The 288358-nt window shown below is 42.4% G+C and overlaps 1 protein-coding gene across 1 annotated transcript; it reads left to right on the top strand.

The window, feature by feature from the left end:
• Positions 1–94315: 94315 nt before the first annotated feature.
• Positions 94316–279583, top strand: GLI2 (GLI family zinc finger 2). The gene is made up of 14 exons (XM_021526130.2): positions 94316–94502; positions 141794–141956; positions 214817–214922; positions 241608–241810; positions 243488–243679; positions 252593–252794; positions 254882–255095; positions 256645–256758; positions 259843–259974; positions 263553–263702; positions 267320–267484; positions 271926–272207; positions 275251–275587; positions 276632–279583. The coding sequence occupies exons 2-14, from the start codon at positions 141824–141826 to the stop codon at positions 278986–278988; spliced, it is 4587 nt and encodes a 1528-aa protein (XP_021381805.2). The 5' UTR covers positions 94316–94502; positions 141794–141823; the 3' UTR covers positions 278989–279583.
• Positions 279584–288358: the final 8775 nt, after the last annotated feature.

Genomic DNA, 288358 nt, shown 5'->3' with positions numbered 1-288358 from the left:
CCCTGCACAATTCCCAGTTGGCCAGGCAGTATTTCCTCAAATATCAAAGCACTGATGAAGGGCACCTGGAACTTGTTGCTTAAACTTTTGTAAAAGGAAAGAGTTCTATAATGGTAAAGTCTTGGATATCAGAAGTTTTTACAAGTGGAAGCTGTCTTGCTGATATCTAATCTCCAGGATCTCCACTTGAAGCAGAATAACACAAAATTGATCAATGGAGCAGTAGATCTTGGCTGTTTCTTTACAGTTATCCTACTTCTCTGGATAAACTTGGTTGATTGCTGACCTTTATTTTGCTGTGAAACTGATAAACAGGTTCTGCTTGTGAAATACTTTAAAAATTTTATTATTATTATTATTATTATTAATATTGAGACTTTTATTCTGGCCTGGTTCCATTTATAAGGAAAGTCTGGAGCAAAGCCAGCTCGACAGGGTAAAGGGATCTTGAGCAAGTGCCTATGCTGAAGCTAAACTCTTGGCTCTTACTCAAAAATCAAGTGTGAAATGGTAGATTGCCTAAGGTGTGATAGAGTAACCTCTTTTTCTAATAACTATAGTATTTTTCTCCCCTGTGGTTTTTCACAAATTCTACTTCCCTGTCCATTTAAGAAATGTGATGTGGGTAACTGAACTACATGAGTTCGTTAATCTCCATCAGCTTCTAATATATCAGCATTGGCCAAAAACTGCAAATGTAATTCTAGGGCTGATGGGTAAAAAAAGAGAAAGTCTCTTCAAAAGCTTTGATAGATTTTATTTTTCTTTTTCTTAACTAAAAAAAAAAAAAAAAAATATCAGAGAGCTGCTACTTTCCTAGAAGGCCTGTTAATTTCATTGGAAAAATCCCAAACCAAAACATTTCAATAGGAAATTCACATATTTCTAACTGGGTTTTCTCTCCTACCTCCCCCATTCTCAAGTTGCGAGACTCAAATTGTTCTTTTCTATGTATCTAAAAATGAAGTTTCCTACCAGTGGATGCTGTTAGCTTCTGTGCAAGCCTTCTCAGAGGTGTTAGAGATATTGATTTCTAGACCTTGTATATTAGCAGGCCAGGGTAGCAAAGAGCTCAATTAATGTGACCATAAATTTTGACCATTTATGAACTCTATTTCTTCCTCTCCTCATCTAGAGTTAGAAGCATTGTCTCTCTTAAGTACAAATATTTTCAATATGTGCTTAATAAAGTTATTTTTGTTCCCTGGCCTTTTTTCAGAGTCTGCTGCTGAATGAGAAATGGGCAGCTCTCTAGGAACAGTACATGGTAATGGTTGCTTTGCTGCAAAGGGATTTGTGAGTTTTATGCCTGTGGTTACTTGATTTTAACGAAGTCGGTCTCTCTGGGACCAGCGATTGTAGTGTAAGCATAATGGCCACTTGTGGCATAAGGAGAATTTATGACAGATGTAACAACCTGCTTATGGTTCTTGTAATAGCCTACGAGTTCATATTCCATGACCTGCCTTTGAAAGCCCGTCAGATGTGGGCTCAGCTCTAAAATATGGAGCTTACAGTGACCGTATCTTCTACTTCTCCCTATGACATTACAAGGGGGAGAGCGAGGTGTACCATGTTTTCTGAGCATTGATTTAATATTACAACCTGTGCACCAAGAAGCAGTTGGCTACTTTCCAAGCTCTTTATGTGGGATGGAAATGGTTGTTTCTTGTTACGTTGAATCTATCCCATGACAAGAGATAAGAAGATAACAGATGAGAAACCTTGCTAAGGGATATGCTAACCTCTTAAGAACCATATTGGTCATAGTGACTAGATGGTCACTCCAGGGAAGGCTGTCCACTGACTCCAATTTCCATGCTATTTGATCTTAATCTATTGATTTTTTTCTTCTGCTTCTCATTCCTACACACAAGATCATTGCCTGTTAATTGTGAAATGATGTCTGTGTATTCCCGGCAATTCTTCACTCTTGGAAAACGTGTTGCCGCATGGAATGTTTCCAAATTTCCTCAAGGATTGCCAAAATATAACTTAATAAGAAAACAGAAATATAACAATATTTTGCTTTCCCTTTCAATCTAATTCTTTGTTGTTGTTGTTTTTAAATCTAGAATTTTTAGCCCTGAGTCTCTCAACACATGTAAAAATAATTGCCAAAATGCAAATTTGCCAGATTAGAATGAGAACAGCATAAATTCAGTGGCAGACCACAATGATCCACAGCAATCTGTGGACTAGCTCATAGGGGTGTTGAAAATCCTGCAGTAAAGCAAGTTAATAATCAATAGGCTTATGTTTGTTACATAGGGATCAGCAAATCAAAAAGATTTAAAAGAAAACCCAAAATCCACTGAAGTTTATTCTGTGCTTGACCAAAGACATGAGTCATCCTTTAAACAACCTTCTCACCACATGTTCTATGGTTCAGTGTTGGATGATGCTTTATAATAGAAAATATCTGTCTTCTCAAAAGACCTCAAATTCTGTTTAAAGAGTAGTTCTTGCATATTACTGTCATGTTTTCACTTGTTACAAAGTACTTAATGAAGTAGGTTTTGTGAACATCTTAAAGTTTCTCCTAGAAATTTTGAACATTATAATAGTAGCTAGTAAGAATTTTAAGTTTGGTAGTTGGAAAAAAAATTGAAATAAATGTGCCAGGTTCCAGTTTTCTCCAGACAAAGGCAAATGTTATTCCCACATACGCTACCTGAGCTGTTTAGGGTGATGATTTTTGCGTATCTTAGGGCAAACCTATAAGACATGGTGGTAGATAATTTTTCTTTAAATTTATTTATAAAGAGAAGGAAAAAAATCACAACAAACCAAAACCAACCAAACAACAAAAAAAGCTCAAATCTGAACTATAACAAATACTTAATCTTTCCATTTCCTGTAGCACTGTATATTTAAAATATCATTACTTATATTCAACTGGGTCTTTTCCAAATCACTCATGGAACATGGAAATTCTCCAGCTGACTTCACACGATTTTGGCTTGAGGCCTGATATGGAGAAGTGGACTGAGTGTCTGCTGAGTAGGGCGGAGCAGTGCCTGACAGGAGGCAGCCTGAACTTCAGGTGATGCTGTCTGATGACCTCTACAGTGGGAAACTGATTTACCAAGGGCTCTACTCATGTCTTTGGCTAGGTTCTGCCCCATTTGTTGATCTTTAGGCTCTTTCCTCCTTTAAAGTACCATGGGTGCTGAATGTAGCATTTTAGGGCCATACAAACCTTCAGATCCTGCATTCTTGAACACACTGGAAGCTTTACCAGTGATGGGGCTGAGCACCTGCTGAGTCCTGGTGTATGGGCTTAGCACTGATTTATAAGGATGATAACAGTATGGTCTGTACAAAGGTCTGCTCAGGTCAGACTTTACAGTAGAAGTGGTCTAAGGATAATTGCTTTTATAGCCATCCTTACAAAGATTTTAGTGCTCTTAAACTCTTACTTGCTTAAATGCAACAAAAGTTCAGTTGTAGTCATAGCTCTTTATTTTACAAGGCAGTTATAGGTGGATTTTGCTGCTGGTCAGGTTTGTAAAAAACACATGCTTTAACCTTAACTATTGTGTTGAACAGAATATTTTCTCCTTTTGGACTCTCCTTTTGTGTGTTTGATCCTGTTAGCACAATAACAGAAAGAAATGGTTTAATTCAACATTATTATGAATGAGATTTTATTAATAAATTCAGCTGAAATTGATAAGAGTTTCATAGGAAATGCTACTAACAAACCTCCTAAACATTTTTGGTTAATTTGGTCATAATGAAAGAAATATATATATATTTTAAAAGTACATAATTTTAAGTCTTGATGAATAATTACCTAAAGCTTTGGAATTTTGGTTTTAATTTTGTTTAACTTACAAAATCTGTTGGTTGACTGGAGACTTCCAGCATCATGATGAAGCTTCAAGTCTGTCCCAGTTGTATTTGCATATGAAAAATATGCACAAAATACACAAGCACCCTAATTCTGGAATCAGTTAAATATCTCGAGTAAATTTAAGGAAAATCAATGCATTTGACTAATTTGAATAGTGGAGCATTACATAACTATATTTCATTGAAGAATCAGGTAGGAAAGAGTTAACAAGTGGAATTTGTGTCGTCTTTCCAGAGTGGTTATTGCCTTAAAGTACATGTTGCAAAACAATTAAAAGCCAGTGTACAGGATGGATTTTTGTGTCCTCTAAAAGACAAATAGGTTCATTTTCAATAACTGATGTTGAAGAAGTTGAGCCTTTAACTTATTATTCATATTACCTGTGGTCTTGCATGTTTAAACAGTTCTGCTGCTTTGGTTTGCAGTGATACAGATGCGACCACGTAATTTGCAGTTCTGCAATGTAGCAAGAGACATTTAATACAACCTGAAATATTTATTTATTTATTTATTTATCCCTACACCACACTCCATCTTACTCCTGCATGTTTTGTGGAGGAAAACATTTCACCAAAAGGAAAGCTATTTTCACCCCTTTTGCCTTTCTTTGGAAGGAGACAGAAATGAAACCTAGCTGGAGGAAAGCTCTATTGAGAGGGGGAGGAGAACAGAAAACTATTCTGTTATATTGTTTGGATCAGGATATTAGTATGTGAAATCCGGTTTCACATAGACTTCAAAAACAAACAAAGACAAGTCCTTTTGAGCCTCTAGCGATGTGACTGGCTCCGTAAGATCAGAGCTCAAATTTACATGGATCTGTATTAGTTCAGGTATGAAGAGTTTCATTTTACTGATCTTTTGAAGCAAATTCCACATAGCAGCACAAGAAAGGGCTGCCACATCGGATTTGACACCCTCCAACTGTGCCTTATGCCAATGTTTTCGTTGGTTCCCTCCTTACAAAATAGCTCTTTGCCAGTTTTCTGAGGGCTCCATCCTTTCTTTCTTTCCCCTTTTTTTCCTCCTTGTTTGAGAATGGTTTCATTTGGGATTGTTGAAGTATGTACAGAAATAGCCATGAAGGAGGGGGGAAGGAAGAGCTGGCTTGCAATCCTCCTCTATTTTAGTTGAAAAAATAACCCTATTGGCAGGTGATCTGTTGTTTTCTTTGGGTCTGTAAACAGTTCCTACTCTGTGTGCATGTATTAGCCAAACATGGGTGTAATTGATAGCTCTACAATTTATAAGATATGAACATGTGAAGTGTAAAATAAACAAAAGCTCAGCTCTTGGTTTATGTTGTTTCTTAGGCTCTCCCAGGTTGTGCTTCTGCATTAAGTACCTGCTTTGCACAGTTGTTTCAAGCTTCCTTGCACTGACTTCAAGCTTCCTGCCCTCTGGGCACAAGACAGCTTGGAGACATGTGGCTGCATGCTCAGGACCTGTATTGCAATCCCCTTTTAAAGGACTGTAGAAACTGTCAGTGAATGCAAAATTGCCCATAGAGCTCTGGGTTAAGCCATGGCAGAATGCAGCCAAAGCCACAGCAGAGTGCCCAGCGCAGTGCTCAGTGCCTCTGGCTGTGTTCTGTACAACCCCCATGCGCAGCTCTTGCCCTGATGGTGCTTGTGTTTGCTTGCTTGCAAGCAACCAAACTGTGACCTGCAGTACCCAGCAAATTGAATTACTGTTAAAATAACACAGCTAAGGTAACATAGAGCTCGCTCTATATTGCTGTTGTTGCTCAAAAGCTGCTCTGAGCAAATGGTAGTAACTGACAACTCCTATATTTTGCTATATATGGGCCATAACAGTCTCTTACAAGCTTATCTTTTGCAAGATGGGTAATATTCATAGTTACTCCCTCAATTCTGCAACTTTGTCAGAGATGTAGCATTTAGTTTGCAGGCATGATGCACTGTATCAAGATCAGCAGTTTTCATACTGTTTTTTAGATGCTCCTGCCACACAAGCCTCCCCTCAGTAGGTGGGAAGTGGTTTGTGATCTAAGCTTTGCGAAGAGAAACAAGCAGGGTGACTTCATGGCATTCAATGCAGGCTGTTTCTACTCCCCAGAAATGGTTGGTAAAAAAGCCCCATTTGTGATAAATGTCTTGATTTATAGGTGGGTTCATTAATGATTTAAAGTTTGGAAGGGGTGAGGTGGGTTGCACACATGTTGGTTCTTAGGTCTTCATTTGTGAAGCTTTGAAGTTGGAGTCCATTTAGAAATTCTCTGCAAATCTTAGAAATAACATTTCTGTGAAAACGTAACGCAAAATCTGGTGGCATATGGTTGTATTTAGGTGACTAATACTCACTTGGGGCCACCTTCTTAATTTACTGCTGGCTTCACCATTCATGAGTAATGCATCCATTCCTAGCTCATGCCAATAAAGCTTTATGCCACCACACATATAATATTTCACTACATGTCTTGCCTTCTCCATTGCTATGGCACTTACGTGGTTTACAGATGACCACCAAAATGAATAGCACAGCAAAATTACATAACTTGTAATTAGCTTTAACAATTAAAAGGTTTAAATGCAGACTTTGTAATGCCAAGAGTCCAAAGATACTATTCTGTCAATGAATTCATTTTTAGATCACAGTAACAGCATGTAAACATAACCTACAATGGGAAGAGATTTTCTGCAAAAAATGTTATAAAAATAAGATTACTTTTCAAAAAGTCTAGCTGGTGAGTTGGACCATAACAAAATCGTCATTTTTCTGTCTGTTAAATTGTGAAAATTGACAATATTTGTTTCACTATAAATCATCCTGAGTTCCAGATATCAGCATAAACAATGCCATTGAACATTCCAGTACCTCCTTTCCCTCACATCCTGGATTTGGTTGCCTTTTACAAAAACTTCTCCAAGCTGTTTTAAGTGACTTGTACATAAGGGAGAGCTTCATTTGCCTCTGAGACATGGTTGTCAACATTTTTACAGATGATGTAAAGTGGCACATCATCATGTTCCTGGGATGGAGACAAAGGCAAAAATAGTTTTTTGTTGTAGTGGTGTTTGGTTTTATATATTTTTTTTCAAGTCAGCACTGGGGAGATGAGCGTTCTCTAGAATGTAAACTGGAAAATCAGACTGCAGACCAAGGTATGGGAGCTGGGAGCTATTTTTACTGAGAACAGGTTCATGAGTGGAAGAAGGGGAGATTAAAGATGGCAAAGAAAAGAAACTCACTCATCTCCCATGAGCAGTGTGCTCTTGCCCTGGCTCCATCAGTTCAGCCTATGTGTCACTCATGATGGGGTCACAGAGTTATGCTTTCAGTTGTCTGTAAGCTGTAGGTCATATGAAGAACATCTCTTAAAGATCTGACAAAGTATTTTAGACAGAAGACATAATTTTTTAATTCTTCAAAAGACAAGTTAAATGTATTCATTGCATAAGAAATCTATAATTTAACAGCAGCTGTGCAGCAGCCTTTCCATGCTATAGTGCAGTCTACTATATTGATGATTTCAAATATTTATACCATCATCCCACATTCATGAAAAATATTTAAATTAAACATGCATGGGAACAGATGCCATTCTGTTCTGGCAAGAAAACCTAGTCATAAACTTCTGCTTATGAAATGTTATTTCACTTGACCCCTATCAGTAGGAACTCATGAAAATTAAACTGGGGAAGGAGAAATATTGTATGTAAGCTTTTCTCTCAGTGAAACCTTTGAGTGGGTATGTGAAGACAAGATGTTTCCATTAAAAGCAGAACAGAGTCTGATTTGATAAGGTGAAGATCACTCTTTAACTTCAACTGCAAGAGTCAGTCCCCACTTAAAAGTTTCCTTTCACCTGCAAAAGACACTTGTTAAAGAAGTTTTCTAGATTAGATTGCAGCTATTCATTTCAATAGCTAATGCTTCTATTAATTGTTAGAGATCATGAAAAGTTACTACATTTAGTTTTATATTAAAAAGCAGAACTTTACTTTTGTTCTTGCTATACTAAAAAAATCCAGAGAGATTGTTCCTTACTAGTTCTAATTTATGTTATGAAATAGGAAAAAAAGAAAGGAAATGTCATGTAAAGATTGCAGGCTAAGGATGTCATCAGCCCCAATCTATTCAAGTAAAACATTTACATCTCCTCATGTAGACCTAAAAGACTACATATGCATTTGACTGGCATATTTGTAGCACGGCCCGAACAAACAATTGGTTCTATCTATTGTATCTAATCTATCTTGGCATTTACACAATCCTCTGAATCCTGTTATCTGATGGAAGTTAGAAAAATAAGTAGGTGATTTCATGGTTCTCTCCACTTCTAATAGATCCTGTTTGAAATGTTAGGATTGGATTTTCTTCTCCTGGCCTTAAATTTCAGCTGTGTTAACAGATTTTATTGTGTATGTCCTCCCTTCCCCCTTCCCAGTGGATGTAAAAAATCATGGGACTTACTGACGCTGGGATAGTTATAATGTATGTTATTTGTCATCTTACTCCTGTTTTAATTTGCAGAAGGAAAAAGGAGAGGGGATTCTTGGACTTGGACACTTGCTTTGCTTTTCCATGTGATGCTGTCATGGGAATCAGAGTTGGACTGATGGAAAGGTTTGATCATTCCTGGGGTTGAAAGTCTCATGATACTGAGCAGTGACAATGAAACAGTATTGCAAATGCCTCGCACCTTACATCTGTCCAGAGCACAGAGTCCTGCCTTGGTTTTAATGAGAGTCTCATGATGAAAGGATTCTTTGGCTTGTGGAGGGAGATCTGTTAGCCCTGTGGGGACGCAGCTGAGGGCAGCTCAGTATTGCAACATTTTGGCCAAAATCATTGAGAGATGACTCCTGAGAACATGAGGTGCAGTAAATTCCTCAGTGACAGAAATGCAAATAAGCTACAATACTTTGCAACTTGTGTATTAATGAAGTTCACTCTGCTAGTTGGGTACAATTTACCTTATTTGGCTGACTCTGCAGTACAGTTTCTGAGAGCTTTTTTATTCCCAATTTTTACTGATATTATGCTTGATAAGAAAATATTTTTACATCAGCAAGATTTCAGGATTAGGAAGTAATCAGATTTCCTCTCTGCGATGTTTTCTGTGAAATGTCAGAGAAGACAAAAGGCACATGAGCTGACTGGTGATGTGACAAGAGGGTACCTTCATTTTTGTATTCAGAGTAGTGTACAAACACTGTTCCTTTCATGGCCTCTTTACTTGCCTTTGAACTTGATACTCTGTGAGTCGGAAGTAACAGCAAACCAAGATGCATGACCTGGCCTATGAAGACAAATGTTAACCCATGTTAACTCTCACCATGTCCTTAATTCTCTGCTCTTAGACCCTGTCCTCAAAAGGCTGCACTAAAAAAAAATAATACTGTGCTTCATTGAGAACAGAAGGTTTGTCAAGTTATTAAAAAAACACAGGAACACAAGCTAATTGACTTGGGTTTAAATCTTAGCTCAATTGTAGCATGAGGCTTTTGTACAAGTTGCTTAACTCTGGGGTTTTTTTTCAGAAATACGTATATGCTCACCTGTACTCTGGGAACTGAGAGAGAAGGAAATCTATTTTTAATACCAAAGACTCAGTAAAAATAGATTGCATTTCTCAGATAGACATACTTTGTTTATAGCCAATAGACTATTTCAGATTTTAATATATGTTTGAGCATTTGTGATGTCCTCAGATTTATATATGTATTTTAGAATGAGTAACATAAGCACTCTGGTATTGTATTATTTTCTTTTTTCACATCACATTCTCCTCTGCCATTTGCCTCCTATATAAATCCCTCCCTCCACTCCAAAAAAAGTTTGAAAAATTACTAGCTTTTGGATGTTGCCAGGACAATACCATGGAACAATGAAAGGACATTTCTTGGGCATTTTGGCAACAAAACAGTCAAAGATTAGAGAATTAAAAATATTTTTTTTTTAAATCTACAAAAAATCTACCAGGATAACTACCTTAAGGAAATACTGACTGGAATTTCTGCATGTATGATATAGTTTTCAAAGCAGGAAAGTACTATAACAAGCCATTCTTTTATTAAGGTCAAAGAAAGTAGACTATATTTCCTATGGACTAGCATTGGAACGTTTGTTCTTCTTCTGGTTTTTATTTTAATATAGCAACTCATATATCATATCATATATATATATATAATTTAAGTAGTAAGTGGAACAGTTGGACTGAATATTTATGGAAGGTCCTGGATTGATAGTCTTAAAAGCTTATAAACCTCTGTTTACATATAGTTTACACATAGTACTGTTAGAGCACAGGCAATGTAGCAATCCTCTCACCAGAACATAACATGGTGAAGAGGGTGAGTTGCTTGGGTTCCTAGTCCAGCCATGGGCTCTCCAAAAAGTGTCAGAAGGGTGATTTGCTAAAGACCACTGATTGATGGACTGGACCTGTTCTGGGACCCTTCAAAGTACTTGTAAGCAAAGCAGTTATGGGGAAATGCCATTAAGATGCAGATAGTATCTTCCTGGCTGTTTGTATAATGGAAATTAGTGAGCTATCATAATTTTTCAGGATGGGTAAACTGACTGCAAATGTGCCCTCAGCTATACCAGTGGCAATTTGCAGTAAGTGCATTGCTTATGACAGAGTTGCTACAGGTCTCAAGGAAAGTAACTGAGGAAAGAATTGGCCTTATATCTGGTCTTTTGATAAGTGGTATTTTACTAATATAATGTGTACACACCGATATCCTGTGAAATTCCTGCACGTCACCAGCGGTTTTTATTCATGCCCATTAAAATGCATTACAGTGAGGAGGTTGCTGAAATGTAAATTAAAGGCTACAGCGCTCATAGTTTAACAGCTGCCATGTAGATTGACAGCCTTTGTGCGCCCAGCTGGCAGTGTCAGGTTAGTGGGTCTCTAGTCACAACATTAATCAGCTTTATTAGTGCCACTAATACCAATTTGTAAGCAGACTGCAAGGATCAGACGGCCCAGCTGTCAGGCACTGCACATAGATTATTACAGGATTTCTTTTTATTGTTTAAGATTGGAATTATAATTTAATTACAGAATTTAACTATTTTTTGCACCCACTGAAAACTAACAAAGGTTTAATAAAAAAAAAAAGCTAACTTTTTTACCCCACCGTTCTACCATCTTTTCTACTTCCCGCTCCCCATCCTCCTCCCCGCCTCCACCCCAGCATGCACGGGAGAGAAAATGAATTCGCTTCACAAAACCTGTTGTAGCATATCACTTGCTGAGATGAAGAACTTCTTACACTGCAGCAACAGCTCATATTGTGCTAGTCAGGATTTCCAACTGATTTCAACAGATTTTCCTTACTGCGTTGATGTGATATACCCAGTGCCTAGAAGGACCAAGAAATAGAGGGATTGTGTTTATAATTTCCTCAAAAAAAACCTGCTAGCCGCCTGCCTGGTTCCTTGTTTCATCATAGTAATTCCTAATTCTTCATCAAAATGTGTGTGTAAACTTCACAAATCTGAGGACTACTAAATTAGGGTCATGTTGTACAGTAAAATCTGATTCAGGAAAAGCAGAGCAAATATAAATACATGGACATCTCTTAAAACTTCTTCTTTTTTGGCATGGGACCTCTTGTCCTTATTACATTACACATCAGTTTCAACTCAGTTTTAATTAATGATTTTAAATTAGGCTAAGAGGATATTAGCTTGCAAAGCCTAGCAATGAAGAATGGATGTTGTGGCTCAGACACAACCTTCCAAAATCTCTGCAGCTCACATCTTATAACACTTTCATGTCGGTCATACAGATTACATTTCCTGCAACACTAAAGCAGCTTTTCTAGTGGGTCAGAAACATGATAGGTTTATCCTTCAGTGTGGCCTGAAAATATACTGAGAAGGGGAAAAAATGCCTTTAGCATCTTCTTAGAGCATGGAAAGAAGGAAACTTAAAGATAAAATTTCAGAGACTTAGAAGTCTTATGCAGGAGGTATTTTCAACAAGTGTTACAGAGGTTTTCTGATACCCCAAAATGCAGTGTAAATGGAATTTCAGCTGAGAGGTCTCTGACCCCAACCTGTCTTCTACCTGTACCTGTTGTGTGGACCACAGAGAAAGAGGGTCCATGCCCCCATTTTGCCCTACTGGGATTGCTGCAGAAATGGACAGGCTCTGCAGGGCTGTGGCTTTTGTGCTACTGGCTGTCCTCTGTGGTAGGGCAAATCCCATGTTCCAATTGGAGAGCCAATGAGGCAGACTATTTCTTGTTTTGCTGGATTTCTGTATATCTCAGAAGGCATTGAAATGTATGTGAAGTAGCCAGAGGCAGCTGATATACATATCTGATAGAAGACGCAGTTTATATTGCCGTTGCTGGGCAGGAGCAGAAATACAGTTTCTCTTTAGGAAGATTCTGGTTTTAATATATGAATTCTGACAACTAAATCAAATGCCATATTTTTAACCTGGGTGCCACAATTATTAAGGTATTCAGAAGAAAGAAAAAAAGGTTAGGGTTAGAGTTAAGTTGATTTCTTTTATTTAAGACTTTTGATTTGTAAGGAGGCATTTTGGGCAATTTCTGCATCTGAGGTATCAGGCCCAGATGGCAAATATAGTGGAAAATACAGAGGAGCAGTTTTTAAACACAAGGTAAGAAAAAAAACCCCATTACATGCAAAGACTAAAAAATGGAAAGCTTCCCATGATGAAGAGTAACAGTGACCTAATGGACCTCAGATCAGAGGTCCAGAACAATAAGAAGATGGTCAACAATTGCTGCCCTGTTGCATAACAGAGGCAAGTTATAAGCAGATGAAGTTGCAAAGATTACAGTGCTTACTGCTCTCTGGCAGAAGGCCACATTTTCTCTAAAAGAGCCAGCTTGGTCCATGTTGCCATAAGTAATCCAGGGACACAAGGGCAACACCTCATCTTTCAATAAATAAAATCTGGAGAATACTTAAAAAGGGTCTGCTTATGGATACTTTTGCTAATTTACAGATGGTTGGAAAAGTACTAGACTGCTGGAAAAAGGAAACCCACTGTATACATTTAAATAAGGAAAAAAAGAATTGAGACAATACAGCCTAATTTCTTCAGAAAATACTGGAACAAGACATTAAGGAGATAATAGAAGCAAGCAAAGGCCACAGACTTACCAATAGCAAATAACATCAAATATGTCCAACTTCCTTCTGTAACAGAACAATACACCTTTTTAACAGGACAGAAATTATATTCATTGTGTTTGTTGATTTGTGGTTTTGATGCTGTTTCACAGTGTTTTCTTATAAGTAAACTAGAGGAGCTTATTTCTTATTTCACCACTGTGAACAGGGTGCCACTTTGACTGGAAAGCTGTAACTGCAGGTTGGAGGGACCAGGCAGAATGATCGCAGATACAGAAACCTCAGTATGGAAGAGAAGAATGAATGGAAGTATTGTCTGTGGAAGAGAGGATTGAGGGAAATCAAAGTAATCTTTAACAACATAAAAGGCAGCAAGTAGACTGTTTATCTTGCATAAGACAAAGTAATACACTCAGATTGTAAAGAGAGGTTAGTCATTAGAAAAACCCTGACTTTATAATGGTAAGAATAGTCAAGACTTGGTGGGAAGATTAGGGAGCCTTTGGTATCGGAAGGCTTTGCAAACAAGTTGGGAGAGCATCTGTCAAAATGACGCAAGAATTGCTGATCATGTTTTTGGACAGAGGTGAGCTAGATTTCTCTGGAGGCCTCTTCCAGCTGCCTTCTCCTATAAAATTTGATTCTGTAACATCAGCAACATAATGCATGAGTTGGCTGTGGGCCTTGCCTTGCCGATATCATCAGCAAGTGCTACTTGGTGGAAAAGAGCACAGGTTGTCTCGGGGCCAGGAAGGCAGTGCACTCCCTGCCGTGCCCCAGGGACCTGATCCACTTGGCGTCTGGCTGCTCCCGGCCCCGCTCCAGCTTATTTACCTCTGAGTCCTTCTCACTGCAGCTCTCAGCTGGAAGATCAGGGAATCTCCATGCCAAACCTTGAGAAAGGAGGAAGGATGCACCTGGAACAGCATGCTTGGCTTGTCAGTATAGGCAGCATTTCAGAAAAGCATCCTAATGGCCCGAGGTGGGCTCCGGGTAGTGGGTCCACAATGACAACAGCAGAGGAGATGGCCCACGAGTACAGAAATACTACTGCTGTGCTTACTGGAATAGAGGCTAATAAATCACCTAGAAATTGTGCAGGATCGTAAACAAGTACAGCTTTAGGCAATGCAAGTGCAAGATTCAAAAACCTGAAAGTATTAAGAGGTTGAACCTGTAAAGTCTGCAGAGTTTATCTGCAAACTAGTCAGGCTGAATGAAAGGTCATCATATTTTCACAAGCTCCTCTAGCTAAAGAGTGCTTCTGCCAAGTTTTCTTTTTAGTTTAAGCATTTACAGATAATGTCTCAAACCCAAAAACCTCATTCTAAAATAAAAGTTTAGATGATTAAGTGTGCACGTTCAATATTTGATGGACTTAAATATTTTATAGAAATCTTGCAGAAACAGGAAAGTTACTGGAACATATATGTTCTGATTATAATCCCTCTAGAAATTTGATGGGTTTATTAACCTTATGGAAGCTCAGATAAGTTGAGCGTTTTAATTAAATGTAAACAACTTTCTAATAACAACCTTGACATTTCTTCCCAGAGAGTGATCCTAGAGGCCCAGTGCACTTAGAAATACCAAGGAGTTGCATTACAACCTGCTGAGACACTGCTGTACTGTCAAAATGATGTGGCAGTGAGCGCATTTTGAACAGTCTTTACTCGATGTTCTGAGTCTGTCAGCTTTAAAAATGTATTGTTTCCTTCCAGTTTTATTAGTTCTTCATCTCTGTGTAAAGGGTAAACTTTCCAAAGACTAGAAATTTAATTTGAAGTTTCAAACTTGTTCTGAATTCAGCAGATATGAATAGAACAGAGACATTTTGGCTACCTGTATTTGTGGGGTTTATGCAATGATGGCCCTGACATTCTCAGGTGCACTGAGGAGAGTCTCTGGGGCTGTTCAGAGTAATTTTTTATTTTCTTTCATCACAGTTTTCAGACGTTATGACCATGCCCAGCATGTATTTCTCTGCAGTCAGGGAGATCAGGATGTGGAAAATCTTTGGTCAGCAGTAGAGGTAGAAGTCAGAATCTGTTTCTGCTGGTGGAGTCACCCTGAACATCTTGCATGGCTGCTGCAGACAACTTGCCACGGCAAGCACATGGGAGCAAAGGTTGGCATGTCCTTCCCTTACTTTAATATGTGGCTTTCACTGTGGAAGAGGTTAGAGGGCTAGTGCATAGTTATTGCACTTGTTTGGGGTTTTTCTGAGCAAGAGTTGGTCCTTTCTGAACCATAAACCTGGCTATTGCTTCTGTTCTTTAAATGCTCTTATTTCCTCTTCTTGACTTGCCTCCTTTGTGCAGAGAGAAATTGTATCAACAAGCATACTTATTAGAAAGTAAGAAATAGATTTTATGCATCTTTTCCAGAAACTGAGAGGGGTCAGTTATATAAATTTTGTACTAACATGTATGATATATTCAATGTTTATCATGAATAGCTGAGGCAGTTCAAGGTTTGCTAATCAACAAGAAAGGGGAGTTATGGGAGTGGAGGGATTTGTTTATTCAGACAAGCAAAAAAAAAAAGGTTCAAAATATCCCCAAAAAGCTTGCAGTCAAGCCATCAAGGCACACCAAGGCTTCTTCTCTGTAAATGGGGGCAGCCCTTCTTCAGTCAGAGACTGGGGTCCTGCTCTTTAAACCTGGTGGGAGAGACCTGTGAAGAGCAGGCAAGAAGCAGGTCAGTGAAGCAATTCCCACAGGCCGAGAGCTTCAGGACAAAGCATATTGATCCTCTCTTCTGTGCTGAGGGGAAAGCCCCCGGGAGCAAGAAAGCAGCATGAAGATGAAAACTACTGTAACTTGCTATTTTCATCTGTCTCTACATTTGGAAAAAATCCAGCACTATTTCTCAATGAAAATGGGTTCATTCCTTTACAGAAATCAAGGCAGGGATAGGAAATATGAGGTGGGAAAAACTGAGGAAGAATTAATCCTGCAGAGAAAAGGGATGAAAGTCAGCAGGGAAGTGGAGGAGAGTGCAGCTCATTTTGCTTTCCATGTTTATGTCAAAGACCTGGTCTCTGGAGTCCCTTCTGTCCCAGCAATGACATGCCCATTGTTGGACCCAGCTCAAGAAGATGCTCATTTGCTACTTGTGTTGTGTAAAAGGCTGTCCTGAAGTAGGTCATAACCGTGAGTTGGGAAGGGCTGAGCACCACGACAGAGATCCTGTCTTGTGGGAACCATACAAAGACTTGAGGTTATTTTAGAGAAGAAAAAATTCTACCTAGGGAGCTAGCATTCTAGTCAGGTTCCTTTTAAATGTCAGCTGCTCTGTGTGTTACTACAGTGAAGCTCAGTCTGCAATAACTGGCATTTATCAAGGCAATCTGTTTATTTTTTTTTAACATCTCATTTATGGCAGTTTTAAGTTCTTTACATTGGACTGTAGAAAATCCTCTTACAGATTCAGAAATGATCCCCCATATATTTATATAAACAAAGCTTAGGAATGGGAAATCTAAATTGTTAATCACTTGTGCTGTTTTCTCCATGGAAATATCAAGCAGCTTTCCTTTGAGAGGGTAAAATACCCTCTTTGCACTCCATACAAAAAGGTTTTCTTTGTTACACCTGCCAGCATGAAAAAGGATTAATTTTAACAGAGCTTAACCTAGGCATCTAGGGGAAGCCATTTAAATTACTCTATGTCTTGGTTGCTTTTAATGGCACTGCTCTGGTGACTTCATTTAGTTTTGCAAAATTGAAAAGAATTTTTTGACCTATGCCACACAAGTTTGTTGAATTTCATCTCAATTGGTGTAGATAATACAGGCAAGCCTTGCCTGTACCTCACTATGAAAAATACTTACCTATTTCTTCAGAATTTTTTTCAAGAGCATTCTTCAGGGAGAGCAAATAAAAAGTGCACCTTTTTAATTTTTTTTTAACATTAGTTCATTTCATAAGGCAATGAATACAAATTTTGGTGAACATTTGCAGGAATCTTTCAGACTGTGTAATACAGTAAGCAAAAAATTGGTGAGTGTTTTTTCTGGGTTGGATCATAGGCATTTTCTTCTCTTTTAAGGCTATTTTAAAATGAACCTGTATTTTGTAAAATAGGCAGCCCTAGAATTTCTTCTCAAAGGAACCGGAAAGAAAAATGTTAATTCAAGCAGGAGTTAACAATGGATATATAGTGGCTTTTTATTTTTTGACACCTTCTGCAGTCATTACCAAAAAGAAGGAAATGCACAGGGCTACAACAAGCACTGGTGACACACATCCAAGTTAAAGAACTCGTTTTTCAGGGTATCAGGCTGTGGGAACCCTCGAGGAGGAGCTGCTGCTGGCCTGCCTGCACCAGGAGCTCTGCAGTGGGGACTGGCCTGAGCTGCTCACTGCACGAGGCCGCAGGGACTGCGCATCTGCGAGGCTGTACAGAGCCACAGACAGGACAGTCATGGACACGTGGCTTCTTTAGTTTTTGTGATTTTACTGCCTTTAATGTGCTGCTAAACCTATCAGCATAGACAATGGATTTTCAGTTTTCAGTTCTGTGAGTAGGTCTTTGGGAAAGAAATAGCGAACAAATGACACTGCAGTGGTCACAAAAATCAAAGAGAAATGCAGTGTCTTCAGTTCCCCAGTACTGAGGCAGAGTAAGCAGCTCTTAAACCATCCCTCTTGCATACTTCATAAAAACATGCATCAAATTCAACAAAATAAGTGTTCCCCACTGAAAATTATTCAAACTTTTAGGATTAGCCGAAGTATCTTAAGCACAATAGGCTTGTCTAATTGCTGACATAATTTAAATATTTGAGTTCAGCTACTGCAGGCAGTAATTCAATAAGAAAACCAGAACAGTGAAGGTTTTTTTTTTTCCTTAGTATCCTTCTTACTCTCTTCTTTTCTTTATTCTTAGTGTTAGCAGTGGTAGCGAATAGCTTATTTAAAATTTGCTTTAACCTATTTATAATGAACAACCTCACTAAGCTGAAAAGTAAATTTGTACAAAGGTCCAGGTGACATCAGCTTCTGCAAATACACTGGAGCAGATCAGTGAACAGGAAGTAATTAAACCTTTTAAGGGAAATAAATCTCACCATTTAATGGAACAAACAAAAAGTTCCCTATTTTAGTGTTGATTTCTTGTGAAGAAATATTTTATATCATAAAATATCCTCACCGAATTTAAGATTTAATCAAGTTTTTATACATTTAGACTGTGTTCATCTTTGAGAAATCCCTTGAACATAATGAAATATGTCACTTTGAAATGAAGTTTGCTGAGATACAAAAATTTTAGTTCAGCTTAAATACAAAAAAGGGAATTTCTAGAAACTGTTAGTCATTCCTCTACTACTAAAAAACTATTTTAGCTCTGTTATTTTGTTTCCTTGATACATATTTGCACGTAAAACACTACACAATAAAGATTTCCAAAATAAATAGAAAATTGTAACTTGCCTTTCTGGAGGATTAAATCTTCATGTCTGCAATATGTTCTTTCGCTTAATATTATAGAATCATTATTTCTAAAATTACCACAGCAATTTAACTTCCCCCTTTTATTTCTATGAATGTGAAGGGAGAGAAACTGCCTCTAGCAATAGTCCTGTGCTTCCTGGCAGCGTTGGCCTAGCAGTTATTTGGAAGAAACTGTGGACAAGCTCTGTGAACCTGTTGTTGTATCAATTGCAGCCATGGGTTGGGAGGTGCTTCTGTAGTGATGTGTGACCAACACCAGCTCTGTGATTGTAGCACGAGACCTTTTGGGTTGTAGTGAGACCTCAGGACTTCCCTAGATCATCCTCTTGTAGCCTGTGGGATCTGAAGCATCTTTTTTTTGCCATGCCAGACTTTGCAAGTCTGCGTAGCTCACAGCCATTAGGAGAATAGCTGCCCCAGCCACATTATGAATAAATCTGGATAAACTCTGTAGCTGAATATTTTTAGCAGTAAGTTTCTGAAAGCAGGAGAGCACATACCAGTCTAAAAAGACAGTCTAAGTATTTAATGTGGTATTTGATTTCATTAAGCTCCTTAAGAAAAGGTTATGTCTACAGATTGATAAGGATTTGATCTGTGTAGATCCAATAGGCCTGTGGATCAATAAGTGCAACTGTGTTGCATTTAATTATGATCTGCTTTAAATGGATCATCGAGTGTAAATTATTTATTATGGAGGAGTACCAACGTTAGCTGAAGATGTCACTCTTTCCTGTGACACTCTGCTGCTGTGTGATTTCTAGGCAGGAGGAAACAGAAAGCTCCTTGACAGTGCCTATGTAGGAGGTGTGTTTTTATTTTTTTCTCACTTGGGAGAGAGTAAAATATTCATATAACAAATAATAAGGCACAAAACATAGATTGTTTTACTGGTGGCACCAGATTTCAAAATCACATCAAGAAAGTGAGTTTTTTAATGCTAGATTTTGCCCTAAGAGTAAGCAACTTCAAAAGAGGTGCTGCTAACTTTTAGCTGCATTTTTCCAGGGTGATCTCCTGAGTTTTCTTGCATTTCTTGACTGATTTTTGTGATAAAATGAGAATTTACAGGCATCTATTTGGTTATATACACTATATTAACCTTGGTTTTTAGAAAGTGCAATAAATCCCATAAATAATATAGTAATTTTATTTACAACTTTCTGAAATCATCTGCTCCTTAATTATAGGTTATAATTAGTGTTTCTGTAAGAGTACTTTGTTTTATACTTTTCAATCCTGTTCACATCCTTTTACTCTCATATACTGACATATTGAATTTTACATGATGGAAAATGTTGATCTGAAGGTGATCTTGAGCATGACACAGGGTTCAAGATGAATAAAAGACTTCACCTGGAAAGGAGGTGACACAATGGCAGTCAGGAAATTAGCTTTTTCTTTTTCATGAGTTTTCATCTGTTCAACACTGATTGTTACTAGAGCAGAAACAGGAATACAACCTTGCTTAGGTAAATTTCTCAGGTTAGTACATGAAGGTTGAAAGGTGGTCTGATGTGATGATGCTGGAAAACTTGCAATGAATTACCATAAATCATGGTCTTTTTGTAGTAATTTAAGTAGAGGAATGGGGTTAGCATATTTCATCCTTTAAATCTTCCCTTTGCAGGTATTTCTGATACCTGTGGCCACTGTGCCTCAGACTGCTGTGCTGTGGCTGCATATTTTTGGGTGCAATGAAACATTTTAGCCTCTCTTGGACAATAATTGGAGCCTTGGACCATAATTTCAGAGGCCCTTGTATTTTGAAAACATATAAGCCAAGTAAAGTGTGTACTGAATAACCCAAGTGTGGGGTAATGAATGTATTTGTAGTCTGACAACAACTTGTCAATATATCCAAAATTCCAAAGACACTGTTTTGCTCTCACCTCTGGGAGAATCTCAATGCAGTGAAAAGAGCATGTTCATTTTGGGGGTTTTGTTGAGGTTTATTTATCTGTTATTACTTCCCCTCTGTCATTCAGTTTCCTGGAGCATAAGGAAGGAAAGTACCAGACATGAGACAAACTTCTTTTTTCCCTATGGTTTTGAAGAGTAACATAATGCAAAGATGTTTGATAATAGAAAAATATATTCTGTCTTCCATCCTATTTCATAGTTATTTAACCCCTCTTGCAAGGTCAGCAGAACATTACAGATGAGCTGTTCAGTGAAGCTTCTGTTTACCCATAGGGTTCAGTAGCATATGAGCAGGGTAAATTTATTTTCTGTGAATACATCTTCTATATGAGTTCAGGAGTGGCAGAAGTGACTGGATCTTCTTGTCCATCACCAGTCTGAGCCTGTCCTTTCTGCATTCCAGCCAGGGATGTGCCAATCTGTGTAAGCCCTAAGGCACTGATGCTCACTCCCTGGCAAGGTCTCTAATATACCCCAGCCCTTAGGAGGGGATCAGATTTGGCCTCAGGTGCTTGATGTGCCCGCTGGGTGTCCTCTGGGTGTTCCTATAACCCTGCTGTAAAACAGCTGGCAGTGGTGATGATTGGGAGGGCTTCCCTTCTCCCATTTGTCTTGCTTCTTGAAGTGTGTTTGAAATTAGTCAGGGCAGAGAGAGTTTGAAATCTGTGATTCTCCACTTGTACACTGGATTTGTTCTGTTCAATTGAGCTGATCAGCTTCTCATCTCCCACAGACAAATTAATTTCCTTGCGTAACAGCATATGAAACCCTTTTGAGCAGCACCACATGATAGAATCATAGAATTATTAAGGTTGGAAAAGACCTCTAAGATATCATGGTATCAGTATGATCGTGTAGGATCCAAACTGTGATAAAACTTGGAAGAATTGAAGTTAGTGCCCTCATGGGACAGATTTATGTGATTTGCTTGATTAATGCAGTTTGTGCCAATAGCATATAAATGTTTTTGTAATCACCTGTTTAAACTGCCTTACAGATTTTCATACCACATTCAGTGCACTCTCAACCATTGTCAGTTTTTTTCATTGTGTCCTTTAGGAATAAAAGATACATATCAACAAAGTATATTAAGTAAGTTTGCGGTCCCCACTTTGGGAGTTTATGTAACCTGGTTACGGTTTTCCTGTAAACAAATCCTTTTAAATATTACCTTATAGTAATTCTACAATCAGAGAACAAATAACATATAGCAGGGCCTGACCAATAATTATTTACACTTCAGGTGCTTAACAATTGAGATACAGAGCATCTCACTGACAAATGTTTACTCTTCTTTTCCTTGGGATGGTGACAAAGGTTTTCTATCCCTGGCTGATGACAGATGAAGAATTTGGAAAGTCCCTATCTCCCATCTGGGAAAGGCAATTGCAAGCTCAGTTGGCTTATTTTCATTTCTAGGAACAAGTGAATCAAGGCAGGGATTTGGAAGATTCCTGCTTAATCCTTTTCTCAGAGATTCTTTTCTCCTTTTTCTTTGGTTTTGACCCCAGAGGGCTGACCTGTACATATTATCTTGTATCTAGTGTAAGAATCAGAAACACCATCTCTGCCTCCCTGCTACTTTACATTTCTGCAGTAATAAACTAGGAGGGAAGGAAGGGAGAGATGAAAAATGCTCTTCTAGCCCTCAGTGATGCTCAGGTCATGTCCTGAAGACTGATGACCCCTTGAAATCATTATCCTGATTGCTGTGGTTTATCTACAGGCGGGCTTCTTTTCTTTCCTCTCACCTCAGGCTGTGTGACAATTGAGGGGAAAAAAAAAGGAAAAAAATAAGAGAAAGGAAGATAAAACACCCCACCAGGAAGCATCTCCAAGATTAGATGCTCGCCTGTGCGATGTAGGCTGAAATGCTTATCCATGCTTTTGTGATTAGCAGGCTGGATTATTGCATAACCCTGCATCACCGGGTCTCCCCGCTTCAACTCTCGCTCAACCCTCTTTGCTTCAAGTTCCCACTGCAATGGAAAGGCCGTGGCGAAATCTCGACTGTAATATCCTTATGTTGACTTAAGCAAGGCTTTACGTGGCCTTGGTTCATCTTACAGCCCCGATCTGACTTCATCCTGCTCTCGAGGGATGTCAGTGTGTTCTGCTAAAGCTGCTATGGATTAGATCACATGGCTTGTGAATGAGCATTTCCTTGTTGGAGACTCAGATGGAAAGCTCCCTCTAGGAAGCAGTGAGGTTTTTCTACAGCTGAAATCAATGGTAAAGCTTTCACTGATTCCAAAGGAAGTAGGATAGGACTCAATAAATTGATTTTTCCATATATATTAATCAAATTCTACAATTCACATGGTACCTTACTTGTCTAATTTTTTTTTTGTTGTTAAATTTAAAACACATTTGAAGTGTGAGTGCACTCTCAGAATGACAGCTATTAACAATCCAGTTCAGACTCCACTGAAACCAAAGGGAAATTTTCATTTACTTGAGTGGGATTTGAATCAGGCTCTGAAATTATATTTTGACTGTCTTCTTCCCTAACCTTTTGCATACTGTTGAGTATTAGAATCAAGTCTTTTTTTGCCTTCTTCCCTCTAGTGGTTTTCATTGCTGTACATTCTTTAAGTAATCTATCTCACCATAACATACTCTGTGTTTTAATCACCCAGCAACAGCCCACACCCTGCTCAGATACACAAACGCACTCATCACCTTCCCCGTGTCCCATCAATGCAAAAACATTGATATGCCTGAACTATCTTTATGTAACACAAGTATACAGCCTGTTCCTGCACGGCATACCAGAGAGAGAGCAGACCCAACTAATTGCCAGAGGGGACAGATAAATAAGGACGTGTTCCTACTTCCACTATCAGGTGTCATTACCAATGGATTGGGAAGGGATCAGGGATCTTCCCCTTTGGAAGAAATTTTTTCAGCTAAATTTGCTTTTTGTGTTGTCAGATCCAAACCAGGGAGAAACTATCCACCAGTCTCAGGCAGAGGTATAACAATGCATTTAGCCAAACACAGGATGGGGAACTTAGCAGTTTTACAGAAAAGTGTTGTACTTGTGAATGAAAAAAATAATATGGTACTAAAGAAGCCCTCCTTAGTCCAAGAAGAAAAAATATAAACGTCTGAGCAGGAATGAATCTGACTTCTGTACTGGGCAGAGCCCCTGCTATTAATAAAGTAGAAATATGGATAATATGATTTATTGTGAAAACACAAGATGGAATTTATAGAGGGATTTTATCTCACAGATTTGTTGGAGGCTTGTGTAAAGGTATTAAATACAGACAAATGACAACCCCTGCAGTGAAGCTGATAAGGACAAATTTAGTATTTCCAGCAAGTTTCTCCAAACAATTTCTGCTTGATGTCTTTTCATAAAATCATAGAATTGTTTAGGTAGGAAAAGAACTTTACGGATGAGTCCAGCCATTCACCCAGCACTGTCAAGTCCACTACTAAACCATGTTTGGTGCCACATCCAAAGTCTGTCCTCCACAAGTCCAAGCCTGCAGTATCTGCTGATCCAAGTCTTTACTTCTCCATGAACCAAAAACTGTATAATTTTGTGATTGCTGTGCCCAAGACAGACTCCAGTTATCACTCACCAGTCCTTCTCTGTTCACTAACAAAGGTCCAGCAGGGCACCTCTCCTGGGTCCCCACCACACACTCCAGGAACTTCCTAGGCTGTTTCCTTTTGCTAGGTTGTATTTGCAGAAGACACCTGGTAAGAAAGAAACAGTTGTTATAAAACATGAGGGACAATCTTTTTAGGGGTTAACAACTTGCTAAAAGATGGGGGAAAAAATAAGTGGGAATAAATGGTCAGCTTGCTTGGTAAAGGGAACTTAGTGGTATCCAGCTGGTAGCTGTGCTGTTCAACATATTCATAAATGAACTTAGATACTAAATTGAATAATGAGAGCATTTGGTGATAGAAAATTATTCTGGAAATCAAACTTAAGCATAAAGAGTTGCAGAAGATTCTCACAGGAGTGAGTGACAGCATGCTAGAGTGGCAGATGAAATTTACTGTCAATAGAAGAAAAGGAAAATGTAGATGGGGAAACAAGTATAATGCACACAGGAATAAAATTACAACAGACATGGCAAATTTCATTTACAGAGAGTAAAGCCACATTTTGGATTTGGAGTGCCTTTAGTTAAAGAAATTGTCTCTGGTTCAGAGACTTTAGAAATCATGGTATGTGGAGAAGTCTCAATGTGCTGGCTCTCATTTTAATAGCAGAAAAATTTACTTTAATCAGTATACAACACAAACACACAAAGGACACTTTTAGCTGTATTTTGAGTTAATGCAGCTTCAGCCACATGTTGTGTTCAGGCTGAGGCACTACCTTTGAACAAAGAAGTGGTTTCATTGGAATGAGTCCTGGGGAGAAAAACAAGGATGATTTCAGCTCTAGATAAAATGCTGATCTAACAAAGACAAGAACACATTATCATGGTATCAGGAATTCTTCTAGAGTGGTGGGGATTTTTTAAAACCTTTTTTATTATTATTAGGACAAAGAGGGAATTTAGGTATCCACCTAAACAAGAGATCCTGGGCCTTTGGCTCCTGTGCAGCTTGTTAGTCAGCAGCTTGTGTGGATGTACCTAGCAAAGCCTTTTCTCCTTCAACACTCAAGTAACTCCTGCAGCTTTGGTATAATGTCTCCCAGCTCCAGAGATAAAGCATTACCTGCTGTATATTTTGTCCCTTGAATTAGCCTTTTGTCTGGTAAAGTTTTCATATACAACTCCCACCATGACAGAGATGTGTCGTGTCTTCACTTTTTCAGTAAAATTTAAGAGTTCATTTAGAGTTCATGAATTCTTGCTCAGGAGTTATCAGAAGCAGTAGATGTGTGACCAGCCTCCTGGAGATCAGTATTCTAGTGTAACTAATTATTTTAGGTGTTTTCTAAATCTATTCTTTTCAAGTTCATCTCCCCAGTTTTTGACACAGACTTGGACAAAATACTTTGTCCTCAGTTTTCCGGCTCCAGATGGTCTGCAAAGAATTTCACCTCTGTGAGCTGCACACCTATGGTGCCAAATACTTAGTGTTAACTGATGAAATTATAAAGTTAAAGAAATAATTAAAGAATAATATGGTTGTTAAAATTGGTTCTTTACATCCAGTTTGATAAGAATACACTTACAACTAAAAAAAGAAGCCCCTTTATAACTAAAGAAGGAGGCAGATCAGGTTGGTTTCTTTGTATTTTCAACACAAAAGGTTGATCTGTTTCACGTCAAAGTTAAACTAGAAAGTACAGGAAAGGGCAATATTAATATACATATAAGACTATGGGATAATTCAGTTTCTATTTGCAAAAGTTTTTGGACTGAGACTAAAAATGAACCTAACCAAACCTTAAATCTGAATTTATGAGGAGGTGAAGAACATAAAGGAGGACAAGTCTGAACTGAAGAGCAATAGCATTTGTTCAGTTTTCCCCAGACATTGTAGTAAACATGATGCTGCTTTCTAAGCTCAGTGTGGTGCAAATGCAAAAGATGTGTTGTGTCACATTTTGATTTTAACTCCGTGAAATACTTTTCAGTTTTTATGAGTTTGCAAACACACTGTTACTTAATAACATATCATGGCTTAATTTGGCTGTTAAAGCAAAATTTCAAAATGCTAATAAAAGTAAAGTATACTCTAATTTTCCCCTCTTTTTCCTTATCAGCATGAAACAAAATTGAGGTATCTTAATGCCATACAGGTTTCCTGAGTTCTCTGTTTTCCATACTCTAAAAGAATGTTTAACTTCTGTTGTTATCAAAATCTTTTAGAGGCTTGGTAGAACTGGTTGTGATTTATTCTTGGGGGGGCAGCAGCAGCAATGCAAACTGTTGTAGCAGCCTTCCAGAATGAAGCCACATCTAGGCCCAGTATGGATTTCTATAGGCAAGAAGAAAAACTGCTCTATGAAAACTGCCTGTGAGATAATATATAGAATATCCCAACACAGAACTCTGCAAACCAAGACAGCTGGGCTTGGTCTACTGTGGAGCATGAGCAGCCAGTCCATTGCTTAAACCTACAGAGCAGATACTGAACAAAATTATCTGTGTTAAAATGATTGTGTTGTTCCAAGTAAAATATTTGTAGACAGTGTTATCTTGTAACAGCTTTCTGTAAATAAAATGAGGCAAAGTTAACTTTTTCTCCATGTGAAAAAAATCTCCCAAATTCCCCAGGACTTGTTAGTTGCTGCAAAATGAGCAGTACTGCACAGATAAAATGCCCATCATCGAAAAATCCAAACTGTTTTAATTGAGGATGTGATTTGCATATGGCAGATGAAATTCTTCTGTGAATTCCTGCCATGGAGAGGGGGGTGAGGAGCTGCTGGCCATACCTCTGAGGGCAGGGTCTGGCCCAGTACCTTTATGAAAGAAATCTGATTTGTATGTTTCTTCTCTCTGCAGAGATCAAAGACAGTTTACTCAGCTAAATAGTGAGGGCTAGTGTAGATTTATGGAACCAATTTAGAGAATTAATAAACCACACCATAAATCTTGTTAAGGTCACACTGTATGTGATTGTGCCTATATGCAGACATGGAAATTTGGTATCCTTCCAAGTGAGAAGACTGGCTTTCTTGAGCTTAGTTACAGTAAGTAATTAAATTCATGCCTCTTAAATAATGGATCATTGAGGAGAATGTTGTTGGTTGTTTGGTTTTTTTTTTTTAACAGAGATTTTTAAATTATGTGCCCAACTCTTCAAAGTACAGAGCACTTTCAACTGCTTTGGACTTTGGAGGGAGCTGAAAATGCTTTGCCTGTTGCAGAATCAAGGCCTCCAAGTGGGTCTGAATCAAAACACCTATGAGCTTTGAAAATACTTTGTCTGAATGCAAATGCTAAATCCTCAGACTTGTTTTTTATATAAACCAATACTTACAGTTTGCATGGTCCTAAAATGTAGTAGCTAGCAAGTATGGTCTGTATAATAGATTGAAGGAACATGAATAAAAAGAATCATCTTGTGAATAGAAAGGTTTTAAATAGAATGTATAAAAATAGCTTGTTACTTGGGAAATTTTCACATCCTTAAATCTTACAGAGAGATGGAGACTTGATCTTTAGGGGTTTGTTTTGTTTGTTTTAATTCCCCTTAGGTCAAACCCTGCCCTGATAAGTAATGCATTCTCTCTGCTGTACAGATATAAATCTGCTTTTACACAGCTTTTGGCCCACTAATTCCCTGTAATTGACCTTTGAGGTTTTCTCAATATTCATAGTTTTGCCATGCAAAAAAGACAGTTTCCTCCTCAAATTTCAGTTAAGGTGCATTTATATATTTTTTATTATTATTTTAATTTTAGATACTTGAGGAAATGTCAGGGATACCACTGCAGGCCCAACCTTTCCTCATCCCTAGGAACATGTGAACCATTTTTTGGCATGTTTAACACAAGGCAAGAGGAATGTTTCAAGTCTCAAAGATGTGGGGTGTCTCCCAGCAGACCACCTGCTTTGTTTTTGCTGCTGTGTGTGTTTCCTTTGTCCAGCTCCCACGGGAGCTGATGTGCTATTCCAAGTGGGGGGTGGGACACAGAGGTGTTTAGCATCAAGGTGGAGGTGCAAGGACATGTGGGAGGGGAGGAAAGACTGAGTGTGGAAAGAGGTTCTGATCTATGGATCAAATTCATCAGAAGATGGGAGTGGGCAACTCTGCTGCTCCAGAACAATCTCTCTGTATTCTTGGTCTTTGTGTCAGCATTGGTGCTGGGGTTACCATAGCTCTGGAAATCCTGTGGAGTTGTTTTTTCATTAATCAGGAAGCAGCAAAGCTAAGAGACTGAACGTATTGCATTAACAGTGGTACTGCATCTCATCCTAGTGACAGGGTTGGCCAAGTTCTTTTAAAATACATGTGTAAAAAAAAATGTAATCCCCTCTATAGCACCATTTCAATTTTTTTATCCCGCTTGAGAGAACAGTCTCCCTCCAACAAGTCATTTCTAGCTCTGGCTCTTGGTTTAAAATGCTGCTTTGAATATGACATGAAAGAGATATGATAGTGTGTAGGAAGAGGAGGAAATACAGTGGGAGGAGAGAGACAGCAGCGTAGCTGTATTGTCATCTGTCTTGATTATTGTTCCAAAAAAAAAAACCCGTGTGTAGTCACCTGCTCTGATGTCATTTAGTTTGAAGACCTAGAGGTCCTGGCCCTGCTGAGTGAGGTTGCAGGGGTAGTTTTTCAGAGGACTTTTGTCCCCTCTTCTCTCAGCCTGTGTGTGGTGAATTCTGCTTGGCCAGTTGCGGTTGCAAGCTCAGACTGTTAACCACAAGAAAGGATAAATATCTGAGAAGTCCTTAAAGCCATTCAGGTGGCTTTCAGTCTCTTGGAAGCATCCCTTCCCCCAGAGTGGCATTGCTTGTGCAGCACAGCAGTCCCTGCTCCCAGAGCTAACCAATGTTTACAGAGTTAGGGGACTAAGATGCTAAAGACATCTAAGACCTGTTGAGGGCATTTCTTCTGTCTGCCCAGTTGCATATTAATAGGGTGCACTGTAAACCAAGACTTGCAGCTGAAGGGCAGGCAGCTTAGCTCAATTCTTTCAAACTGCTGTGAATGTAATTACACCTAACAAATCAGCCTTTGAATGATGCCCACCAAAAACGAAGCACACACAGATTTATTGCCTGGTCTGTGTGTGAGAAAGGCAGAGAATGTGATTTGAAAGAGGGAGAATAAAAAATTAAAGGATCCCATACAGCGCAGAATTCTCCCTGGATGTTTAAATTGGAAAAGAGCAGCAAGGTTTTGATTTAATTTTAAAATACATCATCAGGTGTTCTGCCTCTCAGAATGCATCATATCAAATCAGTGGCTGCTGAAGAGGTACACAGCAGGGTGCAGAACCACACACTGCAGAAAATGGGAAACACACGGTGACAGCTCTGTTACTGTCAGTCATCCAGGCTGGTCCCGTACAGCAGAGCAGCTCTGACTGCCTACCTTGAGGTGCAGCACTAAACATATGTGCTTGCCTGCTTCTGACAAGGGAATAGCACTTGTATCACTGACTCCCAAGGATCTGGAGTGATTTATTTTTCCTAAGCATTCCTGATAGGATATTATTATATGTTGGCTTATTTCCAGCAGTTGGGGTGACATCCAGTATTTTAGCATTATATTCAAAATGCACACACGTATGAGAAAACGGACTCTAGCTGAAAAAAAAAAAAAAAAACCCAACAAAAAACAACAACCAAAACCTAAGAAAAAAAAACAAGTGACATGAAAACCTTACACTTTCTGAATGCTATGCACATACTCATCAACCAGGGATAATTAGGCCTGTTGAAGCCAGTGAATACTGAAAACGTACAGAGGGTTTATTTGTTGCACTGAAGGGGTGCAATAACAGGTTTCGTTTCTTTCGCTGTTTGCCTGTCAATCATACTTTTAATTACCTAATTGTTAGATCTGTTAACAGCCAAGACTGGTTGACAACTTTGGGGTAAAGGGCCTAATAATTTTACTGTCAACAGTACTCCAGTTTTTTTAGTACAAGGAAAGAAAACAAATGCAGCCTTCAACACAAACAAATGGAAAAAACAGCTCCAAAAGCAGCATGAAGCAAACGACAGGCAGGCTGTAGCACACTCAAATGATCAAGCTGCTGTAAGTGGATGAGCATTGTGCCTGGAGTTGCCTGCTCTGGGGTTGTTGTTTGCTTTTGCCTAAAGTCTGAATTGAACCATAATTTGTGCTTAGCATATAGAAAGTTCGAGAAATTCAGTTTCAGTTAAAAAGTGAGGTTGTTTGTGTGAAGTGTTTTTTTTTATCTGCAAATAGCTTTGTTTTCATTCCTCCAGATGCTTCTGATGGTAGGAAGAACCAAATCTTGACAGTGCTGCTCAAAGCAGGCATGACTGTCAGGACCAAACACTGAACTTGCATTGACAGTGTCTGTGCTGCACAGCTGACAAACATCTGGGCCACGTTAAAGGGAAACAAGAAACTTCTGAGAAGTCTCCCCGGTGCACATTCAGCTTTCTAGTCCAGAGTGCCATTCAGACAAATAATCTCATTCCAGGAGATAGTATAGCTTTAAAGTAATTTTTTCTTTCTTCCTAAAATAATTTATTCTTTTGTACCTATATATATGTGGCTCATAAAGTGGTATACTGATTCATGATTTGCTACTATTTAGTAAAGGGCACATGTTATTGCTGCCTTAGGGTATGGCAACACACAGAGGTCAGAATTATGACAGATGCTTCTCTGCTATCAGCTATCTACAAATAATTTGTAAGGCATAGTCTGGCCTAAAGATATCACACTCTATTTTAAAAACAATTCAGTTTTGTATTTGCTTTTTATCTCTATTTTCATTTCTGTGGGATAAAACCAGAGATTGCTACTTTACTGGGAGCCAAGTATTTCTTTAACTAGAGTGAAGCATTTGATGTGACCAGAAGTTACTCCTATCTCTGGAGTCACTAGTTCAGTTTTCTCCTTTTGGATCAGTGTTTAGGCTATGGGAGTTTGCGTCATGATGAGGTAATGCTTCTATTTTGTCTTTTATTGATTAGCTTTTTTCCCACATTCTTCTGGCAGAGTGCAAAGGTTTGTAAAGCATAGGACACTTTGTCTGGAGCTGTTTAGTTAGCGTTACCCTTACTAAAACTAGTTACTTTTACTAATTCCATGGCAGTTTCTTAAATACTGTTAGTACAAAATCAGCAGTATAAAATACTCTTATGCAAATGCTATACCAGCCTTTAGCAGTTTCTCCCTCAAATAGTGGCCAAGAGGAATAATGTCTGTTTATTCTAGATTTTAGCTCAATCATGATTACTGATTACTTTTATATTATTTGCTGTAATACACAAAGAAAATAAAAAATAACTTCTACAAGAGGCAAGCTAGTTACAGCTTATTTCCTGTCTTGTTTGTAGGAAAGAGGGGCTTAAACCAAAATATTTACTTCTAGGGAATGTAAAAAATTGCTATTCTAGACATGTTTATCATTAAAGGTTCTGATCCAGAGAATATTAAAGCCCGTTATTAGACTTGTATGAATCCAAAGAGGCTTAGATCAAGCTATAACAGGCAACTTCAGCACATTTTTACAGGATCTGGTGGACTGCAAAAAAAAAGTATTTCATAAAACCTTTTCATGCTACTGCTGTTGACATCCCCACTGACAAGTCCAATGTCATAATTTCACTGTTTCCAGCTGGCATTAGATTTTGGAGCAGAATTATGGCTCTATTCCTCAGTGTGTTCACTCGTCCTGTAGCAGAAGTCAACATAACAGAAGCCAACTGAGACAAACTTGAAGTATCCTGGTAGGGTTTGCTGAGATGTACACAAGGAGAGATGATGATTTATTTTTTTTTCCAGTTTTAAACTTGATGCACAGAGATAAGAAAATTACCGGGAGTTGTGTTAAATGACCCAAAAATTAACAGTATGCTATTGTTTCTCATCTTTGCTGTTTTGCTCTTTTCTTGGTATCTTAAAATACTTTATACAAATTGCTTACAGCTCATATGTCTGCACATTAGCAAAGCAGAAGGTTGCTGTTTTATAACAGAACCATGGGTTGAGTGACTGGTACCAGGGTGTCCCTTGAGGGGATATGGGTCTGCTGCTGACTTTTCCATCACAATAAAGCAAACTTCAGCAGGATTGTTGTAATAGCAAGATCCAGGTCACAGATACAGATAAGGAAAATGACTCCTTAGGAGAGGGAAAGTAATGGGATTGTGCTGGCTGCTCAAAGCCTGGCTATTGCCAATATCCCTCTTTCATTCTGTGCAGGGTAAGAGTGCTTGTAAAACTTCACTGCCTGTTTCTTGGTAGATACCTGATATAAATAAACCTGTCCAAAATTATGATAGTCCATGCTCTGTGTGTAAATCCAAGGCTTTTCCTTGATGCCCCCTGGGACATGTCCTGTGCCCTTCTGCCTTCAAGTTTGAAAACTGGGGGGGTTTCTTGCAGCCTGTCTGGGGGTGGGAAGTCATGGCTTCTCACAGGGCTGGCTGATGCTGGCATCCAAGACCCTGCTCTGGTTCCTGCATGATCTCTCTGTTAAGCTTTCCTCCAGCCCTGTCCTTGTATCTACCTCTGCTCTCCCAGTGACTCCCTCATTTAGGGTCATTCCGGGTAATTTTGGGAGCCAGACTGAGGTGGACTCTCATAAAGGAGTCCCCAGTCCTTGCCCTCTCTGCTGCAGTGGACTGCCTGCCTACCCTGGTGTCCTGAGGTGGCTTTTCTGTACTTTCTGTGGTTACAGTGACAGGCTAAAGGCATTTTTTATTTTATTTGGGTTTTTTTAGGAGTACTTTGGGGTGCACAGAGGTGTGCTCCATTTTTATTTTTCATTTTAATTTTGACATCATGTTGCCTATGCATTTGACAAGTTTATGCCTGTCTCACCTGGATTCCTTGTGCTCCAGCCTCTGGTATACTTGCTCTTCACTCTCAGTTCATCTAGTATATGTATATTTTTAGCAACTCGGTGCTTTCTGTACAGAAATACTTGTTGGGTTTGGGCTGTTTCTCTCAGCGGTCAGTCCTTTATGTTGGGATCACCCAAATTATTCATCCATGAACGATCTTTCCTGTGTTTAATGAATCTTTCAGATCTCTATATGTAGACATGGACCTGAGCAATACATTTTAGCGCAAGAATTTATTCCCTTTGCTCATTCCAGGAGCTGAAATGTTATTCTCCATTTTCAGTCACTATTTATCAAAGGTATTTTTTGTCTATTTACCAGATATTTTAGGTAATTGGATCTTATTCTTTTGGTTTTTTCTGTTTCAAGTTAGTAGGACATCAAAGTATTCGCTTTTAAATTATTTCCTTAATTTTCGTATTTTGAACACCCATGATCTACTTGGTCATGGACTGAATTCTTCTTTCCATGCTTATAGAAGGCTTGGAATTTAGTGCTCCTGTTGTTCCAAGTCCCTTCTTTGTTCTCTGCTCAGAGATGTTTTTATTGTCTTCCTGTCAATTGCAATCTCTTCTTTGCTGTTGCTCTTGCTGGACTGAAAGACTTTGTGCACTATTTGCCAGCTAATAATATGAGACAATGCCAGGCTTGCCAAATGTGCTCGGCTTCTTACAAGAATATCTGTAAGCAGAGATTCATGACCTGATTACTAGTTACATCCTCTGTATACGGTTACTTAACTAACTTCCAGTAGATCCAGGAGCAAGCTGACTCCTCCACAATCCTTCCTCCTGTAGGCTCTGCTCCCTCCTCTGGGCTGAACACAGCTGCAGCAAAGCCCCCTCATCTCTGGAGGTACCAGGGCACCTGCAGTGCCTCCCTCCCTGGCCCCCCAGGCGGGCTCTGCGTGCTCACGGGGGATTCACTGCCCAGCTTGGGGAAACCCCCAGGGAAAATGGGCTGATCTGGAGAGCAGATCCCACAGACACAGCCTCAGACCCCCAGGGAGCTCCAAGGCGTGGGACAACAGGAGCTTTCTGGTATTTGCCTCAGAAATATTTGACCTGTCTGAGGACTTCACACGGTATGTTGAGGGCCAAGAGTTCTTGGCCCCAAAGCCGAACCCTGAAGGTAGATGATGGAATTTGCTGTATTCCCGTGTAAAGAAACCACTCTACACAATGAAGATTTTTTTTTTTTAAAGTGGAGTTTTTTGACACAGTCTCATCTCCAAAATAATGCATTCTCAAGACTTTACAGGGGAAGTTATAGAGCAAAGGGCAGATTTGAGTTGGATCAGGTTTCTTCCAAGCTGTTGTTGTACAGTGCTGAATTTGGTTTCATGTGTTGTTTCATATTGTAATTGTTTTGATTTTTATTATCTGCATTGTCCTAACACTCTAAAATCCCAATGTAGAAGAATCTCACTGTGCTGGGGTTTATACAGACAGAGCACAAAAACAGCTCTACCTGCTGAGTTTGCTTCCTAAGAACAGACTAGGAGAAGAACATGGTCTGCCTGAGAAACCATCATGTAAGACATGTGGTCTGTGACCAGGGGAATTCACCATGCAGAATTTTCATAGATATTTTGACAAGCTTCCAGAGATGTACACATCCTTATCATAACTGTACGTAAGTCTAATGAAATCTGGAACTAATAGTATATAAATCTTTCCACTCAAGTCATAAATAAGATGTTCTAGACCTGAAGTATTGTAATAAAGGCTGTATTCATAGGTTGATTATTCTTTTTTTTCCCTGTCCTCATGGGAGCTGTGTTCAAGTCCTCAGCTGATGTACTCCTAATCTCTGATTGTGCATTCATTACCATAAAACATACTGCATGTACTTTAAGCATGAAATAGAAATTTAATACCACGCTCTTTTTAGATCCCCATTTCAGGTTGTTTATACAAAAAGGAAAAAAAAAAAAAGGTGGTTGATCCTTCAGTTTTTCTTTAAGGAAAATTGACAAACTGCTTTGAAGACTTGCTTTGAGGCCCAGTTATTAGTTTTGCTGTGGTTTTAAGGAAAAGGTGAAGACAGAAGATGAAATTAGATCAGTAACAGGCTAAAAGTCCTTTCCCAGAGCACCTGGAGAGGTTAAATGAACTGCATATGGCCCACATTGAATTTACACATTGTTAAGACTTCTGGGAGCTCGGGAGAAAAGTAGGTAGACTGCTAACTTGCCATCTTAAGCAAAAAGCAGCTGGGGAAATGATTATTGCAGTCTGAGATAGACATAATATATAATGAGATATTCATCAAGCTTACAAAATACAGTTCCTTAATTTGACTAAAATCTCTGTGAATCTAATTAGGGTCCTGCATGCAAGGTCCTGAAAGCTACACATGCAAGGTAATTTTTTTGTTTATTTGCAGTCAGGAATTTAGGTTTTGGGGTGTTTTTTTGGGTGAAGGAGAGGGTTACATTTGTTTGGGGTTTTTGCTAAACTCCCTATGGGCTTGCAACAACATCAGAGTTTGCTGATACCTTGAAATAAATAGCAATCATGGTATGCTTTCACCCAAGCATTCAGGGTATCAGGGATGGTTCACTGAAATACCATTGGATGCTATAGGCTGACAATGTGCTTTTGTTTGTAACAAACTCTGAAGCCACAATCCTCGCCCTTCTAGTGTTAATCCAAGATCTTGGCTTGCTTTCAGGCTATAGAATTAACTGGGAAAAGTTGGAACTGCTTGAGAACTCCCAGCTGCCTTGCACAACGGCTTTTCTTCCAGTACACCTCCTGAAGGCAGTCAGAAGCAATTAAATGTTTGAGGGATGAAATACTAAGGAATTCTGAAAAACTTGCAGAGATTAATTTAAAAACCACTGTCCTTTAATTGGCAAAATATAACAGGTGGTAGCATGTGATTTATATGTTTCTCCTGGGAAAAATTAACAAATTCACATTTTACTTAGATATTTTTGTATGGTTTGAGTAGCTTTGTTCTTTCTATATTGTGCTCTGGGCATGATTCTTCTAGACTATTTTCCAGAAAATATAGACTCTGTATTGCTATGAATAGTCTCTGAACCTGCAGAGATTTTACTGTTTTGTTGTCATGCCTTGAGCCCTTCACTGATCCCACCAAACCTGCAGCATCAGCACATGGAAAGGCCAAAAAACCATTAAAACATATTCTCACATTAAAATCCTGGATCCTCATCTACACAACGAAGCCTAAATTGTTCAGGCGGATAGCTTGCAACTGACACCCCACAAAACCTCATTGGTCATTTCTCCATAGCATAGATTGATTCCCAGTGAGTATGCAAGAACTAGTTGAACAGACTATCTCTGTTATGGATTGTGTCTTATAAAGCCCATCTTTATAAATACAGGTACATCTGAAATATGTATTGAACTTTAGTTTATAAATACATGGGATGTATGCAGCTCTAAGAATGTCCTAAGTTTGGCCTTTCTCTGCTCTATTGGCAGAAAAGGTATTTTTGACTTTTGTAGATGCTTCTGAAACCTATTATGAAGAGTAGGAGTGCAAGGTCTTGGCAAGCAAGCTCACAGTTTTGTGCTGTGTGGCCAGGTTAGCCTTTAAGTATGCATGTCTGACAAGAGGTTATGTAAATGAGCATATTTTTGTGTTGCACTCAAGGCAATGGATGGGAGGCAGTAAACAGACATGTGGTAGCTCATGTGATACCTTTGCATCTGAATACTTAGAAGCACTGAGAAGCAGCCCAACATAAAGACGTGTGTGAATGGTATGTGGAGAGGAGAAGGCCAGTAAAGCTCATTGAACATGGGGATCTGTTGTGCTTTACACCACATCAACACGTAGCCAGGTACAGTGGCTGCCCAAAAAGGTTTCACCCTGAAGAGTTAAGGGAGACACATCAGAAATAAACAGTCTGAAATAATGCAGTCAAATGCAAAATCCTACATCTATGGACAGAGAATGTAGGTCACACTTAAAAGGTGGAGATAATTTCCATCAATGCAGTGACATGAAAAGGGGATTGGGGTAATGACAGAAACACAGGTAATTCTGGACTCCCAAGTAGAGGCTGTCTCTTAAAATGGCAAGTATGATTATTGGTTGTGTGAGGAGTAGGAAGATAGGGAGACAACTCCGGGGTTACTGAGCCTCAACTTCACAGAGTGTGTGGAAAAAATAGAAACAGCATTTAGGACAGAGCTACCAGAATGAGTTGAGGACTTGGAGAGATCTTTTGATCAGTGGGAGAAGCGAGAGTGATGTTTTGTTGCCAGTGTAACAGAATGACAGATGAGATGCCCACAACTACTATTTGTGGCTTCAACTCTACTAATAGACTTCTTATGGACACAACCCTCTGGATGCCCAATCTGGTGCATTTTATATGGTTACATGGTGTCTGAATCCTTCTTGGACAGTGCTGGAGCGGATTAGGCTATGTACTCTTGCATAAGACTTCTTACACCTCATTTTTAAGATTGATAAGAAGATGGCAATACCTGAGCTTTGCAGGGAGGTTATATCTGAATTTAGCTTTGAAGTTTCAACCTTTCTCAACTGTATATGAAAAGAATATTAATCCTGATGGTCTAGTTTCTTACACAAAATCAGTGGCACTAGCACTAGCACTTTGATATCTTCTCAAAAAAGGTGCTTAAAAAAATAATTCTTGAAAGTCAAAGCTTTCTATTGTGTTTCCAGATAGGAAAATAGATGAAAGCTAAGAAGATATGCCAAGTAATTCCGAAATCAACTTTAAAGCACACGATCATGTCTTGGCAATCTGAAAGCAGTGTGTGGAGAAGAGAAAAGGGTTGGCAGAGGAATGAAGAAAAGAAGTATTCTACAAAAAAAGAAATGGCATGTCTTGGCAGAGAGACAATGTTTGCTAACCTGTTGAAGGGTTCAGTCGTAAAAGAACTGTGTTCATGAGAACTGAAATAGAGCAGAAACCATTTACCACTTGATGTTTTAAAGCAAACTGCCAAATAAAATTCTGAAAGGTTTCACTTTGCAGATCAACTCGACCTTATCATGTGATAATATAGCAGGAAAATCTGTGCTCTTGCTAGGTTCTTTAATAATGCATCTGAGAAGACAAGTCACATTCTGCTCTCAGCTACAGTGGAGTAAGTCGTAATATATCTGTTGAATTCATATTTATTTTGGCATAGCTGAGAAAATGAGGTAGTCCGAAAGGTGCAGAAGGAACAAAATCAGTCATTTTGGTGATAGATCACAAATATAGACCAGGAGTCGGATGCTGAGCAGGGCAAGTATTAGTCTGCGGTGGGTGCAGTTGAATTTAAAAGGGCAGGAGATACTATTAGGCTGGTCTTGCACACCAATATCCTCAGTGTTTGTTTTTGCAGACTTCTCATTATATGACTTTCTAGATCATCTTTTATAAAAATATTTTGCATGCAATAGATAAGCTCAAGAGAAAAGTGGAATCATGGGGAAAACCACCTGAAACAGCTGAAAGGGAGTATAGGCAAGGTGAGCCTCCGGTAGCCTGGAGAAGACCCTGTTCTGTGGGTGACTGGTTGTGGCTATCTTGTGCAGACAGCCCCTGGCACCACAGTCGGGCAGCACTCCTTCTCTTTTGCAGCACCGTCAGAAGTGCCAAAAAACATAACCAACCACCTCTCTGATACGTTATTAAAAAATATTATTTAGACTGAGGTTTTACTAATCAAGCAGGGAGCAGCTGAACTTTATTCACCCAGACAGAAGTCCTCTAACCCCTATCCAGCGGCAGATAACCCAGCTCTTTGCTCACCAAGTGGATGCGCAGGCAGCCACTGAAGCTGTGTTTGGATACATAGGGGTTTTGTCCAGCTTGAAAGATGCCTGTGTTTGTACTTAGCAATTAACTTTGCTGTTATCTGCCTGCAGCGTGACGGCTCGGCTGCGTGTGCTGCACGGGAGGGCTCTGCCGTGAGCACAGCCGAGGACGTCAGCACCATCTATACAGCCAGGCTGTCTCATATGGATTGGGCTTGGTATGCAAGGTGTTTCTGCAGTGACTCACGTTTTCTGAGTAGCAACTCTTGTTACACAAAGATAGGAGAAGGGTTAACGCAAGCCCTTTTCAGTCCCCCTTCTTTCCCCCCTTGCCAAACACACGCTCTCAGCAAAATCTCTAAATCATGCTCTCTTCCCGGAGCTCCAAGACTGTGAGCTACACATAGGACCTCTGTAGCTGCACAGTGCCACACTATTCTGAACGAGATGCTGAAGGCACTTGAGTTTCTTTTACTCTCTCCCCTCCCCTCCGCCCCAGATTTAACCTAGTTTTTATGGCATGAACAGCCCCAAAGAAAGTCGGAGAGAAAAGAGATGAAGGCCAGAGAGCAGAGGAGGACCAATGAAGAAGCAGTAACCATTCTGTCATTCCTTTGGAGAGCAACGCTAGACACCTTTAAATGCAGAGAGTGTCCTCTGCCTTTTTGCCAAAGCCCTTTTATCTGTGTGAATAAAAAGGGAGGCAGGTCAGCCTAGTTTCTGTTGCCAAATAAAAGCATGAATAAATTAGGCTATTCTTAGTAGGCAAGTGAAAGGGGGGGGGGGGGGGAAAGTCAGTATCTATTTCTAAAGCAATTTCATATTCTGCCCCAACTGTTTGCACATGATAGAAAGGGGCTGGAGCTGCCTACTATTATGATTAGTACTATTGTTATCGCTGAAGGGCCTCATTGTTCTAGAAGATGTTAGGTTTGCACGATTCACAATCCGTCTCTATTCATCCAGGAAAGGTTAGGAGAGAGGATCTGATATTCTGCAAAGGGTTTTTTCCCCCCCTCCCTCCCCTTCTCCTTTACTGGCTTAAGGCAGAAAGCAGGCAGAAGGTCTCCTATTAACTAGAATTAGGAAACAGGGATCTAGGTGCCTGGGAACAGCCGCTCCATAGCTCTAATCCCAGTGAGGACCTTAATTGTATCTGGTTTAACAGTTATTCATGCTATTTTACTGCAGGCAGGCACGGTGATTAGGGACATTGGTTGGAAAAATCTGTTCATTAGCCTAATAAAGGCTGCCTAAGCCTGCTTGTTCAGCCACTAATAATCCAACTATTAGTGCCATGCTAGATGCCTTGATATTAATATGTGTAGTTTACTAGTGTCACAACAGCAATATGGGTCAGTTTAGTGGCTCCTTGGTTTCACAGTCAGGCACCCTGTGCTGGTGCAGGAAAGAGAAAATGAATGAGCGAATGAGTAACAAAAGAGATCACACCATATAGCGAATCCCCAAAATGTTCTTTCCTACAACTCAGAGGCAGCCCAGGAGCCTTAGGAACAAGGTTGTTTGAGGACAAGAAAATCAGCCCTTTCCAGTGATGTATGTTCTTGAAAAGCAGTTTATTTTTTCATAGGTGGTTCACTCATTTTCTTCACAGAAACACTTTGGCTGTCTATCAAATATTAACAGAGAGTGATTGTTGGGGGAGAGGGGCGTTCGCCATCCTCCCAGTGCCGCCAGTGCATGGGCAGTCACACCTCCCAGCGTGTGCTGAGACCAGTACCCAGCCTGGACATGGCTAGGCTGTCTTTGAAGGAGGAGAAAAGGAGGTATAATTGTATTTTTCTCTGCTTCCTTGATTTCCCTCAGATGACCTAAACTTTTCCTTTCCTGATAGGAGATAAAAATACTGCTCACACTTTAGGGATTCATCCACCCTAAGCATAATCCTTGTGTTTCTAATTAGAGTGTCAGTGGTTCCTTTGGTAGTAAAAACCTACCATTCATCTTTCTCTTTTATTTTTGGGAATTATTTATTTCATTTTCCACTGGAAGTCAAAAATTATGCTAATATAATATTATAAGTGAATTGGTGCTAGATATCGTTCTATAGACGTTTTGTCCAAAGATTTTAATGAGAGATTAGAACATTAAGAACTGGATTATTGCTTTTTCCTTCTATAGCTGATCTTTCACCTGCATGTTTTCAATAGCTTTTCCTGTGAGACGTTATATGTCCAAGTTTGCCTTGACTTTGAACCAAACTAAACTCCTAACCACAAGCATAGAAATTAAGTATAAACACACACTGTGTGTGTCTGTTAACAATGCTGATATCTGTGGTTAAATGAGAAAAAATAAAACCAACAGACAGGTAGGTGACCTGTCACTACCTACAGCTACCCACCTAAATTCAAAGGATGTACATTCTACTACCCCTGATAAATACCCCTTAAAAACAGAAACAGCAAAATTGCCCATCCTTATGGAGAAAATCCAGACTTCTTCATCTTCACTGAGCCTCATCTGCTCTCTTTTAAATCCAGTAAAATGCTAACCCAAACCCTCCCACAAAGTACCAGATCCAAAATGTGTCCTTGCTGAGTTGTCTATGTAAAAATGATATTGCATGACTATAAAAGAAGTTGTACATTGCTCAGTACCTTTGGGATAGGTAGATATCTTAACACATCTTTTTTCAGTTAATTACTTCATTTGGTGTTCTAGCCATGTATTTTAATTTCAATTGCTATATACTCATTTATAAAAGATATTATTTTCATGCATTTGATTGGTGTCTCATGGGTTTCATTTTGGTATCAAATGGTATCAAATGGTATCTATTATTTTTGATAATACTGCATTTCAACAGTTTGTTTAGTGACATCAAGAGAGAATATACCAGGTGGGCATGTTCACTGCTGCCTCCATGTGCAAATGTCTACATCTGGGCTGCTGGTGGTACACGAAGTGGTGCTGCACATTTCATTAATTTCAGTAATGTAAAAAAGTGTATTTTTCATGCTCCCATGATCATCACCTTCCTGTGCTCCAAAATTGCTTCCAGAACTACTGATGCAGAAGCCATGTAGATTCAGGCAACAGTGAGGGTTGTATTCTCCCTTGCCTGCAATATGTTGGCTTGGAAAACAGGTGAAAAATAATCACCATTGAAAAACAATAGTGAGAGGCCTTGTGACTGATACTTTCTAATGTTTAAGGTTGGAATTATGTTTTACTCTAATAGCTGGAATATTTCTAGGACTTCACTGAGAAACACCCTATGTTCTCACATTTCAGACATGACAGATTGTATCTTTTTAAGTAATTGTACTAGTTTGGAAAATACTATTAAAATCAATTCCTCCTCCCTACAGAATTAATCACAGGTGGTTGTTTAATACATGGAAATCTTCACGACTGGAAATAGATGTCTTTGTGTGATTTCTGCTGTGTCTCCTTGCCTGATGAGAAAAGCTTAATGTTGTAAGACATTATAAGATTCTTTTCTATATATATAACTTTGTTAGAAGTAATCAGATTGATTTCATGTGACTGAAAAGAAAGGCTGTTGAAGAGACTGTTACTGAGCATGAGGTACCTTTGAAAGATCCTGTATGTTTGGCTGCTACCACATTGCATTAGAATAATTTTGTTATTACTATGTTTTCTTTTGCTTTTTGACATTCAGCTCTATAACTCTGTCAGCCTTACTTTTGATTTTATTTTACTTTTAAATTGATAATGATGGACATAGCAATATGTTATAAATATTAAACTTTTTTGGGAGTCTAGCAATAAGACTGATCACAGCTTTAAATAATATTAACAAGAACTGTTGCTACAGATGCTGCTGTGTTGGAGTAGTTCTGTAATAAGGGCAGAAGAAGCAACTCTCTTGTACTCTGTTCCCAACACTGATGATGCTTTGTGAAAAGTTTGGCAAGAAAAATGAACTTTACGTGACTAGTCTTTCGAATCTGTAAAATTATTATAATTGTGTTTCCAGTCTCCAGAGGGTCTCATAAGATGGAAATATCTTGGGACTTCTGAATGAAAAGCTCAGGAAAAAAAAACAAAAAACCCTTGTTTTACTGGCTCCTTGCCTTAAGAAACAAGGATCTTTATTTCAGGAACTAATTGCTTTGTTTACTGCTTTGTTTATTTCGGAGGCTCTATCAGAGATACAGGGGTGCAATTGCTTTTTAGCAAAATGAAAAAAATAATTGCTCTGATAATGCATTCAAGGGCATGAAAGGGAATAACTTTTTCTGCTGGGGTGTTGCTAGACTTTGCAATAAAAACTGTATACTCTTCAATGATTTCGAGTAGTCAGTGAAATGATTTTGCCATTGCATATTGAGATCTAGCAGTGCATTATCCCTTCTCAGGGGTCATTCAGTGAAGAAAGGGCACAATACCTTATTTTATTTCAAGCCTGCATCTAGAGGCATGAAGGATGAGAGTAGAGTAGCCAGAATGCAAAAAACTGCCTAAATTTGGAGTAGATGTCTTAGTTATGTAGATTACATCTTTGTGTGGACTGTGACAATGCAAGAAGATGACTCTTAGGTGACTCTAATTCTCCAGCATAAAACCTCAACACTGACTGGCACAGCTGAGATACTCTCAGTGTTTATGTTATAAATACTGAAATCATCAATATGGGTATTCAAAAGGAAATAATGTGCAAGACTAGTTGTCAATTGACAACTGAAAAATCTAAAAAGCTAAGCAATATCTTTCAATTGTATTGCATGCATGACCATCAGCTGTTACTTCATTAAACGGAATTTATTTTAGTTCACTAGCAATAGATGCTTTCAGCAGAAGCTCAATGGAAACTTCTAATTCATCTTACCAATAGTTCCTGTAAAGATAATTCAGTATAGACTTTGGTGCAGTTTTAATTGGATTCCATGGATTTTAGATAAGCCTATGGCTGGAAGCCTAATTCTAAGAACACTTAAGGAGCAGGAAATGGTAACTTTTATTTCAACACCCTAAAGAATAGCCATGGAAATGTCTGAAATTCCACAGGTATCTGGCTGAAAAAAAAAACCAAAGAAATCCAGTTGTGGCATAATTTTGTGTTGTTTCTGAATATTTGGCAGTCCGCATGAGGGTTTTCTGAGACATCTCTTGTCCACCTGATTGCTTGCTTTGCTTTAGTGCTGACTTCAAATTCACATCTTGAGGTGAAAACAGAGATCAAAGACATTTGTGGTAACTTACTCTGTGACCTTATTCAACCTCTAGTAAACTCCTTCCAGAGAGGGAATGGCACTTGTTCTACCTGCTGGTAGCAGGCTGACTGCTATTTCTTAGCCACTTTCACCGTAGATGAAACCTTCTAGGTTTTCCACACGCTACCAGTATTTGTCTCCTCCAATATATAAGGGCACAGTTATCCAGAGTGGAGAATGTGTTTTGCAGCAGCCTGCTGAAAGAGCAGATGAACAGTGAGTTACTGTGAGGGGCTGTGCTATTTGATGGCAAGAATGCTGGATGGGGATCCATGAGATTTGTCATCTATTCCCTGCTCTGCCCAGTGCCTGTTGAATGACCTTCAGCAAGTCACTGTCTCTCTTTTGTCTCAGCTATCGTTTTACCTGCTAAGATGTGATAATGAAACACTCTTTTTTTATGAACTGCTAGGTGCTGATGAATAGCACTGATGAAAAGTACTGTACAAAATCTAAGTGGTATTGAATATGTGATTGCACTTGTCTTCATTGAATTATGAATGATAATACAGATACTGACCAGCAGGAAATTTTAATGATTTGGTAGCTATTATACAATTGCCAAATTTTCTGTTTGTCTACCTTTATGCATCTCATAAATAATGCTTCATAGATTACACTGATTTTGCTTTCTGCTGTAATCTCAAGAGAACCTAAAATCTTGGGATCTGTTGGCATTTATTTTGTTTGCTGACCTTGGGAGGGAGTGGAGCTCAAGATGCCTATTTGTATTAGCTAATTTAAGATTAGTTAAACATAGTAAGCTGAGGAGTCTGGAAGACTTGTATTCAATGCAATTTATTGTGCTTGTGCAAACATAAGACATAGATTTTCCTCCAGCTGTGACCCATCCGCTGTCCTGAGTAAATGGGAGCCCAGTGCTGTACCCACAAACTGCAGAAAGTGGAGGTGGCTGAGATGCTGTGTGGAACACCCTTGCTTAGGAATGGCAGGCAGATTTAATACACCCTTCTGTTTCTGTGTGGTCATGCCTGCTACTGGACACAAGTGACTCATTTGATTTGCCAGAGGGAGGTGGCTCGTATGATTTGCCAGAGATCAGTGCTGAAATACTTGTAGCTAAGATTTAGGGGAATATTTTAAGTCTCTCAGCATACCTAGAAGCCCAAGAAAACAGGCCAAGGATCCATCATGCCACTAAACAAAGAAAGTTTGTTACTAACATCAAAGGTGTTTGGTTTTTAAAAGGCTTTGTCCTGATGCAGTGCTTTTTTGGCTTCTAACTTAATTTCATCCTGAGGTTCTCAGCTGGGCTTACACTGAGGCTCTTGTTTCTCCTAGGACTTTCTGAAGGATTGGTAAATTCAGCCCTAAAATACCAACTAGCTGTTAGTGTTTCTCAATACTAACATATATATTTTCAGTAGTAAAGAACTTGGTTATTTCATTTGTGGGGATTTTTTCAGAAACGCGGCAAACGAAAAGTTTCATGCGTACTTCTGTGGTGTAAAATTTGCACTGTTATATTTACTTGCTGAATTATGATGTTAACATCGCCATTCAATTTTGCTAAAAAAAAGTATTAATAGGTCTCTATTTCTTTGGAGTTAATACCTTGAACTCTCAGATACTATCTTTTCACTGGGTGGTCAGCAGCATAACTTTAATTGATAGCTTTTGGACAGGATATGTGGACAAATGATCAGAGTATCCCCCAAAAAAGTCCAATAACTTTGAAAGTCATAAACTTTACTAAGAAAAAAGATATATTCAAAAGCTCAAGTCAAAAGGAAGTGACCAGACTCCATCTGTTCTCATATGTTTTAATATCAACTTTCCATCTTAGAAATTGAGGTTGTCCTAGGAGATCTGTATTTTAGTATTTCTGTCATATAAAATATGAACTTCCTTCCATAGTTATGCAGTGTGCTGCAAGAACTGAAGACAGACATTTGATATAATAAAAATAGCCAACCAATAAAATATGAGGCTCTGTTAATGTTGGCTTGACCATCAGAAACAGAAGATTCCATAAATCATGTTCCTCTTTCTGTATGCTTGAAAGGTGTTGTTTAAAGATCCTTTCTACCTATGGCTAAATGATGACAATTACCAGGAAAAAGGGCTGTCCCATTTCCTGTCTCTCACACTTGGAGTATCTTTACAACACAAAAGGAGTTTTTCTACCAATACCTCTGTTTCAAGTTTTGTCTCTATTATGGAAAAAATACCCAAAACAACCCCCTGCCATCCACACCAATTTGTTCTACAAAGCCTAAGGGCATGAAATTTGTTCCCAAAGTTTATGGCTCAACAATGTGCAGAGATAAAATTGTCTCCCCTAAAAAGTCTAGCCTCAGGAGAGGGAATTCAGAAAATGATTGACAGGGAACAGCTAATTCCCTTGGCCTCCTCTCAGCTTTTATTGTTAGGAGTTTAATTTCCTATTTTTGGAAATATTCATTCAGAAGCTGAACTCCTTTACTTCTGTACTTCTCCATAAAAATTCTTATTTTCTTTGCTAAGACAGTGAACTTCATAACAAGTAAGAATACAAAATTCAAAAAGTAGAGAGTCATTCATCCTCAGCTGAGTTATAGATTTGAAACCATTGCTAAATGGTATTTTTTTAACCATTAGTGTCCAAGCTTGGGATGCCACTGAACACTGATAGTGTTCCTTTAAACACTGAAAAAATGAAGATCCCTTTCCCCAAGGGCTGGTAAGGTAATACACTGATTAAGTATGATCTTGAGAATTAGTGGCAGTAAGGATACTTTTAAGGAAGAGTGATTTTTAATGTTACTTCTCATTTTGCTATATGATTTGCTACAGGCCTCTCTCACATCTTATTTGGTGATGTTATGTATAAATTTTAGAGAATATACATTCTGCTTTCTGCTGTTTAGATTTGTGAATATGTTTAGAGCCTGTACTAATTTTGTGGAAGGAATAAAAAGAATAGCTATTTGGATTATTTGAAGTCCTTCAGTGTGCACATAATTTCTGTTACATGAGCTATGGCTTCCAGATAAACTCTCCCAGACAAAAATGTAGTATATGCATATAAATATATTTATATTTACATGTATCTATATTATACCAGATAACTTTTGTGTTCATTAGGATTCCATTTAGTTCTTTGCTATAATAAATTTACAGGCACACATGACTTTTCAAGGGTTTCATAGATATGCCTGTGTTACAGCACTGTGGGCACTGGCGTTCACTGTCTCCATCTCAAGGGCAGAGCATGGGGCTGCTCCTGCAGTCCTCACTCTGCAAACCTCTCACCTTGATCATAGAGCATTCCTGTGACGTTGAATATGTGGATTCACACCAGGAAAGTCATATTTGCCTGTAGGTCACCTTCTTTCTGGTCCTTTTCCAAAGGTGGGGGGGGAACTGGAGCCAAATTAAGTCGAGCATTAGCCAGTACACAGACTAATTTGCTGTTCTGACATTGAGAAGTTCTATTTCTTTAGTTTCTTGCTTCAAGCTGAGAACATTTTATGAAATAGTTATATTTTTCTCTAGAGCCTCTTTTGTTTACTTTTCACTCCCAAACTGGTGTTATAAGGAGCTGAACTTTCATCCAGCACAATTTCTCTACCTCAACAGAAGAGATGTCCTTGGACACAAGTGCAGCAAAGAAAACCTTTTCACTTTATTCTTTAATGAAACAAAGCTGATATCTTGATTAAAATATCCCTGTAATAATAATTAATTTCTTTCATAACCTTTCCCCCAGGGCCTGCCTGGTTTTCTGTTCCTGTTTCACCCCATGTCTTACATGTAGGTGTGGGCACGATGCAGCTCGTGGTGCAGCTGCAGTGCAGATGCCATGATTGCTCTTACAGTCCTGTTACCATGAGGCAGCTGCCAGTTCCAATTAACCTCTGAGAGATAAGGACTCAAATTAGCACAAGCTGACAGATACCTGGTAGCAGGAGGAGGACAATGATTTGGGTTTATATGTTGTTAGGTTGTGACCCAGCATGTATTACTGAATGATCTGGCTGCCAGAGGCCATGCATGATGGCACAGCCTCAGGAGGTTCCTGTGCAGGGTTCACCGTGGTGTGAGATGAGGACAAGAGTGACCAGGGCCTCCACTGCTCCTCCACTTCCATTGGGGTAGCCAGGAAGAGCTTGAAGGCACTGTGTGTGCAGGAACAGGTTATGCCAAGTGATCTTTGAGAGGACAGTGCATCCTCACATGGATGGTGGTTAGATGTTGCTCTGAGTCTCCAATCAGTTAAAAACTTCTTGGAACTGGTTATAATAGTCTTCTGTATTGTTCTATTGTTCTTAAAAATATCTCTCCCTCACTCAAGAATTGTGTAATTAGAGAAAAATTTAATTTCCCGGCATAGGTTAGAAATGCAAATATTCACAGTGGTTGGTCCCAGGTACTTCCACATGGGAGAGTGGACATGCTTCTTTCACAAAGGTTAACGAACGAGCCAGAGTCAATGCTATTTAAGACTTGATTTCAGTAAACAAGGAATTTTTCTTTCAAAAATAATACTATCATAAGAAACTGTTACTGAATTAGGAAATCCTGATTTGATCCAGTTAAAATCAGCTAAAACTGAGAAAGACAAACAGTTCTGTCACTGAAATTAATATCTACTTGAAAACAAACTTTGTTGAATTTAGAGATATACTAATAAAATTCAAAGAACTACAAAGACCAGAAGAATACAGGGTATAGGCAAAAACTATTTTTCAGTGATATAAAGTCTATCTGAAACTTCTGTTTCCAGAAGAGGAAAAATAAAAGTATTGACAAGGGCTCCAGATCCAACCAGAAATGTAATAGGAAAAAAATTCCAAACTAGGAAGCCTGATAGTAGTTTTATTGGAATAAATCTATGTTTTGTAGTTCAGGAGGTTTAGAAATAAATTGAGGGTTTCTAGTAATCAGCTGAGTTTGACATGCAAAAGAAAGTACAACAGCAAGAAGACTTTTTCAGGCACAGAAACAAGAAGACTAGGGAAAGAAGAGAGGCTTAGGGAAGAAGTTCATGAAGCTGGGCATCCTCCCCCATCAGCCACAGACTCCCCCATCTCTCACATGCACCACACCACAATTCTCCTGACACTGCTGGTACCAGAATGTCTCAACACAGAATAGGGAGAGAAAAGAAGCCTGAATTTTAAGGTTACCAAATTGGGCTTTCTCATCATACCCCTATCTTTAAATTTCATTCTCTAAATGTATTGTTAGTACATACTTGGTAAAGGAGCAGTTGAAACTAAAGGAAAATACTGGCTGGGAGTGAACAAATGAAAAAGTGGACATAGACAAATGTAGGCTGAAAAGAAGAAGGTGACTGTAACAGCAGTGACAGTATTACAGCCTTTCTCCCCCTGTTTGTATTAAAGCCTGACTAACTTGAGCTGGAAATGCAGTTTTTAAAGTGGATTACACGGTGTGGCTGTCAACCACAGAAAGGCACAGACTTGTGCCCCAGACTGCTCCTTCTCCAGTTTGCAGCAGAACCTTATCTGGCAGTAAAAGTGCAAGCCCCTAATATTGATTTTTGACTTACTGACAATCAGAATGAAACTGAAAATTAGCTGATTGATATCTGACCCGCACCCAAATATCCAAATAAAGCGAGTTAAGCTTCTTAAAGTTGACATAGATATTATAGGAGGATGTTTGGTTCTTGCAGCAGTTGCCTGCACAGAATATGAAGAGGAAATCAGTTTTGAGATGCTCTGTCACCAGTTCTGGTTCATTTCACCTTCCAGCAAATCTGAGGCCTTCTGCATCCAAATTATGTATTATTTATTCAGTTTTCTCTTTGCTTTAAAAAGCCATTATATCCATTATCATATTGAATAACTGGACTTGCCATTTTGTCTTTATACTTTTGGCTATTTAGGAAAAAATACAGCAAACCTCTACCTGAAAACAAAGGATTTAAAGAGTTTGTCATCCTCTTAATGTAAAAGCATACACTTCACTTCAACAAAAACATGTATTTTCAGTACAAGCTCCGTATGACCAAAATGACAGATAGTAAGTGGTTATTATTTCCTTCCATCTTTTGATTTTTTTTTTCTCCACTGTAAGTTGTTTTCTTCTAAGAAAAAAAATAGCCCAAAGAAACCAAGCAGTCCCAGTTATATGTGCTCCTTCAAGCAGGAAACAGAATTATGACATTGCATATCCAGCTTTTGGACATGGCCTCTGCTTTTGAGACAGTCCTTCTGTGTACTCGGTAATGCTACCATGCTAATACCTAGATAAACTACAAAATCCTTATGGAAATCTGCCATCTCTACAGCAAAATGCTATTTCCAGTTTTCAGGGATAAGCAGTTATGTGTCTTGTTCACTAGACTTTTTTTTAAATCACGTTTTTGGAGTACAAAGCCATTTACTGAAATAAGACAGTAATGTAACCTTTGTGGAGATCTATTTCCTTACTCTGTTGAGTTTCTGTGTAATGGTGCCCTTACTTCAGGTGGGACCACTTTGTGTTTCACCAAACAGAATTTACTTTGTACACACCAGCAAGTGACACAGTTTAGATAGAGAAATGTTATTGAATGACAGTCCTTAAAGCTTCTAGTGTCCAGTCCATAGCAGTTTTACTTGGGCTCCATATGAGGTTTTCTTTCTATAGGAATTCAAAATTTTTCCATTTTAAAGCTATGTCTTATGCTTCTATGGTTTTACAATATTTTATATGAAGAAAATAATAATCTTTGCCTGGAGATAGTTTGTTGATAGAACCTCTGAAAATGAGATATTCAGGTCTGCCAAAAAACATTGTTGGAATTAAAGCAATGTAAAAACAGGAATTGATTAATTCTGTAGTTTAATTATGTTCAAATGGTTTCTATAGACACAAAGAAATTGCATACACAGGCTCAGATTTAATTTTTATAAAACCAAACCCTAATTCAACAAAGCACAATCCCAGTGTACTGTTTCAGTAGTCAATGCTTTGCCTCCATCCGCATAAAGCGTTTCCTCCCATAGTCTCTGATCATCTCTTCTGGGTCAAAACTGAAGGTCTGGTTATTATCTCATCCTCCTTGATCAGTCTTGATACCAATAGGTACTCATTCCTTTCTTTTTTCTGCTTTTAAAGTTTATTCCATTTATGAATCTGTTCACCTGATGAGTCTATGTGCAATATCTTACTAGCCACAGTTGCCAGAGACCTAGGATCAACTGCACAATAACATAAATGCATGGAGACCAGAGGGAAATGGTGTTTAATTGACCACAGTCAATCAGATCTGAACAGTTACCTGGGATTTCTTCAAGTTGTACAAAAAGTTCCTGAAGTTCCAGAGGGATGAGGAAAAAATTCTGACGTTCCAGAGGGATGAGAAGCTTCTATTAAAAAATCAGATAAGGACAGAGGAAACTGATTGTCTAAATACAGCCAAGGAATTTGACTAATAACTCAGCTTGGAAGTAATTGATTTTATAATTCTCATTTTAGTGGCAGTTCAAATGACCTCGTGAAGTTAGAACAACCACAGCCCCTCAGTTAAGCTTAGGGCTAACTTTAGTTACAGGAATCTGCTTTTAATCATGATCAACTTGTTAGTCATCATCATACAGTGCAGACCAATTTCCAGTTCTGGAAGATTGCTGTAGTCAGTTCATAAATACCTGCATTTGTCAGAGAAACTGAATATCAGATAATATCTGAAGTGGTGAAGACTAAAAATTAACATCTTCATCACTTCTGACAGCATCTGGCATTTAGTAACAGCTACTAATACTCTTTAAATGTAGGGACTATCAGCAGCAAAAGATGCTCTAAGTGCATGTAATTTTAGTGCTGTGTTTTGTACTGAAACACAACTTCAGCTCAAAGCACAACTATTGCTAACAATCTTGTGTATCATTATTAACTTTTAAAAATTGTTGAAACAGATAATTTATACGTGAATGACTGTTACAAATGAATTAATTTCAATATTTTTTTAATGGACAGCATTAGAATTTTTTCAATTATGTGTCAGTTGTTAGGCACTAGAAATCACTGATTTTGTCCAGTTTTGATGAAATTAAGTAAGTCAGCTCCTGTTCCATGCCTAATGTTTCCTTTACTTATAATTTAGAAAGTGCTGAATGTTTTTGGTGGGTACCCTTTCTAGACCCAGTGGACAGGAGTTTCTAAACAGCTGAGGGCTATCTTGCACAGAGATTGTTTGAGCTAATTATTTTTTAGATGTGCCTTTGTACATATTTTTTAACAAATATTTCTCTTCCCATTAGGCTCTATGCATATGTTGTATGTCTTGTTTTCTAAGTCATCCTTATCTCAACTATTCTGCTCCCCTTGCATGTTTGGCTTCCGCTGACTGTTGTCCTGGGACACTGCAAATCAAAGATGTTTTCCCTTGAGTCTGATATTCCAGTTTCCACGTCTTCCAGTAAAGGGAGATCAAGTTTGATGGCAGTATTGTGTAATCTGCTGCATGCCAGGAATATCTTACATACAGTTCTTTAGAAGGACGATCTGGTAATGCATGTCACCACACTGCTTTTTAAAGATGATTAATGGTCTTTTAAATGATTACTCAGGTGAGCTGTAGATCTTCATTATCTTCTCTGAGGACATTGCATTAGATTTATTTGGAGAAAATGAAATTGGGGTCATGAACCTTTCTTGAAAAACTAATTTATATCTTCTGAATTATTGAGAAGCACTATACTCTAATGATGTGATATGGTTGTTGATATTATAAAGACAACTGTCAATAACATCCAGAAGATAACTGTTATTTCTTATTTAACAACTTGGGAAGTTGCTGCTGTCTTTAAAGCTATTTTTAATAGCTGCCGTTCCTACTTCAGTTTCATCTGGATACACTCAAATTTTATCTGACTACCCAATAATTAGCTGCTGTCAATCCAATCAGTGCTAGATTGGCTAAGCTATTTTTTCTAAAATGCAAAATTGTCACAACACTGCTTGACAATATTATGTCATGATGACGTTAGGTACTTTGCCACCTCACCCACTGCATAATGGTTAATTTGAGAAATATTAAATGAATTATAGGATTTAGGATTTTGATGAGCCAGAATTTGCCTGAAGAAGTATTGCCACATAGAATATTTGTCTATAGTTTATTTGGATGAAGAACATCACAAGGAAAGGATTCTGTCATTTGCTATTGATACATTAAAGCCTTACAAGTAAAACACAACATCTAGATCTGAAAATAGAGGCTCTGGCCTATTTTGCGAGCTCCTCATTAGCTGACTGGGAGTTTATGCAGTGAGGAATCTTAGTGCTTGGGTTTTTGATGCTCTATCACTATGTGTGGCCGTATATTTAATTCTGTCAGGGGTGTATGGAAAACTTGGCACAGCAGATGCCTTGTACCTCCATGATGTTTGGGAAGTGGGTGGTTTGCATGGAAGTACAATTCTTTCTTTAAAATTTTCTGCTGATCTTCAGTTTCTCCATGGTTTCCTGTTCTACAACTATTTAAACATCTCCAAAAAAACTGTGCTAACTTTAAGTGGTCTTTAGTGGTCTTAAACATCCTCTGTGGTGCAAAGAGGTTTTGCTATTTGAACTGCAATCTTTTTAATACCCAATAAATATGCTTTAATATATAACTGAGATTAAAGAGGGCTTTAGCTGTGGACTGCTGATTAAACTGACATGTTCTAGAATTTCTGTGCATCACCACTCTAGAGTACAGCTCCAAACACAAGGCAGCTGCTTGAAAAGAGTGGGTGTTTTCTGAAGCTACAGTGATCCTACAAACTCAATGGCCTGGTCTCTGGTGACCCACAAGCACCCATGGAAGTCATTGGTGCACCTAGATTTAACCATGTTGCCTTCTTAGGCCTGGAGCTCGAGCCTGTCACACACAGGCAGTGCACAAAACATCCTTCCTTTAGAGCCTGGCAGCTCAGGCTGTGTTCCATAAAGGGACTGTCAGCCCCACAATGGACATCATCGCACCAACATTTTGGGCAAGGAGCTCCATTGTGTGAGCACAATGTCTGTTTGAGGTAAAATGTCCTCAGTGCAGTGGCTGTCAGAAGAATAACTGTTATCTCCCAGATTCTGGCAAGCATTTGAAGGTCAGAGTTTAGGTTTTCAGGTCCACAATGGTGTCTTGCTAAGCACAGAGTGTCCATAGCACGTGTAATGCTTTCAGCCAGCTCTCTATGAAAATGGCTTAATGCTCTTCAACACGTAGGATAACTCTACAGCCTCAGTCCTGCACAACAGCTTTCAAGGCTTCTTCAGGGTCTGATCCAGGCCCCCCTCCTTCACCAGGGCACTCATCTTCTGTGTGACCCCCTACTAAAACAGCTGGAGCAGTGGAAGGCAGCATGGACTGTGAGCATGCTGGGGCCATTTAGTATCTGTTCCTTTTGTTTGTGAATTTCTGCTTGGCTATCAAGTCCTCCAAAATATTAATATAAACTAATACTTTCATCTTAGACATTTCTTTTAAAAGTAAATACAATCTGTTGCCCCAGATTACATCATTTGCTAATTAAGAAAGCTAGAGTACTGCAAGAGTGTGTATTTTCACCTGAAGAACTTCTAACAGCCCTTCCAAAGGGAATTACTGTGGTGAGTCACAATGCAGTGAAAAAGGCATTCTGTGTATCTCTGAAGAATAATTGTGGTACAAAAAGTGCTGAGCAACTCCCCTGTATGTTGCTGAAGATGTCACTGCCTGTGATTTAAAGCTCTAAACAAACTAACTGTGCAGCCTTTGGCTAAGCAGCTTGGAAGCAATGGTTAAAATACCCTTCAACGGCAGTATCACTTTCCTTTTTAAAAGTTAAAACAGGTCAGCAAAGGTGACAGAAAGTTCTTTTTCCTGCTTGCCTTCATTAAGTTTTTGTTTAAAGAAGAGAGAAGGGACTGAAGCATGCAGAAATTGCCTCAATAACCCTGCAGCAAACTGCCAGAAAGTTTTCCAAGGCTCTCATGCAATTGAACCTGGTGAAAGGAACCTACTCCCCTAGTCCTGCCCACAGGCCTCCTTAATAAAGTTGCTGGAGGTTAGTTTTTTTTTCTGAACACTTAATTGTGTAGGTCTCCCAACAAACTGGTGCCAGCCTGAGAGAATTGGAGCTGATGTTGATAGTGGAGAGGGGAAAAAGCTAAGCTGGAGTGAGGACGTTCAGGGGTTCACAGGAGAATGGGGACCAGCAGTCTCCAGTTTCCACTGCTGGCCAGCGTACAGAAGTCACCAGTTATGATTGGGTTACAGCTCATGACTATTTAGACTTGGACATGGACTTGAAGCCACTGCGTGTCAGTACAAAGGGAGGAATGTAACACTGTCTCTCCAGTGCCAGGGGGGAGAGATTTGTAGGTTGGTATGTGACCTTCACTGCTGGCCCATGCAGGTGCTGTTCAAAGGCTCTCCCCATTCAGCTCTTGATACTGATACTAGATTAAAAAGAGAGAATGAAAAAAGTCCTTGTTAAAAACTTTCCTCTGTTTTTTCCCTTTATCTCTGTGAACAAGTTGTCTTTTGATTTGCTTGGGTTTGTGGGTTTAGGAGGCTGTTTTCCTTTCAAGGACTTATTCTTGTATTATGTATTTTTTCCTTTAGCAAATAACATTTAACTCAGTGAAAAATTTGTCTTGAGGCAATTCTTGGGTATTTAAAAAAAGGTTTTCATTTGTGCTCATGCTGTCTTGTCATACTAGCTTTTTACATTTTAAATTTTAGCTCCTTACCTGTATTCCAGTGCACGTGTTAAAAGAATCAGATCAAGGAAAAGAGAAGCATGCAAAGCCAGAAAATCAAATCAGCAGGGCAATTAAAACAATGATTAGTAATAATCTTACTGGCTGCTGGTCAAGGAAGGGACCAGCACCCTGCCTGGCCTCTGGCACCTTGTTCTGAGGTCAGCTGTGTTCCCTAACAGCCCCACTGGTCTGTGCACTTGGGTAACTCACGGTGTTTAAGGTGTTTTCAGAGATGACGTGTTTGAGAACTGTTCAGGGACTGTGCCGCGCCATCCTGCAGTCAGGAGCAGAACAGACCAGCCTTCCTCACCTGCAAAGCAGACAGCATCCATCACCAGAGATGGCTCAGCACAGATGTTCAGAACTAACTTTTGTACTAGAAAGATCTCAGGATTTCTGAGGAGCAGGACCATGCAGCAGAGCTAAGTTTATGTAAATGCCTTGTTCCAGTAAGCACTTAGGTCAAATTTCTTCTCACAGCGTTTTTGGAAGGCTGCAGTACTATGATGCCCACTTTTAAAGATGGTTCTTTTCCTGTGTGCATGCTGAAAGGACCAAATGTGTAGAACAGAGTTGCTCCCTCTGCTTCCAAATTCCCTCCCTGGAATGCTGTGCAACCAAGCAAGCCTGCCCAGCCTTAGCAGCAATTTTTCCTTAACCCTCATAGTGTTTTTTGATTGAAGTGGTTGGTATAATTAAAAAGCAGCTTGACTGCTGCTGAGTTTCTTTGTTTTATATTTACTGGAGAAAACCACTGGGCTGTTGATCTGTGAGTTTTATGTTATTATTTAATTACATTGAGGGAAGATCCAGCATTTTGGATAATTTATTTTGAGTGCTATATTTTCCAGGGCTTCGTTTGGTTCTCGTTTTAATCCCTTTCCTTCACAGAAGTTTGCATATTGTTTTGGATTATTTATACTTCCCTGTGCTTCCAAATCCATTATTAATCACACAGGTATTGAAAAACATTTCACAGATAATACTGGACATACTGCTGTATTGTTTGCTCACATAATAGTCATGCTTTCACTCGGCAGGTTTCTCATACATCAAATTATCATTAGATAAGAAAAAATGTTACCGTGAAGATTTGCCAACAACTTAATGCTGAATGCTCAAGCAAAACCCTGGTTTCCCATTCCAGGTGATGACTCCTGGGGACAATAAATGAGCAGATGCTCTACTTAGATGAGAGCATATCACCTTCAGGGATGTGAACAGTGCAAGGTTCTGCTCAGTGGACCTAAAGGAAACCTCTTGTTCATTTTTTCTCCGGCAGCAGTCCAGATGACTAAACAAGAGAGATTTCTTTCATGGTTGCATTTTGGTCAGTATAAAAAGTATTTTAGTTTTGAGAGTGTCCTGCAGCTATCACTGTCCGTAAGCCTAAGAACATGGGGCTGGAAAGGACCATCTGGGTCACAGTATCCAGTTTCTGGGTCATCCAGCCTCTAGAAACCCACGGGCTGCAGGCCATGCTTCCCCAGGCTCCACTGCGTCATTGCAACCTCACAACAAAACCCCAAAAACCTCAACTAAAAAGAGAGGAAAATCAAAGGAAAAAACCAAGAGTGATAGAGAGTTTTACCAACAGTCTAGACCCTTGCAAGAGCATAAAATATTGGCTAAAACTCCTTGATGATCCCAGCAGGCAGCTCTAGCCTACTGCACAGAGGAAGACAAACTTTCCTGTCCCGTTTTCTTTGCAGGCTTTTCCACTGAGCTCTTGTATAAAAATGGGCTCAACCCTGAGAGTTTGAACAAGTGTTCAAACTCAAACCCTGGGACCCTGCTGAGAGCTGCAGCATTTTCCACACTGTGTTTAGTCTCTGCTTACTGGCCACACCAGGGCCAGGTGTATTAGAGCCAAAGGAGAACACAGCCCTGCACACTGGAGACAGCTAATCCATGAACACATTTCCCTGCACTCTACAGAGCAGGGGAAAGGGGTGCAGCTATGCTGTGCAATGCAGAGGTTCAGGCTGGGGCCCTAAGACAGTTTTTCCACCCTCAGTGTGGTAGAAATCTCAGCATGGGTCCCTAGCTGTGGTATAGCATGGCACTGGCCCTGGAGTCATTCTGAGCTGGCACTGGCTTAAGGAACTTAAGTCTGGGCATCAATACAGGGCAGGGACCATGGAAGAGCACACGAAAATTGGAGATATCAGTGCTGTTCCCATGTCAGAGAATAATCTTCAAATACCTCTCCTTTTCCATTTCCACATCTGTACTTGAGGGAGAGTAATAGCACTTTGACACAAAAGCATTTTTCTGGTCCTTGGATGGATGGTTAGTGCTGACATTAAGACATAAATCTGTTAAAACTGAGGGTTGGTTAAATAAGTAAAATATTATTACAGAAACTCTCTTAGCTGTTCAAAATTACCTTTCTCCTTAAGTTAGCACAAGTGAAAAAGGAATAATTGCTTTCTGTCTGCCCACAGAGTCAGGCACACACAAAGTCCTCTAGGTTTATTAGACTTCACAATGGAGTGGAGGACATCCACTGTGTCATCCTCAGCAGTTCCTGCAGTGTCTGGCTCTTCAGCACAGTAAAAGGTCGCTTTCTGCAGACAAACAGCAACAGCAATAATGTCTACATCACTCAAATGGAATCTCTTCTCTGTAATTCAGTGGAGTAGCAGCACAGGTTCATAGAATTTCCTTCCAGTGATCTCAAAGACTCTGCAAGTGGAAAAAAAAATCTCAAAATCCCCACCCAGTCACTGGGCCCCAGTGTGACTGTTTTGCAGGTGGCAAAGACATGTCACAAGCAAGAAGTGATTCATCAGATATGCACATGAGAGCTGGGGCACAGCAAAGAGCAAAAGAAATTGGTTCTGTTGCCTGCCTCTGCTAAGAGCTGATCTTATAAAACTGAAAAAATGCATAAAATAAAAGTGGGGATTTGTTTCTTATGCTATTTGAATTTAATTTTAAGTCCTGTGTAATGACTGTGTATCCTTCCTTTTAGTGTAATATTGGCTTTCATTTGGCTTAGCCTGTAGGAAGGATGTTTGACTGAACAAGAAAAGGAAGCTCAGTCCACAGGTGACTCTACCAAAACCATTTTAAAGATTAGCTTAAGTTCAGCCCATTTTGAGGATTAATGAAATCTCTTTATATGGTGATAGGTATAATTTATGTGCAATGTTTTATGATTGTAATACATTAATGTGGTTGTTTTAGATTCATTTTTATACAGATAAGCACCACTGTGGATCCCAATTACAGCTGGGCCAGGGTAGCATCCTCTGACCCATCAGTGTTCTAGCTCAGAAAGGCCTTGAAAGCAGGAACTTCAATTTGCCTTTACAAGTTTCTTGGTCATAATTTTTCCTCCCAGAACTGTGTGTGAGCTTTCATTGTTTTACTTGCTGGTTCAAAAGCCTCAACACTGCCTGCTTTTAGACTGTTATTTCTGGGCCCAAAACAACAGGATTGCCCAGAAGAAGCCCAGGGAATTTCTTCGGGTGGAACTAAGTCTTCAATGGATCTAGATGGAAAGCTCTCTGGGCACAGCAGCACCTTTGTATTTTGTCTGTTGAGCACCCAGCTCACTGGGGACTCGCTCTGGGACAAGAGATCTTGCCAAAAGGCATTTGGGTTCAAGACAGTTTTAGAGTAAAAGAGCTTGAAAGTTTGCTTTTCCTGAAAGAAGGGAAACGGCTGTAAAAATGAAAATTTTATCTGCGGGGAGAGGGTTGCTGGATTTTTTATTTTTATTTTTTTTTTTAACAGCAGCATCATGACCCCTTCCATGTTTATGTGTCATTACTTCTGTCAAAACTTGAACTATCTCCTCTGTGTTCAGGTTTGCAACATCAAAAGGACCATAGAACAGTTTTCTTTGATGTTAAATTTTTCTGCTGATGCTGTCTGTGGTCAGGTAATACCACATGATTAATGTGAAAAGATTCAATTTGCTTATTTTCCCATGTTCACTAGCAAAGCAAAGATGCAGTGGGATATGAGATACAGTCAACCAAGAAAATCCTCCATATTAGAAAACATTTTTTTGGCTTTCCAAAAATCAACCCTGATGCATTTTCTTTGGGTTTTTTGTTTTTGTTTTGTTTTGTTTTTTTAATGTGTGTGTTTGCATAATTGCTTCATATTAAAGAGAGCGTGGTTTGGTCATTTAGTTAGTAAAATGAGGCCTTGGGACTGGGAAGAACAGGCTCCTCTCACTCAGCTCAACTATTGGTCAGGACAAGCAAGTCACTTTGCCTTTTTATAAAGTAAGGATAATGGTTCCTCCATTGTAAAGATGTGAGATCTACTGCTGAAAAGCAGTACTTTAGAGTTAGGTAATATTATTTCTGGCTCTCCTACAAATGTACTTAGTGTTCAGTTTTCCCATCTGTAATGTGGGGATGTTAGAACTAATCTACCTCCCAGGGTTGTTTTGCTTAATTCCATAAAGTACTTGAAAACCTCACATGGAAAGAGTTATAGGAGCACAAGGTTTCTTAATAAAGCTCATTCATGAGTAATGTATTTTTGAAGTAAGTGACTTGAACCTTCACCCATAGTTGGGAACCAACATGAGCCAAGTCGTCTTTGTTGTTCAGCAAAGGTTGGTTGATCTTTTTTTTTTTCCCTTGCATATTTAATTCTCATACGGCTTTACATCTCTGGTTTCTGGCTATGATTGAAAGCAGAAATTCCAAATACCACAAGAGAAGACTGGGGTTTTTTAGTTTTATTTCCCTGACCCTTCCAGAAGCTGGAAGTTTTGAAACGTGTAAGAGTCTCCCCCACCACCCAGTTCTCACTCCCCCCACCAAAGATTGGTGTCTGAAGCAGTTTTCTCTGCAAACTGAGACTTACACATCCAGGCACAGCCTGCACCCTGCACCCTTTGCGACCTGCTCAGCCACCTTGAAGGTGACGAGTGGCTGAGGCGCAGCCGGGCTGCTCTGTGCAGACATGCACTGGTGCCTTACCAGCCCTGCCCTGCACGCTGAGCCTCATCTGCTGCATGTCACTGCTGCTGCTTGCTGCACAGAGCACGGGGAGGCTCTTCAGAAGCGCTGCACAAACGCTGAGGCTGAGATGGGCTTTGCGTCAAAGGGCTGTAAGAGAAAATTAGCCAAAACTCATTTATCTCCGTGTCAAAATTCCTACTAGCTGGGGAGGAAGCGAAGCTGGACCAGGCTGGAGCCTGCCAGGGAGCCTGGCCATCACACCGTGGGATGCATTACAAACCCGGATTTGCGGGATCTCTGCCTGCAAATAATCCACACTCGCAGTGCTCTGCACATATCATTTGATGTGTGTAACAGAGGGATGGTGCCAGGAGCACAGAAGCTAACTTGGAGCTTGGGGAAGTTTTCAATCGGTTTTGCCAGGGTTTCCCTCGGTGGGAAGGCACGGACGGCTTTCTCCTGCCCCCTCCTGGTGCAGCCCTCAGATGTGGCTCTGGAAGCAGTAGGCTGGAAAAATGGCACCTTCATTTTCCAGGGGATTTGCACCTGGCATATATGGCAAAGCTGGCCTATTTTCGTAGCACCAAAAGGAAGCTTTGTCATTATTTTTATTTTTTACTTCTTGGCATTGTAAATCCCATTGAGCTCTGTGAAACGAAACTGAAGCTGGGTCTGGTCAATGCCAGTCGAGTGGAAGGCAAAAGTTACAGTATTTCAGGTGTATGAACTAATGCCTTTCATCATGGTAGTACACCGCTTTGGGAAATATTTCTATATTTCTTTTTAAGCTGGTGTGATACTTAGCCAACCGAAGAATAATGTAGTGCAAATAATTTAAAGAAGATAGATTATGTAGTCCTCGACCAAATTCTTTATTCTTTACTCTAGGAGACACCTGAAAACCCAAAATTTATCCTGAAGAGTAAAATTTGGCAGTGGGTGCAATGCTCCCACCCTGCACTTGAACAAAAGGCAGCCCCTGGGCGCTGCACTCCATGGAGGAACGGGGCTGTTGGGCAGTGCCCAGACTTCTCCCGAGGTCTCCAGCACCACTGGGTGCTCAGACCAATGCAATTGTAGCTTTTGCAACAGGTACCCACCAGTAGAGCAGTAAAATCAAGGAACAGTAAGTCAAAATAGCTCCTGCATGGAATCTCCTCACACTTAAACCCTTCAGCCTTTTGAATTGAGCACAAGCGTGAATACAGTTGAACACAAACTAAAATAGATTTGCCTAAAAGTGGGCATCCTAAATCTGGGCTATCATTCTCTCTTCATATCTGCATTAACTTATTTCACTTTGTAAAATGATTATTGTTTACAAAACCAGGAGAAGATTTTCAGGCCTTTTGGTTACCATATTTTGGAATAAGTCTAAGATCTTCCTGTCTGTGGACTCAAAACTGTATTCTGCTCTTGATGTAAGTTCTCTGGACATCAACATGTTTCTTAAAAAAAAAAAAAAAAAAAAACAGAAAAAATTCACAAATGTAGAGTTTTTTAATAACAGAAAAAGAACTGATCAGTTTCTGACTGTATAGTTAAGTATCTGTTCCCTTATTTTGCCTAACATATTGAAGAGGTTGGGGCTTCTGAATTTTCTAACAATTTGGAAACAGCTTTTATATATATATATGTGTGTGTGTGTCTATGTATGTACATATATATATATAAGTATCAGCCAGCTGTGATTGTGCTGCATTTTCAGAGACTTTGTATTTCCTGGGAAGGTGTTGAACTTTGGTTCTCCAAAATATTGGGAGCACTCTTTCTGCACAGCCATATCCCAAGCTGAGCTGAAGTTGGTGCTCAAGAGGGTGTTGTTTCTTCAATAGATGTGTTTGAAAAGCACGTCTTGCAGCACTAATTATATAGATTTGTCTCATGTAATAGTACCTTTTTTTATATGTATCTTGGCTGAAGAGCTTCCATGTGAAGTCAAGCAACTCAGCTCCCTTTTTGTACAGAGCTGGAGAAAGGTGGGTCACACTTTGTGGTGCTCATGTCTGTGTAGCTGCAGCATTGGGAAGGGGAAGACACAGAAAACTACATCATTTCTGCTAAATGAACAGTATCAGAGACAGGAAAAAGAGGTGGGACTTTCTATTTTCTATTACTCATGTCCAGTAGTCTTAAGGAGAAAAACAAAGCTTTGCAAAGAGCAAAGCATGTCCCATGGTCTTAAGGAGAAGCACAAAACTTTCTCCGTCTGAACGTTGCTTTTTGAGGAAATTTCCAGAGAGTAATTCCTTTCAATGAGTTTCTCTGGACTTTTCCATCACAGCTTGTATCTGGCCATTTTTTAAGGGCTGAGATTCTCTGATCCATTTTGATATTATCTGGATCCATCAGTGTATCTCTTGAAGCTGAAATGCATAGAAAAGTCTGAGCAAAGCCACAAAAATTTTGGGAGGTGAATCATTTGTTCACCACTCAGAAATTCTGTTATGGGTGGACTTTTGAAGAAAATTTTCCATAAATTTCTGTTTATATGCAACAGACCACAAGACAAAACAATTTCAAATCAAACAAAACAGTTTAGTCAGACTGATGAAAATAACTTTTTTTTTCCATGGTTCTTTTCATCAACAAACAGACATGAACTTCACTTCAGGGCAGTGTGAATGTTTTTTCTCCCTTCAAGTTCACCTGGCAAACTGAAAAATTAGTTATTTGTACAGGCCTGGTTGTGAATCATCTTGACTCAGATGTGTCCTTGATGGGGAGGACACGTTAGCCCCTGCCACCTTTGCGTGGTGCTTTGAATTTTCAAGTTCACCATAATCCAATTTGGCCTCAGATGACCTGAAAAATGCCATTTCTCAAAAAGCACTTGAACTGCTACAGGGCTTCAGGGCAGGTAAGTACTGAGATAGGTATTAGATAACCAGAACCTCAATTTCTGGTCTCAGACACTGGGATAAGAAAAAGCAGGCTGATGTGCCTTCTAGAGTAACTGAGCTAAAGAAGTTTGGTAACATCGCATAATGTAATGTTCAAATTTTCATTCTATTAGACTTTCTGCATAACAGAGGTCCTATCTATCCTCATTACCTGTAGCTCCATGACCATGACTTTTACTTGAATAATAGCACAGAAATTATAACAGTAGGTGGGACCTAGGAGATAATCTAGTCCTATCCCTCCCTAAGCAGAATCAGTGTAATAGAATAGAATAGACTATTCCAGATGAAAATGACCTACACTGATCATCTAGTCCAGCTGTCCACCCAGTTTGGAGCTGATCCTTGTGGGTCCCTCCCAACCCAGAATACTCTGTGGTTCTGTGACCAAAAGTTAAAGCCTGTTAAGGACATTGTCCAAATACCCCTTAAACACTGACAGGCTTGGGGCATCGACACCTCTCTAGGAAGCCTGTTCCAGTGTTTGACCCCCCCTTGGTAAAGAATTGCTTCATAATGTCCTGTCTAAACCTCCTCTTAAAATAGTTTTGAAGCATTCCCATGTATCCTATCACTGGATCCCAGGGAGAAGGGATCAGCACCTCTCTGTCTCTGCTTCCCTTCCTCAGGAAGCTGTACAGAGCTACAGTTGCTCCTTAGCCCCCTTTTCTCCAAGGAATTGAAAGTGTTTGTGTAAAAAGGTCTTAAAAACTTCAAAGATTCTACAACTTCCCCAGAAAATTAGTCTGCAATGCTTAAAAAAATGTCTCACATTTGGGTCTTTTTCCATTTTTTTTTCAGTTTCAAAAAATTTATTTTTAAAAATCCACCCTTGATGTACAGTTGTTACAGTTGTAGTAATATCGACATGTCCAGTGGTTAATTAGTGGTCATTTTGTTACTAATTTTTTAGCTTACTTTCAAATTTGGTTTAAAAATCTTTTCCTCTACTAGATTGCATTGCTCTACCAGATTAGAGGTAAGTTTCTTGCAGATATCCAGAGATTCTGCACTCAGAGAAGACCATACAGTCATCATATTTTCTCTCCCACATGTCATAGACTTTTATGTTTTGTGCTGTTACCCAATACTTTGCATCTGAATTAAGCATAGCTTTTATTTTGGCTAAAATATATTTTCTGGAAAAGCATCTAATTTTGATATGAATACATCAGGAAATGGATAATCAATCATTTCCTTTAGAAGTTTGTCACAGTGGTTAATCGCTGTCACTGTTTGAAAAATTGTGACCGTTTTGAATTTCTGATTTCAACTTCCAGTTACCGGTTCTCATTATGCTTTTCTCTGCCAGATGTAAGAACCCTTTAGTATCCAGTATGTTCTTTTCTGGAAGTAACTACACAGTGTAATCAAGACATCACTCATCTTTTTCTTCACAGTAAATTCAGTAGATGGGTCTTTAAATCTCTCACAGTCAGGTGCCTCCTTCATTCATCAGGTCATTCTAACCCTTGCTCTTTCTTGCCATTTCAGTTATTCATAGAAGTTGGTAAAAACTGGACCAGACTTCTGTGAGATGTACTGTGAGAAGACAGAAACACCTTTCTGCTCGCTGCTCCCTTGTTTGTGGGTATATGGATGATGGGAACAACCTGTCCTTTTTTATAGACTTTCTGGAATTAGTATTTTCATGGGGTGTTACTTGCCCACTGTGATTCCCAAACCATTCTCCACAATCACAGCTTTCCAGGATCTAGGGTCCTATCAGGTTATTTTGCTCTCTGCCTTGTAGATCAGCTTTGTACTTGACTGCATTTCGTTCAAATGGGCTTCCTTTAACAAGTGACCCAAAATACTCTCAGCATTAGTATTTTCTCCTCGTCGTTATTTACCAGGCTGCTAATATTTGTGTCAGCCATCTGTCTATCAGTGCTGACTTTATATTCCCTTGCAGAGCATCAGTGAAAACGCTGAATAGCACCGAGTATACTTCAAAGCCCTGCGGAAAGCCAGTAAAGAATCCTCATTTGATGATGATCTGATTGACGCAGCTGGGTTTTGAGTTATGCTAAATAGCCATGTCTTAGCCATTTAACATAAGTTTCCTTCATGTTATATAGTGTTTATCTAGTAAGTATGTCATGCACTAAGTCTAAAGCCTCGAGAAAGCCTGCTACATCTGTACAGTTGGCTTTTTTTTTTGCAGGCAGAACATGAAACCAGTTTTATTTGAGCTATTTTCCATAAACCCACATTGACTGGCAGTAATTAAAATCTTGTTCTTTCATGTTTTAGCAGTTCAGTCCTGTCTCAGTTTTTCCACTCTTTTACGTGGGATTGATGTGAGGTTAGCTGCTCAATAACTCCTCTGTAATTGCACTTGGTTTCCTGTTCTCCCTCTCTCCCTTTTCTCTCTTTATCTCTATCGCTCACTTTCTTTTTTTTTCTCCCCCAGGTTACTACCCTGCTTCCAGTCACCTGGAATCCCTCTTATATTAAAATGTATTAAAAATTAACATTAGCAAGCCAGAGTTCTCCTCAGTCAAATATTTTAGGACCCCTGGGTGTTATTTATCCAGGCCTGCTGATTTTAAAATGTTTATCTCTACTGGATGATGTTTAACATCCTGCTTATTTCCTAATGGGATGGAAAGTACTTATTCAACCTTGCTCTCATATAAACACCATCAAGATACTACTTTTCAAAATAGCAAATGGAAACATTTATTGAACAAGTCTGACTTTTTGTATTGTTCACAATTCTACTGTATGCAATTCAAACACTCCTCAAAAAATCCTGCTCAGCATTGCCATGGGCTAGTTCTTCACAATCTTTTTATTTTCCAATATCAGTTTTTCTTCACTTCAGACCGTTGCTCTATTATCCCTATTTGTTGAATATTTAAAACACTTTTCATTTACCACTGGAGTAGTTGAGCCTTAGCCAGTCTGTCCTTGATGTTGCTGATGGACTGACTATTCTGAAAGAACTTCTGATTTCCATTCATGTTTTCCACTCTGATTTTTTCCTCCCACTCACTGTTTTCTCATAATTTTCCTCAGCTGGAGGATATTAGCCATTGGGAAGTACCAGCTACAATTGTCTTAATTTTGTCCAGTTTTAATTACCAGCTCTTAGGATAATGTTACTTGCCAGCTGTATGACTGCTACATTCTCTGTTAATCAGGATGAGTTGCAAAATGAGTAGTTGATGTTGGATGCAGCATCTTTTCCTGATGTAAATGCGTAAGAGCAGGTTGTCATCCCATCACTTCCTCACTCTCTTTTGGATGAACTGCATTGCAGTCAGGGTTAATTAGATCATTAAGATTTCTCCAGAAACACGGGTCAGGTGTGGGAACCGTGCACTGCCTGAACCTCACCTTCTCCAGAGGATAACAGACATCAGGCTTTGCTTTTCATTTTGGCCTTATCTCACATTTGGTTCATTCCTCTCTGCCTAAAATGCTCCATATTCTGATGCCCTCCTCAGGGTTCGCTGCTGCAGATGGTGTATTTATATTAACTCAAAGATTGCATTCCATTCCATTCCATCTTTCAAATGAGATTAATATATTTTTCAGGCCATTGTGGTTACCCGACCTGACCTTCCATAAACACAGCCTATAATTCTTCACCCGGATTCCAGCATCTGGTCCTATAAGTCATACTTGAAACACGGCATGTCTGTTTTAGAAATGCATCTCGTGGACATGTAAAGCCTCTGTCACTTGGATATTTTTCCTTATTTAGAGCAAAATGCAGTCTCTTGATGATGTATAAACATTGCACTACTGATGGCTGTTTGTAAGTATGTCATACTTCTGTTTCCATACCTGCCTTCTACCTACCTAAAATACTGCCCTTAGTTTCTTCCAAGCAGATGTTGTTATAGCCATGAAGATGGGATCTGGAAGTCACTGAGAGTTGCAGATGCTTAATGAAAGATGCATGATAAAAAACAAAATAATCTAATTATTTATGGTGTCAAACTTCTTAGACACATGTGCAGGGCTTGACTGTCTGCATCTCTGATTGCTATGTGTTACATTTCTGTAATGTCTTTCAAATGAGGATGGACATACAGCTGCTGGAATTAGGAGGGCATTGTCATTTGCTCTGTAAAACGGACACACATTTTTGTATGTATGATTAGTGTCAGAAAACAGGAACTGGAACAGAGTGTTCAACATCATTGCTAGTACTCTTGGGGTTTACACTTATTTTTTATTTCATTTAATTTCTTTTTCTGTGGTGAGATTTTACACTGAACCCTAATATACTCCTGCAGAATGGCATTCTCCTGGGCCTATTTGAAATTCTTGATCTTTTCTGCATCTGTTTAAATCCTGCGTTCATGCACGTACAGTACAAGGTCAACCCTTTGTTTGTTATTTTTATGGAGTTTAAAGAAAGTCCAAATACCTGACCGAGGTACCTGTCTGGAGCAGCCTTGTGACAATTGCAAAATCTTCAGGCTCAGAGAGTCACATGATTAAGTGTTTCTTGAGGAACAGAGGGAACCATAAAATCAGGGGTGCACTTTGCAGCTAACGGGTGGTTTGGGTTGGCTCCCCACCCATCAGAATGCAGAAGGTGATTTGAGAGTTGCCTGCTCAGAGGAAGCCAGCCAAGGGTATATTGCTGAGCTCTAAGAGTAAATTGTCATGCTCCAGACAGAGCCCTGCATACAGGGAGGTTAAGAGCTCACAAACAAACCACAAAGCTTAGCTCTTCCTTAGGTTTATCACCTTCAAATTCAATCTTACCCCACAGCATAACTGACCAGCTTCAGAAGACCAAAGGGTATGGAAGTAAAGATGATCTGACAAGAATATTTGGGGTTATTTCTGCAGAGTCTGGGACTGGCATTTTCCAACTCAATATTGAACTGAGACTTCAGTTCAGCGTTATTAGAGATGTCAAACTCCTAGGGGGTTGTTGCTGATCTCAAACACAAAACTGGGCTGCCTGGTGTGCAACTGTCTGCACTGCTAAAATCCCAAGAACTTGCTCATGAAAGGTCTAGTTTTGGAATAGCTACAGTTAGCCCTGAAATAATAATTAACTTTCAATTTTTATCTGCTTGGATTTTTTGTTTTTCTTCCCAAAAGATAAACTCCCTTCAGATGTTTGAAGGGATTTTGTTATATTTCTGCTACATTTTATTGGTGTGAATCTTTGGGGAGAAGCTGATGCCTAAAGGAAATTTATTATTAAGAACTAGCCATCCTGTTTCCCAGCAGTGAGCTTGTAACTGACACATCTTTGTCTAAACTCTGTAATTGGTAATTATGTTTGTCTGACCTACATTCTTATGCGTAATTGTACTGAGATATGGTATCTTTCAATTCCTGAGTAAAAATGTCCACGCCAGTTGTGAAGTGTTGCTGGGCAGAAGCTTTCGCCCTCAAAAGGCAGTAGTATCTTTGTGGTGGAGGATGCATTTTTTTAAAATGTATGTAGCACTAGAATCCTATGGGGGTAAAAAGCAATGTTGAAATAAGTTAGATATAATGACATGATTTTTCAGAACCTAGGAAACTAATGGTCAATTAAGTCCCAGTGGAGGGTGTGTATTAGCTTCCTAATTTGTTTTGGATCCATGACTGGAATGTATACGCACATGCTATTCAGTCCGGAGCATTCATGTGAAAGATCCTTTGGGTAATTTAACAGCTACAAATGGTACTTCCATCTAAAATTGTTATTGTGTTGTGTTTCTGCACCAATTGAGCCATCAGTAACAGATCTGATGATCAGGTTAGGAAATTCCCTCTCATATTGATTTTATCATCAAAAGAAGAAAAATTCAGATTCCTTATAAGGTAAAAAAAAAAAAAAATCTTCCTTTCTACTTAACAAAAAAAAAATTATTTTCCATAGATAACATGGGAAATATCTCTCCTACTGCTTCACCTCAGAAGTTTTTCAACATTTTGCACCCATGAAGACTGGAGGATCTAGTGGATTATTAGCATTTCCCAGTATGTGGACCAGATAATTCAACCAAAAACCTTGTTTCTGAGCCTTTCACTCTCTGGCTTATTGACCCAAAAGTTTTTCATCTGTTCCTTAGGGGCTGCTGAGAATTCTGATATTTTCTCCATCTGTTTCTCGAAATTTCCCTTGTGAGCACTCGGCATGTTTCCCTGTTCCTTCCAGATGACCCTCTCTTGCTGTTCCCACTGGGTGTCATAAACTCCATGACTCCTTCCAAGAAACGTTAAGGTGAGTCTCATTTTATTTATTGTGCTGAGTAATGCCATTAACACATTCCAAATTGATCCATCAAAGAAATCAGCCTGGAGAGCCTGCTCAGTGAGCAGCTTCAGGTCAAATATTTAGGTGGGGCGCTGCCTCTCACCTGAGCACTCTGTGAAGTTGTTATTGAAGTGTATCACCCAAAGTACCCCTTTGGACTCTGCTGGAGTTGCTGGTCTGTTCCATGAAGTCAACCAGCTGCTCCTTTTAGAGCACCCCTCTGAAATGTGAGTACAGGACAGGGAAATTGTTGTCCCACCGGATCATTCATCTGGAACAGACATTATTAATAAAGGGTGATAGACTTCCCATTGATTTGAGGTGAAGGGATGACCACTATATGGGTGGTTTGTTTTATCATGTTTTGAGCCCAGTGCTGAGCCTCTGAGCATAGCCTGGCAGAGGCTGAATCTTGCTTTAGGGAAAGTGCTGACACTTACAATGGCTACAATGAATGTAATCTCTACGTCTGAGGGAAACCAAAGAAGTAAAAAAAAACCCAGAATCAGATAATTCCTTGTGATGTATGAGAAATATGAAAGCTGCCGTCTGGAGCTTCTCATAAGTTGCTTATTTGTCCTCAAGCTGTCTGTGGGGGACAAGAAACAGATATTTGTTCTCTAAAAACCCAAAGAGGTTAATTTAATAAAAAGTTATACTAAAACTATTTCTCCTTACATATTTTGCTAGGTGACTTCACTGAAACTCTGTTGTTCCTCTTGATCCTGTTCTCTTCCATCTGTGCATCCTCCTTGGTCTGCACAAACCATAATGTTTCATGATCCACCATTTGGGAGAGGGGGGAGCAACCCTAACAGGAGTCCCAGCCACAGGAGTGCTGGGCAAGCTGGAAGCCTGGCACACGGGGGAGAATGGGAAGAACAAGTCCACAGGATGACAGTGTTCCTGGTTACCAGGGAAACAATCCTAAACTGGAGGTTTTTTTTTTTTTTCAATCAGAATATTTGTTTTCATTTGAAATATTTTGATAAGGGGTTTAGTTTTTGATTTAAAATGGATTTTTACAGGAATGTCTGTTTTTAAATTCTTAACCTTTTTCAAAAATCAGTATTTATAACATACAGATATAATTTAGAAAAAATATGGGGAGCTAAGTCATCATCATCTTTTCATAAACATCTAACCTTGTACACAACTTCATAGAAATGCAGAGATCATTGATGCAGCTGAAGGGACTTAGAGCGGTCCGCTGGTACAGAACAGGATTAACCACACCTGAATTTCCCCCACCAGGTATTTGTTTAACATGCTTGCAGGGAAGCTGCCATTGTGGAGATTCCTCAGTCAACTTAGGCTTCCCTACCCCCACAGTTAGTAAATTTTTTCTGCTATCAATCTAATCTTTGTCACAATTTTAAAACAGTTAAACACAAATGTTGACTTCCCTCTGCAAAGCAATCTTCACATGTTTGCAGACCATTACGTATCCTCTGCCTCTTCCAAATACAGTAATGTCAACATTACTTTCCTGGTCAGAGGTCTATAAATCCATGACCTCTCATGCTTGTTCTCTTCATGCTCTGTATCTTTCTGGAAGTGTCATGCTCACAGCTCACATCAATGGTTTTATCCCAGCATGCACATTTCTGATTGCAGAAAGGATCTTACTTTTTAAGCAATATCTGCATCTTTTCCTTTGAGCTGAACAGATATCTCACTATATCCAAAACTGTGTGTTTAAACATATTTTACCCTTCATGCCTATATAACAACAATATTTTGACAATGTAATTCGTCAGTAGCATCCTCCTGCTAAGAGCTATCATCTATAATCTGAAGAAGTGATACAAATCTTAAGTACTCATAACCCTCTTGACTTGTTCATCGAAGATGATCTTACGTAGCCTTCACACCTGCCATTTCTCTGGCATTTTCCTCCACAGTATCCATTTGATGCTCATTAGGTTTTCAAGTTATTTTCCCAGCTTTTTAACTATGTGTGCAATCTTGTATTCTAAATAGGGTTGTTTATGCCCCATGTGTTTCAGTGAGTATTTTGGTAACAGTACACAAGCAGGCGATATATTTGTCCTACACATCTTTGTCCCAGCATTCTGCAGTTCCTTCCCACTCGTGCCTGAAAATTGGAGTACACTGTTTTTTTTTCCTTCATCTCATCATTGTTGTTGTATTTTTTTTACCCTCTAGCATTTTTAGAACATAACATATTTTCATGTAAGTAGTGTTAATTATGTAACAGTAATTTATCTCAGATAAGATCTTTTATTTTTGTTTCAATTTGGCAATTAGAATGCAGAAAATTTCATGCTTTGAACCCTGCCTTTTATGTCAAGTTGTCTGCCCACAACTGATGAGTATAAGTATCTTATTTGCTTCAGAAAAGGAAGTGAAAAAAGTACCATCTGCAAATTTATTGGGAATTTAAATATCTTGGAGGTATGGCTGAAGAAATAGATCAGGGAGTAGTCAGAGCTGTTCTGTGATACTGACCACAGAATACTTTAATTCAGCATGCTAAGAAACATTATCAAAGGGCATCAGAAATAAATGAAAATATTGCTTCAGACATGAGGTTAAAGCAACTGGCCAGGCTTTTCTGCTCAGGTATCACAATTTACTGGGGTTCTTTGAAGAGGTCAGCAAGTATGTGGATAAGAGAGAGCCAAGGCTCTCTTGGCTACCTGGCTACCTGGATGTCTCAAAATTATTTATAATGCTTTTGTGGGAACTGAATAATGTTTGGAGAAGAGGAAGGACTGTTGCATTAATTAAAATAGCTTAAAATGTGTAAAATAGCAGAATATATGGCAACTCTCAAAGTGGACTTCTATAGGGATATGTAGAAATGTGAATGGCGAGTTTCACAGTTGAATACTGTACAGATCTGTTTTAACCTCTGATCTTATAACCATCCCTGGGTTCTAATTCAGTCAGTGCACCACTTGCTTGATCTAGGACTCCTGGCTGAATGGTAAGTCTTAACTCACATATCCTAAATATGTTGCTTGCACATGAACTCCTTATTTAAAGTGACTTCATAAAGATGGTGTTTGTTAGGGAACCAAAACCAGTGGAGACTCTGCTCTCCTGCTTTGTTAGGAAGCTGAAGTTTTAACTTCAGTATCAATTACAGCAGACAATTTAGTGCTGGGTACACAGACAAATTTGGTCTAATAGTCCCTGGCTGCCTTCCTACAAATCTGGATGTTGATGTTGTGTCATCTTTAGGACACAAAGATGTTGCATTATCCTTAGGAAATCTTACTGTGTTGGTACAGAGCAAGCACACTAGGTCTCCCAGTAATACTAGGATGATCTATAGTGCTCTGCTTTATTTTTTTGATCTTATAGAAAGCATCTCTAGATATTCATATATCTCTCACCATCCCTCAGAATACCTCAATGACAGAATTATCACAATCACAGACCTAAGTCTCATGTTCTCTATGAACTGCCATGGCACTGCTGTGCTATGGAGGATGTTACTCACTGCACTGTATCTATTGCTGGCAGATTTGACTGTCCTCATCAAACCAATCAGCTGACAAATAGAATGTATTGCCTTGAACGTCAGAGTAGGTTTTTCTAACTAGGTCTAGCTACTGAGCATATGCAGGAGCCAGAATAGCAGTTGCCTTCCTTTATTTCATCCTCCTCCTCTGACAAAGCTAAACTAGCTGATGCTCCCTACCCAACATGATCTTTCAGGCCTTTTAGCATCCTCTATTTAAACAACTCTAACTCTCATAAAGAGAAATAACAGCTTCTTCAAGCCTGCTGGGAGCAGATGGTGGAGAGGAACTACCCAGGGTGGGAAGACCCTTGCACATATATGAGTCAATAGATGTCATGCATTACCAAGAAATATAACCTCTAGATATCTTCAAATTTCTAGACTTTGAACAACAACAGAACAGCATTCTCATGATACTCTAGGCTGTACATCTAGAAAGGAGTATAACGTCATCAGTGTCCACTAAAGCAGAGTCTTTTAAACTGTTACTTTGAAATGCTACCATTGCTGGCTCTCTGCTGATCTGCAGCAGAGCTCCTTGGTGTACAGAAAGTCCTGATGACACAGAACCCTGATGACCATCACTCCTACACCCAGGTAGTGGCAGATCTAGCTCAGCAGGGCAAACTTTTTTTTTTGGACCTGAGTGTTTCAGAGAGGGGGACACTTCTCAGGGATACACAGTGCTGAGGGAATGAGAACACCATAGTGCTGTGAGTAATGCATCGATTTGGTGTGTTTTTCTTCACATGGCCAGGCTTAAATCAGTCACCAGGTTTGGGCTGAGCAAAGAGCATTTCTACAGCCGGTACCAACACCTGTCTCGGCTTCCTATAGCTTTGTCCTTGTCTATAGCATGGTGCACAGTCTATTTCCCAAGGACTGTACATTCCAAATCTTGTCCACTGTATCCACCTATATTAAGTGGCCAAATAACAGTTATCAGCATTAGTAATCTGAGATCACCCACTCGATTTCACCTACAAATGCCCATGAGTCACAGTGAACCACCCCCCACCCCCAACAAGCTGTGTCACTAATTTATCCGGTATTTGTCATCTTCCATGGTCCAGTCCTGAAGTTTTAGATCTTCAATGAGAAAGTTTAACTTGGGTTTTGAGAGCTGGTTTGTGATTAGAGAAGTCTAGGGCTGGGGAGAAGGTAAAGGAGAAATGTGTTTCTTTCCTTACTTGCCTTTCATGTACCGTGGCAGGGACTGTAGAAACCTGGTCCTGATGACCCAGCTACAATGTTCCAATTCACTTTTCCTCTCCCTTGAAGGACTGTAGCTCTTCAGCAAAAGGTAAATAACCCTTTTTCTTCTGACCCAGAAATACTTATATGAGTCATAATGTTCTAAATGTGCCTGTTGGTGTAAAACTACATGCTGATGTGAAATCCTTCTTTGGCTTTCAAGGTTGTTTCAGAACAAAGTGGATTATATTTCTTCACAAATGTTTTACTTTATTGTCCTTAGAACTGGGGAGGAAGGGACCTATATGTGGTTTTATTAACACAGAGCAAATATCTGACTGTTTACTTTCAGTCTTGTAACTGCACTCTGATGAGGAAAAGAAGGGGAGATGAGGAAAGGAGACTGCAGAGATTTAAGCAATTCTGACAAGGACAGGAAAGAAATCAGTGCTTCTAGAGAATCTCTGTCTCCTGAATTTCTCTGTAGTGCCTACTGGACCATCTGGAATCCACACAGAGCAGGATCTTCAGAACTATTGGAGACGCCACTGAGACTTGAAGTCTATTATAATTTGTCTTCCTCAGCCAAAGAGATACCTCTCAAGTATCTACATTTTATTCAGAATAAGGTTATTCTGACTCAGTTAAGCAAAAGGAACTCATCTTCTAATGAACTCAGGTGAACACACACCGTAGCTAAAACTTATCTTAAAACTTCAAGTTCCTTGAAACAAACTCTTTTGTGAGTGAAATTAGAGTAGGAGAGAAGGAGGCAGACCAAACTGAACAATTGCTGTGAATATGAAAATTATATAGGGCCAATAATGTGTTTATCATAAAGAAGAGCTGGCTAAAAGCTGTAGGAGGACAGTGACAGCTTGCCAGGTTTTCTTGTGGTTTTTTTTTTTTTTTAATCACTATTTTAAAGTTTCAGAAAAATTATCTGTTCTGCAGAAATAATGATTTTATACACTCTAAAATATATGGTAGCCAGCATAGTTTCTTGCAACTCTGGAGGTGTTGCTCTTTCTATTTCTGGAGAAGCTGTGACCCTCAGGTCTCAGGTGAAACCCCTCTGTAAGTACAGTCTGCCCCACGTGGGCTTTACAGTGTTGGGAGATGCTTAGCTAGTTTTGGCAGCCTAGATCTGAACCTTGAGTGACTACAGGAAGGGAGGAGGGAAGCAGAGACACCAAATGGCTCTGTCATAATTATTCAGGAGGTATTTAAGGTAGTGCTGTGGACTGTATTGCTTTGTGTTCCATGTTTGTAAGCAAAGGCATGGAAGAAAAGAGTTCCTCATCCTGCTGCAGATCTAAACTGGAGTTGTGAGTACAGGTAAGCAGAGTGTGAGGCAATCCTCAGTGCACCAAGATATCTGGACTACAGAAACAATTGCATCATGACAGACCTCAAAAATGTTAACATAGATGAAGGTTTCAAAGGTCTATATGTGCCTCTTTCTCCTGTATCAAAATCCATCTCACAAGCCATAAAATACTGTCAGAAACTTAAGAGCAATAACAAAGGGTGTGAAACAAACTAGAACATGTTTCTGGGTAAGACCAAGAAAGAGACAATTCTGCTGATGTCCAAGGACCCTGTGATAGCCAGAAATCTCCACTGGAGAAAACTCACTAATGGCTCCTGGGAAGCAGATTATGGTCCAGCGTACAGAGAAGGAGGGGAATCAGCAGCAATCCTCCCAAAAAAGTTCCCTCCATATTCAAATATGGCTGTCAACTTTAAATTTGGGTCTGTGCATGGATACCCTGACCATGAACCAGATTTAGCAGTTGAGAAGAGAGCAATACAGGATGTTAATGATCTGCTACAGGCACGAAGCAGAGATGAAGAGATTCTACTTCCTAATTCTTGTGCTGATTTTATAGAATGATGAATTGAAGAAGAAAAGAGAAACACTGATCACAGAGAGCCTTGAATTGTGCTTGCACCTGAAGGTGCAGGGATCTGAGTTTTGCTATGGAAGAATGATCATTAGAAAAGATGGTTTTGAGCCAAGATCAAACAGAAGGGCTGTAAGCAGCAAGAGCAATGAGATTTTTTTTTTTCCCTTTTAACTGTTTTTGTGCATACTGTAACTGCGGTACATTGGTGCCATCTACTGCCTGGCTGGGGCTGTCCCTGCCTGGATCTCTGAGGGAATCACCAGAGATAGGTGCAGCCAAAGTGTAACAAAGGTAGAAACAGCTTTACTCTGTTGATGCCCTGACGTAGCAAGAAAAATGCTAACTGCAGTGATTTAAAGAGAACAGAGCTGTTAACCAGGTACAGCTCACTTGTCTTGGAGGTAGGACAGAAACCATGGGTAAGCATATCCTTGGCCTGGAGGAAACATAAGGGAATCACCTGGATTCCTTGACTGTGTCCATGTACCATGGCAAAATAAGTCTCATATGATCCCATACAGATGCCAACAGCAGTGAGACACTGAGAAACAGGGGAGGAGATCCTGCAGCTTTCACAATGCTGATGGTATATGGCTGCTTCCCTGGGGTCAAAACAAAGGTTCATGTGGCATCTGTGCGAGGAGACTGGCACTAGAGCATAGCCCCCAGCTCACACCCTGCAGCCACTGTGATTGTCACCATGAGCAGGCTGCTGTACACTTCTGAAACTCCTCTTTGCATGCCAGGGCCTCTTTGTAGCCCATGTCTCTCTTTTAATGTCATTACCATAACCCACCCATAAAGCTTCCTTGGCGATCTGTGAAGTTGCTGTTCACAGTGGCTGTAAAAATAATACATATAGGGGGTGTTTCCATCAGCTGGTCTGAGCTGTACAGCACAGTTCACATCATCACAGATAACTCAACTGAGGCTGCTCCACAAAACTTTGTCTGTAGAGAAGGAGGGAGAATGATCAAAGGTAAGAGAGGTTTTGGTTGTTCATAAGGTTATGCTATCAGAGAACTGAATAATGAAGCAGCTCCTCACAAATGGCAGAGATTGGCTCCTTAAGTGACCGTAGAAATTGTGAAGCATCTCTTGATCTGGCAAAATTATTCAGATTAAACTTCAGTAATCTGCATGTATCTTGAGTTGACCTATAGGATCCTTATTAAGAGCCTGTTTTCTGCCTCATACTCAGCAGCAGTGGTATTTTCAGTGAGAAGTGGCATCTGACAAAAAATCCAAAAATTGTGGCAAGGGCAGAGAGAAGCAAAAAGAGAAATTAAAAGTTTCCAGGACAAGAAGGGTGTGACCTAAGAGAATGTAAATTCAATAGGGTATGCTTTGTGCCTTGTATCTTCAGAAAATCTTAAAGAGGAATGCTTCATAAACTTCAAGGACCGTAAATTTAAAATCTGAAATTAAATGTCTTTATATCACATATTGGTGATGTCATTCACTGTCCAAAGAAGTGTCTGAGAGGATGAGAGGGTGACAATCAAATTACTTAGATACTCAAGTGTGCACTGCAGCATCCAAATCCTCAGGAATTCTGGTAAGAGTGCTCCCTTCCGGTGGGACAGCCACAGGGATCAGGAGCAGGACCTGGCATCCTTCCCTGGTAGAACAGGAATAGGGTTCATGTTCCTCTCAGTCCAAGGCATTTGTTATTAGCCATCAAACTGGACATTTACAGGGCCCTTAGCACCACTGTGGTTAAGGGTTTCATCAATGCACTGTGCCCTCTTTGTCAGTGTGTTCTCCTTTCACAGGCAACAGCAGCCAAAATTCCAGTCCCAGGTTTGTGACCAGCCACCAAGCCAGTACCCAGGCACAAGAACACAACCAACAGCAGCAGAAAAATGCCATCTTCCAGCAGACCTGCCCAGAGGAAAAGGGGGAAGAGTACTTGAAGACAGACATGGTGTTTGCCTGACTCACAGTTCAAGGTGAAATCTCATTTAATGACAGGTGTCTGTTTACTTTGTGACAGAAATTGTCTCAAACATTTTCAGTCTATGGGTAAATGCTGACTTTTCCAACATGTCGTTCTGAAGCCTCATTTGATCATTATATTTACAAGGTAATCTCATAACCAAAGACTCTTTTAAGTGCTTGTGAAGTGCCTGAGTTCAAAAGGATCTGTCTTAGTTTTCTCTGCTTCAAATGAAAATCCAATACCAAAGCCAGTTCCTATCCAAGGATAAAAACTTTTGTAGGTAAGAATGTATATATTTGTTATTATGGAAATTATTTAAAACTGCACAAATAAAAGGGGTTTCATTCTCTTCTTTAGAAATTATGGAAAATTGCCTTTCTTAATAATTCAGTTTTATACAAACTGAACATAAACTCTTTCTGAGATCGTGAAAAAAAGAGAACTAACATTTTCTTAGAGCTGCAAATCAATGGAGACTGCCTTTCAGGAGAAGAAACTTGAGTTTCCCACTGGGAGCTGATCCCACATATGACTTTTAGGAAGATCAGCCATGGCCACCAACAGATACACCATCAGAGCCAAACATAAGCCTTTGGGGGAATGTGATCTGACAAGCAGCTGCCACTGCTGAAAACTTTCTTTGTAGACCCTGACATCTGGCTTCCTCAGCTGCCAAGCTTGGCCTCCTCCAAGGTGCCGCAGGAGACACAGCGCTGCAGCAGGTAGGAAACTGGGAGGACAAAGATCACAATTTGATGTGACTGGGAAGTAGGAGATGAGCTTGCCTGGATGTAAGGCACTAATTTGCATGGCCTTTGTGATACCTTTTATTTTCTACAGGTTTGTTCATGAGTTTGCAGTTCTATATGCATAAATTATTTTAGTAGAAGGGAAAGGGGAAGAAAGGAATGGGAAGGGTTACACCAGAACTTTCAAGCTATGTTTGTATATTCAAAAGATTGATAGAATTTGATGTGGCTTCAAGCCAGAGATCAAAATCCAGTGCCTTGCTACACTGAAAATGATGTGCACAACAGTATTAAAGGTGTCAGCAGAACAAAATTAAATGGGACAAATGCATTAGTGGTGAAGGTTGACAAGGTGGTGGTTTCTTGAACCACCCTGAATACTGTGGTGACTGGAGACTCCCCTGAGCTCGACATGGCAGTGTTCTTCTGCTCCATGTCTGGAGCTGAGCTCCCTGCCAGGCTGCAGTGGTTTTGTTCGACACACAGACCATGAGCACTTCAATCCTTTATAAGGTGTGAGTGAGACCAAACTGAGGCTTTTTCACATATTGTGTAAGCCAAGGTTTCATTTCAAGAGGGGGTCACTTGAGACCTGAATGGTGAGACAGGGTGAAGGGAAGTTCATGTTGCTACACTAGGTGTGACTGCAACGTCACAGTGAGAACAAGGTGTTTGTTTTCCCTGGCTTGCCAGCTGCTGTCTGTACAGGGAAGGAGGAAAAGACCAAGATGAGTCACTCTCTGAAAGTAGGATTTCTTACTCCTTCCTCTGAAGAGTCTGTTCCCAGTGTGGGAGACAGGCTAGGTAACTGGTTTCAGAGAGGAAACTACTTTGAGCTGAGTCTTGGCACTGTGCAAATGTCAGTTTTCAAAAACATTTAAATGGTTCTTTGGTTTATAATAATTTTTACATATAATTGACTGAACTGTTTTGTTCAAAACTTGGCTTCTGCCTAGACCTCAGTGAGGAGGAAAAGTAATTGCCTGAGTTTAAATAGTCCCCTGTTTATAATCCAAACACTGCAGCATGGAACCATTGCATGAGAACTGGGAAGTAAGCCTGACTACAAGCCAGCTCCTCACAAATGTGAAACAAATGTCAGCCTTTTATTATCCAAGACAAAATGCAAAGCAAACAGCTTCCGAGCTCATTCACTTTTTAACCTATCTCATTGAAGGATAGAGGTTTTCCTTGAAATGCAGAGGAGAATATTTACTATAAATATTTTATAATGGTGAAATCATAGAATGGTTTGGGATGGAAAGGACCTCAAAGATCATCTAGTTTCAAGCCCCATGACTTGGACAGGGACACCTTCCACTAGACCAGTTTGCTTAGTGCCCCATCCAGTCTGGCCTTGAACACTTCCATGGATGGGGTGTCCACAACGTCTCTGGGCAACTTGTGCCAAGGTCTCACAACACTCAGAGTGAAGAATTTCTTCATTGTATCTAATTTAAATCTGCCCCTGTTTCAGATTAATTGCCCCTTGTCCTATCACTCCATGACCTTTTAAAAAGTCTCTCTCCAGATTTCTTGTAGGCCTCCTTCAGTTACTGGAAGGCTGGCATAATGGGTCTTCAGCAAGCATTTTCTATCCAGTATACAGAATTACTGCCAGAAATTACAAAATGTTAAACAGTACCTCTTAATATTTACCACAAGATGGCAGAGTTGGACTGAGAACAATTACATTTTTGGGTAACTAAAATAACTAAAACTTCAGACTAAAAAAAGTCTTTGTATCCTGTAGAAAAACAAAAAGAGCCAGTTATTAAAGAAACATCTTTCCATGGCATGGAATTGCACATCTGTATAATACCAATAGTAGCAAACAAACTGATCAGATCTGACTAGACCTGAAGTCTAGTCATTGAAGGACAATGAGATATGGGCTCCCTCCTGAATACCCTGGCCACAGTGGAGGAATCACCTGGATAATGAATAGAACTGAGGAGTGATTTGGTGGTACCTCTTTGTTTTCCAGGGTCAGGCAAAAGCCAGCCAGCAGCAACTGAAAGTTAATTCCAAAGCTGCCGGAAATACACGCGATGCAAACAGCCATTGTTACTAATAAAGTTCCATAAATACATTCACTGTAAACAAAAAGTAGCTCACTTCTTGAGAAGTGCTGACCCTTACAGATTGTCTCTCCTAAGCAGCTCCCTCCAAAATTACTGTTATCCTACAGCTCCAGTAGTGTCCCCCTCACAAAAAAAAAGTTGCTGTCTTCAGGGGTATCCTGAGAATCAGATTTCCTGTGCTTCAAAATGGTGGTATGATCCTCAGGATGCTAATCACCAACAGAATGATACAGGATCCTATGGGAAAATTTGGCTCTATATTCACATCTTGGGACTGCTCTGAATTCACGTGCAGTCTCCCTTAGCTGTGTGAAATTTTGTTGCTGGGTAGCTAGAAGGTGACTTGGGCTGTGCTCAGTTATCACCTGGATGAGACTACACGGTGACTTTTAACCAAGTTCTGTCTGGTTGTGATGTAAATAGGCAAGAACACACACACAAGTAATGTTATGAGCATCATACATGAAATAAACACGTTATATATTCATGTTATACATTTATGGCCAGATTCACTGTCTTTGGGAGGTTAAAATGCCGACAGAGGGCTGCTTATCCATTGAGAGCCTTGTCTGTGCAATTCTCACTTTTCTAAAAGAGGTCGTTCCATTCTTGCCAGACTTCACAAAGGTTTTTTTGCCATCTCAGTGCCTGGTTAAAGGAGTAAATTTCACTTTCCCACTAGGTGGCAGATTGTCATAGTTGAAATCCTGGTTCAGATCCATTAATTGAGCATCGTCTGCTTGCCAGCTTTGTAGTTGAGCTGTTTCATGTACGAGTACATTGGAACCAGAATAGCTATGGTGATGTGCTCTTCACCAATTTGTTCACCTGAGCTCAGTCTGACATTGCAGTACCTATGCTGCAGGACACACGGCTCCTGAGAAATGATGGGCATACATCAGATGTACTTTGCATCTCCACAGGACCTGACCTACACAGCTCCTCCAGGGCTCTGCAGGAAGGAGTGTGTTGGCCAAGCCACTCTCCTACAGATCTAGGATGTGTGTTGTGGCTCGTTCACATTTCTGGACACAGGGCATCTCAAAAAGCCCAGCACTACGACACAAAACAATTTTTTTCCTCTTTGAATGCTAAAGGAATGGAACATACTTTCTAAGAGCTGGTAGCTGTCCTGCTTCCATATTCCAGAGTTTTTCAATATCTTTTTCACCTGCAAGTGATGAACTCTTTTCATTTGGGCAGGTCCAGGACTTCATAAAGTCCCACCAATAAAATCTGCAGTCCTGATGCTCCTGTGCTTGCATGAGGTTCTTCAGGTTCCAGTTCTGGCTTCAAAATTCAAAGCAAACTCTTCTATAACTACCAGATTTTTCTTGTTTTACTCAAACACATAAATTGTTACAGACCTCTGGAAAGATAACCTTGACTCACAGGACACTTCATCTAGGTACAGATTTTCTCCCCTGGAACTTGTTCTTTATAACCTTAAGAAATTCTTCTGGAGCTTGTGCTAATGTCATGCACTGAGTTCAATGGATTTTTTTTCCTGCCTTACTTTGGTGCAACATTGATGCCAGCTGGTCCTGGTGACTTCTCCCTTACCCATGACTCAGTTTGCTACAGTGCTCTCCCAGCTCTGCAGTCTGTGCCGAGGAAGTAGATGAGCTGTTTAAGGATCAAGGTCTCTCCAGCTAAAACTGCAGCACAGATTTTCCCAACAGTGTTGGGGATTTAAGGTCCATTAGCCATTAAGCAGGCACTGGCACCTGAAATTTCACTTCTGAAGGAAGATGTGTGAGCTTTGCATACAAAGGCAAATAACAAATTACACTTCTGGATGTGTTAACTTTGTCATGTGCTGTTGCTTCAGCAGTGGGGGCCTTTTAACAGTCCCAGAGAGGTGTGATGTACTCACACCTATCTGTATCTGTTTTCCTAATTCTAGTGCAAGTCTTTCAAACTTTCATTTGAGAGGATCAATGCTTCCAAATAGATTTTCAAGGGCATGGAGCATTCTCCCACTTTCCTGTGAACTAGGTAAGGACCTTGGCGTCTCACAGAATTGACTGGAGCCTGTTTCAGCTGGACTGACCTGTAGTAGCATCAAACACATAAAGGTCACACAATCCCTTTTTGAGAGGGGGAATGATGCCCCACACTGGCTAGGTCCTGGAAGGTGGTGATCTCACTTCTTCACACATCTAATTTTAATTACTCCTGTTGTGGTGGATTAGCACTGACTGGACACAATAATCAGGACACTTCTGGTGCCCCATGCTGCTGGGAGCTTCCTTGCCCTTGTTACATGGTAATCTTTTCCATGCATTTTGCAGATGTCAAGTTGTGAAAGAAATTCCCTGGGTTTGTTTGTTCTTTCCCTACTACTAGTTTTTCAGTGTAAAAGTTGGATTTGCAGATCTGTCTCTGCGGGGAGGGTTTGGCTCTTCAGAGAGCTGTACAAGTCCAGCAAATACAGCCGTGTGGAAATACTTCATTTCCTCCAGATACAGCCCTTCCTTCAGGCTCCCAGCCTGCTTCGAGCCCATTCCTGTTTGTGTCCATCTGCAATTTGCTGCAAGTCTTTCCTTGCCAAGTACATTTTGACTGCACACAAACAGGAGGTCTCTAGAAACTATCTGAATTGATCTAATGGAAATCTGAAGACTGTGGCAATGAAAAGCCCAGTTATATGGCAGTGACAGTTTTTCTGTGCATAAAAAGCTTATGACCAAAAGTCCAATACTTCATAGACTACAGAAGTGGGAGCTTTATATCATTTCCAGCTCACTAATAGTGTTGCCAACTCTCATGATTTTATCATGAGTCTCATGATATTCTTCTTAAAAGCTTAGTTTCTGAAGTCAGGCAATTACATGAGAATCTTTCTCTCTCTCTTTTTTTTTAACATTCTTTTCTTAGCAGCAAGTTTCTAGCCCTGATGCTTTCAAGGGGGAAAGAAGGGGAAAAAAAAACAAGCAGAGAAAGATTTAAAAGATGACCAAGGTTTGTCCTGAAGACTCAAAAACACCAAGAATGCAAACCAAAAGAGGTACATAGACATTACTGTTTGCTTGTTTCTTTTTAATCCTGTGGGCTTTTTTTTAAGCCAACTTTATATCCAACTCATGATTTTTGAATGCCTGGAATTGGTAACTCTATTTTGACAGACCTAATGCCTATGTGTAGCACTGGAAGTCCTGTTATGGTATTTATTTTTAGAAAAGCTATTTTAGCTCATTTGGCACATTCTTTACAGCTTCATCTACCTCATGTAGTTAGACTCATGGGGCCAGATCCTTTGCTGGAGCAAATTAGAGCAAGACCTGTGATTTAAACCATCTGGAGATCTAGCTCATGGTGCAGTCATCTGGCTTTACTGGCAAAGGGATACAAAATATAGTCCCAATAACATTTTTAAAAACTCCATAAACTGTGCCTAAAATAGTCTTCTGCCATTCTGGAGCAGATGTGGCTTATACAGAGAATGCAGGATGGAAAGCTTCAGAGGATTTTCTTGCTGCTTGTGTGAGAGCACCCCCATAGATCACTCCATCAGATCTGCCTGTCTTGGGTTTTGTACTCTCCCCATGCACTGCACCACAACTGAGCTGCTGCTTAAGCATGTCTGTGCTGGGTGCTGTAAAATCATCTTCACAAATGTGATTTCCATACAGGGAGATACCTGCTGTGCTTCCTTCTCTTCATAACCTTTTACCCATTGCACTGGAACCATGTAGTTTAGCATGAATGAAGGAGCCCCTTGGAGAGTAGCTCACATGGAAATGTCTTTGTGCTGGGCCCCCAAAACCCTCTGAGAGGTCAGACAAGGTCAGTGCCACTCTGGAGTTGGATTCCTCAAGGACCACAGAGGAGCTGCAGGAAGCAGTCTTGGTGACTCAGCTGATGGCAATCCCCCTGTCAGCATTGAGATGATGCCCAGCATGATGTGAGAAGGCAATGCTTGCTTCAACATCCTCCAGATAAAGTGTAAAGTGGGGTCTCTGACCATTTGTTTCCAAAAGATCTTACAAACCGTTTTGTAGGAACAAAAATTGGCATACCCTTTCAGGAGACTGAAGTAGTCAAAAGAATATGATAGCTAATTCAAATCTTGGAAAATGAATAGTAAAAAAAAAGAATATGCAACTAATTTCCAGCCCTTTTTCTAGATGTTCTACGGTGGAAGTCCCCACAGCACTGTGCAGACCTCCTGAATGTCACTAAACCTTTTCCCTTTGCCAGCAGCACTTCATGAGCCTGAGCTCCCTTTGCTGAGCTGCTGCCACTGTTGATTGGAGTTGTTTAAAGCTGCTCTTCAACTTCAGTTTCTGTGACTGTGTTGTTGGCACTGCACCAGAGGCATGTGAGCCCCTCTCCTGCTATTTGGTGATTCCAGTGATGATCACTGAAAATATTAAACACCAATGCTCAGAGTCCTTTGCTGTACCTCCTGCTCTCTGTCCCCAGCTGCTTTGTGGAAGCTGTTTCACAGTGCACAGGAGCTCGTTTTGAAGGTGGTGGTGGGAGGGAGGCCACATCTCAGCTGCAAACTGCAATCCCTGAACCACACTTGTGGCTGGAGCTCTTTGCTCCCAGGAAATCACCGTATCTGTGATGGCCCCTTTCCTCAGGGTCTGTACCCATGCAGGGCCCAGGGCTCACTGCATCTTCTGAGCTGCTGGGTTTGTTTATTGTGGGCTTTCTCGTGGTTCTGCTTGTGTCACTCCTTGGATGAGTTATTCTCCTACGATACAGTTCGCACTGTCCACCTCTGGACCGCAGAGTGCACTGTCTTAGGTTGCATCAACTCCAGCCTTTTTCTCTGTTTGCTTTGCATTTTTCTCTGGACTTATCCAGAACCTGATTAAGTAACTTTGTCCTGGGCAGTTAACTCTTTAGAAAATCCGGAGAAAAAGGGCATTTTCTAGAGAGCATTTGGAAAGGAACTGAAGTGGGCTGTGCCTAACACCCTGGGAGTGTGAGAGACCTAACCCAGGCTGGTGGAAAGTGCTCTGCTGTAATACTTAGTAAATTCACCCTCTTTTTTTTCATGGTTCTCCAAAATGTGGCACACTTCAGATGGCAGCTGTGATGTTCTGTGAAAGTTAAGGAAAAGGTACATCCTTCAGGGTGTACCTGATTATTTTACTATGATTTATTCTTCTGTGGTCAGAAGGGGAAAATGTAATTTAGTGGTGCAAGAAAATGCTTACTGGGTTAAGTATGTTCACTTCAGAACATTGCAGGTTTCAGACAATTTGGGGAGAGTGTGTTGTGAGAAGTCTCAGGATGTAACAAACTGTTGGGCTGCACCAGGTTCCCGTGAGTTACCATCCCAGTTTTTGGGACTGTTGCTCAGAGGTTCTGCAACCAAATGACAGAATGACTTTTAACAGTATTCTTTCTGATATTTGGAATATATTCATAAATTGGGACTACTGGACTGCATTCAGTGTTTGTCAACTTCTTTAGATGATCTTCAAAGAGAGGACTGTTGTTCTTTGCACTGACCAGAATCTGCATGGTCAGTACGGGAGTTCGTGCCATGAGCTCCTGGCTGGGGGAAGCTCTGCTCTCCTCGGGGCGGCCTGGTGAGTCATTCTCACCATGTTACATTCAGGATTTGGGTTATGTCACATCAGCTCTGCCAGCTGGAATTGAGAAATTTGCAGTGATACTAGAAGATTAATTGTCCTATTAAGAGGTTATATTATCAAAGAACCAGATTTACCTCACATTTTTATATCAACATAATACAATGGGGTTTTTTTCCTCCATGTTATATGCCAAATAATTATTTGATTGCCGATTGAGGAAATCAAAGATTAATAATCTACACATTAATAGCATAATCTCTTCTTGTGTGTAAAATTGCTACTAGTATACTTTCTAGGTTTTGTTCACTCCAAATTTTGGAAATCTTTAGAGATGGAATTTATTTTGCCCTCGTTTTTTAATTAGTATAAATATCGTAATTTTCATTCTCTTGTGGAAAACTTTATTTGAATCCATGCATCAGAAACACTGGATTAAAATTAATGGATGTTTGGGGGTGGTAGAAATTAATTTCGGACTTTTGGTGAAAGTTTTGTGGTCCTTGCTAGTCACCTTCTACTGATGCCATTGTTCTGTAAATATATTAACAGATCTTAGTTGTCTTGGATAATTAAATAGGTACTGCATTTAAGAGGAAGATGTTAATTTTGTAGTGTGGTTCCATTGTTCATCCTGCGTATGGTTATGTGACCTAGTGTATATATTATATTCCACTGAGGACTTTATCCCATCTGTTTACCTTTACCCCATGAGACATGCACAGATCACCTCCTGTGTGTAGATCCAGTAGGATCTAGGCTGTTTTGGAAATGTTTGGGATGTTTCCAGAAGAAAGTAATCATATTAGTGTTACAGAGCTCCCTTTCTGTGCATATTATCCTAAAAACCACTAACAGAGAGAGGTGCTTTAATTCTGTGGAAAGGTTTGATGCTGTGTGCATTTCAATGGAAATAACTTTTGTCTCTGTGGATGTGTAGCTTTATAGCATCAGTCCCATAAGTATATGTAAAACATATTCTGCTGGTAAACCACCTCTTGTGTAGTCAATATGCATATTTATTGGTAAAACATATGCACACTGTCATCTGTCCAATATTTTACGTGTTACCCAATTTCAAATGAATAGAATAAAACAACTACATTAGGCTGCTGTACATTGGCAAAAAATATTTATTCTCATCACAGGGAGCTCTGAAGCTCACGAGTGACTGTGGTTCCTAACACTAAGCCCAATTAAATCAGGTATAGAATCTTGCCACGGTGGCAGTTTGGGTTGTGTTCCCTCCATGCAAAGCACAAAGTAACACATTAAGTTCAGCAGCGAATCCACAGAAAAGGGGCATCCAAGCATTAATCATTCATTGCAAAGCTTCATGAAAGAAATCGCAGTGAAAACAAAAGCAGGAAACTCAACTATTCTGAGAAACAGTTTGAGATAGCACTAGTTTCATCTGCCAGGTATTTGCACTATCAATCAAAATATATTTATTTATCAGTTGAATCATATATTAAAAATCTCGGCTATGCAGAATAAGAGGTAGAAGAGAAATATTGAATGTATACATACAAAAATACTGAAGCCTACACTTTCTAGAAATAATACATAAATGTCATTTGCTGACAAGAAAAACAGATTGTTGTAAAAGGAACTCCAGCAATGACCTGACATCAGAATCACAATTTCCTGTGTCACAGGTTAGTGAGAAATTGCTTCTTTACAGCCTAACAATTCAAGGAATAATGACCTAACATTGTTCCACTGTGAATTGAGGCTAAGATATATATTTTTGCAGGTAGCAACAAATAAGAACAAACCTTTCAAAGAACTGGAATACATAAATCCTAAAGCACACCAGAGAATTCACCAGTTTTGACATAAGCAATCTATAAACAATATAACCAATTTGAAATATATTAGGTATGATTGCAAATGTTCCTTGTCTCTTCAGCAAAACTGGGCTGGACCTCTGTGGGCAGTACATAGGAGGGCTATAATTTAGGGATTTGGGTTACTTCTAATTCCAGATGTTTGTGCCACTCATTTATTCAGCAAATGTAATGGAAATTCACATTGCCTTGATAGTTTTCAGGCACTTCCTGCTGTTCACCCAGCAGTTTCATACATCTGTGTCCACATTCTTTGCTCATCACCATAAGATGTTAGTCAAGATTTACAGTAAAGGATAGGTATTTTGGATGCTTGACTTGAGATAACTCACAGACAACTCATTTCCAAAGAAGTCAGGCTACCTCTGAAAATCTGAGTACTGAAAAATTGGAGCCCTTTCCAGAACTCTTAGTATTTGTACAACTTTGTCTGTTGTTCTGCACCCCCTGGATGTGTTATCTGGAAAAAGGGGCCCTTGGTACACAAGAACTCTGAGGTGTCAGTGACATGGTTATATTCTTATTTATAATTCTTTTATTCCTTTACAGCCTCCTAAAACTAGGACTAGCATAAGAGTTCATGCTTTTGCTAAAATGCTATCCAGCATGGAGGACTTGTAATTCCTCCAAAAGACTTAGAAAAAGTGATTTACAAAAGTAAATAACATGAGATCTTTTTGAATGCTTTATATACCCTTAAAGTCAGGGCAGAATAAAGCACACTGAGCTCTGGCAAAGGATTTCTTTGTGAGACAGCATTATCTAGTAGCCTGAATTTGGGTCTATGAATTGGGATTTCCTTTCCAGCTGTATCAGGGATTCTTTATCTGGCTTTGGATTAGATAAGCATTAGAGATCCTAATTAATGGTTATACAACTATGAAGTTTAAATGGATAAAGTTTTTTGGCTGGAGGAAAGCACGAACTTTTATTACAGGCATTGACCACAGTAGATAATGTTTCAGCAGTCCAACATCAAGGCAAATCAGTGCAAATTATTTATCAATATATATACACTGTGTATATGCAATATGGTATAACGCGTATAGCACCAGGTTATAATTTTGTACTGACAATTCTATTTTTCTGCAAAGTCTAACAAATTTTCTCTTCCTGGAGTAGAATGAAAAGTCATCTTGTTAGTTTTCTCTCATGAAATGTAAATATAGCTTCCTACAAATCTCATTGACTTTATATCAATGTCCGAGTTTTGCTTTCTGTTCATTGCCAATTCCAGTTGTTTGCAGTTCTTCACACTATGCTATTTACAGGTATCCCAGTTACTATTCTGTGCATTCCTGTGCCTGCTCTCTTCCCCTCCTCCCTATAAAGAGACAACAGATTTTGAGTAACCCAATCAACCCCGGGAAGAGAATTGTAATCTGGGCCCTCATCAAATCAAGCATTTTGCTGGGGACAGATGAAGCCCAGAGGAGCCCTGCGAGGCTGCTGTGCTGCCCTGCTCCCTCCTCAAGCCCCCAGGCAGGCAGAGCCCTGTCGCTCATCTCCTGTCTGGCAGAGGGGGCTGCAGCTAGAGGGACAGGGAGAAGAGGAATAAAGAATGAGAAACTGCAAATGATTATGTGAAAAGACCATCCCTGAGAAGCTGCACATACATTTTGTTTTCACATCTATGCCAAAGAGCAGTGCTTCTGCAGGGTCACTTGTTTTCCTTTCTCCATATAAGCACAATGCACTGCTGCTTTTCTACAGCTGGAAACACTGTGAGAGGCATAACTTATCCCTGAGCTTTTCATGTCAAACTTTCTGTAGTTTGAGTTTGGAGTTGCCAGTCTTAGAGCAAATTGTGCTTCCTTTTTCAGACCTGAGTGAGAAGGGCCCTCTCACAGTGTGACAACAGCCTGGGTCTGGCACGGGCAGCCACAAGTGCAGCACTTCTTGAAAACCACCCAGATATGATGGGCTCTGTGTACTTTGAAGAAGCTTCTGTCCTTCTGCTAAGCTGGATAAGGATGGTGTATGTATCTCTGGTCCATTGTGAATGCCCATTCAAATGGTTTATTTACCATTTTACAATCATAAATTTCAGTGTATATAGTCATGTGAATAATATCTTGTTTTAGCAGGTCATTTAAATTTGAAGTTGAATAAGATCTTGCATGCTCTCTGAAATGACAGGCAGGTTCCCAGACCAGGTTTGCAGTAAATAGAAGCACCACCTTCTTTGCTGATATAACACAGAAGTATCATTTTGTAATCACAGAAAACCCTTAGTAGAGTTTATGGTATTAGTTCAATATTCATGATCCAATATAGATTAAGCCAGCCAAAAATTGATCCTTCCAATGCAGCAAAAAAGGTGTCAATCCTCTCCCCACAAACCAAACCAAACCAAACCAAACCAAACCAAACCAAACCAAACCAAACCCAAAACCAAACAAATAAATAAAACTAAAGCAGCAACCTTCAGGAAATTAACATTGAAGTTATAATTTGAATATACTTTGCAGAGAGGAAAAATAAAATAAGGCTTAATCAAAATGTAGTATGCAGGAAGATGGCATCTGCCTTGAGAAACTTAACACTGAAGCTTTAAACAAGAGGCAACACACACATGGAGGCAGATAGGAATCAGAACTGCATATCATCCCCAAGAGTATTGGCTCATTGTCTACCCACAGTTACAATTTTCTCCAGGTAACAGGGCAACTTTAAAAAAAGAAAGGAATTTACTATGCTAAAAAATCTTTCCCATTCTCTTAGTAAAATTCTGAGCCAGCATTACACATGACATTGTTAATTAATTAAATATCATTGTGATTAATTACATTCAATAGATATGAGGTGCATTCAGGTTCAGTGCAACTTCATTGACCCCAGAGCTGGTACAGCTGTTTAAATCAGGGCAGAAGTGGTCATGTACTACTTCCCACTTGGACTTAAACCAGACATAATAAAGATATGAGTTGTATGAAACACGGTTTTAGGCTGCTATCTCCTAGTGATCATGCCACATGTAATTATTTTCTATGTTCTAAAGCAGAAGCATATTTAAATGTGATTTTTTTTTTTCCTGGTAGCTTCTACCTGTGAGTATCCTTTGGAATACTCAAATGGTCCTTTTAATTTATCATAAGGATTTATGAAGATTATAGAAATAAATTCTATAGACACGAACAGAATAGAATGGAGCATTCCCCATTGGTTTTTCAACAATTTTCTCTTAAGATGCACCTTAATAAAGAATTAAAGTCCATCTTCAGAATTATATCAAACATTTTAATAGCCACATTTGTGCCTTTTGAGGCTAGTCTAACTTCCAGATTTTTTTCACTGACCAAACCGAAATGGGACAGATCCTAGATTAGCAACCTTAGACCTAGTGGTATGTCAATCTTTTATCACTGTGAGAGGCTTTTTTTTAAAATTGTGATTAAAAGACCCTCTTTCCTTAGTCCTGAACATTTTGGAATGTATCTTCTATATCCACATGATCATGCTACAGCAAGATATAGTAAGTGCACATTGTCATATATCTTTACATCCCTACTTGGTTTCATCCCTATCAAGTTCTACAAGAGCAGGAGGGAAGACAAGAGGGAAGGTTTGCACTTTGACCCGTTGTTCATATTTTGATTCTTTTATGTGTACCAAATGTCAGTCATTCTGTCGTCTATTTAATCTCGGACACCTATGGAAGATTAAGAGAGGGCAGTTCAATGAGCAGAGCAGGAGAGGGAAGGATAGATGAGCTACAGCAGGCAGATAATGTAAAAGCCAACTCAAAGTTCTCAAAAAACTCCAGCCGTCGCCAGCCATCGCCAGCCGGCATCCTTCAGACAAAAAGGAGGAGTTTCCATTCAGGCTTAAAAATCTCCATCTTCTAAAAGATTGACATGTGAGAATTCTAGAAGGGAAAACTGTCCTTCTTTACATAACTTTGAATTAATCCTTTAATTCTTCCTTCTTTTGATTTAAATATGTTCTTGGCCAGCAGTCTGGATGTACACATGTTTATAACTGTGCAGCAAGAATTTAGAACATATGTAGTGTTCATGTTTTGCCAGCTTGTCGTTTTGATCCATCCAAAATCCCATTATTCTAACCTTTCTCCCAAGCTGCTGGGTCATCTTTCTCAAGTAAAGTAACCTGGAAATAAAAGTGAGCTTTGTTTTTGGAGATCAAAGATCTTTTTTGATCCATCTTTTGGTAACCAAAGCCTCCTCTCCCTTGCATGGTGCTTATCAGTAGTAGGTGCAGTGAAACTCCTCTCAGCACAAAATTGTCCACTTGGGTAGGGTAAGGTTGTGCTGCTGTGCCAGCACCTACTGCATGTGTACCATGGAGAGAGGAGGGAATTTCTTTGGATAAAACAGTGAGTGCATATTAATGTGAGACTTTGACCAGAAAAAAAAAGTTGCAGTATTGGTGGTTGGCAAAATAACCTGCCTCACAGTCCTTCCCGGGCTATCTGAATGGAATAAATGGGATTTGGGAGAGCATGGTGAACCAGTTGTCACCCTCAGATACCAGATAATGACATCCAGAAAATAAGGGGAAAAAAAAAAAAAAAGAGAGAGTGAGAGAGAGAAGGGAAAAAAAAAAAAAAAAAAAGAGAGAGAGAGAGAAAAAGCTATGTGTGCAAAATTTCAGAGAGAAGGCACCCAAATTGGTAGCTGTTTTTTAGGATTAAAATTGTAGTATGAAGCAGTCCGGGCAGGTTGCTTTGCACAGGCTAGAAAAGGAAGGTTTCTGAGTGGTTTGTGCTCATTTTCCACTTGCCCGGACCTGGGCTGCGTGTCGGGCAAATCCGCTGGCAAATGTTAACACTGCCCAAGGGACTGAAAGTGAAGCTGGGGGCTGATGTGGCATGCGGTTGCCATGGTACTGGCCATAATCCTGCCGGAGTCAGATACCCTGATGATACGGCGAGTTTGAGCTTGCTCTGGAGTACAGCGCAGTGACCCTTCCCAGCAGCATCTGCTTGTGTTTTAAACTTTTGATAAATTCCATAGCCAACGAAATCAAAACAATTTAAATAACAAGCCGAGCCTGGCCAAAGTCCAAGTTCAGGCTGCTGCGTTTCTCATTGGTACTGCTGTTTAATGTAGATCGGAGCAAAAGCGAAGATATTCGGGGTGGGAGCGAGGCACTTTTTGGAGATTCTTTCTCCCCTCCTCGTAGCCTTAGTCCCAGAACAAGAGAATGAAACTAGATTCAACCTCCGGCGAGGTTGCTTAGCGCGTTTAGGGAACTGTCTTTAATGAACGCGTTTCTCCCCCTGGATGTTCCCGGCGGGTAAAGCCGCCCGTGTGCGAGGATGTTCCGCGGAGCTCTGCTGCCTCCAGCCCTGCTGTGGCGGGGGCTTGAAGAAGTCGCGCAAACTCGCGGGGAGAAAGCAACCACCAAAGTTGGAGAAAACCACCCCCAGCTCCATCCCCGCCTCTCCGCGAGCGAATCTGCACAAGCCAAACTTGTGCAGTTTGGGGAGGAGGGGGGCAGCTTTCCTCGAGGAAGGGGGGTTTGTGTGGGTTCGCTGCAGATGTGCTCCAGCCGAGCGGGGCGTGCGGGGGCTCCCGGCGCGGGGCCGGCGGAGCGGATCCCACCGCGCCCCACAGAAAGCCCCGCACCCAAAATGGTGCGGTTCGCTGAGGCGAGGGGGCGATCCGGGATGGAAGGGGCTGGGGGGAGGAGAGAGAAGATCCGGAGCGGTGCGCTGCTCCCGCGCCAAAAGGGTGGGAAGGTTTAGATTTCCCTTTTTTTTTTTTCTTAAAGGGCGGGTGAAAGAGAAAACAGACCCTAGAGCCAGTTTTCCTCTTGTGTCAGGGCTTGAAAGCGCTCCAGCTTCTTCCTGCAGGCTGCTCAACTTCATCCCTCGTGTGTGTGCATGCGTGCGTATATCTATTCTACACATAAAGTAGGTGTACGTGTGCGCGCCGTGTCCCACCGGCGGCCCGGGCGGATGGGCAGCGGGAGCCCCTCACCTCTGCACGCCGCCCCCATCCCTCCCCAGCCCTCCCTCTCCCCGTCCCTCCCCGCCCGCCTCCGCGGAGCTGCTCCGCGCCTGCAGCCGGGAGAGCACCGCGCCGCCGCCGGGATCCGCGGCAGCTTTTGGCGAGGAGCGGAGCGGAGCGGGGGAGAGGCACAAAAGGGAAGGACGGAGGGAAAGTCCCTCCCACGCCCCCCTCCCCCAAGTTTATGATGGGGGTCCGGAGGAGCTGCGCTGCTCCGCGGCAACCGCTCGTCTGCTGAAAACTTGCTGCTTCGCTTTTTGGGTAAAGTTGATGCTTATTGTATCTTTTCATTATGGTTTTTATTCTCTTTTTCTCCCCTCCTCTTCTCCCGCTTTGGTTGGAGCTGCCCTGCGCCGGCGGGGGGTGTGTGAGAGGGAGGGTGCAGTTTGGTGAGGGTCTCTCCTCGCAGCGGGTGTCCGAGAGGGGCCCGTCCCGTGTGTCCCCCCGAGCTCGCAGGTGAGCAGGGAGGATGGGGCCGCGCCTGTGTCCGGTGTGTGTCCCCCTTTCCCGGCCAGACCCCTCCGGGACCGTGCCTCCACGGCCATTGTTTTTCCGGGGGCTGCGGTGACAGTCCCAGCCCCGGGCTGCTGCCGGGACCGCCTTGACCTGGGTCCCGGAGGACGGCAGAGCTCCCCAAAGCCAGAATTGAGTTTGTCTTTTTTTTTTCAGAAGAAAAATGAAGTTGCCCCCTCGCCTCCTTGTCATCCCCCCATCCGGGAGGGGCAATCTTTCGACAAGTATATTTGCTGAGGAATTTAAAAAATTCCCCGCTGCAACTTGATCCCTGTGTGATGAGGAGCGGCTTGGAGAGACCCGGACTCCAATCCTATTAAGGACTTAGAGAGTTGAGAGTTTTTTCCCCGGACTCGGTGGCTTTAAAACAATCAGGGAGGAGGGGAGGGAGATGGGCTCATCTAGATGCCTTTTCTGCCTCAAGTGATTGCCATCATTTCCTGGGAAACCTGACTTTTCCAGCGCGGGGCTTAGGGTGATTTATCAGTGGTCCTGCTGCCGCCTTTTCCGAGGTTTACGGGTTTATTTATTTATTTATTCATTTAGCTAACCTGCGGCCAAGGCTTCAAAACTTCCCGGGCCGGGGCTGCGGCTTAGCCGCCGTGCGGTGCCCCCTCCGCGGGCCGGGACCCGGCTCGGCCCCCGCTGCATGGCCCGGGTGGCCAAATGTCCCGGAGCGGGGTCACCCCGGCCGGGCCACTGAAACTTGTGTCTTCCTATAGCTGCCCTCGCATTTCATACTGCCCCAGGTGCTGGAAAACCTCGTGCTTACAGAAATTAGCATTTTATTGGTGTATGGTGTTTATATTTTTACGGCCACAGATAAAGGCACTAGTTGTAAAACCTTGTCTACCCCCTACCGATCCCCTTCTTTTTCTTTCTTTTTTTTTTTTTTTTTTTTTTTTAAGTGAGGCTCTTGGGATGTGCAAGAATGTGAAAGTAAGCGTTACTAGCATGTGCATAAAACAGCATTTAAACAAATATTGTATTGGCATGTGCTGTGCAGTTGGTGCCAAAAAAAGTTAAGTAAATAAGCCATGAAATTCAAAATACACACAAGTGGAATAGACTGATTTGTTGTAAGACTTGCTGATTTTATCTGCTTGTTCTAGCTACCTTGCTTTAAGAAAAACTTTGGAGTTTTTTTGGGGGCTGTTTTTTTTTTGTTTTTTTTTTTTTTTTAAGTTTAAACCTAATAAAATTAACTTCATTAGAAAAGAAACTAAATTCACCTAGAAAAGAGGATCTTGTTAAATAATTAAATAATTGTTTATGCTGCTGGAATGTTTGCATTGCGTGATAATTGACAATTACTGCATACAGCAACTACCGTTGATGAATTGGTTTGGTTCAGCTTTTCTATTGGGTGGATATGGTAATTTGTATTTTGGCTGTAACATCAGGAAAAGGTGACACCTGTCAAACTTTGAATTGCAATAAAAATGTAGTATTGAATGTTATTGCAAAACTGACAACTTTTAAGAAGCAAATGAAATTCATTATGGCTTTTCCACTGTAAACAACTCCTGGAAATTTGTCATTTGATTGAAAGCATGACCTATCTGTAGCACTGAAAAGTGCCTGATTGACTGAAGATGAACTTGTTAATCTATAGGTATGTGTATATCCAACCTCTGGTGTGTGTTTGTGAAAGAATTGATCTTTAAAGCAAGTTGAGGTAAGATTCACTTCATCTCGAATGTATGTGACTTTGAAGTGCCCAGAAATACAACTGCTGTTCTTCAAAGGAAAACAGATCTTGAGGACTGTTTCCAACTTCCTTTCAATGTCTTTCTTTTTTTTTTTTTCTCCAGTGTGTCAAAGGGGATGTATACAGATGGACAAGTACTATTTGTGTTAGTTCCTTCAATTAGAGAAAAATTAGAGACATAGAAGAATTTGAACTAGGTGCATATGTCAATATAAATCTAGCATAATTTCATTGTAGCTACTCCAGGTTATACTTGGATAAAAGAGAATAGAACTTGACCTCAGACATCCAACACATAGCAGCTTGCATTCCCAAATGTCACACTGAAGTCACATTTAGAAAAGACAGCCTTCTGGCTGCATATCTATAATGAGCAGTATTTTTGTCATTGTTTTGAAAACCAGTTAGAACTTCTATGTCAAAGAACCATTTTTGATTATGTTTTCTGTGATTCTAATCATCTTACAAGTTTATACCACAACTTCCCTTTCAGTGGCACAGTTGTATAGAAGCTGCACAGGCTCTGGGGCTGTGTGATCAGCTGTACACAGAAAGGGTTATGTGTTAGCTGCTGTTTTGTCTGACTTGAAAATACATTTTTCATTATCTCGATACTTTGTTTCTATTAAGAACATTTGAATTTTCAGTCCTCTGGACCTGTCTTTTTTTTAATTTAAGGCTAGGGTAGAGCATATGACCTAGCAGCAGTTGCAATTACGGAAGACACTTGGTTAACTGCCTGCCCCTGTTTTTGGTGGCCTACTGTAAGGCAGTTGTTTGCCCTGTAGTCTGAAAGGTACACAGATACTTCATGCTTTTGTACTCTGAGAAGTGCTCTGTTCATAGTGAAGTTTCCAGTGCAGATTAGTGAAGGCAGTGGATTCAGTAAGCAGTCACCAAAATCTGTATGTATTTGTGGAGCAAACACCTATCTATTGCCCCATCACAAAGCCTCCACTTAATAATCTGGCCAAGGATTTCAAGGCAGTGAGTTTTTTCAAAGAAGCTACTTAGGAACATTAGATGTGACTATAGCATCAAACTAATTAGTTGCCACTCCATTTCTATGAAGCTACTAGGGCTTTATAGAAATGCAATATTTGCACTTCTCACTTGCTGCTAAGGCATTGAGGTTAAGCGGTCTCTGCTTTTTGTCCGCTTTCTTGCTGATGGGAAAGATTCCAGGGCATTGTTCAAGAGCTGCACAACCCCCTTATGTACCTGGGTAAATATTTTAAACAGTTGCACATTTGGACAACTTGCCACAAAGCATTAAGTGGTATTTAGGGTTTGCTTCAGCTCTGTTGCCAGGACCCTTTTAAAGAAAACCAAAACAACTTGTAGGTATTTGGGAATTAATTAATGCAACACTACAAAAAATAACAGCAAAGAATGAATCTTCATATGAATGACAGCAAGAAGGCATTGTATTAGAAAGGCAAATAATACATGTGTGCCTGTACATATGCACACATTTGTGTGCATGCATGGAGTATACACAGTTCATGACCTGTGTATACAGCAGATCCCATATATATGCATCTTCTAGAAACTAACTGGTGTTTGGTGTAAAAGGAAAGAAAAATCCCATCTTGCATGGCAGTCTTGATTGTTCAAAAGGCAAAATTGCAGGTTTCCCTTGTGAACAAGTGACTGTAATGGAAGCAGTGGTTAATCAGGTCAAACTTTCTACAGACCAGTTCCAGGTGGGAGTGAATTCATGTTTGATATGTGTAGTCCAGGAGAGGCCACAGAACTTTGTTCATTCACTTTTGGCTACTGTAAAACCACAACCCATAACCTTTAACTTCTTATAAGCGAAGTGAACCCAAATGCATTGAAGATGAAATGTGTTGCACAAAGGGAACAGGAAAATGATCCTTTAATTCAGAAGGTCAGAGTTTGTAAAAATTGTTTGGGATTTGTGAATATTCAGTACCACAGCAAAAAGAGGCCTTAGTGCCTGGAAGTGGACACCCAAATTAGAAAAAAATTGAATATAGGCTCCCTTGGACTCCTATTGTAATGTGTGGAAGCGTTTCTGATACTGTCATGGGCATGACTGCCCAAATACATTAGTTACTGGTGAATCTTTTCTTATAGTTTCACAATTATTTGTGATTGGCTGTCACCTTTCTGCAATTATAAATATTCTAAGAGGAAACAATACAAATTAGAACTGTAGGTACCAGGATCTTTGTACTGGATGTGTTTCTTTTTACTTTCTAAGTGTTCTTTTTCATATGAAAAGAGTCTTGCAGCTTTATCCTTATTCAAGTCTTTTCTTTTTGTATCTACTGGGGAGAAAACCATTAATTTTGAGGAATGGTGAGAGTAAGCCTTAAGCTGTCTTTGACATTTTAGTTTAACTTGAATAGGTTAATTTTTTTTTTTTTAAGAAAACAAGTTGGTGGGAAGTGTGTTTTAACTGTGAGCGCCCGATTTTGGCCATTAGCATAAGAAAAAAAGTTTTAGTGCATTTACTATTGTATTGAATGAAGAGTTCCAACAGTCAGGGAAAAGAAAGTAAAAGGCTGTAAAGAAATGATGGTCTATTCAGATTATTCAGCAGCCCAGAGCTCTGGTCATCTGCCTCTGAAATCTGTGATCGGGATATCACTTTTATCTTCCTGTGCCTTTCTCTCTCCTATTTCACATGTTCACTTTTGTCAAGGTTTATTGATCACGTTTTCTTCTCTGCAAATCTGTGGAAAATTTAATGAACCAAAAACAACTGAGAAATAAAAGGAACTTTTTATTCATTCGTCACTAGGTTGAATTTTGTTCTATAGTCACTAGCCTCTTGCCTCCCATGTGCCTCATTGTGTCACTCCTGTAGCAGTTACAGTATGTACAGTGAGGATGGCCACATTATTAATTCTCTTCCAGGGAAAAGTTTGTTTAAAGTTGTGAACTCACAGCAGCCCCAGCTCTGCTCCTTGGCTTTTCTGTGCCTTCCTGACATTTGGATTCTTGACTGTGGTGCTTCTGTCACTAAATACCTTTAAGTGTGTATTCGGCAGGGCATTTACCTCTTCAGGAATTAAATGTATTTGCTGCCTAGCAATGAAATCCAAATTTAAATGATTGCAGATTAGTAGTAGTTATTTACAGTCCTGATTGTTTTGGTGCTGTGATCCTTGTTCATTACACATCTGCTTTGCCGTGGTGCTGCCCCAGAGCTCTTTGTGATGCAAATGCTTTTGTTAACTTACAAATAGTTTCAGTATCTAGATCATCTCAGGTGACATATTTAAGTCGCTTCTTTTTTGCCCAGATGGACTTAAAAAGCTGTAATTAAATGTGGTTTCCAGTATGATTAAGCTTTCCTAACATTTTCCATGGAAGGATTTATTTGAACTCTGTCACTTTCTGAACTTGTCACTGGAAGATTTTTCAATAAACGCTCCTTTTAACATTAATTTCATTTCATTTCATGCAACTTGTAAGTATAAGGAAATGAGTTAAAATGTAGCATCTATCTGCCTGAGAGATTACTTGGATGTTTCTTGATTCTAAAGAACTTTACTGCTATCCCATGTTAAATACTAAAGTCTAAATCCCAGAGGAAGCAAAACCATGGAGTTCTGTAGAACGTCCCAAATACTCTCCTAATGATTAGTAGCATCAATCCTGATGCTTTTAAGGGATGCTCTAAAAGCCACAAAAGGGACTCTGGACTTGAGCTTGTAATTTCAGCTACAGTGATGGCACATCTGTTTTTCTGTGCCCAGACTCTCTGTTCTGTAGTAGACACTTGCAAGCTTAAACTGCCTGTACATCTAGAGAGAGGACTTAGTGCCCAGCAGAATGAATCCTGCTGGAAAAATCCGGGCTTCTGGGGAGGGGTGGGGATGGGGAATAGTAATAAAACGTCTCCTATCCCCTGTGAACGGTAGGATTTTAGTGTAGATAACCCATTCACATGAAACTAATGAAATCTCTCCAGAGGAAGATGCCTTCTCTGGGATGCTGTGCTGCACAGCAGAAGCCAGTGTGGGTCCACCCCTCAGAGAGGAGCACCCTGTGGTCACAGTCCCTCAGCCCTACCACGAGGTGGCAAATACCCGCAGCAGGGGACCAGCTGCTTCTTCCCAGAATCTGCAAGGGATGGTTAGCTGCACAGCTTAATTCCTACAATGGCAGTGGAAAAACTTCCCGTGTTACAAATGCAATTCAGAAGAGTGGAGATTCTGTAATATTACAGTGCCGTGTTTTATATAAATCACTAGGAGCTTTAAACATCCAATCTCTAGAAGTTAAATCCTGTTTTAAACAAAATGTATATTTGGTGATTATATTCTATTCAAGCAAGCAGATCACCTGGAAATAGTTTAGCACTATGTTAAGCAGTTTGATTCTGTCGCTAAAATTCATTGAAAACCTCTTGAAAACATCTCACCATTTATTTTTTTTCAGCTTGGAAAGTGGCATTCCTAGCTAGAATCAGTGTATTGCTCCCCTCCATGCTGACCTGAGGAGCTCTATTTTATCACACCGTCTTTAAAAGCAAGGTCTGTTGATTGCAGCGGTGTTAAAAGAGCATCAGTTCCCAACACCAAGATCGCTCCTTTTCACAGCAATGCTCAGCAATGCCCCTTTGTACGGGGGACAATGCAATAAGTCAGACAGGACTTTCTGAGCCACCTCTATAAGGAACTGTAAGGGCTGCTGAAGTACACTTGTGTTAAGTTGAATTGATTGAAATTTAATGGCTGTTAGTAGCTATGAATGGTAATGATTTTCTAGAGTATCTTCACCATGCTTGACATTAATAACTGTAGAGTGTGTATGTGTGACGCTAGTATGTTATTCATTTTTAAAGACGCTTTCTCCCAGCCCTCTTTCCCATAATTTAGTTGTTTTGATGCTTCAGAAAAGAAAAAAATCTTGTGCTTCGAAGAGCACGTACATCTTGTCAACATAATTTTGTGCTCAAGATTTTTATTTTTTCCAATTCTAACATAAATCAGACTACAATATAGTGAGAGTGATGAATTTGTTTTACATGCCATCAAGAATTAATGGTATGCAAATAAAAGCTTTACAGGTGCCATGATTTACTTAATAATTTCAAGTTCTAATATTTAAGCTCATTCATTATGTTTGAGTAAAAAAAACACACAGCATGTACATATTTTAAAATGTGAAATATGAGATTTGTGTGCATTTGCTGTGTGTAGTTGCTGTGTAAGCACATTTGATGGCTAAGAAAGAATCAATCAGTGTTTGCATTCGGCATCCTATGCCTGTAGATGTTACAGAGACATTTCAAAGAGAATAATCAAATATTTGTATGTAAAGAGAAGAAGATGGCGGTGAAATATCCCTCACAGATACAAAGAAGCAGAAAACTGCCAAAGAAAACTTCTTTGGCCTTTAGAATTGGAGCAGGGCAGCAAATTTTGCTATGCAAAGTGGCCTTTATTTCATCCTGAGCCGTTTGCTCCCAGACCTGCTGCCTTTGCCACATGGTGAGGATGAACTGAGGAGCCGGTGAGAGCTGCAGGCATCCTGGGTCAAAGGTGAATGGGAATGTGATCGCAGGGTTTTCAGGCTTTGATATAATTTTTAGTGTGCTTCCCAAAGGCTAAGGACAAGGGGGAGAAAGTTTGACACATAAATACATCTTGAATCTCTGAAGATAAGAATAGATTTTGACTTTATTTCTCAAAAATTGAGGTCACAGTGGTCTGATGACAGGCTGAAAGCCCATCACTCAAGTTTTTTTCTGTTTCTTACTTTTCTTTTTTTTTTTCAAATGAACAGACAGATTCTTATTTTTGATACATTGTACACATTGAGGTAGTGACAGCATATTCAGGTTTGGAAGTTTGTGGCCTCGGGATCAAGGTTTAGCACCAGCAGTCAGGCCTCCCTGCCCAAACGGTGGTAATATTACTGATAATGCCATAAAAGAATCAAACCTCTTAAAGCTGGTAACAAGTGAATTAAAAGTGAATCTTTTTCAAGAGGGTCACGTGTTTCTGTGATTGCTACAGTTCATAGCTGTGGGAGTGGGCTCAAGAATTGCTCCTTGACCTCTTCAAGCCCAGGGCACCATTGGCCAGGGAGCAGAGTGGTACTTGGCTTTTAGTAATTTTGACAACTTCTCCTTTTGCTCTGTGTTCTTGAGGAACTCAGAGGAGAAATTCATTTGGATGCCCCATTCAAGCCAGGGATTTAGCTGGGTGTTAAAGGGCCATTTGGGAAGTGGCACATAGTGTATGTACCGTGATCAAGTTAATTATGTTGCTTTGGCAACCCCAGCTTTGGAATTTCCTGGCTAGGACTCGTTGATGGAATCATATTCCAATATCTGGCATCATCAACACTAAAATCTTCTACAAAACCAGGTCAGGGTTATAAAAAATTAGCAGAAAAAAGAAATGGAGGATTTTTTCTGAGTGTTAGCAATTCATTGTTTTACATGCTTTGTGCTGAAGTAAGTTTCTGTTTAGAATTTTCAAGTATAATTCCATTGTAGGAAATACAGTAGCAATATAATTGCTCTTCCAATGGACTCTAAGTGATTGTTTTAGAATTCCTTTTGCGGAGAATTTCAGTATTTTGAGGTTTTGTTTCAATTCATAATAAGTCAGATTTGGAAACCTTAAATTTCTTTGTAGCTGCAGTAACTGGATTCTTAATTTTACTCGCTTCTTCTGGGAGCTGTAAGGGAACACAGGGCTGAGCACAGCACATGTGTTACTGAGCCATGCCCATGGCCAATTTTTTCATCTTTGATTTATTGTGTGCTGTTGGGGTCTTTTTTCCATTTTTTTCAGAGAAAAGGGAATGAGGGGGGAAACATTGTGCATATTGGGGTTGCATTATCCCAGCAAAGCTTGCACTTATTTAGAGACCCTGCTGCAGCACTCTGAATCTCCATTTCCTATTTGAGAAAATGTTCCTACTTCTGCATTTTACTCCAAGGCCTCTGGCAGGGTTTGGTGAAATTTAAACTATGTGTTGGACTTCTGAGAAATTCACTGATGCTGGAGGTGATTTCATCCCTCTGGGACAAAGCACATGGGGGAAGTGGGAGGTGAAAGGCAGGTCTAGATCTGTGTCGAGAGGATGGGAATGAAACGGGGCAGCTGCCGGAGGTTGCACCATTCTTCCAGGAGTGTGCAGAGTGAGGGATCTTCTTCTCCTTCCAGAGGGCATTTCCAAGGTGCAGATGGCAGGGGCATCTTTGCCAATGCATTTGTTTCCTTTAATCTCTTCTCAGGGTAGAGAGACACCCAAGAATCAGACTCCATCCAAGCTGTTGAAGGTGGGAGAAGAGAGGGGCTTGGTAGAGAGGAACTCACTGCTTGCGAGTTGATGTTTCTTTCTGCTGCTTACTTTGGGCTGGCCCATTTCTGGTCACTGTGGGTTCCTCTGCACCAGGTGGTGGCTTTCCAGGGAGGCACTGCCTTAGTTTAGGCTGGAAACTTTTAGTGCATTGGGTGCAGTCAGGTGATTACATGTTCCATCTGTCAGGCTGGAGGAAGGGGACACAGAACAACTTGGGACCCCTAACTCTGGTCATTTTGGTGTCTTCCTCCTTTGCTGTTGAAGATGCAACTTTTCAGCCTAAGGGAACCTCCTGCCATCACCCCACTCCCTCCTGTTACTGCATGTGGAATAACTAGTGCATTCATGGGGTTTACCAGAATCAGATCTCCAATGAAGTGTAGGACCCTCCAGTGGAAGTGAAGAAGGCAACCACTCAGGAAGTCTTGTTCAAAGTGACTTCTCCCTCCTTTCCTCAGTCACTCTCTTCCCCTGGTGTGGTGCAGCCCAGGGGTTGCTGCTTGGGACTGGCAGGCTGTTAGCCCTGCTCTAATGAAGGAGAAGCAGTTGGGGGGTTTTTATCTGGCTTATACATTTCCTCTTTTGCTGTGTGTTGTTGGGTTGCTAGGATGAGGTCTGTGGTCCTGGTGTGCTTTCCGGGTGTGCTAAACCACTCGTCCCACAAACCTCCCATGTAGGCTGGACTGGGAGTCCTTGGTGCAGCAGTTCAAACAGCGTGCAGTGCTGCAGGTGCTCTTTTGCTGGCTGAGTGCTTCAGATGTCACACCTATCCTCGGCTTAACATCTGTGCTGTTTCAACATCTCATGTGAGCTAATGCAGTTTAGGCATCACCCATTTCTCTCTCTCTCCCTGGAGGTTACAGATTTCCAGACACCCTTGAGATGGAGTTTTAAGGTCATCAGTGGCATTTTTAGGTCACAGAACTGCAGGACCTTGTCTTCTTGCCAGCTAATCAAATGACTAATTAGTTCATATATCGCTGCTGTTATCTTTCTCTCTAGCTTTGGTTCAACTCTGCAGGATGAAGCCTGCTAGGAGATGACATCTGAGAATTACCTGATTGGAAACTTAGAGGCAGATATGGTCAAGAGAGTCCATATGAGCGATCACAAGTGCCTGTGTTAGTCTCTGTACCCCAGTTCATCCACATGCATTATTGCATCTGTCAAAGCACAGTATTTAAAAACAGCCTTGCTCTAAGCCTTTCTATGATTACGGCAGTGAATACTCAAAACACACAGCACTCTTAATTCCACTGTAATTTGAGTAATTTGCACAAGACTGCATTTTAACAGATGTAGCTGTATACATATATTTTAATTTATTTTAATCTATGAGCAATTTTACATCTGGGCACTTTATCCTGCACCCTCTTAAATGCTCACAAATAGGGACTTGGGCAGTGCAAACCTTTGTGTGTATCACAGTCACATTAACCCACTTTATTTCACACTTTTCTCAGGTGTTGATGGCATCTGGTTGTGACAGATGCTTTCTGATAAAGCCTTCAGATCAACATGCCTTTGGAGACATCAGTGCTCTGTGTTGGTACTTGCAGACTGCTGTATCCAAATACTCTTCTTTAATTGTCTTATTAAGTAGAGAATTAAGCTGTGTGCTTTGACTGTTTTGGTGCCAGTGATTCTTATTGCAGGCTTTGGCACGGCACCACGTTGTGTTTTAAAGAGACAGCATCATTTTAATGATGTGGGAATTGAGTTGGAGGATAAAAATCCGCTGAGAAAATGGCTGACTGAAAGTACCGTACGTAAAATCTGATTTTATGTTCTACCCCTCAGACTATTAGGTGGGAGGTTTAGTTCAAATGCCTGCAATAATTTAAGAAATAAAAAGCAGAAATTCTCCCTGCTGCCAGACCACAGGCTCCTCAGCGCCAGACTTGCAGACGAATGTCACATGTTGCTGTATGTTTTGAAAGCATACCATGTGTTATTCTTTAGCTGTCTCAGTCTTCCCCTCCCCAGCTATATCATCTTCCCCCTAGCCAATCTCCCAGAAAAACTTTTAATGAAAAAACTTTCCTTTCCCCCCTGTCTGGCACAGACCCCGGGATGTGTTCCCCTGTACCTGTCGCTCCATGTGAAGGTCGCTGCCCACAAACTCGCAGAAGTGGTTTTAACTTGACTTCATGTAACTCTGCCTCTTATGCTTTAAATCAGGCACTTTTGACACTGATATTGCAGCTTATGTTGTGTGTTAGGATCAAGAGCTCACAAATGACTAAACATATGGTTAAAACTTTTTTTTCATGAAATATAATATGTTTCAGTTTAACTCAGCTGTGGGTCTAGATAACAAACCTCCACAGTTTGCCATTAGAATAATTGCATTTCCAGAAACAATTTTTTACTCCTTCTTTTCTACTGTCTTGGATTAATGTTTCCGCCAGCTAATGACAGGACTGGACATGCAGACTGGATTAGAGCATAGTGTGAGTAGTATGAGCTGAACATGCTGGCATCTCACTTTATTGCCTACAAGGTTAAGCGGTTTACTGTGAGGTCGCAAGACGTAAACTGAAAGCAAAAAGGCAAATTAATACAAAACTCTTGGGTTCCATTGAGCGTGGCTCCCAGGGCATTTGCCTCTAAAATGTTTTTTTGCCCATCCTCCCAGCCTGTAGCAGTGGAGCTTTCCCACGTAGGGCCAGCTTGTGCTGAGATGGGAGGTCAGAGTCCAGCCGCTCCTCGGGTACCCGGGTGTCGCTCCGGCAGTGTGGCCACGGGATGCCGCTCCTCCTCCTGATCTGCAGTGCCAGGATGAACGTGGCAGAGAAGTTGGCAGCAGCAGCCTGGCGCTGCAGCTCTCGTGAATGGTAAAGGCTGCTTTGGATTAGAGCTGCTCCCTGGGGCTGCCTCCTTGCAGGAGGTCTGCTCCCAATTTCAGCAGGGCTAGGAAGCAGCCAGCACTTGAGCTCGACATCTCTATTAAGTTCACTGTACCAAGAAAAAGACGGCTACTCAGGAAAGCCACTGCTTGGGTTTCTGCAGAAAAGAGTGTTGAATTGGTCCAGTGGCAGAACTGCAGATCACATCTCTGATAAGCAAGAAACTGCTGGGAAATAATGTTAGGAAAAAGGACAGGGCTGGGAAGACCAGAGCAGATAGTGCAAGGGGTCATACATGCATTATGCATTACACTTACGTGTTCTAATGTGCTGAAAATTCATCATACTTCATTTGTATTCCTTCTGTTTTTTCTTTTTGTTTGTTTGGGGTTTTTTGTTGTTTTTGTTGTTGTTGTTGTTTTTTTAAAATATTGTCATGATTGGGATTTATGCAAGTACCTGCATCTAGCTGTACCTTGTAATTGTAGTTGGTATTTACACCTATGAGCTTAGGTGCTGAGTGTGCCATCCAATATCCCAGTTTGCAAGTGGACTGGTCATACTGGGGACTGAATGAGTCTGCTCACTTATTGCACACAAATGCTTAGATTTGAATCCATGTTGAAAGGCTGGATCACAGCCTGTGTCTTAAGTGTGTTGGGCTTGTAATTCTCTTTTCAGTAGAAATGAAAGATTTATTGGTTTTCTATGAAAACAATAATAGAAAGTTTGTGTTTCATGTTTAGGTATAATTATGAGTGTAAGGCTTGAACGATGATGTGTGCTGTGTTCAGAAAGAAACCTGGTGCCATCCCACACAAGTGCAGGGCTTCCACTGGGCCATATCTCTGACTTTACTGGGACCTCCTTCCTCACCAGTTCCTCATGTTTCCTGGGGAGCTGCAGTGTTCAACTAGACTCAGCAACCCAGCTCTGTTGTAGTGGTAGAAATATTGCAGGGACACAGAAAGTGCCTGTTCTGGGACCATCAGCCTAAGGCAGAGTGATTCCTGTGACTGCACAGCTTCTATCTGTGGGGAGGAAAAATGGGTGTTATGTTTCCCCTCTTGAAGTCAGTGGAAACTTCATCAGAGTGCCACAACTTCTCAAATACGGTGGATGGTGTATTAGCCACTTCACCAGCTCCCTCAGGACCCACAGCTTAGTCCCTTAGAAATACCAGTAAATGTTGCAGCTCTGGCTCCCTCACCAAGGGCACAGGGCTGCTCTTTACATCCCAGGTTCATGGCAAGAGCTAGTGAGTGATGACTGCTTTGTGAGAACAAGTGTGGCCAGGAGGGCATGTCCTGCCTTGTGTATTACCAGTTGCCTCTCACATGGACCCCTGTGACCTTTTTGTGTTAGATCTGGAGCTGTGCCTTGGAACCATGCAGAGCTTGCACTGGTGGAGCAGAAGGGTGACTTACCCTGCAGCCTTCCACAGGCAGTGATACACACACTGTGCTTCCTGTGCTTTGTCTGCATACAAGTAGGCAGGGGCATTTCAAGATAATTGCTATAAACTGGAAATGTCCACCATGCTAAGCATTTGCACGGTTGGGATAGACCTTTCCTTTGTGACACTTGTCATGGTGGTACATGAGAAGCTACTTGAACCTGATCCTCTTGATTTATGAAAGAACTGGTTGTAAGTTTGATTATTTCCCATGGGGCTTCTCAGAAAGCAATGCTTTCCCTGCCCTTTTCTTATCTGAGGGCCCTTCCTGTGGCTGGCAAAGATCACCTTACTTTCAGGGACATGCATGTATTACAGTTCTAGTTGGTAACAATACCTGTGTGGATTATCTTAGAAAAACTATTGCATTACTGCGTAGGAAGTTCATAGAACTTTCACTGTTTATTTTCATAAGGGAGATCTTTGCCTTAAATTTGTTGCTCTTTAGCAGAAGAGTCATTGTCCCAGCAGAAGAGGAGGCTGGAATGTGATGTTATCAGTTCTCTGCTCTGCTAGACCTGCGGGCTGGTACAAAATCTCTTTTAGCCTCCCAAGCAGGCACTTGGCTCATGAGTATTTAAGGGACATGAAGGAGTCCCAAGGAGACAGATGCACAGACAACCTGGTGGCAGCTGGGGAAATATTGTAGGGGAAAGAAGGGATGTAAGACAGCAAATCTGTAGGAAACCAGTCTTCATTATTTCTGCAACTTGTCTGACTATTTGCACTCTTTTATTAACTTTTTATTACGGCAAAAGTGACTAGAATAAAAATAGTCTAGTTGCCAAGGGGATAAACAGTGAATTAAAAGGATTAAGTTCTGAACACTTTACTGCTTTTAGAAAGATGGTATTTGATTTACTAGCTTAAGTTAAATTTACATGACTGAATTACTTCTTAACTTAATAATTACTTTTGTGGGATAAAGCACCCCATCTGTTTAGGTGTTTTAGAAGGACTTAATACATCATAACTCTTGAAGCCATTACGGAAGAGTGGAGCAGCTATCCTTTGTGTCATGAGCTAAATGAGTGCTGACTGGCATTTGAGTCTTCTGGAAGTCAGCATGACCTGCATGTGGTGTAGGTATAGATAACAGCTCAACATGTAAGATAGCAAGGGAACTATTCCCAGTGTTACATTAGCTATGTTGCCAACTGTGATATTTTAGATTGTTTCATTTTTCATAAACTCTTGAGATACTTTAAGATAACTTGTTGGGGTTTTTTTAAGATATATAAGTCTTTGTTTTCCTAAGACAGCTCATGGAAAGTTGATGACTGACAGTGGCAATTCTGTTTGAGATCACCTGCAGTAAACTTCTCTCCTGATACCTGTTGATGTAGTCAAGCCAAGCTCCTGTCCTTTATAAGGGTTTAGAGTTGCTGGCAGTTTGTGTTGGTTTCCTCTGAATCCACAGTGCTTGTTTGTGGCTCTTTCTTCCCCCCACAGCTCCTCACACAGCACACTTGCATATTGGACAGAGTCCAAATTTCCTCCCTCCTGGGGATTCCTTTGCTGTTAATTTAAGTGATGGCAAATGCAAACTTCTTGCCAGAGCTTGCTGTGTGTTTTTTGGATGCTTTTTATAGCTGTTCCCTGAGGGGTCAGCTTTTGTCCTTCCCCACCACGCTCTCTGCTGTGGGGAGAGAGGCCTTGAACTGGAGCTGATTGGTCCCACCTGGCTTTGAATGCATCTCTGACGTGGCTTCAGGACCTCACTGTCTTTCACAGTTTTTGAAGACTTTTGCTTTGTTGTTTGAGCTTTATAATAACTTGAGTGTATATGCAAGCTTAAAAGCAGAATTAATCATTCATGCCTATAATAAAGTGTGTCTAAGTTCTTATTAGATGGTTTTCTGCAGCACTGTGACCTGATGATATTAGATGCTACATGAAAGTAACAATTAGGGGAAAAAATTACTATTTTTAATAGGTATGCAAAATAGCTTTTCTCTTCAAAAGTCATGTGGTGAAGACATGGTGCTAATATGAGACAGAGTGAATGTGTTGAAGAGAAGTGAGTGCCTATCTGCTGTATGCCTGAACTGTAGATTTTTGGGATACCTTCTCCATCTGGGGAAGTACACACAGTCTAGAAAAGCACTCCGTCTCCTTCCAGGTAGACCAGCAGTAAGCAGGAAAGCTGAAAGGCAGCTCTTCAGTTTGAAGTCATACATGCCTTTGCTCATTTCCCTTCAAAAGGTCTGCCCTTGTCACCAGAGGGGATTTGAGTACCTCCCCCAGCCACAAGTTCTGCTTCCCAGGGTTATTCTCCAGGGCCTTTGTCTTGCTGTGAGGTTTGTGCTTGCACAACTGAGAACCCGTTTAGTTGTGGTTTTAACCCCTCAGCTGTTTTCAGCAGTCCTCCTCTGATTTTTCCAGACAGTTTTGTTGAAGGAGCTGTGCAGCAGGACATGTTCACAGGACAGGGAGAAACAGTGCTGGCTTTATGGAGATTAACGTGTTGGAGGAATGTCATCTGTTTGTGCTTCATTTTGCACTGGGGTCCCGCAGGGCACTGTGTGTTCTGTGATTGTCTGGGCTGTTGTAGAAGGCAGAACATTTGATTACAGAGGTTTGTAACCCCAGCATTGCAGAGGTTTGGTGTCCCATTTCGTGTTGAACTGAAAGTCCCTGGTGGAATCAGAGAATCATAGGAATGTTCTGTGAGGGCACCTGGTAAACTAGTGGAAATGATGGTGAAGGAGTTGTCCATTGTGGCATCCTGGATGGAGAAATAAACCCTCGAGTCTAGAAGCAGTGTGGCAGGCAGATTCAGTGTTTGGTGAAGGTGACTTGTGGAGACCATGCAAGAAGCAGCACAGCACTTCAAAATAGGGTTCAAGTAGGAAGAACATCTAGATTATCTGGGGGAAAAAATCCAGTGGAGTGGACATCCAGGATGCAGCATCTATTGGGATACATAGGCCCTCAGGAATTAATAACTGAACATGAAGATCTTGCAGATTTGCTGCTTTTTGTAACCTAAAAAGACTTCCCCCCAAAAAGGTTTGGTTGCTTGTCCTGTGCTGAGGCAGCAGATGGGACTGAGGACACAGCACTGGTAACTGCAGAAAGTGTAATGAATTCAGGTCTGCTTCACTCCATTACAATAGAGATTGACAAATTGGAGAGAGTTCAGGAGAAAAAAGAAGTAACAAGAGAGCTTGAGGGATTGACTTACAAGAGAAGACCGAAAGAGCTGAATATAGATAACTTGGCTAAAGGATGACAAATGGGGTGGTTGAGATATAAATCTACAAATATCTGAAGGGTGTAAACACCAAGGCTATGAAGAATTATTTAGAGCGGTACAATGGGGTGTAACTAGAAGTAATGGGATGAAATTTAAGAGAAGGCAAATTTCAGTTGAATAATGGGAGAAGCTTTTTGACAGTGTGATGTATTAAGCCATGGGCTGCTTTTCCAGCAGTAGTCCTGTTGCTCACTGTTTAGGGCACAACCCTGTTTGCTTAAGAAGCCAGAGTTTTCCAGAGTCTTTATTAAGGACAGTTGCAAATCATGCCTTTTGTGTTTTATGTATTTGATGCAGAGGCATGCAAACCATACACCAAAGCTGCTGTGCCTCTCCACACATGCACCGTGTCTGGGTGTGACATAGCAGCTCCTGGTGTTGTGGTGGTGGAGATGAAGGCAGGGGTGTGAGCAACCTTTTGAGCCACAGCTCAGCCCAGATGGCCTCACTGGCATGTCAAGCTTAGCCAGGTCAGTAGTATCTGCTCTTTGGTCAGGACCTTCTTTTACCTCCCACACTTCTCCCATCCAGGTGCTGTAGTGTTACCTTTTGGGGGTTAGTTCACTTAGGGTCTCCGGAATAGATATCAAAGTTATGCTGCAGCTCTGCACCAAGAAATCTCCCACTTTGCTTCAAAGAAATCAGGAAAAACAAGCTCCCATTGATGCACATGGTCTATGATCTTTTATAAATCTACAATACTGTACCTCAACTTTTTCTTTAGAAACTCCCATTTCTTCTTCTGCTTTTCACTTCACTTGAAATGCAAACTAAGGTCAGAGGATCACTTTCCTACTGGCAGAACACACTGCATTGTCTGTCATTTTAAAATGTCCTCCACAGTAACTGAGGAAAGGTTCATTTCTCTACTCTTTATGCTTAAGAGTGACTCGAATGCATTTTGCTTTTCCTAATCTAGAAGGGCTAAATTAGAAAATTAGGTTAACTAGCTGTGTAAATCAAGTTAGAGTTATCTCAACTAAAATGGTAGCACGGGGAAGATGGCAGATTCATGTAAATAGAGAAACAAATGCAGCTGTAGCACTTAGCATACACTGGAAACTTGGCTATTTTGTTGAAGAGAGGGAGGACAGAAAACTTTAAAGCACTGACATTCCTGGAGCATAAATGAGACAAGCTGAAAGTGTCTTTTATAATTGTTCTTAAATGTGTTTTGTATTGCTCGTGCTGTCTCTGAAGAGGTCTGTGTCCATACGCTTCAGGGAAATTTCTGAATTATATCCTCTCTCAATCTGTGGGAAGAAAGAACTGCTGAAGGGTTTCATTCTCCTCTGCATGGGGATGAATATTTTTCTTGCTGAAAAATGCAGTTTTGGTCTCCTCAGAACTGGATTAATTTGGTGGATGATTTTCATGGGGAATTTTGTATGTGGGGAAATGTCAAAACAATTGTGTCTTCATTGCATTCCTGTTACTGAGGGCTGTGGTGAGAGTGCACTCCTGGAGAGGAGAGCTTTGCTTTGAACCACTTTTCACATCCAGACCAAGAGTGGATGTGTGCTCAGGCCCCATCGTCTCAGGAGAGCAGCATAACCACTAACCTACCTCAAGTTTGCCACCTTAATCTAAGTGGTTTCCATTCAGCAAAAATAAATCATTTATGTCAGTATGACTCCAGAATTATTTTTAAAAAATTGTTTGGTTTCACTGCTGTGCAGGAGTATCAATTATCCTCCCTACCTTATTTCTGAGGCCACTTTAAAAAGGAATTTTAATTATGCAGCTGGGGTTCTCTAATGGCATTTGCAGGAGACATCAGTGGAGTTTTTTCTCTGGAGGTTGATTGATGATACTTCTGCACCTCTGTTAGTAGACTTAGGACCAACCCATTTACAGGGCAGACTTTCCAGGCAGGCGCTCCTCAAGAGGACAGTGTAAACCTGGTCAGGTTTCTTTTAATTGTTGCTGCAAACTTCTCCGACCCTTAATAGTGAAAGATATCTTTGCAAAAGCCAAGTCTGGAGCAACTGAGGGAAGTGTTTTGGGGGAAAAGGTACCTCAGAATAAACTGCAGCAGATTTTGGGGTCACCACAGCAGTCCAGGCCAGTTTTAACTTCACAGCAGGGCTGGATTATGATCTGGAGCATTTGGAGTATTCCCAACCTCGTTGATCTGAGTTGATAACCTGCAGCTGAAGGCCTTGGAGATGGGTGGGAGCTGTGAAGTACCAGCAGGAGCAGCAGAAATTCAGCTCCCAGAAGTCCTGGCTTGCAAGAGCCAGCCTGTGCAGCATGGCAGACTACAAGGCACGGTAAGCACACTTTTACGTCAGTGTAAGAAAGGAAGAGGCTGCCCTTCCTCCTTATCTGTTTGAGGGCAATGAAAAATCTTGAGCCAGCTTGTGCAGTGAAAGGATTAATTTGCTGTGGATGTTTGATTAATAAAGCAGTAGTTTATCTCATTACATTTCCCCATAGTAACTGCAAAGGGGTTGCAGATGTGCGTGGCCTTTGCTGCTCTCCCCCTGCCGTGAAACAGATGTCTCACTGACTGTCCCCAAAAAGGACAGAGCAGCACCCAAAGCCTCCTTCTGGCAGGACATAAGGAGAAGCCAAAACTGAGGGAGGGAGTCAGCCCAAGTGCAAGGAACATGCCTTTCTTTTTCTTCTACAATATGAGAAAACATAAAAGAGTGAGCATGAAAGCCAGGCAATGGAATCAGATTATTTTGACTTAAAATACAGTGTTGGTTTTCTTCAGCAGCATTTAAAGGTTGGAAAGTTTTCAGCTAATTTTGCTGACAGTTGCACAGTTTCTTTACTGCCTTTTGTCATTTTCCAGGGCATCTATCCTTCATTTCTCCATACTAGTGCCCTGCCTTTATCTCTTGCAAGTCCTGCTCCTCGGCCCAGCACTGTGGGCCTCCAAGAGTAAATGTTTATAATGTTCATTTAGCTTTCAGTGAAATCTCTTCCAGCTTGCAAAGAAAGCTCTTTAGTTTGGTCTGCACAGATGTAAACTTTCAATAGGAGAAATTCCCTGTGTTCAGCTAACGGCTTCAGGACGCCAAGTGCTGTTGGTGTCAACTATAGTTCAGTGTCCTTGTAAATTCATGTAAAAACTGTGTGCTACCTCTGATTTTGAGTTTAATACTCCATAAGAGTGGATTTAGGCCTTCTATACATGCAGTGTATACTAACAGTACCTTATTTTTGTTTATGTATAAATAAGATGACTCTGCACACGATCTGTTGGAAGCCAAGTATGGGGTTTAAAAAAGGAATAAATAAGCAATGGAACAGTAATTCTGTCAACAGCAGTTTATTTTATTTACCTCTTAGAGTAGGAAGTGCTCTGACTTGTTAGTTTGTTGTTGCTTTCTGATGTGTTGAGTTCTCACATGGTTCTCAGTGACTTTTGTATTCTGTTTTCCCAAGAAAAGCCTTATATCATATTTTCAGTTATTTTCCTTGGCAAAACTTAGTATTTTATTTATTGTAAGCTGCCATAAGTTAGATGAACTAGCTTATGCTTACAGCTACATATTTCATTCACTTAGTTTGCACATTAATTTAGAAAACCAAAGAGATGGTATCAGCCATAGGTGATGGAAGTTTTTCCCCTGATGCATTCTCATTTCACAACAAATCTAGCAGAGACTGAAGGGCTAAGGGATGTTGTTTCTTTCTATCAACACCCATACAAGTATTTTCTTCCCATATGTCTCAAAATGCTTTAAATAAATGCTTGAATATTATATACCAGATTCTCGTGTTAAGAAGCTGAGTCACAGATGGACAGTCAGGGGTATCATGACACCTGATAATAGTATTGTAGAATGGGGCCCTTTGCTCCCTCTCCTGGGAATTAGACCACTGCTTCATGGTCTGCACTGCAGTAGTGGCTTAAGGTCTCCCAGAATTTCAGCATCCTATATTCTAATGCAGAACAAATTTTCCAGGATTTATTAGGATGTCCACAAAATCAGCTGTCTTTGCAGTATGTCCACTCCGGATGAATCATTTCCTGTCACTTTTCTCTGACAAGATGGGAAAGTGAGTGGCTGTAACTCTGAGCTGTGTCCTCCACATCTCTCCTGAGGGTCAGGAGGAAAGGGCAGTGCTGGGACTGGGTTCTCTTGGTGTGTGCTGTGGGGTGAGGTGCAGCTCAAGCACCTCTGAGCTAGCATCAGATGAGCAAGTGATAAGGCAGGTTTGGCAGTGTCCTGGCAGCTCACTGATGAGGTTGAGCAGCCCAGTACAGGTTGCCTTGGACTGGCCAGCCCCAGCCCAGAGGTGCCTTAACATGCTCCACACACAGCACAGCAGTGTCTGTAAATGACTTCCAGATCTAGCAGGCTGGGGACTTACACTAGACTAAAGCTCCCTTAGGAATGTAGAAAAGGAGGTGGAATAATTAGCAAGCAACTGGTGCTGGACCCCTGAATTGGTCTACCTCTGTTATGGTTTGCACCCATAAATTCTGATAGCTGTTGTAGGGCCATGTGTGTATGGGAGCAGGGAGAGGAGGAGAGAACTTCTGGTAGTGATCAAACTGCATCTTAAACTCTGGTTTGTGTTGAGCCAGAAGGGTTTAATTATATATATGTAACATGCAATGAAAAGCAACATGGGTCTTGAGTAGACCATATGTCTTTAAGTGCTGCTTGGGATCACTGAGAGCTGCAGAACGAGGCTTTAGATTTTGGAGATGTGGTTCAGACACAGAATTGTGCTGGTGTCCCCAAACTTTCCTGGTTTTGAATAACATTTTTGTAGCTGAGGTTTTACAAGTATGAAGCCTGAAGCCAAGCTTAAGGAAAGTTTATGATGTGAAAATTAAGTTTTCTCTAGTAAGCTGCAGTTTGTCAAAACAACTGCACACATTCCTGTTGGGCTGAGTTTGGCAGGATGCAAAGATTGCATCTCTCCCTTTGAATATCCGAAGAAAATGGAAACCTGGCATTTTAATCTTGCATGGATTTCTACACATCCCTTTCAACAGCTGGGAAAAGTTCCTCTGCTTTATCACACATTTTCCCTTGTTTTATGAATCACCACCTTCTCTTCAGGCAGTTCACATACAGGATTCTTCAGTTTTTGGAAGTTTGTGTGTTTGACTAAGGGGAGCAAAAAAAGGTTGTAAAGGGACTTGCCCAAGGATAAGATGAATCTCAAATTTGGTTGTCTGACAAGAAATGAATTGTCATATCATTGGAGCTTGTGCTAACTGACATTTCTGCTTTTGGGGAAAATATTTTGGGAAAATTCACTCACTTTTCCAACAGACCTCTTAAGAGGGTCTCACAGAGAGGAAATTCCATACATTTTTTTGCTCTGGAAGCAAAAAAAAAAAAAAAAAGAAAAAAAAAAAGAAAAGAAAAAACCAAAACTGGTTTTGGTTGATTACTGTGAAATGAAAGAGAACAGCTGTCTGCTCCAACTCCTCACTCCCAGGGAAGGAGGGCTTAAAGCCCCCCTTAAGCTTCGTGAAGAGCTTGGATTCATGGAGTTCTCACAAGCTTTGTGTTCCTGCCAGTAGTCTGGGACAGGCATCCCGGCTCCCAGGTGCAGAAGGCAGTCCATGAGGTAGGGTTTCCTGGGAACAGAAGCTGGGGAGTTTGAGTGTCTTCCTGGATAGCTGCTGAGGAAAGTTCTGACCCACTCCACAAGTAGTTACCTATAACTGATGCATAGCCATAGAGATTTCCAGTGTGGACAACCTGATGATTTCCACTGGAAATCTCTCGTGACAGGAGCTCCTGACCTCTTTTACACAGGTTTTGGTATGTATGCAATGTGTAGCATATTGCTGATAAAGCTGTATAGGGCCATTAAGATTTGGAGTATTGCTGGAGCAGAGCTCAGCTGGGGAATCCGCTTTTGCAGGTCACTGTTGGATAGGAGCTTAATGGTATCCAAGCAGTTGTAAGCAGGAGATCAATAAACCAGAAATGTCTGAGTTATTCCCTTTCTGCTTTGTGACCTCACTATTTTAGAGCTTTCCCTTTTATGAAACTCGCCCTGTGTGAATTTGCTCACAGCTGTAAGAGCGATTTAGTTCCACTCATTAGTGATGAAGCAAAGGTCCATAATAAAAAAGAAAGGATAATACATCACCTAATGTATTTTTTTCCTGGGCTTGATGCATATGGAGCACTTTAAAGTATTAGTTGTTTTCAGATATAGTAGAAGTATTGTGCGTTTTGGAAAACTTAACTGCGTAAGTAATAGGAGACCTCAGCCATACGCTTCACTATTAAATCTTTTCTGGGAAGTGTGGAGAAACGTGTTTGCTCTGCGTGTGTTTGTGAGAGTTATGGGCTGTGCAGATCAGCGAAATGCAAATTAACAGTCCTCTACTGTCCTGTCATATCTCGACTCGCAATAGCAGAGTTCAGAAGTTCATTGCTTGGGGGAGGCAAAAAAAGGAAAAAAAAAAAAAAAAAAAGAAAGTTTGCTCTGACTTACTTGTGCTTTTATGAAGACTGTCTGGAGCTAAATAACCCCTGGTGAACTTGTATCCTCCACCCCAGCTGCAGCCTTTCAGCTCCAACAAAGACCACTCACTAAATCCAGGAAATCGAGCGGCGCGTGGGTGAGTGGCTGAGCCCGATTCACACCCTGCCTGTGTTCCGGGGGAGCCAGAGGCTCTGCCCAGCCCTGCCAGCAGAACCCTCTGCATGTGCGCCTGGAAAAAAGAATTCCTCGCCATCCACAGAGAGCTGCGCTTTCCATTGAGTTTTTCCAGCAGTGCAGCTTTGTAGAAACCACAATAAAAACATGGGGCTGCAGGATTTTTATTCTTTACATTCCTCACTGCACAAAAAGCAGCACCAAATGTTTTTCTGGAAGCAGGATTTCCAGCCATGGAGCAATGATTTAGTAGAGTGAGAATATCAGTTTCCAAGAATGTTTAGTTTGGAAAACTTTGAGAATTACTTGAGACATCACCAATCTATCTCCTCCGCTTTGATTACTCCGTTTCCACATACATTTATTTAGCCAGCGGCTGTTGTTCTTTTACCCTCGAAAAATCTGTTTTGATGCCCCTAAACATCGTCTTCTTTGTTATGCTAAGGCGGAAGATAGAGCGGCATGCAGAGAGAGAGAGATAAAAGCAGTGTTGTTTTATGGATCCTACGCAGTGTACTTTGCAGAAACTTTAAAAATAATTTGCACAGTGCTCCTCAGTGGGATAAATGTTCTCTAAGATCATTTACAAAACACGAACAAAAGAATATTAACAAAGATGAGTAAGCACAGATTTCCTCCTTTCACAGGTGAAGAAACAAAGCTCTGTAAAACTTATTTGTTGATACAGGGCCTGGTCAGGGTTAAAAAGGGTGAGGCTCAGCCTGCAGGGCCATCATGTCCATATATCATGGTAGCTGCAGTGAGATGGGGCTTTAAGGTGGCTGAGGAAAGAGGTGGCTGTTCAGCAGCTTGGTCACTGGACTTTGCTGCTTGTGTAATGTTGGAGATGCTTTCAGGTGACATGGATTTCTATCATCGGGGTGTAAAAACAACCCAGAACCTCAACTGCCCCTGCCAGATGCTGTAATATTTTGTATTAGGAGACTTCTTATTAAAAAAGAAAAAATACATTTTGTGGTTCTCAAAGACCAGAAGTTTCCTTGGGGACTTCAACCTGAAATGAAACAAGTGGGCTGTTGTGCCAAGGGGGAGAAGGTCCCCAAAGGAGAAGCTATGGAAGAATGCCTGACTGGCCCTGGCACTATCCATTTGCACTTACTAAAATCAGTGATTAGTGGTTTAAAAATATTTACAATAAAGCTTTTGAGAAGAGATTAATGCACAGTAGTTGGAGCTTTTCACATCTCCTTCTGACTGTGCTGTTCTCCAGCTGCTGCCTGGTAGCCTTTCTTGGGAGGCAGATAATTTTCAGACTTGCTGTACTTGGGGCAATGCTCTTGGTCAGTGGCAGATTCAGAGGAATGCTGTCAGGATGGAACTTGGAGCCCACATGCCTTGCCTGAAAGGCATAACTAGTCCCCCCAGTGCAAATGCCTGCCTCTGAGAGGCTGAAAAATTGTCCAAGGTGCCTTGTGGAGCCACATTCATGGACTTTCTGGCCCCTCCAGTTGCACCAGGTTGCCCCAGTATCTGCTACTTGTGAGAGAATGTATTTAGAATTTTTCCTCTGCAAGCTATTGGTCAAAGGCAACTTAAAATGATCCAGCTGTTATAATCATGTTTCCATCTTTACCCTTCTGGCACTTGTGTGGTCATACATTGTACACATTCAGATGCTGAAAATAGATTTTTTAAAAAATTTCTCCCAGAATAATGTTTTTTGGCTGGATCATTTCCCTGAATTGATTGACACTGTGATTGCATTAATGTGAGCACAGGAGAATGGGAGGGAAGATGGGGGCAGGCAGGACAGTGGGATCACAGCATCCCAGGCTTGGTGTGGTGTAGGCTGTCTCCTTGGCTGCTGGAACAGACTGTATCTGTGGTGGCTGATGAGGCATAAATTTGACAATAATTTGTGCAGGAGAATACAGCAAAAAAATCCATTGACTGACCTCCCAAGCCAGTGGAGGTAATTCTGTATCTCAGCTACTACACAGCCTAATTAATTCTGTCTTTTAGATTTTTAAATATATTTTTAAAATTAGTTAGTTATACAGTGGTTTCACTCTCTGTCATCCATGCTTAGTCGTGCTTCTGCAGTGTGGTCCTGCTTATCACTAACTGGGATTATTCTGTAGCTGGAGCTGAATCTCTCATTGAGCAAGTCCAGGAGGAGGGCTGGTCACCAGAGGCTGCTCTGAGCAGATGTACACCAAGAGTTTTGCAGCCTGAAAATGTCAGGCTGATGTTTTTTCCTTTTCTCACTGGACATTTCTATGTCCTCATAAGTGTAGGTACAGCTGCCTTTTCTTCAATCACCTACAGCATCAAAACAAAAATTACTTTGGCTTCCGGTGCTTCTGGCTGGGTTGCTTTTCTCCCTGCCGTTTGCAGGAACGTCCTGGGACACAGCCTGACTGTCCTGGCCTAGCCCATGGGCTGTTCTCTGCACACTTCTAGCTGTGCTTCAGTCGTGTCTCCAATGGGCTTGACAGTAAACTGGAATCATCTGTCTTGCAAATGGCCTTGTCTTTAATTAGAAAATCTTTAATGTCTGCAGAGTCACATGTGGATGCCAGAGTTTGCAGCTATGTAATGTAAGTTCTTGCTGGTTTTAAGTGTAAAGTTTTAAAAAAGTATCTCTTGAGCCTCAGGATAGCAGTATCCATTGAACCCTGCTTGCAGACTTTCATGAGTTAATTCTGGCCAAAAACCACCCCCTCTAATTCATATTTTTCCACCAGTGAACTACTAAAAAAGGTCTTTGATTTGTTTGCTCATCTTCATCCCCAGTGGCCAGCAGACTGTTTATTTTCACTGTCTCTGTATAAGTGCTAATGTGTTTTTGTGTTTTGTGTTGTATTTTTCTGATTTTGTCCTGTAGTTAGGTATCCTGAGCCTGTTTGCCCTATGTCAAGCATTAGCTTGTTTCCTATTAGTGCCATTCTCTTCCTGGCTGTAGCTTTTGTGGTCTGGGTGCTGCTGCCAGGTTTTGTGCATATCATGTGCCGGGTGGCACTGAGAGAGTAGTGTCTGACTCCAAACTCCAGCTTCCTCCTGATGAGAGACTCTGGGAATGCTGTGACTGGAGCCAGAGCAGGAGCCACGTAGGCTTCTTGGTGTACCTTCCCAGTCTCTCTCATCCATGTCCATCCTGTGTTACGGGAACCTCCCTTGCGCCAGGCTTCAAAGGAGCCGTGTCAAAGGGCAGGACCTTGGGTGAGTTCTTTACCAATAAAGCCCTTGAACTTTTTTTCCAGTTTTGTAGGAACTAGAAAAGCATAACTATGACTTAGCTTATGGGGTTGTGGAGACGAAACATAGCTCAAGCCTAGATAGACCACAAGGCTTCTGTTTCCTTTTTCAATCCTATAAATTCTTCCTACATATTATAGCATGAGGAAAGGATGCTGCTTCTTTCCAGAGGCCAGTATTCCCAACTTTGGGAAGCATTTCGTGGACAAAGCTTCTTGAGCTGTGCAGAGAAAACTATTAACGAAATAAAACAGTTTCATGAGAAGCAATGATTAGTGCTTTGTCTATGAAGGAATCAGTCTTTTATTAAAGACTTTGTGTTCCATGATTTATTTATTTATTTTTCCATTGAATGAGCAAGATTGTTTAAAAAGGGTGGTGGGGAATGTCACTGGGGAAAAGCCCCCTCTTCTACTCACTCATCGATTCTTATAACATTAAAAAAATTAATTTAAATTGCCACTTTCCTCAAAATGAAGTGTAAAGCTTCTATAGTTCTGTTGTTTAATTTCCCAACTGGATATGAAATTAAGGAAATTGTAATTGTTTGACCTCTCGCATCAGGGAGTCTAGGTATTTTTTCATCTGTTTCACCGGAGTACATCTATATGAGAATAATGGCTTCCCTAGAGACTCCATTTCTTGTAAAATACAATCTAATGAATTAAAATACAATCTAATGAATTAAAATATATCTCCTCTTCTTGGTGCTTTTTCACGCTGTGACCTGCCTTGGGTTTGAATGCAGGGTGGCTCCCACTGAATTGTCTGAAGGCTCTCAGCATATTTCCTCCTGCTGAATTGTTCTTCCTGAAGTTTGCCCATTGATTCCATCCTCTGCCTTGGGTGGGTTGTCTTTCTTACACGGTTCACTAATTTTTCCTCACTAAGCATTGCTAATGCGCCTTCCACAAACTTTCAGCTTTTTGAGCTTTGATCCAGGAACCTTTCCAAAATCAGCAAAATCAACTACAGAAGCAGGACTTTTTTTTTTTTTTCCTCCTTTCATTGTGTCCATTGTGTCCTTTGTTACTGAAGAGGACAGCAGATATTTAGTACCATTTAAAGCCAGACAAAAAAAAAGCCCTCTCATTTGGTGATTTCTCCAAAACACCAGTTGATTATTGTTGGCAGGGATATCACACTGGAAAGGACTAGCTGTTCTATGTGGTTTTGAGGCCAGAATACTGCTGGGATTGTCCCTGGTGGCTGGGTGGAGCTCACTGGGTACCTGCCTGCGAGCCACAGCATCCTCATGCAGCAGATGGACCTCCCTTGGAGGGAGGGAATAAGTTGACGCCAAAGAACAAAGCTCTTCTCCCTCAAAAGGTAAAAATATACTGGATGTCACTGATAAAGCAGCAAATATTGATCTTGAAATCTCTGTGCTTTGTATGTCTGGACAGATGGATACAAGATTTTTCAGGGGATCTAATATACTATCTTTGAGAAAATAGCTGGGTGTGTCTGAGTGTGAAGTAAGGGAAAATTCAATTCAAAATTCAGAAATTGCATTCATTTTGAGGGCTCTTACAGAGAAATTTTTGTTCCAAAATCAGCACTGGGAGAGGTGGGAATGGAGGCTGAGCTGACTTGCCACCAGAATAAGTTTATTTTGCTCTTGAAGAGAAAAGGTAAGCAAATATCAATTTTACTGATATATTTAGCTCTCAATGATTGCAAGGATGAGTTCAACTGGATCCATAATCCCTTGCTTAGCTCTTATTTCCCAAACAGGCCACACAAGTGGCCTCATGCACGCCCATAGCAGCTGGCAAAACAGCTCCACTTGGCAATGGAAGAAGTTGGCAGGAGAGGACTGTCAGGAAGGTTTTGCCAGGATTTAATGGCAGAGAGGTGACTCTGTCAATACCACACAAAAGTTGGTCCAGATCCGATCAGAAGTCAGGATCTGCTCTGTCTCATTTCAGATATTAGAAGTTCTGGTTTATGTAGTTTGTATATCTGAGCTCTTAATAGGTAAAAATCCTTGAATTTATTTCCCTTTCTCCAATCTCATTGCTTTAAAAGGAGAGGAACTTTTCAGCGTGCCCCAGAGAAGAAAATGACAAAAAAGTCTGGCTGTGGTTCGGGGCAAACCCTTGCACCCCAGGCTGGCAGAGGAGGCTCCCAGGAGCAGGGTGGTGGCCGGGGTGCTCCGTGTGGTGTGTGCTGGGCAGCAGGAGCAGAGCCTGCCCGTGGCTGCAGGCAGCTGTGGGGCAGCAGCAGCAGCAGGCACTCGCTGCCAGCACGGCTCTGGCACCGCAGAGAATCGAGCCCTTTGTATCTAACCACCCAGACCTAATACACTGACATGGTCGTCATCAGATACAGTTGACACATGTTTAAAGGGTGTATCTCGCTGCTTTGAACAAGTGGGAAAGTGTTCTTGGACTGCTTTGCTCTCTGCATTTCTACGGAGTTTCCCACTGTCCATTTTCCATAGTTACTTACAGCAATTAACTGGAATCCAGGGCTGCAGCGGCTGCATGCATAGTCTCTGAACCCACACCTGTGGCTTTTTTGTGTCACATATAATTCATGACTGAGTGACACTTCCTGCCTTGTCATCTTTAGTCCTGGATGAATGAATGGTGTAGCTAAATCAGCTTAGTGCCGAACTAAAGTGGTGGTTCATGTTCAGCTGTGGCTCTTGCACAAGTCGTGCAGAAACTTATTTGTGTTGGTACGGCTGGGTGTTCACTGGAGGCTCCAGCTCTTTTGATATCGGATCCACTCACAGCTTGCATGTCCTGCCTCAGCTTTATTTTCCCTTCCAGAGGCATAGATACTGCATGAATCACTGTGTCTTTGCAGAGGCTCCAGTGGGCAAAGGTATTTGTTCTGAAACCTCACCGGGCTGTAATTAATCTGTAGACGAAAGGAAATGGTTTTGTGACAGCTAAATGAAGACCAAATAATATGATGTGATGAAAGGTATGCTCAGCAGTCAGATTCAAGATCTGAAGTTATATGAGTTTAGCTTTATGGTGAGCTGAAAAGTGTATGAAAAAGGAATTGCCTCTAGTCCCACTTAGCAGCAGACAAAAGCAGAGGAAAACCTGCATGTAATTATATATTAATATGAAGAAAAGTGAGAAGATATTAAAAAAATTACACCGTGTTATGCGTTATTCCATGTATTTACAAACATTGGGAAAACTTTCACATAAACTATGTGGAGTGCTGTGCACAAGAAAGCATGTGCTTTCTGCATTAGATCTGTGAGATCAGCATATAAACAGTGAACAGGCTGTCTTTTCTTTGGGCTTTAGTTATGCTGAGATAGAAGACATCTGATAACCTTAACAAAAATATTGCAGACTTTTGTAAATTAGGCTGAGTTTGTTTTTCTCTCTCCTTTCTTTCCCCCACCCCCCCATTTCAAAATGTTTTGCAGAAAGAAAGAAGTTGCTGATCATCTTGTTTGAAAGTTAAATATTTCTCCAGTGAAAAGTTTGGGGGTTATCTTTTTGCTTGTTTTTTAAGAAGGAAGTAATATTTTAAAATCATGTTTCAGCTTGTTCATCATCAGTTGCACCTTTGATGCAGGTTCTACTTCATGTGTAGCTGGGATTGGTTTTAGCAAAAAGGCCCAATGGTAAATGTGGAGGCTTCCCTGAAGTTTGCTGACTCTGACCTGTGGAGTAGGCACTCAGACGGGTTGATGCTGAACATTTCAAGCAGCAGCAGTGAATCCTTAGCCAACTGGATGATCTTCCAAAGCCTTGAAATTTATTAACTCCACTTCTGCAGGATCGCAGAATCCCAGAAATTTCAGCTGACAGAAAGCTGAGGGGGGCTCTTTGTCCCCAGCCTCCAGCCCCACTGGTGCCTGCCACCAGCACAGGGTTAAATTGGTCATGGCTTGTTCAGTGGAGTCGTGCAAACCTCTTTGGAAAGAGGTGCCTCAGCCTCTTGTGGGTGACCTGGTCCAACATTGCATGGTCTTCTGGAGAAATCTTTTCTGAACACCCAGCCTGAACTCTCTAGGGAGTGTCACATCATTTGCCACTACCAGAAAAGGTTTGGCTTTGTTAGAGTTTTAACTGCAGATTCTTATATTAGATCATGTATACATGATCTTATTTCTTATTTTCTGTTTGATCCTAAGACTTTCTTAATGAAACTGCAGTTAAACTGTATTTAAAATGAAACCAGATTAGGATTACCAAATTTGAATGAAATCTTAGTTTTACTAGGGCTATATCATAACTATGCCTGAGTAGCATTACAAGACTGTGACAGTATTATTATTAGTATTATGATTGTTTTAATCACTATCTATCTCTATACTCAACAGGAACATACCATTTCAGGTTGCTGTCCCTAATTCTGATAGCAGAAAGCAATGATTTTTATGACTGGACAGAGTTGCATAATGGCAGGAGAATGAGTTTGATTCTCTTATGACTTCAGCATCATCAACAAAATGATCAAGTACTATAAATTTACATTATAATTATGATGTCAGAAACAATATAACTTGGTTTTCAGGTTGAATGAGAATGTGCCCTGGGAATTTGGAGGAAATATATTTTTCTCATTTGGAAGCTGAATAAGTCCTAACAGAAGTATTTCAATAATATTTATGTAGTTCAGTGATGTTATACTCAGCAAGTATTTTATAAACAGCTGAAGTTTTAAGACCAGAGCATCTCATTTTTGGTTCCCGTTTTATTTACTTGTAATAAATGAACTCAGGACTCTGCACCTTTTGTTTTTTTTGCTTTGATATGATTTACATCCTACACACCTACTGCAATACTCACTTTTCTCTGGGATGGAAATTACCAATTTAAGTAAGCGGGTAGTAGACAATTTGAATCTTGAGAAAGGAAGAGCTGTTTCAGTGCTTCGATTAAGATGTAGGACAGAATTTTCAAATCAGTGTAGAGAACTGGCTGCTGGAATTTTAGGAACACTCTGGAATACCTTGTATGTGCAGCAATGGGCCAGGTATCTTAACTCCTTCTGGCTGTATCATTTCTTTGAAGCATCTTATCATGGACATCCAAAGTCCTCCAGAAGTGAACAAAGGTGATACCTGGGTCACCCTGACAGAGAAGATAGAGCCATACAGGATGCTGGCTGCTTCTCCAAGACATGTGAAGGGGACTCATCTTCCTCAAACCAAATCTTTGTACCGCTAATGACTTAGAGTGTCAGAAGGGCTTTGTCTTCAAGATCTTTCTGGTTCTTCCTTCAGGAAGGCCCCTCTCAGTCCTGCTTTAGGGGTTTTCCAGGATGATCTGGAAGAGGTGGTGAAAGCAAAGGGCACAGTGGTGTGGAGAATGATGCCATGTCTCATACCACAGTGGGTATGTGAGCTCATCTACTGTGATGGGAAACAATAGCCCTTCCAGCAGCAGCTGGTTTTGCTCCTATTGGTGCTGGTGTCCAATACCAGTCACCTGCTTTGGAAACAAACATCACCCACTGGAGCTGGGCATCCTGGCTGTGCAGCAGCACAGCTCAGTGGGTTTGCTTTCTTACCTTCATGCCTCTCTCGTCCCCTTCCCCCACAGTTTCTACTATGCTTTCTCTTGTAGACAGCAATATAGGATCAGACTGCTTTTCATTTCCATCACTTTTCCCTGCTGTGACTGAATCTGTTGCAATTAAATTTTAATTGAGATGCACACTGCTTAAATAGACACAAGACAGCTACAGCTATCGCTAATTAATTTTCTTCCAAAATGACAACATTTAATAATTATATTCCTTGTCACTTACATTATTTATACAAGTTTAACTCTGGGAATTTTTTTAAAGACACGTCAGCTGTGAAAGTGCTTTATGGTGTTAATCTCCTGTAAGGCAATTGTGATTAACTTCAGGAGTGGAAGTATGTTTATGGTGCATTTATTAAAATAGCATGTAGCTCTGCAAGCTTCGGGAAAGATTGAGGTATTTCTGCAATAAGGTAATAGTGTTGCTGGTTGCAGTATTCAAATCTAGAGAAGCCCTAATGGTAATAATTTGTGCTTCTGTATTATCTTTGATCTGATGATCTCTAAGCACTTTCTGACTGCAAATGAACAAGTTCACACCTTCTGCAGAGATGTCTCCCCAGTTTCTCACTTCATCTGATGTAGTACAAAGAGATCATCTGCTGCCCCAGCTTGCAAAAATCCTTGCCCTCTGCTACCTTGCCGTAATACTGGGCAAAGCAAATGACCTTTTTGTATTTTAGTCTGAGGAATCCATCACTGGTTGCTGTCAGGCAGGGTGTTGGATGAGTGGGACCATTTGTCTGTTGCGGTGTGACAGTCCTTAGGCGGTGCTGTGACAATCTGGGGGTTCTGTCTGTGCTTGAATACATCATTGCTGCATCGTGGCATGACTTTGGTGTTTGAAGAGAGGTGCATCATCATCGACCTCCAAACTTCAAACGTTCACAAAACAGGCAGAAATTTCTCGAGACAGCTGTGAGGAGAATTTTTCCAGCCTCTCCTGTGGGGATGTGTGGCTGTGATGTTTCCTCTGCAGAACAAAGGAGCTGGCTATTCAAGGTGAGATGCATCAGCCCTGGGGTTTTACTGGCAGTTCAGGAAACTTTGGGAATGACTGAAGAATCAGAGAGCCTTTTTTTTTTTCTCAGTGAGGGTCCTATCTAGGGTGAAAGTTTAAGCTGGAAGCTGCAGCAGAGGGATTTTCTGGGTCAGAAAAATAAATGTGGAAGGGCAGAACAGGTAAGACTTGGATCTCTTGGAGGACCCAAGACCAGTAAAAGTCAAAACTAGATGTGAGAAATGACTGCAAGTACCTGGGTGTGCATATTTTCTCTACTAGCATCAAGTAACTCTTCAGAAATCGTCACAACTTTCTGGTCACTAGCAAAGTAAAGCTGCTCTGGGAACAGAACTCTGGGAAAGTGTGTGCTTACATTTATTAAGGATGTTGGGGATTAGTACTGATGTTGCAGAGCAGCATGAGTTGGATGATGCAACCCAATTCCAGGAAGGCTCAACAGAGAGGTTTTCCAAGGATGGCATGAAGAGCAATTGTACTGTGCTGCTGTGATCACAAGAGGTTAAGATGGTGTGGATCTAAAGAGCTGATTAACTGGACATTTGTAATGACTCAGCCAAAGGAAATTAATTTAAATATGTTAAATGTGTATATAATGAAACTCTTTTGTTGGACATTTGGGACTATTGTAATTATTACATAAATATCAGCAGTTTCTTGAAGTTATTCTGATTGATTATATAGTGAATATATAGCAATATATATATCTGGTTGTCTGTCTATCCTCATTTACTGTCACAGCAACAAAATTGCATTACAAAAGCTTGTCATTGTCACTTCACTTTATTTTCCCCTCAACTTTGACAATAGCAAAAGAGACTGAGCAATATTTAGTGCTATTTTAGTATCTGTTTGGTTTCTTGTGCCACGTTGTACTGTGGCAGGGGTAGGTAAGCCAGGAAACTGCTTAGAGGATTTTTTAGAAGCAATAGAACCTTTTTGCACCTTTATTTTATCACATTTCTCAGCAGGCTGTAGTTTACCACACTCTTCCTAAGAAGGTAGTGCAGTTAATTATTTTTGTACTTATTGGTAACACAGTCACAATTCTTAGCAGAGACACAGATCTGTGTAGCACAGTGGGGTGGGACAACAGAGTGTTCCTTCCAAGAGCCTGTTCTGGGAGTCCAGCTCTGCTCCATTGCACCTGAAGAGACAGGGATCATTTATTTATCTAACAAATAGAGCTCTTCCCGTGTGCGTTTTCCCTTAAGTTATTGGGGTTTATACATGGCCTTGGGGCTGTGCTGTACCATTGCACTGATCAGCAGAAGGGAAGGTCTAAACATTAAGGAATGTTCTCAGCCAGCAGTGTTGTGTTCTAAAAATCTCAGCAGGCTGCAACAATGGAAACCAATCCAGCACATGCTTCGGGTCTTTCTCTGAAGGCCTCTTCCTGAACATATTCTCTAAATAAAGAACAATCTTTGGTTGCAAGAGTGCTAAGGGAAGACATCTACTGTTTTCTCAGTATGCCACTAATGACTGGGGGATGTCCATCCATTTTTATTTTCAGAAAATAAATTTTCTCATTTTTTTTAATTAAAATTTATAAGCATCTATTGGTAATAAACCTGTGAAGTGCTGAGTTTGCAGTGATGATACTGTCTCCAAGACAGAAAGTATGTTGAGCTGTCTCACTTATAATACATGAGAGGCTGGGAAATGCCCAAGAGACAAGGTGGTACCAAATGTTGGGTAGCTATGGATATGGTTTAAAAACAAGAAATGGTGTGGTCACCTATAGCTGGTGACAAGTCCCCTGTCCCTGTGCCTTCAGTTCTGTGAAAGTTTGGACTCAAAAGGATGAATGTAGAGATGGGGGAAAATAGATGTTTAATTTCCTTGGTAGAGAAAAAGCTTACTGGGTTTTCAGTCAAGTGCTAGGTTGTGACAGCAATTAAAATGCACACAATGAAGAGGTTTTTCAGTATTTGTAGTGTATAATTTTGAATGTCAAGATTCCCTGACACTGTTATGCAGAAAGCAAGGGGGTATAAGAAATATAATCTTTCTTTTGGTGAGGAACAAATGAGTTATGATACATGAGTTATGCAAGTGATTATTCACTTACAGGAGGAAAAATAGAGTTAACTATGAAACCCTAATACTTCTAAAAACAGAACAGGAAAATCAGAACTGGTTCCTCATTTTTTGAGGGGATCTGATTCTCTTATCTTGGAGACCTGTAATGAAACAGAAGGCAGTTCAAATTAGTAGTTTCAGTGGTGAAAACTGATTATGAATGAGACTGGGAGTGGGCAGATATATCTGACCTGTATGACCAAACACACTCAAAGAACACATATTTAAGCCCTGATGGAAGCAAGTGCATATGCAATTGCTGAAGTCTTCCTGAAGCCAGTGAGATTGAAAGCATAGTGTGGTAGGCTTTGATAGCCTTTGAAAGAGGAGACAATGGCTGAGGCAAAACAAAAGAGCATGCCATCAAAGGATGTAAAGCAAAGTGACAGGAAAAAAGTGACAAGCTAGGAAAATGTTCTTTGTTCCCACATTCTGAATGGCTGTGAAATCAGCTTTGTACTCATTAGAGCCAATGTAAAGGAACTTGCTGTAAATGAAAATGAATGGGTTAGAGGCTGGTGTTTTGAGTTCAGATGTGTAGGTGAGTGGCAGGAAATTCAAGAAAATACCAAACTCTGAGACACTGCGCAGAAGGAAGAAGCAGGAGTCAGAGGTGGCCTAGAGGCAAATCTTACAGTGAGGTTGGAGGAATCTTGAGGACCACCCCAGGTTTCAAACTTGGATAACAAACAAGATGCTATCCACTTCTACAACATTTGGCATCCTTTGCTAGCTTCTAAACATGGCCAGACTTCAGTGAGAAATATTTGAGAGACAGGCTGAACTTTGTGTGGTTGGAGGGAATTAGGTCCAAACTAGGTCAATCTGACAGTAAAATGTAGGTAAGATTTAGTGGAAAGAAAGCCCAGAGGCAACTGGTCTTTGAATACAGCTTAGCTGTAGTGAACAAGAAGGAAGATGGAATAGACACAACTGTGATTTTGGGTTTAGAGGGAGGCAGACCAGAAAAAAAAAAAAAAAAAAAAGAAAAAAAAAAGCAAAAAAAAAAGCAAGGAGAGCAAAAAGGTGGCTGTGGCATGGTTTAGAAGATGGGTGTGGAGGGGTGAGGTGGTTAAAAAAGAGTAGATGAAACTTCAGGAGCAGGGAGGGAGTTGTAGATGGGAGCTAAAAGAATTAGCTTGCTTTGACTGTTTTCTTGAAGAAAAAGATATGGATATAGAATATAATTATCTACATTAATATGCAACAAAAATAATGTACAATAACTGTGAGGTATATTGTAACTGTTTTAGTAAATAGTTATATATTAGTTATAACTGGTTTAGTTATAACTAAATAATAACTACAACTAAAACCAGATATATGTGTATGTGTGTATACACACATGCTCCTGTACAAGAGTTCTGTTCTAAGGAATTTATATGAATCCTTTGAATTTTGTCTCAAATTAGAAAGTATCAAGGAACAAAAGCAAATTAGGAAGCAGTATTTACAGAATCCTCAGGCTAGCCTTAATGATTTAAGTCTTATGTAATGAAATAGTTAAAAGAATATTTTTGTGTCTAGTGGCCACATCAGTCACTGTGCCCTGAAGTTTGACATAGCCTCTGAAAATCTATGGGGGCTCAACAGGTGCAAAGGCAATTTCCAGTGCTCGGGCCCTGGCCTGGCTGCTACCACACAGGGTTCTTCTGCTTCACTTGCTTCAGCTGCACTGTCACAGACACAGAACATGGTCCCCAAACCTTTCCCTGAGCCATAGCAACCTGCTGGCATTTGCTAAAAGTTCAGTACTGGCCTGTGTTTTGCTCTAGTAAGTTCTGGGGACATGAGATGTTCCAGCTTGTCAGCCCAGCTTGTTTTTTATGTGAAGCAGACATTGCAGGGCTGCAGAGAACCAGACCTCCTTGTATTCCCAGTCTTCTCTGGGCTGTGGAGACACCACTGCTGGGGTTGAGATGGGAGGTTTTCCCCTTAGCTTTTTTAACAAAAGGATGAAATAAATTACAGTGTTGTTTCTTTCCTTTTTTTTTTGATGCTGGCAGCTGCTTACCTGATCAAGAAAGGAAGTGAGTTTGTATAGGCTACAATGTGAAGATTGCATGATACTCTGTTGCTGAATGGTTTCATAATTTGTCTCAGTAATCAAAATACTTTTAGCACAGTAGACACGACTGCATAGTGAAAGAATGTATATTCTGCAACATCGTCATTGGCAGGACATAAACACCTATCCTAAGTCCTTATCACAAAAGAAAAAAATAGGGAAGTTGGAAGGTAGACATTAGTTTTGTTGTCAGCAGAGACAGACATGCTAAAATTTAATAATAATAAATGCAGATGTTTTGATGTATGAAGGTGTGGCAAACCAACCATTAATAATACCCTAATACATAGGTGCACAGAGGATCAAGGTGTTGATCTAGTCTAACCTTCTCTTTAATACCATGAGAGGACTTTCCTGTACTTAAACCCATCCTGTACTTAAAACCCATGTCCTGTGATAAGTCTTACACTACAGCAGAGCTCCTGGAAAAATACCTGAACAAAATGTCAGCTCTGCCATGCCAGAAAGTCTGGCACCAACCTGAATGACAGAATTAGCGCTCTTTTCTGTTGCAACTGGGAGTCTTGTTTCTAATCTGATTTTCTCTAGTTTAATATCTGTCTCTTAGCTTTTGCAGTTGTGTTTGTGTTAATATTGCTGATCAGGTAATTCTGCATGCACCTCTCTGTTGACCTCTCTTTCATTTTACTCATGTGTGGCACAGGAGCCTTGGCAATTTCATCTCTCTGCTTGGACTGTGGGCACCAGAATTGCACACACTGTCAGTTCAGGGTTAGGCAGAGAGGCATTACAGCCTCCCAGACTCTGTGTAACTCTCCATAGAGATTCTCAGCCACTGTCTGCCCACCATAAACTTCAGCTATTCTCCAGTAAGTGTTTCTCAGACAGTTTTCATTTCAATCAATTATTTTCCAGATGTGTGGCCTTGTTTGTGGTTGCTTTAGAACCTATAATCTTTATCTAGGCCATCTAGGCATGGAGAGCATCTCACTGGTATAAAGCAATCATCTTTATTTACCATGTCAACAGCCATTTGTCACTGACAGGTTTCATGACTCTCTATTTGTTTCCAGTCCCTGATACACAAAATGATTGTAACTCTCCATTCATATGAATGTTTCCACCAGATTCAGTAATACCAGTCAGGACTAATTTGTGTATTAAAGGAGCTATTCCACTTCTTGTTTATTACTCATGTTCATAGTGTTACAGTCTACACAATTAAGGAATCTCTTTTCTTTGAATCCCTTGGTACCTTGATTAATTTTAATCTTGACATCTTGATTTCTGGCTAAATGAGTGCTCATTTTCACCCTTGTCTTTTGTCATTAGCTTAATACCCTCCTGAATACTTTAGCCTGTCTCCTGAAAGACTTATTCCCATCCACTGTAATGACAGCCAGCCACATTGTACAGTTTCTTTTCTCTGTAGATGGACCTGCACTGCTGAAAACATAAGGCCTCTGCCAGTCACCACTTACTTAACTGTTAATTGCTGGAAAAATATATAGCTTTGTAACTTGAGTCACAGAAATTGAATGCTCTTCAAAGTATTGATTTCATTCTTCCTCATCTAATGTTCCTTGCAAGGATTCTTGGTTCCTCTTGAATTTTTCTTCACCAGCATGTTTGTGTCCTTGCGGACTAGTCTTTGTTGTGGTTCACGGGTGCATCCCTTATAACTCTGACCTCTCCTACTAAAGCAGTTGTCAGATATTTCAACAGTTTTGGGTTTTCCAAATGCTAGTTGTGAGCATAAGGCTGACCTTGGTGACCTCCATGGGTCCTTTCCAGTCCTACATGCTCTGTGTTCCTCTGAGAAACTCTTCTCCCATTCTCATCTGGATGAATTTTTCTCCATTCTCCTGTTTATGAACTGCCAACCATTTTATGTGGTCTGCATCCTGCCTTCAGCTGGCAACTGGAGTCTTATAAAGACAATATGTGGAGTGGAATAAAGTGTGGAATAGCAGCTTGTGTGGTGTATGTGTTCAGCAGAGGAAAATGAGCCAACTGAAGTGTTGCTTTTTTGTTTTTAATTACATTCTTGTTTCCTTTCCAGGCTTCTCTATTCTGCATGCTTACATGTGTGCCTCTGGAGGGAGAATTCAATAGGCTGATGAACAGAACTGTAATGTTTAAAAATAAACCAAAATTTTGTAATGAAACATGTTCTGAAAGAACCTAGTTGCTATAGGGATTTTTGCAAGGATGCAGTCCTTCATCTTTCATTGCTCAAAATAAAGATTTTCATTTATTGAGCCAAATGAAGGGTTTCTTATCCAAGCTTTGGAGCCTGTTCAATGTCATCTGGATGGACTAGCCACTACAAGACACTATTACTCATCCCACCCCTACATAAAGCAAACCCATTAAACTTCAGTGCATGTGGTTTGTGTTTGGGGTTTCATTCATGAGAGTTGAAAGTGCCCAAACTACTGCAGCACGGAAGTGAAACCGTGAGAGGATTCTCCTTCAGTCACCACCAAGCCAACAAAACATTCACTTCTCAAAACCTCCTTTGAATCCAATATCAAGGCATCTTTTTTTCATGTTAGCCAGATCTCCTGCACTGATCCTTCTCCACTCTGTGGAATCTGCATAAACATCTCTGCTCAGAATCAGTTTCTGCTCCTCTTGTATGTACAATTTACTTTTGTAGTATCTTTTACTCATAAACCTGATGAAAAGTAATTAGGTTATTAGTGATTTGCAGAGTCTAATTTTGTTGTAAACAGTTTAATGGTCCTCCACCCTGGTCTCCATACAGTCTGTCACCCACCCTGTTTAGCTGTAACCCACCCTGGTGTAGCTGCCAAGCACCACAGATGTTTTCCCTGACATTTAGTTGTTAGCAGTTTCTGCTCTTGTTGGAGGGTGAATACTTGATGAAGCGGGGTTTTGGGGGGGTTCTATACTGCCCTTTTTTTTTAGTTTTATATTTTGGTGTGCAAAGGTTTCCTAAAATGAAAACAATACTTCTTAATTAGATACATGTGTGCACACACAGGTAGTATTTGTCTTTTTGGTTCTGTTTTTGGAAAAAACACAGCCAGTTGTGTAAAAGGAAATTGAAAACTTCTTTGGATTTACATCAAAAACACAAACTTAGACCATGCTTTGCCACAATTCTTCACACTTACAACAATAGCAAGCAAATAAACAAAACCCAAGTGAAGATTCATGGACCAGTTATAATGGTGATGCATCACTTTTGAGCAATTTTTGTTTACCTGGTGGCATCCCTCCCATATTTTTGCAGCATGTTAATACAGAGTCTGAATGCAGAAGTGTCTTGATCATCTTCTTTGACGGTTTTTCGCATGTCGGAATTTGCTTCGTGGAAATTTTCTCATGATAAGACATGTAGGATTGGTTTTGTAAAATTACAAGCATGACTTTGTTTTCCTGTTCTACCACAAAAGACTCTTCCCTCCAGCCCCCACTCCTCCATCTTCTCAGTTCTTCCAAAGTAAGAAACAAAGATAACTTCTGAGGGAAAGGAGGGAAAGTCAGGTACCCCAGCCTGCATGCCTCGGCATGGACCAGTGCTGATTCTGTGTCTGGCTTTGAGCTTTTATGTCTGTTCGTATGTTTTGATGATGTATTGTGATTGTTTTTAACCCAGCATCTGAAAGATAATTTTTGTTCAAGGCTCTAAGTTTGGCAACTTGAAAATATACTGGAAATGGGGAAACGATTCAAATGTTCTGCAACTTTTATAAATCAGATTTGTTTGTAATGAAGCAGCAATAAAAAAAAAAGTGACATTAGTGTTTGTGAAAAGTAGGAACACCTGGCTAAACCTGAATAATGGCTGAAATGTTAGTTCCTCTATTTAATATAATTTCCTTTCCAATAAATGCAGCCCAGAAAATAAAATGGCTTTAGAAAGGGAAAAATCATTTTTGTTGCAATATAGTAGCCTCAGTGCTGTCGTTTGGTGCCACAGTGTCCTAGGATAGCCTGGTCTGTGGTTGACATTCCTGAGGGACATGTCTCTCCCACAAGTGCTATGCCAGCAGGGGTCCCTGCCCCAGCAGTGCATGTATCTCCATCTCTTGGGGAATCAGGTCTGCCTACAGTCTTGATTCTTCTTTTCCGTGCTTCTTTGTTTCCACAGAATTTGCCATTGTCTGTGCTTCATTCACTCATTCTCTTCAGTAAGTCTTTAAGGTCATCCCCCTAGCCCCTTATTTCTTGTTTTCCAGGTCCTTGTCTGTCTTCAGGAACTTGCTGCTCTTTCCACACCCATCCAATCATCCTTGCAAACATCCCTCCTTCCCTCATGCCTCCTTCCTACCCTGTGCTTTTCCTTTCTTTACCTTTCTGGACAGAGTTGTGCCTGCAATATCCCAGGACTTCTGGAGCTGGCTGGAGGTGATGTAGTAGAGTAGAGAGAGACACTACCAAGCACCAGTCAGTTGTGGTGCACTTTGAGCCCTGATGGTGTTGCAGAGCAGCTTCTCACTCGTGCTTCACTGTTGCTGTATGGAAATGGCAGATGGTGCTGATCAGGAAGTTAATCTAGAAGTGTATCCGTTTCATGCCGTACGCGAAGGATTTCTTCATTAAACTTAGAACTCTAATTTAAAGCCAATTAACGGAGTGATTTGAAGAGACTTGTTGGTTTTGAAGTTCAAAAGAGATGCTAAGTCTCTGATTTCAGCCTTTGTACATTCCAGAACCTGTATAACTATTGCAGTTTTGCCAATTCTACTAGGGCTATTTTTTGTCTCTTTTTTTTTCCCTCTCTCATTTTCTTTTTTTTTCTCTTTTAATTTTTTTGAGTGATACAACTTTTGCCATGGCCTGGAACTGTTTGTTGAAGCTTTCTCAGATTTCTCAACAATTTTAGCCTTACCTTTGGGCAGGCAGAATTTGGGTGTCTTCCTATCCTGTTTGCTGCTAGCACAGCTCCCTCCTCCCTCCCTTTGGCTGCCTGGTATTACTCTTCTCTGAGCAGGAGTCAGGGTAGGGGGTAGAAAAACAGTATAACCCCATAGCAGCTCTGTGCTCTTCTAGCACTGCTTCTGCCAGCATGGGTTTGTCTCTGCTTCCTTTCATCCCAGAAGCTGGTAAGGACCCACCACAGAAGGTTTTTTGAGGGGAGGGCGCAGGAGCAGCCCCCAGACAGTGAGCTTCTGCCCCAGTGCACAGCTCTAATTTCCATGTTTAATCAATCCTGTAGGATTGGCCCAAGCAAACCATTCGTAAGAAATGTCAAGATGGAAAACCTTTTGTCAGGAGGACCTCAAAAGTGATTCATTCTGAAGTAGTATTTATGCTGCTTTTACCTGAGATTGATAGTCTGTAAACAGTTGTAGGTCCTTCAGCAGCAGACAGCATGTTTGGATAGTCCCAAGATTTACTAGTGGCATTTAGACAGAAAAACTTTCTTAGTAATTTGAAGCATTTGCTGATATAAAAGAAAATAGAGGGGTCAAGTTTTGCTGTGCTACAGAGCCTATGACTTCACCAGGTTAACTGCTGCTACTTCCGTGTAATTGAGAACATAATTTGGCTTAAACCCTGGGAGACTGAAAAGGATCACGGCGGCCACTGTATTATTAAGCCAGTGTTCAGAGCAGTTGGCTCACACTGAATTTCATAAGTGGATCGTGTATTCAGAAGGCTTTAGCTGTATGACACAGTCCACTGCAAAAGAAGAGAGGGTGGGAGTATGTCCTTGTTTATTCTAACTAAAGCAGCACACCAGGAAAAGCTATCAAACCTGGGATTGTACACCCTACATCACCTACATGGGGCTGATGTGGCAGAACTGACTGTCTCCCTGTGGGTGCCTGAGCACAAACCTGGTGAGAGCTGTGCAGAGGCTGCCCCTGGTTATCCCAGCTCCCGTCAGCCTTGCCAGGAGCCAGCAGCAGTGGTAATGGATACTGGCTGTGGTACTGCCAGCACACCTCCAGCGTGTCCCCTGGAGGTGACACCACCTCACTGGCACTGCTTGGGCTGTGTGTGGGGAGGTCAAGTGGAGATGAACTCAGAATGAAGAGAGAATGCACACTGGTCTGAGAAAGCCCAAAATATTCCCAAAAGATGAGATGGCTTCTGGAAGCATGCTTTGGAACTCCCTTCCTGCCCCTTCCATGGGGCTATCAGGCTTGAAGGTGGCACTCAGGATTGAATCTGAGTCACAGTGTCACTGGCAGTGCCTGCCCTCTGCCAGAGAGGATCACTCCCATGGTGCTGCTTAATCTTTGAGCAGAAATAGGCAAAATTCATTCCTTTTTCACAGAGAAGAAAAAAAAATCTGTTTTCTCTCCTGTCTAGGGGAGGAGAAGGGGGTTTCCTGATGAAAGAACAATTCTGAAGAAGGAAATAATTGCCTTTAAAAAAAATGGTGTGCAGAGGGTATGGCTGATGAGTATCTGTTCATTCCTAGGTTTGCCAGCAGTCCTGCTCAGGCTGATGCCCTCCAAAAGAGAAAAGCATTTTCAGACAGCAGTTTAGACCATTCCTCAAGCACTTGGGGGAGGGATTGTTTTATTAGGAAAGTTTATGGCTTCTTGTTTTCCCTCAAAGGCAAATGTGACTTTGTTGTTTTTAATTCTGTTGGGATTTCTCCCTTTTAATATACAACACAGCTGTTAAAATAGCTAGGGTTGTCTAGGGCAAATCATATAGCACTTTCCTTGTTCAGATCTCAGATGGCTGCCTTTTTAGTGTCACTGCAGAATTACATTACAGGGCATATGAATAGTGCTGGTATTAGTGTCAAAATCAATTATCCAGCCCTGCTCCTGCAGAGAAAGCTACAAACCTTAGGAAAAATCTGAGTAATCCATTCTGGTTTTCTAATTCTGAGTAATGACGGAGGGCAGAGAGTTGTGCTTGAATAAGTGCATAGGGTCTTTCTCTGTATAGTCCCTCCTAAATGCATGCTCTTTACAGGAAAAAGCAGGCTCCCTGTGAAACCCTTTTTCATGCCAAATAGCTCACTGCTAAGATTAATCTGTCATTGAATTTATAAATTCTGTGTGGCACAGAGCAGCGGAAAAAGTTTAGCATCGAACAGAAAGCAAAGTATGCATTGCTTAAAAATGAATGTTGTGCTCCTGGATAGTGTGGATTGACTGCCTCCACCAATATATCTTCTTATGCTGGTAATAAAAACACTTCCATAGCCTTGTGCCTCAAAGGATCTCAAAGCACTTTGCAAATAGGGCAAAGTACTACTTCCTATTTTATGGCTGTGGAAACTGGCTGCAAGAGAGAAGTTAAGCTTTTTGCCCAGAGACACTGAAGAGACTGTAGCAGGTCCATGATGGGAACCTAAATCTCCAGAGTTCCAGTGCTGTGTCCTGGTCACACATCACACCACTGCAAAGGCCGCTGGACACCAGCTCTTGGCCCGTCTGTAAAACTTCAGAAAGTGGGATATGAAATCAGTGTTGGTGCTCCTTTGCTCACTGGTCTTTGTCCTGGTCTGTGGGCAGAGCTGCTGAGCAGAGCAGGATCTGACAGGAAGGATGCTTGTGTCTTCCTGGGCTGAGGTGATCAGCTCTGGCTGTGGGGTACTGTGAAAGGAAAATGACTTTTAGTTGTTGCTGACTTGGGAAAAAGCTTGGAACCTTATAGTCAGCCTGCTCTGCCCCAGGCACCTTTACGAAGCAAAAATAATTATAGACTTATTACCCTAAATCCTGTGAGATTAGAGTAGTTATATTATTTATTTTTTTTCTAATCTGGTATTTGAGGATTTACTTGTTTAATACAACCACTTATAACAAGCACTTGAATATTGTTTTAAATTCATAATTCATCTGAAAAGAGAGCAATACAACTGCAAAGACCAGATTTTCAAGTACAGGCATGATCTCCTGTCACATTCCTGTTGGATAAATGACACATCTGAAAAACTGGGTCCCTACCGAGGTGTCTGTGGCAGGGATGTAGAGATTTTGCTTCAGGCATCTCTGGAAAAAAACCATGGCTCTAATCTGCATGTTTCACAGAACAAGTCCTATTACCAGTTCCTTCCTTCCCTCGCTGGCTGCTGAGCTTTGCAGTGCCCGAGGATGCTCCCTCACCCCCGGGCTGCCCCCAGGGTCAGGGTACCCAGAGAAGGGGGGTTGGGGTGCGAGGGCCAGCGTCTGGTTTCAAACAAAAGTGCAAAGCCTTGAAAGGAGGGACTAAGAAGAAACAGGTGGGGGGTTCGTAATAGAGCCTCTGAAGTTTATTTGCTTAACGAACAGAAGCCCAGGCTGTCAGACCTAGGTCAAATACTCCTGCAGTTCGGGTGTATTTATTTCATACGTGGCCTGTAACCCAACCTGATTCCTGGATTAAACCACTGTAAAGTCCTGGCCCCCAGGAACCCATCTCATGCTTGCCATCAAGCCCAGCACATGCCGGGGCAGGACCTTGAGGGGCCACCTCAGTATTCAGTGGAGCCTTGTGTCATCAGTAAAGCCTGTAATTGTAGGTCCTGTCATTTCCAGTACGAGCTTTGCAGTTTACAGCTGCAGACTGTGACCACAGATCCATCACTTTGTTGTCCCATTAGTGTGAGCCATGCCTGAAGGCTCCTGGGATGAGCTGCTCAGGCTGCAGCACACAGCTGCTTGGTGGGACACTGCTCTCCCAGAGCCCAGGCAGTCCTCCACAACCACCAGGCACCAGGTCCCTCGCAGGCTGGGAATTCTTGTGCTTTAAAGTTTTTAGGGGAGTTTTATCTATTAGTTCAATATGTTCAGGAGTCAGTCAGTCCTCCAGAGCAAAGGGAGGGAAGTTTTGAATTGGCACAATGGTGATAAAACTACACACACACACACACACACACACAAAAATGTTCTGGTTTCCCTTATATTCCCCTGATCCCATTAATTCCAGTAAGGTAAACAGCCAGTGTACTCCAGAGTATTTCAGGAGCTGAAAAATTTGCATTTGAAAATTTGCATGTGAAGAATTGCAGATCTGCATTAAAATTAGAAAGGAAAGAGGAATTAGCAGTGGGTTTTCCCAAGACCAGCCTGAGGGGTTAGTGCCAGGTAACTGTGCTGGTTGTATGCAAGCAGGAGTCAGGTGAAGACATGGGAAATCAAACAAGGTAAAATGAAGGGAACAAAGTATTTGCATTCAGAACAAAGTATGCCTCCTCATTTAAGAGACACCCTGTTTTTACACTAAATTTGGGATACCCATATGTTTGCTTTTGGGAGACTACTTAAGTCTGAATCATGCAGAAAAAATGGTCAAGCTGGCAAAAGTTCAGGAGCTGCTTTTTTATCAACATAAGTTTAAAAACCCAGGTTATTTCTACTTTGGTATCTTCTTGTTTTGTGGATATCTCATGGCATTTAATTCACCGTCTGTAATGGGGGTAAAGCTGTGGCTGATTTTCAGATGCAATTGTTCAGGACAGAAGAACTTTCTTGGGAGAGAGAGGGATCAGTGTTTGTTAGACTTCACCAGTGAGAACTTGACGGGATGTGGCAGAACTGCTGTGGCTTATCTGTAAGCATTGCTGAAAAGTTCTGATCATGACACTGATTCCAAACCAGCCCACAGCATAAGCACCCACAGTGGGATAGAAAAAGGAACCACTTAAAATATATGTTTATCTGTATTTTATTGGAAATTTTTTGCTGAGTTTTTTCTTAGGATGGTCTGTGTCACGTATACCATGGATAAATCCATTTTAAATGTGCTAAATATTTGTATCTCACCTGTTCTATAATCCTGGAAAACCCTTTGGACCTGTAAACTTTACTGTGTAGCCCAAGTTTAGCTGGGGATTGTTTTTTGATCCTGGTCTTTGTAGGTCTGTGAGAACACCCAGCCCTTTACATAGTTGTGTCCTTTATGCCTCCAACTTCTGGGACTGGCTGCATTGCTGGAGTTAGGAACCCAGGAATTCTCTGCTGCTTGCCATTTGCTTTTGAACTCTGCCAAACCATCTTCCGCTTCATGGAGCTGATTGTGCCTGTTTTGTGAGTGGTGACCAGAATCTGGTTTTGTTTTCTGTCCTGTAGGGTTCCTGAGCTGGAAGATGCCCGTCTAAGATGGAAACTTCTGCTTCGACAGCTGCTGGGAAAAAAGAAGGGAAAGGTGCTGTTCTGGAGGGGAATGGCTTTACAGAGACGGGGAAGAAACCCCCTCCTTTAGCAGCAGTGGGAGCAGCAGTGGCACAAGGAGGTACTTTGTTTTCTACAGTTTGAAAGCAGCAGGGGTGTTTTTCATTAGACTGTAAGAATTTAATAAGTATGGTGGCATCTGTCTTCCTGTGAACACGCTGAGTTTATTGGGGTTCTTGGCTGTCAGAGGAACTGGAAGCTGTGTCGCTGCTGGCATCTAAACGTCCTTGTAGTGTGATGGAGAGCTGGACTGGAGTGAGGGAGGGGATGGGTGGTGAGGGGTGGCTGTGGGGGAGTTGGGGCATCCCCTCAATGCTTGCCACCAGCTGACTGGTGCTGTGTAGTGTTAGCAGCACTCCACTCCTCCATGCTGGAGTTAAAGATTGCCTGGTGAGGCTGCTGGAGATGGGGAGCACCTCATTATCCTGGTCAGAAAGGGGTGTCATGTGCCAGCTGTGATCCTGCTAATGAGCTAAACAGACTGCATGGTCTTCAGCAATTGCTGCTGGGATTTCATGGTTAGAGAGGAATTTGGGAATGTCTAGATCCTGGGCAAGAATGTTCATACAGAAACCCCTCCACTTGCCATTCCTGTTCAAGTCAGTGTGTTAAGCAAGATTTTGGTCTTGCTGCTGTTGAAGTCAACTGGGAAGCTCTTGTGGACACCTGCAGGCATGGAACCATTACTGGTGGGTGTAACTGTGGTGTGCAGGTGAAAGTGCAGGGATTTTGCTCCTGCCTCCTCCTGCATGCTGTAGCAGGCAAAATCCACACCCATCTGTGGTACAGGTGTGCTGGTGGATTTCCAGAGTAGTGCCAGGGCCCATCATGGTGGCACAGCTGTGGGCAAGGCTGTGCCCACTGGGGAGCCTCCATAGCTGCCCTTGCTGGGGACTGGTTGTCATCTCTGGACAGGGTATAAGAGACAAATTTAGAAGAGGCTGCACGAGTTTGGATGGGACAAGAGACAACCCAGCTGTGTAAACTTTGCAGGCAGCTTTTTTTTCATTTTGTAATATACGTTATTGCTAGCCAGCGTTTACCTCAAAATGAAGCTGTCCCCTCCTCTTCCTTCACTGCAGGGTGGTTTTTCATCATCCCAGGAGAGCAGAACTGCTCTTCTTTGACCTCCTCTCTTTCTTACCTGCATTGGCTGGGGAGTTTGAGTTTTTTGTTGCCTGAGTTTTGAAGATTGTTTTTGACCAAAAAGGCTCCAATCTGCTTTATCTCTCCTTTGTCATAAACTTTGCTAGTCAGGTTTCTTTTTCCATTTGACCTGTGAAGATTCAGATGCACAGATTATAATCTATCAGATTAGTTCACGTGTTTGACAAACTTTTTCTTAAAAGCAACCAGAAAGTCTTTGACAAAATTGTTTGGAGGGAAACACAGTTTTGTGGTCCTGGATGGGTTTTGTGGTCCTGGGTGGGTCTGAGCCACTTTCCTTGTGAGTGCTGCACAAAGTGGCAGAAAGGAAGGCTTGCTAGGAAGCAGAAATAAGAGGGACAGCAATGTGCATGCAAGCAACAGCTTGGCATCCCCCAGCAAATCCCTGAAGAAGCAAAGGCTATAGGAACTACTGAGGCAGCCAACTTGGGGGTATCATGTCAGTGACTCACAGACCTGAAGGGTTGATTTGCCCCAACATAGTTCAAGCATGTTCTAAAATTCACAACCTGTAGATGTGAATAAACACTTTCTCCCCACTTGGCACTTGCCTTGGGAGTGCCTCCACTGAAGAAGCAGTCACAACCTTTCCAGAGATCCAAATGAGGATGCCCTGAGGTGGAGTGTCCATCAGCCCATTTGGCATCCCTGGAGACCTAATTGGTTTCTAAGCATCCAGCATAATATGTTCTCTTAGCAGTGTGCTCTCACCTTTGGAAAAAAGTGATTTATGGGCCCAATGTTTCTCCTTTTAGTAGGAGGAAGTGGAGAAGTAAGTTGAGGATTGTTTGAAGATGTCAGGAGAATTGTGATAAAAGCGTTGTGTAATGAGATGTAAAGAGTGAAATCTATGTCGTGCTGTGAAGAAAAGTGCTCATAAATGACCCAAAATGGGCAGCAGCGGAGCAGCTGGACGCTGGCCCCAGGACACTGCAGGTGATGCACGTGCTCTTGTGGCTCCAAGTGCTTTCCTTTGAACTCCAGACATAATACAGGCTCCTGAAAGTGAGCAGCGTGCTTGTGCGTGTGCTTGAAAGAAGAAAAATTAATACAAAGTTGTCTTCTAACTGAGTCAACTGCAAGGTGTGATTTAGCAGGTGATAACTAAAAGGCTGGGTAGAGATGACACTCTACTTACGTGGTATTCGTGCTAATATAACATGTTTGATTCCCTAAACTAAAGTAATTACTCACAACAGGCCAGAACTATGAGTATTTATGCTCATATTTTTACAGAAGAAAGCAAACGAGGCTTGAAGATTAATTAGGATGTTCAGCTTGAGGAGGGCATCAGCTTTAACGGGGGGGCCTCTGAGCTCCCCACGCTGCTTTGGGGCCATATGAGCAAGTCTTTATTCTCATCCAAGGCAAATTCTTGATTTCATTTATTGCAGAGGTTTTACTCTTTGTATTAGCATATGAGAAAGTGGCACTGAGGCTCAGCCAGTGTTGCAAATCACCAAGCTGCTCTCCAGAGCCAAACAAATGTAATTTGCAACACATTTCTTCTCCTTTATTCTACTGAGTCACACAGGAGGAGTGCCATCATAGCATGTTTTGCATGTTTCTCAGATCATAAGGTTTTCTTTTTCACTTGTAGGAATTAATAGATTCATAAGGTTTTATTTCTAATTAATTGAAGGAATACAAGTTAAATAATTGAAGAATAATTATTTGGCTATATTATTATTTAGACTGTATTATTATAAGATGATATGTTCAGTCTGCATTTCTAATTCCCTTGCTCTGGGTATTTGTCCCAAATATTTCCAGCCTCTAACAAATTAAGTTATGGCTGTAGGTAAAGAGATCAATATTGTTGATGCTGGCAATAGAGAAGAGTCCTTTTGTACTAAAAATTTGCATCCCATATTTTTAGTCTTCTGAAGCTGCCATTTTAAACATCATCTGCAACAGTTTTTTATAGTAACTTATTGATCAGATGTTCAGAAATTGGCCTCTCAGATATGACATCAGGGAAGTCTCTCCTAATTTTCTGGTTTTCCATAAATCATGTTGGCCAAGGAGTCAAAGCTCTGCTTTTCTCTGGCAGTTAGGGGCACATGTGTATATGTGACTGAGATGGAAAGTGTTTATAATGACAGTATGTAGGAACTATAGACAAGTTAGATCTGCAGAAGAGGCTCTTGATTTTATTGTCTCTACTTCTAGAAGGGCAACTTAGAGCAATTCAAGTTCATAAAACCCTTCTGTTGAATGCCAAAGTCCATATTGCTGTGTAGGGTAGGAGGGTTCAGTGCAGAGCACCACGAGTGAGGCTGGGTTGTGTCCTCCAGCTGGCACTGACACATCCTCTGTACTTAAAGGCATGAGGAAGCCCAGGCATATGACTGTAGGGGAAATTTAAATGAGCCACTCTTTCAAAGGCAGAGATATTTAGGAAGATAGGTTTTTCATCTCGTAATAAAAATTAAGTACAAATTCTCCTAAATGCTAACTGCCCAACTTTAACAAGGTCCAGAATGTACCTTTCCTTCTTCACCCCACCCTCTGCATGACACAAACTCCAAGGTCCCAAATTGATGGTGTTTATGTTCGAAACATTTTTCTGATGTCTGGCTCTGTCAAGACTAATTTTAGCATTTCTAAAGCTGGGTAAAAATACAGCCTCATTACTTTGATGTCAGAGCATAGTTTACTATTAGTATATTCTGGGGTTTATCATTTTAGTCATGTTTAACACAGCTACAGCAGGCATGCACTATTAAATCTGGCTTATTTTACATTCCTGTCCGAAATTATTTATTTGGAACAATTTCCTCTCTATCAAAAGACACGGCTAATGCTGAGTTTTAATGTGTTATTTACACACAAAATAACCTATTTACAACTCAGTATCTGCCGCAGGGAGAATGAATGGGGCAGTGCTCCCTTCATCCTGTTGTATCTGAGTTTAACAATCTGGATTGCTAATAGAACCATTTATCACAGGGTGGTAATTTATTTTATGTTAGCTGCACAGGTCTCCCTGCCTCTGATCTATGGAAATACTTTGTATATAATGAAGTTCAACAAGTCATTTGGTGTAAACATGGGGAAGCCAAGCTGCAGAACTAGTGAGACTCTGGCTGTGCTTTTTTTTTTTCCAGGAGGTAACGACTCTCCTCTGATATTAAGGCTTCAGTTGATGAAATACAGCTCTTTGCCCTGTGTGTGCTGTAAAGGCAGAGTATGGGGCTTTTCTGCAGTGGATCAGAGATTGGGATAGAGTTTGCTCACTTGATTTATGGGCTGGCAGGAATGCTTAGTTCTGCAGAAGTAGCACACTCAGCCCTTTCACAGGCAGAGGAGAAGGGCAGGGAGCACCTCCCATCACTCTCCAGAGGTCTTCTGTAAGCAAGCCCCAAGTGGCATTGGCAGGGAGTCCTTATGCAGTTCAGCTTGTCTTAGTGCTAGATTATGGGAAGACCATGTAAATGAGGAGGAGGAAATGCCAGCATCCCAGCACACCTCAGCACACTGAAAAAATATATCATTTGTGTGGCCCAAGACTCAGACAACTTAGAGTGAGAACAGCCCCAATGAAGTCATCTATGTCCACCCTGGAGGGGCAGGGATCTTCTTGAAGAATGTTTTTCATTCACTTCACATTTTCCAGGAAAGGGAGCATAACCAGTACAAGCACATTCTTAGCTTCCCTGCCCTGCACTGCTTTGCTGTGTACAGCTTAAAATGCTGAGAGATACATTCAACAAAAAAGCTGGGATTGGCTCCAGGGGGAAAGGGGGCAAGTGGTTAAAACTGAATGATGGGAAAGTCCTGTTATTCAGACTGAGAAATTCTCCTGACAGCCACTGTCTGTTCTTCTGCATCTACTGCATAGACTTTAGCCCACCTTGGGTAGGGCTTCAGTGCAGTGCTGCCACAAGAGCAACAGCAATCAAGAACTGTATTTCTTCTCTGACTGTTTCTGTCAGCCTTTCATTAAACTAATTCTGTTGGGTCCTAAAGTGTGTTTCTTTGCTGCTGTAGCCATTCTAAGTGGTCAGATTGCTTGCAGTCTCTTGTGAACCCACTCATGTCCCTTTGGGCAGCTGGATGTCTCGGATGCTCAGACTGGTGCAGTGCTGAGACTGTTCCACAGTCACAGGATCCAGCTTTGCCTCATGCTGGTCACCTGGAACCTGCTCTTTGGGATAGTTTAGAAGGATTCATGTAGAGATGGATGAAGCCAAAGCCGTGCTGGACCATTTTCATGTTTCATGAGCAGTATCTGCTCTGTGGGCCTGACAGAGCGCTCTGGGAACAGGTTTATTCTTCAGTTGCAGTAGCAGAATTTTGATAATTAAGGTTGCCACAAATTGTGCTACAAAAGCACAACTTTTCTTCTGCCTGTCCTTTATCTTCTATACATGCCTTGCAATGCTGTCTCCCTAGTTTCTTCTTCAAAAGAGTCAGCCCAGGTAATCCTTTGCTTTGCTTAGATGAGTGATTGGAGTCTGACTTCTTGGTTTGTTTTCTTTTTTCCCTCATGAAGGAAACTCCATGCCCAGGCCTCTCTACTGACCTTGTGTGGTAGCCAACCCTGTGGGCAAAGGTGTGACCTCAGAGTGGGTAACCATTAATGTTTACAGACTTTCTGATTCAAATTGTGTAGCCCTTAGATGATGCAGCAGCTTTATGGCTGGACTTGATGATCTTACCAGTTTTTTCCAACCTAAAAAATTCTATAATTCATAGCATCAGCTAGCATTCCCTGGTTGTATACAGCTCCCCCATACTGTTATAGCAAAAGTTCCTATAATTTCAGCTCATTACAGATGCAAAGGTACTTTTGAAGACAGAGTAATTTTATCTCATCCCTAACCACATTGCAGGTTTGCATGCCAAGTTGAAAAGCTTTTATGACTTCAAAATGGAAAAAGTTATTCTTCACAGGCTGGTTCTGCCATTGGTGATCCCAACCATTAAGCACCACCTGGAAGACCTTTGTATTTTGCGAGTGTATTTTATTATCATTAATAATAATTGTAATAATAATCACTTCTGCATTTCTACCACTTTGTAAGCTCCTTAAATTTATTCTGGCAAATACTGGTGAGTCTTCTTTTCTGGGGACCCAGCTTAGACTTCATTTAAGTGTCCCTCAGAGGGTACCTAAATATAAACTTTTTGACTGATGCTAAACTTACCTATTGTGGATTGATCAGTTGTAGTCAAGTAAGAAAATCCAGTGGTGATAATGCATTATCTCCTGGATTGTCTCTTCTGCAAGCACACCCCGATAGCTTGAATTTTACTATCTCTGGCAGCTTTTTGCCTGAATATCTGTGAATTTGTGCAGGTTTTATAAATCAATTCTCCCAACACCACCCATTAGCCAAGGCATTTGAGCCTGCCATAATCACGGGAAGACAAAGGATGGGAGTAATTTTGTCTAAAGTTGGCTGCCTAAATGTTAGGTGTCTAGTTTGGGGTGCTTTTGCATTAGGGTGGAGTCAATCACACTGTGCAGATGCCTGCTTTATTCCCTTGAGGGCTTCATGCCTGATTTAATGTTAGGTGGAAAAATCCCAGTCTTCCCAACTTTGCCAAAATTGCAGAGTGGGGTTAAAGTGAGAAACCAAGGTGGGACTAGATTAATACTTTAAAGCCTTTCATTCATGTCCATCAGTCCATAGCCTGATGAGCAGTCTGGGAGCCCTGACTGCCAGCTCTGAACTGAAATCTCACCCATGGTTTCTCAAGTTAGAGGCAAACTCAACACCCAGATGTCAACACAGCCAGGGGGGTGCTTCCCAGAGCTGCTCCCGCTTTACACCAGCATTGGCAAAACTAATGTTTTAACAGCCCATTCAGAGAGATGGGGAATTTAAAATCCCCACTAAAAATACAAGGGGAAAAACCATAGTAAATTCTCAAGGCTACAAAAAGGTCCTAAAAATAACCCACATGGAGGAAGGCTATTAATTCAAAAGTAAGTAATTATGTTAAGGGAAGCAACTAGAGAGGCCAGTTGTGTAAATCACTTTAAGGGGAACAAGCCTTAGATAAAATCCATCCTTTTATCACACAGATTAGGTCTACCTTTGGATGCTAAATAATGGATAGGGTTTGGCAGAGCATTCCATGGCTGCCTGCACAGAGCAGTGGGACTGCTCCTGAGGTCAGACAAGTGGCAAAGAAAAATGTTCCTAGAAATGCCGTGCATCCAATACCAGCACCAAGAAGCAGGGCTTGTATTCCCAGCACCCCCTGAAGAAGTGGCCTTCAGAAGGCATCCATAGACCTTGCAGTGAAAAGAGAACTTGGCATTGTTCCTTACCTTGTTAAACTGCCCCCCATGAAATCCAGTTGTCTCTTTGCATGGTTTCCTGTGGTGATGAGTGAGGTGCAGATGCCTGAGAAGACACAGCCAGTTCCACTGCGCTATTTTTATTAATTTTTGTAATTAGATAAGATTAATTGTTCTGTCTGGTGGCTTCTGGGAAGCTCAGGGCTTGTGGGGGAATTTCTTGCTTTTTGCATCCCCCACACAGCCTCAACACTTCAGCATCTGTCTGCATATGAACATCCTGGCAAGACAGGGAGATGTCATTGCTCCCATTCTGCAGACAGGGAGCACAGGGGATTTTTTCCAGGGCTAAAGTGGCTGAAATGGGTTGAGCTGTTTCAGAGGGATGCCAAGAAGTGATTATCTCTGGGATTTCAGAAGCTCATATGTGGTGTACATGGGACATTGATAATAGTAAAGAGGTCTTAGTCCAGGTTCCTTGGCTCACCATATCCACTAGCAAGCCCTTCCCTTCTCAATGATATGCCATGTAATCATGGTCAGATGACTCAAATCCTCATGCCCATCTGCCAAACGGAGGCGTTGTTTCTTTCCCTTCAGGAGAGATGAACACAAGTTGTCTGTGCATCATCCAGAGCCTCTGAGAACATCACGATGCAGCAGTCAGCTTCATTCCTCTTGGTTGCATAAGGGTATGAAAATGCTCAATAGTACAAATAGGTTATCACTGAATTTAAACTAACTCAGCAGTGCCTTTGTTCAGTACCTAGCACAGTGGGCTCATAATTAGGGACTACAGTTTTTTCCAGAACCAAGTGAGACAAAAGTTGCAGAAACCTTAAATTCTGAAATAAATTGATATCCCATGAATTCTGTGTGGGGACTATACTTGACAGGATGAGTTCTCTGATCTTAATGGTAATGACAGAGAATAAAATCTCAGCCAAGATTGTAAATGTAGCTCTTGAAGGAATGAAGAGGATATAGTATTTTCATGCAGACTTCTTCAGAATTATGTTAAACTCGTGACTTTACATGTGTTGGAACTCCCATAGTGGTGTTCAGTTGAAATCAGTCAAACCTTGCTGGAAAAAACTGAGCAAACCTTTGGGCACATAGGCTGAGTCCAAAATGGAAATTAAAAAAATTGAATGTGATCCCACATGATCACAAACTTGACTGAAATAAATTCTGCCTTTTCTGTAGTTTTCTTAGAGACCTCATTGGGGGTTTTCTCTCATCTTTTTTTTACACCTCTTTCCTTCTCCTGGAATCCCAGATCTTTTTAAGACCATCCCATTGAAAATGCTTCCAATTGTAAGTAAATCATAAATAAGAACAGGAGGATTATAAGAAAAATATTTATATTTACTGCCACCAGTATCTGATTTTTAAAATATAGTGACATTTGCAGGGATTGACTGGTGCCATTTTAGCCAGAAAGCTGTTCTATTCTGTTCTCTTTTCTTACAGTGATCAGCTCCTGACAGATTTTCAGAAAAAATCACAGCTGCAAAAGATGCGTCCTTAAGTAAACAGTTAAAGTAGATGTTTTGATGTTTTCAGTTGTATTGATATAAAAGATCAGTGTCTGACATTCCTGAAAACTATCCAATAAAGGAGGTATCTTCTTCTAAGCCCCTGGCCCTGTGCTGCTTCAACAATAGATTAATAGTTTAAAGAAAGCAGAGATTTTGTGCACCTATGGGGATGATCTGAGCCAAGGGAAGTGTGATAGGGGGTCAGCACCACTGACCCTATAGCCAGAATGTTGGGTAATATTTAGATTTTTCCGAAATGAAATTTTTCTCTTTGTGAGGTGATGAAATTACCTTTCTCATTCAGTTTTTCTACCTGAGGTTCACCCTGGTTTATGGCTGCTCTTTGTGGGATGGACCAGCTGTGATGGGGAGAATTTCCTACATCCTGGCTGGGGTGAATATCCCTGTCCTGTGTTAATGTGTGCAAGTGCCTTCTTGCAAGTGAGGCTTGAGGTTAAATCAAATCTGTTTGTGTCGGTTTGCAGGTACAGCTGATGTTCTTTCAGAGGCATTTACAGCCATACTATAAAGTAAAACCAGAGAAACACAAAGGTGAGGACTTTAGGCATTGGTTTGCACGTCCTGTTTTAACGAGAGGAATTATTATGTGTTGTGGGAAGCCGATCCGACTCCCAGAGGCTGCTTGTGTGAAGATACCCAATTTTTTGGTGGCTTCCTACAGTGAGGGCACAGAACTGAGCCTGGAGAAAATTAGTTTCAGTTCCTGATGAAGTCCCAAACTTCCTTCATGATTTTGGGAAAGCTGCTTGACTTCCCTTCACTCCCTCATTTATATAATGAACTCAGGTTGTTCTTTGGGCCTCCAGGCCCATCCATCAGCATCTGGTTAGCATGTTTATGGCATCAGTCACAAGGAAACACTTTATGGGTCAGGCTGTGGGGAGATTACCATTTCCATTCCCCACTGCCTGTAAGAGGGTGCTGCTGCCCCTGAGTGCTGCCTTACAAGGGTGACCTTGTCTTAGGTGTCACCTGTGTCTTAGCTGTCACATATATTGTCCAAATGGAACAATAAAGTTTTTCAGGGTTGGGAAGGATAAGTTTAAGTCCTTACAGTGAAGGAGTTTTCAATATCTGCAGTGGAGAGACCATTTTGGGGTATAGAGATTGAGTGTATGCCATGCTTGCTCTGAAGTGAGAAAGTTTTTCAGGTGATCTTACCTGGAACTCAGCTGGAGAACATCAAGTTGTTAGTAACAATGTAAATATTCTGTATCAAAACAAGAGAAAATTATTTTTCTTAGTTCAAAACGATTTCCTACATGCGTAGTCTACGGGTGAGCTCCAAGTACCTGGGCTGGGTTTTGGACACACCTGAATGAATTTACAGAAACCATGGAGAGCTTCATGGTTTACCCTGACCCAAGCAGCAGACACCTAATAGGCATGTATCTACACCCAGTCTAGCAATAGCCAGTGGCATAGCAAAGTCCTTTCTAAGTAGAGTCTTGGATGCCAGGTGAGGGAATGATAAAATCCATTGTCATGGGATAACAGCTTCAGAGAGAAACTTAGTTTCAGCTTACCTTCCCATTATTCTGCTGTGCACACGCATGCTCTAAAGCTGTCATCAGCTGCAGAGGAGCTGGCAGTACTCTTGTTTGGTGTGATTTTTTCCCCTTTGAAAATTCCAGAGGAACTTTCCCGTGCTGTTAAAAAGACATCCTTAAAACATCTTTACTGCAGGGTCCTGTGTTTCAGCTGCTGGAGCAGTGACTCTTAAAATAGATATGAGATGACTGAATGTGTGAAAAACATTTGCATCTCATATTCTGAGCTCTGTGCATTCGGCATCACTTATGCAAGCAATTTAAAAGGGTTGAGAGTTTTGCAAATTTTTTTGCTGCTTCTAATTCCACTCAGAACAATGTCTTTGCAGGTTAAATAAGATCCAAGGCTATCTTTTGGTCACATAGAGTCACTGACACTTGAAACAGGCTGGATTTATATGTAGTTACTAAAAAATATATAGCAAAATTAAAGTTTCAGACACTGAGTTCACATGCATTGCCCATTGTAAAGATAAGTAACGGCTGTTATAAGAACACTTAAATGGTTACCTTTGGGACATAAAAGGGATCTTTGAAGACAGTAAGTCTTAATACAGAAATGTTTACTCATAAAAAATACATTTGGAATGGGGGAGGGGAACACATTTCCTATTAATGTGGGGTTTGCCTTTTATGTCAGGTTGTAGCAGGTCTTTAACCTCTGTAGCACTTGAGTGAGGATAGAAATGAGCTTCTCTAAGTATCAGCCCAAAGGGCCTTTCCTCAGTGCCTGTATCTGCAATGGTTTTAGTTTATTCTTCCTTTCTGTGACCATAATGAAAAACTATTCTTTTCCAGCCTCAAAACTTTCCCATAGTTATGTCCTGAGGGCAGAATAGAAATGTCCTCCTGAATTTGCTTTACTTAACCTTGTGTTTTGTGAGATACAGGGCTGATGGCCCAAACCAGTGCGATTTGTAGGCAGTGTCAGCTGAATAAGGCTCGAGAAGAGAAGAAGGAATTGACCCTTGAGAGCCATGGTTATGGCTACCACAAAGAAGGGTTGATGGCTCTCTGGACACTTGCTAATGGTGCGACTGTGTCCTGCATTCCCAGTCTGCCTCTGAGTGCACATGAAATGGATGGTGGCTCATGTCACCTGTGAGTTTTCTGGTAACAGTTCTGCAGGTAGTTTTGAAATTCTTTTTCCAGGCAGTTATTATGTTGAGTGAGGCAAAAGAAAATGCCAGGAATATTTGGTCAATGTGAACCCCACAACTAGGGAGGATGTGATTTCTGCTTCAAAGTTTTGCAAAATTATTACTTGATAGGGTAGGACACAAGATTCCAGTGACTTCATAGTAGAGAGAAGGTGAGAGTCCTTTAAGGAAATCATGGTGGTCAAAAGGAAGTCAAAAGGCTTTACTCAGATAAAATTAGATACAGAGCAGCAGAAGTAGCCTGGACAAGTTGTGTGGGAGGAGGGCTGAGTTGTGCAGAGGGATCTGAAGGCTTTGACCAGCTGCTATACAGAGATGTGAGAAACAAGAATGTAGCAGCAGGGTTTGAGCCAAAAGACACCATTTTGTGGAATCCTCAAAAGGAGAGCTTAGTAGCAAAGGGAAAAGTTAGGAAATATTACACATTCAGAAGTGTAAGAGGAAGCTGGCTGGGTGCAGAAAAAGACAAAAAGGAGATAAGCTGCAAAAAAGTACACATTGTTGTGAAGATGAGGTTACCAAAGTGAGATGACTGGATTTCTGATTAACCTTTGCTGTAAGCCTAGGCCTAGTGCAAAATTAGTTCTTCACATTCTATAACAGGGGAGAATGATTGGTGGGCTTTGTTATTCTTATTCCAAAACATCATGTTCATCCAGGCAGTAATCATTTTAGGTAAGTAACAGAAATTAGGTTTTGAGTCACATACTGACCTGTCTTTGTAATTAGTACAGTGTGTTCTGGTCACGTAATGAGAGAGAAGACCGATTAAATGAAAGACAGGCAGGATTTTCATTCAGGAAATTGGTATGGTAATGACAGATATGGAGTCTTGGCATGTTTCAGATAGGCTTCATCTAGCCTCTTCAGGTAGCAGATACAAGCACGGTGCTCACTTATATTCACCCAGTCAAGCATGAGGAGGTAACAAGTTCTCCAGGGAGGCTGGTATTTAATATCTGCCAGATGCCTGCTGGAGAATACTAATACAGATCCCAGATTTAGTGTGCCCTGGGAATGCAGATGGCTGGTAGCAGCATGCCTGGCCCAACAGCCACATCTCGCTTAGCTCCATGGCAGAGCTGCCTGGATTTTTATCCCCTACTATTTGGATTGTTAAATTGATGACTTGGCCAAGGAAGCCTTTTACTGTCTTCCCTGGAAGGAGGGTTAGGAGGCCAGGGAGGGAATTACACTGGAGCTTCTGTCAGGATGTCACACTTGTGGACAGAGGGAGTGGCAGCATCAATTCCCCTGGATGCCACTTGGATCATTCTCTTGGGCAGAACAAGCCAAGTGCTGTGAGGTAGTGAGGGCCACAGGGAAGATTTGTGTGCTCGAGGAGAAGCTTCAGCCAGCTCCTGCAGTGTGTGTATTCCCCTCTGAGACCACAGCATGGGCACAGGGAGGGTGGCAGTGCTGTGGAGGTCCCGCAGCTTGTCCTCAAGCTGCAGCAGGGAAGGAACTGGTATGAGTTTCACTTTCTTACCAAATAAAGGGAAAAAAACCACCAAACCCCTGCAAGGCTACATATAAATCAGGGCAATAAAACTGCCAATGGTCATGATCAAATTATGTGGTCTAAATCTATATAAAAGAACTGGAGCAAGTTCAGTCCAGCACTAATGTCCTTCTTGCTGTAAACAGTGAATGGGGTATGAAGAGAAGGAGGAAGGGCAGACACTGAGCTCCCAACACCAACACACCGGGGAAACAATTTGCTGAGGTGGTTGAACTACATGTTTTCAAAATCTGTTTGTGTCCATAAGGGTTTAAGAAAAGGATGTCGTCTGCTTACTCGGTAACTTGTGTGTGGCCTGTGAGTGGTTTCAGATGCTGAGCCAAAACCAAATAATTTTTCCTTTTAGGAAATTTGAAAAGTATGCATGCATCCCAAAAAAGAACAGAGATTCTCACTGATGTCCCATGCTCGAGTCACAATGCCTTGTGTAACTGTGGCACTGTGTGCTGTTGAGATGGGGGGAGAGAGGTTGCTGAGCCGTCTCTGCTAGAAACAGAGACCAGATATGACTTGGGCTTTCATGAGTCTGAGTTAATAGGTTGTTTTTAATGGGAGAAAGGACTACCAGGATACATCGTATATCTTCAGAATTTAGCTGAATGCTGCAAAAATGTCCATATTAGGATATGTTCCTTACTAGAAGTGAAATAACAGAACTAGTGAACTTTCACAGTATGAAGAACTTGTAGATAAAGTTGAAATTTCTGATGGTGTAGGAGAATTTTAAATTGAAGAGTTTTGCTTCTTTTCTGAGTATCCTGGTCACACTGATGAGTTCATAAATCTCTGTGGTGCTTGACTAATATCCCGAGGATCTACACCGTCCTACTCAAAAGTGGTAGCGGTCGTCAGTATTAATTAAGGGGCTGTATTAGAGAAGAGCAGGGGGAGCAAGAGGGGTCTTTCAAGTCTGGCAGCCACTGCTTTCAGAGGAAATGAGTAGAGACTGCACACACGCAGCTGAAAGCCAGCGTGACCCCCATGTCTGCGCAGCAGCTCCAAGGGGCCACCAGAAGGTGTGAAACACTCCTTGCCTGGAGGAAGAAACGTAAAAATTTCTGGGGCAAGGGAGTGAAAAAAAAAAAAAAAAAAAGCCAAGAATCTAAAAGTAGTAGCAGGTTTAGGCACAATCCATCGAAGACCACTGCAGGCACCAAGAAATTTAATAACCTGTTATATTTATGTAGCGCATTTCATCCTCAAAGCGTTTTGCGAACTTAATGATGTGCAAACTATGTGCACACGTATCCTTTCATCTGCCAACGACTCTAGCCGCCTCCAGTGTGAAGCCTGATGATGGCTGCTTAGCCATCATAACAGTGTAGAACAGCAAGTGGAAAATGCCTGAAGTGCAGGCAGATTTAGGGAAGCAAAACATAATCTTTGGGCAAGACAAAGGGGTTGAGAACACTTGTGCTGGCAAAGTGTACATATCTTGTGTGACTACAGTCAATCAGATCTTTTAGCAATCCCATCAGATAGAGCTTTCTTTCGGGAAAGCTGGAAAATTCACCTTAGCTGTCTGGAAATCTGGTGTGAGCTCTCTTTTGTGCCAGTTGGCAGTCTCCCACCTCAAAAAGTAGTTGCTGACTCTGACTCACATGAGCTGCTTTTCCACCTGAGATCCAGTGGGATCAGATGACAGTGTTCTACAGATGGCTTTGTGATGTTGTCCATTTCTTAAATTCCACTTAATGGCATTCTCATCTCAAAGGAAGGGTGTTTATTTTTTAGAAGGGTCAGTAAGTGAGCATTAGAGATCCTGGGAGATGTATTTACAAGTTGATAGCATCTCAAATTTGTCAGAAAAGGGGCAAAAAGAGTGCCACACCAGCAGTGTTGCCCATTATCATCCAAGGAAGTTCTGTATTGTCAGGCGTGATAGTTTTCAATGTCACCCACCCTGTAAGAGTTTTGGTGTGCCATCTAATCCCCCAGCCTAATGAGTTCTGCAGGGATGCACCATGATAACTAAAGATCATTTACCTGAATTGCTTTTTAATTTCTGGAATGGGAAGCTGCTTGTGCAGCAGGATAATTACATTATAATTTACAGCAATCCAAAATCAATAAATTTAGTCATATTGGGATAGAGAAGGAGGATGAAAATCCCCTCACCATTAAATTATTTTACACTCTGTACTTGATGTTCCAAGAACTCAACAATAAACTTTGGGGGATGGGAGAGAGAATTGAAGAATCACTGGCTTCCTGCGGCTGACCAGTAAATCAGCTTTGTCCAGTGATTTCTATAGTGAAGAAAAACACGTCGTGTGTTTGCAGAAGAGGGCAAATACAGTAGATAATCTCCTTTTACTGATTTATTTTAATTATGAAATATTGAAGGAGAGAAAATGCTTTGTGCTCTCTGGCCCCTTATTCCAGTGGGGAAAAGCTGATGTGCCATCACCAGCTGCAAGATAAACCTGGGCATCTACCTGAGCTCTGCTCCCTGCCTGAATTTGACAGTGGAGTTGAATAATTACTGGGATGAGCCACTAAGGGAGCTGGTGGGGTTACAAGCTCTTGATGTCTTCATCAAGATGAGAGTGGAAGCTTTCCTCCAAGTCAGTATTTTTGCCATGCACAATCTATTTGGCTCATTGACTCATCTCTCATAAGGAGAGTGGACTGTGCAACATTGGTGTATTGTAAGCTTCCCTGTCCAGGAAGGGCCACTTGAGGGATGTTTTTTTTTGGAGTGTTCAAAACACAGTAGTGCTCTGGTCACTGGAAACACTGAGGGAGGAGGGATGGCTTGCAATGAGAAGGTTGGTCTCAGCTGGTCCTTGCACCTGCTGCCAGCACCTCTTTGGTGTAAGCCAAGCCCTGGCAGCAGCAGTGCTAATGTAGCCCCTCCCTGGGCCACCAGCCCTGTGGTGTCCACAGTGCTCCATGTTTTTAAGGGTCCACCCAAGGCTCATGTTTGGTTCTGGCAAGTGAGAGGAATGGCAAATAGACACAGGTAGCCCAAACACACCCCTCCCTCATTTAAGAGAAATATTATTCGAGCAGACAGTTCAAAGGAGTTCAGTTGGGCACATGGTGATTGGAGCTGTGGTTTTGGTCTGGGTTGTTTTTCCTTCTGTTTTCTTTAAAAGAAAGCATCCTGGTTGTATTAGATCCCACCCGTGTCTTCACTGAGGTATGGCCTGCTGAATTTATGTCACAGGAAGATGTATTAGATGTTTCTGGACTTCCCCCACTCAGACCGACTCAATTTTATTTTTCCTTCGAAACCACAGAAAAGCTGTCGATGCTGCACCCAAAAAAGGATGTGTATGAAAAGGAAATCACTTTGTCTCTTGTATTTGAGGAGGATTATGATCTGGCATGACCTCATTATGGGTTAGGCGAGGATATTTCTGGAAATACTAATTAAATACTTTTTCCATCCCTTGTGCCCTTGCAGCAAGTGTAGACTTTATGACAAGAAAAAGAGGGGGGGAAAAAGCTGTCTGCAAGAAATTTTTTCAAGCTCTTTCTCCACTCAAATGAAGTACAGTTACAGTCATGATAGCAATATTACAAGTTATTAAACAAAGTTTTCCTAGTTGTGATGAACTAGAGGAAAATAATTATCTGAAAGAAGACAGTAAATGTGGGATTCTTTTAGTGCTTTTGTCTATGCCTGACTTCAGGAGTCTGAATTGATTTTGTTATTTCAGCAAGATCACTCTGGACTGCTAGAAACATCCTACCTTGTGCAGATTTTTTGCTTTAGTTGCCCTCCCCCAATCAGGTTCAGTGAGCCCAAGCAGTAGTGCACAGCCCCACAAAGGATCCCATTGCCAGCAGCCGGTGGTGAGCTGTGACACGGACTGCAAATCTGTTATACTGGCACAGTCAGGTTAGTAATTCCATGGTACCATGTCCTAATGTATTTATTAATGGATATTCTCCTGTTACTTCTCTAGTTGGTGTTTTCCTCCTGGGTTTACCCATTTTGCTCTCGGAGATCTGTTCTCTACTTGTGGCATTTCAATGAGTTGTAACAGCTCTGAATCCTGCCCTGACTGTCTGAGCTGTTTCCTATTGAGGTCAGTGGGAGTCTTTCACTTAACTTCAGTGGAAGTTGGACTTGGCCACTGACAAAATGTCTTCAAAAATCGCCTTCAGCAAATAAGCTTGTAAATGTTAGCACTAAAATAGTGACATGCAGGCCCAAATATGTCTGTATTGAAAACACGTGCTATCAGATAAAAATGTGTTCCGACAAAACCTTCCAACATCATGATGTGGAGGCTGTAAAGATTTTTTAAAAATTTTTAATCGTATATTTAGCACTTTGGTTTGCTGTTCTGTTGTGTGGCACAGAGGACTGACTCTAATGAGGCAAACACCAGACTCGTTTGAACGAGCGGTCGGTGGCTTTTGTTTCCGGTTATTGTTCTAAGTCTAGAGATGTGGTTCTTCTTTTCCATGTGAATGTGAGATTCTGTCCAAATTTCAGTATTCCACTGGTATGTAACAATACCCAGTCCTGCATGTTTAAAGTCTTGTTGCCTCCATGGAAATGAAACAGGACTGCTATATTATAGCCAAAGGAGGGAAATGGATGCTTTCTCACGATAACTTCAGGAATTGTTTCTTGAACTGCAAAGGCACAACCTTGCACTGAAACATTGCAAATAGAGAGAAGATTTGGGGAAATTGTTCACATTTTTACACTTTTGCTCTCTCTGTACTTCACAATGGCTAAGGAAAAATGAAAGCTGTGGTTAGGGTGGCTTGGGGCAGCTGATGAGTAGACCATGGCTTGTCTGTCATCAGCATTCTCAAGTGCTTCACTTGAGTGATGGTTAAGGCAAATGGAGCTGGGTGATGGCTTAAATGCCTGTTGTAAATTGTCGAGTCCCAGGAGTGGATTGATAATAGATAACTTGATTCAAAGCAAAGCAGGGGCAGCAGTGGAAGTGGTAACTCCATCGGCCATCCCAAGCCCTGCTGCCTCTGCCTGTCAGAGAGCCAGAGACACCTGGCCTTCAGCAGAACAAAATGAAAAAGGTTTTATCCTGGCTCATCTGAGATGATTGGTCTAACCATCTCCATCCTCCAGATTCAAGTCAGTAATTTTGAAAACTCCGTCCATCCACATGGGTGATGCAAATGTTATTTCCTTTGATTCTAGTTCTCTTGCAGAGGTAGGTCTTTGTAGGGGTAAAAATCAAAGCTCTTCCTCTAAAGTCTATTAAAATGAGTTTTACTTATTGCCTGAAACAGGGAAATATTTGTCAGGGTAAACCTTCTTGGAAAGCTAATGGACGCTGGAGCTCTAGTGCTCAATGGGTAAGACATTGAGATGAGCTGGAGTTTGCCAATACAGACACTTTGACTTTTCCAGACAAGTGGGATATATTCATCTACTCATATCAAGGTGTCTTGATGTGTCCCTGTGTGTGTGCTGGGAGAAGCAGCCTTTTGGTGTTGTGTTAGTATTTGGTTTTTTGCCAAAGCATCTGTCTATGCTCAGCACTTCAGGAGGGTGGAGCAGGGTATGCAGGAAAGGTACCAAGACCCATCCACTGCAAGGGAGCTGAAGACATCCACAGTGCTTTGCAAATTGGATGTGGGGTGGCTGGTCCAGGCTGGGCCCATTATATTCAGGGGAGGAGCACTGTGAGAAGATTTAACCACAAAGAGGCACTGTGCAGAGATTTAACCACAATATTTTTGGCTTTGCAAGAGAAGGAGTCCCATTCTTCCTGTTAGCCTAAAAGGCTTTTGAGAAGCTTCAACCTTCTTCCTCTCCAGCTCTTGAACTGAAGTAGGGCTGTTCCTTTGGGTAAATGCACTTGTAGGATAAAGGTGCAGATGGTTCAGGTCTTGGTCACTGCTGTTACAACATGCTGTGAGACTAAAGCACAGCTTGGCACAGCCACTGAGCTCAAGCCGATTATGTGAAAAAGTGACACATGAGCAAATTCAGGGTGAGGCAGGAGAACAGTATGGGATTTAAAAATCTCAGCCCTGTTATTAATTTCTCTGGAAAAGGTGAACTAATGATACTACTTTTAATTCATTAGTATTTAGGCTAAAAATATGTTGGCTCTGAAAGAAAATTATGAAATTAAGGGGAAGATGTAATAAAATCTCCCCCCTCTTCTCCTCTTAAAAAATGTTTTGCACAAAGACAATTCACTGATTAGAAATGAAAAGTTGTTGTCCCATGGGGCCAGGTTGGAATTACTGCATTCCACTTGTCTTTGAAATCAAGGCCTCCAACCTTCATGTCCAGGTGGGGAATTCCGGTGGCTTTACTCTAATCCAGGCAAATCTGAAATCCAACCCTGTTGGGAGGAAACAATGTGGGAAACAGATTCATCTTGATCTCGGTTTTGTGCCTTGGAAAACGATTAAGACCAACTGTTAAGCAGCTCCCGATAGAGTTCACAAACCTGCCGGCCTCTGTGTGACACAGATTTCTCAGTTCAGGCTTCACCCCTTAAAATAACAGATGGAACTGATACAGTTAAGCTACAAAGTGGGTTCCTCAGTTGTTTAAATATTACTTTTGTTGTTGAAAATTATTTTTAATCTGATTGATTTGCTGCAATTAATTATTTTTCACTTTCTATTGTTACTTTAACAAAATTAAATGCAAACAATTTAATGCACTGACAGGCAGCCACTCTGACTTCTGTGAGAATGATGTCCTGATACACTAAATCCTGTGCAGCATTGCGGAGGTCACACACATGGTCCTATCAAACTCACCCAGTGGGGTTCCTTCTATGTCTTTTTTCCTGTCCTGATCTCAGTCAAGATAACTGATTTTATAGCAGCTTTTGAGGATTTCAAAGTGATTTAGAAAATCAAGTCCTTTGAGGTAGAAAGGTATTCATATTCTGCACACAAATAGAAGTGGGAAAGAGAAAAGCTGCTCTTTGTTAAAGCTTATTTGGGCAAATCCATAAAGAAAACCAGGGACTCACAAGTCCATTTGCTGACACAGTTGTTAAGAAAATGTCCTCCAGCGAACCTGCTTTTATAAAATTTCAGACCTGGTGAATGCTGGAAGCACATCCTGGCCTTGCAGAAGCTTCCTGAAAACGAACCTTAGAAAGTTTGGAGGTTTTCATGTTCCTGCAACACCGATTAAGGGAGGGTGTTAAGAAAACAGTAACCAAACATTAATGTAATCTTTGTTATTCTTATTTTTTCTATATTTATTGGATGTGGTTACAATCAACACCCATGGTAGCAAAACTTGTTGCTGGTTCGATTCTCAAGTAATTTTGCAAGTAGTTACTAGCATATTTGTGAAGTTGGCACCAGACTATGCTATTTCAGGGTGGGATTTCAAAAGCTTCCAATGGAATTTGGAGCACAAATCCCTCAGTTTCTCCCCTGCGAATAGATGTTTTGTTCTTTATAGTGAATTTATCATTATTGCAGTTTTGGCAAGAATGTATCATCAAATTTTGTTTAACACCATTCCTCAGCATTCCATTACTTAAAAGTCATGGATTGCTTTGTTCTCCCTTTTTAGACAGCCCATCCAGTAGGTGATTTTTAAAAGTGCAAATTAATGTGCAGTATTATGCACCTCTTTTACACCATGTCAAGGATAAAGGGATTGATTCTGCTCTTCTTTTTCTTTTTATACTGAAGGTATTTTGCTAAAACTCTGTGTGTGTATGTGCATGTGCTGGCCACCAGTCCAGCTCCATGCTGTAGGCATAGTTCTTATCTCTTGTTAGGACCAGGAGGAGCCAAGAAACCAGAAGACTCATATGATGGTTTGGTTTTGAAGGGACCTTACAAATAATTTTGCTCAAAAGCCCTGCCAAGAACAGACATAATTTCCACTAGACCAGGTTGCTCAAAGCCCCATCCAGCCTGGCCTTGAACACTTGAAGAGATGGGGTAGGCAGGCGTCACTTCTCTGCTAGTCCCTTTCAGCCTTAAAATTGGGGCAGAAAGTTTTGTCAGTTTACCATGAGGGAATGTTTCTCCCGTTAGTGGGGTTCTCAAGGTTTTCTTCATTACCAGCCACTTTTTCTCCAAAGATTGCTCCATTTTGCCTCTTTGAGGCTGTCCAGACACCACACATTTGAGCTGAAACTTCAGGGTTTGCAGGGCAGCTTGAAGACTCATTAGCAGCCCCAATCCCAGTGTCCAGCAGGGATGAGCAGGCTAAAGCCTCCCACTAATCTGTTTGAGGGTGGAGGCTGAGCTGTGCTCTGCTGCCTGCAGGTGGTCCTGATTCTCCTTGCAGGGTTCCAAGCTCCTTCTTCACCAAATAGCAATCCTTACCCCATGAGTGTCAATGCTCTGCTTCCAGTGCACTTTGCTGTGGTCCCTGCTGAGTTTTGAGATATCTAAGTTGAAGTTTTGAGCACAAAAGTTGGACTGAATGGGGATGTCAATGTAGAAAACACCATAAGGTTCTGCCTGGTTTTGCCCTTCACCTTTGCAGTTCTGCACAGTTGCTTGCAGTTAAGAATAGGCGTTCCCTTCTTCTTACATGCTGGGAATGCAGTAAAAAACTAGAGAGTGTAAAAGGGAGCTCTGTTAGCACTGAGCCAGAAGTCCAGCCTGGGAGAAGCTGGAAGGAGTTTGAGAAAAATTCACATCTGTAACTGAGTAGGTTTTTATGTAGCAATATACATAATTTATGCTTGCAGCGACAGCAGTTGTATATGCAAAAGCAGGCGTGCAGTTACATGTGCACTTCTGTTTGGGATTCCAGGACTTAAGAAAGAAGTGATTATGATCATGGATGAGTTATACTGTAACGGCTCTTAGTGTTGTATAAGCAGCATCTGTATGCTGCATCATGCACATGTGAAACTATTTTTATTATATTAATTTGATTTCCCTGGGAGATTGCATAGTAACCGTTTGTGTTTCATGGCTGCACAGAAACTTGTCTTGCAAAGAGTCTGCTGTTTACATATGTGGCTCTTGATAAGGTAGAATGTACCAAAATGGTTGACATTTACACACTTACAGTTAATATTTTTTACAATGAAAAATCCAGTTTGTTTACCCCAGAGGAGTTGCCTTGTGAGATTTGCATTGTAAGTCCAAACATGTATCTTGCCAGTTATTCTATTCAGGTAGATTTCTTAATGAAGAACAATTTTTTTTTTATAAAGGTTAGTCCTCTGTTCAATAATTAGGAGTGAATGGTTGGAGAAGATTGGCTGTGAAGGAGCTTTTGCAGTTGCCTGAGATCTGTTTCTATTTATTTATTTTATTTGTATGTTTTGCACAATCATTTCCTCTTAGACTTCTCCCCGCGATAAAACTCACTTTTCACAGGATGTAATTTCCTCCTTTTCCTGCTTCTTCTAAGGTTTAGGAAAGTATGGTTCAGCAGTTCAACCGTCTATATTGAGCTACCTCCTTAAAAAACCAGATGCACATAACCTTGCCTTAGAAGCAATTTCTCCCTTTCCCAAGTCCATCCTTTAACTTGATTATTTACAGTCCATGGTGTTATCCATACAGATGTGCTCAGGTATTTTAAGACTTTTCCTGAAGTTTTGTCCACACTAATTTCTTATGGTGAAAGGTACCCTTGGGAAACCATGTGCTAAAATCTCTTATATTTGCAGGCAGTGGTGAGTGGTGTGTTACAGCTGACTGTCTCCAGTGGAGACTTCAGGGGTGCATTTGAGCAGCCACCTTTGTTTCTGACTGTGTTTTTTTGAACCTGACAGCTTCCAGTTTTGAGACTGCCTCTGTCACAACCAGGAATTTTTTCATTTCAAAAATAACCCAGGAGGGAGGATGCATGGATGATCAGCTCGTCATGGTTTTCATTCTTTGCAACACAATAGCAGGATAAAGAAATTACACGCAGAGAGATGGATTCTAAATAATTATGTTGATTCGGTATACAGAGATATGCCAAGCCTTGCCACAGAGGTACCGATGCTCTGTTTTATGTGGCTTGTTCACAGTATAGAGGAAGCTTCATGAACACCACAACAGGCTTCTGAAGTCTTCCAAGCGCTGTTCCGGTATCATACTAGTCTCCTTCCAGTAGAAGTATTCAGGTAGAATGGTGAAAACAGGAGGTTGCTCAGGACTGCAAAGAAAATTCATGTATTTAACAGAGTGTAAAATTTTTTACAAAGGTTAAGGTTAGTTTTGGCACTGATAAAATAAATGGTCATCTCTGAGCTTTGTTCAAAAATATTTAAAGTATAGAGGCAGTCAACTGTTGATGTATATCTCCTTGGAGGGGCTCTTCCCATTCTTTTTCAAGGTTTGGTTTAATAATAGTAATATTCTTGTCATATATTTTAGATAATGGTCATCGTATTTTCTTGACTCCTTAGAGACACTGTGAAAATTAATTAGCTAGTGTTTATAAAGGAGGACACTCAGATTCTGTTACTCTGACTAATTACTCTCTGAATACCTGTATTGATTTATAGGAGGAATGTCCCCAGGACAGGATAATGTTTTGTAGGGAGAAGAGCATCCATGTCTGGCTAGAAGTTGACATGGCTCTGGGTTGGCACATGCTCCTGGTTACCCAGCCATCTCTGAGAATGTTATTGACAAATATCTGATACTTATACATGCCATCTTACCTGCTCCTTCAGGATGCATTTATTGATCTGCAGGATGAATTTATTGCAATGATTATCGCCCATGGTTTATTAGATCACATAAAACATGACTTGAGGGGGAAGTCCTCAGGTTTCAGGGTCTGACTGTTGGGGGAGGTAGTATCTGTTGCAGGCCAATGTATTTATGAGTGCTTGTGTTTGGGTGCATGGATAATGTTTGTGCATGTCAGATCAGGAGAAACTTATTTCAATATGTATATTTTTCTTCCTGATCTAACAAGTACAAACTTCAACTGGTGGTAAGAGCACCACTTTGTAATTGTATTTAATAAGGAAATGGCCTGGAGCCACGCACCCAGAGATCCCAGTGCTGCTGGGTTTGGGAATGAAGCAGGGCTCAGTCAAAGCTCTCTGGTGCAGACACATCCTTTCCCTAGTCCATCCTGGCAAGGGCTCTGGCACCCACTGTGGGTCACAGGTATGACCGCTCCAGCTAGAGTTTCTCTCCAGAGAAAACAGGGCTTCAGGCTAAAACTAGGCCTGAAGAGCATGAGCTGAATGGAAAAATCTGATGACTAAACAATCACCAGGTTCAGTGGATCCCCGAGTTTAGCACGTAAACCTGTTCTTCAGATAGCAGCAGCAGCTGAACTTTAGTAGCCCAGACTGCAAAATCCACACCAGCCCTGTGCAGCACTATCCTGTCCTGAGGCCAAGTTCCCACACTTTAGCTTGGTATAGATAAGCAGCTTCCCTTGCTAAAGGATGAAAATTGTGCATTTGTATCAAGGGGCTGGAGAGCAAACAGCCCTGAACGTCCCCAGTTTCATGGCTTGCAGTGCTCCATGTCACAGTGCACACCAGAGAGTGTACAGAGCAAGACCAGCTCCTGTAGGTGACTTGTACCCCGTTCTTTTCCTATAACCAGTCTCAGCTGAAGGAGAGTGCATCCCAGACTAGGTATGGAGTGGAGGATGTGTATTTCAGCCTGCTATGACTCAGAAGCAAAGTAACAGCTTTGGTCTGGCAGAGGTGGAGCTGGGTATATGTTGCAGCCCAAGCATAATAAAGGTCTGGAGGCTATAAGTGGGGAAAACCATTCAGTCCTGACTTGGCAAAGCTCTTTAAAAAAGAGCTCTTTGCCCCAAGCCACAGAGCCTCCCAAATCTCAGTTGGTTCCCAGAATTCAGACACCAGTGTTCCTACAAGAAATGAACACATAGAGTTCATTTTAATAAGGATTGAATTGGCAGCTGCATGGAGTATTAGTTACAAGAACATAATAGATGCAGTAGAGGGAATCTTTAAGCCACTAAAAGTGACTACAGGGAATATCCTGTCATTCCTGGAGTCATTTTCCTTTGGCTTCTTCCAGTCATGCAGCAGAAGCATGCAATTGCAAGGATGTGAACACATTAATACCTTGTCAGTGGGACAGTGCTGCTCTTGGAGGCTTTCACCACTTCCTAGATTGCATTAAGGGCTGTGGTTTACTGCAGCCTTTAGAGATATCTCTGCTTTTGTCAACCTTTTCCATGTCTAAATATGTTCTAGGTGTTTCTTTCTTCACAGCATGGTTTTTGTGCGACTCATGATAACTGCCTCATTTAACAGCAATGTGGCATCATCTCAGTTTTGCAGCCTCAAGGGTCAGATGTTGGGATGACCCAATTTCTGCAGGGACAGAGACTATGTTCACCATCATGGAAGTTTGTTCCTGCAGAAACTCTGAATGTATCTGTCTATACATACATTTTCATGGTTTATTCTTCTTTAACCAGCCTGAAATCTGTGTGGATTCCAGACTAGGTGCAGTGAAAATGTAAATGTGACTCAGTTCTAATTTTCTTTGGGACTTAATGGCTTTCCTTGTTGGAGCAAGATGTATGTTGTAGAAGAAAGGCCTTGGATGAGATACGATTTCTGTAAAGCTGAATAGGGAAGCTTTCCTGAAAGCACATAAAATCTATTTGGGGGATGCTGGTGGTGGTGTACAAATGAGCAAACTTAAGGCTGGAAAGGTTAAGATCATGGCATCAGAGGAAGAACATGAAAACTGCAGTTTCAGCCCGTTTGACAGCATGTAAGAGAATAACCCAAAGTTACTGTTTCTCTTGATCTGGCCACTACCTACAGCTGCTCATGTACTGCTGCAGCCGTGTCTCCATCTCAGGCAGTCCCCTGCATTGCCTGGGTAAACCACTGAGGGTTAAACCACAACAAAATATCCTCGTCACTAAGTCTGCAGATCTGGAGGGGAAAGAAATGAAGGATAGAAACAATGGATGTTTTTTGCTGGTTGCCAAGATTTATAATGATGATTACGATGATGATGAGTAGCTGAAGGAATGTTGCTTGCATTGTAAACCACTGATCTCCTGACGCTCATCAGCAGAATTTTAGCTCTCAGATATTTTAGTGCTGGGGTGTTTTCTATCCTTATCCAAGTGGTTTATTTAATACAGCTGCAGCCAAACCTCCAGCATGGTGACTTCCAGCTGCAGAGCCTGTGAACCCCCTTCCCAGGCCCCCCTGAGCGGCTGCTGTGCTGGGAGCCCAGCACAGAGAGGCAAAGAGGCAGATGTCGCCAAGCAACATATCTTGTTTATCTTTTATTTATTGCAGGTATTTATACAGGGCAGGTCTCTCTGCTCCCAGCTCACAACTTTGCACCAGTGGTGGCTGCTGCTTGCCAGGCAGAGGCAGGGGGAAGGCAAGGGAAGGGGCATGAATAATGCAGTGCAACATATTTATCGACATTGTCAAGTTGAGCCTCAGATCAAGTTTAGTGGGTAAAGAAGAGGCTTTGAATTCCTGCCGTACTACACATTAAGATTCAGATAACTTGATTTCGTAAAATAAGTGAGTCCAAGAGGCTGAAACACAGGAATGCTGTGTACAAAAGGCACCTAATTTTCTTCTTTCCTTTATTTTCCCTCCTTCTTGTGTTACCAGCATAGGATTTGATGTGGGGTGTAAATTGCCTGAAAAATGTTGGCTGGCCATGGACATGCTTCTCCTTCCTCCACTGCACATCTCTCCCACCCTGCAGGACTGCTGCTGTGTGTGCTGAAAGCTTGTTCTTGTGCCTTACAAACCCTCATGTAAATTTTGATTTGTACCATCATTTGTAATTGTCAAGGCAAAAGTAATGAACTGTTCCAGTAAGTATGGGCAGGGTGCAGTGCAGCTCCCAGGAATGGCCATCATGCTGCAGCCCTGCCTGCATCCCTGTGCTCACAGCAGCCTGGGCTTCCCTCACTGCTCCAGTCAGCCGCAGGAACTGTGCAGATTGCTCAGGCTTAGAGAACAGTGATTTATGTATTTATTTATCTATTATTTATTAGAACACTGGACTAGGCCTCAAGAGTTACATTCTGTCACAAACTACTCCAGTTGTTTTGAACGTGTCATTAGGGCTGGGATTTCCTTAAAGCAGGTGGCAGCAGTTCAACTTTTCTGCTGTTTGAAAAGAATGACAGCAAGTCTTGAAGAACATCAAGGGGTGGGGAGGAAAGAAGCGAAGAGCAAGTTAAATTAGCACTGAGTACTTCAGAACCCCCCTCCCTTCATGTTCCCATTTTCATCCCCGTGTGACATTTCCTTACAGCGCAAAGAGCCCGAAACATAAGCTCTCCTTAGCTGCAGCAACTTTGCAGCACTGTGGACACAAATAACTTATTTCAGAAAAAAATTGGTATGTTTTTATGTACATGAGGGTGCATGTAATTTCATTTTAATATGAGTTGCCAGTTATGTAAATTGCCCTTGTGTTTTGAGTCCTGACACCAACTTCCTATGCCCCTGCTTTTGTTGCTACACCTTGGTTTTTCCCCTGCATCTGGGGAGGCAAGTGCTGGTCCTGGGCTCTGTGGTTAGGAATTCATCTTCTGCTGCTCACCCACAGGTAGTCAGTAGTTCCTTAAGGCACAGTTCAAGGGACGTTTATTGATTGATACTCCTTTTGCCTGTGAATAGTAATTGCAGATGAAAAAAAAAAAACAACAAAACTAGTAAAGGTAGGTAGAAGCCGGACTGGCCCTTGTGTGATGTGAGGTACTTTACTGGCTTATAGCCTCTGGTTTTTAAATGTCTGTGCAAGGACACCCTGTAGTGTGTATATGTGTGTGAAATTAGAATAGGATTGTTATTCAGCCTGTGTTTTAAGTGCCTAACCTCTCCATTCTGAAGACATCCTTCTGCTTTGTGGGAAAGCTCATGCTCTTTAAATTGTATTTTTTTTATTGGGGGTGGTGGAAAGAAGTCCACAGGGAGTTTCATGGTCAGTTCACACTGTCAACTCAGCATTTCTGCACACTAGAAAAACATAAGTCTTCATAGTCAAAAAAAAAAAAAAAAAACAACCAAATTCTGCACAAGCTCTGTCTTTTTTTAAAATCTTAATTCTAAGTGATTTTTTTTATTTAAATGTGAAGGGTCTGGAATTTTTTTTTAAATGCAAACAAATAAATATTTTCCAGAAAGAAAACATAATTTCATTCTGTCTACAGCACACAAGGGAAAGAAATAAATGATTACTTGACCCCAGGACAACTCAATGCTCTTTTTTTCTTCTGTTGTCTGGTTGTGGTTCTGGAATGTGCAATCTGCAATCAGAACTGGCAGATGAACAACTTTTGTTTGTAAAACTGACTTCATTATTCCTGCTTTAGGGGTGGGCTGGCTGAAGACGTTTGGGATGCTGACAGTTTCTGGCCTTCCTGTTGAATCATCTGAATATTTGGCCTGAACTGAAGGAGCAGTAGCATCGCTAAGCTCAGATCCAGTGCCTTGGGAATCAGGGAGCTAGCATGTTTTAACCATAGCTTTTTAGCACTAGTTCACATTATCTCAGCATTAGCGTGGTTTTACTCCACCCTGTCCCTCGGGTTTGTTTTGACAACTGCTGAGACTACAGACTTTTTGGACCAGGGTCATCTTCTCACGTCACATGCAAAGAGTAGAGCAGAGGTGGTTTTTACTGCAGCTTTACATAGCACTATCACATTACAAATAACTATGATCTAATGTTATATATCACCATATGAGCTAAAAATCCCAGCCGCCCACCAGTACTTAGCTATATTTTACCTCTGATGGCTTGTGCAGTGCTGTTCATCCTGCTTGTATCACGCTAATGACTGTCTTCCCTTATTTACCTTCTCAGATGTCTGCCCTAGTCTGAAGTGATTCCCTTAAGGTTAAGATAAAGACATTGGGGACAAAAATGATGTGTGATTTTGTAATTAAAGCCTGTATTAATTTATGCAAAGTAGTCTGAGGAGCCCAAACTTCTGCATTTCCTTTGGAATTCTTGAATCAATCCTCCTATTTGTCTAGTAGGAAAGACTTTTTTTTTCATCATTTTCCAAAGTGAAATTTCTTTGTTTTCTTAATAGAAAATGCCAGTTCCACTATGCCCAAAATGATATTTTTTTCCTTTGCAACCACCCGTGGGGTTTGAACCACAGACCTACAGCACTGTAACAGAGGTCTCTATCATGTGCTAATTATAGGGATTCAAACCAAAGTCAGACAGAGGGGGAAAGCAGCAGCTTGGGGCCAGGTGTTAAAACGGGGATTTGATTTTGGGGCACATCACATCCCTTCTATGGCAATCCCCAGCTGATCATACTGTCGCTGACCCTCCCTTTTTGTTGCCTGTCCCTTTCCAAGTCTTGTTTGGAAACTTTCCCTTCCCAGTGCTATGGGACTGCCTTTCTCCCTCCCATCTCTGCTGTTATTCATCCTTCGAATTGTGTAAAACGTTTTGGGCTGTAGTTTCCATGAAGGATGCTATGCAGACTAAAGTGGGTGCTATATATATGAAATCGTGATCTGTAATTTCTTTACTGTATAACTCAAGCTTATTAAATAAGGATGTGGCTGGATGTAGTTCTTAATATCAAGTAGACAATGCAATTTGGTTTTACCATTTCCTTTTGTTGATCCCTCTTTATTACTTTTCATCTCACTTAGAAGAACAGAATATTTGGATTGTGGCTTTTCAGCATCATAGCAGTGGGTCAGAGATGAAGGAGATGGAGAGGAGGTCAGCAGGAGAGTCTTAGGTGTCTGTGACTCAAGTGACCAGCAAAGTGACCAGCAAGCCCCCTGGGAAGAGTTCAGTGTCTGTGAATCTCATCAGCCTATTTATTTTATTTCACCTTCCTAGTATTTGATTATTGCTAACACTTAGAAATCCTTCACTTGGGAATCATGTTGGCCTGGGACCTAAAGTACTGAACAGCTTATTACTATAGCAAAGCTCAACTCCTTTGTGTCTCGTGACACTTCTGCAGCTCAGTGACCTGGTTGGTGGTCCTAGCAAGGCCTCTGATCCTACCTTTTTGTTAGCATAGAGAGAAAAAGAAAAAAAGGAAAAAAAAGGACATTAAAATTAAAGTCTCATGACTGTAATGAAAAGGTTATTTCCTCTTCTCTCTCAAGTTAAGTTCTGTGCAATTGCAGCTCACTTTGTCCTGTCCATCTTGTAGTCTCATTAGCTGCTGGGCCACAGAGGAATTGAGGAGAGAGAGTTGGGGGTTTTATCTGTATGCCAATACCAGCGTAGAAGATTCAATGAGATGATGGCTTGTCATTTTTTATTAATGAGTTGGAGCCTGATTCATTATAGATGTGTGGAATGAGCTCAGTGTGGCTGCAGGGGGAGGGGAGAGACTGCCAATGGAGAGGTTTCCCCACCGTGGGTCTTCTCCTGCCCAGCCCTGAGCAGAGGCCGATCACTGTCGCTTTGCCGTTGTGAGCGCGCGGCTCCGCTCGCCCGCCGCCCAAACCCGCAACAGACACGCCACACGTGCCCCAGAGGAGAAACGAGTGTTCAGAGGTGCTCAGCAGTTAGGGGTTACTAAGAAGGCACTGTCCCCCAGGGTCTGTCCCTCTGTCAGGTTGGTGGCTGAGAAAGTCTCCAGAGTTTCTGTTTCAGTGGTAGATTGGCATGGTGGATTAAACCATGTTCTCACCAACGGAAGCAAATAGCTGTGGGTCCTTTCAGTCTTCCTGGCATGCGTCACATGTATGTGTGATGTGTGTGCATATATATACATATACACATGTGTATATGAAAAAAAAAAATTCCAAAAGTCATGTGGTCACAAATAAACATTTGTGTTCAAAAGGAGGTGTGCCAAGTGCTGGGGAGGTTGAGAGCAGGTGACCTCTTGCACTGGGCTAATCTAAATTCCTTTGAGTAGACATGGTCACTGACACTCTGAGGACACTCTGAGGACCCCCCAGCCACACCACTAGAGGAAACCATTCTTGGTGGCCACAGGCAGAGGTTGGGTTGTGCCCTGGCACTGCTGCCTTTTGCTGGCTGCTCCTGGCTCTAGCCACGTGGGCAGGCTATGCCCATAGTGTGCCTCTCCCTCACTGACCACACATGCCTCTGTGAGATGCTTCCTTGGGGGCGAGGAATTTGGATAGCAAGAGTTGTTGAATGTTGGAAAACAGGATTAAATACTTAAGGAGTATTTAAGACCAGTTTAAAGAGTGTTTAAGCCAGCTTTAAAAGCCCAGTGTAGGCTCTTCTCTTTGCACAAACGTAGTTAATTCCATTTTTGTTGCTTCTGTGTTTTCAGCCTATTTCTAGAAACCCTGAAAATCTGAAAGAGGGGCTCCTCTCTCTCACTTCTTCTGCTATTTCTATGGATCAAAGAAGTGCATGTAAATATCCCAGCTTTTGGAAGTGTCTCTGACAATAATCTGGCCTTTTGGATAGTCATCAAGTTGTAGGTAGAGGCAGAATAGGCATCATTTAGCTTGCCTGTTGCATTTTGTTTATTATGTGTTTAAATTTTTAAGCTCTGTGCTCTTTTCAGAGATAGGTGACAATTCAGCATTAATCCTTTGGAGGCTGTCAGAGTCATGGAGTTGTAGTTGTCTCTTCTTAATCTGCAGTAAGGTCATGCAGGTGGAAGTTATCTGGCTGCTCTTTGTACACAGAAAAGTGTAAATTCTGCATGTTTGACAGTAGTCTCACACTGGGAAGGTGTGTCGTGTCCCCCTGTGCCATACTGGCACGCCCACTGGCATACAGGTTTCTTGTCTGCATCAAAACACTGAGATCAAATAAGGAAATATTCTTGAGCATCTTGGAGGATCATTAATTTAATAGCTCTTGTTGAATAAGGGGAATTTTTCCTACTTTGCATTTACACTGGCCCTCAGATAAATTCTGGCTGAGGTTACATTCTGGTGATCTGCAGAGGACAGAATGTGCTAATTTCCATTCTTGTTATTTATAATCATGCAGTGTGGTTCAAATACTTTAGAGGTAGCTGCACAACTGGGTACACAGGGAAATAAAGATATGCTGTTCCTGTCTTTGGTGAGAGCTTTCTTTTCCAACATTTTTTCAGGACCCACAAGCATTTTGAAATGGTTGGGTGTACTGCATAGAAACTTAAAATAAAAACTCAGGGTGCTGTTTGCTATTCTCTGTTTGCAAGAAAAATAAAAGATCAAACTGTCCCTGCAGTAGAGGTGCAGGCTTGAAAGGGTTAATGCAACAAACAGACCTAAAGGAATCTTTTCCCCTTGTAAAATATGCAGCCGTAGTGACAGCAGTATTCCCAGAGTCAAGTTATCTTTTACATTAGTGGATGTTGTTCCTAAAGCTTTAGCTGAGGTAATAAATGATTCATGGTAACCACACCTTTGTGCACAGCCGTCCACTTGATGTTCAGTCCATGTGCGACTTCAAGAAGCCTTGTGCAGGAGCTCCACAGCTCCAGTTCAGCAGCTTTCTCCCAGTGACTGTGACAGGGAGAAAAGCATTTGAGTAACAAATGGTAAGTCGAAGGGAAAGGTTTCTCTTCTGCCTCTTAAAGTGTAAATTAGCAGTTTTTGCTTGTGCTTTCTGTGCAACCTAAGTTTGATGCACGTTCCTGAGAGTCTGGATGTGGAGAGGAGGCGGCTGAGTCTATTCTCTTCAGAAAAAAGGAAAATAGGAAGGGAACTCAAAAAGTTCCATATGTCAGTTCTCCAAGCACATGCCCAACATGCAACTAATGAGACCTCCCAGTGCATTGGTGCTGCAAGATCCCCTTGCAGAGGAGCTCCAAGTCAGATGACATTCCAAGGTGGGCTGGGAGAACAGGTCTCCCATTCCCTGACCTTCTGCTGATGCTGGTAAATGCCCAAGTCTCTGGGCTCACCTCAGACCGTTTGTGCCCATAAGGAGTGGTGGACCCAGGTTCCTTCTAGGAGAAAGTGGCTGACCCAGGTGAGCTCATACCTCTGGGTTTTGAAAGCCAAGGATCAATCCCTACCATCTCTGTGGTTTGTCCTGCTGGGTTAGTAATTTGATATTTAGTTGTGTCTCTTGATAGAACATGTCAGATGTGTTAACTTAACCTGACCCAAAAGCGCACAGTTTATGATCAGTTAAGCCACTGGCACAGTTTTAGATGCACATCCAGAGAGTTCTTCAGCTGAACTGGAGGGTGGATTTCTAAAATGGTTGGGAAAATTGGTTTTGGAAGACTCCATCCACAGATGAACGGGGACTAACAAAAAGTTGCACACACAAGAGATAGACCCTATCTTTTCTCTTCCTGCCTGCATTTACACAGCTGAAGAGATCAGGGCACAACATCATCTCTAGTCCTGCAGTCCAGTTTATCCACCCAAGTCCACACAGCTACACTGCAGAGTAGCAATCCCCAAAGCAGAGTGGGCTTGTCTGCACCACATCCTGGAAACAGTCCCAAGCCAGAGCTCTCCTCTGAGATGTGCCCACTGCCTCCTGGCACAGCACAGCAGACAGAGGACTCAGTAGTTCCTTGGTGGGACTGTAGCTTCACTGATCCTGCTCCAGAGGAAATGACTGAGAAGGTACTAGATGCTGACACCCTGTGATTACTAAAGATACGTTTGTCCAAGCAGTCAGACTTGTGCAAGATTTAAAAAAAGTCTTATTGGGAGAAGCAAAGCAGGCCCAAGGTTGACCCTATTAGAAAGTGGATATAGTTAACAAACCATGTCAGGACACTGGAGGATGATTTAGCACACTCATTTGTGTTCTGAGATTCAGTGAGAAGTGAGTGGAAAGAGGAAGTATCAAAGAGCAATGCTGGACTAGCCCGAGAAGTGTTTTAGCAGTTCAGAGAAGAGTCTAGAATTAATAAGGACAGCAGACATTCAGGAATGACAAATGCTAATGAAGGGATTTTGTCCCAGTTCATTTAGTTTTCTCTGCAAAAAGAGGTGGGGGAGGTTTTTGGTTTTGATCTTGAGTCGACTTCCAAAGGGGCAGGCCGTATGTCATTCCCTTATGACTGTCCCCTGCCCGAGCAGGACACAGTGTGCCAAGTGTGCAGCTGACTTTCCCAGAGCCACCTTTCAGAGTGCCACTCTCCAGAGCAGCATAATGTACTGGGGACCTGTGTTTTATGTATCTCTCTCTCTCCTGCAGTTCATGAATAGTAAGCACAGTGGGTTTTACAAGGACAGATATGGAATGGCCTCCATGGCATTTGAGTAGAAAGTACAGCAAACAATTGATATAGCTCAGTCTTCAGGCATTTGCTGGTTTGAAAGAAAAAACAATTTCCAACAATTGAGGGGTCTTTTTCTTAGCAGACCAATCACAAACTTTTGAAGCATGAAATGAATTTCACTGGTCCTTGCCAATAAGCTTCTTTCTCTCATATTGGCTTTTATGAAATGGCTATAATCTTTGCAGGTAATGAATGAAAGCTACACTATGAAGTCCCACCTTACATTCTTCTTCTTGATTTATGGTGTATTGGTCAAAATAGTAAACTGATAATGATCACAAAATAGCAATAAATCACTATGGGATGATGTATCAGAAACAATAGAAAATGTTCTGGAGGAAGAAACTTGGAGCCATTTGGGGAACAGCTGGGTGATCCGCAGATATGAAAGATACCAGGGAGTCCTCAAAAATACAAATTAAAAGACTGTCTCCCTTTGTTTCTGTCGAGACTGGGCTGTTCCTTGCTTCTGCATGAAATAAACTCAAGACATTTATGATGAATTAAGGTTCCCACACCCCCAGTGTATGAAATCTAATTAGAAAGTGCTGGGGAAAATCAATTTAGGCCAAAATCCTGTCTAGATCTGAAGTTGAGATCTGGACGTGATCATTCCAGTTTGTACAGTTCTGCAGAACACTGGTATTTAGAACTCACTCCTGCCAAAAAAAAAAAATGACCCTTCTAGATAAATTTATGCATTTAATAGTTTTCCAAAGATGAAGCAAAGAAATGTTGTTGTCTTGTGTTGCCTCAGCTTCTAGATAATGCCCCTTTTTTTGTCCATCATGTGTGTTTTCAGACAGTCTGTATTTTTTTGTTCACATCATATAATTGTAATACATTTCAACTCAGATGTGCTTTGTCTAATAATGTGCCAATAGATAAAATAACAGATGAAGCAAAATCACCCCTGCCTAAATGTAGTTTGAAGACACCATGGTGTCTCCTGAGAAGCGAAAAGTTACTCAGTCTTGTGGGGACTTGATCTATCCCAAACAGATCTTCCTAGAAAGATTTTGGGTTATATTCTCCCTGTTGTCATATCTCATAATGGAAACTTTCTTTGGATTTGGTGCTAATCATACCAATGAGTCAGCTCTGATTGGTACTAGCTTGCAAAAGGCCTCTTTTGTTCTTGTTAGAGTATCTAACCTCTAAATCTATTTAATACCCTTTCCCTGGTTGTCCATCATTATGACACATGATTTTCCAAAGGATTTACTATTAGTTAGCAGCACAGGGCTTTCTCCCTGGGGTAGCAGCTACTTGCAGTGAAGAAAATGCATGTTCGATGTAGCAATTTGTCTTTTTTTATATATTTATTATAAGAGTAAATGAGTTATTGTGGGGGACTTCAATATTATTGCAAATTAGGTGCTACAAGCCAAGCCATGCACATTTGTTATGTTTCCAGGCATACACAGCATGCATAGCAGTTCAAAAATCAGCAGTCATATTATATCTAGGCCTTTTCCTGGGCAGCTGCTACTTTGCAGGTATTTTTGTAGTGTGACTGTTCCATAACTCTGCTTACTTCAAATGAAGGGAGGGGGGAATCTGTCACAAAAGTGATTGCTATAAAAAATGTTTTGATGAGCATGAAGGCATGAATTATAAAATCTCTCAAGATTTAGTTTCTAAAGTAGGTGTGGGCTAATGAATATATAGAGAGCATTGTTTGTCATATATTTCTTCTATAATAGTAATTTATTAACTCGTTGGGTTGTTGGTTTTGGTTTTTTTTTTTTTTTTTTTTTTTGTGGTTTTTTTGGGGGGTTTTTTTTTGTGCCTTTCTGGATGTACTTGTAAGATGGAAACTTACCAAAATTATAAATTGCTCCTCTATTCACAAAAGCGTGCAGATTCAAGCAAAGCACACAGAATCAAATCATATCTGACATCTGTTTCAACAAGGAACATAATTTAATTGAACTTTAAATCAGCAGAATTAGTCAAATGTTTTGGTTTCAGCGGCTCACCAAAGCTGAAGTATCTGTTTTGAGGAGGGACTGAAGGGAGTTCTGTCCCAGGTCAATCTCCTGAGTTTCTGGTGTCGGGGAAAACAGACTCTCACCACAAAAATCCCTTTCTGTGTAATTTCATCTCACAAGGATGCAGAAAGGGGCAACCAGGCAAGAGCCCCATGTTCAGATATTCTGCTTCCCAAATTGAACCCTTTTTTCTAGTTTAGCCATCAGCTTAATCCTGGATTTAGAAACTAATCTGGATTCAAACTCGGTTTCTTTTGATGTTCCTGCAGGATGGGTGGTGTTTGGTGGGAGGGGAAAGCACCCTGTGTACAAAACAGTAAGGAAAAAAATTCTGAAAATCTCCCTGGCTCCAACAGATTTCAAAAGAGAGGAATTGATAAGAATGTGAAAGCCTTCTGTATCTTTTCTATTTTTCCTTTTTTTTTCCCCCCCCAAGAAGGGAGCCCAATGTGTCATGTTTCGTGTAACACTGGTTATATTCATCATAGGTGACCTGGATCATTTGTACTTGTGGTTTATAGTCTCTCGACATGCATTGTTTTCTCTAGCTTGAAATATAGCACATTAATGAGGAATGTATCTGTTCAGATGTACACAGTCAGCTCATGAAAGATGCTTTGGTAGCACTTAGACTAGTTTGTCAACAGCGAGTGTTTTGGCAGCTGCAGAGAAAAAAGCATCCAAAATTCATACAAGTGACTAAGAAAATCTGACATTAAACTTTTGTGAGCCATGTTTTCACATGCTGAAGCTAACTTGGTAATTAGTCGCATTGTAACCTCCCTAACCCAAGCTCCAGTGAAGTAGCTGTCATTTTACAGTTAAATGCACATCCATTTCTGATGGGTCTGCATTGATACTTCTGTTCCCCCTATATTAGGAGTGGACTGCAACTGGGGTAGCCAACAGCCTGAAAAGGTACAGCAGCACTGGAAAATAGCACCAGGGCTGCTCACAGCGGTTCATGTCAAGGAATCAGGGATGAGCATGTTTGGTGAGAGAAACCAAGGATGCTAGCAGCATGGTGGGAAGCTTGTGACCTCCAGCATGGGAGACTCACACTCGCTTTTGGTCTGTGTGGGGTGGCCCATGCAAGCAGCCTGCTCCTCTTGCTCTGTGGGCCCCCCATTTGTCTGTGCTGTCCCGCTGAGCACGAGCAGCCGGCCCTTGGCAGTGCCCAGCGGCGGCTCCCTGCCCGCCAGCTGCAACGCTGCAGTGGCATCTTTGCTCTTCCTTATTGCAAAAAGGGGTCACCTTTTACTATTTTCCTATATGAGATCTGGAGTTGTTTGGTGGTGAGAACAGAGATACTGGGAAGTGTTGGGACTCCTAAATTTAGCTCTTTATTTGGCCCCAGGTTATTACTCTATGAGTACAAGCTTTAGCAGTGCCTTGGAAAGCTGTTAGTGTACCAGTTTATAGCTGTTGACTTCAGTAAGCATTGGACTAGGACCTATTTGCAACGTGATATTAGACCCACAAGAGCATTGGGAACAATTTGGATTGTGTTTCCAGTTACCAAGGCAAGCTGGAAAGACCTTTCAGACAAATTTGGGAAGGGAAAAACATTATTGCTATTTCTCCATCAGACAAAGAAAAGAAAAAGAATTTCCTTACTAAGCATTTGTGAGATTTAAGCAGTTGTGGAGTAAAGTCCTATCACTGCAGATGAATGCAGCTTTTTCTTATCAGTATACGATCATCCTCAAAGCTGTTTCAGTTTGGCAGAAATCATTTTATTTGCATGTTAGTGACTTGTGTATTAATAGATTATGGGTGCCAATCTGGAGTGGGATCCTACGGACAAAGAACATGACAAAACTACATCTTGAAATCTATCTAAACTTGAATAGTTCAAATCTCAGGAGGCAAAACTCTGTTATAAGTATTCCTGTTGAGTAGTATCAAGTCGTCCCATTAATCAGGAGCTAGAAATCAGCATGTCTCTGAGACAGCACAGCAGCATTTATTCAGAGACTGAATTGTGGGTGAGATGAGCGGCGCTGCCTTTGTACTTTGCTCTGAAATACTTATCCCTAACATCCCTCTGAGCTCCCGGGCTTCCAGAGGCCAGGGCTGCCTCTTAATCTTTGTTTGCATTCACCTCTCGAAGATCAGTATTTTCTCATTACAAATTGCTGTGCTTCTTAAATGACAATAAAGGTAACTTTTAGCCTAGAGACTGAGCCAGTTGTTTGGTTTAACTGAACTAGGGGTATATATTTAGGAGCTTTCTGATTCACAGGAGTTTGTGTGTATGCATTCTTAGGAGAATCTTTGCTGTCAGGGACCTTTTTTTCTTTGTACAGAGACTCTTATCAGAGCTCATGCAGCACATTTTGTAGGAGCTGAGACCATAAGGAGTTCCTCCCAGCTGTACAGAAATCTTTATTGCCTTTAATCATTTAGTATTCCACAGAAATAGTATTGTCGTCATCTTTTTTTTTTTTTCCCATGTGCCACTCTAATATAAATGCATCTTTTATGTTCACAGATTTGACCAAACCAGTATGTTATTTCAGCTACTTTTCATTAACAATTTGGGGTATTTTAGCTGTGCTGTAGCTTTTTCATTGTTTCTATGCTACTTTACTGTTGAATGAAATTTAATACATTGCTTATAATTAGCAGTGAGGAATGTTACCCTCTCATCAGTTTGCTGTTATGAGGCTTGCTTGAAGATTTTAACAAAGAAAATATTCTTTACTCTTGAAATGCTTCACAGTTCTGCTCAGGCTGCTCTAAATAAACATTGTTTTTGAACTAAACTCTTCCCTCCTGCCCCCCCCCCTCCCCGCCCCCTTCCAAAACAAACAAAATATCTTCAGTGGCCATCAGATAGAAATATGACCCTAATTACATGCTTTGTCTATTCATGCCATGTAGTAGGGGTCCAGAGACTGATAGTTTGAAACTGAATGCACTTTAACATACAATCAGGTGCTGGCAGAAATACACAGCATGTGTGTTGAAAGGTTTAATGAGAGTTATGTGCTCTTGTAAGCTTCAATTTGCATATATGAAGTGAAGTGGATTTTTCTTCCATGGTGATTAGCTCTTCTGAGCCAAGCCCAGAAAGAAATCCTTACTCAGCTGTAACTCCTGATGCTCAGTCATTGTTCATATACTTGTGGTATAAATTAACTTTTGCATTAGTTGAATTTCCAAAGACCATCCCATTTCCTGCTTTGCTGTGGGTTTCAGTTGTCTTTCAGGCAAATCTCCAGCACTCAGCTGTGCAGTTTTGCTTGTCACCTCTTGCTCCAGAATCAGGATTCTGAATTTCGGTGATGGAAGGTGTCCCTTGGAGCAGCTACCCAGTTTCTTTACTGGCTAAGTCACCCACACCATTGCTTACACTCTTGGGCACTTCTCTGGGAAGTCTGGGAAGCCAGATGGCTTCTGCTGATCACAGCAAGGGTACCCCATCAGTGGCTGGGTACCTGCAGCCCTGAAAGCATCTGGAAAGGAATCTGGCCATTCCAGGCTCTGCTCAGTGGGAATTTTTACAATCACTATAAAAATGAGAAATCATCTAGTGCAGTGGTGGTTCCCTTGGGGGCAGCTGAAGGAGCAGCTCAGTCGATATGAGTGCAAACAGCAGCAGTGAGGATGGTCATTTGCCTACGACTTTGCTTCAGTCTGTGTACACCCAAGTGAGGTTGGTTGGTGTCTCAGACCTGAAAGATGCTGCAGGTTGGTGCTGGTGTGCAAGTACCCACATGAAGAGCTGAATCACTCAGCAAAACAAATTCTTGGTCTTCCCAGGGTTTTATGGCCTTGTTGCACTGCCTCGGTTCTTATGCCCCCACTTCTCTAACCAAGCTCAGTAAGCCATGCTAAGGTACTGTCCTTCCCAAACTCAGTGCCTCTTCTTGAATACAGATAAAAACCAGTAACACTAATGTTGTTTCACTTCCTTTGGTGGTTCTTTTTTGTTTGCTTATTTCTTTGTGTTGAATTCAGTTTATGACTGGTTTCTCAGATGTATAGGAAATTGTTATGGTAGCTCTGCACAGGCATTACTTCTAGTGACCTAAACAAAACAAGAGGGAGAGAGAAAAAGGAGGAGGTTGTCTCTTAGATACAGAACAGCGAGTTCATACTGAGAAAGAGACTAACTCTTAAAGAATGCACCGTAATTTGTATTGTAGATCTAATTTGTGTGAGTCTTAAGTGCAACCATGCATTAATGTGTTTGCAAAAATTAAAACTTAGAGATGTGGGAAGAGATAGAATTTAGTTTCTAATTTGTGCAAACATTTTAATCTCCCTCTCACAGAAGATTTGTGAAGTCTCTTCAAGCCCAGAATGTTTAATTATTCAGAGTTTTTTCAATAGGCCCAAGGCAAGCAGGGACAAACTCACAAAGGAAAATCACATCCTTGGCCTCCTTTTAGACCAAACCTTCACAACAAGAAGTTCAGCCAGAAGGTTGAGAGGGGTGATTCTACCCCTCTGCTCTGCCCTTGTAAGACCCCACCTGGTGTGCTGCATCCAGCACAAGAGAGCACATAGGAGGCCACAAAAGTGACCAGAGAGCTAAAGCACCTCTCCTGTGAAGACTGAGAGAGTTTGGGTTGCTCAGCCTGCAGAAGAGAAGGCTCAGAGAAGACCTCATTCGCAGCTACAAAAAGGTGGAGAAAGACTTTCTACCAAGGACAGGATGTAGTGGTTTTAAACTGAAGGAGAATATGTTTACAATGAACATTAGGAGGAAATATTGTACTGTGAGGTGGTGAGGCACTGGAACAAGTTGTCCAGAGCTGTGGATGCCCAATCACTGGAAATGTCCAAGGCCAAGTTAGATGGTGCTCTGTGCAACCTGGTCTAGTAAAGATGGCAGGGGTGTTGGATTAGTTGATGTTTAAAGGTTTCTTCCAGCAGAAAACAGTCTATGGATCCATGATGATAGGTTTTCATGCTTGAAGCATGAATGCTGAATGTTTCACCAGCATGAGACACAAGCTGCCTGAAAGCAGCACAGAGTCTCAAACTGGACTTTCAAAATCTCTTAAAATGCTCTTGAAATAATTCTCTGAGTGTGCTGAGGCTCATTACACCCTCTTCAGCCTGCTCTTAAGAGGGTAGAGATTTGGAGTGTGGCTTACCCTAAAGGCTCTCACACAGACAATCTGTATACTGTGCTCCTGGTAATGCTGTATGGTGTGCCATAAACAGGCTATTTTCTGTTTTGCACACACCCAGTCATCAATGGCTTCCTGCTTGGGATCTGTGGTATTCAGACACTTCAACAGCAGCAAAGATATGTAAACACATTTACCCCCTTTAAGTCAAGGCCAGAAGAATGTTGGCCCATCCCAACTAACAACATAATAGCTTGCTCACTAGCACAGGTCCAGCTCATGTACTGAGGACTTTTCTGGAGTAACCCAGACTGGTGGCTGCATCCCAAGGAAGCTCCCTGATGATGGAGTTGACTGAAGAAATGCCCAATTGCAAAGCCATTGCTGTTCTGTTCTTTCCTCTGCTCTGTCATGTGCTTGAGGGATGATGGCCATTTTGGCCATAGTTTACCCCAGCATAGTGTTTATTTCCCAAAGTAACCGTTGGGTTGCCAATTCCATTTCATAATGGAAAGATGAGCAGAAATTACGTTGAAACCCACCATCAGGATCTGCTTGGGCAAAGCCTTGTTATTTCATAATCAGCTCTAATGCTTTTGGCCCAACTGTTTGGGAATCAGTTCTCATCATCTTAAGAAGCCAAATTTCTGTTTTTTTCTTGGTTCTGGCATTGCTCCTGCAGTACTGTTATGATGTCTGGCTCCAGTGACGCTCACAGTGAATTTGTATTGCTGACTGCTCAGGATGGAGCAGTCATACCCAGACTATGCTTAAACAGAGGCTTCAGTGGAGTACATCACTGTGCCTTTGGCTGACACCACAGAGTGACAGGTCTGTGTCTGCTGTGTGGCAGTCTTGCTTCATATTGGAGTCAATATTTTTGTACCTTCATGTGTGTAAGTGCCAGCAGGCAGTACTTTACAGGCACTTTACTGCAGTATCAGTGCTCACCACTGAAGATTTCTAGAGTGCTCCAGAATAAGCTCCAAATGGCTGAGAATATGGGCAGTGAAACCTGACTCTGTGTGCTTATTAATTGATCTACTGATTGATTTTTAGTTCATTTTGAGGGTATTTTGTGGTTTTTTTACAAGAGGCAACTTGCTATTGCAGTTTTAGTCTCAGTGGCCTTAGAGGACTTCTGCACACATTTTACAATGGGCCTTTGAAGGCAGTGACTCATAAGTGGGTTTGGCCTGACTCCATGGAAAAGTGATTTTGATCCCTTCCAACACAGGGCACCACAGCCAGTCTGTCAGCCAGCACACACTCTTTTCTCCTTCTGTGTGTTCATATATCCTGTGAACCCATGACAAATCTGAGCATGTGTGTGGCAGTGTTTTTCTTTTCTAAACTAAAAAATATAGTAGCAATGGTCCAAGTCAAGCTAAACCTAAGCACTTAGATACTTTGAGAATGTTCCCATTAAAACAGATAGGAAAACTTCCATTGCATAGAAGGGATTTTGCAAATACAAGTGAAAGACAACAAATAGAAAGCTCATTAGAATATACTCATTAATTCTTGAGTTAAATTAACAAGGTTAAATATAATTTAGTGAGTTTCTCAGAGTAGGTCTGCCTGTTTCATTAACAGGAGTTTAAAAAAATCCACTCTGATAACCACATTTCTTAAGAGCTGCATCAAAAATGCTTTGGCAGAAGGTCAGCCCTGAATCTGTGATATTTTAGGCTACCCCATGCTCATGGGACCACTTTCAGTGTTTAACATGCCGTGAATAAATAAGCACTCTGGATCTCTATTTTTTTTTCCTTTGTTTTTTTCTTCCCCTGAGTGTGAAAGGCTCTGAGAAATGGTATTGGCAGCAGAAACACCTTGTGCAGATCAGAAGGAAAACTGCTTTTCTGACTTGAGCTGACTCCTGCTAATTATATGGCTGGAGATGGACTTTAGGGAAGCTGCCCCAGGCATTGTCCTGGACAATCCCCACCAAATTAGGGCTGGTCAAGCCAAATGCAAAGAGAGTAGTGATTACTGAGATTATTTTCTTTTCAAACATGCTCCTTAGCTCTACTTTGCTGGGTGTTGGTTTTCAAAAGGGCCTTATAATAAATGTGGGCCATCTATATATAGCCCAACTTTTGTTCGTTTGCACAGTTCAGAAAGCCTACTGTTTGAGGTTAGCCTTGAGTAAACTTGTACCATTTACTTTGGAGCATTTCAAAGGGAACAAAAACACAAATCATGATGAGGCTAATAAGAAGTTTGGGTGTTTAGTTTAAATGTGTACACAGCAATCATTGTAGAGGAAGTCCTTCTCTTTGGGAGTACATTATTATTAAGCAGCATTGCTGTTTGCCTGGTTTTGTCTGGTCCGCAATTTGCATTCACTTGATGGATTGCCAGGGTCGGAGGTGCACTACTTGGGAAACACTGAAGTGCCGTCTCAGCAAACTCTTAAGAGGAAAGGAACACTAATACAAGCATTTGCCCAAACTCCTTGAGTCTTCTTAGGCTTCCTTAGGCTGTGCTAGATCAATATGACAGTTTGCTAAGAAGCTTTGGACATGCATTCACAAACTCTCTCTGTTGGCTTTCTTGGCATCTTATTCAGAAGGTAGTTGCTAGTGAAACATGTCTGCTACCAGCACAGAAGATTTATACATGCATTTTCTTCTCCTGCTAAGTGATTTATTTACTAGCAATAATGCCTTGCAGAGCTGCTTGGTCCAGTTTGCAAGACTCATTATGTCGACCCTCAACAATCTATAGATGAATGGGATCACTACCGCACGCTCTCTCCCTCTGGTTTCCCTCCCCCTCTCGCCTTTTCCCTTTTTTAAACAGTGGTCACATGGTTCCAATCCTCCTGTTCAATGGAGGTGATCCAAAGCTGATGAACATTTCTTTCCATACTATGCATAGAGGTAAGTCTTCTTGTCCCACTTGTCTCAGAGCAATGAGGAGTTTGCTTACTTGCTTGCTTTAATTGTAATAATTTGCTTTCTGACTGCTTACTGTCAGTTGCTTGCAAATGGATGGGCTTTTATGGGTAACAAGTTATAGAGTTTATTTCCTGTGATCTACAATCCCTGCAAAATAAAGCAAGAATGTAATTTTGTGGAAGTTTTTAATGACAAACACTTTGTTTGCCATTAAGCACACTGGTCTTTATTCACAGAACACTCAAATCTCTTGTTCTTGGGCCATCAGAATCTCATGCTGCTGCTTTTCAGCCTTTTCACTGAAAGGTTTTAATTCTGGTTTTAATTCCTGTCTCTCCTGAGCACTTAGTGAGATTTGGCTCTTTTGCTTCCCACTGGTGAAGGATGGGAAATTTGTTGCTCTAATAGCTGCCACTGTCAATCCCTCTGCTGGGGAGATGATGCAAAGGGGACAGGTGACCCTGACCCAGGTTATTCAAGTTTTTGTGAAGCACTAGTGGCACTCCTCGTGTCATGTACAGGAGCAATGGAGGCAGTCTGGGCCCATATGCACTAGGTGTTCTCCTTCCCCTCAAAGCCCTGTGGCCCCACATGCCAGGGAGATGCTGTGACAGGGCAGAATTCCTGTTAGCTGCCCTGGCTGTGAGCAGTGGGACCTCTCCATTCACCACACACTGAGCTTTCAGTTGGTGGTGGAAAATGCAGTTCAAGATTTTGGTCTTCCCATCTTTCTGGGGAGTGGGGTCTTTCCACTTGACACGAGTCTTTGTTTAGAGAGTTCCCCAGCACTTTTGGCACTATCTCCTTCCCGAAATGCCTCAACAGATACATGATTCCTTGGACATGTGATGTAAAAATGTTCCAGGGCATCTTAAATTGTTCCACATTCTGTTAGCCCTGCCAATTTCTAAGCACACCTTGAATAAATTCATAGTTGGTGGTTGTGGCGTATGTACCTTGGCTACCGTGGGTGGATAAAAAAAGTTTTATACCCCCGAGGAGCAGCAAAAGTGCGAGTGAGCTCCATGCAGCAAAGGGAGTGAAAAAGTTGGATTAAATCATGTCTGTCTGCCTGTGGTTGAACTAGCAATGAGGCATTTTCAATAAGAGGTCAGGGCTGTGGTCACATTTGTGCTCCAGTTTTTGCTTGCCGTAATTTTCCCTCATACCAGATTCCCTGTGAAACACCAGAAGAACCGAGACACTCTGTGCCTGACCTTTTGGGGCAGGATTTTTCAGACAGTCCTGTTTCAATTGAACTCGCTGCCAGAGCATGCAGGAAGGAAGCGACATGTGTTAGTCATAGGCCCTGGTGTGTGTTTAGCATCCAATTTGTGTACAGTCCAGGAATAACCCAGCATAATTCTGTAAAGCTGGACTCACACTTAGATGTTTTGATGTTTGGGCTAGGAGGGGATTTCTTCATACATGAAACAGGCTTTTGGTGCTGGGGAAGGATCAATACCTCCCCCGGGGAGCTCAGGCAAGGAAAATATTTTTGTAAAAGATGCCAGAGCTCATCCTGCACACAAGCATCTCGTGCTGTGTGAGTTCATTTCAAAGCTGAAGTTTACCTGCCCTAACCCACCCAAGCCCAGCACGTGGGCACCCCTGCCCTGTCTCCATGGGCACATCACAGCCCAGGACAGCTGATGTGTGCCAGCCTGGGGGAACGTGTGCCACAAAAGGCAGATTGTGACAAGTGTGGGAAGAGCCTGGAACACGCTCGCCTTGCTCACCCAGCTTTTGGAAACAGCCTTTGGGGGCAGCCACGCCAGACTTGACATCTTGAAATAACATTAATTAAAAGTAACTTTTTAATCCTTGAGGGAAGAGAAACTAGAAGTGACAGTCTCCTGGATTCAGCCCTTCAGTTTTAATCCCAGTTTTGACTTTTTGCTGGGGATCAACAGGCTACAGAGAACAAAAACATATTTTAAAAGGTCCTTTCAAGGCAGATGAATGTTAATCATGAGGGTGAGATTTTGGGGTTTTTGGTTAGGTTTTTTGTGTGGTTTTGTGTGGTTTTTTCTCTCTTTTTTTTGTGTTGTTTTTTGGGTTTTCATAGTTTTTGTTTTGTTGGGAGTTTTTTTGTTTGTTTTGGTTTTAGAGGGTTTTGTTTGGTTGGTTTCGGTTTTTTTGACTGTTGTTGGTCTGAAGGAACTGGAACAGCAGAGTGCCTCACTTTAAATGGGTGTCATTCTGCTCCTTTATCTAGGACAATATTTCTGCTCTTCAGCATTCACAGTCATACATTCTGTCTGGCTGTTTTTGGGGCATCAGGCTGCTGTGCAGATTGGCCAGAACTTCATATCTTATGAGCATGATGCTGGGACAGTCTGTGTGAATTGTCCTTGACTGTGGTGCTCTGTGGTGGGAGGAACTGGGATGAGCCAATATTTGGATCCATGCATTTGTTGTCCTTGAAAATGGGTTCTGAAGCCAAGCTGTAAGGAGAGTGATGCAAGAGAGGCTGGAGATGCCATTTCTCTTCTTGCTGCAAAATCCCACACTGTTTTCTTTCTGACACACCATGCTAGTCAGTACGTTTGCTCCCTCACAAGGCCTTGGTCCATTAGTAACTGGAAACACTTCAGCAGATCTCTTCTTGGCTACCTGTTACAGCAGCAATCTCAGAATTTCCAAATAATCCACTGATCCAAAAATGTGTGTGTGCAGTTCTGCAATTAACATTCCTTCTGAGTGCCTTGCATTAAGCATCTCTCTATGTGTCTTGAAGGAAACCTCTGAGAGATTGTCTTTTATGGAGGAGTTATAAGAGATTTCTTATGGCTGAGTTCACCTATAGAAAATACAGAATTGTAAGTCTATGTAGTTCAAGAAAGAAACTGAATTAGCCAGACCCAGACAAGAATAAGTTAACAGTACTCACTAAGGAGCCTTGAGTGGAATTAGAAAAGAGAAAAATGGCATGCTGATAAAAACAAAAGCTTAAAAACTTGAAAACCTTCCTTCCCCCATCCCCATCTAATCAGTCCAGGACAGAGCTGGAGCAGGGGTGGGAGGGAATGTAGGATTTACTGGATGTTGGTGGTGTATCTCCTCCTTCCCTGCTTTATTTGACCCTCTTTTAGAGGAATGTTTAGCAAAGCTGTTTATTTTGCATAAACCCAAGTAATAATGTGGCCCCGGGTGACAGGACCTGAATGAAGATGACAGCAGTTTGATTTAACGATTAGCCACCTGACCCGATAGCACCTCTGGAATCTCAACTGCAGAATAAATTCCCATTCTTCCCACATGGGTTGCATGTTAATCACGGGAAGAAAAGCAAAGGGTGGTTGCAATAGGGCCATTGTTCCTGGAGGCGAAGGCTTGAAAAGAAATTGCCCGTTCCTGCCTGCTTTGTGCTGGCTTCATGCTGAGTCTTGGACACTCAAGTTTCTTTTACTGCTTCATATCCCCCCTCCGCCAAAATACTGGTTTCCAATGGGGTAGATTCAGTTGAGTTCATTCAGCGAGGGACTTGCCTTCCCCCTGAATTATCACTATGCAGTTTCTAGTATTTGTTTCAGCTGAAAATCGGTGCTCGCAGCACAGGAGTCTATTTGCAGAGTTAGCGGAGCAAGTTGCTAAGGAATCCCTGCTTTTTCCAAACGTTTCCCAAAGCAGCTTAGCAAAGTGGTAGGGCTTTGTTTTGAGGGAAACCAATTTGGGGAAAATCTTGCTGTGCTTTTTGTTTCCTCGCTCCCCTCCCCCTGCCCTCCAAACTCTTTCAAAGCCCTCGCATTAAGCACAGCTGCAATGGTACAGCCCTCGCCTTAGCGGGCTAATATTCACTTACAGTTCAGCCTTCCAGCTTGGTAGCACAGGGAGAGATGTGGCAAAGGGGAATTAAAAAATGATTGCAAAGTCAATGGTTTAAAGAGTAATTACAGAGTCATTAAAGGTTATTACGGGGAAATGTTCAGCTGAGCAGCGATTAGCATTCCTGATACCTCAGGTTCACCATGGTTAGAGGACACAAGTGAGACGAGTTGTTGAGGTCTCTGCTGCGAGGGGCTGGAAGTGGCAGTGAGCCCTGCAGCTCCTCCGGGGCTGGCAGGCTGCTGCCTTGGCTGGGCACTCACTGCTGGCCTCCTGCCTCCCCCAGGGCCGGCGGCTCGGCCAGCAGCTGCACCAGACCAATCACACCAACTCCAAACTACACACGGCGTGCTCTGCCCCAGAGCAACACTCACTCAAGTTGGCTTGTGGCTGCTGGGTCCAGCCAACCATTCAGGCCTGCCTCAGTCCTATTCTGATTCCTTCCCATGCAAAACCTTCAGGTGCATCAGGATTCAGCTCTCACTCAATATGGGTCTGAGAGGGCTGCAAGTTGCCATTTACACCTGCAAATAATTTTGGAGGTTAAAATTCCCAGCAGGCAAATGCTTAAAGCCAGCACTTGAATATTGCCCTTGCGTGCTCACTGCAATGCACTCCTGTGGCTGTGTCACCCCAGTGCCCAGGGCTGCTGGAGTCTGGGATGCTGCCTCTGATGTGGATGGGCCTTGCATTGTCCCTTTGGGAAGCTGGGAAAGCCTGGTGTCCCCCCATATTGTAATTGTGAAAGTCTTGAGGTACAGCGAGAGCAAAGAGTGCTGTCTTTTGCCTGTTTGCATTTGTTCATATGCAGTGAAAAAAAAAAACAAACCTACAAATCAAAGTCAGATCTGTTGGGTCAGTGTGAGAAGAGTGAAACACTGGCCAAAGTCCCTGATGTTTTATCACGGGGAAGGCCAAGTAACTATTTAAACAGATAAAACACATAAGTAAAATAAAGTATTAATGGCAGCATTAGCAAATTATAAATATTTAGGTATCAAAGCAGGTACCATTCTCCCTGCTCAGACGCTTGGCTTCTGGTCTGTGCTGCTATTTGGATTTTCTTTTGAGCCTTGAAAAGGGTATTAATATGTTGCCAGGAAATATTATTTCCAAGGTAAATTTAAAAAAAAAAGGAACGGGCAGAGGAACCCAGCTGGAGCCCTGGGATATGCAGAGGCAGACCCCACCGGAACCCAGCATCAGGGCAGGAATGTGCTTGTGCTTGAAGGAGAGCAGGGGATGAGTGCATCCAAAGCGGGTCTCTGGGGCAGCAAGGAAGACTCAGACTTTCTTCTTAGATAATATAAAATGGGATTTGTTTTCAAGGTTAAAAAGAAATGTATTTAAAAAAAAATCAGGGATGATCAAAAAACTATGTTTTCCCCTCTGAGGGGAAAAAGCAGTTAGTTTGCTTACCAAGTGACACCTCAGGAGGAAAACACTGACGCCCTTTCAGCACACCACTGCCTGTGTGTCTCCCTGGGACGGAGAGACGAGGCACGTCCTGCCAGCCCGGCCGGCTTCCCCAGGGAGCACAGCCCGTCCAAGGAGGGAGGCTGCCCTCTGAGCCTGTCTGACAGCTGGGATTCATTTCTGTTTTACAAGTCAGCCTCTCACTGCAAATAGCTTTTGCAGATCTCTAAGATGTCGGAGCGGCACAGGGAGGGAGGCCTCACTTCCAGCTGCCCGGGGCTCACTTCTGCAGCGCTGTGCCACACCAGGCACTGTGTTCCCCCCATTGGATCCATCCTACTCTGCTGCCAGTGTGGGGATTTTCACACTGCCGTGACCAAAGCTCATCCAAAAGCATTCAGTTAATTCCGTTGCTTTCGTTATTCTTGTAAACTGCTTCTACCACGTCTTTGTAATATCCTGTGACATCTGAGATGGGGAGTGGTGAAGGCAAGAGTTTATATCCTGGCCTTTTGAGGCTCAGCGGTGGCAGAGAGAGAGACAAGCATTCTAGGTGGGCATGGTGCATGATAACCGCTCTGTATCTGAGCTAGTGGCACATCTGAGGCCGTCAGCTCTTTCAAAATATCAGGGATTGAAATGTAACCCCTTGCTGATGCAGAAGAGCCAGCTTCCAGACCAAAAGTTGATTTAGAGCTGGGAGTTGGGGATTGCAGAGGCCACCCTTCCACACGGAAAATAGCAAAAGGGAAGGATACTAAGTTGCTGCAGGCATTTGGAAATATTCCTCACCTGTTTTTTCCCCCCACTGATGGAAATATGGGCAGCTGTAGATTAGTTTGGATGTTTAGCTGCACAAAAGACACTGGGGATAAGGAAGACCTGACTCAAGCAGGCATTGCCATTAATGCCAGGCTGGTCATTTCCCAGACTCCCCACTGCTTCTATGTGCTGCCATGTTGTGTCAGGGAAAGATATCCATGAAACTTAGCTCAGAAGCAGCAGCAGCAGCTTAGGTGAAGGTCAAGGTCTGTCCACCTCTGACTCCAGCTCCAGAGAGGCAGGAGCGCTCAGTTGCAGTGCAGGTGTGGAAGCAGCTTCCCAGTGGTGTTCTCACAGCCTCACAAATGTTGCAGTTCAAGGACCAGCTGATTACCAGGTAGTATCATAGGATTTTTCTTCCATGAATTTGTAGTAATTTTCTGAAATTATACATCCTTTTAGTGTGAGCACCATCCTGCAGTGAGCAGGGCCACGGATGGACTTTGAACTGTGCATGGAGATGTGTTTGATCATTGTTGCCTGCATCCTCTCTGTGCTACTTGGTGGCTTGCAGGTCTTCTGTGGGAAAAGACTGTGAACTAGCAACCTGTAGTGCTGCCTTCATCACAGCCACAATCTGCTGAACTTCCTTAGTTGCCTGGTTTGGTTTTTTTTTGACTGATGAGCATAGGTTTGCTCACTCTGCATTGAGCCTCATTGCAGAGGCTGAGCTTTGTGATGCTGGTCTTCTCTGAAACTTCAGGATGTACTGTCTCCTCTGTTGGCTGCTAATGGCATGGAATCCTGTATTCATAGTGATCCAAATGTATAGCTTCATGATGGGAGTCCTTTCTGTGTGGTATACCCCTTCTGTTTGTATTTTGGTTGCACGGACTTGCAGTCCTTCCTCAAACCCATCCTCCAAGGAGCAGTATGTTTTACCTTAGAAACAAGATGCAAACACAGAGTTGTGTTCCCTGCATAGTCAGTAACGCTGGTGACGCTCGGTGCACTGTGTGAAATGCCTGGGGCTGTACAGAGCTGCTTTGTGCAGACCTGAGACCTGCTGGCTGTCCACTTCTTTGAAAATATTATGCGTGCGTGATGGTGCATGGGGAAACTGAGGAGTTGGAGGAAGGGCAGGAACCAGGTACTTCTGGGCAGGGGCTCTCCACATTCTGCCAGCTCAGCCCTGACCTTTGCTTTCTCTTGCCTTTTCCTGTCTTGTCTACCTGGGAGCAGCAGTGGGGCTGGGAATGCAGACAGGCGCCAGTGGGAATCTGCAGCCCCTCCGAGTTCAACCCACCCAGGCTCTGAACACGGGTCTCCATGGGTGAATGATCAGTGCCTTAAACAATCGCACTGCGCTCTCCCGGCATCTAATTACCAGGACAAAACAGTGTGCAATAATAGATATTGCAGAATGGCTTATTCTCCTGGAGGGTTTGATCCAAGCCCCAATGAAGTTGGTGGAAAGACTCCCACTGATTTCAATAGACTTTAATGTCAGGCTGTTCATGTGCTGTCGTCTGCTTTGCTGTTAACTGCAATATACTTTTCCCAAACTTTTTCATTTAAAAGAAGATCTCCATTTTCTAAATTATTTACTTCAATCAAGGAAGTGCCATCCTTTTCAGAGGAACTGTCCCTCTGTCTTTTATTGTGGTGGTGACTTCCAGGAAGATAGCATTGTTTTTGAATATCACCTAGTTTAGCTGTAGTAATGACAACTGATAGTTTCTTGCATTTTTTTATGTTTCGGTAAGTAAAGGTGTGCAGGAGTTTATCCTAACATCATACCATTTGAGGAGCTTGGCAAAACATTTTGTTTGCTTCCTCCTCTGAAAGCACACATGAGGGCTGATATATACACTACAAACACTGTTCTCCTGTGCTTTCGCTCCTTGTGGCTGCAGTCTCATTAACATTGCTGCATGTGAAAGACTCCTAAGACTCTTTTTGTAAACTGAAAGTCTTCTCATCTGATATTTTCATGAGTATCAGGAAAATATTTTGATATAAACTGATAGAGGAACAGTGAAAGTTCTTATAATTTGTATTACATCTTTTTTAAAAAAATTAATGCTTTAAAATTCTTATTGTCCTGTGGGATGCCATCATTACACACTACTCTAGGAAAAAATGCTCATGTCTGACTAACATAACCAAGCCCCTTAAAATAAACCATTTTCTTTAGGAGACTAAAATTTAAAAGTAGATTATGCTCCTTTACTGCTTCTTGGTTTGACTCTGGTGAGCAGGAGGATGTACGAATACTGTGCCTTAGTGAGGACTTTGGCTGAAGGATCAAAATGCAGGGAGTGAGCCTCAAAAGTGCTGAGGCAGATACAACCTTGATCATCAGGGAGAAGGTATTGGGTATGGTGCACATCTGGTAGGGGGAATGCTTTGGGGTGCCTGAGGGTGGTGGAGATGTGCCTTTGAGCAGTGACAATGTCCCTAGGAAATAGAAAAGGGGTTTGATGTGGAACCTGATGGATGCTGGTACCCTCAGAGCTGGGAAAACCCCTGAGGAAGGAGCTGGACAGGTGCCCAGGGATGGAAAAGGGGGGCACCTATTGTCATCGTGTTTAGGGAGACAGTTTAGAGAGGCTAAAAATTAAGCAAAAGGAAAATATTGAGAGAAGGACATTCAGAGCTGCCCCAGAGGAAGATGCGTGGGAGAGAACAAGCGGTGGGTGACTTTACCCCAGCCAGGTGCCATCAATGTAGGTTGTGCAGCTGCTGAGCACAGCCCTGTCCCAAACCCAGAATTTCATGAGCTGTCAAAAACAGCAGAAGGAAGTTCCAGGAGGGAAGGTTTCACTGCCTCTGTTACCAGCTGGGCCAAGGAGGAGGGGGTATCAACACAAGAAACCCTCTTTGATCCCTGCACTGGAGCTTATCCCAGCTCAACAGGGAATATTGGCCTGTGTATAAACTTCAAATTACAGCCATTCTTGCACATGAGTACTCAGGTGCCTGGGTGGTGTTTTCTGTCTGCTGGGCAGCCAAGCCTGGGGGACGAGCTGCCCTGAGCACCACTCTCAGCCTAACATGCCAAGTCCAAGAAAAACAACACGCTTTGCAGCCAAGAAAGAGACAGCTAAATTTGTCTTCAAACTACAAAGATTTCAAGCAGGATCCATGCAAGGGGAAGCTGGTTCGTCACGGTTCAGATGATTATTCAAAATGCATGAAATTTGCGTGGAATTTCGTTAATCTGCCTTTATAGGAAAATTCCTTTCCCATTTCCTGAGGGCAGGCCTATATTGTTGAAGGCAGCATTCTTCAGCAGGGGGATATCATTTATTATAAAGGATCATGGGTCAAAGTATCTTAACCCAGATCAAGGGCAAGGTCTGTGGGGACTGCCTGGAGCCTTTCGTGATAACTCACAATAAAGAGCCAATTATAGAGTGAGCGGCTGACACCAAACCCACGCCGTGGCTGCAGACAGTGAATGCACCTACTTGGGCTGTGCATCTCGGGAAGAGAGAAATTACTGTAGGTTCAAATTCCTGAGCTGGGTGACCATGGCTACCTGACTAATTATGCCTTTTGAGAGAGAGATCCATGTTGCTTAACACTCGCTATATTTTTCTCAGTAGTTTAACCTTGATATCTTTCCTGGGATTAGAGAGTGATGAAAGGTTGAATTATTTGTCTCTGAACTCCCACCGTGAGCAGTCTGACAGCATCTGTTCAGGTTCCTGGTTTCTCAATATAGGTGTTGCATGCGATGCTCTGAGGGTGTAAGACACCAAGATTGTATCACTCTAACTACTTTTATTTGCTTGGGATACATTTTACTATTTGAAAGAGTCAGCAGTTCCAGGAAAAAGAATAGATGGGTGAATGCCATGTAATTGAAAGAAAACTTGAAAAGTAAGGGGTTTGCATATATATGCACAGATTTCTGTCCAGTCTTTTTTAAAGACATTTACAGGCAGTGGTATTGTTGTTATGAGATTCTTATAAAACCACAGCAGCCTTTTTCTCTAGTTCTGCTGCTGGGCAGAGCTCAGAAGGGAAACTTCTGAAAAGTCATTAAATACAACGGCACATCTTGCTCAGGACCCAAGATGGGAAATTGCCTGGGGGCAGGACTCTAGAGTATGATGTTAGGCATCTTCTGGCCTTGTCCCATCTTACTTCTGGAGACAGGACACCGTGAGCTTTGTCTGGCCTGGTGAAGCTGCTCAGAGGTCCTTGGGCACTGCAGCTTCTGGTCAGGAGTTGGGAGGAGGAGGAGGAGACTGAATGTACCGTCCACATCTAAGTACTAAAACCCGCTTATTGTGCTGTTGTGAAAAGCCAAACAAAACTTGTAAAACAGTGGTGTTTCATTCCAGGTTTGTGTGTACACTTCTGATGTGGCCAGCTGCTTGGCCAAGGCAGGTGGTTTTGGGCGCAGCCCTGGCTCACAGAGAGCTCTGCAGGGGAGTGAAGGCTGTGGGAAGGTAGGGGAGTGTGGGATGTCTCACGCTGCTCTTAGTGCCAGGCTGTGCTAGGAGGTACTGTAGCCTCTCCCTGTGTCATTAAGGCATATCTTTGCCACAGACAGTTATTGGAAAAGGCTTTTTGCAAGGCTGAACTGTAAGCAATAAAACTTGCATTCTGATACAGGCATAGTGCACTTAGGTAATAAAAATAGCCTTGGTGTCAAAAGGTTTCAGTAAATGTGGCTAAAGATATTAGCAGTCACTGCATTCGCCTTTCATTTCCCTACAGACCCGGGATGAGATGAGGTGAAAAAATGGTCATTTTGTTTCCACTGGGAGCCAGAGTCACAGAAGTTTACTTAGGATGGGGAGGGATCCGTCCTGTTGTTTCTCAAGGCAGATCATCTCTCTGCTCTTCTGCCTCCTTGACAGCTCAGATATGCTTCCAGCTATGATGATTTAATGTAGAGTGTCCCAGTTTGGGCAGCAGAATTGACTTTTCCTCTTGACCCAGGGTGGAAGGCTGGAGCGCAGGAGAGTGCCTGAAAAGGGTGGATGGAGACCTGGCCCTCCTTCTCTCGCCCCCTCTGCATGACTGGGCTGTGCTGTGTCACTGGAAAGTTCAGGCTGTGAAAAGAGGGATAGCTGTGCTGTGATGGAGATAAGGATATGCACCAACAATTTCCTGAATTGCAAGCTGTTTTCCAAAGCCTGCATCTGCATTCCTGTCACAGCTGGAGCTCCCTTAAGTCAGTGAAACTGTTTGCAAACTATGGTATTTACAGGACATAAGCAAATGACTTACAAATAACAAATTAAGGGTTTCTTAGGACCAGACACTGATAAAAAAAGAAACATATCATTGCTGAAAGTGAACAACAATTAATTTTCCTTATTTACCCAGCTGCTAACAGATTACTTTCATGTGATCACACAGTCATTTGAATCAGAGGAAAAGGTATTAACTAGTTTTCCTCCATCTCCCAGTTGTATGTCAACCACATGGCATTTGCCAGGGGAGGTGATAGGAGTATCTGTGATTTTGATTATGCTCTAGAAGTCCCTTCTTGGCTGGGAGCTGTGGTTGCAAAAGTTTAATAATATTAATTAGCACACGCATGTACTATCAAAACTGTGTTTGGCAACTCTTTGGGCTATGGATGTGGCTTGCCTTGATACTAGAGGAGATAAAATCAAGAGGAGATCAGAGAAGAATGCATTCTGATACATGGAGAAAACCCAGCAATCTGAAAAATTGCTGTACCCACAAACACACTTGCTGGCCAGCCAAGTAACTGAAAATCTCATAGGGATAAGTGTGAATAATTAAACATAGCCATAGTGATTTGTGGCCATTGGCATTCAATTTGCAGTTTAGAAAGGTGGCTGCAATAGCCTGTCCTTTTCCTCCACATCACAGCTTCCCGTGCTCTGTTTCTTATACTTCCTCTTTTACTTTACTAAGTGAACATGCCAGGATAGGTACCACCTGATTCCTGGAGAAATGGAATAGGGCACTGTGAACTCACCAGTGTGGATAGGTCTGCCTCCGCCAGTGGTGGCTTTGACAACCCAAGCGATGCAGACATGAGTTCATTTTGGTGCTTTCTTTCCTTCCTCTTCCTCAGCAGCCCCAGTGATGTTTCAAGGTGCTGGTGCCTACCTGACGCTGTTGTTCCCTGAGGAACAAAAGCACTCTTCTTGCAATGTGGCTTCTTTGGCTCCTGAGTCCCTGACCCAGATCCCTTCTCCTTTTGAGCACACACAGGCTGTTTGTTTGCAAGTGAAGAGTTGTGAAATCAGGGTTGGTGCTGGGAAAATGCTCATTTAGGTGTTCAAAGGCATCTGCTGCTGCAGCTTTGCTGCTGAAGATGCTTCCAGGCTGCAGGTACCCTGTCAGAGGGATATATTCGCATCGATATTTGGGGGGCTGGGTGAAGGAAATATTCCTTAGACTGGGAGCTGGGAAACTGAGCATCCATGAGAGTGCTGACCACTGCCAGCAAGGTTGCAGGGGTGACATGACATGTGAGGACATGAGTGTAGAGATTAAGGCACTACAGCATCCTCAGCTGTCAGTGCAGCCTCATTCACATGCATCAGAAATCAATTTACAATTTTCAAGAGGATAAGTGGAAAAGTTCCTTTAAAACGACTCTCAACAAGAGTGTCGCCAGCTCACAGGAGCGCTCATGTAGGCCATATTTGAGTTATCAAACTCAACAGCTAGAGGCAAATGTCAGCTTATCATAACTGCTCTGTAAACAGAAATCATCACGTAAGCCTTTGTCTCAGTCACATGCAGGTGACAGCCCAGGAAGCCTATTAGCAAATGCCAGCACACCCACCACACCGGGCGAGTTACGTGCCTGGGTTAAACACGGCAAGGGGAGCACGGGAGCCTCAGCAGGGGAACAGCAATGAGTCACCTCAAGTCAGAGAAGTGCTAAGTGATTTTCTCATGGGAAAAACTGAGAGCTAGCATCACTGGGATTGAAAATGTCTTCTTTTTTTTTTTCCCCCCTTTAAAGTTTTTTATTGAAAATATCATGCAGGATAAAAGAGGGGCACAGGAAGGGGGTGCGCATACCCGTACCACTCTGGATGGGTGTATTACAGGCTGATTTTTTCCAGTGGGAAGATAAATTATAGAAGTAACCTGAGCCAAATGAATACCAGAGCTGGGAGTAAAATTGCAAGAATTACAGTACATACTTCAAAGTAAAGTGCTTGTACTAAAAGCCTGATAGCAGAACCTGTTTCAAAGTTAGAAGTGTGTTGTCAGTAAAACACAGTCTTCATAGATGTTTTGATCTGCCACTACTGCATTTCTGAAGAACTTAATATATCCATTTCTGCTCTTACCCTAATTGGTGGGCCCAGTTTACAAGTGGTTGTGTAGTTCCCATCCTGAAATGGCACAAGGGGCTCCAGGCAGTGGGTCAAAGCAAGTCCAAAAGGCTTCTCCTGACAGAATGTCTGTCTGTTTTTCCTGAAGGCACTGAAAACAACAGAAAAGTTCAGTATGATGCTATATCCACTGTGCAGTGGCTTTTCAACTCAAAGCCAGTGCTAGTGTTGCTTTCAGCAGATGATGAATGAATAAATTAAACCTTAAATGATATCTGAAGCTGTTTGCCATAGGAAGTTCCCCATCTTGCAGATCTCTCCAGGTATCTTGAAGTTATCAGCACACATCAGCTGGGCTCTGAATTGAAAATGGGGAAACAACTGTGTTTTCTGCTCGCTGATAGAGAGACATGCTACAGAATCACCCAGCTTGGATGTGTAATGAGGTCTTTTATGCATGGGGAATATGCTATCAGTGACAGAGTAAAAAAAAAAAAAAAAAAAAAAAAAAAAAAAAAAAAATAGAAGAAGAAAAGGGCAATATGTTAACCACAAATTAATAAGCCCATCCAAATTTATGCAAAATATGAGGTTCCAGAGACCTGGGTCACATTTTTGTGTTTGCTTGTTGTGTTTCACTTAAGATTAATTTTTTTTTAATAAGAGAGACTCTCCAAAATTGATTGTGGGCTGAGATGGTTGTGGTGATCATTAGGTTTTTTCAGTGCAAATGTATTTTGGTTAACTGTAGCTTTGCTTAAGACTCTTTTAGTCCCCCACATTGTCACTTCTAATCCACCAAAAAGGGGTTTGCACAGGTTGCCTTAAATAATAAACTGCACATAAATGAAGCTGCACAGTTTTGTGGTTTGATCTGGCCAAAGTAATCTGCTTCACTTCTCAAAGTTATGGGATAGATTGACTGGGTGAATTAATATGAGGAGTGATACAGGATATTTGAACTCTTGTCAGTTATTTCATTCTGCTTTTTCCCAGCAGTAAAATGGATTTGTTCTGAAACCTGGAAAATAAAGAAATAAACTTGGCAGATGTAGCCAGTTTATGATTTATTCTGAGTTTGTAGCCTGATCCAAAAGCCACTGAAGTCTACAGAAATCTTTTGGGGGATTTCAAAAGGAATCTCATCAGACTCTTGATTAATATGCTGGGGAATTGGGGGGCACATGTTTGGGGCCAAGGGAGTCTTGCAGATCTAATCCCTTTTTTTCCGGGGTTTGCATTCTCTTGGTGTACATCCTTTCATGCAAGTCTCTCAGTGTTCCCTGAACCATATGTATTTGGATTAAAAGGTAATATGAGAAGTGCTAAGAAAAGCTGGAGCCAATTCCCATTTTATTGCAGGAAGGCCTCGAAATTATGTGAGGAGGGACAGTGTGTCTGACATCTGGGGCTGTGGGAACGTTCCTTAGCGGCTGCAGTGGGCAGGGGGGTTTCTTGTCAGTCCTGTTTCCCTGGTGTCCAAACTCCCGTGCTCATGTGCCAGCTGAGAGAGTTCGTGGGTGGAAAGGAAACGGGGGAGGAAGGAGGAGAGGTTTGGATCGTGTGATCTCCTAGCACGAGCCCCTCTGTGAGGGATGCTCAGCAGGCAGCCAGCTCATCTCGGGGTGGGGGTGGAACAGGGCAAGCCCCAAAGTCCTGTGCTCTGGTGCACTTTGGATCTCAGTTTCATGAGGCAGTGTAAGTGTGTGTGACCTTAATCAAGCTGATTAACCTTGCTGAAGCATCTGGAAATGGAAACGAGAAGTAATTGTAGCAGAATTTAGCATGCAGCATCTTTTAACTTTGCAGCTATCTGCGGTCTTTTCTAGATGGAAAAATGTTCAGATTTTTGTAGGATGGGAAAGGCCACTATGTATGGAAACTAAACGGGCTTTGCATCTTGATTTATTCCCAATCTTATTACTGTGTGACAGGATCAGTTATCTCTCAAGGGGTGGTATTAATTAATGTTTACAAAACACTTGCAGTACTTGGGGAAAAATGCATCATAGAACTGTGCTTTTACTTGAGCTATTTATTAGATGGCACCCTAGGTGTGAAACCCCCTCCTTGTAACCAAGACCAGGTTTGAGTGTACATTGCAAGTTTTCAAACTGCTTTTGGAAGAGCTTGTCTTTTAAAACCTTATTATATTTTTCTTTTTTTTTTCCTCCCCTAAAGTGGGAGGGAATCACAGATGATCTTTCACATGATTCTTCCAACACCCAGTCATTCATCAGCAGAGACTTAAAGATAATAAACTTTTTGTTTCAGGCAATTACTTAATCTCGACAAACTCCTGTGTTAAGCAGGGCTATTAACTGAGCAGGCCATAAATCAGCGTGTTGCCAGGTGGGTGAGTCTCCTGAACTGCAATCACTCTTAAGGACCTTCCAGAGACCCCTTCCAGTCTTAAGCACCCTCATTACACAAGCAGCATGCTAACAACCAGCACTTTGCATGAGCTGCCCAGAGAATCTGCTGCAAACTGCACTGGGACCATTTTTAATACCGGTCGGAAAATTTTCATACGAAGGCAGGATGATACATGGGAGTTATTAGCCTGCACCAAAACCACAGCTGGGTAAAACAGATAACTTCCTCACCCCTCTCCTCGTCAGACCTTCTGCTTAGTTAGGAGCAGCAGGCTGCCTTATGCCTGGTTAAAAGCCAGCTCTGCAGTATCCTCTCAGTCTTTATCAGCCAGGACTGCTTTGGGGACTGGTGTCCTGAAGCATGAAAGCTCCCAAAACTCTTCTTTGAAGGCTGCCTAGATGCTTATCACCTGGGTATAAGTGCAAGAAAGAAAAATACCCAGCCCTACAATTTTATCACAACTAGTAGAGAGCAGACATCTTTTCGTCCATTTCCAGCAAGGAGTTTGCTGAAAATATACAGCAGACACTGCAAGGGTTTTTTCCAGGCTCAATCTGTTCAATTTTACAAATTATATAAACAGACCTTTCATACGAAGGGGAAATTTTTCAAGCCATGGCCTATAGGAACAGTTTGATTTCAGTTTGTTTTAATGCCTGGAGGACCATACGCATAAAGAAAGCAAACTGACTCCTGTGGTTTGGAGTAGAGAGGCTCGAAATGCCAGCGCTGAATTTGAAGCACAGCCTTGTCCTGAAAGATTGAGCAAGTCTTTGTGGCATGAGGCAGTACAGGTGTCCCCAGCACGGCAGCAGGCAGCCCTGCAGTGGCAGAGACCATTCAGGTAGGTCTGTGCTCAGGGCGGGCTGGCATGCCCTTTCTTGTTGGCATTGGCACCTGAGCTTTCACAGGATTTAGGCATCTGCTTGGGAGTTTTCTTCTGCAACACAGCTTTCCAGCTTCTGCAAGTTGTGTTGGCTGGTTGAGCAGACAGCTCGTAGCGTGCTACCTGATGGATTTGGGGAATTGTATTTAGTTAGCAATGGCCAGTCAGCCCAACTACTCCATATGTGTTGAAGCAGCTGTGCCTAGCAGGACCTGAAAGCTGAGCTGTGAGCATCAGCCACAGCTGATGGGTATGTTATGAGGAGGGGTATGTTATCTTTCATTGAGATGTACTCCTCAGTCCAGTCAGCCCTGCAGTCACAGAAAACATCCTGGCCACTGTAACAGGGTGTGCTCTGTTGTGGGGACAAGTGGCCAAGGGAGGTCAGGGCTAATGCTTTCAGTGGCAGCCTGGGCTGGAAGTGGCTGCTGAACAGCAGCCTAAGGGATTTTGTTTTTTCTTCACCATTGATCTCATGGAAAACTGGTTCAGGGAGCTGATCCAGCCAAAATCCTGTGCAATAAAATTTTAGGCGATTAGTTTTCAACTGGATGAACTCCCTGAGCTGGCTCAGTATGAGATTGAGTGAGTGCCAGTGGCACCTCAAGGGAGGGGTGTGAATTCATGAAAGGGGGTGTGAAGGCTAAAAGACATCTCCATCTATAGATCTGCTCCTAGAAATGTGGCTTGGGATGAAACTCCTCAATAAGGGTTTACTTGCAGGAGTGGAAGGTGCACAGTCAGAGCTCTGCTAGATTTGCTGCCCAGATGAGTGTTGTCCGGAAGGCACTGTGTGATACTGATGTGCTCTCCCCTCCATCTTCATTTACTGCCTTGCCCTTTGGTACTCCACCAGTCGTGTGGTTTCCAGTCTGAAGATGCTCAACTTCCCTGTCCCACCACATCTTGCCAACAGAGATCCTGGGCTTGGTCAAGTCAGATGGAGCTGAGGGCAGCAGTGTTGTCTGGTGCTCCTGCTGCCTCCTGGTCATAAATGCCAGTTAGTGCTTTCTCCTATAAAGCCTCAATCTAATGGCAATATACAATTTAGCCTTCTATTATAGATGACCTGAAGCATTTGCACTTCAGGGAGCCAAGGAAAAATCCTTTGGAAGTTTGGAAGGAAAACAGCTCAGATGTAAAATCAAGCTCCAGAAACACCTGAGCCATACTGAACTACATGCTCAGGTAACTATGGACTCAGGCTCTGGTTCTCTGCTGCCCAGAGTCACTACCACAGGAGGCAGGACTGCTGTCAGGACCATGTTTGCACAGGCATCAAATGCATTTCTCTCTCCTTTGGATACCCAGAAAAAGAAACCTGTTGAGGACTTTAGGGACTCTCACAGCCAGGTGTTGGAGACCTTGAAAGAAAGGCAGAGGGTATTGGGGAATACTCTGGGCAGTCAGCTGAGGTTCACACACTTTCGTTTCACCATCTGGCTTGAAATGAGGTGGGTTCCACTGTGAAATGAGCTTTACTGTAAAACAGGCAAGGTTTGTCATCCATTGGCCTGGTCCCAGAGAAGTCAGGGGCAAATCCTCTTTGCCCACTTTTTTTGGAAGTTGCTAGATCAGCTGGAGGTGCAGGCAGTTGCTGAATCCTATTGGCTTCCCAGGGAGCAGGATGATAACAACTTCTGGAAAATATCTCTCCTTATAAGTTTTCATAGAAGTTTTTGACAAACTGATTTTTCTCCTGCCCGTCCAGGCAGGCACAAGTTGAACCACCATCTGGTCTGCCCCACCCCCCTGCCCATCCCTCGCGTGCCGGGATTTCTTCCTTCCTGGTTGGGATTTTTCTTCTTTTTTTTCTTTTTCTTCTTTCCATTCTCCAGCAGCAGCTGTTGGGAAAACAAGCCCGAAGATCCATCTGGTCCTTCGAGCTTATCAGGCTGTATCTTTTCTCAACAAAGCAGCAGTGGCCGCGCTTTCATACAAGAGTTACATCATATAACAGCAACTTGCCTGAAAAGCAAACTGCCTTTTATTTGCTTGTGCTGCCTTTCTCCCTTTAGAATTGCAGCCACAGCCGAACCACAATGTAGCCTCAGATCTGAGTCAGTCTAGAGGGCTATTTTTCTCTTTCTCTGTTTCTGTTCTTTCTTTTTTTTTTTTTTTCTCCTTTATTTCCCTCATTTACTTTCTGGAAGAGTTGGCACAATCCTGTGTTATTAGGACATAAGCTAGCTTGTTCTAGTGGAATTTCCTGTCTGATTTTAATTTCCCCTCTTTTTTTTTTTTTTTTTTTTTTTCTCTCCTCAAAGTGAGACAGAAAAGCTTTTTAATTGCACTGCCGTAGGTTGGCCTTTCGGGATATTATTATTCTTATTAAGTACTTCCTGTTGGGAGGTGGCACATGAGTAGAAATAACAAGGATCTCGGTGCAGTCAGGGCTTGTGGCCTCTTTGTTTGTTAATAACTGTCAGATTGGCAGCGTCCTCAAAACACATCTTGGCCTGACAGCCTGGCAATTAAGTGATTTTCAAGACTCTCGGCATTTGCAGCTCACCTGTGGAATTAATAAGCTGCATTAAGCCTTTCCTCTTGGGTTTCTTTTCTGCCACTCAGTGTTCATATCACCATACCCAGCTAATACAAAGCTAGCACTAGTGAGAAAGTCTCACTCTGGAAATGCTCAGCATGGATGTAGAAACTCCTGATCAGGTATGGTGGGGTAGACTGGTACATCCCAGGTGGGATTGGCATCCTGCTACTTCTCCAGCAGTGATGTGTGAGTCAAGCGGGTTTCCTTTGCAATGGAAATGTGCAGTTCTGCTGTTTCAGATTTCATTGTGTCACAAAGAATTCAGTGCTTATTTAGCAGAAAAAGGCAATTTTGATTTCTTTTTAATTTTCCAGGAAGCACAAATGCTCAGCAGTCCCTTTCAAATCTATTTCAGCAGATATTGTTGAAATAAAGTCAAGGCATTTCAAGTTCATCCCTTCCATGTTCTTGTAGTCTAAAATATAATAGATATTAAACCATCTTAATCTTTTCTGTGCTGCTTCTTACAGAAGGTGCAGGTACCTGTAAAACATTAACCGATGAAAAAGTATTCTGCCTTAAAGCTCTCCTAGCTCTAGCTATTTGGGATTGAAGAGGGTGGCTGGTGGCAGCAAGGCTGATCCAAGGGCTTTTCTAATTACTGCTCCTCAAAAAGCCATCAGAGATTTGGTGTTTGGGCACCCCACTGCAGGACTTCCTTGTGCTTGTGGGGTTCCTCCTGGCTGCAGGAGAGTTCTGCTTTCATCTTATTTACTCTTCCCAGAGGTACAAAAAAATAATGGTTTGTCCCCTTAAGGCTGCCACTTATCAGTAACCTGAAGAACCCAGGAATTCTTGTAGAATAATAGTTACTGCACTGCCTTCATGCACAAATGCTAATCTGAATGTTTGAAAATACTTCTATAGACCTGAAAAGATTCATGGCCCCAAACAATTAAAAAATTTTCCTAAGTTTTGGGTACAGCCTGTTTTGCACAACCAAATCCAGGACTTCCCATGTCAGCAGGCTTCAGAAAATTCCTGTTTTCTCACCAAGAAGTGAAATGCCCTGTATTTGGTCACACAAGAAGAATGCTGCAAAGCCAGCTGCTGCATGGCAGCATGTTGAAGAGATTCCTGGGGTCCTCATGTCCCTTCCAGCAGCAGCTGTCCCTGCTCCTTTGGAGGAAAGCCCCTGATGATGAGTTTCAGAGACGTAGATAGCAACAAAGGAATTTCAGTTTGATTTTTTAACGACAATTCTGTGTTCTTATAGAAAATGTCAATGAACTCTTCAATTTTTAATCTAAATTTTCCATGTAGAGGAAAAGGCCATTTTTAGCCTCACTGTAATTGTTCCGTCTCTTTTGCCCAGGAAAAGATGGACAGTTTCAATGCCCTTACCAAAGGTCAGGCAGTGCATGGGAGAGAGCTGAGTGGAGCTGCCAGCAACTTCAGGATGGGTTAGACATTGAGCTGAACAAGAATATCCTACTTCCATTAGGGCCGAGTTCATCTGAGTGCGCTGTCTTCTTCTTGGGGTGGGGAGGAAATTTATGGGCAAATTCCTTCAGTGCTGCCTCGAGTTGGCCACGGGGCTGCGGGGGGAGCTCGCTGATCTAATCTCGCCCGTCGCAGCTGCAAGAGCCGGCTCGCTCGGCAGCCGCCTGCCCGCCCGGCTGCCAGCAGGGATTGCAGGACTCCACTGCTCTTCCACCTGAGCTGAAGCAGTAGAATAAACTTTGTAAGAGGATAAGCTCCTCTGGGCCATCCCCAAGAGGATGGACGTGATTGTGATTGGGTTGATGGAGAGGGGCATCCTGCCATTTGCAGTGTCTGGGGGAGATGTTTGCTATCTTTCATGGATTCCATTATGGTATTTTTTTATGCAGGTAACCTCAGGAATGGACTTCATTCTGTGTCAAGTAAGTCCACGTGTGCCTGCGAAGTCTGTGTCCCTGCAGGGAGCTGAGCAGGGAACCCAGTGGCTCCCGGGTCTGTCTGTGGTAGCGAGGGTCATGCAGGGGCTCCAGCAGTACTGCAGTGGAAAGACAAACCTCATCCTCTGCTCCTCACTGCACCCCAGCTTCTCTGAGTGTGGAGTCACACTGACTGTCCTGCAGGTGCTTTGAGATGTCAGTAAAATAATGCTTTTCAAGGCATTGTTTTTCGTGATTTTACAGCTAAAGGGCAATGCGTTTTTTTATTATTTCTTGTTTATTCTTCACATATCTGCATCCCAGCGAGGCGCCTTCGCCTTCCAACTCTCCTACAGGGCATTTACCATTACTTGAGCTGTTTGCCCAACAGAAGTTAGTTGTGTAATCTTTATTTCTTATCTGGATGGGATGCTGTACCCAACCTGCTGTTAAACCAAGCATGTTGTCTTCCCCATATCCTGACATGCATTTTCTGAAAAATATGGTTTTGTAAATCAGGCTACCTTCATCTTTCTCCATTAGTTTTGTTATAAGAAGAGAAAACTTGTTCTCCATCCCTTTGGGTGGCAACAGCTGGCTGGATGTATTTCAAAATGGTCTGTAGTGCCTGGGGGAAGGAAAGAGGTCTCCCCAGGTGAGCAGGTGGGGGCCTGCCTCCTGTTTCTCCTTGCTATAATGTTCCCAGTGGGCCAAAATGAATATTTCCTATTATTCTTCTTGTGTAGTTCCTCTTTTATTTTTGTCAAAGCCATTGAGCAGGTAATAAAACAACAGAATAATTAACCAGTAATAATTGAAGTATGCTGTATGAAAACCAAACTAAATGCTAACAAGCCAAACAAAAGGAAAGTAGGCATGGTGCAGCCCTGTTTATAGGGCTGTCTGCTGGAATCATTATAGACGTTGATATAATAATACTGAGCACTTAATTACCACATCATTTTTAAATAGCTGTATAAACATTAACCAAACCTCTGAGGTAGGGAGGTATTATTATCTCTATTTTAAAGAAGGGAAATTCTGACAAAGCAAGGTTAGTCCGTAATTTAGTGTTGTGAAGACAGGCAGCTGATGGGGCAGGAGTAGGGGCTGCAGCTCTTTCCATGATTTGGAGACAGAAAAACAGAGCTGCTGAAGCACCTGTTTTTTGTGAAATGCACAGTGCTGCCATTCAGGAAAGGGACACACTTCCCCAGACACCTCTCTGTGCTTAGAAAATTCTCAGATTGGTATAATTAGCCATTGCATAAGTATCCTTTTTGAGGGAGGCACATGGTGTATTTTGCAAAGTAGCTAAACAACATTAAAGTCCATCTCTCAAGGGGGGACTAAGAGGCAGCCACTGTAGCCTTATGTGTCTGTTCCTGCTGCTTCCCATATTGATCTGAGCAGTGGTTCTGGGAATGGCTGTCCCTGCAAAGCCCTTAATATTCTGCATGGTGGTATATGACTTCATCCGAGGAGAATCCCACGGACGCATCAGCGTGATCTGCTCTGTCATGTTTCTGTGACCCAATTTTCCCTGTTCTTTGTCTCAGACCTTCCCTGACCCCAGGCCTATTATCCCTTCCAATAATTCACCCAGACCATTATTAATGGTGCATTAACTTTGGCTGCGCTTTCAGTGAAGATGTTTTTCTTGTGCTCATTCATTCGCTCAGCTCACTTAAACAGCTAGATCATTATTCTGGGGACGTCACACAAACACAAAAACATCTCCCTTGCTGACACCTACAGTCCTGCAGCGCTTTGCCAGAGGGGCGGCCATCCAAATACAACAGTGAAACGCCCAGGAGGGACTATCAAAGGGAGTCAAGTAGCCACACACAGACTCAGTTGCTCGAGGCCGGGTTTGCCTCCCCTGCTCACACACTGAGACTGTCCAGGGATGCTCAGAACTCACCAACTCTAGGAGAGCTCTGATGTGAGGAAAATGACTGCAGGAAAGCTGGGGAACAAAGCATGAGCCTGTCTTTGCTGTTTCACAGCCGCTGTGCTTGTTGAATGCCAAGATAGATCTCTTGAAATATATACCATGGATGAGTAAAATTGGGACACTAAAACGTGCAACATGAAAAACAATTGCTTTCTAAGATTTCTTTCTCACTTGATGCTTTGGGCTTCCCTGGGAGATTACTGAGTGAAGAGCACTTCATGTTTTTTGTACCTTAACCTTGTTCAGAAACAGAGTAAGATTTGGACATCTGGGAGCAAATGTGGGCAGCAAGAAGGGCCTTTGCAGATATCTGTTGTTTTACTATTATCTTTTTCAAAGAAGCTGGACTTGGGAGGAAAAAAAAAAGAAGCAAAAGTTGTTCTAAGCTGCTGTGTCACACCTGGTGGCATCCTACCTTCCCCAGTAAGAGGGATTTGACAGCACAGCTCAGTTCATCTGTAGAAGTACTGGTGAAATCTCACAAGCTTCCTCTGGGACATCTCTTTCCCATTTTTTCTGTCAGTTGCTGATGCACAGCTGCTAATGACACTGTAGTGACAGGAGAGTGTGAGCTGGTGTTTGGAAAAGTTTTTTGCCCACTAACACAAATCAATCTAGTACCCCAGGGCTCTGAAACTTTTTTGAGATAAAGTTGATAAAGTTGCAGTTTCTGCCTGCTGTGATTGAGGTTCATTGGTATCCTGCTCTTGTTTGGCTGTGTAGACTCCTGCAAGTTATTTTATATTAGCTTGCTTCAGCCCTTCCCAAGTTAAAAAACAGGACTGTTTTTCAAATGCATGTTTTCTTCCCTTCCTAAAGAGAGGTGAAGCTTTGTTAGTCTTTGCAAGGGATCTTGTGATCCTTTTATGAAAGCTGTGTCCCATGGATCATTGACTCCATAGGAAATCAAACCAAAAGGCATCTCAAGAAATCAGAATTTGTGTTTTCTCTTTTATAAGAGATCAGTTTTTATGGGACCTTTTTTGCAAATTTGTTCAGAAAGGCACAACAGGTACTGAATTATCCAATGATATTTTACATTTTCCTCAACAAATTACTTTCACTGTTGATTGCAAAATATCTGTGCACTATTTCTGATGGCAAAGAAGCCTACTTATAGGCTGGACTGCTTGCTCCCCCAGAAGACTGTTGGACACCCATAGGAAAGCTGTATATTTTTTAGCTTGTATGGTGGCTTGCACAACTCACATGTGCTTCAGATAATGCAGGGGGAGCCCAGTACATTCTGTGTGGTACCAAGGGTATGGGGGAGCTTCTCTTCCCAGCCAGTCTTGGCTGCAGCACTGCAGTTGCAAGTGGCAACTTCTTTAAGTCCTTTCCCAAGAGCTTTCTGAATTATTTTTTGTTAAAGAAAACTGCAAATGAAACCCATTTCAGTGCTGTGGGGTCTGATTTCTTTTCTTCTAATTTTTTTCCTCTTTTCAGCAAATGTGTGTAAGCTGAAGTATTTGCAATAGAAAAAGCTTGCTAGACCCTTCCTAATTCTCAGTTTTGAGCTCAAAAAGGTGCTGCTATGAGTGATGTCAAAACAGCTCTTTTGCTCGCTTGCAAACCCATACTGGCAGTCTTGTTTCTCTTGAAGCACAGACTTATCTGTAGAGATAATCAAAAGCCTGCATCATCCTCAAATAAGGGCTGTTTCTGATGCCTCCCTCCCTGATCCTGGGATTTTCAGCAAACGGACATCCCCTTTAAACCTGCATTTCTGCCTCCTATCTTTTCTCTTTGAAGCCAGAGTGTTGGCTGGCCTTTGAATAGACAAGGATGAGAACACAGCAGTGGGAGGTCCATGTCTCGCTCATAAACCTTGGCCAGAAAATCGGCTCTGACAAGTGGGGACAGGTAGCAGCATCTTCCCCCTTATCAAATGGCGCAGCAGAGCAGACACATTCCTGCAGGAGCCCCGGTGGGGTGGAAGGTGGGGCCTCCTGAGAGCGCCTTGTGCTCTGCTGTGCTGCTTCACCAACTTGGTGTACAACTGTGTTGTTTCTGTGCAAAACACGCTGTTCTCTCATTGTCCCTGCCCCTTGGGTGCTGCTTTTGATGTGTTCTTTGGCTTTCTCTTCCTTCAGCAGGAACCAGAGAAGATGTTTATCTGTGGTGCCAATGCTTGGGGACTTTTGGAGGTGCCGTGTCATGTTTTTGCGCCTCAGAGTATTGTTTTGCACGGCTTGGTATGGCCCAGCCTTTTCCTGGGGAAAAGCTTTCCCCAGGCCTCCTGCTAAAATCTCCCTCCCTCTTGTGTAAAGCAGTCATCATTAGCTCTAATTGGGCAGCTTTGGGGTTAAATCTACAAAGATTGCTTGGGTTTGGTAAATCCTCTGCCACTGCAAAGCAGATAATGCTAAACAAAAGATTGCCTTGATTAGATTAAAGTTGGCAAATTCATTGCCCTAATCATCATATTGCCCTTCCCGTGGCTATTCAGGAATACATCACCGTAACTTACTTGAAGTAATTGAATATAATTGTGTTTTTAACTCGTATGTGTAAAACATCCATCTTTGTTAACAGCATGTGTTGCTGTCCTGCTGCCAGCTCGCAGTCCTCTTCTGGAGGGGTGGGAACAAGAAGCAGAGCCAGGCTGACATTTATGAATTGGTAGTTGATTGCCTATAAAACCATTCATTATTTCTGACCAAGCACCTGGAAGAGAATAAAAATGAACAGCACCAGCCACTGGGGCTTGGCTGTTGCTTCCAGGCAGGGAAGCAGAGGGAAAGTCATGAAGGGGAATGTTGCAAAGGGGTGTCAAAACCACCAACCCTTGCCCTTGCCCTTAATGGCAGCAAAGCTCAGGGCACATGGTGGCATTAGAATTGGGGGTGTGAAACAGATACCAAAGGCAGAGGCATTGCTGAGCTTCCTGTGGGCCAAATAGGTTGAAATGCTAAAAACAAATCAAGAGTGAAGTGGGAAGGAGGAAGTTCATGGAAATTTTTCTCCCATTAATAATCAGAGGTGTGAGGAGGGAGAAATTCTCTTCAGATGCCAATTTTATACCAACAGATAGCTAGGAAAGGAGGCCAGGCAGCAAACAGCCTGTTTTCTATTTTCCAGCTCTCCTGAGTGACAAGGAGAGACTCTTTTAGCACAGAAATTTCCAGTATTATCTCAGCAATCAATCATGTAGCAATGCATAGGTACAAAATAAAACATAGCTGGCTTTTAAGATATTCAGTTTGACCTGTTTTTAGTAGTTTTATCATTATTAATAAATTAAATTGCCCTAGGGGACAGGCCAAAGGATTAGGGTGACTCCACATCATTAAAACTCAGCTGCGATGGCAAATACTCACTTTCCTGCACTCTGGGGAATTGCTCAGCCCCAGACCTGTCCATTAGAGGCAGAGTGACCACCCTATTTTGGGAGGTTGCTAATCCTCACCTATTGGGATGCCACCAGCAGCACTTTGGGTTGGTTCCAGGATGACAGAAGTTTCCTTGCTCCTTTTGGTTTATTTGTACAGTAAATATGGGGTGAGCACTGCAGAAACCCCAGCCTAGGGGCTCAGGCTGGAAGAGGTGTTTGTGTTGTTTGCCATTGGATGCCTGTGCAGGGACAGTTGATTTTGTGACCATGCTTTGTATATGATGATGTAAGAGCTTGACTCCCTCTGGTCCCCACAGCAGCTGTAGGTTGTGGTGGCAGCTGTGGCCAGGGAACAGCAGTGACCCCAGGGAGGAGGACAGCAGCTGTAGGTGTGCCAGCCTAGGTTGGAGTCTGAGCTGAGCATGGTTTGGGGAGACCAGACGCTTTACTGTGCCGTGTGAGCAGGGGATGGGGTGTGACAGCTAAACTCTGGTGTATTTTTGATCTGGAAAAACACTGTTTGCCTCTTAAAATGAAGACTCCTTAGAAGTGTCCTTACGTAACAGATTGTCCCTACCCAGGACAGTTAAAGGGTGAATCTTCCTCCTGCAAAAGCAAATACTGAAGGATCCAAGTTCATTCTCTCCCTGAGCTGCTTTTGGGAGAGGAGGGGAGGGGGGCAGAAGCGGGGGAGGTGGTTAACAGTTACTCTACTGTGTCCTGACATTAGGCGAGCTGCAAAAATGCTCCCAGTGTATCAGGTAGTGTGAGGTGCCAGCCCTTTGCTGGAGCACGGAGAGCAAGTCTGCTGCAGAGCCTTAAATACTTTCCACCCCGACTACCTTAGCTTAACGCCTTTCAGCAGAGTTGGCAGGAGGGTTGTTTTTGTGTAGTCTCTCACCTCTCCCAGCAGCCTGGCTGACGCGCCTGTGCCGCACTGCGCTCAGGGATTGAGCGTTGCGATGGGAGTAGGAGCCGCAGATCCTCTTGCTGATATGCCGGGAAAGACGTATATGAGGATTTCACGCAGGCTTTGCGCGACGGACCCAAGTGGAGCGCAGCCCCACCGGACAGAGTCGGCGTAGCTCTGGTGCAGCTGGAGTCGCAGATGCAAAAGGCTGAATTTTCAGTCTTTCGTAGAAAAAGAGTTTGGCATTTCTGAAGTTTGCTGAGCGACAGCGGGAGACTTGGCCCAAGCCTTGACACTTTGGTTTTGGATGGTGCTTCCCCAGTCTCCAGAGAGATGGTACCTGTCACGGAGGCAAGTTACAGTGAAATACCGAGCACAAGCTGGGTTTTGAATTGCTCACTTAGGAGGTTGGGTCTGGTTTATTTTTGGTCTCCAGGTAGACAGAAAGGCCAAGAAGTCAGAGAAAGAATGGTAAAACGTGCAACAATATTAAGTAATCTGTAATGAAGAGCTTCTGACTGTTTTTAAAGGCAGAGCAAGACCAGCCTTTTATCTTTAAGCTGGTTGTTGCCACAGATGTAGAAAGGGGCATCTTTACAGATGCGCGGAGCCCTGTCAGGGGTGATTGTACGGGATCGCTATAGCGGCTGTGTGGTATCGCTATCGAGGCTCTGCTAATTCTATTTCTTTAGCTTCTGTAATTTTAGCAGGAAAGGCCCAGGCGGCCAGGCAGCATTGTTGGGGGTGGTGAGAAGAAATAACCTGATGAATTTTCCATCAGCTCAACTCACTCAAATATTCTTGCCGTTAACTTTTGGGGTCAATAATAAATATTAAAACCTGTAGATTTAATAAGTCAATGTAGGTGTTCACTGCCTTTTGAGACCACTTTATCTTTCCATCAAAGATGAAACAAGCTTCTCAAATGAATAAAAAATAGGGCCTCAAGTGATTACAAGTGAGAGCAATTTGAGCTCCTCTCTCAGAACCTGGCAGTAGGCACTTCTGAGCGTCTTCTGACTGCCTAGACACTCTGCTTTAGCACTGCTCTTGCTGTTATATTTTTAGGTAAATATTTCCAACTTGTGTGTACAGACCTTCAGCAACAGTGTTTGCTGCCACTCCAGGCTTGAGGGACGATGCGGGTTTGGATCCCACCAGGCTCTGTTGAGTCTGATTTGCGTTGCAAGTCTAGTTTTCCTTGGTGCTTGCTATAATCTCCTCAAGTTCAAAGAGCGCTTAGCTGCTTGTCTTTGTCAAAAACCCTGTTGGAGATCTTTTATGTCGAAGATGTAGGATTTTTCCGCATGACTTTGATTATTTATTCATTCCACTTCTCTGGTGTATGATAGCGCTGATATCATGAAGACCCCTTGTCTTGCACTGCTCTTGCTCTGAAATTCATGGAGATTTAGTGCCTTTGAAATTGTTTTAAAAGGGAAGGAAAAGTTTTTGAAGTCCCTTTTTTTTTTCTTCTATTCCCCATAACAGTGCCGCAGCACATTTTTCCGGCCTTCCACGCTCCTTTGCCAATTGACATGCGCCACCAGGAAGGACGATACCATTACGAACCTCACTCTATCCACGCTATCCACGGGTAAGTCTTACACCCTCACTCCCGTGCCTTGCTAAAATTTCAGCCACCTGCAATATTCCGAACCCCACTGTTAAAAATCCCTGGGACTCAACTGGCAAGCTGGCCCTACTGGCCACCCTCCACCTCATTGTCCCTATCCAGTGACAATACTAACCTGCCTGGCAGGAGGGCTTTACAGCTCTGTTAAGCCAGTAGAAGTGCCCTACAGCAGCAGGATGGGGGTATAGGGCTTCTTTGTCATTATCCAGCTCAGGTCCCGGGTACAGGCTTGACTTGTGTTTTTGCACCCGCCGTATTTCTCACATCTTGCCTTGCCTGGGTCATTTCTGTCACCATCTTGGCAAAGACCCAGCACTGCTTCCTCTCTCTGGAGACCTTGTGTACCATTCCTCCCTGCCTGCCAGTTGTGGGGATGGTGGCAAAAGGCTGCCAGGAATGCCGTAATTCAGTTTGATTTCACTGGACAACAGCCCGAATGAGCTGGTAGCATTTTCTAAAAGCAGTAATAAGTCATGGGGGTGTCCATGTCCACCCTGGAGGGGTAATGGTGACCTCTGGGTTTTGGTGGTGACCTTCTCATGAAAACCTCCTCTCCCTGAGGCAGCTGATGGGCAGTGAGCACAGAGACTGTTCAGGGGCTACACCCTACGAGGAGGGCTCATGGTTAATCTCCTCATCCAGGATATGACAGTTCGGTAATTCTTGATTACAGAGAGATCTGTTTTCACCTCCTGTAAGGTTTGATCAGGACAAGGAAAATGGAGCCATCAGGAATGTGAGCAGAGGTTCTAGTGATGGTGAGGCTGGAAGTGTTTCTTCCAGTCCCTGACATGCACCTTTCCCATGAGAGGTGAGGAGCAGTGCAATGGGGTTGGTGGTCCCACGGCTATCCCAAAATCTTTCAACCTGCAGCTGTAGCACTGGGCTCAGACACCAGTTCAGGGACAGGTCCCAGAGCACCCAGTGTAGGGGAACCACTGAGGGCCAGAATCATTTTGCAAGAACAAGGAAAGAGCAGCTAGGGCTCGTCACTTTAAAAACTCCCATTTGATCCCCTGGAGTCCTATTGCAGCCTCACTGTCTGGCCAGAGGCTGTGCTCACCCAGATTTGCAGGGGCTGTTTGTGGAGCTGTGCTGCTTCTGGATAGGTGTGAGCAGGAGAACATACCCTGGGAAGCAAGTAATGCAGACAGCAGCAGCCAGATCTGTGGAGCCCCACAGCTACCACAGCTTTATTATTCTTCCAAAATACTGCAGAGAAATAAATGATAGGGCATTCCCCTGGATCCTACCAGAAGACAAGTCATTGTCTTTTAGGCTGACAGTCAATTTGACTGGATTTTTAAAGGGGCAGAGCAGCTTCTTCCATGCTGTGTGCAAAGGGGAAATGACAAAGCAGGTTGCTAACATGGGAACTGGGGGGGTTAGGGAGGCTGCATGAAATAGTTCTGGCCTTTCATACAAAAATTGTAAAAAAAAAAAGAATAATAACTTGCTGGGAGATTGTTAATAAGCTGGAGCTCTGGTTAATAAAGCACGTAGGGAAGAGGGATATTCAAAACAGAGGGAGATATTCTAACAGTGGTTAGAAGAGAAGCTGGAGGATGTTCTGATGTTTGTCAGAGGTTATTTGTGTGCCCTGCTTGGTGCTCCCCTTCAATCTTCATGAGGAGGTTTGGGGGCACTGCATATGCTGTCGGGCTCCATAGCATTTCTGTGGTGGGCTCATGAGGCAAGGTCTTCTACAAAATGCAACTGAGAGCTTGCCACTGATTCATACCTATGAATCATATGCCCAGTAATCCTGGTATTTTTTCATGCTGGCATTGTCCAGCTGATCAACCTTGGCCCAGTGTACAGCCCTGGCAGATCAGGTTTCAGTTCACCTGCTCCAATATTAATAATCTACTGTGTTAGCAGTTACCACATTTGTCTATCAGTGGACCAAAGATGTCCTGTTTAGTATTTGGGTAGAGTTATTGGCAAATATCTGTTGCATTTCTTCTTTGGGATTCGTCTCTTTCCCAGCAGCTCCACTCACAAATCTAACTTGTGGTGTACGGGACAGAAAACTTGGTTGCAGGTCTTAAAGAGAAAACATACTCCTCTTTGAAGCTACTTGGGCACTGCACTGAAAAGTGCCTTTGTGGCCAGAGAGGCTCCAAAGCTAAGCAGCCAAGTGCTTCTTGGCTGTGACAATTTTCTAGGGTCAAGGGAATGCTACTTGCATTTGGCTGGTTGTCAAGAAGTACCCTGTGCTATGGCACAACCACATTGGGAGAATTCTCTGCAGCTGTGGTCTCAGTCATTTTTCTTCTTCAGATTTTATCTGCCAACATCTTAAAATCATGTCTTGCCCTTTACTCTTCTTGGTTTTTATTCTACATTTCTTGTCTTTCTTCTCTCTCCTCCAGTCTCTGCTCTGGAGGTCACAACGTAGCACTCACCCTCCTCACTGGAGGATGTCCAGAGTGAATTCATCCAGACATGGTTGTAGACCTGGGCTAGAACATACTTGGTGATTGCGTGGCTCTTATCCAATACACTGGACAATTTAAGCCACCAGCCCATTTGGGCTGTTGTCCAGTGAAATCAAACTGAATTAGAGCATTCCCAGCAGTCTTGTTCAATACTCTGTGGGCACAGATGAGCTTCTAGAAGTTTGTACTCTGTCCTGGTGGGGCAGAAATCAATCCTTCTTGTTTCAAGAGTAAACAACCCGTAAAAAAACCCCAAGGGCATATGCATATTCTCACTCTAGAAAATTATGGCAAATGTTTGGAAGAAAAATTGCGTCACTGAGTTTTGGCTTTATGATTAATGTGATAGGTGCCTGACAGAGAGCCCCCAATTCATCAAGTCTATATTCTACCTGTCTGCTGTCTTGACAGTACCAAATTTATCTAATTATGGGAACGTTGCATGGCAAATTAAGTGCAGTCTCATTTGTTGCTAACTATGGGGTCTTATTATCTGCCTGCTGTATTATGTCAAAGGTTTGTTTCCTGATTGTTTGATGTGACCTGGCAGCGCATTCCCCTTCATCACTGTTTGCATTTGGCCTAATGAGAATGTACGTTATTTTATCTCAGCTGGAGAGAACTCATCTGCAAGGCTCTCTTGAGCAGAACCACCTGTGGGACCCTTTGCTTTGGAACACAGATGGGAATGTGAAGAACCTGAGTTAAAAATGCCCCCTGTGCCAGGACGGGCCTGAAAGACTTGCTGTGTTTCTCCTCAGTGTTGTCATTCCTTGTGTCTCAGTGATTTTCTTGTTAAGCAGCATGACAAATAATTTTCAGGACTTGAATCTTCTTCTAAACCACTGAGGATTTACTATATGTCCAGAAGCAGATTATGCTGGGGTTTTCTTGAATTCTACTTTAGAGATTGTTTTGGTGTTTCTTTAGTCATTAGGACAACCCATTTTTCTGTACAACCACTGTTGGTTTTACTTGTTTGGTGGTGATTTTTTTGGACATCTTTAATATTTGGACTTCTTTTCTTGGTGTTAACAACAACTTGACAGAATTGTGGTGCTTGCTTGGCTTGTCTAGAAAATAGAAGTATCTCATTCAGATGATTGTCCTGGATTGCAATGATTATGTGCCTGTAGTAATATGGAGTATAGAGGGCAAGGCAGAATTGGAGTCCAGTGGACACTGTAAAGGATGCAATGCAGAATGGAGTGAAACTGAATATTGGATAAAATCTACTTCAGGAATGTAGAACTAGAACAGAATGAAGAAAATAAATAGTATTGGTACATAAAAATGGTATGAGCCAACATTTCCACAATATAACATTAACTTAACAATGAGTAATACTACAATACTCAAAGGCTAAGAAAAGACCAAAAAAACAAAAAAATTGGTGGTTCTGCATTATTCTGGAGGTATAGGATCAAATTTCAGAGCTATGTACTCTTTTTCCCTGTGATCCTCTCTTCCAGAGCACAGGATGGCCCAGGCTCTGTGGAAGAGCAGTGGTGGGTCTTACATGCATTTTCTGCATGCAGCTTTTATTGATTTCTCAGAATTTCACTCTTTGCTGCTGGTTGTAGGTCAGCACTATTTGAGCGAAAATCATCAGCCAGGTGCGTTCAGGTTCAAAGCTGAACCAGAAACATTCACTTCCTAAGTTAGTACAGGTCCTTTTCTAACAAAAGGGGTATTTTGTATTTTAGTGAACTTCTTCACAAAAACCTAATCCACTGGGGCCTGGTCTCTGCTTTGAGCTAAGAGGGCAGCATCAGCTTTGCAAGACCAAGCCCTTGGCTCCAGAGGAAAGTTGCTGGCAGATATGGGAGGTGATTACGCGCTTACCTGTTTTTTATTGTTATTATTTTTTAAATCACAACAAAAATAACTAAAAACTCCTTAGCTCAGCTTAAAAGTTCCTGCCAATGCAAGAGCCTTCAGGGCTAACCCTAGTAAACAGCATGCCTAGGCTTGACCCAGCAAGAAGCTTTTTAACAGTAGCTCCTAAACTGTGGTTAAAACCCATCAGGCATTATGCACTGTACAAAAACAAAAGCAGCCTTGTTTTTCTACCAACATCCTGGTGGTGTTCTAGGATGCAGTTCTGACATTATTTATTAAAAAAATATTGTTGTCACTCTTCTGTCCACACATAAAAATAGTAAAAAATACCCCCAAACCCTGAGCTTATAATCACAAATTCCACAGTTTTCATTAGGACTGCATTGTCCCAAAGACTTAAACATAGACATGTCTCCATCTCCATGATAATGTGGAGTTGCCCTTATTTTCCCTCTGGTAGGGATTTTATCTCATTTAATCAAGGATATTCCTCCATTTCCCTGAAATCTTAATATATTATTACAGATTTTTCCCGATATCCAGCCTACACTTTTTTTCTTTATCTGATTTTGTTACCCCTCCCTGTTGAAGTTTGCTTCCTTTTTACTGTGTTAAAAATTACAGAATACTTTTTCAGGACCAGTTAAAATGTTCCTGAGCTGTTTAGGCAGGGTGATTCACAGGCAGAGGAGTTGACTGTTAAACTTTTCATCATAAAAAGATTATGTCTCAAGTGTTTACAAATATGCCAAATTTAATGTCAAACCCAAGATTTTCCATGTTTAATATCTGTTCCAGTCTGAGGAACTGTTGTTTTTTGTGAGATTCAGCCAAGGGAGGCCAAGTGGGGTTAAGGGAAAATATGTTGTTTAGCCATACAAAAAATAATCATCATCATCTTATAACTGCTTTTAGAAACACCAGTGTCTCTTGCTTTAGAGTTGGAATTTGTTATTGTCACAGATGTGCCTTTTGCTGTTCCCATTCTACAAAAACACACATAAAATCCCATCAGTTTTGCCAGATTGGAATCCTTTGAAAGGTCTTGCTTCCAATACACGCATTGAAAGGGTGTCAGCGTTTCACGGTGAAATTTTCCGACTGCCCTGTGGCCCTGACCGCGCTTCAGCTGAACCTTGCCAGGGCTCACCTGACGGTGCTCCCCATTCCCTGCTGAGGCCTCTCTGCCATCCCTTCCATCCAGGGGAATTCCTGACTCCATGGAGGAGTTTGCAGCTGCCTTTGTGCACCATCAGGCGTGTGTAGAGCACCTTTGGTTGCCCTCTGTGGGGCACCGCTCCCCAGGGCTGCAGCTGGGACCCCGTCACACAGCTCAGGATGGGACCCCTGGTGATGGTCGTTCCTGCAGCAGGGATGCCTCTCGGCTGAGCCATAGAATGTTCATACCAATAAAACCTCTGTGTTTTCATATTTACTTTGCTACTGGAGTAGAAAATCTTTGGCAGGTCATGATTGATGGTACTGTGCTGCTTAGGAGACAGAGCGAGCTCCCTCCGGAGTCAAAGCAAACAGCTGCTCAGAGAGGCCTTCTCATGTGTTTTGCAAAGTTTTACGACTTTCACCAAATAGATACATTGCTCATTTGGGAAACAGGTTTGGGGGCTCCCACATCCAATTTATTCTGTCCCCTTCTTTCCCACATGCTTCTTTTATTTATTTAAGAAAATCAGAATGTGTAAGTTTTCAATGGTTTGCAGGGGCTGGTCCTCTCCAGAAGGCTGGTTCAAACCTCTCCCTGATCTGTAATTAGCAGGAGTCTGTTGCTTTGAGGTGGCTCTTTGGTAACCTACTGGAGGTGATTTGGGGGACTGTCAGTTTCAAGATTAATACTTGATGGTCACTTGATCTCCATTTCTGGGAGACCACAGATGAAATACTAGGATTCTACTGTCATGTTCTGGGAGCTGGAAAAAATACTTTAATTCTATCTGTGATTTATTTTCCTCATCTCTAAAATGTTGTCAGAGTAATACTCACCGTTTTGATATCTTGAGAGCTAAAAAAAAAAATACTCCTTTGGCTTCCGAGATTGGTCTTGTAGCCATTTTCAGGCACCAGGGAAGAGGTACATGGCGCTACCTCCCTGTGCAGAAACTGAGAAGGTGCATGCCTAACATCTGGCCTCAGTGGGAGGACAGGCTGATCAGGTCTTTGGAGAATGGGGAAGGCATAATTCAAAACACTGATCAGGGCTAGTATGTTTCCGTAGGCTTTTCCTATCTCATAAACTATTTTGCAAAAAAAACAAACCAAAATGCAAACAGACAAATAAACAAACAAACCCAAAACTAAACAACGAAATACAAACCCCCACAGCTTTCTCTTTTGAATCATTTTAAATATGTTAAAGCATATTCCATTATGAGACAGATTTACACATCTGTGCTGTTCTTTAAATTCAGGATAGTTTTGTCAAGTGTGTTTAGTTAAATAGCCTTCAGAGTACTTCAAATAACTGAAACCTGAAATTCAGAGGGACCTGAAGGGGAGTGGTTTCAGACTCACTAAACTATGCAATGAAATGCAGATTGGGCTTGGAAACATGTGGGCTGGATCTCCAGTTGCTGAATGCTGTGACATCGGGCTGGAGTGAGGGGTCTGGGTGAGCTCAGATGGAGTGAGCCACCAAGTTGCTGGTGCTGTGAAAAACTGCACCTCTGATTTAGTCTAATCACCACCAGAAGTTTAAAAATGGCTAAGAGGTTTTACTACTGAGAACAAAAGTATGATCTTTGAGGTCTTTTATGTAAACCTCTGGCATGTGTTCATTTAATATGATGTCACTCTGTAATCCACCATTGCTTTTAAATGTCATTCGCAGAGCTTCATGTCAGCGAGTCTTAAGTGATAATCCCTTTGCTTACCTCACTTTATAGTAGATTAAAAGTGACTTCATGCTTCCACCTTATCCTCTGTTAAGCTTGTGCTTTAGAAAAAAAAAAAATATTTGAACTTTCTTTTCCTGCTGCTTTTTTTAAAGAGTTTCTAAACAGAGGGTGTGTGTCTTTCAGAAGCTATCTCAATAGGATTGCCCATTCTCCACTGCTTTCAGCATCTGTGAAAATGGATAAATGTTCAGTGCCAACTTCCTGCCCTTTTAAACTCCAGTGTTCTGAATTTGTTTCTCAAGTTTTCTCTCAGATAAATGGGGAGCACTACCCTTCCTGGCCTCTTCTTTTTCTTAATCCTAAATAAGTCACCTCTCTAGATGGTATTTCACCTCTCACCAGCTTCTTGCAGTCATAAAGACAAGAGATGCTGACACTTGTTGCAGTGTTCTGCTCCTCTGTAGCACTTTCTCTTGTACTGCACAGGGGTCTGTGGGTTCCCCCTTATATCTCCTGGTTTTGTATCTCTGGGTTGAACTTTTACGCTGTCCTGTAACAAATCCTTTCTCAGTATTTAAAGCTCTCCATGCAGTTCACCTTTCTGGCCACCCTCCTTTTTTTCTCTCCCTGAATTTCACCCTCCTGCTAGCACACCTCCTTGTGTAACATGTCCCTCCAGATATTTGCTGCATGTTTTCATATCCTCCTCCCTGCTCTAATGAACTGGCCAGGCTGCAGCCTGCAGCATATAGTCAAATATCAATCCACTCAGCCTCCTCATTTTCACTGTGTTTCTCTGAAATCCTTCCAGTGTGTGTGAAGATAAATGGACAAAACGCATCCATCTCATTGGCTTGTGGAATGAAGCCTGCGGCACATCACTTTTCAGGTGCTGGTTAATCAGGATTCCCAGCTACCAGTGGCCATGGGGAGCAAATTACACAGGGTGCTGAGAGATAAAAACTAATGGCAGGAATGCTGGCTTGTGATGTTGGCTGGAAGAAAAATGCAGGATTTTTAATGTCCATACAGAGCGGAAATTTTCAAATCTCATCCAAAAGTTCCCCCCACGCAGCAAAGAGCAGGAGAGTCAATTTACCCTGGATGGATAAAGGACTGAGTCAATTCTGCTGGGATTAGAACATGTGGTTCGAGGGATAGGTATTTTGGGTCTGATTCTTGGACCACCCAGATGGCTGGGGGAAAAGTTAAAAGAAAAATACCAATATGAAAAGGACCCTATTTGGCAGAACTGTGGATCTGGATACCCTGTGTGCAGCTGACACCTTGCAGACACATCTGCACAAACCAGAGACTGCAGAACTGGGTGCTGCTCCTCTGGCAAATCTCTCAGCTCTGCACATCACTCCCATAGGAGTGCGTGTGTTTTAGCAGGCTTTCTAGAGCCCTGGCTCTGACACTAAACCACATAAGTATGTTTTTCTTCTGTGTGCCAGACCATTTTGAGAATTTGTGATTTTACACAATTTTCTGCCTTGGAGACTCTTGATTCCTGTTCTTTTATGTTTTACTATTGATATTAAATAGACAGCTAACAGCTAAAATTTAGGGCATTTCTCAAGGGTCAAACTTTTAAAAGTGCCTGTGTTATTTCAAATCATAAATCCCAGTGTACTGGGTCTGGCTAATAGCATTTGAAAGTGGGTGTAGTGGATTTCAAAATAGTGTTGACTCTTAGGCTGGCTTGTGAAGTGCTGGTAATACAAAGGCTCAATGGGTTTTTCAAACAAGCTGGATACTATTTAAGGTCAAACTACTCCAGCCTCTGCTGAAAATCAGGACACTAAAGCCATCTCTAATAAAGGATTTAAGTACCTAAAAATTAATGAAGTGGCTGGAGTGGAGTTAAGAAACACAGACATGCTAATAAGGTGGCTTGTGCATACTTGGAGCCCAGTGTGCATGCCCAGGCCATGCAGCTCCCACAGGATCAATGGGGATGTTTTCTGCCCTATCTCCTCTCTGTTGTAGAAGCATGCACATGGCAAATCTCATGGGAGGATGTGCTGTGGAAAAAACACATTCAAGGTTTAGATGATATCAGTTGGCTAGGCTCCACTTCAAGAGCAAGTTTAGTGCATTCCCTTCTCTCACTTTATTGGCGTATGTGAGGTTGGGTTTTGATATAATTGATCGTGGTGGCTGATAGTGAACCAGGAGAATGTGAGCCTTTTGATGATTTTTTTAAGCAGATACTTGTCAGAGGGGGGAGTGCCTTAGAGCATGGTAGGAGCTGTCCTTTTTCACCCCCTGAGCAGCAGAAAGACCTGTACCATGGTTTCCCTGCTGCTGAGCACATGCTATTAAATTAAATGTGAGAATTAGGCTCCACCCTCGCCTCCTGCCCTTTCTCTGGCTGCAGTTGTGTGCCAGTGTTTCTTTTGCACAGGTGGAGCCTCCTCACAGTAGGGGGGTGTTTCTTCCTGCACAACTCATTTTATCTCTCTCTTACACCTCTCTCTACTCTGCACACGTGAGCCAAAGTCACTTATAAAAGCACCTGGGTGAAGTCAGGTAAGACTGAAAAAGTATGTTGGGGCTGTGTAAAATGCAGTCACATTCAGCTTTTTGAGTTTAAGTCTCTCAGAGAAATAAATGTGGGTTCTTGAATCCAGTAAGGGCTTTTGAGATATTTTCCTTTTGATCCTGTGAAAGCATCCTGGAGAAGAATTTGTCTTATTCCTTCTCTTGCCCCTTCAAAAGAGACTTTCCTAGCTTGGTTATGGAGATACTTACATGGCGTTTGATTTGCAAACCAGCTACTGGACATGGTACCTGCTGATTGAATGCTTCATCTGAAAGCCTCTTAAGATCCCACAGAGTAACCACACATCCCAAAGTACACTGGTAGAGTGGTAAAGTCTACCAGAGTGTGGTTAATACATTAAAAATAGGAAAGTTTGAAGCTTACAGCTCCATTAGGGTGATGTTCTTACATGCACATTCTTGAAGACTATTTGTCTTTACTGTGAGATAAAACACTTGATTTCATAGGCTGTCTTTCATTCTCACTCGAGTGAAGTATGATATTTTACAAGAGAAAACTGCATTGTAGATGACGGAAAGCAGAGTGTAGAATGATAGGGAGGTGAAGGAATTAATGCATTCAGTCATCAAATCAGTAAATTAAAGGAAGATCAATCTAATCAGGACTAGCAAGAAGGAGAGGATTTGTAGAAGATACTTGAATAGCATCTTCTTGAAAAGTATCATCTAAGAGATGAGTTGATAATGCAGAGGGTCACACAGAAAGTGCTCTGGGCTAAAGAACTGTTTTAAAGCCTCTTCCTATTCAGGAAAATGTGTAAGTGTATGCTTAATTAGAAATGCCTGTTTAGGTCTGCTGACTTCAGAAAAACTTTAATGAATGGTCACTTGCTGTCCTGAGGAGAGTGCTATTCTGAAGATAGTAACAGTTCTGGTGCCTCCTGTACTGCTGATCCAGGGGCAGAAGCAGGAGGATCTTCATCACTCCACAGCCTCAAAAATCTCCCTTCCTGCATCTCACCACAAACCAGGGTATGTGGCATTTGAGTGCTGAGAAGGATGAGACCCCCAGCCCTGTTTGTGCACATTCAAACTATGCAGAGCCATGGAGAGATGGCTGCATGGGTGCTCAACTCACAGGTCACAGCCACTGCATTCCACAACAGCAGCCCAGATCTGTCTGACATGGTCATCTAGGTAGTCTGAACACAACCTCAATGTAATGAGGACAGTTTAAAATTATCAGAGAGCTGTGGAGGATTTTTTTGGAACATTTTATCAAGAAGGAGAGAGAACATGATTTATCTTTTGCATAGGATAAAGTTCACTATGGGATTCAGCATGTAGCATGACGTAAAGCCTCAGGCAAGCCAAAAGGTGTTAACATTGTGTGCCCTTTAAATGAGGCAATTAGTCAGTAAAACGAGATGTGCTTAGGTTGGAACTATGTAAATACACTCATTTTATTAATATAAGGCAAAAAATCTAAAAAATATATATTGCTGGGCAATTAAGTCACCAAGTATTGGTTCTATATAAAATTCAAGAGAAGGGGTATTAAACATACTCAAATTTTAATTAAAACATTTGCATCAGTTTTAGTAATTCAGCACAAAATGTTATTTAAACATTTCTCTCTGGTTTTGGAATAGGCAAACACAGAGCCATTGTACTGTGGTCTGGAAATGAGAAATAAGAACTGCTTAGGTGCAGTGGATTTCTTTACTCATTTTAGACAACTCAGTGGCAAACAAACCAAGCCTGGCAACCAAAGCTATGCTGAAATCCCAGTTGTGAGGTTTTCCATGTGGTAGAAGCTTTCGAAAGTCCCATCAGTCATCTTTTTGCACCATCAAGTATCACTTGCAGCTCAAGTTGATTTCAATGGCATATAAGCTCTTACATACTTTCATTGTAGAAAAGGCTGTAGACAGGATTTTGATAAGAAATTCTCCTATCTTGCAGTTTAGTTTTAAAATAGAACTTAAGATCCTGCATTTTACATGCTTGGGTTTTTTTTAATTGTATCAGCTGCTTGATTTGTTTAAATAAGCAAAGGATGTAACAGGTGAAAATAATGTAGATTTTAAAAGTATTTTATGGTTTAAATAATCTAAAGTATTAGTAGTAAACAAGGAAATTCAACTATCTGGATCCAAATTGCCAATATTCACAATTCTATTTGTGCATGTCACATCACAGTACAGGAAAGCTGCTCATAATCTAATGGCAATATAATTGCTCTTACCCATAATACAGTACAATTTGGTACTCATGAAAATCATAAGGATAAATACAACCATTTATGCCTACTAGAAGAGTTTCTAGACAATGAAGAAAAGGTACAAGAATGGACAGGCCATTTTCTAAGGTCAGTCATAGAGTATCTGAGAGACAGAGCAAGTGCAAGAAGTTATAAGGACCTATCAGTAGGAGATAAACTTTTAATTACAAAAATTCCACATGAAAGGTCTCATTCTCTTGTTCAGTGAAGGAAGACAAAAGTTTGACAAGTCAAAAATTAATAACAAATGCAGCCTGTGCTATCATACACATGGATTTTTACAGACATATTAGTCAAGCTCTTGTAACACCTTCCAAGATGCCAGGTTGCTGGGCTGCACCGCATCCACTTTCTACCTTCAGCCCTCAAGAACAGCTTCTAAAAGTCTACAATTTCATTTTAATTAAAGACTTCCTCTTGCACACCACTGGCTCTTTCAACTGAATCTCAAATGTGACTGGGGAGTGCAGACCATGGTACACAGTAGGCCAGGAGATTACTTTCAGCCAGCTTTCACCCAGTGAGGATGGTAACAGGAGAAGGAGACTAGACTGAGACCTTACACTGCTAAGTAAGGAAGACACCACACACACCCCATGTGCACACACAAATCTTTACTGCACTGGAAGTTCACAGGTCGCAGCAATTTTGCTGGTGAATGTGTGAACCACAAAATTGCCCTGCCTGGGAGAAAAGCACCAATGAACATGGAGCTGGAAGGGTTGGGTTTATGAAACACAAAGTAATGAAGTCAATCACAGAAACCAGATCCTGGAAAAAGTCCAGTTTGGCAAGGTAGTCAAAAACCAAACGAAGGGATAGGAAACCACTGCATCGAGTGCAAGACTTTGGCAGGGAGCACAGTCTGCAGCTCTTCAGCACCAGGCACCTTAAGGAATCTGTCTCTCCATTTGTGTCCTTTACTCACTGAGTCACCCTGGGAAAGGTCACTCATCCAATATGCTGCATCAGAGTGAGATACCTGAAGCAATGTGACATCTGCACAGAAATCAAACCCAAGTCTCTGCTCACCATCCATCCTTATCAGAAATTGTCACATAATTCACCAGAAATGCAAAACCTGCTCTGCAGAGATCAAGCAAGGAAGAAACCAGGTTGACAGAATCCTAAGCTCCAGCAGTACATCAGGACTTGAAGGGAAAGAAGTTAGGGAAAGAAGTTACAGCCCACAGAGCTCCTACCTTCTTCACATTTGGCAGAAGTTGTCTCTTAAACAAACAAACAAACAACTCTTTGAAGAGATTCTTATTCTTGTGGTAACACTCATCCAGGCACTGACAGGATTCAAACCAGACGTGGTTGAGAGAAGTCTGGAGTCATACCAGGTTTAGCTCTTGCATGCCAAGAGAGGTCAAGACCTTGCCAAGCCTTGAGCAGACAGTCCCAGGACATGGAGGAAGTGGTGCTGGTGGGAGAATGCCTTTCCCTCCGACTCACTAGGCAAGGCCGTGTGATGATGCTCTGGTGAGGAATATGAAGTGGTTTTCATTGTTATCCACTAAAGCCCAAAAGTCCACTGTATTTGTCCTCTGTAAAGATCCTGTGGAACCCTTAAAAGACACAACTTCTAAAATAATATAATATAATATAATATAATATAATATAATATAATATAATATAATATAATAATAATATAATATAATATAATATAATATAATATAATATAATATAATATAATATAATATAATTAATCTATAATATAATATAATATAATATAATATAATATAATATAATTAATATATAATATAATATAATATAATATAATATAATATAATATAATATAATATAATATAATATAATATAATATAATATAATATAATATAATATAAGCTGGCTCAATTCCATTTTAACCTCTTACATTCTGGTCATCTCATGTCCTGGGTGAGGGTTTGAATTTCTCTGACCTAGCCTGAAAAGTGGTTGAGTTATGTGTTTGCGTACAATTTCTTTTTCAAAGATGGCTAGAAATGTATTTGACTTTGGAAGGCTACAATTTTGCCAAGTGAATGATGTGGTTTGGGGTCTGCTGACACTGGTTTCATATGACTATTTCTCTCTTTAGAGAATTCTATTGGAAACAATATACAAACAGGTTGTAACTATTGAGACTTCAAAATGTACTGGATAAAACTTTGTAGATACTTCACTGTCCATCAGTTCCTAGCAATACTTCTTAGAGAGAATCAGTTGGGCTGGAGGACAAGGAAAAAAGAGAAAAATAGAAATCACTTCTATATGATTTCTCTCCTGGGAACCAACTGCAAAATCCTTGTAGCTGATCTATAGAAAATAGAATTATTCACCCTGACCTGATCCCTATAATATGCCAACTCTAATGCTGTACCTTGATCCCCAAGGGTACAGCATGGGATCAGGGTAAAAGAGCAGCACGGTAAAACAGCAGCAAAGGCCTCATTTTAGAGGCCATAGAACTGAAAATGTCATTGGCCTCTTGAGACTCTTTTCAAACCAGCACCACCAACACAGTCTAACCTGAGTGGTTATCAATTACTCAAACACTGGTAATTCCTTGAAAATTTGGTCATCACAGGAAGCAGACGCTGGGATATTTTGTCTGCACACTAACATTCTAGACTGCTCTAAACTGGCTTGTTTGACACCAGTTCTGGGACCTCTGTGATGATGCTGGAGTAGCAGCAATGCTGTCTGAAAATAACCACCACAGCTCTAGAGTCCCTCTTCATTAAACCTGGACTTATACTTTGGAAAAATCATCTAAAGAATCATAACTGAAGTGAAGTCTTTCATGAGAATACCAGCAAATAATCCACTGCTGCAAGAGGTCTGAAGTCAATAGCCGAGTCTGTATCGACACAAGAAAAATTACTAATGTGAACTAATTTTACAGCGCAAATACACAAGCAGGATTTAGTAAACAGGAGGTACCAGAACTGTTTGTGTGAGGAGGATGTCTGGGGGTCTTTGCCAGCACTGATGCTGCAAAAAACCTGTTTTTCAGGCAGCACCCCAAACCCAGCTGCAGTTCCCTGGAAGGGGGAGCATAAAGAGTGGCTGTGCCTCTGCCATTGGAGCTTTTAGGAGGGAAACAGTTTCAGACTTGGCATCAACCTGGTGCTTTTGGGAATTTGTGACATTTGAGGTCAGGCTGGCATAACTTAAGGGTCAGCTGAGGACTGGAGGTACTGAACTTGCTACTTTTACCCAGCTGAGCATAGTGTCCAGTTTTTACCTGAGCTGAAGGAAGGTCTGGGGTATCTAATATTGATGGGAGGCCCCATGCAGGCAGAGCGGCAGGTAAGAGCAGTGGCCAGGAGAGGTGAGGCCATGGTACAGCCCTAAGGACAGAAGCCACTGGTGGGTGGTGGCATGGTGATGAGCTGCCTGTGCCCAGGCCTCCTCTCCTGCTAGGCTGGTGAGCACAGACCTACTGGACACCAACATAGCACGGCAGATGTGCAGGGCTGCATTCTTTGGCCTGGAAAGACCATGTGCGTGTGTACATCGCTCTCCAGCTACAATGACAACGGCTCTTTGAAATGCTCTTCTGCATTTGCATTTACAAAAGCTGGATAAGCCTTTTTAAAAAAAAAATCTGATAAGTAGCAGGCAATTGAATTAACCACTGTTGACTGTATTGCTGTCTCTTAACAAACTCCATCTGTATGGTCTCCCTTTGTAGACACAATTTTATAACTTAATTTCCCTACCAAAACATCAGTGTTTACTTAGTAAGAAATCTGTTCTTTGTCAGCTTAAAACAGTGATTTCTTTATTACCACTCTGCGCAAGGAATGACAGCACAAAGTTGGCACTGAAGCAAGTCTGGTTGAGTCTACAGCGTTGTAATGGAAACAGGGTGAACTGAGGGTCAAGTATAATGGGATTTGTATACAGAAATGTGTCTGCATAAGGAATAGCTGCATGAGATAAGAGAATGAAAGATGAGGCCCACAGGTCTCCCTTTGCATGGCGTTTTGAAGGAGGTATTGCTGTAGGCACACAGCAGGCACAGGAGATGGGGTTACCTCTGCACCAGCATAGCAAAGTACCCTAAATCACATGTGCCTGCTCCTGCACCAGCTGATGTTGGTGGGCGTAGGACGGAGTGGGACAGTCATCAGGGATTACTCTTAAGAATATTTTGTGTGTAATTTTTACTGATTTTGGGAAGTATAGGGTCAGTGAGGGGTTTTCAAGCTATTACAGTCTGTGGCCTTCCTAAAAAATTCCTAGCAGAGTTATTAAACGTAGTATCATGAATTTGGCCTGAATAACAAGAGATTTGCAGAGATTTTTCGCTGTCTTTCACAGCCCCTAAAGGAGATTTTAGTGTTTCCCAAGGGTTTTGCAAACCACAGGTGGAAAAGCACTAGTGCAAACTTTCAACAGTAAACAGCTGGGGAACATCAGATCCCTATTCCTTCCCTGATAAATGTGTTATATTTTCCTACACTGTTGAAAAACTGAAAGAACAGGAGAGCAGCTGTAGTCAATGACACCAGTGGATCTGGGAGCAAAGGACTTTGGCAAGGAAGTTTTTTTTGGGTGGTTACATGGCAAATGAGATATGAAACACCTCGTATTTTCTTACCATGAGATGATGATTTGCAGGGTGGGGGAAGCATCCTGGCTGTTTTGAAGTATGTTCAAATTGTACAGTGTGGTGAGCAGGGCTGGGATTTTGCCATAGGACTGGACTTCTGTTTATTGCTTTTACTTTCTCCTGTCATAGAGCCTTTCTCAGTATTACATTGCAGGCTAGATCTACATTGCAGGCAGAGAAATGCCAGTTGTTGCAGGCAGTTGGGGAGAGACTCTGCTTTCTCTGAATTTTTTGTGCTTAACTTTTCCCTATACAAAATTAAACCCCAGAAGAATGCTGCCTAGATTTAAAAAAAAAAAAACAAAAACATGTATGTCTCATTCATGTTCATTTTCTTTCTAATGTTAAAAAATGCAAATAGAAAGGGGGAAAAAAGTGATAGATTAAAAAGAAGGAATTAAGGTTGAAGTGCTGATTTATTGTTAATTCTCTTATTTTGTACAGAAAACTCCAGATACTTCAAGAGAAAAGCTTGTTTGGAATAAAAAGGGTTTATTCCCTACAGTCATATCAGTGAAAAACTTTTACCTAGTTCTGCTCTTCACCATATAATTGCTTGCTTTTCAGCATCCTCAGTGCAAAGCAAAAGCTGGTTAGATCAGCCAGTCTGCTGGATCAGATCTTACATTACATCTTGAGCTCTTTGAGTGCCATTAGCATTTCCTTTTAGAAGTGAAGAAATATTGACAGTTTGGTAGGTTATCTCGCATTTTACTGCACGTTAGGGCACTTCAAAGTCTTTATGTAGTGATGGGAACTGTCACGAAGTAGATGTGAAAAGGGCCTTTGGTCCAACTAAACCTGTCAGCAAAAAGATTTAGGGCAGATGGTTATTATTAGAAATCAATGTATTTATTATATATTGTTCGGGAATATTTCCCTTTGGAGGTTACTGTGAGTACTGTTGCTGTTTAAAATGTGTCAAATGTCAGTAAAATTAATTCCTGCAGAAAACCCAGGGAGCCCCAACCAAAAGCTTTGTTACTGTGGGAAGGCATGTCTCTTACTCCTTTGTGCTGTGATGCACCAGAGGCAGGTACACACACAGCACACCAGCAGAATGCCTGGCGTGTGTCTGTGTGTGTGTGAGATGTATTTCTGTGCAGCTATCACAATCACCTTTATGTACTGACAGAGCTCCTCTGTCTGCTGTGTCTGGAAAGGCTCTGTAGATATCTGTGCTGTACCTATTCCCATTTTGTTATATTCCCCTTTGTAGACTATGGGGTTTGGTTACTTCCAGTTAGTTACAGCAGCTTACTGCTGCTTAGGGCAAGTGTGTCATTTTTCTAGGGCTTGAGCACCAATGATTTTCCCCCGTACTTTAGAAAAGAGAAGCAGGACATTTCAGAGTTTTGTACTTAATTGGATGTAGGTTTTCCTTCCTTGGTGTCTTGTTTAGCTATAGGTTTTAAGATATAGGACCTTGGATTATGGGAAGAGGACATTCCCAACAGAAAAGGAGCATATTAGCAGAAACATTAATGCTGGAAGTCGTTGTCCTGGAACAAAGATTCATTTTCCATTCACCCCGTGATTTACAGCACATTCCAACCAAGTGATTTGGCTATGGTCTTCTGGCATAACATTGTTTGCCCTTTCCCTGACATTTTGCATATAAAGAAAAGTTATGAGCTTCTTGGGCATTCAAGGTACCAGGAAATGCAGGAGTCTTACCTAATTTGTTAACATGAAATTATAGATGTCAGACACAGACTCTGTTAGTTAACGTTGGTTAGAGTAATGCTGCAGCCAGTTGATTGTATTACAGTCATGATGAAGAGGAATGGTCTTTTTTTGCTTTTCTGGGATATGACAGGTATGGAGCCAAGGCAGATTTAAAGTGTAATGAATGAATAAGCATTTTTTGTGGTTTGCCTGACTCTTCCGTGAGCCCCATTGCTGTGGTGTTGCTGCCTCTGTCTTTCTCCTCAATGGGTTAGTGCTGGCATAACATGGAAGCAGACTTTCCCAAAGTAGTAAAGGAATTGTCTTTTAAATGCTAAACCCTTCTGTAGCACTTGAATGTTATAACCTTTTAAGGGAGAGAGGCCTCCACCCAAAAGTAGCATAGGAAGAAGACACTGGGCAGGGATTCAAAAACTCAGATTTCTTCCCCACAAACATGCACTTCCATTTGTTTTCCCAAGCCCAATTTCTTCACAGCTACAAGCAAAGTATTCACTTGAAAGTGCTAATATCCTCAACATGTGTCCCAAGGGAAAACAATGAGATGCAGAGAGATGGCTGTGTCACATCCAACACATCTCTCTAACACTCGTTTCCCACATCCCCACACCAGGGTTGACTCCTCTCAGATCTCCTCAGCTCTGCCATCAGGATCTGGTCTGCGTCTGCACCTCTCCCCATCTTTTTCCCCACCGATTCCTACCTCGCTTGCTCCTTCAGTCAGCCATGCCACTGCACAGCCTTCATCCCCTCCCCACCCTGACCTTGCAGCATTTTGACACCCCAACTCTCAAAATTTGTGACTACTGGAATCAAGTTCTCATGCAGGGTGGTTTCACCCTGAAACTTGTGTGCCTCCAGGTTTGCTCCTTAGGTTGGCTTGCTTTCTCTGGCTCCTACACTTCTATCCATGCTTTCCTTCATGCCTTTTCTCTCACCTTTCTTCCTTCTCTCCCCCTCAGCTAACTTCCTTGAAGTTCCCCTTCTTAAAATACGCTTCTTCTCTGAAGGCTTTCATCATTAATCTCTCAAGAAACTATCTTAGAGGCTCATCTGCTGTGCTTTGATTTATTCGTTGTGCAGTTTTTTTGGTAAGTATCTCACAAGAACTGAGCTGGTCATCCTTCTACCTCCATTCCTAAAGGAAAGCTTGTGTGAAAAGGTGAGCTTTCAGAACTTAAATTAAAAGATCATGTAAGTAAGATAATTAGATAAAAAATAGGATATTAGGATCTGAAACAGAATGTTTACTTGCTTTGATGTGCTTTTGGAACATATGTCTGCACAGTGGGTTGTGTGGCTGATTAAGTATAAAACAATCTGAGGAAAAATCACCACTATTAAGCTTAAATCAAAGATCTCTCCCTCAGACACTAATTTGATTAGGGTTTGAAGGTCTCGTATCAACTCTAATTTCTACCTTTGATGTCTTGCTTCTTTGTGTGTCATATAATGGAGGGCAACCTTACTTATAAAAATTTGTGGTTTTCTTCCATTTTAAAGCAAATATTGTTATTGTTGTTGTGTTGCAGTTGTGACTACAAATGTCAGCCAATACTAGACCCTTGTTGTGGTAAATGCAGCACAAATGCAATGAGAAACCATATGTGGTCAGGAGAGTTTTTAATCTGAGAACCAATTTCTGTGCTCAGGCTCCCAACTTTGGTCTCTCCAAAAGTTGCCCCTGACCCCACTGAGGCTGGCAACCTGTGAGCTTAAAAACTTTATTAACTTATGGTAGAATTTAGATGAAAAAATATTCCAATGGTTTCAAACTCTAAACCAAAACACTTCTGATTTCATTATTAAAAAATAATATATATCAGGTGAAATAAAATAGGTTGTTTGATTTGTTCTTGGGTTTAGATATTTTAGATGTAGGATTGAAGTCAGATATGTTTGAATATGGAATCATCTTTCAAAAGGAAAAATGAAAGATGTTTACCACCGGTTTTTTCCACTTTTGTAACAAAAAATGCTTTTACTTACCCAAAGCAAGTATTTTAAATTGCTCACAAGCTAGAAGTAGCTTAAAGTCTAAAGGATGGGGAAAAAAATAATGCAAAGAAATTGTACCTGCCTTATATTATGATACTGTGTAGTTGAAAAACATAAGAGTTGTGTTCTTGTTGCTCTTCCCATTGGTGGCAGAGTTTTCTTTGATTTCAGTAGTACAAGGTTAGACTTAAGGCATGATAACTACCATTGCCAATGGATGTGAAGTGGGATTTTCATAGTGTCTACCTAAATCCTTCTCAAAGCGCTGCCCAAGCCACAAATTCACAAATAAGGGATTTCATATTCAAAGTTTTTTATCTGTTAAGGCCCAATAGAATTATCACAGTTATCTGATCTGACATCTGCAACACTGATTGCATAGGATTCCCGTCTTTAATTTCTACAGTGGGAGAAATTAATATTTGCTACTATTAGAACTCCAAACCTTGCTGTGCACTTAAAGCTCATCTTTTAAAAAAACATCTCGTTTTGCTGTACAGCCTTGTTGCAATGCTGAATTTGCCAATTCCATCCATAAACCCATCTAATGGGAACCTACCCTTGTTGATAAAAATATCTTTTAAAATCAATATTTTATTGTTATAAACCTTTTATTATTACTTGTATGCTTCCTTTCTTGATAAAAGACATGTTTGAGGGGAGATGAGAAAATATGAACTGCATGAAACATACCCATTAAATTTCTGCAGAAAAGCCATAACAATTTTTGCTCAGATTCATAATCTCTATAACATAAGTGAGAGCATTAACTGCTGAATTAGCCATGGTAGCTCTGATTTTCTATATATTCCTCTTTGTGAGTATGAAAAAAAAAATATATTGACCTTATTTTAGAGCTGAGAAGATACAGGGGAAAAATATATTACTTGTGCTGTGCATCCCAATGGAGTGGGGGCTGGGAGATAGCAGTGATGTCTCTGGAGTCCCCATCTCGATCTCTTTGTAGAGGGACACAGAGGCCGGCTCTCCAAGTTGATAGTCTTATATTCGATCATCAGGTCCCTTTACTGGGTAATTATCAACTTGTTGCAGTGCTGGGAGAGCTGGGGAGAGCGAGTGATTCCCCATCGCCTCATTACCAGGCTGCCCTGCGCTCCCCGGAGCGGCTGCGAGGCAGCTCTGGGCACATCCTCTGCTCTCCGAGCTGCAAGGGAGGGAAATCTTTGTGAATGATCAAATGCCATGTGAATTTGATAGTTGTGGCCGAGGTTTGACCTCGGGAAGTTACCTTGTTTTGAGGGACCTCATGGGGTTTGATCCTCAGGGTACCGCACAACTGTTGCGACCTCTCGCCCTTCCTGTTGTAAGGGACTTTAAATCAGAAATAAACAGAGGTGATGCTGAGCGGCTGGTGAGAGCTGCTTAGACTGATGCATTTAGCATGAATCCTGGGGCACTTTAGGTTTCCTGTTGAATACAGCTTTGGCATCCCATCCATACAGTGTCTGCCATGAGAGCAGTCCATTTTCCAGTCATCTGTATGGTTTTCTCCATCTCCTTCAGACAAAGGTGTTGTTCTCGGTACACAGGACTTGGAAAAACGGGCTAGGAAGTTTTATGTAAAACAGAACAAAATGAAGTTTTGGGGTTTAAAAGTGGGGTTTAAAAATGACTGTTGGTTTTAAAAGCGCTTTTTTTAATAGCAAAACTCTACCAGAGTATGATACCTCTCCCCATGAGTAGTTCTGTTCCTTGCTTCTATGTTTGTTTAGCAGCTATGAATTTCTTTATTGTAGAGCAAAACAATTGCCTTCAAGTGTCCATATTCCATTAAGCATATGGAAAAGTATTCAGCCCTTTGTTTTCTGCAGAATGAATTTATTTGTCACTTAAGTATTAATTTAAACTAGTCATGGAACATTAGTGCTTGGTAATTGTCCACATTTTTCTGGGGTTTATTTAACTGATTGAGATTATTTCAGAAATATGCAACTTCTTTAACTGTTACATTCATTGCTGAGTGTCCCTTGCAGAGGCTGCAGGCTCACAGCAGTGACAAGATGTTGCCCCATCACGCAAGATTTTGGAACTGCTGATGCATGTCCACTGAGGGAAAGCGGTAAAAAGTCACCCCAATTCTTTTCATAGCAGCCAGCTCTGGTTTTGCCAGTTCCTGAGGTTTTCCCTTCCAGGAACCCAGCCCAATTCCTCAGAGAGGATGCTGCTCCTCTGCCGTGGGACCACAAGGCTTCTTTCTCAGCACTGCATCCAGCAGCAGCATCAAAGGCAAGCACCTGCCAGGCTCCAAGGGCACACACATTCTCCAAGGGAGAATGGTGCTCTGCCTCACTGAAAACCATGGGCTGAGCTTTTTTTGCCTCAGTTTTCAAAGAAAACTGCCAGCTCCTTCCCCCAGACTTCAGACAAGCTGTCACTCCTTTCAGCAAGAAGCAAGAAAATTAAGCAGATCTCTTTTCCCCAGTGAAGAAATGTTATGGAGTGACCAGCTCCTGGGAAACCACCAGAAGTCTGCCAGTGTCCCACAGGCAGTGTGTATCATGTCTCATACGCTGGTATCTCTCCTTTTGTTGATTGTGTTTCTCTGTTGTCAAGTGTCACCATTGCCCCATAGTTCTGTTTCGCAGGCAGCTGAAGCCAGGTAACTTGTGCCAGGATTTCTGCTCTCCCAGAGGGGTCATCCACTACACTGGTAAAGACCTACTCTCTAAAGCCTTTAGCAGCTTGTATGCCCCCAGCACCACCTGCAGCCCTTAGGTGACATCAGGTAATGTCCCCCACACCTCAGTGTCTCCCTCTGTTAAAGAGCAGCAAAGGAAAAGCCACTGCTGGGTGGGGAGGGAAATGAATCCAGGCTCACGTGCTTCATCAGAGATGCAAATTGCTCTACAAATCCTGAGCATTAATTATAGAGCCTGGGCTTCTCGCTGGAGCCACGGGGAAAACAGGTCCCTGGCTCACATTAAATTTAATGGTGTTTGGACACCCAATTCTCTTAGCCTATTTGAAAACCAGAATCCCACTTTCTCCAGATATATATGTGGTCAGGTGAAATCCCTCATCCCACTGCAGACAGCAACATTTTTACAGCATTGCATTCACCCTCAGGTGGTGGGGTGTTTTCCTTGTGCCGTCTGTGGGATCTAGGAAAGAAACAGGGAGTGACATAGTTAGCAGAGGTCTAGACAGAGGGCTCAATGGACAGGCTGAGGAACACAGCTCTGGCACCATGGTTTCATTGCATGGTTCACTACACCCAGCTGAAGGCTGTCCCACTGCAGGGTCTGGGAGATGGGCATGGAGGGCCCTGCACACCCTGGATGTGAGCTGGACATAGAGACAGAGCTGCCTTCCTCCAGCACTGCTTCATCTCTCATCCAGTGCCTCCAAAGGTCATTATATGATGGTTCTCTTCTGCAAGGAGCAGACCTATGAGGCTACAGCTGCCTCTACTGTGTAGCTGCAGTGGCAGTGTGATAGCTCAGTGTGGGATGAGATAAGAAATAATGCAGTTGGGAAAAAAGTGGGGGAAAACTCAAACATTTGGGGGTTAGGAGCAGAGGATGCCCCTGGCTGAGTGAGTTGTTGCTGGTAAGCAGCTCCTGGAAGTCACGTTATTTTGTGACATGCTGCAGTGTGGGATGTTGTTTTTCTAGGATTGTAGGTGTACAACAGTGAGAGGTGATCCCTGCCTGGGAGGGCTCACAAAAGCCAGACTTTGATGAGAGTATGGATGTCCTAGTTCGCAGATGAACCAGTGAGCAAGGACAGAATTTAAGCAGAGCCATAAGAAGCTGCCTACTCTCTAGCCCAGTCTTTGTGCACAGGGCCAACCTCATGTTCCAACACCAGCTGTGTTTCCAGCTGCATGCATTTTGGGGAAATTCTTGATCTTTTTCCCAGTGTTACCTCTTTGTTCAGGGTGGAGTTTTCCTATTCTGAGGGACTCCAGCATTTCTGCCTAATTTAGCACAGAGAAAATGAACAGCAAACCCTTCATATTGTTATACGCATTTTAGATGTCGGCCTCACAGTTTGATCAGCAGAGGCTCCAAAGGCTCATAAACCTGGTAATACATAGTTCCAGGACTGCATCAAAGAAGTTCACAACCCTTTTGGGAGAAGCTGTGAGTACTGATGAAAGAGGGAACTTATTGTATATGTAAGAAAACCTCTTTCATGGCTTATGTATTAAGGCAGGCTCTGTGGCCCAGGGAAGATTGGGGCTGCTTTTAATTTACATCGCCCCTCACTTATATTAAGTCTTCGTCAGAAGAAAAATTAGTCAGATGTTTTCTTAATGACATCATTTTTTTTAATCCTGTTTCATTTTTTCCAGATGAGGCGGTGGAGATTATTAGAAATGAATTGAAACTAAATCTGGAACAGAGACTTTGATTCACTTCTCCCTCCTCCCCGGTAGAAATAAATTGGTCGGCTCCGTGCTCGGATGCCTTTATTAGCAGCCTCGACAGAAACCAGCCCCAGCGGCCTCGGCTGCAGCTTCCTGAGCTCGCCGCCGCCACGGCTGACGTCATGGCGAGAGGCACCAGGGAGTGACTTTGGTCACCCCATAATTTTGGTAATGGAAGGCCATGGCAACACAGGTGGGGAGGTTATGAGGTCTGAAATAGCCATGCCATCATCAGTTCGTCTTTCAGTGTCATGAAAGAAGACAGGGTTGATGCTGGTGGGTGTTTCTCTGGCAAAACCCCAGCCTGGGTCTCATGAGCCACCTGTTTTGGTGGCTGTGCATCTCCACAAAGCCCTTATGTGTGACAGGTTTTCACTGCCTGCTATTTCACACCACCGAGTGTGCTCTCTACCACACTGTAGAGTGCATTTCTACAGGAAAGCACTTTGAACTATAAATATTTCAGCAAGCATTTAATTTACTACCCATCAGCAGAAAGTGTTCAAAAAGCCACAAGGTTTACTAATTTATCAGAAAGACAGAGAAACACACAGAAGATCAAACAAAGACAAACACGCTTGTTAAATTGCTGAATAAGTCTGCAAAGCTTATATTACATTTCTATGTGGTTTTGTTGATATGCAAGTATTACAAATAAATTAAAATGCACCTGAACTGTTGATAAGGCAGGGTGGGACTGAGATCCTGAGGTGCTGGTGGCGTGTTGAAACTGCTCAGGTCTTCGTGTTTGTGGTTGTCTGTGCGTGGAGAGACAGATCTTCCATGCACTCACTAATGGCATACTTGAATAGTCTTAGTGAAGGGCCTTTGTAATACCCTCCCTTAGATCAGCCCACGTCCCAGATCCCTGACCTCCAAATTCCTGTTGTCTTCTGTGCTCGGGGTGCAGCCCCACGGGGTGCACATCCATCTCCCTCAGCTTTGCCAGAGCACCCAGTCAGGGACAAATGCTGTCCCTGCTGTGACCTGTGTGTCAACGCCAGCTCTGCTTCCAGCAGTCTGTGAGTACAGAGAGAGCTAATACAAAGCAGATTTTGCTCTTTTGTTTTGCCTAATGACAGCTCTGCCTCCTTTGGTGTCTAGCTCAGATTTTCTGCATTTCAGGTCAGGGTGAGTAACTTTTTCTCCTTTGCACCCTCTGTGGTTTAAGAGGCTGGAGGGTACAGTAGGGCACGTGTCTGGGAGAAGTCTGTAAACTTTCTCTTCCATCCTTGTTCACCCTTCAAAAAACTGCTTAAGCACTGAAACACGCATGTGATGGTTTTTTGTTACCTGCTGAATCCCTCAGTATTTACTGACTTTATTCTCAGGTAGCACTTGGCCTGGGGAAGATCTGAGGGATTTAAGAGAGGTGGCCCCCAGAAAGCATGCTGTAAAACCTCTCATGAACTTTTGCCCTCTGAACCATACCACCAACCTGTCAAGGAGGTTTGTGCTGGCCATGATGGACGCAGGAGGTGGGGCTGCTGCGCCAGCACGGGCCAAGCCATGCAGGCTGGGCTGAGCAAAGCACAGCTCAAGATCACATGAGTTCTTCTTGCAATATTCCATCCTTGCACAGGCTGCCCTGTGTAGGGCTTTCTGCATATGGCAGCTCTAGACATCTGGATATTCCAGGGGCAGTGAGGAGCTTGCAAACCCCAGGTTTGCCTCAAATGTCGTTGTATGGGCAGCCTCCCTGTGCAAGGAGATGGAGTGGGATCTCTAGCACCGGGTGTGTTCCATGCCTCCTCTGTACGCAGGCACTGCCTAAAGCAGCTCATGCCCCTTTCCTTAGCAGCCCAGCTGGGGTGAGCCACCTTGCACAAATACATATTTAGTGCAATAGCGGTGCATGTCCACAGGAAGCTTGGGAGCTTCAGACTCTGCATATGCCAAGAAGAGAAGATTGTCCCACTGTGTGGCTGAACTCCTCTCCTGTGGGCAAAGGCTGTGGGGCAGGAGAGAGAAGGGTGGCAAGCAGTTGTGCTGTTGGGTGGCTGTGACTGACGGCGTGTCTCTCTTCTCCTTCCCAGGCCTCCTCCTCTGAGCGGCAGCCCTGTCATCTCCGACATCTCCCTCATCCGCCTGTCTCCGCACCCTGCCGGGCCCGGCGAGTCGCCCTTCAGCCCCCCTCACCCCTACGTGGCACCCCACATGGAGCACTACCTCCGCTCCGTGCACAGCAGCCCCACGCTCTCCGTCATCTCTGCTGCCAGGGGCCTCAGTCCTGCCGACGGTAAGGCACTGTGCTACTGTGATTTTCTAGCTCACCAGGACTGAAATTCCCTAAAACCCAGGGATTTACAGCTGCAAAGACTCCACAGCTGCTCTCTGAAGTGGGAGAGCTGTCTCTTTTTCTTTTTGTTGTTTCTTTTTTTTCCCCTTTAACTACACATTTGTTTTGCATCATTGCACTGAGAAAGCAGAGCGTGAGAATAGCTATTACTGCTGGATCATATTATAAATATTTTGCTTAAAGTACGTTCCTTTCTGCAGCGCTCTTTCTCTCTTAGGAGCTTCCCTGTTCTTATGTCTCGACTGGGACCCAGCTTTCCCCAGAGAGGGTCACAGTTGTTCTGGCTGCCTGGCCTGGCTGAGACTGATGTTACAGAGGAGACAACACCAGCTGGGTTATCCCTGTTGGCTTTGTGTCTGGGGTCAGCGTGGCTGCTGAGTGAAGGCGAGGGGCCACATTTTCTTCCTCCTTACTCCTGAGCTGCCCTGCAGCAACCTTCAGGGAAGGAGAATATGTGGGGAGTTGGTGCTGGGTGCTGGCAGAGGTGATCATGCTCTCTGAGCCCTATCAGACCTCATGTTGGGGAGCTGGGGACAAAGATATCCAACAGGGAAAGGGGAAAATGCACAACACTGCTTTCACTTGGCAAGGTGTAAGTCATGCCTTACTTCATCAGGAGAGCTTCATTACACAGTTGCAGGTGGCTGGCTCAGTGTCCAGGGAATAGCTGGGGACCTGGTCTCTGCATGCCCAGTAAGCCCCAACATCCCTCAGCTCCCAAGCTGCTGCTGGGGCCAGCGGTCCTTCAACACTGCAAAGCAAACTGAACCAGAGAGCAACAAGGCCCCTGGATTAGTGTCTGGCAACATAAAACTGTCTTGTATGGCTAAAACAACATCACTATAGTGATGGGGACATGCATATGTCTTCTTCTTCCCTCCCCTTAAAACGTCACTGGAACTCTCAGGCCCCCGCCAGAGAGAGTCTCATGGCTTGTGTGTGTGTGTGTTCTGCCCTGTCCTCTCCGTCCAAAACCAGCTTCATTGTTTGCTGTGGAAGAAAGGCATTACATTTTGGGTTGCTTTTCTTTTCCTCCTTTTCTTTTCTTTTTTTTCCCTTGTTTAAGGTGGTGGTAAATAAGTTAATGGGGCAAGCGGGTGGGGAGGCAGGTTTGAAAAATTACAGCTGGGAGAAAGTGAGTGTAATTGGCTTTGGCAGCCGAAATGGTTTTATGCTGCCAGACACTAAACCTAGTTCTATGCATTAGACCTTGGCTTTAATTTCCTCACGCTGCTATCGGGAACTGGGCTGCATTTGTCTTTCCTTCCTAATAGGCAGGGATGTTAATGCTGACAGGGTTACTGCTGTCGGCAGCCTGGGCCCTCTCCCCCCCTCCCAGGGGTGCTGGCTGCGTCCGAACGGGAGGATTATTAGAAGGGGGAACGAGAGATTGTTTATAAATTTGTGGAAATGGAGGAATGCAGAGGCCCCAGCCTGGTCTCCTTTGTCCACAGAAGCACGCCCAAGCGCACGTCACGCGCGCCCTTCGCGGAGCCGTGCGGCTGGGGCTGGCGGGGGGCGCGGGGGGAGCCGGGGCCGCCAGCGTCAGCTCCAAGGTCTAACACTGCAGTGGGAACCTTCTCCCCATGTTTCTCTCCTCGCCTGCGGCTCCAACAGTGGCTCATGAGCACCTGAAGGAACGAGGCCTCTTCGGGCTGCCACCGCCACCACCGGGAGCCAACCCTGCTGACTACTACCACCAAATGACGCTGATGGCCGGCCACCCAAACCCCTATGGGGACCTCCTCATGCAGGGCGGGGGAGCAGCCAGCACAGCCCACCTCCACGATTACCTCAGCCCTGTTGATGGTGAGTAGCAGCTTGGGTTCTTTCTGGCATGGCTAAAATTTTGGGATAGATGGATGGGACTGTCCTCCAGGCGGAGGTTGCTGAATGTGGTCACTCTGCCCTGCTGGAACTTTTGGGTGCTGCATTATAATTTATGGCTTAAAAGGTCACCTCCTTCCATAGATATATAAAATACATATAACCTAAAACAGATACATCCTGCTGTCTTAGGGAGGATGGCATGGCCGCAGCATGGGTAGGGAGATGGGCTGGTCCAGCAAGCTGGCCATTGCTGCTGTCCTGCTGCATTGACCATGAGTGACCAGAGTGTGCCTGGGGACAAACTATATCTCTAGCTCCTCATCCCACCCTGTGTTTTGCCTCCTTAGTGTCTGGGGTGAAGCTGGGCCATGTGCATGCAAAGCTGGACTAGGCACAGCAGACATCTCATCTTGGTTGAGACCTCTCGGGTCCACAAGGAGAGAAAATATCTGAATGGGGAGACACAGTGGAAAGAATAAAATAGTACTTTGAGCAAGGAAAATTAAAAATGCAGGAATGTGGTATTTGTGATAGCATGTGTGTTATAAACCCAGAAAGCTTTATCTCCTGGCTGCATGAAGAAGAAATAGAATCATGTTAGGCACTGCAGTGCTGAGTCACCCCTGTGGCCTGACTGCTGCCCTGTGAAGCATATCTGGAAGCATATATGAGGTCCAAAGGATTTTTAGAGCTGTTAGAAATGGCTTTCCTTTCACTTCATGCTACATCTTGCAAGAACTGGTTTTACAAATATTACAGAGGGCAGTTTGGGGATTATTTCTGCTGCAAGAAGGAAAAATCTCAGCTCAACTTTCAGATTTGGTGTCTGTTTCCTGGGATGTCTTTCGATTTGCTGGTGGACCATTACAATTTTTGCAGTGGAGATCTGCATCATTTCATTACCGCTTCAAAGTTTCTGTTGTTGAGCTTTTAAGATGAAAGACTTTGTGGTCTTGCTGCTTCATAAAGTGACTGGTTTAGAATGATAAAAGCTGTTCTGGCTTTTCAGTGATGGGAGTTTACAGATACTTCTAATGGAAAAACAGTTTCTCATCTATGGCTGCTGTGGAAGTTTTACCTGAATAGTCATTTTGTGCTGGTAATTCCTAGATTAATTTGGAACCTCGATACTGGTCTGAAAGAGAGAGAACAAGCTCCTTGGTACCATCCTGCCCTCTAACACCCAAAATACATCCCAGGCTTCTCTGCTACAAAGCAGCTGGTCAGTAAGACTGCTCTGTATTCTCTCCCAAGGGTTAATGCCTGTGGTTATAGCAGATGGGTGCAAACAAGCCCTGCCAAGTTCCCCTCGGGCTCATGAACAAGACTCCTTCCTCCTTGCCTCCTTATTAGTCCATCTCTGACCAGCAGTGCCTCACTGAAGTGCCAGATAAACAGCCAGTGAGGGAAGCAAACACAACTGTTTTCATGGTGGTACGAGCTGGCTCCCAGCACACCACGATGCTCATCCTCTGGTTTGCTGAAGATCAATCTTTATCTGAGGTACTGAGATACTCCCCTTGGCAGAAGACTCATACTGTTTGCCTTCTCCTGAAAACAGCTCTACGGTGAATCACGTATCAAAGGTCTCCGTTTCATGCAGCCAAGCTCATAACCATGATTCACTGCAGAGCCAGGGCTCACCAAGAATTTATTACAATCTTTTGAAAAAGTTTTGTTGGTGATTAACTGGAAAGCCTTTTCTGGGTCTTCATATGTTCTGCACGAGATGGAAATTTTCAAACATTATGAGAATGTGGCACAAGACACTACTTTTTAAGAATGTGTAAAGGACCACCAGTCCAGTACCAATCCATGTGCCTGGGTTTATCCATCACCCAGAGAAAAGAGAAGATGTACATTATTAAAGCAGAGAGTAAAATGGATAGCTCTGAAATGCTCAATGAGGAGACAGTGTCTCCTTCTCTTTTTAGAAAGTTATTTCAAAAATTTAAATCAGCAGGGCCTAAGTAAATAGTTGAACAGATAATTTAATAAAGCATCCTCTTATGGTGTTTTTCTGAGACAAGAATATCAGTAGCATGCATAAACCCCCAGTGAGTCACCACCCCACTGCATCTGTTGTTCAGAGAGCCCTTTTCTTCCCAGGGAGCCTGGGAACATAGAAACTTTACAAGAATAAGTTTGCTGAAAATGCAGGTAGCTCTTGTTAAACCACATGCAGCACCATCAGTCATCTGTGATAACACTGGCACCTGCAAAAAGAAAAGCAGGAGATAAGCATGTATTAAATCTGGCCTATTCAGTGTCACGTCACTTCCAAAGATCTGCTGGTTGGTCCATGGGAGCTGTGGACACTGGCTATGGTGATTCTTCCACAGACACATACCTGTGCTTTTTTGGTTCCTGTAATTGAATTTCTCAGTGCTTTCATAGCTTTTTGTCAGTATTTTTCACTCCATCACATGTCTAAGGTCAGGAAAAGTAATAGGATATAAATGGCAGCTGGAGCTTGTTGGTGCCAACCCTTTGCCAGGCCTGCTGAATGTGCACATGGTGACTGAGCTGGGCTGCCCAGAGCTGCATCTCTGCTGAGTTTTCAGGGTACAGCTAGAAGAAGTTAAAGCAGTAAAGTAGACCAGATTTAAGTTTTATGTACCAAATTGCTGTGGTGTTAAGGCCAGTCCCAGTGGAGACTAAACAACTGTTCAGTTGCTTCTCCTGTGACATTTCCCCATCCAAACAGGGACTCAAAATCCAAGAGTGGAGTTTGAATCCAGGCTTAATCCTATTTTCTGGAAAGCCTATAATTTCAAATCAAAAGTTAATCACTTTCCAATGTCACAGCATTGCTGATGGGGTACATTTGAGACTACCTACAGGTTCTATTCACCAGACCAAAACAATCTTTTGCATTTCTTTTTTAGAAGTAGTGCTACATGGTGGATTATTCCATGTGACAGAGTGGTTGTGCAAGAGCATCCCTGAGGCAGGAAAGACTGGTGGGGAACACAATGACCCTGGAGATGGCTACCACTTTCATGTTTAGTACTTCCAGCTGCTTTTTTCCCTAGGCACGGGACTTCCTGTGATTACCCTCAACCCTTCAGGAGGAGCCATTTTCTCTCAAGAGGAGTCTATCCACACTGACTCAATTCTGCTACTGTTCTAGCCCTGTACACCAGCAAATCTCAAAGTGCTGTACAAAGCAAAGACATTTCATCACTGGAGACCACAAAGGAAAAGGAGATCAGTGAGCAGAGTAGTGGCAGCTTTAGGAGCAAGAGCCAGATCTTTGGAATAATGCCAGGGTAGAAATTAGAGGTCATCTTCAAGTCCATCACTTTGCACAGCTTTAAGAGTGTGATTGGGTTGTACATGCTGAGTAAGGGAATGGGTAAAAAACATCTTGAGCACAAGTTAGGTCCAAGGTAGTCCCTCATGTCAGGACAGCTGTATAGATGTGTTTGTGCTACACTTACCAATAGCAGGGATGACCCTGCAGTGCTGTCATTGCATTTTGTCCAGTTCTAGAGCTAGAGGGGGGATCTCTACCCCGTATTTTGCTGCCTGGTGCCACAAATGGTGTCACAAATGTCTTGATTCACAATCAGCAGTTTAAGAGGGAAAAGGCTTTGTTCAGCACAGCATGGCCAGCAGCTGGCATAGTTGCCTGGGATGTGGGCAAATCACAAAGCGGGACTTTATATCCCCAAATCAAACAGTGATTCAGCTTCACCAGCCTCTTTCAGTCAGTGTTGTTGGAGTCTTTCTCCTTGAAAGAAATTATTTAATAGCAAGCAGGGTAAGGAGCAGGGCTGGCAGTGCAGCTGGGTGGTGACTGCAGTCGGCAGGCACGTGGCCGGGAGAGGTGAGCTCAGGACTCTCTCCAGCAGGTTCATGTGGAGCAACTGCTCCATCAGGACAAAAGCAGAGAACCAAGCCTCATGGGGACCTAGGAAGGAAGTGCTTCCCCTGGGGCTGGAGGGACAGCAGCCCTAGGTTTGCAGGCTGGATGTTCTGGATCACAGATGACTTCCCAACCAAGCCAGCTGTTCGCTTCTCTGGGCAGACGGCGCATCCTGTAGTCGCTTCCTTAAAAACTCTCAAAGACCTATTTTTTTGTTGTTTTCTTTGTCCCAGCATAGAATGGAAACTTGCTGAAATCTCAGAAAAGGTTCAGAGAATGGGAAACAATTTCCCACCCATTTCTAGCCAGCAGTGCTGTTTTCCTCCCCAGAAAAATATGTGCAGAAGAGAGAAAAAGTCCCAGAGCACCCCATAAGTGCTGTGTCTGGAATCCTGCTACACTCTGGTTTCTAAAGAATTCAATTTACATATGCAAGTTGGGTCGACTAAACAGTTACCTTGTGGATTGGGAGTAGAAGAATGCAGCCTTGTCTTTCAGCTAGGATTTGAGGGAAGCATTAGTATTCCTTGAACTGCAAAGTTGATCGGCCTGTGGAGAGAAGAAAGAAGGGTCCCAGGACAGTGTCTGGTGCCAGAACAAATGTCCAGCATCTGCTGCAGTCTAAAAAAGAGGTGTGTTGCCTCTGCAGAAGGAGAGAGGTGAATAAGGAACTGGTTACACAAAGAGTGTTTGTAGTTTAGTGCCGCTTATCAGTTATGGGTCCATCCCGTGTTTTTATGGGGCTCTTGGTTTTCATATGATGATGGGAGTGGGGAGGATATTTCTGTACACTTTGGATGGAGTTTTCTTGGCAAATGGTGAGGAAGAAGGACCATTTTGATAACACAGTATTTATCCTGGGGCTTGGCCAGGGGATGGACGGGAAGCAGTGGCTCTGGCCAGGTTTCAGTGAGGGGGGCAGGCAGGGTGTGAGCCATCTGCAGCCCATGTGCCTTACAGGCTTGTCTGTTAGGGAGCACATAGCCCTGATGGTCCTGGGCTGTCGTGATCACAGCCACATGTTTGTCTGTAAAGGGTTGCCTCAGATTTCCTTACTCTGAAGGAGCCTCGAAGGAGCTTCCCCTGAGTGTCTGGCATTTCTTTCAGGAGGGCTTTGCTGCCACTATTTCTAGTGTGACATAAGGTCTGAATTCTCTCTCCAGAAGAAAACATCTCTTGTAGAATCCCTCTGATAGCCCATGGCCACAGAAGTGGTCAGAGCAGGAAGCTCTGCTCTCATCTCCCAGACAAGTTCAGGGGTCTGATCCTGCCCTTGGGCATTGGGACCAGGCACCAGAGCTGGTCCACAAGCCACCACATGTAAGAGCTGACCATTTGGTTATTACTGGCCTGTTGTGGATTAATCTTAATTTGGGAGGTTTCTGAGCAACTGGTGGATGTGATAATTCATGGGTACCACAAGAAAGTGCCAAGGATACTCTTTCCTTCTAGCAAAGAAATCTGGACTTTCCTCCCAGCACTCTAACCTGTCTGGGGAACTTCGCCCAACATATTTTCCAAATATCAAAAAGTTCTTTAAACTAATCCTGTTCATTTTGAGAAGTAGGCATTTTTGAAAGGGGAGAGGAGGGAGGAGTCTTAGTGATAAATGTTCCCAAAGCTTTCCATCTGTGTGTCTGAAAAGTGTATCCTGCCTTTAGTTACTTCTCTGGGCACAGTCCCTGCTGAACAGTTGTGTGTTTTTCTTTTAGACCTCAGACAGCAGAGGACTTCACTTATATGCCCCAGTGGCTGTCAGTCAGCCTGTGTTTAGCACCTTGCTATGTACAGCTACACAAATGCTGACCACTGCTGCTCCCTGGTACCATTTAACATTAGTGCTCCATGTACTCAGATCCGGAGATTCAGATCACGCAAACTTTATTATTTAGAAAAGTCCCAGTGTTGTTAATCTGCTTTTAAATAATAATTTTGTAAAGATTCTCTCTTCCTAAATGCACTAGTGAGCGTTTCTTCTCGTGCCTAAATTTCTTTTCTGTTTCGCAGACGATTCTCTTCCCAGGCTCCTCGGGTAGGCTGTCATTAAGAAGAGAGGAATTGTTCATCCATAGCACGATTTTAGGTCACAGCTTTCTGTGGAAGCCTGCAAGACCTAAGAGGCTGTAGTGTAAAGCATGAGCCTAACCTATTGGATCTGCTATCAAACATTTCAAATAGCCCACAGTACTTGCAGGATCTAAATTAGGGTGGACACTAACACAATGCATATTACTGGTTTTGGGCTGGAGAATTCCCAGGAGAGCTTGATAATCTGACAGCTTTCCACAGAGTTACACATGGGGGAAAAATGACATATCTGTGTGCAGCAGGGAGAAGTGCCCACATCATCTGCACAGCTAAAACCCAGGTTTCTGTTGGACATCAGGTCTTCTTCCCTCTGCAAATTAATGTGAACCAATGGCTGATCCAGCACTGTGAGCATAAATCATGTGAAGGAAGAGCAAGAAATGAGTACAAGGCTTTTCTTTCTATTTAGTAATTTATCAAGGGAAGTGGCACATTAATAAACAGATCTCCCTTGAGATGTGGGAGTAACAGAGATAAATATGACTGTCAAATCTGGCCTGCTTCCTTATGTTAGAGAAGGAGGAGACTGTGGGAATGCAAATGCAGGAAACAATATCTGTATCTGGAAATACGCGTATTATCTGTAGGACAGAAACCCTGACAACTCATCTGAGATGGGCCCCATCGCACTTGGTGCAGTATGTACACAATAAAATACAAGCCCTGTCTAAAGGAGCTCATCTAAATAGATGACACTGGGAAATAGGGACACAGAAAGAAGCAGCAACTTGCTCAAGGAGGTGTGGCTGAAGAGGACTGGGAAGAGTACCCAGATCTTCCCAGGTTGTGGTGCACGTATTGAATCATGATTCCTTATGGCCAGAGGAACATTATGATCTAGGCCAAATCAACCTTCATGTTGTTTGGTCTAAGGTTCTGGCAGGGCTCAGATTTCAGGAACCACATGGGAAGTTTAGGAAGTCTCCATTTCAGCCTTTTGGGCCAGCCTTTGCTGAGAGGAGTTCATTTGCACAATTTGGTTTTGTCCACAGTGCCTCTACAAAGTGGCTGCATCTTTTCTAGCTTCCAGGGAAGTGTCACACTAGAGTCTTTCAGCTGCAAGCATTTGGGAAGTTTGAGCCTAGTCCCTCAAAATTGTGGGACAGCTTTAACACTCACATGGTGTTTTTTATAGACTGCTGCCCTTTCTCTTTGCTGTCTGATCTTTCAGTTATGTTTTCTAGCATCTCTCTGCCCCCTGAGGCTGCACAATGTAGTTGTACAAAATATTATAAGAATGTGTTGAATGTATGTTGAATGTAAACAATCTGATTTTTAAGAGAAATTTCCTAGTATTGTCAGTTTTTCAGTAAAGGCATTGCATCTAGCCACTTTTGAAGCTGCTTAGGTGTAGAACAGAAGTCACAAGAGTGCTTGGTTCAAGTACCAGCTTAGCCTTGGATTTCCAGTGGCACATTGGAAAAGTAATTTATCTTATGCAGTGAGGGTCATTATGGGGACTAAGAGGATGGTGATACTAAACCCCATAGATTACACAGCACCTGGGCATGGTAATGGCAGAGCCACTTTGGTACACAGGTATGTCACGTGGAGGCTGGGATACTGAAACCCAGCCACTGGTCTCAGGGAAATGCTGACAGAAACTGCTGTGAGCCAACACAAATCAAGGAATTGTTTGATCACACCAGCAGGATACATCTTACCTCATTCTACACCCCATTCACCCTCTCACATACCAGTACTGTCATCAGGACAGGAAGTTCATGCTCTTACAAAGTGTCAGGCTTGTATTTAGTGATATGCAGCCAAAATCAGTGCCTTCAACCAGCTAGAGGAAAATGGCTCATACTGCCTGTCTGAGCAGTTCAGTGTTTTATTCACAGCATTTAATAGGATAAACCCATAGTATAGGATACGGGAAAAGTCAGGTGGTGATACGTTACTGTGCTGATCAAGGGAAGAAGCTGAAGCAGCTGAGCCCTCCTGCCCCTCTGGGTGGATGGCAGGGATTACCAGCCAGGACTCATTGCCAAGTGCTATATTTTACCCTCGGATTTTTTTTTTTTTTTAAATACACAATCCAAACATTGCTTGCTTTGGAAGGATGAGTTATTCCAGGCAGGCAGGGTTTGGATGTGGTGCCCTGGTACTGAGGAAAGTTGTGATACAGCCCATCTGCAGCTCCCATCCGTGCCACCCCAGAGAGCTGCAGGTGCGTCAGGCCTGGGCAGAGTTTCCTTTGGGTGAAGTCAGTCGTTCCAGTTTGCGGTGCCGAAACACTGAGGGGTGCCAAGCTTTTACAGTAGTAACCCATCATGTATTGCAGATCCATACATGAGCCTGGCAGGGTTGGAAATGACTTCATGCCTGAATGATTGACAATTGCTAATAGGTTCCAGGCACTGGCAGGTCCCCTCAGAGTGGGAGAGCTTGAACTTTGTGCCTGAGCTGCCAAATTGGTTTTCTTAAAACTCTTAATTTACTTTCAGGGTTTCTGGAGCCTCGCCTCCTTCATTAATTGGATGGTCAGCATTGTGCTTACACTTGTTTGGTTTCCGTTCCCCCCACACACAGGCACGCACTAACCATTTGCAATGGTCGCCCGGCTTGGATGTGCAGCTCCCCTGGCCTGCTGCTCCTGACACCGAGGCAACATGGCTGTGCTCATGGAAACCTTGTAGACATCCTCCCTTTTAAGTTAATTTGGTGCCTATGAAAGGGGGTGATGGACAGGAGTCTGTACCCTGAGGACAGCAAAGCAAGCAGGCGTTCATGGTGCTGCCTGACTCCTGTGATTCAGCGCCCAGAAGAGAGGAAAGCTCCCATCAAAGGGCAGCTGGTCCCTGCACTGCTCCTGGCTCCTGAACATCCTGCAGCAATCATGAGCGCAGCAGTTCTCAGCACTTCCAGTTTGCCTGCAGGAAGGGAGCAGCCCACTGGTCTTGTCTGACAAAGCCTCTCTTTTCCTGCAGTGTCCCGGTTTTCGAGCCCACGGGTGACTCCAAGATTAAGCCGGAAACGAGCCCTGTCTATCTCCCCGCTCTCTGATGCCAGCATTGATCTCCAGACAATGATCAGGACCTCCCCAAACTCTCTTGTGGCATATATCAACAACTCCAGAAGCAGCTCAGCAGCAAGTGGCTCCTATGGCCATTTATCTGCCGGGACAATCAGGTAAAGCTCTGGGATCAGCTCCATTCAGCTGAGGAACCACCCACACGAAAGAAGGGATGATCCTCCAGCAAGGGAGAGCTTCCCTTCCTTGCAGCCTCTGCTTTTGTTCATCAGGGTTGTGTAGCATAGTAAATCAAAGCCCCCATGTGGTTTTGCATGTGGAAGGGTATTTTGTGGCATTTGGGGTGGGGTTTCTTTGGCTGGATTTGGGTTATTAGCTACCACTTTTCCAGTAATTACAGTATGATCATGCCTCCCTGCAAGCAGAAACAGATAATAAATTTATCTCAAAAAAATGCTCATTGTGAGAAGTTTAGTTAAGAAACACTCTGATTTAAGAGATTGCCCCAAAGTACTCTCCAAATTACTGGCCCACATTCTTAGAAAAAATGTTGCCTGGGTGGATAGAACAGCCTAATTCTAAAAGCCTATTTAAACCAAATCTAAACCCTTGAGTAAAGTTTTGTTCAAATCTTAATTAAAAAGCACTTACATTAGGCAGCTGACTGTTGTCAATCCCTACTGTGATTGCTTCACCCAAGTTTCACAATGTTATTATTCTTTTTGTTACTTAACTGTTAAAAATGTAAGATCTAATTAACACTGATGTTGCAAAGCAAAGGGTTACAAAGATTATGTGTGCTTAAAACTTGTGGGGGAAAACAAATATGTTTTTAATAATAAGTGTAGCATTAATTATGTAAGTTACTTTATCCAGCAGCATAATTTAGAAATTGACTGTAAAATCAAACATAAGGCTGACATAAACAGATTGCAACTTCTTACCTGTTAGTCATATTTTTTCTCATCTTTTTACCTGTTCTCATTAGCTGCACATACCTGTAGCATCTCAACTTAGATATTAAGAGTAATATCTGGTATTTTTAACCAATTAGTAGAGTTCAGGGACTGACCCAGTGGTCAGCTTTCAGCCTCTTAGGGAATAATCAACTAATAATAAAGAATTTTAACCCCTTCTCAGTGTTCTAAAAATAGATCCTAAATATTAGGATTTGTAAAATAGGTAACATATATAGCAGCATAACTGCCAGAAATTTCTTATGAAAATACTTTTTTGTTATTATTTTAACAGCATCTTAGAGGCAGGAATGAAATACTTTCTCCAAAAGCAAAATTGGTTATTAAATGTGTTTCTAATGATGGCTGTATTCTCTGAGCACTCACACCTTGGGCAGTTTTAGTGGTGTGAGAGAAGATACCATGAGGGTAAAGGTTCAGGGCAGCCACTTCTTGAAGATAGCAAATAATCAGGTTTGGGCCTGTCTATGGTTCATGCATCACACATCTAGAGTTACCACCAAGCATCTTCTGTGCTTCTCTCTCTCTGCCCAGTGGTCTTGCCCCTGGGAGTGAACCCCTTTTTTCCAAAAGCAGAACTTTATTTTACTGCTCTCCAGTGCTACATCCTGTCCTGGACCTGTTGCCACAGTTATTGCGCAAGCAGCCAGGGGCGGGTGGTGTTCTGGTCACTGCTGACCTAGACTGGAGATGAACCAGTGACCTACATAGGAATGGTGACATGCTTCAGCAGTCCCCTGAGCCAGCACTCCCCTCACCTGAAGTCAGAGTAAACTGCATGGTTTTGGACTATGTTAAGTGCATACTTATTCATCCTTGCTGTAATCTGTGCCAGGTGAGCCAGGTGATGCTTGTTTTTCATATTCAAGTTAGCATAACCCCAAAGCTGCAAGTTTGCAAAAGAGGTCTGCCTGGGGAAACCCAGGAGCCTTAGGGGCTGCAAAGCCAGATTTGCCCAAGTCCCATACTCTTACGAACTCCCAAGAGCTTTTGTTGGGTTTTTTTACATAGGAAGCAAAGAAATCACGATCAGTCTAATCTTGGGTCAAAATGATTCACAAGTTTGCTGAGGCACATGCACTTCAAATCATGACTTTGCAGTAAAGCAGGTAGTCAAGCTTATCCTTATGCATTGAAGGCAACTATCTGGGCATTGCAGCCTGGTTCCTGGAGTCTCCAAGAATCCAAACTTCAATCAGTGACTGGCTAATATGATAAATATTGTTTAAAATAACTTCTCATCATTTCTCTTTCTCCTGTTGCTGCAGTCCAGCATTCAGCTTCCCCCACCCGCTTAACCCCGTGACATACCAGCAGATCCTGACGCAGCAAAGAGGCCTGAGCTCAGCCTTTGGACACACTCCTCCCCTGATCCAGCCATCCCCAACCTTCCCCACACGGCAGCATATGGCCGTCATCTCCGTGAACCCATCACCAGCACAGAGCAGCAGCAACAGCAACTGCATCTCCGACTCCAGCCAGGTAGGGACAGCCATGCTGCATGGCACACGTGGGAACGGAGGCACATTCTCCGTGAGATGTGGGCTTTCCTTCATGGTGGTTGTGGGAGTCTTAACAATTCTCTTTTTTACTCACTCTGTCCCTTTATGTTGCTTTTTCCTTTTCCTGGGACATGTTTCTGAATTAGTCACAGACAAATTTTGCACCCATCTACCTTCCTTACACCTACCCTTGCTGAAACCAAAGGCCTTGGTCAATCCAAGTATTGAAAACAATATGTAAGGTCATCCCAGGCAGGAAATCTCCTTGAACATGCTATGTTCTATGAAGTTGAGGGAAAGCAGTTGCTTTAGTGTTTTGCAAAATAAGCACCTGTGAACCAAGCTTCTTTGGGACCTTCACCAATCCCTCCTTCCTTTAGTTACTCATGTGAACCATGATGATGGTCTTAATCATTAATGTGTAAGTGCATTCTGTGTAGGACCTCTTCACATTTTACTTGCTGTTCCTTCTTTTTCAGTAGATTTTCTCTCAATGTGTCCCTGCTGTTGGTTTTTACTACTAAATTTTACAAAACCAGGGGCCAAATTTTGAAAACTGAATGAGATCCCACACCTTAAATGCATCCTTACTAATACCTGTGAGCACACAAGCACATATATGTGTGCACAAGCCCTCTACATGCACTGGGTTAGTGAATATGCCTAGCACATTCTTAATCATTTTTTCTTTTCCACATACATTCCTTCCAAGTCTAAACTGCAGTTGCTATTCTCCCCAGAGACTTATTTCACCATATGTCACACCCATTTCACATCGTTTTAGTAGCATCATACTGAACTTTTAAGACTGGTTTATTGTTTTAGGGTTTCTCATGGCTGCTGCACTACAAACTCTGTTTGTTATTGCAGACATTTGATTGATTGGTTTTGTTTTCTCCTTACAAACTGGCTACCAAAATAGTGTGGCTAGAAAGAGTCCTGTCTCTGTTTAAAAATTTGTAGGATCAATCTTGAGCAATTAGCAAGAGTATTTAAAATGTTAATGTTCCAATTTTGTGCACATACAATGGGATTTTTTTTTCTCCTGAAGTTTTTCTTATTTTTTTAAGAGCTCAGCAAATTACACACATAGTCTTTCATGGACACAGCATGCCAGAGCCCTCACATATAACCAGAGCCCCCTGCTTCCCCCAGGAATTCATTTTCTCTACAAATCATTTCATTACATTGAGAAATAAAACTGGCTTGGGTGGGGGTTGTATAAGGCTTTGATGGCTATGCCATGGACTGGTTTGCTCTGAAACAGAGCAGCAGTGGAAAGGCCAAGCTTGCCAGCAAGCCTGCAGAAGTTGGGGCTGCCCTTGATTCTTCTTCCCTCTCTCCCATCCCTCTGCTTTGCACAAACCCACATGAGCTGGTTTTCCTGTGAACCCCAGGCCAATCCTGCTGTCCCCTGCCACTCCTGAAGCTCAACCTTGACTAATTTTAAAGTTAGTTTTTAATGAGGAAGTGAACTCTGTCTGTCATCCCAAACCCAGCGCCATTTCTTGCCTGGTTTTCTTTCCTAGAGCAAGCAGAGCAGTGAGTCGGCCGTGAGCAGCACCGTCAATCCAGTAATTAACAAACGCAGCAAAGTCAAGACTGAAGTTGAGGGCTTGCCCCCAGTGTCCCCAAACACACAGGTAACCTCCCTGCTGTGAGCCATGTTGTGGGGTTGAGGCGGTGAGCTGAGTCTCATCTTTGGGAATGATCCTCTTGGCATCAACTGTAGCTGGGAATAAGGCAGCAAAATCTGCCAGGCAGGCACATTTGTGCTCTCTTGGAGCACAAAGCCCAGGAAGGGACGGGGCAGAGCTGCCGTGACTGAGTGAAGTATTCCACGGGTATTTGGGACTCAGCTTGCTGTTGCTGTGCTTGAATAGAGAAAAAAAAAAAAAAAAGAGGAGAGCGCAAATATATCAAGTGTAATAATGTAAAAATGATGTCTGAATTTTCTGTGCTGCAAAGCAAGCAGCATTAGTCTTAGAACAAACATAGATTATGAGGGAAACTTGCATGTAGGTAGAAAGCTTGCAAAAAAAGGATGACTTCTTGATTCAACAAGGAATTGCTCCTAGAAACATCCTTTACACTGGTGACACAACATTTGACACCAAGAAGGGCCCAGAGGCCTTTGCTTTCTTTCTGGAGCCCTGTGATTGCAAACTGCTTAATGGCTGACAGTATCCATCTGACCGTCCTTTATCACAACTGTAAACTATCAGGAGTGCTCTGGGCACTTCATTTTCATGAAATATTAAGCTGTGTTATTGTCAAGCGAATGGAAGAGTTGATGACAAATTTCTCCTTCTGCCCTGGTTCAGGAGCAGGTCTCAGCATGATGCATGGGGACAGCAACGTGTGCAGTCATCAGGGGGCTGGTAAAATTGATGAAGATAGCATATCAGGGAAAGATAAACATGCTGTAGTCAGCACGATTAGGGCAAAGAGGCACCTCTCTGGAGCTTTGAGTTTAGGAGTGCATCTACACACTGCTGCAAAATCACATGCCCTGAAAAACCAATCTGGCCACTGCCTGGGCTAATAGGGCAATGTGTTTATTTCTTGCAGTAAATGAAAAAACATTTGAAAGCCATCAGTTGCTTTCTCAAAGCATGTGTTAGTGGAGGAGCTACGGGACAGACAGCTGCTTGCTCAACAGCCGCCATCCTCCGTGTGCTGCTCCATGCGAAGCCGTGCGCGCCCAGCTTGGGAGTGCTTGGACAGCACCAGCCTTGCTCACCCCTGCAGCCCTGCTCCAGGGGTTTTATCCACTGGGTCTTAAAAACACTGAAATTGGCACTGAATGGAGGGGGGGAGTGGTTTAAAGTACTGCAATGAGATTTTATTAGAATAGCACGGTGAAATTAGGAGTAGGAAAATGCACACTGATCATCTAATAGTTCTTAATGAGGCGCTATGTGAAGTAATTCCCCAAGAGAAATGTCGGTTCCACATCTTGCAGTATTTCAATATTGACTGGGAAATTACTAGAAGGTACCTTATAAAAGACAGCCTGTTCTTGGCAAAGAGAACAAATTAAAAAACTGAATATAGTGGGTGTCTCCTTTGGTCTAAGCAAGAAGAATTAATTAAATTTAGAAATTCCTTTTCTGCAGGAGACTGTGCTGAAAATTTGTGTTATAGTCAGTTAGTAAATGACTGATCCACTTTTTGTTGACTATGAAGTTCATCTATTCCCAAAAACGTGTATGTTTTGTTTTGGAAATGCTGCATTTGAAACACCTCATGTGAGTTGTGATTTGGGTGTTTGCAATCCTTGGCAAGACAGTATCTCCCATGATGGTTTGTGCTGTAAAAATACAATCAGACAAGATTTGTGGGACACAGTGAAGTCCCAGGCATGAGGGACCTGAGTTACTGAACTTCTGCAGTGCCACAAGAGAGCTCCAGTACAGATTCAGACTAGCATTGAACTAGCTAGAAATGAAACAAGTCAGTCCTTTTCAACAAATAGAAATTGTTACAGTTCCATTTCTCTAACAGAAAGTATAAAATTTTTGTCTAAGTAAGATTTTTAGTAGAAAATTACAGTTGTCCAGGAACCACACTTTGCACAGAGACAAATACTAAAAAAAAAATAGTGTTTAAAGCTCAACCAAACAAGAATTGCAGGAAAAAGAAGCTGCTGTTTGAACTTTCTCAGACTGTTGCTCTGGGCTCTGGTATAGTTTGAATCTCCAGAAGTCTTTCTGTAAATTACTACAGTTTCCTGTCCCAAGAGCCACCTTGCAATATCTTTTTTTTTTTTAAATAAGAGCTAATTAAAACAAATCTCTTCTGTCTGAAGTGTCCTGGAGGCAGGATGCTTTGTGCTAGGCAGCAGTAGTATCTGGGAGGAAGGGGGTCAAAACCTGCAGGGTTTTGTCTTGATAGATTCCCAAGCCAGTTCTGGGTGCTGATGGCTTTGTCTGTAGTGCAGGTATCTGATGCATGCAGGACAGTTGTCCTTACTCAGATTTATACTAATTATCTTGTATGTTACACTATTGTGTAGTTGCCCATGCTTTAATCCTAGCAGCCGTAAGAAAAATCTTCTGTGCTTCATTTAGCACTGAGGAGCTGGCTAGACAGAGAAGTTAAGGAGAGAGCTCACAGTGTACCCAGCATAAAAGTAACTCATAAATGAGTCCAGAGTCCCAGGAGCTCTGTTCTGCAACCTGCTCTTCACTGGGTCTTGCTCAAGCTTTCCAAACTCCCCTCTCAGATAAGTGCTTTGAGAGCTCATCACTTCATCCCTGTGGACCATCCTGCAGGCATAAATCTTTGGGTTAGGTATCATTTTCTCATCTACTGAGAGATGCAGGAAACAGGAATCCCCTGCCCAGCCCATGTCAGGTGAGTGGGCTCTGGCCTCTGACTGCCCTGTGATTTCTTTATGCTCATGTATTTGCCCCCAGCAAATAACACAACCAAAGGTCAGAAGCCAGCTCTTTCCTTTTTTCAGTTTTTCCTGGGACTGCCCACAACCCAGCTAAATCCAGGCACTGCTTCAACAGTGGCTTTGAGTTGTTTCATGTTTTGTCATCAACTCTGATACACTTCTGCCAAAACCCTGTAGCTCCTTATTTCACAGTAATCATGGATGTTAGGTAGCCACAAGAAGCATGGTTTTGTGATCAGTTGATACTTGCCCTGTAATCTATGAGTGATGGAGGAATTCAGATGAAAGTTCACCTTATACAATGCACCGTTATGTGTTGCAGGAGCATCTGACAGACCTGAAAGAAGATCTTGATAAGGATGAATGTAAACAGGAGCCTGAGGTTATTTATGAGACTAACTGCCACTGGGAAGGGTGCACAAAGGAATATGACACTCAGGAGCAGCTCGTCCATGTGAGTAATGGTTGGGAGGAAACCCCAGCGATAAATTTGGGTTTCTGTGCACTTGTCCTCATTTTTTATCACTAGCTGCTGTACAGCCAGAGCTTACCCTGGGAGCTACTAAAGGTGCAAATCAGAGATACGGTGTGTAAACACTGCCAAAGCAGGTCGCTGCTCCCCAAGGAGTTCAGCTGAAAGAAGCCTCTCATAGATTATGTGATATTGCTCCCTTCTCAGCTGCTGAGGCTGCACTTTCAGTCTCCCTGGTGCATGGCCCAATGACAGAAGGCTCAGTGCAGAAGACTGGATCAGAAAATGGGGAAGGGGGCTGAGCCCTTCTCTCTTCACTGGCCATATTCACTGAGCCTTCCCACAGAGCTACACCAACTATGGGTCAGGGATCATCCATGCTGTCCTCAGTCTTAGTCCAGGCTGGGAAAGCTTCTAATGCTGCTGTTAGTGAGCTGTAGAGCCATATCACTTAGAGGCTGTTGACCTGCTCAGCTCATCCCTCCCAGAGAAACAGAGCACTTTCAGAGTTTGGAGATATGCTCCATGTCTGAAATACAGAAAGTGGGTTGATTTTCTAAAACTTGTGCAACAGGGCTTCCATAATCACAGTGATGTTCCCAAACCAGTGTCAAAACTGCTCTCTGAAGGATCCCCAAACCAGGTCATTAATCAGATTTTCAGTTCTAATTAATTCCAAGAACCTTTTGTGTGCTTTGCTTCATCTGCATATCCACCATTTGGTTTCCTTTGGCTTCTGGGGTCAACAAATTCCTCATCCTCAGGGAAGTGTCTGTGAAATTGGACCTGATCTGTGTCTAAGCCCCATCTTGCTCCCAGCCCAGCACTCTCCCAGTCCTTATTTTGAATCTGTGGTGTGAGTCCCATTGCTTTGAAGCCAGCCTGTATCTTCTGGGAATTCACCAGCCCAGCAATCCTGATGCTTGCAGCAGAATTTTGGATTAAGCACATTTTGCAACAGGAGCAGCTACCTTTCCCTTTAGCTGCTTGCCTCAAACAGGCTCCCAGCATGCCAGGGGCCACCCATGTGCAACTCACATGTAGACCCCTTCCTGAGGGCTTGTGTCTGTTTTCACCATTTTTTATATATCTTCATTTTGGATATGCTCCCAAATTGGCATCAGTCACCATTTGCCCAAGTTCTGCACACAAACATTGTGCAGAGGGACTACACTCTAAATTATAATTTTGGGCACACACTCTTCTTCCATCTAAGGCTAGTGCCTGCCTGTCTCTGCCACTGGTTCAGTGCATCAAGTCCTTGAGTACAGACAGATTTGGAAATGGTTTTCAAGGCTAGTTGAGTGATAAGGTGTTTAATGGTTTAATGGCACATTGCATGCTATAGGGCATTGTTTTTTTTTGGGTTAAACCACAGCATGCCTGTCAGATGGGCTGGGCTCACATTTGTCCAGCAGTTTTTGTGTGTTTCCTTCTCAGATGTATGAAAAACTAACTCTGCCCAGAGGAAAGTGCAGAGCATCAGGAAGCTCAGCACAATTTATTCCCAGGAAAAAAAAACAACAAAAATAAACAAAGAAAAATGTTTGATGAAATATTACAGGATTTTCCTAAATTTGGAAGGTTACAAAAATTGAGTCTTCTGTACTGTGATTCCTAGCAACATAGGGTTGTGGACTTGGGATGCCCAAAATACACATGCAAATGAAATACAGATGTCATGGGCCAGCTTCTGAGAAGGTGCCATCTTGCAATGCATGGAAAAACTCCAGTTTGTGTGCAGAACAAAGTACCTGGGTGAGCAGAGTCTGTTGCTCACACACAGTTGTGCTTGTGGGAGAAGTGCATGTCAACAAGGAGCAGCAGCAGTGATGACATATTTTTTCCAAGCACCACTGCTGCTCCCAACCTCAAAGGTCACACTGAAATTGAGAGAAGCCCAAGCAAAGCTTTCGGCCAGGTAGGGGCTAAGGAGCTGTAGCTGAAGCGGGGTGAGCTGTGCAACTCCTCCTAAAGCAAGTGATGGGAAGCAGATGTTGCCTAGACAGGGAGTGAATAGTCTTGAATTGGGGGCTACAGTTCCCCTCCTTTAATGTTCTTACTCTGGCTCAAACAAGACCAAAAGAGTAAGCCTGTGCTCTTCCACACTCCCAACATTGCTGTGTGTAGTTGTGTTTGCAAGTTAGACTCCCACACAAACAGAGCCTGGAGATGTATCTCCTCAGTCTGCTCTGGACATGGTTTAGCATGTCCATGGGTCTCTGGGGAGGTTCATCAGATTTCCATCAGCTGAGGTTAAAATTTCACACTGATGCCACGTTGTAAAACCAGAACTGTAGGCAGCAGAACTCTAAACCCATACAAAGCCTCTCCCAAACCCAGGCTCTCCCAGCTCTCCCAGCACACAGCTTTGGCTCTCAGTGTTTATGTGTGGTGCCCAAGAGACCAGCTAAGCCCCAACATCTCCTCTTGTCCCTGGGTAGAACTGGGAACCCAGGCAGCAGGACCCCAACCCCAGGATTGGACTGCAGCACACAGAACACCGAGACTAGGTTCAGCTGGGACTGTGAGGGCTAATGAATCTGTTTTAATGTACTTTTGTGTCCTCATGCTGCCTCACTGCCCCAAGAGAGTCTCATCCCTAGCTGCAACATGTGTGCCTGGCCTTGGCCGGGGGATGAAGGTGGGGGCTGGAAAAGATTTCAGCACAAAAAAAGCCAAAACCCAAAACCAAAGTAGTTTATTTTAGGATTTCCTGTCAGTGAATGCCTTCTGAAAACACAGGAGCGAGGACAGGCATTATTTTTGGCAATGAGACCCCATCCAGAGAGACAAGGCCACCACGGGAACGGTGCTGCCGACGGGCTGGCCTCTGGCTCTGTTTATTTTTGGCAGGGCTTCATCTGCCCTGAGCTGGGGAAAAAATGGCCCTTCTCCATGCCAGGGTGGATGAAGGCACCATTCTGGGTCTGGCATTTCAACACTCCAGCACATAATTTCGTGGGCCTGAGTAATTATCAGTAATTGAGCTCTCCCTGCTGCATAGCTCTTAGATGCTGTCATTTCCTGCCAGTCACCAGCTCTGGACAGCAGGTGAATGTCATGGGGCCAGCATATGGACTTAGATGCATAGGATCATTTAGGTTGGAAACTACCTTTAAGATTATTGAATTCAGCCAAGGTTTGTCTCCTGTCCATCATCCTCCAGCACCCCAGGAAGGGGTATCAGGTGTGTAAATGCAGCACAGGAGGGTTCAGCACAAACAAAAACTACTCTGTCATCCCCATCAAGAGTGGCATCAAGCAGCTGGGGGCACACTGAGAGGGCTCCCTGCTCCCAAAAGCTCCCATTGCTTTTGCAAACCTCCCATTTCTAGCCTGCTTTATACCGAGTGTGCTGGGTGCTGTACACCTTTGCAGGACACACCAGACCACAGTGCTGGGTCCACGTCCCTGGTGTCACCTGTGCACCTGGCACCCAGGTGCTGCAGTGCCTGACAAGCACTGGGGAGGGAACATCTGTCTTTCGGAGCACCGTGCATGATCCCCTGGCATCAGCTGTTCCAGGAGTGACCTGGTTTTCCTTTCTGTCCTACCAGCACATCAACAACGATCACATCCACGGGGAGAAGAAGGAGTTTGTGTGCCGCTGGCAGGACTGCACACGGGAGCAGAAGCCCTTCAAGGCTCAGTATATGTTGGTGGTGCACATGCGAAGGCACACGGGAGAGAAGCCACACAAGTGCACGGTGAGCTGGCAGGGACACATGGTGCATCTCACTTGGCATGTGGGACACCAGGCTGGGGTGGTCACAGAAATGTGATTGCAGATGTAGGCACGGCTTCAGGTAGGGCTCTACCAGTTAGCCACTGGCAGCAGCTCAGAGCCAGTCCAGCCCTCTGTGTCTGGGCTACAGCTGCTTGCAGGTTAGACCCTGGGGACAGGACAAGAGGTCAATGAGTGTGGTTGAGGTGTTAGTGGGCAAAACTGAATTTCCTTGGGAAGAACTATTTCAGAACTACCACAGACATCCAAAGCAACTCAGGACAAGTCACTTAAGGTGAAAATCCAGCCAATTTAGTTACATCCAAGAAAGAAATCCAGTAATGCCCTTACTGGAGCTGCCTAACCCTGGTTGTGTCTAACCTGGCATCACCCACTACAGCTGCTGGGAATGCAAGATTCCCTCACACATGGACCCAAGCATGCACACATGCCTCTTTCTAGCCTGGGAATCTAGGCCAACACCTCCTGCCTCTGCTCTCTTAATCTAGAGGCGAGGTTAAGCCATAGGTGCTTAAACCCCAAGAAGAGCTCAGTCCCCAGACCTTCTGCATACCAGCAGCACTGTGTCTAGGGTTAAACACTGCCTGAGGAAGAGTATGGGGTACTGTTTTATATCTCAGCCATTTGGGTGCAGGCTCACTGACCAAATGGGAGAGCTGGGCTCTCCTCCTCCTTAGCCTCAAGATATGAAATCCCATATGTGCCTCCACACTTGGTGGTGCCTCTCACCAAACTACTTGCAAATGTGGGGCAGCCAAGGATGCCTGATGCAAGGCACAAGAGGGAAGCAAGGTTATGGAGTTCAGTGACTGTGGTCAGCTGATGGGAGAGGTGTTGACAATCTCCCTCCTCATATTCTCCAGCCTTTATTCCTCCTAAAGGTCTTCTCCTCCCTGTCTTTTGATATCCTCTGCTCTCTGCCTTCTCCTCCTGATGGCATTTATACCTCCTCTGCAGTCAGCATTACACTGTTCCTCTCCTCGGGGTCTTGGGGATGAGTCTCTTCCTGCTTAGCAAAAGTCCGAGCCCTCCTCCCATATCTTCCTCCTCTTCTGTTCCATTAGCCAATTCCAGCCCTGCTTGCTCCCTGGCTCTGCCCCAGCTCTTGCTTACAAATATTAAGATATGTATGATTTGCCTGCTGCATGGCTCCTTTATCAATCTTCCAGCCTTGTGTTCATTTAATTTAGAGCATAAGCTCCCCTGGGGCATAGGGCCATGTCCTTTGTTTTAATCTTCTAAAGCACTTTGCCCAGTCTAGTGCTTTACCAATCTTCCTTAAAAGTATCAAGAAATATTGATTGTTGGTGCATACAAAGTGAGCACTGAGGGCAAGTCTAGCCTGCCCTTGTAGGCAGAGGGACTCAGGAGACAAAAACAGCAGTGGCTGAATCCTCTTTAGTGCTGTGGTTGAGTAGGAAAAAACACTGCTGCACAATCTTGCCCTTTTCAGGCCTCAGTTTTGTCACACTGGGGGCAATGGCAAGGCTGTGTTTGAGTCTCAAGTCATCTTCTGCCTCCTAGACTGCAGACCCTCCATATGCAGTATGTTGCAGCAATTGTCCCCAAACTGGAGAAGCACCATTTTCTAGTTGTCTGGGATAATGGCAGTTCTGCAGACGGTGCCCTTCTGTGGTAAAGCATTCCTTGTCCAAGTCTGGCAGTGATTTTTCAAAGTAACATTGGTTTCAGACAAGAAGTTTGTGGTGTACATAAAGCTACAGATGAGCCCAACTGCAGCCTGGGATTTGGTCAAGGATGATTTCAAGAGATGACAGCTAGAACTCCCACTGGCATAATCAAATCCACACGTAAGGGTGGGAAAAACTGCTTTGAACATGCACAGGCTGCTTTGCTGAGAAGCTTTTATTTGAAAATGTGGCCTTAGAACTTTTGCTCTTAATAACTGCATTTTTGTGTCAGTATCCAGCAAAACTAGAATGAACACATGAGTTGTCTCATGCTGAGTTCCTTTGTTTTCCAGCAAGAGGAATGATGTATTTCAATAACTGTAAGAGACTTGAGTTGTAAAGGATTGTTTGTACAGGGCAAAAGAAGAAAGAGATATACTGTGCTACCTCAGAGCTGTGGCATGTTCTGTGGGACAAGTGGACTAATGAAAGTTGTCTGAGGAAGAAAAACTGGATCCACCCTGTCCTAACAAAGCTGTGGAAGGAATCAGTTCTTGCAGGATGCTCCTACTTGTCCTTGAAGAGATGTAAATATCTCAAGAGCAGAGCAGCTCTTCCCTATGTCCACCATCCCTATGCTAGACTTAAAGGGGATCTTAAGTAAGCAGCCTTTTCCAGCACAACAAAGTTGCATGGGATCAACCTGTACCTACAAGCTTCATGGGTTTCATGGGCTGCATGTTTGCCTCCCTCCCTGCAATCTGGCAGGTCCTGTGCATGTGGAGCACAAGGTGACAGGTGCACATGCCTTTGACCAAACCTTTGGATGTGTAGAACAACTCAACTGCCCGTGGGAAAATCAGACCTGGCCTGCTGTGGCTCCAGTTTCTTCACTGGCCAAGACTCAAACAGAGCAATGTGAAGTCTTGTCACAACTGGACTGAACTTGTAGATGTGTTTAAGTCATGTGAATACAACACATACATTACAGCAGCAGGGGCTGCTTGTTGGAATTTAAAGGGTGTTTTTTGTATAAGAAGTACAGCCTGAGTTTTTCAATGCTCCCAGCTGAACAGGCAGTGCAACATTTAGTTAGAATTTGCAAGGGAGCCTTGCATTTCTTAAAACCTCCCGCTTGTTTTGTCAAAGAGCACTTTGGAGACTCATTGGTTGGAGGTGAAATCCTCCCATGCTGAGACGGGGCAGGTGCAGGGAGAAGCCTCCAGCCCAGCCAGAATGGAGGGTGGCAGGACTTTAATCGCCCAAAGCCTCACCACATCTCTCAGGCTGCTCCTTCTCATTGTGTGGGCAGCTGGTTTCCTTCCAGGAGGAAGGTTCCTGGCCTGTTTTGTCATCCAGAAATCCATCTGTCTTCAAGACTGAGAGTCTTGTTTTTTAAACTGGTAATGTCAGACAGCCTGACCACAGCATCCTCCAAGAGCAAACCCAGGCTGTAATTTGGGAAACTTTAAAGCTTGCTAGATTTCTGGTTTTGTGTGTTAGGGAGCTGTCTGCTCTTTCCAGTGTTGGTGCTAGTGAAGTTGCAAGGCTGGTCAGACTGTGGAGAAGCTGTCAGTTCCCTGGGTGGGAAGGAGGGGGCCCCTGTTTCTGAGTGCTTTAGATGCAGAGGGGTGGCAGGAGGGGCTAGGAGAGCTCTGGGAGGACTGGAGTGGTGTTAGGTCTGCTGGAAAAAAAGAGTCACTTGTTGAAATGTCAGGTGGGTACTCAACAAGGAGTAGCACCTCAAATATGACTCACTGCTGAAACTCTCAACTTACCTAGGGAAGCAAATTCTCCCAACAAAGTGGATGTTGTTCCCTAAAACACAAGCCCTTTAAAAAGAAGAAAAAAAAGAAAGAATGGGAAACAGATTGGAAGGGTTTAGGCAGGGGGAAAATCAAATTTTTCTGGTTAATTAATCACTCCTCATGTGGTTTTTTTATTTTAGTTTGAGGGTTGTTCCAAAGCCTATTCCCGCCTGGAGAACTTAAAGACACACCTGAGGTCCCACACTGGAGAAAAACCTTATGTCTGTGAACACGAAGGCTGCAATAAAGCCTTTTCCAATGCCTCGGACAGAGCCAAGCACCAGAACAGGACACATTCCAATGAGGTAAGCCTGGGCTCACCACAGCTCAACGGAGGGCTTTTTTAAAATTTTGCTGACAATAAACATACACTTTACACACTGGACGCATGTAAAAAGAAACCTACTGTAATGTGAGGTTTATCTTATTTTTTAATGGGATTTATTTTTGCTGGGGAGCCAGACCACATTAGCTTTATATTTATGAAAGCTGTGTTTAAAATCATAAACAGATGTTAAAGTATGCAAACTTTTTAATCGACTTTGGAAATGAAAACAAGCATTTTCCAAATTTATAATTTTTAATAGCACAGATAGTATAGTACAGTTGTGCAAGTGGTGTTTAATATTACTGTGGAGCAGACTTGCAGTAATATAACAGCTACCCTGGATCCTGATGCTTTGGAAATAATAGTCCCTCCATCACTTGATGTACAATGATAGAGCACAATGCAATGCTTTGTTAACCTTGGATAATTAAGACCCACTATTAGTAGTTGGGGAGCAGAGGAAATTGCCTTTATTGTAACGCATGTGATGGTCTGTTGCAATCAACCACAGCCGACGATTGAAATTTATATTACCACTAATTAGCTGACAGGGGAAGAAAAACAACACTCTAAAGTTCTAATAGTGTTTTCAGCCATGAAGAATTCGGTCTGTAGCCTAATTTGCAACAGTTAAATATAGACTATTGGAGAATGGAACGCAGTTGCCACGGTTGACAGCTTTTTGAAGCAATGCTGTGTCTACAAAGGGCTTGTTGGGAGTATTTTTATCTCTGGCATAGTATCAGTCAGTGATAACCAAAGCTCTGTAGGTTTCAGAGATTCTGTTTGAGTCAGAATAAGGACTCAAAATCTAGAATCCTCTTCCAGACTGAGATGATGCTGAGATGGACCAATGAATGACTGGTATCCCAGGGTTGTTTGAACTGGTTTGGCTATGAACCCAAAAGTCAGGATTGTTCTCCACCAGCAAGATGCAGGCCAAAATTAACCTATATCCACACTTAAACTGGATAGCTTGGAGTTGTTTTAAGGGTACACTAACCTTGAGGCCAGGAGGGACCAAAAAGATAGGTTGCAGCCTCTCGTCTGCTTGGCATCCTGCATTCCCAGGGAGTGGTGTTTGACTATGTAATTTTTCTATGTTAAAGCTTCTTCCCCTGAAAGGTAGGCAATTTTGGTTTAATCTCACATTTTAGGTGTTGGAAATTGCTTGTTCTCCAGCCCTGGATTCTTTTTTTGCCTTCCTCCAGTGACAGATAGTGCTGGATCCAGTGTCCCTTTCATTGTTGATATTTCCACTTCCTAATTTTGCAGTGTTAAGCCACTCTCCATAAGTTCATAAGCTGAATAAATCAATAAAGCCACTGAAGATTTACATTTTTGCAACACTTTTTCCTGTCTTAAAGGAAATTTGCATCTCCCTTTGATTCCTAAGGATTCACATGTGAATGGATTAAGACTGCTGGTACAGCTTTCAGTGCTGGATACAGACTCACTCAGCCCAGTCTGTGCACACTGATGACTTTTTTGCCCATAGATCACTTGAGCTCAGATCCCTGGAGTTTTACCAGGAGCTTTGCAAGGCAGGGCAGTTTCCCATCTGAGCCAGCTAATGTTCCATGTAGAATTTTCATTTTGAATGTGTTAGTAAGTGTAATTTCTCCAATGGGTTCAGATTCCCAAGTGATCCAGATCAAGAGTTGCATTGGATCTGGGATGATTCCTCATTTCATCTGAGAAGAGCTTGAACACACTTGAAAGTCAGATCATTTGGGTTCCCTTTGTGCAAGAAGGTGAGGCTGTGGGACAGGAGCATCCATCTCCATGTCTCTTGTGGATCCTGATCTAAATATGCTGACACTTGGCACAAACTGCCTCCAAACGACCCAGCCGAAGACTCAGATAACAGAGAGGGATTTTATCCTCTGCAGTTGCTTTCCCTGAAGGACACCTACCCCTCCTCTGGTGTAGGAACAGCACAGCCACTAGTGGAGGATCTGTACCAGACCAGCTGGCCCTGCCACAGGAACTATAAGGCACTACCACTATTCAAATGATCTTTTTTGCAGTCATGCTTACTCCTGAACTGCTGTTCAGCCCTCCTTGATGCAGTACAGAAATACCCCAAGACTGTGGGAGATCTGTAGGCTGCATACAATGGCTCTCTGGGCCATATTTTTGACATCCTCTTTCTGAGTATCATCTAACACAATCCTTTACACCAGGTGGTGTCCCTCACAGCAAAGCTCCTCACACTGGGCAGCAGGCCCAGGCAAAGGTCCTGCATCCAGCTGTGGCCATGACCACTGCCTTAGCAAACTGTACAGAGACCATGGCTCACAAAACCACACAAATGCAAAGCAGAAGTTTGTGGCTGTGAATATTTCCCATTACCCATTGGTAACTCTCTTGTGGTTCCTAGCTACCTCCTAAATATTTTCATCTGCTTGCAGTGTTTACTTGGATTACACCAGTTTCAGAGTTAGTCATCCAAGTTTCCTCTAAGGGGGAAGTTCCAGGTTCCCTGTGTTTGTCACTATCATTGTGTGACAGGATGTAGGTGTATGGTCCAAACAAGCTGAAGTTCAAGGCTGGGCATATGTTACCACACTGGCTTTGGTATGATTGTTGAAATGTCATACACACTACATTTTAAACTTTCAGTGATTGTTTGAATCCCTTCAGGGGACACCTTCAAAGTCACACCTGGAAAAAGGGCTTTCATCCTGTGACAACTCTCCAGTGCATACACAGAGGAGTGGCATGAGTTCATGGCCAGCCAAAGACTCACAGTGACATTTTCAGCAACTCAAGCTGAACAAGGGTAAAACACATAAATCCAGTTCTGCTTGGTGTGTGGGGAGATCTACAGTTCTCCCACCCTAAGGAGTATTACCCTGTATGTGCATGAGCGTAGGAGTTTAGATATCTAAACTCTTGACTTCACTAGGGTGAAGATGTCACTAGATGTCAAAATCTGAATAACCCAGGGACAGATGCAGGCACACTAATGAAACAGCAGTCATGCTTAGCTCAGTTGCAAGACATATGGCCTGGTGAAGAGGATGATTGAGTCCCCTTAGGTGGAGTGTCTGCTGTCTAAGCAACAGTGATCATGTTACCCCAATTGCTGGGGTCTGAAAAATCATAACTGTTGAGCCTAAAGAATATTTACTAAAAAATATTTGAGCTGTTCATATACAGAATTTTTTCAGCACATGTGGTGGGGGTTCTGTTCTTTGTAATAAAGCTTAATAGCTGTAATAGTATTTCTATAATGCTTGTCCAAAAGGTTGCATGATATTTTTAAATAAATTATTTAAATTTTTGTGCTTTGGTTTACCCAGCTTTAAAATATATTAATTATTTTACCTCAGTGGGGTATTATGTGGATTTAACTGGCTTGAATGATGTGCCAAGATCAGTCAGGAAGCATGCTTTTGAATACAATACAGACTTTCAGTGTTTTTCATGTGATGATGCTGGCTTTCTGCAAAGCATATATACTCCTTTGTATTTTTTCACTTAAATTCCTGGACAACATTACAGAACAGATATAAAAAAAACCAGAATAGGAATGGTCATTTTGGGTAGCCTTCAAATAACATCTGTCTCTTTTTTCTCATGTATCTATCCTAGTGGATTGGCAGAAAAAGACATAAAGTAGTTGTGAGGCCAAAAGCGGAATTTATGATGAATTCAAAGCTTCCAGTGCAGCAGCACCAGCTCAAACAACTGCAGTGCTAATACACTTTGGAATTGAAAACTCAGTAAAATAAAAGAAGTTAAAAGAATAAAAGTATCTGTTGCAGATTTCTGTTTTCAGAAGCATGGCTTCAGCCTTGTTTTCCTGTGGCAATCAATGATTCATGAATTCGGGATAGAGTGCTGTCGTCCAAAAAAAGAAAACATTGCATGCCTGTGGTTTGTTTTGCACAATAGCAGATTTCAAGGTGACAGGTGCTGGAGTGGTGTGATAGATTGAGTAGGGTGAATCCAGTCTGGCTTGAATTCACTGGACTTCCATCAGCCCAAAGGTTTCAGACATTTTATTGGTGTAGACCCCATCTTAGCAGAGTGAATGTGTTATGCCCAGTCCGCTACATCATCTCCTTCCCATCCTTAATCAGAAAACATTCCTGTGGCCACCCAAGCAAATACATACATGGGAAAGTAATACTAGGCAAGTATTTCATGAATTCTTAGCTGTCTTTTGATCCAGAAACTGAAAACAAGAAGTTTAGCCAACATGAAATGGCCAGCCAAATCTGTGTGGATCAGCAGCAGCCCATATATCACATCTTCCATATCTCAGTCTTACAGAATCCTGTGGAGCAGATGCTCCACATTTTGCTGCTGCCTGCTGCTTTGCTCATTATATTTTTTTGGCCCATACACTGTATCTGGAATATTTGGGCTTATTCTAAATATAACCCAAGGTTTGCTTGTACTGACAGAAACCCTACGTCTGTAAAATCCCTGGCTGCACGAAGCGGTACACGGACCCCAGTTCCCTCAGAAAACACGTCAAGACAGTGCACGGGCCTGATGCCCACGTCACAAAGAAGCAGCGCAATGACGTTCACCCGAGGCCACCTCCACTCAAGGAAAATGGGGACAATGAGGCAAGCGCCAAGCAGAGCAGCAAGGTGTCAGAGGAGAGCCCCGAGGCCAACAGCACCACAAGGAGCATGGAGGATTGCTTACAAGTCAAAACAATAAAAACAGAGAATTCTGTGGTAAGAGCAGTTGCTTTTGGCAGAAATGACGTGTTTCCTGATTTCTCTGATGCACTAGGGGCATAAAGCATTTGTATTCCATTTACCTCTCTGGGCAGGTGGCCTTCAACCCTAGAGTTCAAGTCCAGGAATGAAACTGCAGGTCAGGGCACAGTCCACTGCATTTTGTACCTTCCTACCCAGCATCATAAATTCCTGCCCTTGTAGTCATAGGAGCCAAGTGATGCCCCTTGCTGAGGTTGGCATTCCTCTGCTGTGAAAGTGGGTAAAACCCAAGAGTGTTGTGGTCAAATGAGCTTTACCTACCCCACCAGTTTAAATTGAGCAATGACCACAGGGCACAGATTGATGAATGCTTCTTGAAGCAAAGGTCCTGTCTTAAGCGGTCCCTTTTCTCCTCCCTGTACCATTCACTTCTTTTCTTTCTAGTCTGCTGCTGTTTGATGAAGCCAGTGGGGATAAAACTAGCTGTTCTATTTTTGTTGAGTATCATACAGCAAGTTCAATTCCTTGATCCTATACACCATACACAGAAGCACAAAATCCCTGGGGTTGTCAGGGACCTCTTGAGATTATCTAATCCCACCTCCCTGATCAGCCAAGGTTGGCTAGAACAGATTACTCAGGAGTACAGAAATTCAATACATGACTCCTAGCTGCCATAGAAAATTGTAGTGAGATGATGGGGCAGGGTAGTGAAATTAGGAATAAACAGGGGACCAGTGCTGTGGCCCACAGAGTACAGACTGTCAGTCAGCCATGATCAAGTTTTACAGCTCCAGCACCTGAAGCAAAGACCATTTATCAGCTTTCTGTCCATTACAGCAGCTCCACAATTGGCAGTAGTGTGGTTAGTGGTACTAAAGAGCTGTGTATAGTGGTGCTTTCCAACACATCAAACCTCTTCCACCCCAGTCAGAATGGAGGAGGAGATGAAGCATTGTAACACATGAATCACTTTTACCTTTTGATGTTTTCTTTTCACTTTTGTACCCAAAGTTCTGGTCTGCTGCATCAGCTCAGAGTGGGACAGGGTATGGGCTGGATACAGAAGAAAAGACCTTCACCTGCAAAGGAATGTTCACATATTCCCCAGACTTCCCACTTGAGCTGAAAAGACTTTGAGCTCCAAAATATATATTTTCTTGATTTGAATCCAGCTAAGAGATAGTTATTCCTGTGAAAAACATGCCCTGGAGCTACAGAGATTTTCTCAGAAGGGTTAGGGGATGAGTTGTTGGACAAATTACTACGGAGCAGCATGTTTCAGTTAAGAAAAAATTCAGTATTTATACACCCAGAATGTCTCTAATTGACTAAAGAAACAGTTTCCTGTGATGAGGTTCTGTACTGTGTTGCAAAAGCTGAGTGTGAGAACCACTGGAGAGAATGACCTTTCTCCAATACTCTTCCTCCATGTGTTTTGTTGTTTTTGTCCTATGAAAACACTGACACGATTACAGCTCCCCACCCTGCTTCTCCTGAAGGTATGGGTTTGTTTTCCTAGCACTCTGTGCTGCCAGAGTTCCAGCCAAGCCATCTCACTGGCAGCAGGGTCATGTGTTTCTCTTCACTGTCCCTCTCTAGCACCGCGTACTTCCCTTGTGCACATCTGACAGGTGGCATCTCATGGGTGGGTCCACATCCAGCTCCTGTTTCGTGGGTAAGGTCGGGGTGGTGGGAGGAGTGAGATGCTTCACTGGTTCCCATCATTCCCAGGCTCCTTGTTTTGACCCATATTTGTGTGCCACCCCAAACCCATGGAAACAGGTAGAAAGTCTCTCCTAGGAGCTTTTATTTGTGCCCTCAAAGAGGGAAGGCAGGAAAGATGGGGTATGGGAGCGGGGGATATCCTGGTAATTTGTGCTGTATTCTGCATTTCCTTCTTCCTCCTTTTACTAACCTGGTCCTTTTTGTTAATGCTGTCTTTGTCCTAACAACCTGTTCTTTATTCCCACTTCCCCTTCCTTACTCTACCTTCCTAAGGACAGTCGGTACTAAGGTGAGCAAAGAAATCCTTTGTATTAAAATAGCTGTATAAAGCATGATCTCCTGCAGATCTCTGCCTCCATTTAACTCTCACAGGGTGGAAGGGAAGTATGTGGGGCAGTGGGGAGGGATAGGAGAAATTTACTTGAGTGCAGAAAGGGAAAGGGGGAGGATGCAGTGCCCAAGGATTCCCTTTGCCACCATTCTCCCAGCATCACAATTTGCCATTAAATATTGGAATTGGAATCTCTATCATCTAGACTGAAGGGCAATCAGAGCCAGTCAACCCTGCCCATGGGGGGCTGCTATGGTGTAAAGTAACAACACTGCAGCACTCCGCATTCCCACCTTGGCCCAGGGCAGAGTATTTTGCATTATCAGCACTCCCATTTTTTGCTGGAGCATGGGCCTGGAGCAGAAAAGCCAGGCATCCTGTTTGGTAGCAGCAGCAGAGCAAGTTCAGACCATGTAGTTTCTGCTGCAAATAAACTACTCAGTGTGAGTAGTTTACATTCCTAATGTAAATAAAATAAATATTTATGGTGCTTATCTGTCTTATCTGAAAGTGGGAGTTTGCAAACAGTGAGCCAGGTTTTTATCTGGCGGGGAAGTTTGTCAGCTAACATAATTATATGTTAGGGTATTTTAAAGACAGAAATATGTTGTGTCTGAAATACTTAAACCTTGATCCCATGTTAGATAAGCCAGTGTTTGCTGCAATATACCTTGCACAACCAGGTGACATGCTGCTTTTCTTTGAGAAACATCTGTCCTTCTTTTGGAGAGAGAGCATTTGGTTTCTCTCCATCTTGCAGTTGAATCACCATGGTTTTTCCAGATGTGGGGTGCTGTCCCATCCTCCTCTCACAGGGAGGAGGCACCTGCCTTTTGGAAGAGCTGAGATCCTGCTGCAGCAGGGAGGGGTAACAAGGGAGGGGAGAGCCAAGGATAGGAGCTCTCCTAGCCTCCAGGATCCATGGGATGTTGGGCTCCTGATTTCTTTCCATCCATGTTTTCACCTGCCCAACCCTTTTTCCTCTTTTCCCTCCCCAAGATGTGTCAGTCCAGTCCTGGTGGCCAGTCGTCATGCAGCAGTGAGCCATCACCCCTTGGCAGCACCAACAACAATGACAGTGGAGTAGAAATGAACATGCATAGCGGGGGAAGTCTGGGAGATCTGACGGCGTTGGATGACAACGCTCCTGTCGTGGACTCAACAGTCTCATCTGGTAACTCGGCAGTCAGCCTGCAGCTAAGGAAACACATGACGACGATGCAACGACTTGAACAGCTCAAGAAGGAGAAACTCAAGACAGTTAAGGATTCCTGCTCATGGGTGAGCCCAGCTCCACAAGCCAGAAACACCAAGCTGCCTCCCATCTCAGGAAATGGTAAGCCCTGGGCCTGGACCATGTCCTGTAGGAACATTTCAGAGTTTGACTCTGGTTTCATAACCAAGAGTGCCCTGGAGGAATGAGGATCATTCTTTATTGCCTCTGAGTCATGCTTTGAAAGATAAAGATGTCAGGTGAAATGGACAGCTTGGGTGTAAACACAGCCATCTGGTGATGTGCAAGAGAAACCCAGGTGCTCAGTTCTACAGACCTATAAAGGGAGACAGAGGTTTTGGTGTCCTTGTTTCTGAGCTTGCCCAGAACCAGGCACAGCTGTCCCCATTGTCTCAGTTACAGCCACAAGACTGCTTGCAATTTTTTCTAGCAGTAAGAATTCCCCAAGGGCTAATGTGCTTCTTAGGAGACCACTGGAGCACAGCAGCAATCCAGACAAGATCTCCCTCCATAATCTTGCTCTGACAGGCCTTTTGTCACTCAGAAGCTCCGGCTGTTGCCTCCAGCTTCATATGCTCATTTCCCACTGGCTGGTGATTCCTGATAAAAGCATCTTTTTGAACCCTCTAGAGGTCCTCTAACTTTGCCAAGAAATCCAAAGTCATGGTGCCTGGGTTATACTAGATCTCAGAGCTTCTTGGGTTGCTCTTGGAAGAGCTCTTGAACATCAACCTTTGGGCTCTTGGCCTGCTCTCCCTGACTGCTGTGCATCTGTCCCAGAGAGTAGCTGTGGTTGTAGCTATGTGGGGTCCCTGTGGCATTTTCCACACCAGTCCTACCTTTGTCCTACTGAGGGAAGCCCACATGGAGACATTTCCTCAGAAGCTGAGTATAAGGGGTGTACATGTTACAAACACTCTGCAGTGGGAATTTCTTAGCTTCTCTCCCCAGACTTCTTGCCCCCTTTGCATGAACACAGAGCTAGAAATGAAGTTTTGAATTCACTAGCAGCACATGAAACTCATCGTCACTCCCGTGAAATATCTGGGGGTGGCTTTGTGGGTCTGTATTCTGGCACCTAGAACACTCCGAAGTGAAATTTCTCAGCTGACTAAATCTTTTCCTTCCCTGCAACCTTTCTTCCAGGCTCTGTTCTAGAAAATAGTGGTGGTTCTTCTGCTATGCTGCCTAACCCCAGAATAATGGAGCTGTCTGTCAACGAGGTTACAATGCTGAACCAACTCAACGAGCGCCGTGACAGTACAACAAGCACCGTCAGCTCTGCCTACACTGTGAGCCGCAGGTCCTCAGGGATCTCCCCGTACTTCTCCAGCCGCCGCTCCAGTGAGGCCTCGCATCTCGGGCACCGCCCCAACAACACGAGCTCTGCTGACTCCTACGACCCCATTTCCACGGATGCCTCCCGCCGGTCGAGCGAGGCGAGTCAGTGCAGTGGGATGCCGGGTCTGCTGAACCTCACACCAGCTCAGCACTACAGGCTGAAAGCCAAGTACGCTGCTGCCACAGGGGGCCCACCTCCGACTCCCCTGCCAAACATGGAGAGGATGACCCTGAAGAACAGGATCTCACTTATGGATGGGCCAGACCCCACCTTGCCCTCCATCCGCCTCCCACCAGGCCCTAGACGTTGCAGTGATGGTAACACCTATGGCTACCCATCAGCTCCAGCATTTCCCCATGAGGTGCAGGGCAACTGCACGAGACGGGCAAGCGACCCGGTGAGGAGACCTCCTGGAGACCCTCAGGCTCTCCCACGAGTTCACCGCTTCAACAGCACTAACAGTGTGAACCCCTTCCATCCTCCACACGCCACAGACAGGAGGAATTTTGGTCTCCAGAGCTATGGGCGTTCAGATGGGAGCCTGCCCCGGCACACCTACTCACCTCGGGCACTGAGCATCAGTGAAAACATCACCATGGAGGCCATGTCCGGGGAGACAGATGTGCCCATTGGAGATGATGACATTATGCTGCCAGATGATGTGGTACAGTACATCAAATCCCAGAACAATGGGACAGTGGCTGAGAGCACTTCTGTGGGGTACAGCAATGAGATGCAGAACTTCCAAGGAGGTGGGAAGCTGCAGCCTCCAGCCTTGCCCAGCCAGCGCAGGATGGCAGTGGCAGAGGCAAGTATGAGCCACTTGGGACCCATGATGGCAGAGTGTTCCATGAGTTTTGATACTTCTTCAGACATGAATAAAAATAACATGCCTGTCCAATGGAATGAAGTCAGCTCAGGCACAGTTGATATCATGTCCAATCAGTCAAAGCAGCAGTTTTCACAGGGGAACTTAGCAGTGGTCCAGCAGAAGCAGAACTTTGGTCAGTACCAGAACTACAACCAGCAGCAGATGCAGCTGCCAGACAACAGCATGAATGCAGCACAGCAGAGCTTTATGCAGAGGAACATGGGCATGGATGGGCAGAGGGTAAACTGCATGCAGCTGCGGCAGCAGCACATGAGCCTAGGTCCCAGCATGAACCCCGATATGGGCTTGCACACAGCGTATAACCAACCACATCAAATGCTGAGCCCCAGTGCAGTCAGTGGCAATCCAAATCAGATCTCTCCTAATTGTAGCAACATGGCAGCAAAATCTGGATCCCACATTCACCCTCAGCAAATGGACATGGCAGCCAACCCTTCCTTGATGGTCAGGAGCAACAGTGAGCGCACAGTGCTGGGACAGGTCATGCATGAACCGAGTCAGCAGAACTACTCGTCTCAGTCAAGCCACCTGAACTTCCCTGTGGCACAAGAGACCTTTCCTCAGCCCATCATGTCCTCCAATCAGCCCAATTTTGAGCCTCAGCAGAGCGTGATGGGTTCAGCTGCGCAGGCATATCCACCTGGCATGATCCAGCCTCATCCTCCACCGGAGCCGAACCCGGGCAGCAGACCCCGAGGGGTCCGCACTGCCCAGCAGCTGGGCTACATGAGAACTCCCCATCCTACGAGCACCATCAGCCCTGGCCAGGAGACAACAGAGGCCATGCATAAAAGAAACAGCGACATGCTGCTGGCACCAGCCCAGCAGTGCGCGGACGGCACGAGGGACAACAACCTGATGTACTATTACGGCCAAATCCACATGTATGAACAGAACAACGGCTTCGATAACCACACGGACTGTCGGGTCAGGCAGCAGCAGTGCACACAAAACAGCAAGCCAGCCACTCTGCCTTCCCCAGGAACAAACCAGGTGTCCAGCACAGTGGACTCTCAAGGTCTTGAGCCGCCCCAGATAGATTTTGATGCCATCATGGACGATGGGGACCATTCAAGCCTGATGTCGGGAACCCTGAGCCCCAGCATCCTGCAGAACCTCTCCCAGAACTCCTCTCGCCTGACGACTCCACGAAACTCTCTGACACTGCCCACCATACCTGCAGGGATAAGCAATATGGCAATAGGTGATATGAGCTCCATGCTAACCACGCTGGCAGAAGAGAGTAAATTTCTAAACATGATGTCGTAACACTAAAGCACAAGGTCTTGGTGCTATCCAAGGGGCCCTGCGTGAAGCAGTTGTATGAATGTGCTTTTCAAAAATAATCTGTTTCAATAGAGTAGGGTTTTTTATAAGTGTTAAATACATTAAAGGATTTCAAAATGAAAATTTTTTAAAATCTGTGTACAGAATTATGTAAACTATATGCAGGCAGTTCAGTACCACAAGGGTGCACCTCTAGTATTATTTTTTTTGGCTTGGTTTCCCAGAGCACTGAACAGTATCACCACCAAGCTAGGAGACAGCCTAAGGGTGGTTAGAGATGAAACCCTCCCTTCTGGGAAGCCCTGTAAATAGCCTTCCCCATCATTTTTCCATTAGTTACATTTGCAAAAAAAGTCCGTTTTCAACCCACCCCAGAAAGAAATGGGAGGATGCGGTTTTGGTTAGACTAAAAGCCATACTATGTATTCTGCTCTAATGAGAGTAGGGTTTAGTTAAGTCTCCAAACAAGCCCTCTGCCAGCAGTATTGTTTTATACCATAAATACCTTTGTACCTTGCAAAGAGCGACGTTTCCAAATGGCTTCTCAGCAAAGTGCCTTACCATGCTTTCTTGTTAAGTAGCCAAGGCCTCTCTTCCTTTAAAAATCAAATATAGTGTATTGTCAGAAGCATATATAAAATGTACATTTATAAAAACATAGTGGTGTTTCTGAGAAAACATTGGAAAGACACATTGATGAGACACATAAAAGGTGAATGCACACTTTGATCAGATGTGTTTACAACGTGGTTTATATCATGTGCAGAGTGGAGCAGAGGTCTGGGAACAGCAATCACTGGGAAATAATCCCCCGTGGCAGGAAGGCTCTGGCATGCAGACTGACACACATGCATAACTTTGCACCTTCTAAACACAGTGACTTTCTGTGAGTGCCCCACATACATCATTAATGTCAAAGTGCTGGAGCACACATTACTGGATCCCAGTGCAGCTTTGCAGCAGTTTCACTCTCTGGTGGGTTTTCCATGCTGAGGTGCTCATATAAACAAGTGATGGTGATGGAGGACTTTTATGATGGTTCCAGCCCAGTGTGCACTGTGGCAGCACCAGGGGAACAGGTTAATCTGCCAGGGTTCGTCTGTGTGATGTGTTCAGTGCAGGGTCCTGCCCGGGCTCCATGTGCACAACAGGTACCTTGGTGCACTGATGTGGGGCCAAGCATAAGCCAAAGCACTCTGCCCCACAAACAGGCTTGTTGGCAGGCACCCAGCGCTAGCTTAACATGCCCCACAGCATGAAAATACCTGCTGTATCCAAAAAATATACCACGGTCAACCTGAGTTGTTCATTTGACTAGCAGACTGCACCTGCAGCCTGCAGCACCTGCGCTAGCAGACTGCACCTGCAGCACTAAACATGTGTATAGTCCCAAAACAGATATTTGAGTCAGAATAGTAGCTTGCTCTTTCCTTCCCATCTCTCTGTCATATCAGTGTCATGTTCTCATTTGCACCTGACTCTGTCACTGCCCAGGATCAGGACAGCTCTGTAAGGGTGTTTGCTGGTGTCTTTGCTTTCCTTTTGCACAAACTGATGTCAGGATCACTCTTCCCAGTATCACCAGGGGCTGACATGAAAATGCCACATGCTACCTCCAGGCAAACTCTGTGACATCAGGTAGGCAGGAGCTGTGGACTGGGGCAGCTTTGCTGCCAGGTATCCCTGGCTACAGCTGGTGCAGGGAGGTGCTGCTCAGCATCCTGCAGTCTCATCATCCTCATCCCAGATGCAGAGAGTGCACACAGGGTACTCGTAGCCCTGCCTTTCACCCTTCAATGATTTCTGCTGATGTCCAGGGTGCATGAGGACAGGGAAGCAAAGCAAGGTGCCTGGCTGTTTATTTGTGTCTCCTGTGAAAGTTGTGTTTAAAGGGATTGTTTTATAATCTGCTGTATATATTCTCCTGCAGTTACTGACCTTGCCCTTGCCTTCGCATTTATGAAAAGAGGGCAGTACATGTTTTAGGACATTGTATGTTGTCCTGGACACTTGGAGTACAACTGGGCATCCCTTATGCTGAGATGGATCAGACTTTTGTGTGTCCTTTGATTGCTAATGACTTTTTTAACAGCTGCATAGGGCAACAATGGCTCCTGAGTCCCTCCTCACAGATATCTCATTAGCAAAAGTTCAAATACAGAAGCAAAACCAAATCTCCAATGACTTGAGATTTTTTTGGACTTTCCAGTGGTGGTCTTCCTTCATTTACTGAAAAAGTATTATAATAATCTTTCCAGCACTGTATATATTATGTATAGAAGACATCATTACTAAAAGTACTGTAGGTGAATTGTTCTGTCAAATTTATATCCTAAGAACATTTTTAGCTGTTTTCTACATCGTAAGAATGGAGGTAACATGCTGAACCTGTATATAAACCTTTTGTACATTAAAAAGTAATTTTTTTTTCATAATTCATTGTGTTGTTATTTCTTTTTATTGGCAAATGGCGATTGGTTGGTTGGTCGGTCTTGGTCTGTCTTTACCACACCAACACTGTCAGTTGGACTCTGGTGGTGCTTAAGAACTATTGGTGAGGACCTTCTAGGGTGAGTGATACAGCACAAATGTGGAATGGTCTTGCCTTGAAGAGCTTCCACTTCACAATGAGCTGGAGGTGGCAGAAGGAGAGGCAGCAAGGTCAGTGTGTGCTGCAAGCACAGTCCTGCTGCCCAGGTGTCTTTCACTGCCTCTTGGCAGAGGTGATTTGAAGGACAGTGGCAGTGCAGCAGGGAGAGGCTCAGAGCAAGGGCCTGGACAAATTTGTCAACTAGAAAATTTATGATAAAAATGGCTTGTTGACTGACTTGGTCGTTGTCCAAAAGGAGACAGAAATAGGACAGATTAGCAGAGTTGTGATGGGCCATGACAGTGGCAAATTGAATACTGGGTTTGGAGAAAGGAGAAATTAATCTGTGCATTATGGATGTGATGAGAAGCAATTATTGGGTGAGCAACTGATAGATACATCAGTAGTGACTAGTTAGAGTCTCATCCAGCTTCTTGATGAGAAAGATTTAATTTGGCTGCAGCAAGAGTTAGTTCAGCTACTCAAGAGATTGACTTTCAACTTGTTTTTGTGGAGGTGTGCACAGGGCTAGAGCCGTAAGGGAGGGTGAGGAGGCTCACAGGTGATCCTCACGGGCACAGCAATGAGCTTGGAATGAAAGCTGCTGAGCCAAGCAGTTGGCCAGTGAGTCAGTGAATTACACTTGGTGCAAATGAACCAGCAGTTTCATGCAGAAGCAGCTGAAGGGGATATACTCCTTTTCCTCTCTGTGGGATCCCTCCTGAGCTGATTGCCAGAATCAGGTACGTAGAATCAGGTACATATGGGACCAACCCTCACCCTGTCTTCAGGATTCCTATAAATGGGATTAATTGTCCGGCTTCCTTCAAAGTCCGTGGCAAGAGATTGGCACATCCCTCTTGTGAAATTAAAATCATTTTTCTGAAATCATTTTCATGTGTCTAAAATCCTGTTTGAGACACATGGAATGGGGTGGACTTTTCCTCTGAAAGACATGTGTCACTCTCCTAATTGATTACAGAGAGACCCCCAAGTAGCCAGCTTAGATGCCTTGTTCAGTGGGGCGAGGTGAATCCCATACTCCTGTGGATCTCTTACACTAATCTGGTCACCCTCAGCATGATATGAGGTTGAGTCAGTGGAAGTGTTAGTGATCCTGTTAGCCTGTTATTTATTGGATAAATATCACAGCCCTCTGTACTGTCCAAGAACTACAGAAATCACAATAAAAATGTAGTCATTTTATTAAAAGGAAATTGTTCAGATCTTTTCTATTCACAAAAGGTTTTGGAGACTCAGCTCCTACTGCTTTTCTACTTTAAACACTTAAAGTAGGTTTCTAATCTAGATCAAATGATGCTTTTAGCTGGTGTTTCTCTTCAGAGTTCAATCAGGGCACACCTCTGCCAGTGTGAGAACATATTTATTACTTAAACTGGGCTAAGATTTCCTAGGAGCCCATCTGAGGTCATGTACCAGCATGTGCATTTTTACTGCTTTACCATCCTGGAATAAACAAGGAACGAAAGGCTTACTGCTCCAGTTGTAAGCAGGTAATAACCCTTCTGCAGCAAATGTTGTTTATAAGCCAGAGCTTGGAGTTTATACTACTGTGGCAGCTGCATAATATTCAATTAACCTTCTTTTTAATCAATCATATCCCTTATGAAAACAAACCATCCTAACAGGTCTGATTCTGACCTTCTTCGGTGAGTGTTAACCTCACTCCACTCCCAAAACCAATGGGAGCATAGGAAGAGTAAGATCCCACTCTGGGTAAAACCATCACAGCTCTTTAATATTGCACTAATATCTCAGGTTTTCCTGGAGGGGAGAAAAAAGCCCATAAAAGCTACTGTTGCTGGATCTGATTGCGCTTACTGAGTACAGAGTCACTCCAACAGCTCTTTATTGCAGTGGTCTCTGTAGGGATGACATAGGGGCTCCCGTTCTTTACGAGCTGTTGGATCTACTTGGAAGCGCATACGTGTGGTAAACAAATGGTGTGTTTTATATTATTGGAAAGACAATTTATGACCAACCAAGGTCTCTTGCAGACAGCCATTTAACTTGTAAGTAAAATGACCTAACACTTAAGAAATTTAGAAGCTACAAAACAACCCGTGTTGTGCCCAGTACACTTATTTCTCTTTGATTTATGCTTCATGTAAAACTTGAAATGGCCATATTAAATATATTTGGTGTAAAAAAAAAAAAAAGAAAAAGAAAAAAAGAACAATGCAATGTTTTCACATATGCTGAGGGTTTATGACTACCGCTGCACCAGCACTTCCGATTCATGACATGGGTCCCTTGGCATCCCTTATTTCCATTTTCCCCACACTGACCTGTCTGGCAGATATGTAGAGGGCATGGTGGCATGCCTGCTGTCACCTTTAGAAAAGCTGCTACACACAAATACAGTGCACTTGCCGGAAACATCTCTTCAGGTGTCAATGTCTTACCAAAAAGCAAACTCTGTGGCTGATACCTCTGCCTGTCAGAGGTATCATCCCACCCTTACCATCATGTGTAGGGTGGGCATCAACAGGCAGCAGAAGATGTAGCAACAGACCACAAAAGGCAGCTTCTGCACCAAAAAACAGGGAATGGGACTACATATATCTCTGATCTACATTCCTCTGTCTGGCCTTAACTCTTAGTAAGTCCAGCCCAGGATAGTCTTCATAGAAAAAGGATGTTTAAGGAAGCACTTTGAAGGAAAGGCTTGGTCTGATGCTCTGAATGTCTTCTAAAGGGCTCTCTCTTTCCTTTTCCCTTTCTCTATTCACAGAAAGAGTACGGATGAAGAAAACCTTCACAAATGTCCCCTCTCTCCCCTGTCACTATCCCTTTTCTGTTCCTCTTTGGGAAGGACCCTGGAGTGCTCTGCCCATACAAACACAGCTGCCATGCTTTGACAGACAGACATTTTTTGACTCAGGACTACAAGGAACAGCTTCCCTGACACCTGCAGAGTGAACCATGCAGAAGAAGAGCACACATTTCACGGCTGGATGTTGGCCAAAGCACCAAGGTTTGTGTTCCAGTGTGGTGGTAGTGGTTAAAATAGATCAAATGAAATGAGGAGAGCAGCAGGGAAGGAAGTAAAACTCTGGACAAAGCAAGGCTAATTTTCTTCATGGCCTTGTGTCTTCCAGTGTGTTTTCCACTTGGAAAATTCCATGGGCCATAAGGTGTAACTGGCCATGACAAAAACAAAACAAAGAAGTGATGCTGATGAGGGTGCAAAAGAGATCTATTTTTGAAGAATTTAGGTCTGTAGAGTTTCACATAAAGGACTTCTGGAACAAGAGCACTATTTTTAGCTCTGTTACCTCTTTTGCCAATGACTCGGTTGGCCAGTCGTGCAAGCAGCCATGCCCTGGGAAGGTGCTGTGAGCTCCAGCCACCTGCTCCCATGGAAATGGCCGTGGCGGTGACAGCAGCCGAGGAACGCAGCTGGGATGGATTTGCAGCAAGCTTGGAAAGGCACTCCAGCCCCAGGCCTGGAGTCTGTAGGTGGGCTGCCCCACCCTTTGGCAGCACCAGCATCCTGCCCTTGGCTGTGCAGCTCAGAGCAAAGGCACTCCCAGGCTCTGCAGCTCAGCCAAGCTGCAGGAAGCAAATGTGCTTCTCCCTTTCTGCCACTGTTACTGTACAGCACGGACTTGGAAATCTCCAGGTGGCTCCACTGGGCCCCTTTCCCAACTGGCAAAGCAGCCCTCTGAGAAGGTACCTGCCTGCTGCACTTACCCGTCTGATTGGCATCTGAGAAAAGCGTCTCCACGGACTCAAAACTGATGTATTCTTCTTTTTTCTTTTTTTTTCTTTTTTTTTTTTTTTAAGTAAAATGTCTTGATGCGAATCGTTTAACCTCTGTGTCACTCATCAATAATGACGATAAGTGAAATTCGATGAAATGCACAGAGGATTAAACATCACTCCAGGCACACTGAAAGAGGGCGGCGTAACCATATCTGGGAGATCTTAAGGAGGGGAGAGAAAATGGGCTTTGCTCTGCAGCCCAAAAGGCTGAACACCCTGTAGCACCAGCACCAGCTGCAGAGTGCTCCACGTGGTGATCATAATCACGTCCTGCAGGCCAGTGAATTTCCCCTGTTAGCAGCCATCCAAGAACCAAACAGGTCTCACCTTGCTTGAGGACCTCTCAGGAAATGATAGCTTGTCTTAGCAATGTCAGGAGATTTGTTAGAGAATGTGAAAGATGTTTTCAGGGAATAGAAACTGGGGCTGAGCCAGGTGAAGGTTTCTATTTAATTGAAAAAAAAAAAAATAGATCCCAGCATTTCCATCATTAACTGGAAATAAGTGGGAGCATTTTAAACATATCAGCAGTGGTCTATGTGTTGAAAGCATCAATGACACCAATGTGTTTGAGAGCCTTTTCTTAAAAATGAGAGACAGCTTTGTGGTCATTGAATACTTCCAAAAAATGGTCTGTATTTGCTCAAATTATGAGGGAAATTTAAATCCTGAACCCATTAAAATGCTTTCCCAAAATTTAACATCTACTAATAATACATCAACAACTTTATTATAAAGACCCTTCGAATTTAAACCTTGAATTTACAAGAGCATTGGGCTGAGACATGACTTCTCAAGTAGTCTTGTAAAAAAGTGACATCAAAAAGATTTTCAACTAAACTATTATCTGCACATTTCTTCAATAATGTTTTAACTGTCATTTATGGGTTTTTTTGAAAAAGGAAGATTTATTATGCAGAGACATGGGCTGGTTTCATCACAGGTGAATCAGTACCAGAGAAAGTTAAGTCTCTAAGGAGCTCATATGGAGTTGTTTTCCACTTCTGATCTTTCTACAGAGTTGTTTCACTTGCAGGAAGTTGGGTTTGAGCAGACCTCACAAAAAAAAAAAAAAAAAAAAAAAAAAAGATGTAAAATAAAGTAAGGGTGCTGAGGACCTCTTAGATTAGCATCATTCCTCCTTTTAACAGGAAAAAACACATTTTTAGTGGTGTTCAAAATTATTCCAGATAACACAAAATACTGTACTGTGTTGCAATTAGATTAGCTGAGGTAAAACCTCTTTCCCAGCCCTTATTTAAATGCTGACAAAGTCCTTCAGGCAAAGCACTGTCCCACAGATGTTCCAACAGATTCAGCAGGGCTTAGAAATTGCTTTTTGTGAGCACAACTGGTGAACAAACAAGATATTTTCTTCCCTCAGAATAAATCCCAAAGATAGAGAGGAGGAGGTTTGTTGTTTTAAGATATGTCCAATACCTTTAGTACTACTGGGAAAAAAAAAAACAAAACAAAACATTTTTTTGAATAAAAATAGCAGGAGAAACTCAGCAGATTGCAATTGTTGTGTACATGCTTCAGTGTTCTCTATTACAGTAAATGAAAACCACTCAAATTAGGGGGAAAATCCTCTAATGACCCGGGGTTTTTTTTGTGATTTGTTTTTTCTGTCATTTGTTTTTTCTTAAGACAACAAATTTTGAGCCTACCATTTCTCACCATTAAAGCACAGAGCAACAGCACTCATGGGCAAAACTAGTTCAACCTCTGTCTCACAGAGCAACCTGCTGCTTCCTTTAAGAGTGAGCTGATTTTCTGAGTTTTCCTACCATATCTTGGAGTTCTTGTTTTGGGGTTGGATGTTTGGGGGTTTTTATTTATAAGCTTGCATATATTACCTTTCTCTCAGGGGAAACTCCCCCTTTACAAAGAAAATAGCAACGGGAAAAGAACAAAGCTGCTGAGTTTACGTCCAGGGCCGAAATAATGCCAGTCACAGTTGTGTGCCTTAAATGGAGAAGTCAGAGTTTTCCTTCCACATATCCAACTGCAGAAATCCAGCTCAGAACACAAAATTCCTGTGAAGAATGTGGCACTTGTTGAGAAAAGTCTTTTCTTTTTCACTGGAAGTTGTAATGACAGACATTACCATGAGCATTAGAGAATCACAGAATCATTTAGATTGGAAAAGACCTCAAAGATCATAAAGTCCAACCATAAAACAAACACAGCCAAATCCACCACCCAACCATGTCTTGAAGCACCACACCTACACTTTTTTTTTAACATTTCCAGGGATGGTGATTCTACCATTCCCCTGGGAAGCTTATTCCAATGCTTCACAACCCTTTCAGTGAAAAAAAATTTTCCTCATATCCTATCTAAACCTCACATGAAATGCAGCAGAAAGCAGACAAAGAAGAAGGAGTAGGTCTGAGCTTAGTGACAGAAATGAGAAGCTGCATCCACTGAAGGACCACTAAGATGGACAGCACAATGTGGGACACCAACCACCTGCAGCCTTCACAGTGTGCCCAAGGTCACTCTCAAAGGACAGCGCTGCATGTGCTCCATGTGTCAGGAAGCAGGAGATGGAGCAAGTCAGAGTATAGCCAAGTTATATGGGACATTTAAAAGAATACTGGAATGTATTGGAGGCACAATGACTTTGGGCAGGTTTTTTTTGGCAGCCACAGGAGATTATTTTTTTCTTTTGCAATGTACTAGATGAGACAATGTGGGTACCATCAAGGCTTCGTCTCATTTAAAAGTTTATTTTAATGAAGTCACAATAAGGCCTCCAGCTGGAAAGGTTATTTATTAACCTCTTATTTACAAATTGAGCCCTGATTTGAAAATTAAGGCATTGTAATTTAATATTAACCCACATGTCAGAAAATAATGAGACAAACTACAGGGAAAATTGCATTCCATATTGCAAAAGACCCATTTTATTTATAATGACCAGTATTACAAGTCGTGCCAACATTGATGGATCATACTTTAAAAATC

The sequence above is a fragment of the Lonchura striata genome, chromosome 8, assembly GCF_046129695.1.
Source record: "Lonchura striata isolate bLonStr1 chromosome 8, bLonStr1.mat, whole genome shotgun sequence".
Lineage (NCBI taxonomy): Eukaryota > Metazoa > Chordata > Aves > Passeriformes > Estrildidae > Lonchura > Lonchura striata.
This window is presented reverse-complemented; position numbering and strand designations above follow the sequence as displayed.

Bases quoted from the DNA above. Each gene is read 5' to 3' on its own strand.
- GLI2 (XM_021526130.2), top strand. From the start codon at position 141,824: ATGGAAACTTCTGCTTCGACAGCTGCTGGGAAAAAAGAAGGGAAAGGT. The intron at 241,811-243,487 runs GTAAGGCACTGT...CGGCTCCAACAG, and splicing joins GGGCCTCAGTCCTGCCGACG to TGGCTCATGAGCACCTGAAG. The intron at 267,485-271,925 runs GTAAGCCTGGGC...TTGTACTGACAG, and splicing joins ACAGGACACATTCCAATGAG to AAACCCTACGTCTGTAAAAT.